Genomic DNA, 287,738 nt, shown 5'->3' on the forward strand with positions numbered 1-287,738 from the left:
AGCAGGATTCACAGGATCCTTGAGTTTGGGAGAAGGTGAGAAGATGTGCTGTAGGAGCTTGACTGTCCTGATATTTGAAGAACCTCTGGAGGACAACAGAGTAGGGGCTTGTGAAAGTTTTGCTGTATTTCTTAAAAACCTTGCTCCTTCTGAGAGTAAGGTATGTGTTGAGGAGTTTCTTTGTAGGGATGGAGTACTAGTGTGTGCTTTTCTTGAAAAGTGTGAAGGCAGAGGCTGCTGCAGGCATGTAGCCAGAGTGCTATGGACTGAGTGCAGATCCTGCCATCAAGCTGGATGGGAGCTCTTTAGCCTGAAATGGCCTTTGAAGGTCTACAAGCAGAGCTTGTACCAGGACTCTGGTGAGGCGAAGTGGGTTGTGAGCCTATCAGACCCCAAAATGTGAAATATGAGGTGCCTCTAGGGGTGCCTCTTCACCCTGGTGCTTGGTGCATACCCATGGAATCTGAGAGCAGAGTAACTTACAGTGCTTGCGGAAGTCAAAGCTCCTTTCTGGTGTCTTGGGTTGGGTCCCCAAAGAGCTCTAGTGCTTTTTGGTATTGGTTAGGCATTATCTTTTTAGCTGATTGTTCTCAGATGAGGCCTCTGGCTGGATGAAATGGGAAGGAAGAGTCTTATCTTTTGGTTTGATTTTTTTTTTCCTCTGACTTTGGCAGCTGTGGAGGCAACAGCCCTCCTTGCACCAAGGAGGGCTGCCTGTGAGGAGTGTGGGACAGTTTCTGCATGTGATTTCTCTACAGAAATAAGGATGGGGTCCTAGCTGTGTCAGTCTGGCCCAGGTGGACTGTATAGCAGCAGGGAAATGGGTCAAATCTGTCCCATTGTGGGCAGGTTGAAGAAATTACTGATTGAGGTTTAGCTGAACTCTATTGCTTTGTTTGGTGATCTTGAGGAAATGCTGGCTGGTACCAGTGGAGCAAAGGAGATCTGGGCTAGGGTAAGGCTAATAGCTGCTGCGGGCTGGAGAGGAAGGTGTACTTTGCTTGTGGAAGGAGGGAGGATTTTAGTGGGGTGGAAAATGTGTGTGGGGGACTGCTGTAACAGATGAAGCCAATGGATGCCTGATTTCTAGGATCTAGGTGTATGTAATGGCTTGTTGAATGCCACCCAGGCTTGCAAAAGGAAAATGACCATTTTCATTAATGGTTATTAAAATTGCTTTTTAAAAATGCTTCACTCAGATGTTTCTTAAAACATCTTATCTTATATTTTTTAAACAAAATCTTTTAATGATAAAGCTTTTTCTTCCTCACCTATGCCTATCTCTTAATTGAAAAATGTTCACTGTATCAGTCTGGCTTTCCATAGGCATAGCTACCAGTTTGAACGTATCAGATTACTTTCCCCCAAGTAAAACCCATATGAAAGCCATCTCATGTGCAGACTGTTTGCTTACTTGTTTTAAAAATCTGTAGAAATATTTCATAAACACTTGGAGACATTGCTATTATATGTATAGAATACATAGTATATGTCTACATAGTATATAAATTGGGGTCAGCACTGTGGAAGGGGGTAGATCCTCACCTAGTAAAATCAGTGGGGTTCACTGTCTTAAACCTGTCCTTCTCCTGCCAGCTGATGTGTGTGCTTGACACAGCTTGAGCCCAAGTCCAACTTGTAACTGTCTAATACAGTGGCAGGTGTGGTTCCTCTTGTTACCGTGATGTGGTATTCTGGTATGCTTTGTTTTAAGGTCTGGACTAATCCTTCTAAAGCAAAATCAAGTAGTTGTAGCCTCAGTACCTACTGGAACCTGCTCAGGTGATGAAATTGTTGTGACAGGTAACTTCTCCTCAGGGTTGGTACCTTGTTGGATGTTGTCTGGGTGGGTGGTGGGTAGAGGTTCTCTGGGTCCTGGGCTGGCACCTCTGGGATGCTGTTTTGGGGCACTGCTTCAAAATATTGCATTGTACACCTGAATCTACTCTTGGCTTTGGGAGTATATCCCCAGGACAAATGATAGCCTCCTGTCAAACCTAGGAAGAAAAAAACAAGTTCTGATATGAAAACAGATTCTACCTTGCTTTCCATGGCAAGGGCAATGATGGGAAGGGGTTGAGAGCTGACCTTCAAATCTGACTCTGAATGAACAAAGCTCCATCTGTTTAGATACAGCTCGGTGGCCAAGGAAAGATCAAATCAGAGATTACTTTTCGGTTGAGGACACTGATTAGATGATATTGATAGTCAGGAGCTCTGAGTGATACTATGTTAATTAACTTGCTCTTTGTGAATGGATGGTACAGAGGCTGGGGGCAGATGCAGACTGGAATGAAACCCAAAATCCTCTTGGCCAATTTTGGCTGGAAAGGCTGGGTTTGCATTTGAAGATTTAAATCTTGATATTTTTAGGCATTTGTAGGAGATCTAGTGTCTGTAGTGCACAGACACTAGAGTAGGATTAAGCAACCTTTCTGGAAACATATGGTCTTGGAAGTGGATATTGACTTGGGAAACTGCCCTCCAGATGAAGAGCTGGATCTTTGGCTTAAAATAGCCTGATTTGGGTGACTCTGAGGTCAGTGGACATGTGTTGGCTTACACTAGCTGAAATGTGGGCACTAAGACTCCAGAGCTGCCAGCAAAGCAGAGCTTCTTGCTGTGAGGAGGTCTATGCTTGAACCCCAGTGAAAGTGATGAAGGAAGTCCATGCAATGCTGATGTTTGCAGGTTGTCAGAGTGACAGTGCTTTCTTATGTGGTGTGGCCAAGCACTATGTCTGAAAGGAGCCAGCAGGAAAGTTTGCCATGGGAAGGGGCAAATGCTAATTTTTTCGCTGGCTGGCTAGAAGGCTGAAGCTCTGGTTGCTCTTGTCACCTTCCTAGAGTGGAATCATTTACCAGATGTCTGATATCTAAACTGATGCTGTTCTGGGCACAAAGCATCACCTGTTAATAGAAAATGCTTGTGCTGTGACGCATGATATGGCTCAAACCACTAGGAGTGACTGCCTTGTCTGTATGGTCAGTCTGTGAACAAGGTACCACATAACACCAGCTGCCCAGATTTGACTTGCATTTTTCTAAGTCTCTTCTATCACTGCTCATCATCTGTACAGAAAGTTCACTTAAAGGCTTTATAAAATGTTAAAGATAGGCAGGAAAAGGATTAGAAGATCTGTAGATGTAAAAAGGTGAATAACACTCATATCTTATTGGAGATCAGACCAAGTTCTTATCTCCATTCCCCTGGGTAGCAATGTGTTGGTCATGAAAAGGTTATCTTGTCAGCTAGAGACCTCCTAGACACTGTGGAGGCTGACATGGGCTTACCTGGTTGACATGTATAAGTTCACAGGCTGAGGATGAGCGTAGCCAAATGAAAACCATGTCAAAACACTCAGCGTGATCAAATGCTGACAGGACTTTCAGTGAAGAACAGCAGATTCTTGCTGCCTTGGGCCCTCCAGGCTGCTGCTTCAGAGAGAGGATCAGATTTCTCCTTTGGTGATCCTGAGAACAGGAGGATTCATTCAGAGTGCTGCTTGGAGGATTGAATCTTGGTCTTAGGGCAGTATAAATCTATGCCACTGCATGGGAAATGTCAGAAGGCAGGCAAGCAAGCCCCATGGCACAGAGATGGGGAACTGGCAGTCTGTCTTTAGGGAAAGAGACCTGTCCATTTCCTTGCTTTGCAAAAAGATTTGTGTTGCTGAGTCTTGGCTGACAGGATCTATCTTCCTCTTGCCACCTGTACAAGGTGCCTTATTGCTCTTGACAGGCTCAAGCTGAGACCAGTCCAAACCGCATCCTGGTGTTCTGCAGAGCTCAGTGACTGCTATGGAGACTTTCTCCAGGGACAAGCAGACTGGAAACTACTAAGGGCAGGCTGTCCCTCTTCCTTCTAAGGGGCAGTAGGCAATATCCTAGGATGCCTTAAGTTGGTGGCTTCAAGTGGAAGTGAAGAGCCAAGCATGCTTTTTAGACTAATCTTCTGGAACATCCTACACCCTTGAAGATGTGTCCATGTGGTCCTTTTTACCCCCAGAGGCTACTGTTTCCCTTTTTGGCAGAAGCTAGAGAAAGAGCAAAAGATTTGTGGGAGGAAACTAGCCTGGTAACTGGGCTGTATGGGCGCTGTAGCTGTATCCCTTCCAGAGCCCCTGTGATCCTGGGAATCAGCTCTTCACAGGCATTGCTAACTGTTCCTTGGCATCTTCCTCTGGGTGTGGTTTCCTGACACGCTGGGAATTCCTGTAGTTTAACTTAGGGCTCTGCTTAGAAAGCCCCAAAGGTCTCGCTGCCCTGAAGACCTGAGCAGTGGCATCTTGGATCCATGCTCAAAACCGGGCTGGCCCTTCACAGTGCTCCTGCCTCTGTTCACCTGCAGTACAGATGTAATAATTCTACTTCAGAGTGTAGGTGCTGTGAAGGGTTGTATCTATGGAGCACTTGGGCTTTGTTCCTTATGCTTTCCCAGGACCATCTGTGAGGAAACAAGTCTGGTAAACACTCAGAATAATATGTGAGCACAGAGGGCCCTGAGGCTGTGTACACTGGGTGAGGAGGATATGGGAAATAGTGAACAACCATCCATTTGCTGAATGAGGTAGGGACATTATGGAAAACATAGTATGAGATCATGGAATTAAAGATGTAGTATAATGCCTGTGCATTGGGTGGCTGATTAATGTTGTCTAGGCAACCTATTGCTGGTGTCCCAAGATTGGAGAGTTTGGCTCTGTTGTAGAGTGTATGTAGGTATTCATGAAGTAACTGGAGAGGCCCCAAGGAATTTGGGAAGATGAGATTGGTGAAACTCTTCCAAGGGATTAGCTGGAGCCTGCCAGAAGCTATAACTGACTGTCAGCTGCTGGGCCTCTGAGTAGGCGGAGGAGCGAGGGATGGAGTGGTGACATCCCAGAGCTGCCAGCAAAAGACCTTGCTAATGAGCCAGACCTGCTGCAGGCACAGCCCCATGGCACCCAGCAGCACTGAGGCAAGCAAGGCGCTGGGGCAAGGGCTGCTGTCCTGAGAGCTTCTTGACTGAGGCTGGAGTGGAAAAGCTAGAAACAGGGTGAGAAGCTTGGGTAGGACACAGTGGTTAAAGAACAGCAGAAAAGACTACAGATGCAGTGGAAAATGTGGCAGAGCAGTTGAGCTAAAGGAGGGGATGTTAGCTGTAGGTGGGATCAAGGTTGTTGGGATAGATGGAGTGGCTGTCGCTTTTCCAGCAAACACAAGGGAAAAACCCTGAAGGATGAAAGGAGCAGCCCTGCTGGGGGGCCTGGGAGACCTAACAAAACACTGCGAACTATTAAAGGTGCTGTGATGGGCTGGTTGTCTCCGTCTGCCCTGCTGGAAAGGAGGGTCACCCAGACTCTCACCTCCTCTCTCCAAACATCCTTCTTGTGTCAGCAGTGTGTGCAATGGCAGGGCTCAGCAGAGAGGGTGCAGCTATTGTATGAGTAGCTATGCTTGGTGGGCTGGAGCCCACACCCAAGACAGATAACAATCCCTTGCAATCCTCCCCTGAAGTCAGTGCAAGAGAAAGCCCTTGGAAGTCTGATTTCCACTTGGAAGCTTGTTCTGACCCTCAGCATTAAGGTATGGAAAGAGGGAACACAGAATCCAGAACAAGATAGAGAATAGTGGTTAGTCTTTGGTAAGCCCAAGGGCAGATGTTACCCTCAAAGGCGGCATAGGAGGTTGGGCAGCACTGGTGGGATCCGTAGCTCATGCTACATCCCAGAACTGGTTGTAAAAACTGAGCTGCTTTGTATGTTTCCCGGGATTTACAATTTCTGTCTATTAGAGGCTAATCAGTTACTTCAGAAAGCTTTTAAATGCAAGCAAACTGATTTGGGAAGGTGGAATTGCTCCTTAATTGATTATTCCTGTGGTTTAACAGCTGCTTCCATGACTTGCTTATTTTCTCCTACTCAGAATAAAATTTGCTGCTGGGCTGACCAGCTCACCTTCAGCCAGAAGCATGTAAGGAGCTAACAAATGTTTGTGGTGGCACTGGCTTTTGTGAAGGAATTAACAGAAGTGCCTGGTGGAGAGTGATTTAGCCAGGACTGGAGCTGGCATAGAAGAGTTCCCCAATGAAATAACTCGTGCATTGCAGCCTTCCCTGCAGAAGGCCTCAAAGCAGCCTGTGTGCTGATGGGGAGGAAGAGTCTTATTTCATCCCTGCAGCCCCAGGCCACCCGAGCGTAGGTGCTGCCTGGCTGTGCGCACTGGGCCAGCCCCTCCTGATAACATCGGTGTGAATACAGTAGGTGCATTGTGGCAGGGGGTGGATCTAGTTACCTGGGAACAACTCTGCTCCCAGGTGAGGATGATGACAAGGTGCTGGGAGGGGAAAGAGGGCTTGGAGAAATGACAATGTGAGTTTGTGAACTCTTCTGGGATTCTGGGCTGTCTGCATGTAAGGGCTTTATAGCATATTACCTGGTCTGTACCTACTTGCATACTTATTTCTGCAGGGAGTTTGTTGTACTGTACTACAGCAGCTTCAGGACAAATGTTCCCTTTCTAGCTGCTATTGCACCCCCTGTAAAACTGGTGACTCATTCTTTTCTCACCATAGAGGGCTTTTTCTGTGTTAATGCTTCTACCTTGCTTTTCTGCTCAAACAGGGCTTATGTAACTGCCTGTCCTCTCTTCCTTACCCAAATAGCTTTTGGAGCTGTTGGTTAATTTCAGTCAATTTTGATAAGCTTTAAAAGGGTTTTGCAGGTGATATATAAAGGGATGGAGAAGAGGTCTATAAATCTGTCTTCCACCCCTCTTCCTCTGCCAAGGAAAGACTTCAGTGTGAGCACAGCCCTTGCTGTACATCAGGAGTTAAGCTGGACAGCTCTGTTATTAATGTTGCAGTTACAGGTGAAGTCTCAGGGTGGAGTCACAGCTCTTGGCGTACCAGCCCATCAAGCTGATGCACAAAGCCACAGGAAATCAGGCTTCACAGGCTTGGTTGTTCGCAGACCTCCTGTCCAGCAGGCTCCTCTGAGGAACTCTGTGAGCTTTGCTCAGCTGAGCCAAGTCCTATGAGCATGCCGGAGTGGTAGAGGAGATGCTTTCCTGTTACTGGCTAATTCTTTCAGTCAGGAGACCAGGCCAAAATGGGTGAGGGATACAATGTTGTTTTCTGGCCTCTGGTTCAGGTAACTGATGCCTTGGTAGAATCATAGGAGAAACTTCTTTGCTTTTCTCTCTAGCTAAAGATCTCCTTCCTCATCCTCTTTCAAATTCTAGTGAACTTAAGGATGAAACAGACCTCAGGAAGGCTAAAAGTTCAACAGTGTACAGGCTTCTCTAGATGTTTTGAGCCACTGAGGTCTGTGATCCCCACGGAGCTTTCCGTTGTATGAGATGTTTGAAGGGATTAGTAGGATCCTTATCTAAAGGCAAAAGGCATGGAAAATAGTGAAATACAGAGATGATGGTGAAACTTTGTCATCTGCTCCAGAGCAAACTGACTGCAGGGAATATTCAGAGCAGTGCCAACAAACTAACTTGCTCCTGCAGTGTATTCTCAGTCTTGCTGGTGTGGAAACCCACTAGATGTGGTATCTCAGCTGCTGGACCTTGAAGTACAAGGCAGCTGGAAGCCTCACTTCATGTAGGATACTGAGGGGAAACAGTCCTTCAGTCTGGGCAAATTGTAGTTCTGTTATACTGAGCTGTGCCTTTGGTGTGCAGTGCACTGGCTGGTACTGGTATGCTACACTTGGTACCATAGGTTGGGTGTCCTGGCAGAGACTCTGCACTGCTTTCCCCAGGACAGTGCACCTGGGTGTCCTGTCTGCTGACATTAATGGATTCAATGCCACAAAATACCATTCTAGACAAACCACCTGCATGATGCAGCCCAGACTGAGAGCTCTGTGATAATCGGTCGATAAAACCATCCTCAAAACCATGGTGACGCACAGACCTGGGCAAAATTCCCTAGCGGGATGCATGTATCCAGTTTCATAGCTAATGGGTTTCCCAGGTTTTGCAGATGTGAATTATTTGCATTCTTGACTCCAAGGTGAGTGCAGGTGCATCAATCCCCTGCTAGCCCCTTGGCCCCCTCCAGCACCTTGTTCTCTGCTTCCAGGAGCATGGGCAGCTGTGTGCAAGTGCACAGAGCTGCTATTGTGCTGCAAGGTGTACCAGTGAGTGTGCCAGCTGGGTTGGGGAACAGTGGATCAGCTGCTCGGGGTGCAACTCTGCTGTTTGGTTTTCTAAAGGTCTCATGTCTTGTCTAGGAGAGAGAGTTCACAGGTTACAGAGCCAAACCCTAAATTGGCCATTGGTCAGGGGTCCAAGGAAAATAACTTTCATGTTAAACCTCTCTCTTTGACTTTGCTCTGCTTAAACTCCAGGACTATTTAACACACTTCAGCCTCTTATAAAGTTTCTGTCAAGATGGATTAGCAGGAAGCTGACAGATTGCTATTACAGCCCTGGTGAACTTTTAATACCTGCTAGTTGGGTCTGCAGGTCCCTTAAATCCTCCTCTGGTCACTTGGCTTGGAGAACAGAGGTGGGTACCTATGCCTCTCTCCATGCTGGCAACATTAAGAAAAGACCTCCAAGGATTTCTGATACTGACTTTTTCCTGAGGCCTCAGAATGGCTTCCTCCACACACATTACATCCTGCATCCCTTTGGGCTGAGGCACTGTCAAGGTGGCCCTCACCACATGGTGATGCAGCTTAAATAGCTTCTTTCCAGGATCCCCTGGCCCCTGCTGGATACCAGCCCTCCTCCACCTCCTTTGAGCCTAGGCCTCTTATTCCTCCTCTCTGCTACAGCTTTTCACCTTCTAAATCCCCAGTTCCTGGAACCATGTTATTTGCAGGAAGATGTTTGCTACACTGGTTAGTTTTCAGTAGACCTGGTTGTGGAGTAAAAAGCTTGAAACTGCCTTTGTCAAACTCCCTAAACTCAAAAACCAGAGAGCAAAAGACACTTGGCTCACAGATGAGGAGTCATAGTTTTTTGATGCCTAAGACTAAGAAAATGGGAGTTTGCACTTGGCCGAAGTCTTTTTCCCAGGCTGTATCTGAATATGTCCTGTTCTTTAGGTTTCCTGAAGTTTTACTTACCATAACACAGATTCTTCTGGTGGGTAACTGACTCTACAGTTGCAGAACTGTATGAGGTAGGGGCTCTGCCCTGGGTCCTTGTATGGCTGGTGAGAAGGATCCAGAGCCTTGATAACCTTTTGAAATGGCACCTTTCTCTTGAGCAGGGTTAGGCAACTTTGTGTGATTTGGCAGAAATCATTTAGGAAGCTGTGGCAGCTGAGAATGTCTTAGTGGCATGGCCAACACATGGCTGCTATTTTGGCATCCTGCCTGCATGTTGTGCCTCAAAGGGCTCAGCAAAGTGCAGTGTTTGGGTGCCCAAAAATATTTGGAGGGAAACCCAGACTAGAGGAGGTCAGTCAGACTCTAGGGAGCACAGTGTTCATCTCCTTGAAGGTGATAGTATTTGATATGATTTAAGGAAGCTTTTATAGCAGGCCCTAGAAACCCTAGTTAGCCCTAGTTAGAACCTAGTTAAAACCATGAACCCTAGTTCATGCACCTCTGTGCGTGAAGCTGCACATCCTGATGGCGGAAACCAGATGCTATTAAATCAGGCCACAGAGGCTCCTTGTGACAAATGTGTTTGGGTGCAATACAAAGGGAGGTGTGCTTGTCAATGGAGCAGGATTGTTGGGGGAGAGGACAGGCCAAATTTGCTGATGCTCATAGAGGGCTCGAGCATGGGATGAAAGAGTGAGAGACCTTCATCTCCTGTCCCTGCCCTGCCTGAACTGGGTTAACAGGGGCAGCTGCTCTTTAAGCATCTTTGATTTTTATTGCACAACAAAATGCTTTTTGGAAAACTATACTATTATCCCCCAAATAGCAAAATCTGAACCCAAAAGAGAAAAGAGTGAGAGGAGGGAGGGAGCACAAGAAGGGGGCCTTTGAAGTGAGCTGCCCAAATGAAACCTGTGACATCAGAGAGATGGCAGATAGCTGGCAGAACAAGGCTGCCTTTGAGCCGGCCTTGGGCCCAGCCAGTGCACACTTTACACCCCACCTCCTAAAGTCAGAGATGAAAGATGCCCCAGGCAGCATGCCTGACCCCATTGCCTCTGCTATCTCCACTTGATTGCACAGTGTTCTGCTCCAAACAATTCTTCACTGTCTGGGCCGCACAGGTGAATCTCCTGGCTTGGCTTGTGAGTGGGGATGCCGTGCATAGCAGGGCTGCTTTGTTGCGGTTGCTTGCCCACTTGTGGGGTGTTCGCTTAGGCCAGGCATTGTTCCGGGAGGAGAGAGGCGGAGAGGAAAGGATGGTGCATGACCAGACAGTGGGGACAGGGAAAGCTCTGCTGGAGAGATGGAGTCGGGGAACCTCTTTGAGGACTTCATGGGGTGCTGAGCAGACTAAGCCTAGCAATTTTTGTTGGATGCTGTGACTTGTCTTCCAACAAGGGATTTGGACTGGAATTAAAAATTTGCTTTTCCTCTATTTGTTGTGAATTCAACCTGCTTTTGTATCTGAGTACTCATCTCCCCTCTTGCTTTCAAAAAAGTGTGGTGGAGGCTGCACTATTTTGCGCATGTCTGTTAAGAAAATTCATTTTTGGAGGACAACTCTGAAGAAAGATGTATGATGGATTTGTGTAGAAAATGAGATGCAAGGAAATGACTGCAAGTAAGGCACATATTCAGCAGGTTAAGAGGACAATGGGACTCTGACAAACCATATAGGGACTTTGGAAAGGAGATGTTTGGGTTTGCGACTGGCCTAACAAGTCTTCTCTGTACAGGGAAGGAAAGGCTGGAGAAGTGCAGAACACGGGCTGTGGAGAGGATGCATTGGGTATCAGAGTGGTTGAGGTTATAGCCTGTGTCCCTTCATTCTCAGCTTTCTTGAAGCTAGAATAATTTACTCATCTGATGTGAATCATGATACCAGTTTTCACAAGCTGCTTTGCATTTTGCCTTCCCATCCTGTTATTGAATGTTGTGGGATTGCAAAGTTCTCAATTTAGATAAAAAGACTCTAAATTGGATGCTCAAGATCACAATCCCTGACAACTGTGCCCCTATAAGCAGGGGTAGAGTAGATTCTTGATTAATTTCTGAGCATCTCATAGCAGTGTAAAGGCCAGGTAGGACATGTTTCTTATGCATCAACTAACTAATGAACAGCTTGGATGGGGTGCATGTGCTTCTTGAAGGGGTGGAACAGACCTGCTAGTGAGAGCTGGTGGTGCAATGTAATGTCTGTTACAGCAGTAACAAAATGGAGGGCTGATTACAGTCAGACCCTGGTTAGGGTTGATTGACAAAGACTGAGTGCCAGAGCTCACCTTTAGTTGATCAACTGAAAGTGAAACTCAACCTCCATATGTGTTCTGTAGGTAGAAGGGTTTGAGAAAGTCTTGAGTGCTAAGTAGCACTGGAGATGCATCTATGTGACCTTTTCAGTGAGTCTTTTCTGAGCAAAGGCAACCAGAGAGGCACTTCCTATACTCATGTGAATGGGCTAAATGTCAAAATGAAGGATACTTGAACTGCAGAGTTCCTGTAAGACCTGACCATCCTTTTGACCTTTAATGAAAAGATCAGAGTCAAGTTTTGCCTTGCATTCAGTGACTTGTAAAGACTACTCTAAAATCAGTCTTACTAGTGGGAACATGGAAATTAATTGTGTCAATCTATCACTCATCTTACCCCATTACATTCAGTGATTAGAACCTGACCTCAAATACATGAACAAAGTGCCTTCTGTGACAGGTAACTGCTGCACAGGAGATGACTGTGCATGATTTCAAGTGATTGAGAGCAGAGAACATAAGAAAAGTTTGGATCCAACACTTTCCTGGACCAATTCAATACTTTCCTTGTCTGGGTCTACTCAATTTGATAGTATACCTTGGGAGCAAAGGATTAAGCATGTTTGCAGAACTGAAGTCTCAGTTTCAACAGAAGCAAAGGCTTCAGGACAGATTCCCTTATTATCCCTTGCTCATGGGTATTGAGGTTCTCTGCAGAAACTTGCTTTGGGCAAACTTACAAAATGATAAAGTTAAAGAACAGGAAGTAAAACACCAGGAAACCAGTAACTTAGCAGAGCTAGTGGGAAATACTTGGGAAAGGTTTGTATTTTTGTGAATTGTCTTGGAGTAATGCTTAGGGAACAACCTGCAAGACTGAGTGCACGTGAAAGAAGCCCATCTGTAAGTAGACCATGAGGTCAAGAGAGATTTAGAGGACTGTAGGGGCACTGGGCAATGACTTCCCCATAAAAACATTTAGGGCCAAACTGTTTGAAGAAATTATATCAGTGTGGGCACTTGTGCATCTCTAGCCACCATATCACCCCACCCAAATTTGGCTTCCAGTCCTCAGATAGCAAATGATCTTGTTCATGACTACTTTGTCTGCCTCATCTTCATACAAAGCCAGTTTGGAGGCTGGATTGCAAAGTGAGGTCTGAGTCATAGCTGTCAAACATATCTGAGGTGGCTGTTTTTGCAGTGATTAGAGGATAGATCTAATTGAACTAACTTCAAGAGAACTTCCTAGCTGGATAACTAACAGCTGTGGTGACACACAGCTCAGGTTTGGGCTGAAATGACTCCACCTGGCTACTGTTTTTAGGCTTAATATATGTCCAGCTTAGTTGCTATGCAGAAATTTCACTACAGTGTGTACAAAACATACCTGAACAGTTCTCATTTTGCAACACAGCCATGCCATTTTGTCCAAGTAAAAAGCTTCTCAGATTACTGCTAAACTATGGCTATTTTGTCCTATGTGAGGTCATCTGGAGGCTTTCTGGGTGAAAAAGCTTAGTTTATAATGGTTGTGTTGGCTGAGTACATTTAGAATTGTAAAGGAAGAGTCTTTATAGGGAAATCAAGGCACAAAGAAGCCAGTGAATACACTCAATGTAGGCTCACAAAATAGACCCCAGTCACCGTCCTCCTCCCTGTGCACTGGTGTCCTGTCTGCTAGGACTCTGCCAGAGCAATCTGAGCAAACCCCCCCTCCCCCGCAGAAGCCAAGACCCTCAAATGTCTTTGGGGCTGACATGGTGCAGTGCTATCAGCTCCAAAAGCTGCCTGGAGATGCCAGCAGTACTATCACCATGGAGGTTGCAAGGAGATGACAGCCTTTCCCCAAACTGTGCCTCTCTCTGTGGGGGTGTTGCTCACCTGGACACAGTACCAGCTGGAGGGCTGTTATTAGGCTGTCAGTCACAGGCACCCAATCCTGTACATACAGCTCCATTATGAGATGAATAGTTATTGCAGTATTTGGGCTTTAGGAAAGCAACTGAGAGCAGAGCTGGACTTGGCTTGGCCAAGGGGCTGGGTGATCAGAGGCTGGGAGGGGGAACTGCCTTCTCACTGCAAACCTTTTGTGTGTAGACAGCCTTGTTCGGCAGTGTGGGTTTGTCTGCCCTCATCCAGAGCAAGCTGGGGTGTCTCAGGACAGCTGAAGGCAGTGTGTTTGCTCAGGAGTTTAGGGCTATCACTAAGTCTTATTTCTCTAGTGCTTCTTCCCAAGAAGATGGGAGAAGTATGACTGCCCTGTAAGAGCAGCCACATGTTCTGCCTGCTTCCTTCCAGCAAAGCCTGAACACCCAAAAGAAAAAGTTGAGGGTGAGTAGAAGCCAGGCCTGTGGGAAGCCAGCTTTATTAGGCTAAATAGACCCCAGATGGCCAAATTTGAGAACTTCATGCAAACATCTGAATGGGGCCATCTTGGCAAGTCCCTGGGCTCTGTGATGCAGTCAATCAGTGCCTCAGTTTCCCCACCTGTCACTTTTCCAAGAGATTTTGCCAGATCACTTAGGACAATGTCTCAAGGTGTGTAAATCTTCTGGAGTCAGAGGGTCCTGGACACCTAAATAGCTTTGTGGTTCCATGCTTGAGTGTCCTTTAGCTGCCTCTGAAATGAGAAGAGTGCTTTCCTCCAGTTCCTCTCTCTTTGGGGCAGGGCTGACCGGTAGAGTGGGCAGGAGCAACTGCTGCAGCTGAGCCCTTTGAAGGTACTAATGTAGTACTAATAATGGATGTCTCCAGTCTTTTCCCTATTGCACTGACATTTGTGATCATCAAAAACTTCTGATGAAGGCTGTGCTCCATGGCTGTCTGAGAGCAGCAGAGGACTCAGATCAGGAGCTTTTTCCCTGTCAGTTTGATTAATTCTGAGGATTGGGAAGAAACTTGGGAGAAGGCTCCTAGGGTAAAAGCAGGGAGAAAAGATGGCTAGAGTAGGCCCCCTTCTAGTCCGTGCCCTGATGTAAGGCAGAGTGGTGTCTGTTCCAGCTGGCCATGGCAGTGTTTGCCAAGGCTGTACTTAGCATCATTCAGTGATGGAGCCTGCAATGTTCTCCAGGCACAACATTTTGGAGAGCTTTCTGCATTTCCTTCCTCCTTGCAGCAAGGAATGAAAGTGAGGCCAGAGGCTTTACTCCTGGCTGAGGAAGGCTATCCATGGGGCATGGGGTCTCCAGCCCCTCTGCATGTCCCCTGCAGCTAGTGCCAGGAGGGCTCTGGAAAGATACTTCCACATCTATGTTGCAGCCTGGTTCTAGGGAGGACCACAGCTTTGCCCAGCACTTGAAGAGCCTCATGCTGAGCTGTCCCCAGGTGCTGGGCTCTGCCAGCCCCCATTGCACCTCTGCTGTGAGGTCAAGGGTGCAGGTGTCCCTCTGCACTTCCCTGCAAGACCTTTGTCTGCAAAGTGGCCGTGGGAGTTTGGTGCCCATGTGTCCCCTTCCTCTCTCCTTCATTAAGGTGCTGATCTCTTCCCAACAACAAGAGGGCTTCTGTTTGACAAAACCTGCCAATTAGTCATTCTGGCTGGGTATAAATGTGGCACTTGAACAGCTGAGGGGACGGCGGGCAGTCCTGCCCCTTCTCACAGTGTTGCCAAGCTTGCCATTAACACAATGTGACAACTAATCTCTCTATAGCATCTGACTGAGCAATTTTAATTAATAGCTCTGTACGCTTGCACACACACACTCGTATCCCCTCTGCTTCACACAGGTACCGCATGCCTTTAAATCTCCTTCCCTTGCTTTGCAGCCTAGGTGGACAAAGGAGAGAGAAAGCCCAGCTCCATCCTGCTCCAATTAGTGCTGAAACACTGTTTGTTTGGGGCCCTGGAAATCAGAATTAGCCAGAGCCTGCTGTGCCCCTTCCCTGTGGGGTTAGGACCTCAATAAATGTGGTGGCTCGGGAGTGGAGGTGTTTTCACAGCTCTGCTGGCGCTTGATGGCCACAGGAGGTGAGGGGATGGCATGGCTACATGGGCTTTCCAGGCTGGATGCAAGGGAATGGGAAGGGGGAGGCTGCAAAAGGACAGCTGCTTGTGTACCTTCTCCAAAAAAGGCTCCCTACCTTTACCAGAGTGCATGCTAAAACCTGAAAAATCCCATTTCCATGTCCTGAATCTCTCAGGTCTGACAAACAGTCATGGCTTGACAGAAGTCTGGTTTTGATGCAGAGACGCCTGTTTGCTTTAGGACAACTGGGAGGGCTCATCCGTGGTGAGCTTGGGCTCTCTTTTAGGCAAATGCTGGCCATGTGCTTGCTTCAGTGCGTCTCTGGGGCCACAGGTTTCTGTGGAGATATTGATGTGATCATAGCTAGAGCTGGACCAGATCTTGGCACAGCCAGGATAGAAACTAATGCTGGAGCCTTGGGAAGCCACACTGCCTTTGGTTGCCAAGAGCTGTATGGTGGTGTGGATTGCTGCTGCAGGAGCAGAATAAGTCTCCCATGGAGCAGGAGAGAAATTCTCATGGTTAAGAGCTGGGCTTCCCTGGCAGGGACTGTGGCAAAAGAAAAAAAAAAGAAAGAAAAAAAGAAAAGGGAAAAAAAAAAAAAAAAAAAGGCTGCCTGGATGGGGTCAAGAGAAGCTAAATGCCAACTTCTGGAGGCTGAGATGTTTCCTTTCATTGTCCTCCTACCAATACCTTAATGCAGTGTTCTGGTACTTTTGATCCCAGATGGTGTGGTGCTGGGTAGCCAAATCCAAAGATGGTATCAGAGTGGCTGAATATTTTGAGTGTGATAAAATTGCTTAGGCTTTTGGCACTTGGATTAGAAGACTATATGGAGGACTCTTCTTCCTGTAGCTATGTGGCTCTGTCACCACCACTGTCCTGTATTTCCTTCTAAGGCTAAGGGCTCTTCAGGTCATCACAGCAAACCCTTAACAGTGAAGAAGCGTTGTGAGGCACTCAGATGTGAGTGTCCTCTCTCTAAGCAAATAATCCTGCTGCCCTCAGAAGAGAGCCTAGGAACCCTGGGCAGTTCCTCAGCTGATGGTGAGCAATGCCAGCCAGGCCAGTGTAATGCTGTGACACTGTTGTATGTGTGGTAGGATAAATCCATCCAGTGGAGAACCAGGATGCAACTCCTGTTTGCAGCATCTATCCTTCAGTCTAACTGAGCTTATCGCTTGCACTCTGCACCTGGAAGAGTGAAGTTCAGGTCTTGACAGCCAAATCCCAAGCTCTGCGGACCTCTTTCCACGTTGATCTTAGCACCTGACTAGAGCAAGTCTGGCCCATCAACCACAAAGCCTGGCTAATGTGGATGGGAGGGCAGGTGATTTCACATTGGCAGTTTCTACTCCATAACCTTGCTGTGAGAGTTGTGCTGTGATGGCTTTGGCAGAAAGGTGCTGTGGGGTAGCAGGAGCACATAGCCTCTAATGGTGACCCGGTAGGAAGGAAAGGAGTGAGAACCACTGCTGCTGACAATATCTGTTCTGGTGGCTGGCCTCCTGCATATGCTTAAGCAATTTGCTTAAATGATAAACCTGAGTCCTTACTTTAAAGAGAGATCTTTGACATTGTTGGGTAAGGCATCTCTGAACTGGAAATATCTGCACAGCTTTAAACCTGGAAACATTGTTAAGGGAAAATACAGGGGCTTGCACTCAGTGCAGTACTGCCAGGCTGATGTCATCTGAGGGCATCTCTGCCTAGCTTAGACTAGAAGTATCTTGTATGTGGTGGGGATTGGGACTACTTGAAAGCACCCTTGATGCCCAAGGCAACTTGTTGTTAATGATGCACTGGGCTCCCAAAGTTCAGGGCTGGTGCTGCACAGGGGCTGCTACACATGGTGCTTTTGTGGTGGGATGTTCCCTTCTCCCAGGGATGGGCCTTGCTCCCCTGTGCTGGCTGAAGCAGCCCAAGTACCTCAAACATCTTGGCCCTGAGAGAGCTGTGAAGGCTGTTGCATTGCTTGGAGCTGAGCTCTCCTGCCTCTGGCTTATCTTCCTGGTGGGGTTGTTGCACACCAGGAACCAGTGAGGCAGCTGGTGAGCACAGTGTTACCAGCTGTAACCTGTGAAATGCACTTTATACCAGCTGTGCCCTCACTTGATCACAGCCCCATAGCAAAGCAGAGGATGTGGTGGTGGTAAGGGGACAATGGGTGGATGAGAAGCCAGTGCTCCCCAGCACCTCCTGGGCCAGTGTAGTGGGTTGGTGCCTTTGCCTGGCCATGGCTCGCCTCCCTGGAGCTGTGGAGACCTGCCCCATCTGCCTGCGTGGCAGCGCGGTGGGGAGCTAATGAGAAGCAAGGTGAGAGGCAGGAGACGGGCTGACAACCGACTGGCTCCACAAGCTGCCGGGAGTGTGCGGGCAGCAGAAGGACAGCATCTGCAGTCCCGGCATCTCCAGGCTAATAATGAGGTTATTACTGGCCCGCTGCTTGACGGTGGCACCAACATCTCTTGCCTCTTAATCGTCTCAATTCCCACTTGTGGATATGCTGGGAGTGGCTCATTGAGAGGGGGAGCTTCACCCTGCCCTTGTTCCTGCTTTTGGCCCAGGGTTTTGATGGGAGGGAGACGTATTTTTAATGTTGCTTCCAGAGGGGACTGCTCCTGTAACCACTGCCTATCTGTCCCCTTTACCTCTTGGATGTTCCTGGCTCATTGCAGCCTGGTTTGACAGGGAGATACATCTCAAAGATAATTAAGTTCCTATGAGTTTTGCAAATAGACAGGTAAAGAAGAGGGGTGTTATCAGGGTTTCCATGGAGCAGAAGGCTGGTAATTAGGAACTGGAGTCAAGGACAGGAAAAAAAAAAAAAAAAAAAAAAGCTTTTGCTTATGGAGTTTGTGGAAAACAGTTCAAGGTCCGACTCAGGAAATCGGGAGATGATGTTTAACTGTGGGTTTGCATGCTCTGAGGGTGCTTGAGGGAGAATGGGATTTCATTCATCTGCCTGGGAATGGTGACTCTAGTGAATCCCATCAAGGATGGGGATAATGACTGCAGGATTTGCACCATCAGCTCCTTAATTTCTTAGGGATAACAAGGCAGCCTTTTATCTGGTCTGCATGCTTGTTGACTCTCAGTACAGCGCAGTGTGTAACAGCCATTGCCCTCATGTTCTAAGTCTCCAAGTGTTTTTTGTTGTCCCGCCCCCTCAAACAGAAGCAATGGATGTGTCAGTCTGTGTGCTATGTTTGCATCAATGCTAGCATGCTATGAACATTTGTGTTAATCACTTACACATAATGAGAAACCAGTGTGCTTGCAAATGTGATCAACTCCTGACATCCAAATGTTTGCATACTGTGGTCTTGATTTACTGCAGGTGAGGAAATGCTCCTGCTGTTACCTGCTGAGCCTTGGAGGCTGTGGCAGGCAGGTGAGGGCAGTTTTGCCCTGGCCACGGCTGCAAGGGCTGGCAGAGGACATAGGAGCCATGTATGAGCTCAGGTGGGTGTACACAAGTGTGGGAGCTGAGGAGGGAGGTTGTGCTCAAATCCCTTTGGGGCAGCTAAGGACCCAGCACCATCTGGAATTCTGCCTTTCTAAGGTTTTATATATTTATATATATTTTTTTAAGGTAGTCACATGGTTTAGCTGAGCTTTGTGGCCTGGGTGTTATGGCAAGCCCCTAGTGTGCCAGCCAAGTTGCGGAGGACTCTCAGGGCCAGGCTGATCCAAGGGCCTGTCCCTCCTTAGGAGTCTGCTGATGTTTTGCCTCCTGGAGCAGCTGGTGCAGATGTCGCAGCCGATTACATTGGGGAGGAGGTGAACGGGAAAGTGGTGACACTTTGCCTACAAAGCCCTGCTGTCAGGAGGCAGATGTGGAGGCTGACACATGTTCACCGCTGCTGACGAGCCTCTAATTAATCACCTTCACCATGGATCCATGATGGTACAGTGTCTTGTGGGGGACCTGGCCAGCTGATGGGGAGCCCTTCAGAGAAGGCAGAGGGATCTGCTGAGGTGGCCAATGCCTTTCATCCCTCTTCCAAGTTGTGTCCACGCAGGATGATGGGTTGCTCTCAGCAAGTCTTAGCTTCTAGAAGAGGAAAAAAAAAGTTTCCGCAGACACCACTGCCCTCCCCTGCACCAAAGCAGCTCAGAACAGTGGGCATCAGCACCCTTTCCATGGGCTCCTGCAGGAGACATGCTGAGGGGGCTCAGCTGCCTCCTTCCCCTTTGCTCTTAGCAGAAATGCAACCTGCAGCACGCAGCCAGCTTTCAGCAGAGAAAAGCAATGACATTTTGCAGCAAATCTGGCTCTTTTCAAATGCTAAAAAGTTGGATGCCCTCCCGAGGAGGGACTGGAGCAGCAGCAGTAGCATGGGTGGGTACTGGGGCTGGTGGGCGAGGAGGAAGAGGCTCTGGTGATGGCCCCCAGGGATGCTGCGACCCAGTGGCTGGGGCTGCACCTGGGTGCCTTGTCGCAGGACCTGGGGACTCCAGCGCCCCTGGGACCCTCCTGCCGGCAGCGCGGCCCTGTCCTGGCTGCCCCTCTCCCTCTCTGCAGGCCGAAGCCTCCATCTTGTGGCCGAGCCCCGAACAACACGTCTGCCAAGGCACTGCTAGGGATGAGGTGTGGCTGTCACAGGGCTGGTGTGTCCCTCCCTGTCCCCTGGCTCTTCTGCAGCCCTGCTGCTGCTTTTCTTCACTGACCACAAAACGAGCAGTTCCCTTTCCCCCTTGCTGCAACTCACCTTGGGGTCAGTATTCCCCTACTGAGTTGGTTATTTTTTGATCTCTTCAGTGCATGGTTGAAAGTTTCTCAGGAGGTTATAGATTTTTGTTGTTTTTCTCCTATTGTTTTATTTCCAAAGCTATTTCCAGCACTGTCTCAAGGCAGCTGAAGAGATGATTGTGTGCAGTTAGGCAGAGGTGCACCCTGGATGCCTCTGCCTGGGTCTGCAGTGCTTATTGGTGCTTGATCCTGGGCTGGCAGATGACAGGACTCACCCATCCTATTTAACCTCCAGGTGTGATGTCTGCATTTCTGCTTTTTAGTTCCTTAAATGAATTTTGGGAAGGATGGAGGAGGAGGAGGGAGCTGATTTCCTTGCCTCTAAGCCCTGTTAGCATCAGGTCCAAAGTATGATCCTTAGGGATATGGTGTGTGAAGGCAGTGTGTCCTAGCAGCTACCACTCTGGAAGGGTGTCCAGGAGGCATCAGTGCTGCTGACCAGCTGGCTGACCCACTGGTAAGCCTGTGTGCCTCAGTTTCCCCCTTCCTAGAAGAACTAGAAGTTCTTCCTCAGTAAGAAGAACAGTATCAGAGTTCCTGTCAGCAGCAGACCGCAGCATGGTCCTTCGCGGTGTTGCTACCAGGGAGCTCTTGGCCCATCCCTGTCTCCCCTGTCCCCATCCCAGGAGGACGAAGTGGGAGTATGAGGACTTTCAGGGCCCCTCACCCAGCTGCTGTTCCAGCCTGTTTAATGTATGTGTCGGGATCTCTCCATCCTACAGCTTCCCTGCACATCTGCACTTTGTATCTAATCGCAGCCAGAAGGCTGTCGCAGGTTTGCCTGGCATGTGGTTATTGCCTGCTGGCTTTTCCAGCAAGTTTCTAACTTAAGCAAATCTTTGGCTCCATTTCTTAACTATTGAGCTTGAAGTTTTTCTAGGCAACAGGGCAGCTTTTACAAGACTGCTCGTTTGGGATGCTCTCAGGAGTAGATTTGGGGGAGGAATTTGTTGGAAAAGTTGGGGGAAAGCTTGTTTCCTGTTAACTTGATTCTTTTTATTTACCCTTGGCTTGACATGTCTTTCAGGGTTGATGATTTAGGCAGCAAACTCACTAAACCTCATCAGCAAACTGATGCCAAAGCTGGTGTTTCATGTTGCAGCGTTTTGCATGACTCTTGGCTTTGTGAGGGCTTTGTCTTCACGGCATGGCCCTGTTCGTGATCCTGAGGGGATGTCACCTGGCACGCGGACACTCAGGCTTGTCCCTGTGGCACAAGCTTGCCAGGGGGCTGCAGGGATGGTCTGGCTGGCCACATGGCATGGATGTGCAGAGCAGGCTGTGCCTCAGTTTCCCTGTCCATCCTCTGGGACAAGGGTGCCTGGCTCTGTGCAGAGGGAAGGGAAGCGCTGAGCAAACCCATCACCGGGAGCATTTGGTGCGATGGCTGGAGCAAGCCTTCCGTCGCAGCGTGGCTGGGAAGCTGGCAAGCGGCTGGCACTCAGAAGGGCACTGTCGGGGCTGATCTGCACTTGCCTTGGGGTCCTGCAGCCTTGATGATTCAGGAGGGATCGTGCTTGGGGAAGCTTCTGTCTGTGGACATCTGAAGCAGAAGAATATCTTGATGCAATCTACTTTCCAGCCTAATTCTCTGTGATGGATTTTTTTGCATCAGTCATCATAATCAAATTTGGTAAATCTGTTTTCAGCCTCCTGTATGTAGTTCTTTCTGTTTTGTGAGTCCTGTTGTATTTTGTTACTAAAAACAAATGAAAACCCTGGAAATTTCTGTACCTGGAAGCAAAACATTCAGCGCAAGTTAAAGCTGTAGCTCTAAAAAAACCCTCAAATGTGAAACTCCTCTTGTTCACAGACTGAAAGGGCTTCCTGCTGGAAAAACACCGTTGTTCGCAACTGTGCCATAGCCATAACCCAAGGGAAGTGTGAAGGTTTTATGTGCAACTGTCACTTTCCTAATCCAAACAGCTCATTTCTGCAGATGTAAAATCCTTGGAGCAAGCTCATTCATATGGAAATACACAGGTTGCTCTTGCGATGAAAACTCAAAGGGATATGGAGGTGTTGCCAAATATTGGAAAGCGCTCTGGGGAGAGGTGGTGCACAAGGAGGAACGAGAGCATGGAAAGGAAGCCATTGGGGAGGGGACCTGCAGGGGCTGGAATGGGGGCATGAGGAAGCATTGGGCTCATGGGAATCTTTCAAGATGCTCTTTTTCACGGTGGAAATGTTGGGGTATCGCCTGATGTCCCTTGGGCGCTGTGTTAGTTATGTCTAGCAGGTAAGTGAAGGCATTGCCAGTTCCCTGACCCACGTTGTCCTGTGCTAGGCTCAGTATTGACTCCTAATTCTCCTCTTAGCTGGGACAAAAGCTCGGTGTAGAGAGTCTGGCCCCTCAGCTAGGAGGGTGTAATCCAGGTCTCGTGATGCTCTTGTGGAAGGGCAGCTTCTTTCTCGTCCTCACTTTAGCCCATCTGTTACCGCTCGTGCAGGTACCGTGTGTTTGGCTGGATCATTCTGGGGTGTCATTTCATTTAAACAATTCCCAACTGCAGCTAATTTGTTTACTCGCTGTCATCTGGAGATGCCTGGTTTAGACATTTTTTGGCTGCGAAGTCAGCTCGGCGCAGATCAAGGACAAAGTTTGACAAAAAAACGAAGAGACAAACGGCAGCTAAATGTGAAGCGTGTGGACCTGGGCTGCAAAAACTGTGCCCGGCTGCAGATCAATTAAAAGCGTAGTGTCATGGGGACTCGGGAATTAACCCTTCCATGCCTGTGAGCATGGTCCAGGAGACACAGTCACAGCCTGATGGTACAAAAGCCCCTGCAAGGGGGCCGCAGCCCTGGGAGCTCCCTTTCTTGGGCCTCACTTGCTCCAGGTTTCTACCAGCGATAATGTAAACTACAAATATTTTTTTTTAAACTTTCCGAAGTTTTCATGTTTTTTCAAAATTAAAAGCCTATTTCAGCAAGGGGGTTGGAGGCAGGGTTTCTCCTGTTGCAGAAATCTGGGGGGGAATTTCAAGAAAATGGAAATGCTTGCAGCATGCTCTAGGACAGAGACCTGGGTTTCAACCAGCTTTCATCTGGTGTTTTCTTTGCTTTCTATCCTTTGGGATAAAAGTCAGTGTAGAAGTGACAAATGCTCATAAATTCTGAGGAAGGCCCTATTTCTTTCTGGAAAAAATTTGGTCATTCACTGAAGTGGGACTGAGAGTTGGGTGTGAGCAGGGTAAAGAAAGTTTCTGCAAATGCCTGTCTTTAATTAATATTAATACCTCTCTAGCTTTTTATCTTTGCTTTAAATAAAAGGAATCCAGCCATGGCAGAGTTCCCACTGCATTAAGAAACTCATGAAAGCAGAGTGATGGATGCTTTTGAAGATGGCTCTCATTAATGTCTAATCCTTCCCATCAGCCCCACTTGTCCCTGACACTTGCAGCTTGTTAACCATTTTTGCTGCTACTTTCAGCAGGGAACTCTGAAATTCAGGGGGAAATTTCCTCACGTTGTATTTGGTTTCCATTTCAAATTTTTTTAAAAAAGGGGGATTTTGGTGTGGGTGAAACTTGGTCTTTCTGTCCAACTGCTCCAGATCCATTGCAAGAGGTCTCTTCCAGAACGACCCAAAGGCTGCAAGGCCACAGCGAGGTGGAGGTACTGAAAAATATTTCTGTTTTTTTAGAGGTAGTAGCCTTAATTAGAAAAGCTAAATGTATTTTACAGCAGTTGTCAATGTCATGCTGGACAGTGTAGTGCCTGGGCAGCCAAGGAGCAAGGACGCTGGCTGGAGAATGGCTGGAAAGCAGCCTTCAGCTGCTTTGCTGTTGCTGAAGGTAGTCAATTTGGGTCCAGTTTGGAAAGCACCAGCTCCTGGAGTTATGTGAATAGGTAAGTACCTTTGGTTTATTAATAAAACCACTTTAGTCCTTACAGCAGCAGAAAAACATATGGACAAACTTGCCAGCTTTTGAGGGCAGAAGCTGGTTTGTTCTCCCTTGTGGTTATGCATAGAAAACCCAGTGCAGGGGCTGCTCCCATGGCTGGCGCAGGATGCAGCTGCCCTTGGGCATGGGTGGGCCACTGAGATGCTTTGCTCAATGAGGAAAGTACCTGTGTGCGCTCTTCTCCTTCATTTTTGTCAGCTCCTTGCAATCATGCATCTTTGCAGCTAGTGCATGATTATTGCAATGGGAATAATGATGTCTCCTGCTCAGGGCAGCATTTTTCCTAATTTGTGTGCAAGCAGCACTCATTAATTGAGGATGTCTTGGTAGTAATGGCATGGCCATAGTCCAGGAGAAAGGTGGCTGTCCCTGGGCATCCCTCCGAGTCCAGCCTTGCTAGTTGTGCTTAAAGGGATGCCAGGAAACCCCACAAGGCCCTGAGGGACAGAATCACACAGCACATACTGGGGAAAAAGGTGCTTTGCAGTCTGCCTACAGCTTTGTAAAAATCCCTGGTATCTCAGGAAGTCCTGCCATGGTGGGAGTGTTGAGACCTCTTCTTTGTCCCTCAAGATCTTGAACAGCACAGAGTTTTGCCCTCAGCCCAGCTATGTGGAATAAATATCTCTTGGCCTTTCTGGGGGAGAAAGGCCACCAAAAGGCAGAAAGGGCATGAAGCCACTGGGATGTAGGGTCTAGGCTGAGCTTTACACAATGTGATTGATTGAATCATATGCATCTATGTTTGACTTGAGAGGGTTTAGGCATATCATGCAGCTAAATGTTGCGTGCAGGCTTCAAAATGGGGGGATGTAAGGCATCATGCAGTAAATAGTCTTTCATGCGATGACTTTCCTGCGGGAAATGAATTGGAGATAAAGAGGTTTCCTGAAATATTCCGGTGGTGCATGAGCTGAGACTGCTAGTTGTGTTTTAATCTGATCTCCATCGTTTTTTAGAGCTGACAAGGTTTCCCCCTCTGCTGCTTGGGTTGTAGCCCAGGACAGGGCCCTGCTCCAGGCTGGGTAGAGCCTCCGGTGCCTCGGAGGAGGCTGCTTCTGTCTGCTTTCCACTAGAGGTAGCTGGAGCTACGTGCAACCAGCCTGCCTTTCCTGGGATTTCTGTATCCCCAGCCTTAAATCAGCACTGATATAAGTGATTAGCCTGCCATTAAAGGTATATATCCAAACACAGGAGGTTTATTCATTCACAGCCCTCTTTCTCACTCTTTTTATCTATCCTCTCTCCTACATACATCCCCACTGCGTTTCTGCACTGTGATAGCTAAGACAAGTAAAGGCTCCGTCAGCATTTTCTCATAGTAAAACCTGTAGTTTGGAAGCTTTTTAAAAGCAGACTTAACCCCCCCCCCACCTCCCCCTCTGCTTCTGGAATTCATCACACAGAGCTTTTGAGCCTTGGGGACAAATGTCTGCAACACTGGAAAAGAAAAGAGTAAACTGCTTTTAGCTGTTTATTTTGCAAAGGAGGAAAACAGTAGAAGTTTAGTGGTTTAAGGGGATTTTTTTTCCTTTCCTTTTGCCCTTCTAACAGCTCTGTAAGGATTTAAAATGTACAGGAGGGGGAGCGTAGCCAGCTGATCCTGTTTGCAGATGGCTGTGGGGAATGGCCAAGGCCCACCCTGGTCCTGGCGGCTGGGCCGGGCGAGCAGGGGCTCGGGAGGGCACGTGGCCCCGACCTCCTCGGCCAAGGCTGCCCTGGCCCGAGGGTTTCCTCTGGAGGAGGAAGGGCTCTATTGCCGGGGCCTGCAGCTCCTGGGGAGCAGCAATAACCGTGCAAAGCGAGGAGTGAAATAAAGCTGGGAGGACTGGGGATTATCTGCCCTCCCCACTCCCCGAGGGATTTAGCCCTGACTGTAATAAGAGCGAGGGAAGAAGCAGCCTTCAAGCTTACCCAGAGGAAAAGGCTCTAACAGCACAAAGGATAAGCTTTAAAAAAAAAGCCCTTTTTATCTCACTTTGCTGATACTGGATAGCCAGATCATTGCTTGGTCTGGCTGGTGTCAGCAGCTGCTTCGGCCCTTGGTCCATTGGGCTAGCAAAGGCTGGGAGGAGGCTCCTGTGCCCCCGGCTGAGATAAATGGGCCTTTCTGAACGCAAGGGTTTGGCATGTTCTTCCATTTTGGCCTTTACAGGGCTAATAAAGTAACATTGGAAGATAGTCTTAAAATGAAGTTGCTGACTTCTCCACTAGTCCTTCGAACGCCACCCAGCAGCAAGCCACACGGTGATGGTGAGCCGCTCCCCGGGATGGAGATCGGGAGCACACCCGGGAGCTTTGACGGATGAAGAACGTTAATATTGAACACATAATTACCGTGGCCGAGGCCGAGAGTCCTCCTGCAGCGATGCGTATGGAAGGCATCAATATTAAGGTGAGTTACTAAATGTGTCTCAAAGGTGAACTGAAAGGCATTTTAGAGGTCCGTGTCCGAGTTGTGGGACTGCTGCGCTCCGGCTGGAGAAGAGGTTGTCGCTGGTGGCGCAGCGGAGAAGAGAGCCGCTTCCTTTGCGCCTCTCAAGACGTGTCTCTCGTGTGTTTGACAGTTAAAGGAGAAGACAGGCACGGCCGCCACAGTCCTGCCAAGCAGCGCGTCTCCGAAATCGGGAGACAGCCCTTCACAGAACCTGGAGATTGGCTTAAAATGCTTGTTTTTAAGGACTGCATGCTGTAAATTAATCAGTCTAATTAAAAGGAATCCTTCTGGGCTTTGAGCTTTTCAGATTCTTAGCTTTCTTTAACCAGATAACTAGAAACTTTTTTAAATGAAAGCTATTCTTTCGTACCTAATCCCCTGATTCCTGGAGGTGGGACTTTAAAAGACATGTTAGACAGCATGGGGTGAAGCTGGGGTGGGGGTGAAGCTGTGATGGGAGCTCTAGATTTCCACAAAGGTGAGATTTTTTTTTTTAATGGGAGGCAGAGAAATATCCATCTATCAAGGATGAACGAAAAACTTGAAAAATATCTATGTTTATTTATTACTGCTGAGGTTTATTCTTTACCTTGGAACAGTATCATATGTATTCAAATGTTGAGTTTGTAGTATATTGAGACTCATGAAATGGTATGATAAATTCTTATTTTTTTTTCCAGAGGGAAGATACTGAGTTTCTCACAAGGGGATAATGTTGGAGGACACCATGGGCACAACTTGCCATTAGCAACACGGAGGCAGCGCAGCCCGCCTGCTGTTGCACCGTCCTGTGTACCCCCCGGAAATTCCCATCCCTGCAAACACCCTGGCGTTGGATGCAAGCTTGACGGTGCTGCGGAGATGGCCCAAGCTGCGGGGTTTCCTTCCCTGCTGAGATGGCAAAGCTGCTCTTTTTCTAACCATAGGTGAGCTGAGCTGGTAGCTCTCTCCCCCCCCTGCCCAAGGAGGCTCTTGGTGAGTGGCAGTTCAGCTAAAGAAATCAGAAACGCTGCTCGTGCTGCCAGCTGGGGCCTGATCTCTGGAGACACCGGCAGACCTCTTTGCATTGAACCTCTCCACTACGATCAGGGACTGACGGGCTATTTTGAGGAGCCCTGCTGGTCGCTGCTCTCGGCCCTTTCCCTATTTGGCTGCCCAGATTTGGGCAGCTGTACCTCCTTTTCAGCAGTTTGGCACCTCACGCCTGTGTTAGAAGAGCCTGCCTCGCACCCATCCAGCCCTTCGTGTTTCACGTTTGGCACTGCCGCTCCTCGTGTTAAGCGTGTGCTCGGAGTTTCTGCTCAACCAGCCCAGCGCAAGAGCTGATCTGCTGGTGCTGGCAGGGGATGTACTTTGCTGTTTTAACGGCGGATGCCCAAGACGTGTTGACTCAAAGCCCAGAATAGAAGCCCCTGCTTTGTCCTCCCCCTTCTTCTCATGCTGAACCGCAAACTTGTGGCAGGCCAAAAATTAAGCTCGATCTGCAGAATTTTATTCCCGTGAGCGAGCCTGACTGTGAATTAGCCGCACACCGCTGCCGTGCTCTGCAGCCCGGAGGTTTCCCTCCGTCCCCAGGAGCAGCGCTGCCAGCTATCGCCGTGGCTCTGAGCGCTGCCGAACAGATGCCGCAGGCCTGTGGGTACCAGCGATCCTGCTGAAAAAAACCCCAATGTGGGAGCCGCTGCTGAACCAGAAAACCGATGCAGCTGCTTAACACCGCGGGGATATAAGGCGAGGTAACCCCCGAGTGCTCCCGTCGCTGCAAAGGTGACCACTCGTGCTGTGCCAGCTACCCTGGAATCTCCCCCTCTTTGACTTGCTGCAAAAATCCTTGCTGGAATAAAAGCCTGTCACCCTTTGGTTGTGTGTGCTTTTTTTTTTTTTTTTTTTTTTTTTTTTTTTTTTTTTTTTCCAGCTGGGTGAATTCAAAAGAAGTGAAGAAATCAGAATAAAACCTGAAATTAGACTATCGTTATCAACCCAAGCAAAGCATTTGGGGTTGTCGGCTGTGAAGGCCTCCGGGCCGGCGCTAGGCTGAAGACCGGTGAGCTGCGGGCCTGGGATGCGCTGGCAAAGACAGGATTGTCTGCAGCCTTCTCCGGGCTCGCGGAGAGCCGCTGGGCTCGGCGCAGGGCTGCCCCCGAGGAGGGCCGCGGGAGCCGCGCTCATACCTGCGGGCCAGCTGTGTAAATACGCTGCCCCGGGCTTGCATTTCAATGTGCTACAGCAATGAGGCAGGGACGTCTTTACGAGGAATGCTAGCAGATTTACTGGCTAATAAATTTTATTTAAAAGTTATCCATGATTTTGCAAATACTATTTGCCAGGCTTGGTGTTATTGATGGCCTTTTTGGCGCGCGTTAAGTGCCAGTCTCGCTCGAGCCGAGCGGGACCCTGTGAAACAACAGGGAGCTGTTACCTTTTTCCATAACAAAGTGTTAGTTTTAACTTTCCACTGTATTTTTTTCTTGGAGGGAGCGTGGATGCAAGCCAAGGACTGTTTTGGTCCCTGGTGCTGCTTGGCGACCCTGGGGGCTGGGGAGGGAGTAAAGCTCTGCCTGCACTGGAAAAAAGCCAGGAGACTTGATTCCTCCGGGAAGAGCAGGAGGGGAGATGGGGGGTGGGGGGAAGAAGTGAATGCTTTTGCTTTTTCTTCTAACTTTTTTGGGGAAGCCGAAGGGATCCAGGGAAAGGCTGAAGCTGGGATAGCTTTCTCCCCAACACCAACCCCCTCCTCCCCCCAGGAAAACCTGCTCCTGGCTCCCTTGGCTGCTTCCCGGGAGGGGGTTTTCCCGGCTGAGCTGATGGGGACTCAGCTGCAGCCCCCGTGCCGGTGCCCTTCGCCCCTCCTGCCCTCCCTGCCACGGAGGAAAAGGTTTATTTATACTCATTTAGCTGCCTGCCTTTTACATAATTGAAATCATTAACCTTCCTTTATAATGAAAAACATGGCTTGGGGGGCGGGGGCCGGCGCGGCGGCCACGGCCAGACCCCCTCGCGGGGCTGCCGCCCCGGCGCCGCGCGTCCCCGCGAGCCACGGCGCGACGCCGGGGCCCGCGCGAGAGCTTATTTTGCATTTGGCCACCGGGAGCCGGGGCTAAAAACCTAACAACTGCGTCTTCGTTTCAGGCGCCCGGGGACGGCGGCGGGGGGGACGCGGGGTACGGTTTCCCGCGCCCCGCGGGGCCCGCCGGGCCGAGCGCTGGCATTTCGTCTCGGCGCGGAAGTCATCCGCTCTGACCGGGCGGAGGATTTTGCCCGCCGGGTCCCACTTTGCTCCCCTATATTTAGCCCGTTATGAATATGTAAGAGCGTTGAAAATGATTCGCGCAGACATCCCTCTGTCCAGCCGAATAACGTCAAAGCCGGGAGCGGGCGAGGGAGCGCTCGCCCCGCCGGGGCCGCGCGGCACGGCGCCGCCGTCCCGGTGACCGCTTTCCACTCCGATCTCGCCTTCTCCCCCCCGTCCCGGGTGCGAGGAAGCGGGATGCTGGCCGGGGGTGGGGGGGGAGGCGGATACCTGGCCATGCCTCAGCTGAGGTGCGCTCCCTCCCCCCCCCCCGCCCAGGTTTCCCCTGAGAAATCAGGTTTGCTGCTGGACGCTTCCACCGACAGCACCAAAGGGCTTTGCAGCCCTTAAAAACAAAAACCCAAACCAAGCCCCTCCCTGAAGTTTAGAGATAGGAGAACATAAACAGAAGAAATCGCAGGAGCGGTTGGGTGGACTATCCTGAAATGCAAAACTCCTTGTTGTCCAAAGCCACTAGTGATTTTATTGTTTGGGGGGGGGTATTGCTTATTTTTGGTGGAGGGGCAGGTAGTGGTAACTGCCACATGAAAGTCTTCAAGGGAGTATTTTCTCCCTCTGCGGGGTCTGGAGAGGCGAAACCAGGTCCTGCAAGGTCCTGCCCGCCCTTGCTGCACATGCACAAGTCTTCTCCAGCCCCCTGCCCCCGAAATGTTGCCTCTGAGGGCAGGTAACGAGTGCCATCAGCTCTCAGCCCGGCACTGGGTAGGCTCCTTGCCGCGTTGGCCTTGCGGCTCCCAGAGCCGGGGTGAGCATCCCGCTCCGGGCACCCTGCTCTGCCACGGCCAATGTGGCACCAAGCCTGGGACCGGGACGGGCATCCTCACAGGCCACCTCGGAGACCCTGCGCGGGGTGGGGGGGACACTGCAGGCCCTTGGTCGGGCAGGTGCTCCCGGCTCCCCTCCCGCTGTTTCCGTACCCTTGGGAAGAGCGTGGTGCTGTCCCGAGAGCGAGGCGCTTGGGGGAGAGTGGGCAGATCCCCTCCCAGCACGGCCCCTGCAGCTCCGCTCTGGTGGTTCGGGGGCTGACGAGAACTTTGCACGAAAGATTACAGTAGCTTTTGGGCATTGCGGAAAAGAGGGAGAACAGCTTTATTCAAGCCGTTAATGAAATGTCATTTGCAATTCCCTTCCAAGGGTGTCAGGCGGCCGGGGTGGGGGCGGCTGGGTGGGGGGGGGGTGCTCGCTCTCCCTGCCCAGGAGGGCTGGAGCAGCTCTCTTGGCTTGCACTGGCTTGCTTAGGGGCGGAGGGGAGGGCTAATTATTTCTGAGCCTCCCCTTTTTTTTTTGGGGGGGGGGGGGGAATGAATAAAAGCAATGAAAAACAAACGCAAGCCTCCCCACCCCAGGTCCTGACACTTGCAGGCAGCGCTTGCCTCGTGTGCCGCTGCCATCTGAGGCAGCCTGGCCTCTTCTCCAGCCTCGTGGGAGAAGGATGGCAGTCAGCAGGGAACTGATGGAGCAACAGGACTTATCTGCAAGGCCTGGCCCCAGCACACCTGGATTTTATTTCTCCCCTCCCCACATTTCCATCTCTTGCTCTCGTCCATCCTCAGCCCACCTTGCACACGGGTGCCGTCCTGCTGGCTTTCTCCCCCCCTGCACAGTTCAGTGGTGCAGGTGGCACCCCATTTTTTTTATCCTCCCCTCGTCGCCTGCCCCCGCCTTCCTTTCCGCCCCCTTCCCAATTTCTGAGTGATCATCCACAGCCATTAGCAGATTTAACTAATCTCTCTGTCAGAGGGGTACTTTATGGAAATTGAAAACTAATTAACGTTCATCTCGGCAGCTAATCGCATAAAAAACCCACCGCGTTGGCCTCCCCGGTCTTAAAATAATGACGGCACGTGAGCTTGAGCAGGGAAGATCTTGATAGAGGCTGACAGGCTGCAAGCTTCCCTGAGACAGCAGGAACGGGCCCCATTCTCCACCGGTAATGAGACGGCAGAAGCTGGGCAGCCCTGTGAAGGGCACCGTAGTGGGGGGACGGTGAACAGTGCATCTTCTGCCTCCCGGTCCCCTTGCACCCCTGGAGAGAAGGGTGTCCCGGTGGCTGCTGGCATCCCGGGAGAGCAAAATGCTGCCCCTTTGTGGCAGTTTATCCCCCGGCTCCATCCTTGTCTTCGGAGCAGATGGCCAGGCTGCGCCATGGCAGGATGGGTGCTGGCGTGGGGCTCACTGGTGGGACCGCTGGGACGAGCGGAGAAGCCACCCTCGCTGCCGCCCTGGGTACGGAGCTGCAGCTCGTCACCATCCCCGCTCAGGAGCAGCCCTGGTGGCTTTTGTGCCAATGCTCAGCAGCCACTTAGGACAAGGAGATCTTCATTGGCCTATATCTAGGCCAAAGAGATGAGGAAAAGCCAACCTTGGGACAACGGTGAGGCCAGGGGCCAGGGTGGTTTGGAGCCATGTTCAGGAAAACAATTGAGGTCGGTGGTCAAAGCCGCTCTTGTCCACGATGACACGCTCGGTTTTAATTGCTCCCTGAAGTTGTCGGCTTCTGGCTGCACCGCATCAGAGATGTCACGTTATAGTCATGCGTGAAGAACTAATGGTCAAGGTTGACACTACCAACAAAATATCCTCGGGGAAGCTGTCAGCGGAGCAGAGATCAAAGGGCAGTGAGAGGGATCGTCCCAGAGCAGAGGGACCCGAGGTTGGTGCCAGAGAGCTGCGTCTCATGATGCTGGTGTAAAGGAGGCTGCGCTGATACCATTTCGTTGTCAGAAAATTGTCCTACCACATTAGGGACAGCGTAGCGTGTATAGAGCATGGCATTCCCGGAGCTGGCAATGCTGGCCCCTCTCAAGACCCCTACAAAAGATTTCCTTTGGCTTCTAAACTACCAGCTGTCTTGGCTTCAGTGTCTTACTCTAATGGTGTAATTTGCTCGCTATCATTCAGCCCCCCCCCAGCGACCTTGTGCTGTAGCAAGTAGGCTCACGTGTGATAAACCAGGAGGCAAAGATGGGTCTCAGGGGTCCAGTGCTGGTTGGTACTCATCAGCAGCCAAAGGGAAGACCTGGGCAGGGCTGTGTGCAGGATGAGACCATATCTCACCCATGCAAGAGGTTCATGTTACCACGGGCTGTCGTTGCTCTTTCGGATGCTGCCAAACAGCACCTCATGGGAAGGACCACGGCCCACTCTTGGCAAACGCCAGCGCTCGCAGGCGGTGCCATGCTGCTATCAGCAGAGCACAACGTGCCCTTTCCAAAACCCGGGCTGCTGAGTGCCTTGTGCCTCATCTCTGCGGGCCGTGGGAATGCACTGGCAGCTCCTCCCAGTGTCAGCAAGGCTCAGGCAAGGGCTCAGCATTTGCATTTCTGGGCGCTTTCCAGCGAGCTGTTGCTGGGTGCAGCATCTCTCCGGCGGCTGTGGTTTCTGGCAGCTGGGGGTTACAGCTCAACATTCGCACCCCCCCCCCACCCCCACCCCATCTACTAGTGGAAAAGGCTTTGGGAAAGCTCAGCAAAATCATTGTGCTGGCTGGGAGCCTCCTGGGGAACCGCAGTGCTCAGCTCTGGCGACAGCAATCCCACCAAGAACCGAAGAGATGGAGGAAGAGTTATTGCTGCAGTCACACACCAGCTATTGCTTCCAACAAAAGACAGTATCCGCACAGCCCGGAGAGAGCCCGAGGAAAGGGAGCGCCTTGACCTTCAGAGGACACAAAGAAGACAGGCCAAAGGCTTGATCGTCCGAGACAGGTACGCCCGCGAGTTGCTGTCCACCTGGCCAGATTCAGCGGGAAGTCTCTGAGGATACTCTTCACAAGCCTTCACTGCAAATCAGCTTCAAAACCTGCTGAACAGCCCCTGGTTGGTTTGTCTTTTCCCTTCCAGCTCACATCAAGCTTTAAAGTTTCTGAAGGGAGGAAGAAAAAAGCCAAGTGACTGGTAATCTCGCGGTCATGTGCAGAGCCAGCCAGAGAGGAGTGGGCAGGGAAGTGGAGCAGCGCGCTGAGCTCGTGCCCTTATACTGCAGAAAATTGACCCCTGCCTGTTGGTGACCAGGAGAGACTCTGCCTATGGGAGGCAATATTGCAAAAAACAAAGAAATCAGCTGTAGAGCCAGCTGAGGTGCCCACGAAGGACCTGACTGTATGGTATGGTCTCCCACGCTGCAGGGTCCTGCTGACTGCAGGCACCGGAGCAAGCCAGGGACAGCTGCCTGGCATTGATGCCCAGGAGCACGACTTCGAACGGTTGCAAAACTTGGCCCTTCCCAGGCATCCAGATGATGCTGTGATGGTTGGAAGGGAGCTGAGGAGGAGGTGAGACTTACACGCACCAACAGAAGCAGCCTGGGCCTTGGTTGAATTATGCCAGTTCTCATTAGCTAAAAGTGCTTGCTCCTTCTGGACTATCCTATGTCTTCTGATCGGTGACTGGGAGCCAGTCTCTTCTTCGTCAAAAAGGGAAGCTAAAAGCAACAGACATTCATGCTTTTGTCCCTTTGCCTTCGCTTTCACATTAGCTCTTGATCTGAAGCAAAAGACAAACCTCCTGTTGAGCCAAGCAGCTCCAGCTTAGACTAGGAATGCTCTTAGGAATCTCGTGGGCTCTTTTTGTCTTTCTCCTGGAAATAGGCTCCTTATTGAAGGGAATGGATGCCCTTTTTGTGTTGTAAGAAGTGGAGATACTGTTCTACCTCGTTGGCTGTTGTGAAGTACCAGCACTCATTGTAGTTTGGCATAGATTTGATATTTCTTGAAGAGCACCATTTTTCAGCCTGTGGCTGGTAGCCACAGCTTAGCAAGGAGTCTACTTAAAATAATTCCTAATCAAGGCTAAGATGACAGCTCCAAAGACCTGGGACAGCAAGCCAGAGGCTCCTGCCTCAAGGCCAGGCTTTTGAACCCAGGCAAATAGTGTTTGTGGGTTATTGCCCCTGGATAGATGGCCTGAAATGCCAGTGTGGTCTCAGCACAGCTCTTGGACACTTGTAGGGTGAAGATCTCTGGTTAGTCCTCATGCTAGTTCTCTCCCTAAGAGCAAAAACTGACTTGAGAACCATCTCCATGTTGTGCCTCTGTCCACTTCAGGGCTGAGACACACCAAGGAAAGCATGTGGTCTAAACGAGACCTTCTGCAGACAAACAGCAGTTGCTGCCTTCCTGGTCTCTGCCTTTAGGTGTCTCAGATTCAGCTTGGGGAGGTGGCGGTGGGGGAGGTGAAAAAAGCAGGGGAACCGCAGTCGTCTTCACATACAGTTCCCCATGGAGAGCTATAGATGAGCAACGGCCAAGGCTAGATTAATGGGGGAAGTGGGTTGTCAGCTAATGTCAAAAAGCAAAAAACTAGTTGGACTTCAGAGGCAATTAAGTCTGCATAATGCGAGAGCGGAAGTGCCGATTAAAGACATGATAACAGCTGAACTGCGTATCAATTTATTTTAACGCAGTTTTCTGTGGGAGCAAAGCACGTGCATATCATTAACGCCAAATGTCTCTAATAAGACTGTCTCCACTAATATGCCGAAAAGAGCTTAATTAACTTTGTTTCAGAGTTAGCCAGGGAGGCTCCTTGAATGCCTTTTCCTCAGTGCCTCTCCTAAGCCGAGCAGAACGGGTCTCAAGACCTCAGTAAGACCGCTGGTGTGCTACCAGGGCTGGTGCACTTTGACCACCTGCGTGGCCGTTTGCGCTGGTGCTGGCGTCTGGCTTGCTTCCTCGGTGCAGCACATTTCTGGTTTTGCAAGATCATCTTCCTATGGAGCCGGTGTTGCCCTCAATAAATCTATCCAGCCACAGCACCCAGGGACTTCCCGCCGGTCGCTTGCTGTCATCGGAGCTCGCAGCGAGGGCAAGTGCCCTCCGCGACCACACGGCGGGATCCGCTGGGCTGCGTCGTCTGCCCCCCGTTAGCCAAGGGGAGCGCGCTGCCAAAAGCATTTCACGTGCTCTGGCCCCACGCTGAACGTCGCTGGAGCATAACGAATATCCAGCGTGCGCCTCGGCGGCTGCTTCCCAAGGAAACGCGGGGCGATCGCATTTCAGCGCTGTCGCTTCCCAACAAACGCGAGGCAGCGCGCGCGGCGCCTAATTGTCCTGCCAATTCCCCAGCCGGCGCGGGTAATTAGAAGGATCAAGGAACCAGTCCGAGGTTTAAGTGGCTGCGTATTATGTCTGTCCCTCCACATTTTCTCCAATGCGTAAGCAAAAACTCTCAGCCGGCACATTCCCAAGCTCAGCGGTTCACCTCGCGCCAAATCCCACGTCGAGCCCACGGCTGGTGTGATGCCTGTGGGTTGCTCCTGACCGGCGCTGATTAAAGGCGCCGCGGGCTGGGACTCCTCCGTCGGTGCAAACTCGGCCCACCCTGGTTGTCCCCAGCCTCCTCCCATCCCATCCCAGGCCTGGTTGCTGCGGGCAGGACGTTGCTGGGTCCATGGTCCCTCCGTGCGGTGCTGGCCATGCCCCAGCTCGCCTGCTAACACCGGGCAGAGGGAAGGAGCTGCCTGCAGAGGTGTTTTGCGGTGGTGGCAGCTCTAGTTCGCACCACAGCCCCCTCCTAAAGCAACTGGTGTTTCCAGGCACCAGAAGCTTTGCTTGGGCTTTGCAAGTGTCCGGAGTACTGGGACCTCAGAGACTGCCAAGACATTGCCACCCTTTTTTATATACTTATAATATATATATGTCCATGTAATGTATGCATACATTATATGTATATATTTTCTCTATATATACACATATATGTATTATACATATATATGCGCGTGTGTATATACACATATGTATACATACATACACACATACACGCACATGTGAATGTATATATATACATAAATATCATAGATATGTATTTTACACGTGTGTATTTAAATATATGCACATGTATATATGCATGTGCATGCATATACAGGCATATATTATATGTTACGTGTTGCATGCTACACTTTACATGTTATACATTGCATGTAACATGTTACATGTAACATATCATGCATTGCATGTAGCATGTTATATATGTTTTTACACACGTTTGTGTATTTATATATGAGTGTGTGTGTGGGGGGGGGGGGGTTGGACTAGGTGATCTGCCGAGGCCCCTTCCAACCTTCTGTGATACATGCACATATAGGTATACGTGCGTGTAGCTCTATACCTACAAAATCACGTTTGTGTCGCCTGTTTCCTAGCGTGGGTGCAGCTGTCTGACCGCTGGCGCTCCGGCAGCGCAGCCTTTCCTCCAGCTGCCGGAAAACCCCGGCGGCGCTGCGGGGATGAGCCAACATCCCGCTCCCGGGACCGCCGGGGCAGCGGCTGTCCACGTATCATCCGCAGCAGATCAGCAGGCAATTTTGCAGGCTGGTCCTTCCCACCGCCCGTGTCCTCCGGAGCGCTCAGCGGCGGCGGCTCGGGAAGTGGTGTCCCCATCAGCAGCCCCCTCTGCATGTTGGCCAGGCTCCAGCAAGCAAGCCGGTGTTTGGGTAACTTGCAAATCTCTTAGTCCCGGGTTAATTAATCGTAACGAAATAACCTATGTGTCTGCAGGCTGGGATGGCAAGTTCGCCTTCGCTCCGGTGCTTGACTGCATTGCCAGCCTGGCCTTCGCCTCGCTCCCTTTTTGGGGCAGCCTCCCCGCTGGCAACATCTCCTGGCCTGCAGGAGCTACAGCCGCCTCCGCTCTCAGCCCCTCTGTGGCTTCGTCTCTTTTGGTTTCTCAGGGGTACTCCCAGGGAGGGGAAAACACGGGTTTTCTCCAAGCTATAAACAGTTAAATATTTTAATAAAGACTAGCCACGTGTTGAAGGTAAAACAAGCTGCTTTCTTTCACTCTCCCCCCCCTTTTTTTTGTATGCAAATGAGCTGGAAGCTTATTAACGAGATGGGAGGCTGGAGTCTAATTAGCAGCAGGACGAGGGGAGACGGGAGGTAGCTGAGTCAGCACGCGGGCGGCTGGGTAATCGCATCCCGGCCACGGCGCGTGCCGGCGCTGCCGCTCTCCGCCTGCAAAAGCCTGGAAAAAATGGCCAAAAGGGGCGAAAAGAAATCTCCGCATTCCCAGAAAACTCCTTTCTCTGAGAGATTTTTTTTTGGGGGGGGGGTGGCGGGGGGGGGGGTTGAAATGGAAACTTGCCGCTCTGCCCACAGCTCTCTCCTCTAATTCGCACCTTTGCAAAGCGATAGCAGCCCTTGCGACCTGAGGCTTGACCTTTAATTTACATTTTTTAATTAGCTGGGATCTCCGAGAGTCCCTGGGTTTCCAGGGGCCTGCAGCCCCGCTCGCTGGAGCCGGGCGCCCACAGCCGGTCACGTACGAGCGCCTCCCCCCTCCCCACACACCTCATTAGCCGTAATTAAAAGGTGTAGCCCACGTTCCCAATAGTTCACACTACCAAGCGGGGTCATTTTTAAGCCCCCCCCCCCCCCAAGACACAGCAGTGTTTCCCCTCCACTGCAAAGGCCCCCGGAGGCTCGCGCTGGCCCCCAGCCTGGCGGGACGGGGGAGGGATGAGGGGGGGGAGATCTGCCTGCACACAAGGCAGGAGGGAACCACAGTAAAATATTTTACTACAAAGCAGAATTACTCCAAAGACTGATGGACTGACTTGCGAGACCCACTCACATTTATGGAGGTCGTAAGTTATATACTCCTGGTGAACTGGAGAAAACATAACAATCACCTTTTATAGGCGAAACTTCCTGCAATATATTAAACTCTCCAGCAAACAGACATGGGGTTTACTGCAAACTATAACTTTAATGCCTCCAAACCACTCGGTTATTTTAGAAGGATTATTAATATCTGGGGCGTGCTTGCCATGCGCTGCGCACCAGCAATTTGCCCCTGCTGCCGGCTCTGGTGGCAGCGCTGGCTCTTGGCGCGAGCTGCCGGGCAGGGATGCGGGAAGGCGCTGCCTTGCAGACGGGGAAGGCAACCGAGAGGGAAGAGATCCCCCCGGCAGCTGCCTATGGGTGGAAAAAGGCTCCAAGAGAGTTCTGCATCTTTCTGCTAGACTTTTTTTATTATTATTATTATTATTTTCTGTTTTGCAAAGGGAGGTTTGCATCATAAAAAATCTTTTCCAAAGGTTCAACCCTTTGCGTTAAAAAACTCGCATCTTTTATCTCAAGCGCTTCTTCCAAAAGCTTGGGTTTTGTGCTTGAAAGTCAGGCACAGGAGGGCCGCTGGGCGCTGCGAGCCAGCACAGGCAGCCTGTGGTGCCAGGACACCTGGGCTCCCTGCGCAGAAGGTTTGGGTGGGTCATGGAGCTGCTCCGTGCCTCAGTTTACCCTTCGACTGCAAAAAGTCTCCCCTGCAAACCCCAAGGGAGCCTCCATCCAGGGAAGCGGGCTGCCAGATGTTTGTGCTTTGCTGATGCAAGAAGTTTTTGCCTCCGGAAAAGGCTCCAGCTCACCCATGCTGGCAGCATTTACCAGCTCAGGAAAAGAGGAGCAAATACCTGGCTGTGCCGTGGGCCAGGCAGACCCAGGCATGCGGCAGCGGTAAACCAGTGCCAGTCACTCGGGCTGCTTTGGGGGGGGGGGGGGGGGGGGAGGGGCTGCAGAGGCAAAGCACCCAGGGTCCAGGGCACGGAGAATTATTAATGAAACAGAGAAAACACCTATATATATATATATATATATATATATATATATATATATTTTTTTTTTCTTTTTTCTTTTAAGTATTAGCTGCACAAGTTCAAATGTGAGTTTGGCCCGCGGGTTGGCAGGGGCACCTGTGGCTTGCAGCACCCCTCCGGGGTGCCAGCGGCCGGGGCAGATGGAGAAGCAAGGAAAACAACAGCAGAAAAAAAAAAAAGTGTGGAAGCAGGGCAGGGAGGAGATAAAAAAGGCTCTATAATGAAAATGCAAACAATTATAAAATAAAATAGTGGGATTTGGCTGTCAGGGTCCTTGTTAGACTAGAAGAAGTGGCTTAGTCTAATGGGGTGATATTTCTTGCTGGTTAGAAAACATGTCATCCCGGCTAAATTGGCTTCGCAATTTAGTGGTGCTGCCTGCAGCCTCCCACCCGGCCCAGCCCTTCTCTGCGGAAAATTTTAACAGATGCGGAAAGTTTGGGGGGGGGGGGGGTGTCACATCAGTATATGCAGCCAGGGAGCTCAGTTTGCCCTGGCTGGGGGCTGACCCTCAAGGACAGGGAGAAAAAAAATCATCATCTGAATTATTTTTCCGGCTATCGAAGCGTTGCCTGGGCGCGTTGGCTCGCTTGGCTTCATGTTTTTTTTTTTTTTTTTTCTTTTTTCTTTTTTCTCCCCTTTCTCCACCTCTTGCGGATTTCCTGCCGGCGCGGGAGGCTGGCTCGCGCCGACATTGCACCGTTGCTCAGGACAGAAAGGTCAGGCAGGAGATCGAGTGATCCTCGAGGAGAAACGCGGGCAGCAGGCAGGGCCTCAGCGCGCGGGGGCCCGAGCGCGCCCCCCGCTCCGCTCGTCCCGCGGCTCGAGGGGGGCTTCGGCGGGTTGCGCTGCCTGCGCCGCACCAGGGACGAGCCAGGAACCGTGCAGCCCCGAGCTCCTTCCCCCCCCCCCCCCCCCCCGGGAACGGGGTGGCGCTGCTGGTTTCCATCCCACTCACGGACTGTTTCTAAACTGCAAAGTTTTTTTTTTTTTTCTCCCCCACCCTCAGAAACAGCTTCAAAATTGCAGCTACTTCGTTCTTCACTGAAAACCCAGGAAAAGTTAGGAAACCAAAAAAACCTTCGTCGTGTTCCACAGCCCCGCTCCATCACTGGGCTGGCTAAAGGAAAACCCACGCCAGCTTCTTGGAAAAAGTGCAAAAAAAAAAAAAATCAAAAAAGTGGTTAACAACATTTTTTTCTAAGAAAAGAGGCATTTTTTTTTTCACGTCGATGGATCAGTACTTCCCTTCCGACCACGGTGCTGAGACGGGGGCTCCCGGCTGGACGCTGCCCCTTCCCACCCGGGGCGGGAGGCAGCGTCTCCCGGCGGCGCCGGCTCGTCCCGGTTTCCAGCCCACCACCCTGTGTCGTTTTCCCCCCCACCCACCCCATGCATGGGGAAACTGAGGCGCGGGGGCAGGCGGAGGGTGCTCTGCGCGGGCAGTCACCCCTACAGCTCCTCCCGCCGCCGCATCGGTGCGTCTGCTCACGCTCCTGCGGCACCCCCGCTCCTTCCTTGCAAAAAACCACGCCAGGTTCAGTTTAAGTTTTTTTTTTTTTTTTTTTTTTTTTTTTTTTTGCAACAAAAGAAACTATTTATTTGGAATATGCATTACCAGTACAAATCAGGAAACTGTAAAACCTACACCTTGTTAGTATCGTCATAGAACATAAAAGTCTCAGTTGGGATCAGAAAGACAGAGGCCTTTTTTTTTTTTTTTTTTTTTCTTTACAGAAGCAGAAAAGCTTAAAGTTTCAAAACCAGGTCAGAACAGAGCCTTTTTTTTTTTTTAGGGATTTTCTTTTTTAACTATTTGGAATCCATTAGGAAGGGGGGAGAAGGGGGGGGAAGAGAAAAGAAAAAGCAACTCAGAGCAGCTGGATCATCTTTACAAGGGAGAGAAAGGGCTTTGCAAGGAGAACAGAAAAGCAAACCAACAAAACCAACCCTCCCCCCCCGGCAACGTCTGATTTACACTGTCTTAATAATAACAATAATAATAATAATAATAATAATAAAGGTGTATGAAAACAAAAGGACTCCAGGTAGCCTTGGGATTAAAAGCAACACCCCAAACTCTAAACCCCTTAGTGATGTGAAAAGTTTTTTTTTTGGGGGGGGGAGGGGTGGAAAGGGAAATATTGTTAAGAAAAAAAAAAACAAACAAAACGACCCCACTCAGCCGCTTCTTTCTCAGCCCTTCTCCTCGCACGCCGCGGCGCAGCTTTCCGGAGGTATCCGGGGGCGTTTCGGCCGCGGCCCCGGGCGCCCGGCGTGGGGCGGGGGGGGGGGGGGTCCCAGTCCCATTCCCATTCCCGGTCCCGGTCCCGGTCCCGCAGGACGGGGCCGCAGCTCCGCGTTGCTCCGGGGCCCAAAGCGCCGCTCTGCGGGCAGCCGCTCGGCCGGGGCTGGGGGCAGAGCCCGCGGGCAGGATTCGCGCCGGCCCCATTCACCCCTTCGCACCGCCCCCCCAATACACCCCCCCCCCGGCCCCCCAGCCCAGCCCGAGGCACCCACAGACTCGGCAGCCGGATCGCCCTTCTCCCCCCTCCTCCAAACCCCTCGGCCGCTCCGGAGGCGCCCGCTCCCCACCTGCGGCTCCGGAGCAGCCGCCGACGGATCTGCCGGGGCCCCCACGGGAGGCAGCAGAAAGAGCCCCCCCCACCCAACCCCCTCCCCACCCCCCCCCCAAAAAAAAAGCAAAAAAAAAAAAAAAAAAAAAAAACGCCAACGTTAACTTTTCACATCACTTCGAACACGGACCAAAAGCGGAGGGGAGAGGAAGCGGCAAGGCCGTTGTCTCGGACAGGTGAAAAGAAATCCGTCATCATCATCACCATCATCATCATCATCATCATCATCGTCAAAGCCCTCCCCCCCCAAATAATGCAAAAAAAAAAAAAAAAAAAAAAGAAAAAAAAAAGGAAATTCCTGGGTCTCAACATTAAAAAACATAAAGTGTTAGAATGTACCTATTAATGCTCACTATTCCAACCATTTTTTTTCTTTTAAGTTTTACAAAATGAATTACTGTCACTTTTTTTAAACATTGTGTAATAAGAAATGAGTGTGCACAACTCTACACTTTTCTAGCATTCTTGAACTAATTCACAAATGCGAGAAAATAAAAAAAAAAGATGGGAAAAACAAACAAAAAAAGGAGGATGAATGTAGGTAGTCTGATGTTATAAACTATACAGGAATGAAGCGCTTGTTGCCACAGAAAGAACAGGGACGGGACCTTCCCCCTGTTCAATTTTGCGTGCTAAGAGGGTCATTTTTTATTTTTTTATTATAAACACTATTAAATTCAGACTGCGTTTTTGGTTTTTTTTTTTTTTCCTTTATCTGAATATACAAGAACATTCATTATCAAATGTTCGTTATCATCAATACTACAAAGAACGAGACACAAATCGCAAGAAACAATGGAAAATGTTAATAAAGCTGAAAGAATCGTCGAGTTTTTTTTGTGTTTTTTTTGTTTTTATTTTTTTTGAGTTTCTGCAGTTTTTTGTTTGTTTTTTTGTGTTTTTTTTGTTTTGTTTTGTTTTTTTGGTATCGAAGTCAGGTTTTTCTGGGCAGAACAAAAAAAAAGAAAAAGAAAAGAAGAGAAAACCCACAACACTTTGGCGGGGGAAGGAGAAATACAACTGAAAAAAGGGGGGGGGGGGGGAAGGCAAAGTAAAACGGCAAGCGACCAGCCAGCTACGACAACGCAAACCGGAGGGGCAAAAAAAGGGGAAATCCAGAATGTGATTCGCAAAGTACCGTCAAGGAGGCGGCGCGGCGCCCGGGGGCAGGGGCCATCGCGTTCCCGCCGGCCGGCCGCACCGCCCGGCTCGGGCCCAGGCGACCGCGGAGAGGAGGAAGAAGAGGAGGAGGAAGAGGGGAGCGCACGCGGGCGGCCCTCGCGGGAAAGGACCCGGACCTTCTCTTTGCTCTTGGACGAACTCGCTCCTGCCCACCAAGGACCACGCGGCGCGCTCTCCAGCTGCCCTGCCTCCGTCTTCCACGGGAAGGACGCAAAGTCTCGCAACGCCAGCGACGCACCAAAAAAAAAAAAAAAGAAGAAGAAAAAAAAACCCAACAAAATGGCGGGAGGTTTTGCCATTTTTAACGCCTGCCTTTCAAGCGTGCTGAAGTCGTACTCCGATCCCCACCAGCTCGGAGTTTAAAAAAAAAAAAAAAAAAAGTATCTACTGAATCAAGAGTTCTCTTAATTGGGGAAATTCCCAAATTTCAAAGCAAGTGCTTGGGAGCGCGCTGGGGTTATTCCCTAGGGAAAGGCAGGCTTGACCTCTGCGTCACGTCAGTAACGCTGCCAGCCCAGCTCTGCAGGGTCACCGCGCATCAGGGCTGCAGACGCGTCGCCTCGGCGGGACCAAAATTGCTCGGGGCTGGGCTGCGGGCCAATCTCCAGTATTTTTTCCAATGGCAGGGTGGATATTTTTCTGGCAGAGCTTTAATTTTGAATGGTTCCCGCTCAACACCGATCATTATTCTGATCTCGAAGTAGCTGGCAAAGCAGACGCTGGTGCAGGAAGGGTGGAGAACGGAGCATGAGCCATGGACTTGGGCGAGCACAAGAGGCAGTGAAGAGGTATTACAGTTCATCACCCCTGTTACACACACACAGATCTGCACAAAAACCAGGCCCTCATCCTGCAAATCCCTACTCTGGACACATGGAGGGTTGGCTTGGCCTCCTTGCCTGCTGGAAGAACTTGCAGCCAAAACTCCTGCACTTCAATGTCCTCCTGCCTTATCACGTATCGCAAAGCTTGGCCAATTGCACAGGGCAAATTTGTTATCTTGCTCTTAAACGAGAGTCCCCACCATCTATCTAAAGGAGTGTTTCAGCTGGAAGAAACCCTGCTTACCACCAGTCATCAGTCACCCAAAAAGCGGACCTGCAGCTGGCCAGGGGATCACTCAAGTTCTCCCATGACTTTGGATGTCACATTCCATAGTAACTCCAAGGACTGAAACCATCAGCTTAATTTGAAAAAAATCCTCAAGAGCGACATCCACTCATCTTACCGAGTTTCCCCCTCAAGCAAACCTGCTGTATTAACGGTAACCCAGTCCATTCACCTTGCGCATAGACTGTGTCCAGCCTCTGAGATCCAACCTTGGCTTCCTGCACATCCTTACCAACCCTAGGAGCTAACTACAGACCGTGCTGCCATGGTTGCTCCTCCACACGCGTGCCAGGCATCACTGCCTCTCCGGCATGGTTTGGGAAACATAACGGCCAGAGGAGGCCCTGCCAGTACTTGGGAAACCAATGTCCTTCTTTTCCGTGGCCTGGTACACCCCCAGTGTTCCTGCTCGACTCTACAGCAGGTAGCCCCACAGGTGAAAATACAAGCCAACACTATGCAATGCTTTCCTTGATACAAAAATCCACCGCTGGCCTCCCTAGGTGCTGCGAGAAAACTGCATGGGTCCCATCAATCATTACTTAATGCTTGATCATGTAAAACACTGTGGACGCGCTCAGTGCTTCCGTTATCAGTGATGATAATTTCTCACCTGCCTCCTCCTGCTTTGTTCCTTCCCTCCTCACCTCCCCGTCCCTAGCAGTATCGCGGCGAAGGATACCGGTGGGCACAACTGTGGGCTTTGCTCTCTCTTGGGGCTTTCCTGCAAAGCACACGCGGGTGAGCAGCACATCTGGTCCAGCTCAGAAAAGCCAACGTGTTTGAGATCTGCAGTAGAGCAGTGCCGGGAACAGCACGGGCTGGCTGTTTCCATGGGTCTGGGAATGGCCCGGTACCTTTTGAAAGCCGGAGGGAGCAACAGCGGGGGAACTTGGCTCTTTTTCTTACATGCAGCGGGGTCACATTCATCTGCCCCGTAACCGGCACTGCCCTGGGGGAAACCCAGCGAGGCATCGGCACTACCGTGGCGCGGGGAGGCAGGCTGCTAGCTCTTCCCAGCACCGGCGGCGACGAGGAAGCAGCAGGACAGAGGGCTGCTGTGGCATTTTTCTACTGCGAGGTAGCGTGCAAGAAATGGGTGGGGGCGGGGGCTGCCCGGGAGGGAAGGCGCGAGACTCGACTGAGGTACATTTTTGGCTCCTCAACAAGAAACCCAGCACGAGGCCGTGCACTGCTTTTGGTTTGTTTTTTTTTTTCCTTTCTTTTTTTTTCCTTTTTTTTCTTTTTGCGGCGGCAATTTTTGCTTTTCCTCCTTACAATTCTTCTACCTGTCGAAACAGCCTTCGGTGGGGGGGGGGGGGTGTGGGGAGGGAGGGGGGTGTTGTGGCGGTGGCGAGGTGGGGGAAGAGTGGCTTCTACCCAGAAAAGAAAGGGAAGAGAGTATAAAGAAGTGTCCAGATTGGCTGAAAAAAGCATCCCGACGAAGAGAAGAGAAGAGAAGGAGTCTTCGTGTATGTGCTGATTGGGTTCACCTCCAGTCTGACTGCTGCGGTGTTCGGAGAGGCCCCCTCCCCTCCCGCCCCCGCCGGGGGCCGGGCTCAGCCAGGGATGCAATTTGCCGGGAGATCAGTTGGAGGTATCAGAGTGAACGCTGCCAGGGCCTTCTGTGGGGGAGGTCACCGATGACGGGGTAGTAGCGTCTTGCCAACCTCCATTAGCCTGCGGGAATGGAGAGACACAGCTGGGTGAGCCGCCGCGCGCGCCCACCGGCACGGCTAACTCGGCCCCTCCGCCGCGGACCCCCTCGCTTCCGCAGCAGCAGAGCCACGCTCGGACGCAACCCGAACTCGGCATTATTTTAACCCCAAATAGGACCCTTCCCCATGGCTCCATCCCTCCCTTGGCGGGTTTCGGGGCACCTTTCCTGCCGCAGAGCAGCGGTGGGGTGGGACCACAGGCTGCCCGTCTCCAGGGGCTGCAGGGCCACCCGCGGAGGGGGTGACTCCCCGCCACGCTGGCCCTTACGGCCACTGGAAGCTATCGGCCCTGCGCCTTGTCCTCACGAAGGCTGGCTCCTTCTGCTTGACTCATCCTGGCAGGGCCATACAGAGGAGACCTGCCTCCTTACACAGCCGCAGCTTCCTTGCATTTAGCTTATCTGACACCCATCCCAAGAGCCCGCACCGGATGTCACTTTGTTACAGAGCCCACATCCTGAGACAACCTCCTCAAACGCCATCCCGAGGTGGGGGGGGGGGGTCCGTTAAATCCCTCCTGTTGAGGGGCCTGCTCCTGGGTGAGCCCCCGTGGCCAAGCATGGTGAGGTTGCAGAGGGCACGCCAGAGTCCAGCTCTGTGCCAGCCCCCTGCATTGGCCCTCCGTGCTCACCAGGAGCCCATCCTCAATGAACTCCTCCGGGTCACATTGCAACGGGCTCACCAGGGCCCATCCAAGTGGTCACACAGCAAAGCAGGGTGGGAAACTCGTTTCTCCTCCTAAAAACAGGCCAGCTGGTACAAGAGGGGGCAATTCAAGACATGGTGCCTTCCCACACAGTGCTGAACTTCCAGGCCTCCTGAGAGCAGAGCTGGCCAGAGGAGCCCCCACAGCAGTGAGCAGGAGCAGAAGCTGCTCCTTTCCGGCTGCTGCTTCCTCTCGGAGTTGCCGTCCCCTTCGGAGAGGAGCAGATGTCGCACCCAGCTTCCTCGGCTTGCTCTGACATTGATTCAGTGCTAAGCTAATTAATCCTTCCCAACTCCTGCGCGCACTCGAGTTGGTAACAGCCGCTGTCCCGCTTTAGACATGCCTGGGCTGCTTGGCCCTCTCCGGCTGCCTCTGCCAGCGCATCCCTCCGCTGATGCGGGGCATCCATCACCAGTCCTGACGGTCCCGGCGCACTGGGACCACGCAGTGGCTGCAGAGCTCCTCGCGTCAGCGCAGAATGCAAGGGTGGCTGGAGGGGGGCTGTATGCCACTAGCAAGGATGTTCTGGGGATGTGGTGCTTCCCCAAAGTGGTGCCAGCAGCAAGGGGAGGAAGGGAAAGGAGCAGAAAGCAGTCCATGACTGCCCGGTGGTTACACATGCTGACCATCACTTCCCTGCTTGCCCCTTACAAAGGGCTACTGGCAGGCAGCTGAGACGGGACCAAAGCGGCTACCACAGAGCTGACCACGAGCCAGCCACAAAAACACAAGCTGGAGTAGGAAAACTAACTTGCACCAGGGCATGTAAAAAGTAGACAGGGAAAAGACAAGAGCCACATGCACAACCAGCTTGTGCATCCTTCTGCATGCACTTCTAAGCGTGCAAACACATGTGCTACAACCTCAGCCCATGCCTGCAAAGGTATTTAGGCAACACAAAGACAGGAGCCGCGGTCTGAAGTTGCTGCTGGATCTGCTGCATCCAAGATGGCTAGACTACACCTTGGGCACCAGTGTGAAACCAGGCGATCCATAGACAGTTATGGCCTTGTACCACCCAGGAGATCCCACCAGCACGTGTGCCCACCAGTTCACCAGGACAGCTGGCCACATGGGGGGCAACTTGCAGCGGGCCCCCATCGCCCTCCGCAAGGCAGCACATCACACCGTGCCCGCACGCAGGCACTGATACGTGCAGTCTGTGTGTTCCCCGAGATCCAATATCCACCCTTACACATCTTGGACCACTGCAAGAGGCAGCAATTACCGTAGATTATCAGCCCGACAATGACAGGCCATGTAAAGAGAGACACAGAGCCAACTCCACCGCCCAGAGACTGGCATATTCAAGTACACTTAGGACATTAATAGCAATTTACGTGCCATCAGTGAGAGAGAACCACAATAGCTGTGCTGGCAGCCTCTTATTACAAAGCCTGTTATTTGTTGGAGTTACAAGCTATAATCACAACAGAAACTTTCAAAACCCTTATCTTCCGTGACGCACCAAATCTATTTCAGAGCCGTAATTGCTATGTCACCAGAGCGTTTGCTGCTTAATGCACTCAGATGCCATTTAGTGTTTGCAGGGTCATTACAGCGAGCAGAAGGGGGGAGGAGGGGGCCTGGTGGAGCAGGGCTCGGTCCCTATTGTGCTGAACTATTTTTAGGGAGGCTTTTTTGTGCCAGTTGCGATTGAAAGGAGCAAGAGGGAGAATGCCTAAGAGACAACGACTGTCGTGCCTTGATATTCATAGAACCATAGAATGGTGAGGTTGGAAGGGACCTCTGGAGGTCATCTAGTCCAACCCTCGGCATAGCCCATATGGGGATTGAACCCACGACCTTGGCATTAGCAGCACCACGCTCTAACCAACTGAGCTAAACCATATTCAGCATCTCTCTCCCTGCTCCCTTTTGCCCCCCAAAATGCTGGGAAGCCCCATGGTACTCAAGATCGTGAATCACCTTCCTGTTTTGCAGGGAAGGAGCTTGTACCCTCAATGACCACCTCTGTCACAGCATCCAGTGAGAAGACAAGAGGACTTCAGTGAGGTGCTGACCTGGCGTCCCATGGGGTTTGGTCCCAAAGCCACTTCCCTCAACCCCACACATCCCACAGCTCTGCTCTCCCAATCTAGTAAGGCTCCCCAGCTGTGGGTGAAGCAAAGGGAAAGAGGCTCCAGGGTTGGCCACAACTGGAGCATCTTGGTCCACCTTTTGCTGCATGGTATGGACAAGCCCTCCACAAGGAGGCCGGGTCCTTAGTCTAGTTGAGGGCGTACATACCATCCATATTCACCCTCTGATCCCAGAGTTCAACTCGTAACCAGCAGAGTTCACTGACACCTGAACAAAGTCCGGGAGCCTGCTGGGTACACTGTGGGTGGTGGGGTTTGAACAACAATTGTGGCAATGGGCAAGGCCACATGTGCAATACATCCAGACAGCCCTGCCTCTTTTCCCTAACCAAGGAGTACAGTTGAGATCTGACCATAATAAACACTTTGGGATCTGCTGTGATAAACACCTCCCTCAAACACAACTGATTTTTCTGAGAAGTCAGCAGCAACCGTTGCTCCTTGTAGACCCGCTGAGGAGACCCTACACAAAGCTGGGACTTCTTCAGGAGGGACAGAAGCCAAAGACAGAGCAAAGGACTTCAGGACATCTTTTCAAACATTATCTTCTGGTCCCAGTGCATGGGAAGGCCTTGGTGGCTGTCCAAGTTGTGGAGCCACAGTGATGGATTGCTGAAGCAACGGTTTTCAGTGCATGTTTCTTTTATCGCTGCAGGTCTCACAGCATTTTTTGTCACCTCCAGCAAGTCTGGTTGGCTGTCAGCCCAGGGGTTGGTAGCTGAGTTTCTGGCTCTTTTTTTGATGAGCTTTCTGCTTTGCATGGAGGCTCTCTCAGCATCCTGCTTTTTGTGACCAAATCCTTGTCCCACCATCAACAGGGCAGGCAGATGTCAGGTCAGCCTCCAAATGCATCAAATACAGGGGAAACTGAGAACCCGACAGAATGGGAGTAGCCTCAAAGAGATTTCATACATGTGGGTTTTTAAGAGCCTATTAGTCTCTCCTTATGATATGCATTCAAGCTCTTATTAAACAACAGGGAACCCAATCAGATCTGGTCAGCCCTGGGAAACAAAGCTCCTCGTTTGCCAAACGATGGGTGGCTAACAAATGCCTGCAATCTCAGGCTTGCAGGCAAGCTGGATGAAGGGGCTGCTATCATAGGCCCTGTGTGATACATGCTAGATACATGCCTCTCTCGTTGGCGCTAGTCCCCTGCCCCAGGAAGCTGAGAGGCACAGAAGAGCTCAGAGGTTGCTGCTCTGTAGTGAAGCTCCTCTTGCAACCACTCTTGTGGTAGACCCTGTGCTTCCGCCTCTGGGTCAAGGAGTCAAAGGGGACAGAACAGGGGACATACATGAGTACATGACAGCAGGCATCTGGCAGAATCTAGGAATATCCAAAGTCACTTTCCAAGAGTCATGACAGCAGCTCCTTTCTTACAGACTTCAAGGCCAAGCAAAGGTGTCTCCCACAAGCCATCAAGTATGTGATGGATGGGCTCATGGACACAATACCCCTATTAGATCAGCTCTTAATTGTGAATTGCAGCTTGTGGAGGGGCAGAGCTACAGATGCTTTCTTTGCAAGGCACAAATTCTTGGAGAAAGGATTCTCACTACAATCATCCTACAGGTATTAAGGCCACTGAAGTGCACTGTGATGATCCCTGCTTTCAGCTGACAGGAGTGGATGCAAAAATCAATCGTATGCCTTGCTTCTGACTACTAACATCTTAAAGACAAATACTGCTGTGTAAATACACACAGCAAGACAGAACAGCATTTATAAATAAAAAATTTGCACACTGATGAATTTAAATATCCCCCCGTATTAGACTTCTAAACAATCCATAAATTGTCCTGTCCAGTTTTCTCTGTTAGAAGGCTAGGGATGGAAAGAACAAGGGAGAAAGACAGGGGGAGCTCGGACTGCAAAAACAAATTTCTGAAAAAGTTTTCATTAAGATGATTATACCTCATTAGTTAATTAGCTGGCTGATGTTCTATGCATTTGTAGCAACCTCATTCTGAATTACAAGTATGCTCATGGGCAAACCCACGGGAGCAATTGCACTTCACAGTGCAAGTGTGTTGCTACATCGAGGGAGCCCTGTCCTGCAAAGATCTCCCTGCTGAACCAGTGGCGAAGCACTGAGATTCACTCAGTACTTAGCACTTGTCCCCAGATGGTTTTAACAGGGAAGAATCCTTTGTGCACTTAGGCTTGCAGGGTAGTGCAGGAAGGGCAACACTTTGGCTGAGGCCCTCCAATAGATTATGGGAATAATATGGGTCTGACTTTTATTGGAGGTCACCAGAATATGGACTTGTAAACCTTTCGAAAATCTCAGCTTTAAGGACCCAAGAGCGGGTATACATGCAGACCCACACGAAAAGGCACCATCCAGGTGGATCAGACACCTGAAGTTTAACTGTGCAGAAAAACCGAACATCAAAGCCTGCAAGAACAGCATGATTAACTCAAAGCAGCAACTCCTTTCAGGTAGAGGGGCCCTCCTTCCTCCCAGGACCATCCGAGGCAGGCAGAGAACCTGTATGAAGGCTCCTGTGCTGACTGCCCCACCATTGCTCCTGGAACGGACATGCGAGGCCACAGACCGCCCCGTCCTCTTGCTGGGAAGTGTGCTTCCCGACGTATCTCCAGCTGGGATATGAGAAGTCAGCTGTTTTCTCTCTGCCTCAGACATCACTGCAGGTCAAAGGGATGCGCTGGTTGGGACATAGCTGATTATTCTGGTAACGATGCAGAACTGACTGCAGCCCTTTTAACCCCGCAGAGCTGATGGGAGCAGCACGGGGCGTTCTGTCAGCCGTCGAGCAGCTGCGACTAGCAGACACATTCGCAGAAGAGCCACAGAGGAAACTGGGCTTTGGGTATATTTTTGTCCTCGGCTGTCATGACTTACACGCATTTAAAAATTCATCCTCCATCAAGGAACGCAAACCCTGTGTGTCGTCTCCCTTGCCAAGGTCTGTAACGGTGAAGCTGGGGAACCTGTTTCTGACTTCCCAGACCTGACGGGCTCTGGGGAAGACTTAACCTCAGCCCTATACAGAGATCTTTGTGACAGGGCTCTTGATTAGGTTTCAGTTCACCTCTTTCCAGTGGCTCACAGGGATGCTCGAGTTATGCAGGGGGTGTAGTTTTCTGTGTCACAGGCACCTTTCTCCTGCAACCTGCTGCCCTTCCTCAGCATTAAAAGGTTTAGGGAAGAGGCAGGAAAAACCCGCCTGCATCTTCAGCGACGCTACAGTGCTCTTCTTCCCCATGCCTACATAAAGCAGTTGCCTAGCCTTTGCAGAGGAGCAACGCTTCCCCAGAAGGTAGCCACAATTCAAGGGTGGACAGACCACACAGCTGTGGTTCATCAAGCACTTTGGGATCTAGTTGGAAAGACACTAAGTGACAATAAGAGCCACAGAGTGGAACATGCTGCCAGGGATATGAGGGAAGTTAAAACATTCAGGGAGAGAAACACAACCCAGAAGATGCTTCCTAAACTTCCTGCTCAACTCTAAACAAAAACTCCCCTACTCTCTGCCTTGCTTTAGGTGCCTGCCAGAGTTACAACATCTATCTTTGGGGAAAATGCACTACCTGAAACTGAGGAGTCATTCCCAAAACCTGGGCGGGCGTTCTGTTCGCTTGCCACCCCGTCTCCCTCTGAAGAGCGTTCCCATGCCTGGATCCTTTGGGCCAATCGAGCTTCTGCTGTCCTAGAAAATCAATCCAAGCAGCCGTCCCAGGCATCCAAGCACACATCCCAGATCTCCACCCGGGAAGCGCAGAGCAGACCACAGAGCCTCTGTCAGCTTGCCAATTCCCAGTGCTGTCTGTGGTAATATGGGCTCTCCCATTACCACTATTGCTGACAGCTAGAAATAGTAGCTCCGTTTTTCTCTTATGTGGCTTACGAGTTTACGCTACCTCTTTCTTCTCTCTCCCTTGTCCCCCTCCCTGCCTCATAATCCCCAGCAGCAACCCTCCCCCCAGATTTTGGCTTAATCCAGCCTACTGTTATTTTCCAAGCCAACTGCAACCATAATCAGCTCAGCCTCTTTCCTTGGGGGTATTTTAATTTATACAAAAGTATCATCTCTTATCATGATCAGCCTCCGATTCATTTACTCTTCCAGTATTAAAAAGCCAGAAAGGGAATAAATTCAGCGCACAGAGAAATTAATGCGGAACGATAGGCTCTTTCATGTGGCATTTTCAAGCACCGTTTTTGCAAAGGGCTTATGTAATGAGACATAATTATCTGCACATGTTCAATTACATTACTTCACAAATCCTCCCCGACTCTGCCTCATGACGTCAAGCTTCCTGCTAAGCCCCAGCACCCACTCCATCTCCACACGCCCAAGCGAGAGGGGAGGAAAGCACCCAAGCCTACCAACCGCCTCTCCCACCTTCCTCACACATTGGGGCTCTCCCCGCCTCTGCCACACCAATGGCTGGAAGACATTTATGTGCAAGGTCCTGCCTGCGGCAAAACCCAGGTGGCCTCCTTGGCCAAAAGGGTGAAGGGACTCAAAGGGAGACGCGTCAGGTCAACGCTCCCACTGGGCTGCCTGGACATGGGGCTGCTGGGTGAACCTATGTTGGGAGCCAAGGCCATGTTCTCCCTTCCCTGAGTGAAACGTAGAGGGAGGGAAGAGCTGGAGGGTGTGAGGAAGCTTTCAGTGCTTCCTCTTGTATCATGTCTCCTTCTCAGTGCCTTCATTTCAAATTGACAAGAAGTCACAGATGCTGGCTGGCAGAGCCGGGAGCTTCCCAGACGTCCCTCCACTACGCTTCTGGAGGTGGATTGCTTGGAGAAGACACCCATGGTGCTGCCGGGAGTGACACGAGAGGTGGAGCAGTGCTCTGCTCCCCCCCTCGCCAACCAGATTCCTCTTCTAGTCCTTCCCTCAAGCCACATACGCAGCAAAACACAACAAATGCCGCCTTCCTGCCTGTCCCAAGATAATCCCACCTCAGTCTGTACCCTCCTCACCACTCAAAACGGGCTGCAGTGATCATAGTGGTGGAAAGCCACGTCCATGGCCAACCACCCCCTCCTCCCCTCGCCGCCCCAGACAGCAACAGCAAAACCCACTCCGCAAGCACAGCCTCCTTTTCCAGGCTGCCCCCTTCTCCCAGCTTGCTGTCACCGTTGCTGAGATGGCGGACGATTGATCTGAGAAATGAAGTTGGATTGCTGTCCCAAATCTACACTCGGTTCTCCTTGTGTGTGTCTGATCGATTTTGCCCTGTACGACACAGCTTGTCGCTATGAATTTTCATGCTAGTCAGAACCCGCCAGCGCACCCAGGAACAAGTAGAAGATGTTTTGAAGCCCTCCCTCCCCCTCCCATCCTCTCCCATTTCTGTTGGGTGAGGTTTTCTTGGGTTGCGTTTTCTTTTGTGCTTTATTTGTGACCGTCACTACGATCAACTCCATCGTCACCATGTTTTCAACGCCCTCCCTCTTCCCGGGCCCAGCTTCGGCTGCTGGCTGGGGATGGGTTATTTTTAGATGGCCGCTCCAGACGCCGCCATTGGCCTCCTTGCAGAGAGATTTTTGAGGCCCGGGCGTTCATGGTGACATTCCCCACCGCCGTTACACTAGGTGTCACCTGTTTAGCAGTTCCTCTCAGCTGAACGCGTGTGGCCGCAGGTGCCGTGCGAACGCTGATCCGCTCTGACAGGCCTAGACGCCAGCTGCCTGCACAAAGCCTGCCCAGTCGCCACTTTTTTTGTGGGCACAACTCTGCCGTTGGCGTGACCGATACAGAAGCAATAAACTAGGTGACCGTAAAAGCAAAGACAAGTCCTACTAAGTGGCATTCTGAGCCCTATGGCTTTGAAATAATTGGTAGTGAGAGAACAAAAATGGAAGAGGGGGGAAAAAAATAAAACAAGAACCCAAGCCTATTTTTTTTCTTACACTGATGCCCTGCGGACTATACATCTGACTTGCTGCGAGTCCGTCACTGTATCCTCCTGTCTGGCTGATAACATGGCGAAGGGTATCCACCTAAACAAACCAACGACAACAAAGACATAAATTAGAGTGGAAGAAAGGTTAGTGGGCAAAGCTGCTTCCGTTCATCTTTGGCATGATAAAAACAAACAAATAGTAATAGTAATAAAGGTATATATTTAATAGAAGGAAAAAAAAGGACTGTGATTGGTCTGAGGGTCACATTCAAGGTAGAAGACTGTTCCTGCCTCCCTCACCTCCCGCCAGCCTGCTCCGGTGGCCTTGTCTCGCTTTGTTGTTGGTCTCGAGTCTTGTGACAGAAACAGCAAAGAGGCAAAACAGCGTGGCAAGCACAGAGGTTGGACTTGCTGGAGCATGTCCCTGCAGCTGGCTCACGGTTGCACCTGAGGACCTCCTTTGCTTCCCCCTATCCCTTGTCACCTTTTGGCCCCAAGCACCAGGAGCTCACGTCAGTGGAAGGAGATCCTTGGAGTCGGGTAAGTGTGGCTCCTCCCTCCATTTCAGAGGGCCCGGAGAGGGAATACACCTACCACCACAAACAGATCGCCATCTCTCCTCCATGTGCCCCCTTCCTCTCCCTCCACTGCCTCATCCTGGCCCCGGCAGCAATACACATAGTGAGCAGAGCCCATCGCACATGGAGGGCATCCTTTCTCTGCGTCCAGCTTGGTGAGGGGAGCAACCTTGGCTTTAGAAAGCTCTCTTTGCCCAGCATGAAGGTATCAGAATGGCTGTCATTTCTCAACACGATACAAAGTCTTAGATGCCAGAGAGCAGACTCATGGCAAATCTGGACATCAGATGGGAAGTGGGAGATCAGAGTAAGTTATTGTTTCTTCTAAATTCTTTATTTTTGCTCAAAGTATGGGTTAACATTTCAGTAACAGTGCCCAAAGTTTCCTTGCTCTCTTGCTGGTCTGTAAATGGGTGGTATGAGTGCCTGAGCTTTAGGGAGATGGGGAGATGACCAGGGGGTGGCTTTTAATAATAAAAAAAAAATAGCTGCTGCATATTTCAGCACTTTCAGTAGACACCTGGTTCGGCATCAAAGGAAGCCTTGTAAAACGAGACACCAGTCCAAACATCTGGCCCCTTCCCTTGGAAGAAAAAAGCAAGCAGAACCTAAACCTCAGCTGCTTTCTTTTGAGTACATGCCTGTTCTCCTAAACCTCCTCTCCTCCTACTATGACTATCAAGCCAGAGCCAAATGCATTCACAAAGTGTGGGCAAGTTTCCTCAAGACCATGGTTTGTTGGTTTGTTTGGGTGTTTGGTTTTGGTTTCTTTTTGATCGATTTTTTTGGTGGTTGTTGCTGTTGCTCTTTTTTTGGTTGGTTGGTTGCTTTTTTTGGTTTGCTTTGTCTTTTTTAAGTGTTGGTTGTTTCATTTGTGCTGGTTGAGATTTGCTCTTTTCGGACGGGAGGGAGACGTGCCAATACAATCAAAGGCTCCTCCAACACTAATGCATTCACTGGCAGTACATCGGATGGGTCCCTACCTGTGACTGCACGTTGGCTCCAACCTGGGCCCCTTGGTAAGAATCCCCATTGAGAGACTGCACGCTCATGAACAAATCTCCAGAGTTTGACATGTTAAAAGAACTGGAAGAACCTGGAAAGGAAAGAGTGAGGCACCTGAATCACAGAAAGGAAAAAGATCCACCCCATGACTCTCAGCCAAGAGGAAGGAACAACATGCAAAGCAACCACAAAAACAAAACACACAGTCAGGTTAGTAGTATGAAGAACAGAGCAAGCAAAAAAAAAGGATGCACTCTTAAGGTTATTCAAAGCCACATGTTGTTACACCTCAATGTCAAGAATGTCTCTGAACAGCTCCTCTGCTGGAGGAAGGATTCTTCATGCTCTGGACCAAAAAAAAAACAAATCCCAGCCTAGAAGACTCGGACAGCCATTCCCATTTCAGGGCATAAAAATCCTTTAGACAGTTTTGAAAATTTTGATTTTGGAGGTGTCCACCCAGCAGATTCCACTGGGGAACAGAATTACACAAACAAGCCTCGCTATCGAAAGCAGAAGTTTTTTCAACAAGGCTAACCAGATCCACGCTACTGTGGCTCCTGAGAAGCTCAGATCAGCCTGGTTAAATCTGCACTGATCTCTGCCAGGTGAACATATCCAGACACTACCCAATTGCAAGGTCAGAGCTCCCGCTGAATTAAGGTGAGCTCTGCGAGGGAGCAGTGTGGAGTTTGCCTTCAGGACACTGCAATAGTAGGGATGTCACTGTTCTCCACAAGAAATTCATCACTGGTGGGAACTGCAGCATGCCAAGAGTGAAGGAGCACAAAAATGTGAAGGCACCTAGGCTAGCCTTCCATTACCAATCACTTTGGCAATTATCTTTCATTGTGATGGGCTATAAGAGAAAGCAAGGGCGTCATCTTTCCTGCTGGGCCAGCTGCCCAAGAAGAACGAGTTCTGCAAGCAAATTCTCCACTGCATGCACCAGTCGCCAACGTTAAACTAAAAAAAATGGTAATAGTAAAGACAGCTGGGTGGGATAAGAAAAAAACCCAAACCAAATGATTAAAAAAAAAAAAACTTCCTGCCTTTGCAGAAACAAGGTTTTCTGCTTCTAGTACTGAGATAGATCTGAGCATCTACAAACTGCTAAATAGGAGAAACAAACCCACCATGTAACTGGAAGGTGAGGGGGAGGGAAGGGGGTTAAAAATAAACAAAAAGGTTTTATGGGATTATTTCAGAACTTATCGTGCAGATCAGCGCGTTAAGTGTGAGACAGCTCAACGTGCAGGGTTTGGTTATAAACATGACGTTAGCCTTGGAAAGGAGAGACTTCAGGGGCCCAGGTCAGCTATGCTTTCAGCTCCAACCCCAAATACACTCTCATCTTCTCTACTGCCATTTCCAACTTGGAAGAATGGCAACCACAGTCCTGGTGGAATTGCCCAACTATAGCTCATGCGTATGCTCTGAGAAAGGCCTGACAGCCCCTCTCTTGGCCTGTCCTAGAGAGGGATGGAACACTCTAGACAGACTCCAGCTCTCCCCTGGAAATCAAGCAGGAAGACTCCTCTGATAGAAATCACCTCCAAGAAAGGTCAGGGAGCAGATGGGAGATCTCTGCTAGAGGTTTCACGTTCACTAAACTTTCAACTGCGCTCTTTGCAAAGGGCTCTTTTACCATATGCTAGCAAGTCTCATATTCAAAGGAAGGAAGAAAAATCACTGCTAGATACTACACTCAGGATAGTCAAGAGAAAGACTCATCTTGAGCAAAGCAAATCTTGGATCAGGACCCTCCCACTCATGCCTGGAAGGAGGCACAGCCAGGAATAGCTCCATTGTCTGTGTTCACTGCCAACCCTGCCCAGGGTGTTCCAGAGAACCATCAAACAAGGGTGCATAAAACAACCAGGACTAGTCACAAGGCAGCTGCCACCACCACCTCCTCCACCCCGCTGACAAAGGGCACTTGTCACTTCCCAGCCTCTCAGGTTACTTGCTATTTTAAAAGCAAAAGTCATGAAAGCAAGTAGGCAGACTGAGGATATGCCACCCTGACACTGCTCAGCTGTAATCATGAAGATGGGCACTTTTCACACACACAAAGATGCTTCTTACTAGCTTTTCTAAACAATCACTTTGAACAACGGGATAAAAACAAAAGGGCAGTAAGATGGTTTTGTTCTCCCACAGCAGCTGAAAATCAATGACTTTTCAGCTGACCCTCAGAAGAAGCAGAACATATTGTCCTGTTCTTCTAAGGTGAGCAAAAACCTTTGAGATCACAGCAGGCAAGAGAACTCGGGAATCCCTCAGCAACTGACAAGACACTGCTATCACTCTAGCCCCAGCAGAGCAACACAGTCTATCTTTCCCTACCAAAATAAAATAATAATAATAAAAATAAAACCAACATGAACTTAACTGATATTTTATTGAAACTTAACAAATCTGCCTGTAAAATTCAGGATAGGAGTGAGGAAATAAAAATAAACATCTACAAACTCTAGTTTTGAAAAGCGTTGGTGTCTTGGAAATCATGAGGAGCGCTAGAGATGTCACTTGCAAGATATACACAGCTATTGGCACAGGATATTTTTACAATATATGTGCATATCTAAACGGTAAATATGTCTTGCTGCTGATGTGGATGCAAAGATAAATATGCGCATACCAATGGCCCGCATGTATGGATGCGTCTGTATCACAGCCATAATTGCAGAGAGCCCTTTATGCCGCCTACTCTGCTGTTTCAGCATTCTGCTCTGTATGTACTAGCCATGTGTGAAAATTATGATGGCCCAAAGTCTCAGAGAAGCAGCTAAGAGGGGCTGATGCACTGGGGTGGTTGGGGGAAGAGGCAGGAATGAGAAGAGCCCTCAAAATTCAGATGCTAGTATCCTGAGTGGGGACAGGACCAGGGAATACAAGTCAAATCCTTCCACTGGAAGAAGCTCCATCATAAATCTAATCTATGTCTCTAAAAGGCTCAATTTTATACACACCAGAGCTTTTCAATGGTCATAATTTAATCTCAGAATTTGCAAGAATTGAGGTGTAATGATCATCTTTGAGCTTGTAAGCTCAGGATGAAAGGGCTCTGATCTGGGCATAGAAGTCCCTTGATGCTATAGTTAAGACAAAAACACCAGAAAAAACAGCACTCATTGCAGCTTGGAGCAGTGTGAAACAGTGGTTCATCTCCAGCATCTGTACATCTTATCAAACTCAAGGCCTGTCAACATCATTCCTTAGTGCTAGGTTTCCATCAAGCCAACAGTAACTCCAGGAAAAGTGGTGGAAATACTTAAAATGAAACAAGCTATGGCACTTAGTCTTGCTTTTGGGCGGAAGTCTACATTCACACAACGTCAACAAAGGGATCTCTTCAATTGCTAACACTTGCGATGAACAAAACTCTCTTGAAGTTTGCCTCCAATTAAAAAGTCCTCACAAGCTTGATTGCTTGGTGTTACATCAAGCACACAACCGGTGTCACAAAAAGTGGAGGAAGGCAGAGAAGAGAGAGGACACACAGCACAGTAACAATTAGGCAGTGCCAGATGAATTACATTTTCAGAAAGCATGATCGCTTCCATCAGCAGCTTTGCAAGCAGGTTTTTACAAAACAAAAAGATGAGTAAAAAAAACAAACAAAAAACAGCTCAGGACAATTTTGGCTGCTCTGCACGGAAGATTTTACTGAATGTCATCACCTGTTTGTGGTCCTTGAGGACTTTGGTTGGCAAAAGGGTTCATCCACATTAAATAACTTTCATTTACCATGTGGTTTTTGTGCTGAGATTGTCCAGGCAATCAAACTGAGTTTGGGGAGTTGTTAGCCCAAATGAGCCAGACATCTCAGCTTATTTGAACATCTGGCTGATAAAGCCCAACTGTGCGTATTCGAGATGAAAAGGTGTTTGACATTCAGGCCTGGGTGACTGAGGATGTGGGACCCTACTTCAAAATGTGCCAGATGGCTAGACAGATGCAGTCCTTGCCCTTGTCAATGTGTGGCCAATCTCTTTGACTGACTGTAGCCATTCACCGATCTCTGGTAACATGGGCACCAATGCAGAGAACAGATGGGCCTGTGTAGCCCCAGCAGAAATGAATTTAGCTCCTGTCCCAGGTCCCTTCACATACAGTTCCACATTCTCTTCCGACATCACAGCCCTCCAGGGACTACATTGCTGGGTGCTTCTTTCTCATGACCTATCTTCTGCCTACTTCTCTTTCTTCCAACACGTCTGTATTGAAATGAGAAGGCCCCCAATATTCCCAGCAAATCAAGTCTTTGTTCAGCCTCCTTCCTCATCAAAAGTCTCAGACAATGATCTGGAAATGGAAAAAAAGCCTGCAGTGTAATAGGAGAGGCACTATCCATGTTAGTTCTTCAACTCTTCATCCATTTCCATGTTCCTCCAAACACTACCCCTGCTCAGGGTGATTCAGCACATCAGAGGACTGGATCCTTAAGGGCCTTGACATCACCCTCCAAATCTTTAATGGAAGGGTATTTTACACCTAGTGTGTACAAGTGTATCCTTGCTACTAGCACCTACTGGGTGACCTGAAGCAGGGAAGGTCACATGACTTCATGCGTCATCAAGATACACCTTTGTCCAATACAACACAGTGCAGGGATGCTTGACAGAGTTGTTACATCTACATGGCTCAGCTGGTATGACGTGCTCAACCTGTCACACCACTGTTGGAGATAAAATCTTGAGACCTCTCCAGTCGTCTTCTCAGGAGAGGAACACACGGACATCCAACCCTACTATCACTGCAAGCTGACCCAGAGACTACTCTGGCACTGAAAAGAGGGTGTCTCCTCTGCTCTTCCGTTCCTTGATTGCAGTGTACACGGACGGTGGCAGGAACTGGTGGTCCAGGTTAGAGCATACGTTGTTTCTAGCAGAACAAGAATCTTCATGGCCTGAGAGCTCCCCTCACATTACTGTGCTGCTTAGTGAGCCAGAAAGAGGACCCAGGAGTTCAAGTCTTACATGTTAATAACAAGACTGTTTGTCCTTCCTTGAAAGTGTATTGTTATCCAGGGATTATCTTAGTTGTTTACTGCAGGGTACCAGCGAATTTATCTTCAAAACAGCCACATTACTGCCTGTGGGAAAGTCACAGAAAGAGACTTGCGCTGGAGCAGTATTTAACTGGACAGACACCGGGAAAATACCTATTTCACTCTATGTAGACCAGATTCAACCCATTTAAGTCATTTGAAGCTTTCCCCTTGGTATTCCAGGGCATTAGATCTGACTCCAATTGACGACAGAGGAAAAGAACAAAGGCTGTGTTTTGTTTCAAGCTGGAGCAGACTGCCGGACAATACCATATGCAGGAGGGTATCTCTGACAACACACACAATTCTGCTGTCTATCCTCCAGGCTTTTCTAAATGGGGAGGAGGGGTCTAACATCAACAGACTCCATCTGATCAAGTATTTTGAGTGAGCTGTTTGCAAAGGATGACATTTTAAAAACTGCATCTGAATCTTCAGCAGTTAAAACTGCTAGAAGGAAGAGGAAAAAAAAGAAAAGAATCAAAATTCTTGAAAACTATCTATCCTTGCAAAAACTCTAACTCTATAACTTCCTCCTGAACCTTCTGAGCACCTCACCCAAACGAGAGCTGGCAGCACAGCTTGCTCTGGCTGCAGTACAGCCTACCACAGACAACCCTGCGCATATAGAGGCGCGAAAGATGCCTCCCAGCAATGCTTCTGACCTTAAACCAAAAGCTGCAACATCTTCTACTCCAAGTGGGCTAAGAGTCTCCTAGCAGGAAAGCCCCCTGGAAGATAAGCAATTGTGTGTAGTGGCTTCTCTTCACTGGCCAACTCAATAAACCCACCAAATGCTTCTGTGCAAACCATCACACGAGTAACTGGGAGGTGTGGATGAGCTCCCCAGCACAGAGATCAACCACCGTTTACCACCTGAGCTCTTGGATAACAGATGGTCTTTCCCCTCCCGTGGAGGGCAGGTTTGGGAAAACAGCCAGAAACCCACACTGTTTTTTTTTTTTCATTTGTTTGACCCTTGGCTCTGCTTTCTTCACCTTCCTCCCAGATCCTCTAGATCCAGGAGCGTTTCTGGGGTGTGAGTCTTCTGGTATATGTCATAGGCAAAGTTGCACTCACTATATAGGCATGTCATGGTAACAACCAGCATTTGTATGATGTACCACCAATGGTCTGTTCAACATCTGGCTTTCTCTTCCCACCCACCTCCCCCTTCACTCCTCCATCGTTTCCTTCCTCTTAGCAGCCTACCTGATAGCAGCACGCTTCGTGCCTTGAAGAAAGGGTACTGTGATCAGAGACCAAGCTCCAAGACATACGGATGATACATTACCCTTCTCCCTCCCACCCCTAAAAAGAAAACAGGCACACAGAGATTTGTACGGATAATTTTAGGTACATGGCACTCATGAAGTTGACTTTTCTTCCTTTTAATGAGGACTCTTTTTTCCCATGTCTCTTGGGAGTTGAGCACAACCAGAACAAAGCATGCCAACCATGGTCTGGGATCACTTTTGGATCAGCTTGTCCCGTAGCAGGCACTGCGAACAAACTAAGTATCATTCTCTAGCAGAGGGGTTGAAATCTGGGCCAAGTGCTCCGTGCCTTTGACCCTCTAAACAAACATAATGGAAATCACAACAAATGGGGAGGACAAGGGGAAAGGGAAGGGGGAAAGGGAACAAAGCAACCCACGGATTTCAGTGTTTTCCATACTGACAAAAAGGGAAAATAAAATTCACACAGAGCACACTAATGCAGGTGACCCAGACACTGTCATGTAATCAATCAAAGATAATCACAGTACAAAGAAAATCAAACGATAAAAATCTATCCCGAACGATCCCCAAAATGGCATGAGCTGGGACATACCCCAAGTGTTGGGAACTATTAAAGCCACTCATGCTTTCAGCCCCTAGTGAAACAGAACAAGTAGGCAAGGACTTCTTTTTCTCTTTTTTTACTCTGTTCTCTTTTCTCCCTTCTCCTCCCTTCCCCCCCCCAAAAAAAGTAAATTTTTCTAGTCATTTTCCTGTTTTTTGTGTTTATCATCCATGCATATAACCCCCAGTACGTCACCATCAGTCACATGGTCTGATCACACCACCTTTTGAAAAAAAACAAAAAAAAAAAACCCCAAAAAACAGAATGGGAAACCAAGGAAGAAAAAAAAGAAAAGAAAGTATTCCCCTCCCAAAGCAAAAAGCAACCCCAAAATTTAGAAACCATCTATTGTTTTTAAAGACCACAAAAGTGAGCCAACCAAAAAAAAAAAAAAAAAAAGAATCAGAAAACCAAGGGGAGAAAATGCGAGAGAGAGAGAGAGAGAAAGAGAGAGAGAGAGAGAGAGTTATCAGAGGGAGGGGAGAAAAACAAACAAAAAATTGAACAACTAACAACCCAAAATAAAAAAAAAAACTAACCAGCTGAATTGGGAGTTGAGGGTGAGTTAGCCTGGCTTCCATGGGCTGACACATTGGTAGCCGTGACAGCCGTTTTGGCAGCATAAATATTGGCTTCCTCTTGAAATTTACCTATGTTCTTCTTGTACCGGATTCTCTTATTTCCAAACCAGTTTGATACCTAGAGCGAGTTTAAGAGAAGACAAAGACATTAAAGTTTCAGCTCTGGAAAGCACGGTTGGGTGAGGAAGGTGACTTAATTCAGGTTAAACAGTGCACATTCTTTTTTTTTTTTCCCTTGTTATCCCGGGAAATGTGAATAGATAGAAGAGGGCATCTTCTACCTGCTTTATCATACCACTCCCAGGAATGGCAGTCAGATCTACTTGGAAAAGCCACGTTTGTGTGGATACATCTGGTTCCTCTATGGATGTGATTTCCATTAATAGGATACTCCATAGCAACTGCTAATCCTCCCCCCCAGAAACACATACAAATCTTGTATGAGTTTAAAAAACTGAGAAAGCCAAATAGCCCTGCAACTGCAAAATTTAAAAATGAACATGTATTATTTTAGTACTTTTTATTTGCCTCCTCTGCAGTGTCCCTTTGACAAGGACAGCAATTCAATGCATTTCCTCCTGCTCCTTTCCCAGATGTCCCATTCTTTCCCTGAAGAGAAGCTTGTGTGGCTCTCAGGAAAAATCCCCAAAGAATTTATTTACCAGGACTTAGCTTGCTGTATGAGGCCCGGCTGACATACAAACTTGCCTCAGTGTCTTAAGTTCTGCTTTTAACTTGTCTGAGTTAAATCAGTGCAAAAGTCCAGAATTGAATGCTCGTAATCTAGCTGAAATCTTCTTTGTACTGATTTAGCATGAGTCACTATATAACTGAGAGTAAAGAACACATTCAGAGGAAGATTGGAAAAGCAGATTTAGGCACATCAGAAGACTCAACTTTGGACTCAGTGAACAAATGAATCCTTTGGAAAATGGGTATTTAAGATAGCTGAGATGATTTTCATTTCCCTCCTTTCTGATTTCTGTTTCATGCACCCCAGCTATGCTCAAGCTCAGGTTGTCAGCTCTTATGTCCTCACCCCTCAGAAAGTCTACTGGGAGATGAAGGAGGCAGGCAGAGACTATGGGAGATGTTTCCACTGTGATTTCCCAGAGACCTCCACGTGCCTGGTGCCTTCAAGTGCCTAAAAGTACACTGAATGACACTGGTTGATTTATTATAAAATTAAAGAAACAGTTGAAAAGGATGGGCCAGATCTGAAGTTTGAGTGAAGCAGTGTAGCTCTGCACATGTCAAAATTGGCATTTTCCTGGGTTGCAGCAGGGCAATGCACAATCCTCAGAAAGCTCCCTAAAGAGGTCGAGCAGACGATCTCTGCAGACTATCAAGGTGGCATCAGCACTGCAAATGCTTAGAACTACTGCGGCTTGGAGAATCCATCAGACGTCTGGATAAACATCTCAAAGTGTTCATGTCAGAGGCTCAGCACAGTGCTAGGAAACTCAAGCCTGTGAAATCTGGCTGCGGTATCCTGTCAGAGCTGCTTCTCTAGGGAAAATGTCAAGGTACCTTCTGAATCGCCATAAGCTCTTTACCCCAAATCCCACCCAGAACTGAGCTGACAATACCTTGTTCACTCACGGACACTGTATCACCACGAATAAGTTCACAGAAGACATGGGAAAGATTCAGTCTAGAGTCTGGGAAGCAGCTCTCAGCTTCTTCATCGACATCACTGAACACAGTGATTTGGGGGAATCTAAGCAGAAGTCAACTTCCAGCTGCTACTGACATTGATTTAGAAAGCTCAAAGGGATGAGTAGGCTAGATGGTCAAATGCCTGAGGATGCTGTATTCTCCTAGAACTCCAACCCTTCCTGGGTCTGCTTCCGGTGCAAACTTGAGCTAGGACTCAGAGAAGAACAACCTCTTTGTCCTAACTCCAAGGACACTGTCCCATGGCTTGCTGGTGACATTGTCAAAGCAGCACATCAGTGCCCCCCCTTCCAAAAGGGCAGCCCAAGCCCCAAGATACAGAAGACAAGACTGGATGTTCATTCTGGGGAGTTCACCAATTTTTTCCTCATCTCACGGAATTTTTTTTTGGCTTAGGTGTTGATAGCTGACATCTAGAAGTTTTAATTCCTGTGATGTCTTCTATTTCCAGTGCTTCCACAGCTTCTGCACATAAGTGACTTCATCCACGAACTGCACATACCCAGCCCTACACTGCTGCAGGGCAGAATAAAGAAATTATAACCTGCTGAGACTCGAGGTGATGTTCGGAGGCAGAAGGTAACGATTCAAATCAGCACTCAGCACTCAACCCAGATCAGGCAGAGAATACTGCACCAGGAGCAGGCACTGTTAGTCAGAAGCTCCATTCCACTTCTCCTTCCAGTTTCCTCACTAACGCTAATGTGCTTCTTAGCTATCTTCCCATTTGGCAATCTCTCTGCAGCAGACATTCTGGCTTCAAATGCTGGAGTCAGTCAGTGAACTGCTCTGAGCTGCACTGGGAAGGAAGTCAGAATATATGGCCACTATGATTCATCTTCATCTCAAAACCTGTGAAGCAAAGAACTGCCTAATCCTACTCAGTCTTGGAGGTCAGCTCGTGACTTGTGCAGACTCATGTATCCCATACTCCCACCCAGTCTTAGCAAAAATAGAAACTTGCATCTCCATTTCTCTCTACCATCTTTGGATAAAGAGTCAGGTACTAGGTAGAGGAAGGGAGATCCTATGGACAAGGTACAATGCAGTCTTGATCTAGCACAGTCAGAAATACTCTTAAGTGCAGAGTTTCGTTTCTCCTGGGTATTTTCTCTTTGCAAGGTAGAAGTTGTAGGTACAGACAGATCAATTTAAAGTGGTAGGGGAAGCTTCAGGAAGGCTCTAGCTTTACTTGAGCCAGCGTGTCCTGTCTCTTGTAGGTGACTCCAAGCAGAACAGATGTTTGGGTCTTCTAACACAGGGGATGCAATCAGAGTCACTCAACAGGCATTACACACAAAATGACATCTCCCCTTGGATGCTGCTGCTCCTGCTGAGGGCAGACAAGTTCTCGCAAGGATATCCAATGCTACTGCTGTCTTCAGCTTACTCAAGTGGTGAATGGGTGTGTGTCTCGGAGGAGAAGAGTCTCAAGATGGCAAATGCAAGGGGAACCTAGAGGGAGCGCTAAGCTCAGATGAGGATGAGACTACCAGGTCATATAGGTTAGCTTCCAAACATGCAAAGTGCTCCAAAATGAGCAAAAATAAAAGGGCAGGCCTCAACAATGTAGCTGAACGCTTCAAGGACTGACTGTACTTTCTTGAGTCCTGGAAGCTCCCAGGTCAGAGTTACAGATTCCAGAAAGTACGTGGCTGCCTCAATTTTATGCAAATAATTCAAGTTGTCTTTGCCTCTGCTGGTCACATCATATCATTTCTATGCAGTTAACAACTTGGCTGCACACCCAGCCATTGCTCATCAAGTCTTCATCCATTTCAAGACCTCCCCCGAAATCTTCTTTTTCCACCTCCAGCTTCATCCTGCAAGTCTGCCTTCTGTTCTGCTATCCACTTATACTACCTTGCTCTAAACCAGGCGCTCACTTGGTAATTAAATACTCAGCACTAAAAAATAACTGACTTCATTGAGGTCTAGGTGTCAAAGGTTTCCTGTTAGCGGTAGCCATCTTCACTCTATCTCTGGGCTTTTACCTGTGAGACTGTGATGCCGCATTTCTTGGCTAGCTCTTCTTTGGCTTCCTCACTGGGGTAAGGGTTGCTGAGATGGGAATAGAAATACTCATTCAGGATTTCCGTAGCCTGCTTGTTGAAGTTTCGTCTCTTCCGCCTTGGCATGAAAAAAGATGGAAAAACAGAACAAACAAAAAAAAGGGAATCAGTGCCAGGGATCCCGAAACAAAAATGCAATTTTGATACTCTCTGACCTTCCTCACTTCCCTCCCTCCTTCTCCTGCTCCTGGGAGCACAGCATACAATAGACTCCTGGTCAGACACCTCTAATCTGGACCTCATTGGTAACTCTTTTCTCAGTGCCTTCCAGAGCAAGTAAGTCTCTTTTTCAAATTATCATTGCATGCTCCAACTCACAGGAATCTTAAAACTGGCAATCAGCCCCTACACCTGGTAAGTCTGGTCACCCTGGCTAAAGATGTCAGTATTACTCTGCAAAGGTCTGGGTGAAAAAAGCAGTGAAGGATATAAACCTGGTGAGGTTTGCTCCACTTACAGCTAGACACTAGCCATCTGTTACCTCTTCCCATGTGCCCCCAAATCATAGCTGCCTCTCGTCCCCATTCCAAGCCATAGCCCAAGCCTTCAATCTGCATGTAACTGGCTTGGGGAGTGAAAATAATTCTGCAGCATGCTGAAAATCTGGGACAAAGGAAACAGAGGGAAAAGAACAGGAAACTAGAGGGGACAGGATGGGCTGGAGGATTAGCTTTCATCCCCAGCTGAAGTGCACATCTTGACTGCAGAGATTTGTTGTGATATGCCACAGAATGTTCTCTTGCCACAGCAAAATCATCAATATGTAATTCTCAAGCTACAGCAGGGATCCTCCCTCAGACAGAAGTTGTGAGTGTCTTGTACTGCTGTTCTTCCCTTTCCTGCTAGGCACCAGACAACTAAGGTATGAGAAAGCTAAGTAGCTCCTGCAGCTCAGGGTCAAGAGACACTGCCCTACAAATGGATCTTGATTCACTCCAGAACCCCAGAACACCTCTTCCAAGCCTGAGCAGTATTGCACCTCAACTCTGATCCCTTGTTTTCACAGCTGTTCATCCATAAAATCCAACACCGCAAATCCATCTCATCCTTCCATTCACAGGCCCAAAAAGAGAACACGGATGCCTTCTACTGTGACTCTATAAGGCACCTTTCCACCCCTAATGGAGACAGTAGGTATGGAGAAGAGTTTCAGGGAGTGCACTTACCGTGCATCCAGAAATCGGGAGCGCAAGATCATGACGGCTTCACACGTGCTTTGCTTCAACTGCATCTGGATAGAGCTGAACTTGCGGTGGATGATGCTCACCATTCGCTCTATCTCCTTCGGTGAGATTGGTCTGGTCCGGCTCTGTTCACGCAGTAGGTTCATCACGTGGGTGGTGAATTCATTGCATGCCTGGGATGGCAAGAAAAGCAAAAGAAACCCCAGGATCGGAAGGTCATTCGATCGTGTCAAGTATAGTACAGAAGCAACACAGTTAAGGAGGAACATGCACATAAAAGCCTCGCCGTCAAGTTGTGAGGCCAGGGTTTGTCAGGCAGACCCAAGGCAAAGATGTGTTTGCTCTCAGGGGAGAAATGAATTTCTCTTGCCTGTAAGGCACAGGGCACGAAAGACTCCTAACATACACTGACGGAAAGCCAATTTCCTTGCTGTCGGGGTCATGGATGGATCTAGGCTAAATGAAACCCTAGGACCCATGTGAAGCATGAAGAAATCCCAGTCTTGACGCTGTTTTTTTGGATGAGACTGGCAGAGTTGTAAATGTTTTCAAAGAGAACCATGAACTTTTCAATCTTTCCATCCCTCCTCCCGATGCCCCAGGCAGGCTCCAGCACCCAGTGCCTGCAGAGCCACCTCTGTGTTTCATGAGAAGAGCTCTCAAGAGAGACACAGCCTTGCTCTGGGCTTTTAGCACATCTGATAAATAAATAACAACAACAATTAAAGCCTGAATTAGGCAGGAGCTCTGACAGGAAAGGACAAGCAGGTAATAACCCAAATTAGATTTTTGCTGGCACAGCAGTGTCCAGCAGCTCCTGCTGCCCCCTTGCCGTTTCGTGAGGGTACGGCAGAGAGAGCAGTTCCCCTCTCTCCACGTTGCTAATTCTGCCATCCTCCACGTGGTCTACAGCCCAGCCAGCTCAGGTGGGGGCTTTGCTCTCTCCCTGCATTCCCTCAGCACTTCACTGGTAGAATGGGACTCCTCCAATTCCCAGAACCAGTCTGGAATCCAGGCCCCCCAAAACCAGGCCAAGAGCAGCACTCAGACGTTGATGGCTCCAGAAGTTTCAGGTGCTCCTGGGACATGCAGAGTTGCTCTGGGGAGCAGTATCCCCGGTTCCCATCTCACAATGGGAAAAAAGGGTTATAAAAGGGCAAAGAAAGACTGATTTTGCAGACTGATGATATAGACTTGACTTAGTATCTTTCCCATTGCACACTTCCAACCTTCTTAAGCAGTTTCTCCCCCTCCATTCATCATTCCCAGGGCCTGCCCATGACTAGTCCAGGAGGTGATGAGTCCCTACACACCTCTATGGCCCAGACCCAACAGAGAGAGGTCACTAGGCCAGCAAAGACCCACAAATTGCCCATCATCAGCTTCAATTGACAGCTCTGATCTCCCCCGGGTGGAGGGTGTCAGTTGAGCAGCAGTTACTAGAGCTCAAAGCCAGGCGACTCTTTGCTCCCAGACGCCTGAGCAATTTCAGCTTGTCTCCTCTTTGCGTGAAATAAAAGCATTAAAGACAAAATTGCAGGAGAGAGCTGTGCTGTCACAGCAACAGCCAGACACCATGTGAAGTCAGGCACCGAGTTCCTTCCAGCCAGCAATAGTGTTCTGCTCCAAAAGCCCTGCCAACAGGACAAGAAATAGGGGCATTCAGGTCAAAAACCACATCGGAACCCTGGCTTTGCAGGAGGACCGCAGGGGTGCAGGTGACGATACCAGCTCTGCCTCGCCACAGCTGCAAAATGTGGCTTGACACATCCATTTGCAATGCATCTTTGCGGTAAAAGTGACAACCTAAGCGGGCTGTGAGAACAAACAAGCCAGAGGGAAAGTTCTGGGTGAGCCATGGGATTACAGCAGGAAAGATGTGGCCTATCTCACCCAAGGGGGCTGGTGGTAAACATTTCTCTCAGCTAGGGTTCTATTTTGAGGGGCCAAATTAATGCAGAAAGAATAACAGAAAAAATGTAAGGAAGGAACAGAAATGCCTTCTGCAAAGCCTGGGCCTGGCTGTGCCCTTGAAGGAGTCCTCCCTGGCTCTGTTGTTCAGGTAACTCTCCTTGGGCTTGTATGCCAGAAGAAGTGGGGGTCTCTATCTCTTCAGCTTAGGGCCTGAAAGATGAGCTCTGACATGCTCTCCCTACCATGGGGGAAAGCGGAAGAGCCCTTGTGCCATGATACCCAGTGTACACGCCTGGAGGGAGCAGCAGCAATGGCTGAGGACAGACATGAAAGGTCACCCTTGCAACTTCCTCCCAACCGTTCCCTCTGCCCAGCCACCCCCTTCCCATTCCTCATTTAATGCACTGTGAAAACACCTTAATGGCATGACCATGCTTTGCTTCTCAAACTCCAATACTGACTCCAGTTCCAAATTATGGACACCCATCTAAAATAACAAGAACTCTTCAGTGCCAAACAAGGACCTTCTCCTGCCTCCTACTTTCACGTGGAGGTCTAAAGATCCTGCCCAGCAGCCTTAGCTTGGGCAAACAGACACCTGAAGAAGTGAGACATACCTAGCCACTAGTACAAATGAGGTTATCTGGGCAAAATGGCTTGGCATGGCCGGGCTGGCTTGCTACCAGCAAGGGGGTCTGCTGCAGCTGCACCCCAGTACGGGACCCCAGTGCCGCCCTTGGTCACAGCCCCGGACGCATCAGCAAAGGATGGAGCTGACCCAGAGAGCTGAAAACGCAGGATGGCCCTTGGCTGTGGAGCCAGTCGTCCTCCCCAAAGGAGGGATACTTTCTTGCTTATGCTCTGTCAACCAAAACTGCTGGGTCAAAACCATGTTCACCACAACGGCAAGTTGTGCGGCAGAGATGAGAGGTCTGCGAAACATCTGGAAGCATTTGAAAGGAACCGATTTTGAATTTTGGTCTGCAAAGCTTCTCAAACGATTGTCAGTGTTACTAAGAGTTGCATTCATGACCCAAATAGTTTTTCTTTTCTCTTCTTTTTTTTTTAAGAATCATTTCCCACAGGAAAAAAGCCACTTATTTTTTTTCTTCTGGAAAATTAACTTTTCAGGCACAAGAAATATTCAAGAAAGATTCTGTTTTAAGCATTGCTTAGATTTGCCTGAAAAACTGCCTATAACAAGGCAAGCAGCGCCAAAAGAAGTCCCCTTGCACGGTTTCAGGCAAAACATGAGGGAAGGTGCAAGGAAAATAAAAGGCGCAATAAATGCTGAGCGTGTTTGTGCAGCACATGCCCGAACACCACCACCACCACAGTCCCAACCCTAAAACCCTCCCGTTTTCGTTACAAAACGAAGCGACGCTTTGCATTTGCCTGCACGCTCTTAACAACAGATGTCAGCAGCGTTCCAGGCTGCGCGCAGCCGCGGCGGCTCCTCCGGCTCCGGCTGCTCCGCGGTCCCTGCCCTCCGACGCGCCCGGGCGGCGCGGCGCGAATGAGCCTGTTACCTGCTCGTACTTCTCCAGCTCCGTGTGGTAGATCTGCCGGATCTGGGAGAGCTTGGCTCTGTAGTCGGAGTGCTCCACGGAGTTGTCGGAGCCGGCCCCGCCGGAGGCGGCGGCGGCGGCGGCGGCGGCGGCCGAGCCGCCTCCTTTCTCGGGGCCGGCCACCCCCTCGGCCAGCAGCATGTTGTCTAGCCGCATCAGCTGGGGGTCCGTGGGCTCCTCTTCCTGGGCTCCCCGGATGCTCAGCACTGCACGGAGACACAAAGGGGAAAGAAAGGAGCCGTGAGCGGCGCCCTGGGGACTAACGCGGACAACGGCGGCCTCGTACGGAGCGGGAAGGGCCTCCCCGGGCAAAAGCGAGATCTGCACCCCAAAATCTGAACCCCAAGTGCTCCTGCGACTGCTCCCCCAAGGCAGCCCCTTGCTTTCCAACCTGAACAGCTGAGAATGCAAGGCGGAAGCAGCGAGCAGGGCGTTTTAACCCCCAACTCTCGCTTCTGCGCCTCCTCTTTTCCTGTAGGAAGGAAATAGGGCAGAACCGGCAGGAGCCAAACAGCACAACTAACCCACGACGCCAGACTTTGCGTGAACACGCTCGGCAAAACCACGCGCCGGTGACCGGCAGCATTTTCCACCGCGTCGGCCCGACGCCCCTCGTCATCACTCTCCGACCGCACTGGGTGCTTGCCTAAAAAAATCAGGAGGGCCAAATCCTGCCTCGAGCAGGGGACGGGAAGAGGGCAGCCCCCAGCCTGGCTCGGAGCTCACCCCGAGGCGCTACTGGGGGCCGGCTCGGCAGCAAGGGGGCACGTCCCAGCCTCCGCCGAAGTCGGAAGCGCCAGGGCGCCGGGATAAAGAAATGTCTTTGGAGAGAAAGGAGCAGAGAGGTAGCGCTGAGCGGCCGGCCCCAGTGAAGCAGCGCACGCGCGGGCTGCGGCAGCAGCGAGGCAGAGACATATTCTGCGGAGCACACGCGTGGGTGGAGGACACACCATCTTCTCCCTCTGCCTTTTGAACGAATTCACACCCATATGTATTGATATATAAACACACACGCAAAATTTTCACGCTTTATACACACACACACACACACACACACACATATATAGAATTTGGAAATGCCATTTTGGTTATGCATGCAGTCGGCGTTTGAACACACCACCATAACCCTGGATTTCTGCATGTGTACGCACAGGTGTGTGTGCCCGCAGGAAAAAAAACAGCAGGGGGGTGGGGGGGGAAGAGGCTTGACAAGTGAACAGAAAAAGGCAATTCCTACGAGAAATGAATTCTGTTTTTCCCATTTCCTCTGGCAGAGGAACTCAAAACACTTTGCAAACACACCCGTATCCACACGCTTGTGCACACCCTACCTCTATACATCTGACAGAGCTGGGTAATGCCCCATGGATTTTAATAAAGCTGGTTCTGCTAATACCTGCGATGAATTTGACCCATTTTTCTGACCCCCTGATTTGCAGCAGAAACAACAGTAAATGATTTTCACTGTCCTTAAAAAAGTACGTATCTCAAATCAGTTGCCAATAAGAAGCAGTAACAGAGCACTGAAATACAAAAAAACTCTACCAGACAAGGAGTATGTTCTTCCTCACTCAGAAATAAGTTTGAGAAAAAGATAGTTATTATTAATATAAAATCACTTGAAGTAAAAGACCCTGTGGAGAGGGTTCAGATAACACACAGTAACAGAGCTTTTTTTTTAAGCCTCAAACTCCTCTGAAATCACTAGTTCAGGAATCTCTCCTTAATTGGCATTTTTGTGTTTGAAGCATTGACTGTAAACAAAGCTTAGAAGGTCAGGAAATAAAAAGAGGGAAAAAAAAAGGAAAAAGAAAAAAGCCCCACAACAGTAAAATTGCCAATGGAATGAGCTAATAATAAATAATTCCACACTGGGGATAATCATTTATATAAATAGGGATGGGGGCACGGTGCCAACTTTGGATCCAGATGCCAATTTCAAAGCTCGAGGGAACGCAGGGAGACGAGATCCAGCGTCTCTCTCGGCCGCGCTCGTCCCGCTCGCGCCTACGCCGCCGCTCCAGGAAGCCAGGAGGGAGGTTGCGTACGACACGCCGGCCGAGGCGTCCTGGAGCGACGCGATCCACCGCTGGGAAAATTCAAGAGGTCCGAAAACGGCTTGGGGTTGGTGGTCCCTAGTCTGAAATAAGAGAAAAGCCTAACCAAAATCCTTCAAAAGAGAAGAGGAAAGGGAAAGAGGTGACGAGATACCGGGGACAGAGATCCTGGCTAGGAAGACAGCGAACAAATCCCTCTTCTCCTGCTAAAAAAAGAAATCCTCAAATAAAGGCACATCTGAAGCCTAAATAAAAATGGGAATCATCATGGGTAAATAACAAACAAAACCCAGGCAAACAAACCAAAAACGGAGTTGCCAAAACCGGCACATGGAGGATTTCAAAAGGGAAATATTTTTAGATTAAGCATGTCAGGAATCATTGCCCTGACAGGTAGGCACAAGTGATTAATTAGTTTATGTTTGGAGAGCTCCTTCGTGATGAAAAGCGCCGCGTAACCACGCCGCTTTCCTCCCGCGCGGCGGGAAGCACGCGCACGTCCCAGCGCCGACGGTCCGGCTGGCGTCCCGCTGCGCACACGCCTATATATACACGTATATATATATGTATTTATACATACGCACATGCTCTGGTGCTGGATGCGCTACACGGCGGTCCCCTCCTCGGGCCACGTGGCTCCGGAGCAGGGACAAAATCCAGCGGGGTGAGACGGGGCCGGGACCGCGCAGCGACGACGTGGCTTTGGCTGGCCAGCGAGAACAACGCGATGAAGGAAATAAATGAAAAGGCCAATGTGTCTAAGCAGAACTGATGCTGCCTATTTATCCCTGGGAGGCTGCGCTCAGGCGAGGAGAAGACAAAATGATTATTTAAAAGCACCTTTTTATCTTCCCGGCGCTACGCAAGCGGCTGCAGCCGGCGCCGAGCGTCGGACCCCGCCGGACCCCTCCGACCCTCCTCACCTCCCTCCGGCTCGTCTCCCGCCCAGCTGGAAACGCTTTCAGGCAACCCAGTTGCCCAGGAAGAGGGAGGCAGCTGGGATCCCGCAGCCCAGCAGATCCCCGGCCCCAGCAGGGGCGAAGAGCAGCCGCGCGGCGCTCGGCGCAGATGCAGGGACGCAGCGGGATACGGGACAGGTTTCACGCCCCGCCGCCGGCTTTAACGCCGGCCTCTGGCCTTTCCCGGTGGCCGCGGCCGGCTCAGCCCCGGGAAGCCACCCCGCGACAGGGACGCGGGCCCCGGGGACGGCGGCCAGCGAGGGGCGGGCGGCAGGAGGGCACCGGCACCCTGCGCCGCCGCCGCGGACGATTGCAAAAGGCCTCCGCTCTCCTCGAGCTGCCGGTTTTCACGTGAAATTAAAACCAAACAAATTTAGCAGAATGATGCTTCCCACTCCCTTGGCTCTCGTGCCGAGGCCGGGAGCGGGCAGCGCTTTTCCGACAGAAACCTGGAACCGAGAGCCTGCGCCCGCTGCCGGCTGCCCACGGTGGGGCCCGCGGTGGCCGCGACCCGCCGTTTGCTGCTCCCGATTAACGAAAAGGAAAAGGAAAAAAAAAAAACACACACCAACTAACAGCCGGGGGGATGGGGTAGAGGGGAGGAAAATGAACGCAAGACTTTCCGCCTTTGGCTGCTTTCCTGCTGGCTCCGAAAGCCCAGGAGCCGCGTCAAATGCCGCTAGAGGGTGCTCGCTCCTCGCGGAGACCGCGCATCTGACTCAAAATACACTTTTATGTACTCATATATACCCGTACACACAATTTTTATATACACACACACACACATATATATACACATACACACACGTGCATTTTAAAACCAAAGCACACCTTGTCCCCATTCGCACTGCTGCGAAACGCTCCCGAGCTCACCGCAGAGGGGAAATGCTCCGCGTCAGAGCGCAGCCGAGGCGCCCGCCTCCAGCCCCACGGCTCGCCGGGGCCCGCGCGCGGCCGTGCCGGCGTGCCCGGCGGCCACACCAGCGCCAGGAGCAGCCGGGACCCGGCCGCGGACCCCGCTCCGGCTGCGGCTTTGCTGCCCGTCGCCTCGGGGAGGTGCGGAGTCGGGGAGCAGGCCAACGCCGGCGCACGTCGCCGAACTCGAAGCCCTACCTGCTTCCCTGGTTGCAAAGAGTTTGCTCCTGCAGGTACAAACACCGTGCAAAGTGCCAGCGACGCCCCGAACGGTACGGGGTGCCCCAGCGCGGCGGGACAGCGCCTGCCTTTGCCTCGGGAGCGCAGCAGCGAACGGGCAGGCAGTGTGCAGCCGCGCGCCGCTAACTCCCTCGCCCGGGAGAGCCGCGCTAGCGGGGGATTCTAGTTCACTGGGTCATGCCCGGATTTTCTGCTTGGGCATTTCCAGCATGCGCAGCCCGGGAAATGGCTCCCAAGCTCGCTCGCTCGCTCTCTCTCTCGAGCAAGATATTACGGGCATCGTGTGCGGGAGGAAATGATCCGAGTCCTGATCATGGGCCTGCTCTGTTGCCTGGCAGCGGTGCAGGGACACAGCAACGTGGTGTCAGGGCTGGCCTCGAGAAACAGGCAAGGAGGCAAAGCTGAAAATAACTCGCTGGGTTCTTTGCCTGCCCTGTGATCCAGGGACACGGGATGGAAACTATATCGAGTCACCAAGTTATGTCCCATGGACCTAGGAATCTGTCAGGCTCTGGTCCCCAGGAGCCCTTGCGGACCAGTCAGCCCTCACATGCACGTGCGATGGGCAGCAGGCCCTCCACGTTCTTCTGTGTCCTCACACCGCAAAACTGTACAGTGTTCCCAAGAGTTGGGCAGCCAGTCAGTCTGAATTATAGCCAGGACGCAGGGTCACAGGGCAGGAGAAAGACATCCCTTGGTTAGACACCGTGCTGGGCACATGCCTTCAAAATGAACTGCATCCTGAGGGATGGCCTTAGGGCTTTGAGGACACCTAAGAAATCCATTAAAATGGCTACCAGGCCTTCTTCTGCACCACCATCCCAACTTCCCAGTCCCATATTTACTCTGTCTTCCTGGCAGCGCTTTTCCAAAGGGAGCTGCAGAGCGAGTTCAGCGCAAGAGCTGAGTGTGCAGCCACCTCTCTTTTGCACCACCAAAGGTCTCAGCTCGGTGACTCTTTGCTCTCCAAACATACCAAACCCTTCCAATCTGACAGGCCCAAGCAACACTGGTAGAACAAAATCATGAAGGCAACTAAACAGAATCATGGAGGATGGCAGCAGCGTAGCAGGAGATGATGGCTTAGCAATGCTCCCTGCGGCCAAGGGAGCCAGGTGGCAGAGACCAGAAAAGGAGGTCCAAGTTCTCAAATCTCCAAGCCCTACTTGTCTTCTAGAAAGGGCAAGAGCTTTTTATCCTAATGCAGTCAGTTGCCTAAAGCTAACAAAATACAAGAAGGGCAAACATATGACTGTCCTGGCTAGATTCTTACAATAGGATATAGCTGCTCATAAGAAGATACAGCCAGCTTTGGTACAATGTTCCCCACCACTTCTTGTCTTTGTATCTTCCCATCCTAGTACCTCTCGGATACTACTGCATGCATTTTCAGTCAACCCTGTTTCTACGTGGCCAAGACTTTCTGAGTGCAAAGAGAAGGGTAAGCAGAAGAAACTGGAGGAGACCAAGCCAAGGTGGGGCATTGGGAACAGACTCTCCAGGGATGCAATAGTGACATTTTGGAGAGAGACAACACAGTGAACAAGACCAGACCAGACCAGGTTGGTCAAGGACAAAACAAGAGATTCTCAAGAACCGGTACAGCTGCTTGCTAGCGTTTTGCTGCAAGCTACCATGTTCCTCCGAATTCTTCAATTATCCACCGACTTCAGTAGTTAAAAGCTCTGTCCCCTAAAATTTGCTGTCCAGTCAAAAAATCCTCAAAACTATATAAGCTGGCAGTTCTTCCACAGCTCCATTTGCTGAGAATACCAGCCAAAAGCTGGTCCTAGCAGCTGGACATTTAAACAAACCCACCCTGAAAGAAACCTGCTGAGAACTTTTAATGAGTACCAGAGAAGAGTCCGTGTTCGAGCCCGAGCTGCACTGCCTGTTCAGGGGTTCTCTCATCTTTTTTTCTGCCCATTCCCAACTTGCTGAATTGCCTTTCCAGGGGGACATTTTAAAGGAGAAGGAGATTTCAAGTAAATGATTGCAACTTATCGAAAATAATGTGGTAGTTAGCATCGGAGACAAGCATCCTGGCAGGCAGAAATGGGAAGCAGTGCCGCAGCAGATGGGAGTAATTAGGTTGTGATTTTCAGAGGAGTTTTCTTTCCTGTCTCCACTGTGCCTAAGATGTATTGCGGGGGGGAACCACCCAACAACCGTGTTTCAAGAGCAGCGCACGATTCCTTTGCCATGGCCATGGGGTTGTGAGCTGGCCTCTCGCACGACTTTCCCAGGGGTGAACCAGAGATGTCTTGGGCAGAAATGCCACTTGGAGAGAGTACCGCTGGCTGCTCCGACACAGAGCTTGCACAAGCACAGATGAGATAAGATTCCTCCTTATCCACAACAGCCCTCACCTGCCAAAGCACTAAAACCTCACTTGTACATCGAGGAAAGAAAAAATCTTCCTCAAACACTTTCCTGGCCTGGGATCAGCTTAAGCTCCTGTAGTGTTGTGCACACAATGAACGCACACCAGTTCCTCCATGGGAACGCAGAAACTCCTGTCTACACCCTACACAGACCCATATAGTCACACAGCTTGACTTTGAAATGCTACTGACAGGTTAAACGTTATCACTTGTGCTATCTTTTGCAATTTTACCATGGTTCACAATATTTACTTGGGTTCATAAAGTCCCAGCTTCAGGAGTCACATATTTCACTGCTATTCGTTAAAGATATTCTTTTAGACCTTCAGGTCTGAAACAACAGCTGGCAAATACAGGGGCAGCCAGAAGGCTGACAAATATCCCTGCTAACTAAACCTGTAAGAAATCTCATTATTTTAAGCTGATCTCAATATTCACTGAGGCTTAAGTCTACATTTGCGAACATTTAAGATCAACCACACTGAACCTAATACAAAAATATTCCCCTCTGCCTCATGTCTGGAGACAGTTAAAATTGCAAGGACCTGATACAGTTAAGGAGCTTGTGGCTGTCTGTCTATAACCTCTCCGTACTCATCCGCACACTTGTACCCAGGTCAGGACAGCCAGGGTTTACTTCCTCAAATAACCTCTGATGGCATGGACTCAGGTTATCTCTTCCCAAACTTTGCTTTTGCAGAAATGCCCCGAAGCCAACTATATGACCATGCGCCTACTTAAATTCCTGTTTTTCCTCTTCCTCTATTCAAGTATATATGCAGCTTAATTTCTTCTGCATCCCAATATAACAGCAAATCCCACACACAAAGGAAAGCAAATTCCCTTGTTTCAGAGGCCCCAAAGCTACATGCATCTAAGCTCAGCTAATGCACCCATACTGCATCACCCACGTGCTCCAAGTATATATGCAAACCTTGACCATGGCTTGGCCAAAACAAAGTAAGGCATTAAACTGCTGTAACCCAAGTCCCAGCCCACGCGAAATCACTGCAAGCATCCTGACGGAGCCCCACTCCAGGCACAGGCCTATCTGCATGTGATGAGATGACTGGAGAGAAGTTGGGGAAGCAGGAATATCCCGTCTCGCACAGGACCTCCCTTATGCCACCAAAATCTTCTGAACAGCGGTCAGCAAAGCTGAGTTCCATTCTTGTTGCAGAAGTTGACTTGGATTTTCACTTTAAACACAAAGTTACCTTAGGGACTCTATCTTCACAGGGAATAAATAAATTCCCAGAGCACTCTGTAGGATGCTAAAACAACTCTGTCCGCACGGTGTCTTCAACTACTAGTTCAGAGATCCACATGATAGATAGCAATGTAAATATCTTCCTGGTAAAGTATATGGTGTCCAGGTTAAATGGGTATCAACGCTCTACAAGCAAGGTGGAATATTCAGTTTTAAGTAATCACAAGGGTTTTATACTGAAGCTGGATATATGCATGGTGTTTAAGCAAAGCCACTGAGAAAGTCAAAACACGGATACCTATTTCCAATATAAATGGAAGCTGAACCTTCCAAACACACAGGCGCGTACCCTTCCAGGAAGAGGGAATAAGGAGAAGAAAATTTTTTTTTAATTGACATAAAAGTTCCCCTCCTTTCTCCAACCTTTCCAAAACTTACAAATGGATGAACAGATTTTGCTCAGATTTTCCAAAACAGGCTGCCGTGAGATGAGGCATGGAAAATTTCAGCTGGCAAAATGGCTTTTTGTGCATCTACTTATTTATTTATTTCCCAGAGAAAGGAGGAACATTGTGAAACTGATGGGCCGTTTCTGTCACCAATTTCCACAGTCTAAAGCCATAAAACAAACCAACAAATCACAGCAACAAACAACAACAACAAAAAGACATTTGTACCATGAGTGCAGCAAAGCCACCCTGGACACTTACAAAGCCACCTCCTCTCCTGACACTAGACTGCGTCTCAGGGCTGTTTGGAAAGAAAGCACTTAAACAGCTTTGTGAGAGGCTTTTTGAGGTGGAGAGATATCCATTCGCTCCACAAACAACTCTTCATAGATATATACTCCCCACAGACCTGAAACAAGGGGCTGTGTAACAAGCTAAACCCCAAGCAGAAGGTCCTCCAGTGACTGCAAGGCATGCTCCAACTCTGGCAACAGATCAGGCTGTGCAAAGCACTGCGCTCAGCATCACAACTTCAGGATACAGGAAAACACGCTCATTAACTGAACAACCCAAGGACAACCAGACTGGTTCAGATTAATGGTCCATCAAGCCCCATAGGCCAACCCAAGCGGTTTCCAACAAGCCCTATCCAAGTCCTGACCAGGGCCATAGCTGACAACATAAGCATTAGACGCTTAGCGCAGCAACACTTCCCCCAGCAACCTCCTAACCGCCATCAATTTTGGGAACGTGCAAGTTATATTCACCACTTGTGGAAGCCACTGAGGTGGGAACACTACTTCAGATTGGTGGCTCAGCTGAAGACACCAGAAGAAAAAATATTTTTGAGGAGCCCTAAAGTGATTTTATTTATTTATTTATTTCCCTTCTAGACCATCCTTTACTCCTTGTTTACTCCTTCACATTAAAACTCATTTTCAGATGAATCAAAATGTCTCCCTTAACCAAAAATGAAATCTTCTCTATCTCATGTTATCATTTTCCCTCTTTCTTTTCCTCTTTTTTTAACCCCAAATTTAGGCCAATTTCAAAACAACCGAACTGTTGCTATAGAAAACAGAAAGAGGGAACATTTCCCATCTTTCTGGGCTGGAAGAGGCCAAATTATTTGCCAAACTCAACCCGAATTCATAAAAAGTTTGAATTACCCTCACACTATAATTTTGTGGGGCGAGGAATGAGAGAGGGGAATTTATCATATGCTAAAAAGTCACTCAGCTCCCAGGAGAGGCTCTTCGTCGTTTCCGGGGGATGTAGCTCGCATGTGCCATGCGAGCGGCAGAAGAGAGAAATGTATTTTAGCGTGTCAGAAAACAGTCTGCACAAGTTTTCTCTTAACCCCTCCCCAAATGCCAAACTAGTTGCCATAGTGAGCAAAGATCTGGCAGCACAATGCTCAAAAGGTCTGGAAAATTATCACTAACACATTGGGGGAAAAAATAGAAGTAAAATGACCTAAAATAGCCCCTTTTCCATAAAAATAAGGCACAATATTGTGGTGATTACTGAAAATCAGATTTGTCAGGAAATGTGACTCTCTGCAAAGCAGAATGAACACAGATGAGCCCTTCTTTCCAGTACCTCCCCACGTCTTGCTCCTGTCGAGCACTTTAGCTCATGGCTAGTAACTTAACTAGGCACAGAAACTTTTAACCTCGTTTTCATATTCCCAATTATTGCTCCATAGTGGTTGGACAAAGTATTGCGGATCAAATTTAAGTACTTCTTATTTTTCTTTTTAGAGTCCTGACCCCACAATTCCTGTCTACTCACAGATGCTTAGCTTTAGGATGGTGTTTAACTCCCATCAACTTCAGCGGTAAAACTCCTCTATGTAACCACGTGGGCAAGGGAGAAATTTGGAAGCAGGTAACATTCAGAATCCAGCAGCTGTCTGAACTGCTTGGACTGTACACAGATCACCAAGCAGAAACAGCTTTAGCCACAGAAAACAGGCTGAAAGCGCTTGCAAACATTAAAAAAAAAAAAAATACAAAGCCAACTGCCCCACTCTACTCCTTTGCCATGCCCAGCAGGGCACCAAACCCTCACAACTCCAGGTAATTAAGCAAATCAACTTCACTCCCCATTAATAATGCTCAGCAAACAACCTTTTTCACCCAGAGCTGAACTCCAGCCATGGAAAGGTCAGCCCTGTCTGCTCTTTTACCATCTTATCGTCACTCTTCCCTTGGAAGAGCCCAGATGAGCACTGGCCCGCATCCTCGGACTGCGACTGCGGCTCCTCTCCCTCTCCCGCTGACCACCCCACGTGGCCTGTTCGTGGCCCCGCACCAGGCTCCTGCTCCTCATCTTGCAGCGGGTTTCAGTAAGGTGGCGGTGCTGAACGTGTCCCCTGTGCGGAGTGGGCTCACTAGCCTGCGCTCATCTTATCTGGGGAAGCAGTTTGCCTCTTCTGACCCAGAGCAGGATTAGCAGGCTCCCCTTACAGCTGTGAAGCGCAATCAATCCCTTATCTGCATAGCAAACAGCGTGCTTCTCAAATTTCTGCATGGCACAGACCACACTGTTTGCGGCCACACAGCCTTTTCCATGTCACCCCAGCCCCTGCCTTGGGAGAGGGAGGAAAAAAAAAAACAGGACGAACCTCCAGTGCCTCTGAACAGCAGGCGCAGGAGATAAAGCAAAACAGAACGAGAGTCAGTGCTGCTCTGCTGCTGGATCAGGTTTGAGCGAAAGACGTAACACAGTTAATTGACTACGGACTGGCCTGGCTCAAGGGATAGCATCTGCCTTGGAGAAAACCTGGTGGCTGTAGTGGTAAATTGGCATTATAAACAGCAAAGGGGGAGAGGATAACACACACATGCACACATGCGCATTTCCCATGCTGCTTGGAGATGACTGGGAGCGTACTGGGAGAGGTTTCCAATCCTAGATTGTGATATGAGGGAAAAGAATCCAATTTTGGAATTCCAGTGAGAAGAATAGGAGCGAGCACGCATGGGTTAAACACAGCGCTCAGCCTCAGTCCCTCAAATGGCCAGGGCCTGCTGCACCATGACACGGTTTCCCTATTTGTAAAGTTAGCCTTGCTAAAGTGCTTCTTGGCCAAAAAGGCCCTTCAGCCCACGGCTCGCTCAGCTGCAGAGAGCAGAAGCGCAGGGGATTTCCGTCCTAAACCTTGCTTTCATCTACTGGATGGGTTGGGTGCTGGGCAGACTCCCTTCTCCTGAGCACTGAGAGAGCAAATCATCCCAGACAGACAAAGCAGCAAGAGTCTTGGAGTGATGGCTCAGACCTGGCACGACACATGCCTGGAAACACTGCCCAGCTCAGAGCCTGTACGGGAGCACGATTCCCTAAACCCTGCAGGACCAAACCAGCAGACAAAAGACAGGATTGCTCTGAGGACAGGTCCAATCATAAAAAAAAAAAAAAAAAAAAAAAAAAAAAAAACGCTAGTCAGGCTGGGATTTACCTCCTACTCTGGCTCGGCGCTTTGCATATGAATTCTCCTTACTGAAAAGAAATAGGTCCTTTGAATGAGCTGAATCTGCTAATGAGACTCAGGGCCTCCAGAGCCCCTCTGAGGACAAGGGTCCCATTTTGACTGCCCCAGGCCAAGCCCTGAAACGCAAGGCAAACAAAGAGAGGCTTTCCCTAGAAGGAAGCTGCCTTTCGAGCCTGTGCCCTTCTTGAAAAGGTCATCTCCCCTGGACGCACAGAGCTGGCGGACTGCTGCTCAACTGCTCAACACACAAAGCAGCCAGGGCAAGAGAGTCATCAGTGAAAAGACTGGCAAGAGCCCAAGATGAAAAGCTGCATTTCAGATTTTCTTTTCCAACCATCCTTCAAAAAGATGACCCTTGAGACTCCATCCAAGAAAAGTTGGCTTGGTGCTTGTTAGATGGCAAAGTCCTACTCAAGTCTCAGGTTGCTAATTCAAAGGGACCCACTGTCCATCACACGACTGAGAGCATTCTGACTCTGTCACCAAGCAAAAAGTTGACGGTGTTACCATGGGCTAGATTTAGGATTTTGTGCAATGCAGGAGAGATTTCCTAAAGCTTCAAGTCTCAGTCAAATGATAGCAGGAAATACTCCAACATTTTCCTCCCTTTCTTTCTCAAAGAGGCAGACAGTGCAGAGCAATAGTACAGAAACCAAGGCAGACTTATTTTCCAAGAGCCAGGAACAGACAAGCATCATCCTCCTATTGTAGACAGTGCCGCAGGCCATGTTCCCTCCCTCCCTCCACTGATAGCTAATCTCCATCTCTCACTTGCTGGCCTGTTTTCTGCTCGGAACTATGTTCCTACTTCCAACACCAACTTTCTGAAAAAAAAAACAAGAGCTGAGCACACCCCTTGACACTCTTCCTTCTTACCAGTACAGTCACTACCAAGTATGAATGGATCAGCAGTGCCTACCATCAGTGATCATCTTCTCAGAGGTCATTCAAGACCCAGCATCTACCTTTCTGTAGGAAAAATCCTATCCCAACACCTGCAGTGTAGTCACTGCTTGGATGCAACGCATCACCATTGGACAACCTCAGTCATCAAAGCCTTGGGGTGCACATACTGGGACAGTACCAGACCACCTCATCTCATTGCTAAAACCTGAGTGTAGTCACTGCAGCCTCCCAAACCAATCCTGACAGCCTCCTGCTCTGCATGTTATAGATGCTGACAAGGTAACTGGGCTAGAGTCAGCCTCCCTTGAGCCCATACGCACACGACCCCCATGTATGTTTGAAGTACCACAGCTCTTCAGGACTAACTGTTCCTCTAGCTGCTTGCAGACCTTCCTTACGCACTTGTGCCAACTGCCATTTTCTCTCAAATGCTATGCAGATCTTACACCAAAATCTGCCTCTGCTTCTCTTCTATTTACCAGGTTTCCAAGCTTGCCCCATCCATGGCATCAAAGAGAGGTCAAGTTTGCCCAAGCCTAGATGATCGATCAGGCTAACATGGTTAAGACATATGGCCATGAAATCACAGCTTCAATGGCCAGGTCTGTATTTACAGCTGAGTGGAATGGCTGATGGTCTTTGGGGCAAATATAACAAGATATGAAGCCATCTTCTGGATCTGGAGCAGGGTGCCTGACCTCCACCATCCCCACTACTGCAAAATCCGTACAACACATCTTTGCTTGGGTAACAGCCGTCGCATCTGAGTTCAGTAAGGCAGCAGCAGAAGTACAGACAACATGGACTTTCCACTTTCGTCACCTCTACTCAGGCGAGCCCTGAACCCACAACAACAGTGAGGCCTTTGACCTAAGGCTCAAACAACCCAATTTTTCGGGAGACAACGATCTCGGGCAAATAAATGATCACATTTCATGTGATGCTCAGCACCTCGTGCCACCGTGTCGACCTGCTGATTCCAGTGTCAAACACTGCCCTGGTCTTCAGGGCTCGAATGCGCAAGACAAAGCCCGATTCTTTGAAAGGCAACAGCCGGCCGGCAGTGTTTTAAGGCCTGGAAACCGCTCTGAACGTTCAGTTCCTTTTTTTAAATAGAGGCCCCTTCTGTAAACGATCTGTTTGGACAGGAGGGAGAGCGCTGTAAGAGTCCAAGCGCTTGTGAAATAGGATCGGCTGTGTTCATTTCAGCTCCATTCAAAACATGTGGGGGAAGAAAGGAACCCAAAATTGGCCTTTGATGGCAAAGAAGCAGAGGGAGAGGGAAAGAGGCCGTACATCTCCACGTTCCCGAAAGGGTGTTAGACACGAGAGAAAATGAAGAAAAATAATTAAAAAGGATCAATTAATGATATTTCTGTTTGAAGGCATCGGCATGTGTTTAATTATATTCAATGCAAGATCTTCTTGTTGACACGAATTTCTGTGCCGCAGGGCAGTGGTGTAATAGGAGCCAATTTTGTACGTTCCTACATCTACTACAGACAGGGCCAGAGCCCCTCACAAAAATCAAGGCTCCTTTTATCAGGTACATGCAAGACAGACAGAGGTCTTGTCCAAAAAGAGCCGATAGCTTAAGACCGAGATAGCTTATGACAGTCACATATGGAAAGAGTTTTGATGCCCTTTTTTTTAGAGAAGAAGCAAGGAGCAGAAACGCGGGAGAATGAAGGACAGGTCCAAGAAAGAGGATTGGTGACCTCGGACAAGCCCACTTGGTGCTTTTATCACCAAACCTATCCTCTGAGACCAAGCCCGCAAAGGTAAGCGACGGCGCGTTGGCAAGAGCCGGGTGTATAAACTTCCCCCCTCCGTTCTTTAAATTCCAGCCTTCTGCGAGAGAGGCCCATGCCATAAACAGACAGGAGATTAAAAAGGGAGCAAAAAAATTTTCGACAAACTCCGGCTGCGTCCCAGATCAAAGATCATCTCCAGCAGGCCATCTGGTCCTTGTAAATGTAAAACCAAATTGAAAGCCCTGCCCTCACCTCCTCCGACTCCCTCGGCAATATTGCTTTTAGCATTCGGAGACGAGGGAAGGAGCTTGCAAAAGGCATCTGTATGTAATAGAGCCCCTGTACAGCTGGACTATAGATTTGCTACCCCCTTTTTGTTAATCATAAAGCAGAGGTAAATGTTTTCTTTGGTTCTCCAGGGGCCCCATCAATAATAGAGACTTTGGAAAGAGACCACAGCCAGCACCGCGGGGTGGAACAGGGCTGCCTTTCAGCCGCATCTCTCCAGCTAAGGACCTCGTTCTTGTCCCTGTCGAGGATGCATCAAGAGGGGAAGCAGCTCGTCTCCCAGCAGTGTGATGAGATGGGCTCGAACCTCGGTTGAGCAGCCCCTGTCCAACGCAGGAGCTGCTCTGCAACACCCTCTTTCCTGTCCACGTGGGGTTTCAAGCAGTGCTCTCCCACTACCCGTCCCCACCTGGGTGGGGAAACGGGACGTAGAGAAAGGTAAACAGCAGAGAGAAGCCAAGGAACTGAACTGAGCGCTTTCGAAAAGGGGATACGACGCATCCGAGGCAAAAACGATCATGAAAGATCACACCACCACAAACCCAAATACTCCAGGCTGGACTTGAAAGGCAAGAGGAGAAAGCTACATGGGAAGCGTACCAGGCAAAGAGGAGGCAGCTTGAGGAATTCCTACCCATCAAGCTTTATTGTGTTATTCCAACTAAGCAGCGACAAAAAGACAAATCTCAGCTCCCTACTTTCATTTATAATTGAACCCAGTCCAGAAGGATGGAGCAAGTACCATCTGTAATGCAGAGTGCATTAGCAGCCGGCAGAATGAAATATTCAAATTACTGTAGGCTACCTCGCATTTTAATGACAGGGTTACAAAAACCTGACTTGTAAGCGTAGATTGGACTGGAAGAACAGAAAGTTTGTTTTTCCAGTGCATGAATTAACCTAACAAAATGTTACTTTCAGGAAAAAAGCATTTGCATGGGTAATCTTGCAACAGATCCCAACAGGCTCACAAGAAAAAAATATTATTCCATTTAGCTATCTTAATTGATATATTGTCCTGGGAGAAGAAAAAACCCGGGGAAAGAAAAAGGCAAGAGCTTTTTCCCTCTGGCAGAAGATACTAAGTAAATACATATATGTGTATGCGTACATAAACCTTAACAACACACACACGTCCTCTACATAGGGAAGCACGGCAGTGCGCATTTGCATCCGTTGGGTGTGTCGGTGGAATACTTGTATTAGCCATATCCTTCCGATGCCATGCACAATTTCAATATGTAAATCCCTCCCTGATTTTCGTGCATGTGCCTGCACTGGGATCCATTCGTTTTGATATCGTTAATCAGGGCTGCCGAAAAGCCTGACACAGTAAGTGGCTGTAGCCCCTAGCAGTAGTCAAGATGGAGTGACAGGCTCCATTTAAGATGTCACAGCATATAATAAAGTGTAAAACTATACTTAAAATAAACGAGATAGAAACAATAAACTTGACTCTGGGTTTGAACTTTCATGGAAAGCGACAGAGAGAGGTGAGCACACGTGGGTACAAGGAGCTGGCCGTCCCGGAGCAGGTGGCTGGGGAAGTGGCTGAGCCACTTTGTCCCCAGTTTCATGCCCAGTGGCAGCCCTTTTTGCTGGCCTGTGCTGCGTCAGGGTGGCACAAACCCGGGCAGCAGATCTATGCGGATGATGGAAGGCCAAAGAGGATGTTCCTTGCACACTCGACCACGCAGATGCGAGAAATCTGGGCTGCCTCCCATGTCCTCCAAAGGAAACGGCCATGGTGATGAGCTGGGGCTTCTGAGCAACCTGCAATAATGATCCACCTGCACGCTGGGCCATCTCCGCCTAGCCACAGGCTACCAACAGCCCTATTGCTCCTCGAATTGGATGCAAAGCCCCTGAGGAGGAGGAAGACAGGGAGCCATGAGTTTGAGTCTTGCGTGTTTGCACCCGCTGCCTGGCCCTTGTTTGCTCAAAGTTGAACACGCCCTGAGCAACAGAGATGGCAGCTCCACAGCCCTGGCAGAGCTCAAAGCTCAAAAGATTAAACCCAACCGGCAGCCCTGGCGGCTCCCCTTAGCTGACCGGCTGTCCCGGACCCTGCCAACGGCTTGTTGCCTCTCTGTGGGAAAGCCGTGCTCATTTTTCACGGGCTGGCATCGAAGCAGACTGGTCTTGAGCAGGCTTTGCCCACTTGGAGACCTGGCCGCTCTCTGGATAGCTCAAATCCAGCCCCAAAGGATGCAAGATCAGCCAGAAACACGACCGCTGGAAGAGCCTTGATGGCAGCAGCGCCTGCAGCGGGAAGGGCTCTAAGTTCACCTCCCCTCTCCTCTCGCTGCCACCCGAGTTTCTCCCGCAAACCAGCCCACTGGCTCCTGGGCCGGGATCCTCCACGTCTCTGTGCCCTGCCGCGGCAGAACCCCCCCCGTGACATCTTGGGGCTGGACCCAAAGCCCCACCTGGGTGCCTGTCCGCACCACGAGCCCTCCAGAGCCCGACGCCGGCTCTGCGCCTTGAAACAAACCAGTCGCTCTCGCTCCCGCTAAGCAGTTAAATTAGAGAGTATTCAATTAATAACAGCTGAATATTCTGTCACATTTAGGAAGATGTATGGTAAGACAAGCGAGTTGTGATGTCTGTGACAGAAATGATAAAAGTTCTCCCGACACAGCCTGGCAGATACTTGGCTGCAGGAATCGTTTGCTCTCATGGACTCAAACGTCAGTGCAGACACAAGACCCAGCGCTAGCTTCAAAGGAGAGACGCTCCAAATTGAGCAGGAAAACCTTTGCCAAATCATTTGCAGGCAGCTCCCTCCCATCTTCCTTCTGGGATCCATCTGAGACAATCTGCACGAAAACCCCCGCGCGCCGAGCGCGCACGCACGGCGCCCGCCCCGCCGGGCGGCGCGAGGCCCGAGAGCCGGCGCGCGTGTCCGTGTGTCCGCCTTTGCGGGCGCACCTGCGGGCACGGACCGATGGGACCCGCCGGGGAGGGCGGAGCGGCGGTGGCCCCTTCCCCGCACCCTCCGTCCCCACGACTCGCCAGCCGCTACGTGCGAGGATCGAGGGCGGCGGGAGCTCCAGCGCTGGCGGAGCCATTCCCAGGTGTGCAAAACGGCCGCTCCATCTACTCGCACCGGGCCACGTTGTTCGGTCCCAGGTTCCTCCTACGAAGCTGGCAGGCGCGGGACCACCCCCGGGCACCTCCCGCGCTCCTCCACCGGAGCCAGCTCCCACCTACAGCAAACCGCGCCGCAGGGACGAGCGCCCGCCAGGCCGTTCCCGGTCCCCGGCCAGCAACACGGAGAGCTCCAGGCAGCGCTTCCAAGTCACCTACGGGCCACCACATCCTCCACCGCCCACCTCCAGCTGCCTCAGTTTACCCATCTGGCAGAGGGATCCGAGCTGTCCCCAGGTCCACGGAGGTGAGGCAGCGCTTGCTCAGCGCCATTACCGTGCGTGAGCGATTACCGCCAAGCAAGACATTCCCTATCTAATTTATTAATGCGCCGTGCCCAGAGAATGTGCTGGAGAGGTGCTTTCGAGCCTGTCTCTCCCCCCGACGCTGTTCTTCTGGGGGGCTGTTTTTCACCGGCGGTGTTTGAGAACACAGTTTTGTTGCTAAGAAACTACTTTCGCATTGCTCCGAGAGCAAAGACAAAGCAACCGTCAAAATAACACGTTATTTTGACAGTAGCCAGATCATAACCATAAATGATCCGTTTTCCCCACTCTCTGGGATACTCATTAATATGGTCTAAATATTCTCACATATAATACACGCGCGGCAGAAGAGGCACACGCACAGCGTAGGCGCAAGAAGCCCCCGGCCCGCATCCCAGGGGCTCCGCCGTATCCCATTCATCCCGCAAACAAAAGCTGAATGAATCGGAAGCGGGAAGAGGAGGGTGTTCGCCCGGGGAGGCGGCACAACTACCTTTTACGCAGGAAGACGGCACAAGGTTTTTAATCAAAAGATTCAGGGGAAGTAAAAGGAGGAAGACGGTAATACCGCTGCCCACGTACACTGCAGCTAGCTCTGTGCGTCGGCCCTGCTTTCGGGAAAAACAATTACCTGTTGGCTTAGGTTTTGTTGGGTGGGTTGTTTCTTTGGTTTTGTTTTTCTTTTTCAAGATTCAGGAGAGATCAAGTGAAAAAAAAATTAAAAACCCATTTGCATCTCAGTTTCAGAAGTTTTCTGTGTCTCTTGCTGTTCCTATGGTGGGGAAAACCTGTCAATGCAAGGAAGACCCAGGCATCTACACAGTATCACCTTGATGCAGAAATTTTTCCAAGCCAAGTCCCTGGGATCCTGAAAAACAGTTTGCCAGCTCATTTACCTTCTGGGCAACAGGACATCTCTACTTCTCCAGCAGGAGCATCTCTGGCCCTTCTTTGCTGGTAATTGCATGGCCATTCACAGGGGCTGGATGGGACCCAGAAAAGATCTGAACAGCAATGCATCTGTCCCCAAAGGCAAAGAAGGGGCCAAGGCATCTACAAGGCACAAAACTTCAGCAAGATGCTTGAAAGTTTGGAGGATGCTGGGGTGCGGGGAGGTCCCTACAAGGCCAGTCTTCCCAGCAGTCCAGCCAGGAGCAGGCAGTGTTGCTGGCTGGACCATGCTGGACTTCTGCTCCCAGGCACTGCTCAGAGCCCTATTTAATCCTGGAGGAAAGTCTAACGTTAAAAGCCAGGACAGTAACCACGGGATCGGGATCCTCCACCTCCCTGATAAAGGCAGAGTTGCTAACACCAAGTAGGGGCTGCTTCACACATGCTATGCACAGTGCAGTGCAGAAATGGCTGCAAGAAGCACAGGACAGTCAAGGAAAGCTCCTACCTCCTATTAATAGAGGCAACCCCAGCCTCTGCCACCAACTTTTCAGCAGGCTTAGGCATTTCCCGTAACGGCCATGGGCCTTGGTTTACCTCACTCATACCAAAAAGCTGGAGCCAAGCACTCCCTAGCTCCTCTTTGCAGATGTCCCACGTGCCTGCCAGGAGCAGCTCAGCACAGAGGCAGCGTTTGCTCCTGCACAAGGGCACTGGCATCGCTGAATTCACGGATGCTGAGCAGGGGAAGCAGGAGGGCAGAGGGTAAGACAGGAGGGAAGGAAACTCAGGCAGTGCCCACTTACAAGTGGGAATGAAAACTACTTAACTGGAAAGGCTTGGCATCGCAGCAAGCGCCCTGAGCAGAGGCAGCGTGCCGCCGTCCCCCCGCGCGCTGCTTCTGGAGCAGCCGTGTGGAAAAATCACACTTGCTTTCAAGGGGGAGGAAAACCCTAAACACGAGGTCACAAGCGCTCCCTTCCCACCGCGCGCTCCGAGAGCCGGGGCGGGAGGCAGCCGGCCCCACTCGCCCTGTTTGTCCGCCGCCTGGTCATCGTAAACGTCATCCTCCCCGGGTCCCGCTGGCACGGAGACGGGGCCCCGCACCCGCTCCACCGGGGCAGGCGATGGGAGCTGTGCGCTCCGCGTGCCGTTTCCGACTGCTCGGCTGGAAAGAGGAATGCTGGTGCCAGTAAGGTAAGTCCAGCAGCGGGTAAAAGCAGTGCAGCGCAGGGACACAACCCACTGCACCAATGATGGAGGCGTTTTGTAGCTGCTCTGCTGCAAAAGCCACCAGGACCTGCTGACCCGCTGCTGCTGATTTACTGGCAGAGAGAAAGGCAAGGCTGAAACTCCATCTTCAAGCAACCTGAAAGATCTCATACTTTTGCAAACCTCTCATGCAGGAAGAACCCCCAGTCCCTGCTACTGCCATGCCCACCGCAGTGTCACAACGCAACAGCAGCTCCTCTCACTGCTCCACCACGCAGTAGGCACAGCTCAAAACCAAACCGAAGCTGCCGTTCTTCTATGCGAGCCACCCATGGCAACCACTGGCTCAAGAACTGACCGAGACCGTGGACACACCACATGGTCTGTGACTGGCAGTGTTTTTGCACTTGTGTAGAAAGCAACAACATCTGGAAGTAGATACCCAAAGAGCCCGGAAGAGCTAAAGCCCTGCCTTATACACTTATTAGCAGCAGCCAGGAAAACTTGTAGCCATGGGAAGCGATCCCACAAGGATCTGGGGCTCGGTTGTTTGACTCTTCCCTTAGAAGAGCTGGAGCGCGACTCTGGCTGATCTCTTGCCAAAGCGGAGCACAGCAGCGCTGGACCCCAGGCTCTTCTGTACAGCGCGGAAACGCAGAACAGAAACAAGCGGCCCGTCTCCCGTAAACCCGCAGCAGGCTTGCTTGCCGTGTGTGCTTTCACTGCCAAAACGCCGAGCTCCACCCCACAGCAGGAGAAAAAGGGAAGGGCGAGAAGAGCTCTGTCGAAACCCACCAAACCCCGAACAACATTTCTCTGCAGCAGAACAAAGCCCTTGGAAACCTATTCTCTGCCTGGGTCCCCCAGCCCACATGAAAGCAGCATTTTCTGGGCTAATTGCGCGGGCTGCTCTGAGCTTCTTGGCATAATACAAGCTGCAAAGTCAGACATCAAAGGGCGAAACTTTAAAATAAATACATAACAAAGACAGCATAGTCAATGGGAGATCTCTCCCCACCGCCTGAGCTTGCCACCTGCGTTGAATGTTGGGAGTGACTCGGTTCATGAAACATGACCACTGTGACCTCCCAGGATACCTTGCCTCCACATACACAAAAAAGAAATCCTAATTGCACTTCAGCTGCTGCATTTTTAAGGGTTCATCTGAGCCCCAGGATGGGAGAGGCAGCTTGCTGGGAGGTGGCTGAATGATGTAAGGAACTGCAGGGGAAAAGTCCCAGGAGCAAGGGGACCTCCTGCGAGGAAAATACAGAAAAGCGAAAGAGAGGGGCAACGAGATTTTATTTGCAAGTCACGTTCCCACCAGGCACAGGCAAAGAGGGGGAGGGGGTTGGTTTTGCGGGAATATCCAGGATCCCGGCAAAGCCTTATAAGACCTATATCCAAGGGAAGGACGAATTATCGAGCCTGGGCGCTAGCTGAGATGGGCAAACCATGGGGCAATGCAGGGAGCGGGCCAGTTCAGAGGGCCTCAGCTCACGGTATGGGAGAAGATGGGACATGAATCACAGGTGGTTGCAGATGCAAACCACACTAGGCGACTGCACCTCGGTAGCTGGGCTGAGAATGGACCGCAGTTGCCACATGCCTCAGCTTCCCCAAAGCTGAATGTACCCATTGCACCTATAGCTCCTGAGACTGGATTATCCAAAACCACTCTTTAGGTTAAAGAGCAGCCTTTTAGAGAAAGCCTTGGCCCTGCTAGGGCTGAGTCATGGGGTGCCCCGGGAGCCAGGGCTTCACCCAAGTCCTCCTCTCATTAGAGATCACTGGGGAAGATGAAGCCACCACTGCTCCAGCATTCAGGGACATCCACACGCGCAGAACTATCATCCCAGGGATGAAACTGTGCTTCCGAAACATGCCTCCATCCACAGAGCTCCCCATCACCGTACGGCGTTTCCTCCAGGACATCCCCCACGCTGCCGTGCCCGGGGCCAGGCTCTCCTGCTCCCCGTGCCACGGGGCACGGAGGAGGGTTGGCCCATGCCACGCTTCCTCCCAGAGGAAAGACGGACGACGAAAGAAAGAACGAGGCTGGGACGGATGAGCGTGGGACGCGAGGGGAAGGTGTCAATTAAAGCAATGAGCCCCTCCGCATCCCCGCGCCTGACAGCCGGGGTGAGCGGAGCTGACAGCCGGCGCGCTGGCTGCCGTCCCCTGCCTCGCGCTCCCCCGCGCACCCCGGCAAGGCCAGGGCAAGCGGACACCGGCAGCCCCCTCTCCTGCCTCCGTAGCTGCTCCTAATAACGGTAATTATAATGATTGGAGGCTTAAGCAGGCCAAGGCAGGCCTGGAGGCAGATTGTAACGAAGCGGTCAGGGCTGGGTGGGAAGGCAGAGGCAGGCAGGGGCAACGGAGCTCTTGGAAACCGCTAATGAGCCTTGCAAGGTCTCGGCCGCCCGCGCGGGGTGGCGGGACGCGGGAAGCGGCAACCTGGCAGATGCCGGCTGGCAACCTGCCGGCGAAGCCCCCGAGCCTGCTGCTGTGCGGGGCTGCCCGCTGCTGGCTCCAGGAGCCCTCTGCCCGGGCTCCCCCTCACCCGTCCGAGCTGCCTCCCGCAGGTAATCCTGCCCGGAGAGCCCATGCTTCACCCTCGGCCCTCCCCTTCCCGCGGGCTCAATCTGATTACTGCTGATACACATCTTCTCCCGGGCTCCAAAACATGCTCTTCTCAGCTGAAGGATACGCAGGGACACAGAAAACTTGTCCTGATTGCAGTGTTAATGGTCGTGTGGCCCATGTCATCACCGAAATGGCCTTAGGGGGAGACTTGATGGGTCTCTGAAGTCATCAGGACTACCCCACCTCATCTTGCTCCCCTTATTAAAACCATTCATCCTGGGAGCTAAATGAATATGTTTCATCTTCAAATGCTGAGACACAATAGCAAGCAGGCAGAGATCTAATAGAACAATACCGATCTAATCATTCCTATTTTTCTCTCTGCATCCTGCCTTCATATTACACGAGCACATGCGCAGCTGACAGGAACGTCTCGCTACCCAGCGCTCGCTCCCGCCACCCTCCCTCGCGGGTGCGCCGCGCGCACGCTCGCGTGCAAGGCGCTCGCAAGGCGCAGGGCACGCTCCGGCTCGCCCTCGGTCGCTCCTCTGCAAAGCGTCAGAGGAGTGGGAGCTGCGCGCAGACGCAAACCGCCTGCCCCAGCGACGGGGCCGCTTCTTCCGTGGCGATCCCCGCTCGGTCCTGCAGCCGGGCACGGGAGAGACACGCTCCTGCAGATCGCGGGGCATCGTGGCCAGGCTCGGCCCCCTCCTGTCTGGCACTTTGCCATCCTCCTCTCTGTATCCGCACGCAAGCTGCTCAGATGCGCCTGCACACACTCAAGGATGGCAACAGCAGAAAAAGCCCCAGGACTTTTAAAACTAACAAAAACCCCCTGGATACAAAGTCTAATAAGTCTAACAGACCCGCCGGTGGCTCTCGGAGCAGGGCAGACCCTGTACCGCCAGCAGGTCCTTATCTGACATAGCCGTTTAGGGACAATATTGTATACTGTACCATATATTAATAATTTTCAATGCTCCTTCCCACACCTGCCACTGGTTTTCACGGCTCCCGTTCCCTTAGATACAGAGTTGATTTTCTCTAGTTTACTAAAGCACCTTTTTGCACGCATGACACTGGGGGAAGCATCACAATTTGCGTCTCTCTTACATATTAGCTGTCTCCAGCAAGGTCCCCGGGCAGGAAAGGGGGAAGTGATGGAGGAAGCAAAGCATCAGAGCAGCGAGAAGCGGAAAGGACTTAATGCAAGAAAGGTGGCTAATTTGTTGCATCCTTCCACAGCCTGCTAGCGACGCCGCGCGCGTCCCCTCCATAACCGGGGTTTGCACAGCAAATCCCCACTCCATCTAATTATTAACGATAATAACAGCGGCTGGCTTGGTGGATGCCATCTGGAGCCCTGCCACGACTGCCCGCCGGCCCCGGGCGGGAGGGGAGGACAAGGCGACCCGCCGGGGCGAGGGCCCGGGACGGGCGCTGCCGCTGCCGCGGTGGCCGCGGGACCGGCCGCCCCAGCGCCGCGAGGACCTGCCGGGCCCACCCAGGCTGCCGCGCGTGTGCTCGCTGCTGTGGCAGGCTTCATAAGGCTCCGCTCTTTGACTGGCGTTGAGTTTATGTGAAAGTAATTAACAGTAATTAATCCTTAATTACAGTAATTAGCCAAGTCGCAGTAAATTAAACCACATCTGGAGCAGATGAGGGCTTCCGAATGGGAGGCTAGCGCAGGCGACAATCGGAGAGATGCTGAATTCATCTGACAGCATCTGATTACGGCGACCTGTTGCAAGCGGCTCATTTGCATAGTGTTTTTGTTTGCATTTCGCAGTAACCCTTTCGGTCGGGCTCCCACCCCAGGCCTCGGCCCCCCGCCCCCCCCCCACCTGCCCCAATGCGGCATCTCCTCCGGCCAGCCAGCTTGGACTTTCAGCAGCTCTGTGAATCTCTGAGATGAGGTGGAGGAAGAAGCAGCTATGGCCGGAGACGAGGAGCAGGACAGAAAAGAGGTGTTGAGGAGGTTCCTGTGGGTCCCCAACTAGCCCAGGCTCTTCCCAGGCACCGGGGACAAGCCTAGGTGACCCACTGGGGCCACGGAGCTGCAGGGCTCCCTCGCACCCTCTCTCGCTCCCTTGCAGAGCAGGAGCTACTCGCAGGATTTTATGCAGAATATCCACAATAAAACAGCCACCTCCACAAAAACCTGCCTGGCCGGAGGGGGGGGGCACGGAGACGGCTTGAAGAGCCGCTCGCCCTGACCTGCCCACGGCCACGGGCCGTGCGAGGAGACGGCAAACCACCGGGTTTGCTCCGCGACTCTCGAGCACCCTGTGCCGTAACAGCCACAGTAATCGTAAAAATAAAAGAGCAAGGCTCCAAAGGGGAGCGCATTACCCAAAGGGGCAGGTTACTATTAATACCACTCAGGATTTACCCAGCGCCGTGCGACCTCGCGGATCTTTGCTGATACTGAGCCGCAGTCAAACGGAGGGGGGAAATTCCTTCCCCTTCTTCACACAACAGAGAAACCACAAGACGGAGAGGTGAAATAGGGTACTCGAGGCCCAGCCACGGCTTGCGGTATTTGAACGCTGGAAGAAGCAGCTCCGGGAGCAAACCGTGCTTTCACGGACTTTCAAGAGCAAAACCAGAATGGTGATGGTCCAAGAGCAATCTGCCTGATCTCAGTGGGTGCTTCAAAACCTCAGGGCTTAATTGCACGCGGCTAATGAGCGCCGAAGTCCTGTCTCTCCTGCCTCTGCATCGGAGAGCGCACAAAGGATGGCGCATCTTTGCAGCGAGCTCCCTAACCCTCGGCAGGGAGCGTTGAAGAACCCTTTGGTACTGAAATATTTTCTGTCTTCTGGGCTAAACTGGTATCGAATTACCAAAGCCACTGGATGCAGCAGACCTTGGGAACTATCAAAGTAACCTAATTGTATGAAATATTAAAAGGAGCAGCATTTGCCTCTGACAGCAAAGAAGTAAAATAAACTGTCTGAATTTCCCGTGCACACAAAAACCTCACAGAAAAACGTGTTTTTTCCAATGTATCAGAGGAGACTCCCATGTACCGCTGCAAATGAGCCAAGCTCTGAAACATCCACTAACCAGTCAGCACTGCACACGCACCCTCCCCAGAAATCCACGCTCTGCTGTCCACATCTTGCTTAAGGAGATGGAGAATTCACAGCTTTCTCCTCCTCACAAGGAGGAAAGTTGTGTTCAACAGCCCCAAAGGCCACCAACAGCTCAATGGAGCAGCAAAAATTAAGTAGACTGAAGTGACAAACCCTCCACAAAATCTCTCACATTCTTGGATTAGGCAGACTTCCGAAAAGCACACTTACCTGCATGGATGCTAGCTTGAGATGGCTACAAATGCATATTAATCCCAGATGCTCCAAAAGGGAAAAGCATTTTGCAGCAACTTCAAACAGTGTTTTTCTTTCCCTGACTCACATTCCAAAAATGAGCTCACTGTCCATGCAGTGCAATTTTCCTTTCTATCAATAATTTTTAAGTAGATACTCTACCAATTTTTTTAACTGAGATCTTTCACAGATACGGCATTTACAACAACTTGTATTATCTTGCTACAGCCAGATTTTGGTTAAAAAAATATTTCATGTGAGTAAAAGATTCCCTTACAAATATCTTTAAGAAATATTATCCCCACACCTACAATGTCAACATTTTGCTTTCCATGAAAATAAAATAAATTGGGAACTGAAGCCAAACAAGCAAAGCGTGTTCCATCCAGGCAGAAAGAGTTCAGGGGACTGCTCTACAGAAGCAGCAATGAGCCCAGATGGTTTAGTGGTGGGGACAGGAGAGCCTTGTTGGTCCTATTTCCCTTTCATGTGCATCAGCCAGCAGCTACTTTTACAGCTTGCAGATGCTAAAGCTTTTGCCTTCAAAGCTGCAAAACATTCTTAGTCTAGAGAAAGAACCAAAAGGAAAGGACCAAGCTCCTGTTGCACTCTCTCTCCTTCCCATGGACCTGTTCGTAGTGCTGATTTTCAACCTCAACTCTGCCAGTCTTTAGGACTGCAATACGTTTCTTTGGAGGTATTTCCTAATCCAGCAATAAACACTCTGGCCAGACAGACCACTGTGAGTCTCTGGTGAGTTGGGGAACATCACCCGCTAGTCCCTAATGGATGGTGATGGGTAGTCTGTACAGGCAGAAAGGTACAATGGGAAACTGAGTAGTCAAGGACAAAGATGGAAAGTTTGTTGGAGATTCAGGATCTTTTCCGATCTTTCTCTGTTATATTCTTAACCAGGAAAACCTGCTAAAGAGTTAGACTTTCCATGTATTTCTGTGAGTATCAATAATCAGCAGATGCTGCCATATCACGTAAAACTGTAACAAGACAATGTCCTTTTTTTTTTTTTTTTTTTTTTTTTTAAATCTGAACACACAAGCACCATTAGTTACTGGATGGAGACTTCATCATATAGAGAAGAACCATCAGACCAAGGGAAAGCTTTGACCAGAAGCTAAATGAGAAACACAAGTTGAATGAATAACCAAGCTTTCAGCACGCGAGCCACTCAAAATGCATAGTAAGACAGTCATTTTGGACTGAATCAGACATTTCATTTCAGCCTGTGCTTTTCTTTGTATTAGAAGTTCCCTGACTCTCATTTTGAAAATATTTCTTTCCCTTCCCACCCCCCACCAGGATTCTGTTTTCTGAGGAGGGGATCTGACAAGACTTGCCCCTCAACCAAAGAGCTGTATGCACAGCCACCTCCCCCAGCAGCCGAGCCTGGCTGAGCCTGGACCCGGCACCAGTTCCATAGACAGGCACCAGGAGAACGTCAGGCTACAGATCTTGATCTCTAGATACATGAGGAAGCTCCTTTCCATGCACAGAAAGACTCAAGAGGAACAGCTCCCAGAACACTCTCCAGCTGCCCCGTACCAGATCAGGCTGTGGTGAGGCCTGTTCCCCCCAGAAAGGGACAACAGAGAGGATGAAGCTGTGCAACACCCTCTGCTCACCTGTCTGTTTCTCCTCTAGATGGTGGCAAACCCTTGCGGAAATATGAAGGCTGGTTCAGTGCATCCTGCAAGATGGGTCCAACCAGATCCTAAGCTAGAAGCTCTAAACCTTTGGTGTTGTTCAGGAAAGGATTAAATTGCTCTCTCCACTTACAGATGGCATGTCACAAACTTGTAAGCCTGCATCATTCATGGCATCTCCTACTTGCGAGAGTAATAACTCAAGACCCTTCAGCTTTTAATTATGTGGTCAGGAACAAGTCCCTTCTCTTGTTCTACAAGTTACCAGGAAGCCACCATGGCAAACGTCTCTCCCATGTATCTGGGGCAATCGCTGCTCCAGCCAGCTGACCCCCTCCTCCTTTTAAAGCCCAAACAGGTCCTGTGGACTCTCTGATGCAGAAGTCCTTACAAGTGCAAAGCAGTGTATGCTCTATCTACAGTTATTTCACACCAGGTCAAGTCAGAAAACAGGCACAGCCATAAAAGAATTAACAACATGAAGGGGAGAAGCACATCTTGTTTCCACTCTCTAGAGGAAGGGAAACATGGCCATGCTCAGACTTGTCGCCACGTGTTTTCCCCAAATATCATATGTTTTCCCCATCAAATATCATTGTTTTCGGACCAAGACTTCATGTGGAAGTTTTAGCTTGGAAAAAAAGTATGCATGTGGGAAAATTCTCAAACAACACAAAATTAAACTAACCCTTACAGTCCAGGAAGGCAAAAAGGCCCCAAAACTGGGGCTCAGGAGGAAAGATGTTGAAGGTATGTGAAGGAACACAGGTACGTCAGAGACACAATGTAGATGTTTCTATCTCTGCAGAAAGACATACACATGCATGTTTTATAGACACACATGCGCTCCTTCCAGGCTCAAGGACTCGGGTCCCTCCTCATCTGCACAGTTCGAATTAATTATACACTTTAATTTCATGAATTATTAATTTGATTCTGACTCGGCAGCTTACGATTATCCAGCGCTACAGACTATACAATTCCAGCTTCATTAAAACATCACCAGCTGCCTGAGAGACAGACATTAAATAGCAGAGAGTAATAATAAAATTAAGCTCTCTGTGCATAGCAACAGAGTCTTCCCCTGCCTCGCGCGGCGAGGGCTCTGCCACTCTCCAGCCCCAACTGGTAAATAGATCCCTTTGCAGAGCTTTACTGCGTTTGCAAGGCCTCGGCTCCGCACCCGGCGGCTGCTTGCATCCCGCTTCCTCGCTTGCATCCCACCTCGATGGGCGACGCCGGCTCGCGGACGCGCGGACGCGGAGCCCTCGCAGCACGTGCCGGCTTTCCCGGGGCGCGAGCGGCCGGACGCGGTCCCCTGCGCACGCCCTCCTCGCGCCAGCCTCCCGCCCGCAGCAAGGACGGGCAAGGTTCTTGGGCTAATATCACCTTCAAATAAATAAAGCCGAAGAGCTGCCTCCCAGCGTCTCCCTGGCAAAACAATTTATAGAGGGAAAATGTCGGAATTTAGACATTCCATTTAGCTGCCTCAGAAATCTAAGGACCCCAAACCTTGTGGGATTTGAGAAATCGATGGAATTAATTAAGGGAGATGTCCAGTGGTCTCCGCTAAGTAATCAGCAGGTACAGTAGACCTGAAATTCTATAAAGAAAAATGGGAAGGGATGACATTGAAGGAGGCAGTAGGGATTAAAAAATGAGCATCCGAGTGGTAAAGGCGCACACCCATTGATCGCTGCATTACGGATTAAGGCTTCAACGAGCAGCCAGAAGATTCTGTAGCAGAAAATGGTTACAGAGGATGAGCATGAGCAGAGCAGATATATATAACCTCTGACAGCCAGGAACAACTGAAACGGAGGACAGCTCTGCAGTGAACCTGAGAGCAAAAAGTTTTGGGGAGGGGGAGGACAGGGAAGCGGGGGGAGCGCCGAGGGAGCCATTTTGCGTGCGGGAAACCTGCCCGGCACGGAGGAGCGCGCTGCCCTGCCCGGGGGAAGGCGCAGGAGGGAGAGGCCGGTGCCAAACTGAGATGGGATCACGATGCCGGGCAGAGAGATGGGAGCTCTTCTCCACGCTTGTCCGGGAGACTGCTTGATCAGCAAATACTTAATGCCTGGGAATAAAGCCTAGGAGAAGTGGACACATACTCCAAAACTGGACTTGAGTCAGCTTAAAGGGCTCAGCCACACACAGGGGTCCCAGGACCTCAGCCTAGTTCTCTGCTCTGTCTTTGACTCTCAAGGGGACCTTTGGCTTTGGTCCTGTGGCTCGTTTTCCCAACTATCCCAAAGCACTGCTCTACCTCCTATAGGACAAACACATTAGAGAGCAGGAAGCAGCTGAGCATCACCATCACATCTCAAACCACGTCCACGTGATGCAGCCAGCGCTACTCTCCAGCAGTGAGCCTGATCACACCTCCTGCAAGAGGGGCCTCCTCTACCCAAGGCCCCCTTGTCCTCTGCTCGTAAACTCTGTCAAATGTGGCCCACTTGGGGTGAAACTCTGCAGAGCATCTCAACTGTAATTTTACTCTTTTCATTTCATTTCTAACCTCAAGGTTTATCTGTTTAAAGAGGAGAGGAAGAAAGGAGGTGGACCTCCCACACCCCAAAGGAAAAAAAACCCACAAAGGATTTTTTTCACCTTTCTGATTCTCCTTTAGCAAAAGTTCTAACACCCTCCAGCTGCCGATGAAGGATGAAAGTGTTAGCACGCTTGTGAAGAAGTACTTTTCTGGCCACCTCCAGGAAAACCAGCCTAAATTAACAAGCCTTTGGAAAATGGCCATTTGTGCATCTCTAGGATGCGCAGTGATCTTCCCCCAAGACCTACACATTTTCCTCGCAATGGCAGCTTGGGCAGCTGCAGGCAATGCTGGAGATAGGTCCAGGTTCCCAAGCTGAGGCTTCCTGCTAAGCTAGGCCAGAACCCCCTGGGACATCAATTCAGATGCATGGCAGGACACAAGGGAGCTCTGCAGAAAGAGGACATGGGACCGGGCCCATTCCCAGCAGAGCTGGATACACAGTGAGGGGGAGGAGGGAAGCAGGCCTGCCAGGAGGAGGGAAGGTGGGCAATAACATCACCTACTATTCCTCCATCCCACGTTTTGCCCTGGAGATGAGCCCAGCTGTGTGGAGAAGGTGGCTCACCGTGACAATAAACATGTGCATGTCCATAGAGCAGCCAGGTACCAACCACACTGACAAACACCTCTTAAAAAGCCCCCAAGAAAATTTACATTCCTGTTCTCAAACACAGCTCAAGCAGCCTGCAGTAAACAAGGCCCAGGGCTAGCTACATGGCAAGGGATGACGTGGCTGCTAGCCGCTCGCCCAGTGAGCACCAGCCCTTGGGAAGCACCACCCAGCTCCCAGCTCAGTAGTCTTCCTTCCCAGCCTTCCTGTCCACTGCCAGCGCGGAGAGAGGGGGAGAAGGGAACAACACTGAACAGGGGTTGCTGCAACATTTCAATGAGAAAGCTCAAATAAATAAATAAAATAAAGTCTGAGTCGACTGTAGCCCTGGCTGCAGCACACAACAGCTCAGTGTCTCTGGGGTCATGAGGCTGCAGCCAGCACCTCGCCATCCTCCTGCTCGCTCTTCATAAATATGTATTGTTCCAAGTCATTGCAAGCTAAATGTCAGCTGTGCCAGAAGAGCCTTTAAAGCCAGCGCACCCTCGTGAGATAATGCCTCGTGTTATCCCACGAGCGGAGAGGCCCCTCACATCTCACATCCCAGGACACACGCAGCACTTTAGGGCACCTCGTTAGGCTGAGCGGAAACGATTCCCGTGAGCAGGGATACGCCGAGGACGGGCAGGGAGAGGCGATTATTACCACAGTGGCTGTTTTTAACCCCTGTCCTTTCTCATTTTGCCACTGCATGTTCACGCTTGAACAGGCGGAAAGTGAGCACAATCGAAAACCAGGAGCTACAAACCAGGACACCAGGGCTTTCAGTGATGCTTCAGGCAATGTGCATCCTCTGAGGACCGAGGACCAAGGACCATAAGCCAAGCCCATAAACTAGCCCAGGCATAAGGGCAAAGAGGGGTTTACCCCATGCATGGATGTGGCTGTTGGTTCTGGGAAGCAGCTCTCAACCAACGAGGCTGGCAAGCGTTGGCTGGGTTCCCCCTGCTGCTGCCTCTGGCCTGGTTGCCCCCACCCTGGGCAGCATCTCTTCCACCACCTCCCACAAATACCTCCTTGCCTCTGGTATCGCCAAAGCCCCTTCAATTTCCAGTTCCTATGTCTCTCCACACCTATAACCCGTTTCAGACACAGGATTTCCTCCATCTTTCATCCCTTAAATATCTTTTGAAAATCTATGCGGGCCAAAAACCCAAGCCCAAAGGCCCCAGACTTTTCAAGCCAAACCTCTGTCTGGCTGGGGAAAGTTATGCAAAAATATCTTCCCTCCCCAGAGCAAGGTGGCCATCCTCCTAATCCTGCAAGAGACACATAACCATGTTTGGACAAGCAGCCTTAAACGTGCCTTTGTCACCTCTCTTGTGCGGCTCTGAGAGACAGTGTAGGACATGCAGTAGAGCCTGCCCACCTTCCTCATCAAGGAAGACAGAGTCACCTTCTCCAGTGCTGGCCAAGGGATGTGGAAAACCCTGGTCACCCCATGCCAGGCAAGCCATAAGGTTAAGGTGACAGGATGGTAGCTTCTTGTTTGAGATCAGATGACTTCGACGGTTGAACACCATGTCCCCAGATGAAGCATAACAGACATCAATCTAAGGAGACCAGAGGGATCTCACGAGAGAGATCAGTCTAAGAGATGCAGCAGGGTAAACACAACTCATCTTTCCTCTTCAGTAAGGTTTCCTCTGTGTCCAGGCTGGACTTCGAAGGCTCCCTGTGGCCACAAGCCTCTACATATCCCTGGGTCAAGTCCCTCTGGCTCTAGTCCCAGGTTCCTTCAAGTAACTCCAAACCATCCCCAGGCAAAAGACACTAATGCCACAGCCCGAGCCAAGAGGAACGCCTTGAAATCACACTTCAGAGGCCTTGCGGGTGCTCAGCGACACACAGGGCTGCGTGTGTTTTATGATATGTGTGTTGAAGAGCCCTGAGCAAAGGCTGTAGCAGATGCACAGCGTTCAGCGGCAGTCGCTCCCCTGGCTGTATTAGAGCACGAGGCATGAAGCAGCCCCGGACCTCTGCCCCCTTCCTCCCCCTGCCCACGGCAGGCATTTGGCATCCAGCACAATTAGTTCCCGGGGCATGTGTGGTAGTCGCCATAAACATCCTCCTCAAAGCAGGACACGTTCCCCCATGGGGCAAACATTAGTGGGACAACTGGAAACGTTCAACTTGATTATAATGCTTTAAGAAAAGGTCATCGCGAAATTCCAGCACTTTACCTTGAGCTCTGTTCGTTCTGTGCAGGACGAGATGGGAAGAGTCATTTTGCCCTAGCTTGTGGCATCCACACAGCTCTGATTGCATTTCATGGGCTGCAGCAGGCTGTTGAGCCGCCGAAAACCCCCACTCCCGAAGGAGTGAGATAAGTAACCATGGATATGCTTGTGGGTGCATGCGCTGGACCACACAACAGCTTTCCATGTTTCCACTCAAAAGCCGCCTAGCCCTGAGTGGATTTTGCACTGCATTTGCACTTCCGCTTCTGAAACAGGCCTAGGAGAGTCAAATATACCCAAAAAGCGTGGAAGAGCAGCCAGCAATTCCTAGATAGCATCTTCCCCACTGTCTGGAATTTCGTTTTCCAGCACACTATTAGATTTCATCCTTTTGGGCCTCAAAGGGAGCCCTTGCCAAACCCAGAACGTGGCCAAAGCACGGCAGGACAGTGAAGTGACCCGAATTCACCACACCTGCTCCCAGGGAAGGGAAGGTAAAGGAAGAGCATCTGTACTGAAGAGTTAACGTAATTTTTGACAGCACTATAAGCAGGATCATGCCTCCTTCCATGCAGAGCTCAGCGTCCCCAAGGAGTGAGGAGCACCACCAGCAGCTGAAAACGCAGGAATATCTCAGCTCCCCCTGCCTCTGTCTTTGGACTAAAGCAGAATTATTTGCTTTGGGTACTTAACAAGCCACTTCCACTGCCCTTCTCAAGGGTACCAGGGTTTCCTAGGGGAGGCAATTTCCCAAAATGCAATGTCTCCTAAAGACATCATGGAGAAAGATACAGATTCTGTTTAAAATCCTGTCTTTAATGTCTCTGAAAAGTGGGATATGGTATGCACGGAGCAGCCTGGTGAGACGAGCCAACTGCCACCACCACACAAGGCTTTGTGCACAGCTCTCTGAGCAGAGGTGCACATGGACAGCCCACCAGAAGGCACAAACGGCTGGCTCAGAAGGCATCCCAAAACGCACGAGCACAGGAAAGGAGCAGTCGATTAGCCCTTCTCCTCTGTCCATCAGCGCGGGAGCTGCACTGACCTGGAGCGAACAATTTGCTATTGGCTAGGCAAGAAGAAAACCAAGGTCAGTTTTGTTTGTGGCCAAATGAAAGATGCTTTGCCCCTAGCCATGTTCTTGCTGCAATAATTAAAACTGTCGTCCTACAGTTAGCTGCCAGGGGAGTTCTCAGCAGGTCTTCAAGCAGAGCCAGGAGACAAGCGCCAGTGGAGATGGGTCCTGCTACACCCACCAGGGCTTGGGGGCTTCCAGGTCCGGCCTAGCTAGGCTGAAGGGAGAAGGAAACACTACTGTCAATTCAGCTGAATTGGGAAGGGGTAGGCAACAGAGGGTTTTTTTTTTTTTTTTTTTTTCCTTTCTTTTTTTAGAGAAGATTTTACAACAGTCAGTTCTAGCAAACCAGACAAAATTGCCTCTCCTGTTTTCCTCACAGCTCTGCCTCCAAAGCCCCCTTCCTAAAGCCCCAAGCGATGAGCACTCTCGCAGACCCTGGAGGTGGCCGAGCACAGCATAGCATCTTTCCCGGGAGGTGGCTGCATGATCCAGCCTACAAAGCGCTCTCCAAAGGGAAATGCTTTGAGACGCCACTGAAGTGCAAACTATTATTTCCTGACGCCTGCCGATACAGCCTGAGCGCAGGGACAGCTTGACATTCGCACACAAGCTAGGATGCAGCTGGTGGGTCCCCCCGGCAGCATCCTCCTAACAAAAGCCAACTGCGAACGCGCTCAGTGAAGGTGACGCCTGTTTCAAAACCGGGGCGGACAGAATAAACGTCTCGGTTTGTTTGCGAGGCTGCGACGGGCCCAGAAGGCATGTAGACCCTTGTGCCTGCAGTGTTTGTTCTAACTTTCTGGAGCTCACATACGCACCTGCCCGTGGAGCGGGGATGCTGTATTCCCACCACTCCGGCGCCGCGCACAAGAACTCCCAGCTGCTGCCAAAAGGTATTTTTAGCTGCATTATTTATTTGAACACCTGCCTGAGACTTTGAGGCAGAGTACGGAGCCTGAGCGAAGGAAGGAGGGAGGGAGGGAAGAGCGGCGCTGGCGATCTGGACCGTTTCCACTGGAAGGTTCGAGAGAGGAGACACAGGTGTGACAAAGTGAGACTCCGGCTATGCTGGGGAGGAGGATAGTGCTCCTGGGATCACACGGCCGTGCCACAGACAGCATCGGGCTAAATCCAGCTCCTGGGAATAGCCCAATACCAGTCCAGATTAGAAAGACGCCCCAACCACTCTCACTGGGTGAAGGTGTCTTCAGGGAGATCGCTGCAGTGACACTTCGGCAGCGGAGCCCAGTAGCCCCCTTCAAAACAGACCTCAGCTCCCCAGCACGGGACGGAGCAGTTGTGGGGTGACCTCCTGTTTAAGGCCAAGTTGAATATTGTTCCTTTCAACACGCAAGAAACCATCCATGCTCCCCAAGATTACAGCTCTTGCATGTGAGCAAAGAGTGAAGAGGGAGGATAGAAACAGGCTAGTTAGTTACCTGAGTGAATGAGATTTCAAGATGCTCTAGTTCAACATGGCATCTGCAGTAGGAATGCTCAGGTCTTATGACTACACATCGTCTTTTCTGCTTAACTCCTTTCTGAGGACAAACCCAACAGAACTGCCCTCTTTTGAAACAGCTTTCTTCGCCAAACCGATGCCACCCAAAAGCAGCCTGCTCCCCTTTGTCCCCCCTTCCTCACTGCCAGGAAGGACCAGTGCCCTCACTCTGCCGTGGGTGGCAGGTGCAGGGGACGCGTGCCTTCGGGGACTGACATGGTCCCGGGCTCCGACGCTGGTCCAGCCTCGCTGCCGAGCATCACCGGGGATGCAGTGGCCAAAAGCACATCCGCCCAGGGAGGGCCAGCCACCAAGAAGAGAGGACAGATGGAGAGGGTGAAGCAAGCAGAAAGCCAAGGAATGACGGACGCCATGAGGAACTGATGGATGGAGGTGGCTGTTTTCCCCGAAGATACGCATACCCCAGGCAATTCAGGAGTAAGTCAGCCACCACAGGGCAGGGGCTAAGCTGTGGTCATGCGGAGAGAGAGGACCACAAGGCTCCCGCGACATTTTTCCACGACGTTTACTGATGTGACTTGAAACCTGCTGCTCTCCCTCCCCTCCTGCTCAATAATCCCCCTTCTCTTGCTGAAATCAGCCAGGAAAGAAGGGGAAAAAAAAGGAGAAAAAAAAAAAGAAAAGAAAAAGCATCTAAAAATAAAGGCCAGGCCAGAGTACGCGCCTCTCGGTTGGGCTCCTGTGCTCGCAGATCTGCTTATTTTGGCCTATCTCTCCCCGGCGATAAGGCAGCTAACAGCCCGTTATCAGGCAGTCAGTGAAAATGTGCTCCAGCCTGATTAGGCCTCAGTCTTTGCCAAGGTTATAAACAGCCGTTATCGTTCTCCCAAACAGAATAATCCGGACAGTATCAGCTCAGAAACATATGGGCCACACAGCGAAGATAGCCGCTGACGGACACTTCATTTTAATTGTAACGAGTGGTTAGCGGCAGCCTCCCGACAAGCGGCACAACTGCCCAGTTGGCAGCGGGGCCGCCGCGTCCTCCCAAGCCCCCTCCTGCCTGCCGCTTTTTTTCCTTTTCCCCTCTTTTCCCCTTGCCCTCCTCCCCGGGCTCCTTTTCTCTCCGGGATGCCGCGTTATTCCTGGCACGCTGGCAGACGCGTGCACCCGAGAGGCGAGGGATGCCGCCGCAGCGGAGAACATCCACACCGGCCCCCGGCTCGGCCAGGGGACCGGACAGCATCCTGGGGACCCCCCCGCTGATGCATCAGATTTGACGTGGCCCCATCCTCGTGCCAGCCATCTCCTCGCCAGTGCGCAGGCCGCGGGAAGAGGAGGAGGAGGAGGAGGAGGGGCAGCAAACCCTCATTTCACATTCTCCTGGTGTCCGCTCTGTGTCATACTTCTCTTTTTTCCTCCCCTTCTCCCCCCTCCCTTTCCCAAAAGAGGTGATTTAGCTCAGAGAGCCTTAAACACATTTGCATTCCCAAGACAAGTGCTTAGGCATAAATTCATCTCAGCGCAGGGGTCTCTATTTTCTTCCCCTATCCTCCTGATCTTCTCCCACTTCCCTTTTCTTTCCAAACCCAAAACGAATTCGGCACGGACCCTTGCAATTCAAGTGCCATCGCGTGGGATTACGAGGCATCCGTGTGCTTTCCTTTTCTTCTGACACGCTCAGCCTCGTTTTGCTATTAACAATACTCAGGGATGAAGGTCTTGGCCCCATTAGCTGCACTAACGTTGTTCCCACCTTCTTCTCCAGCCAGCCCTGGCTCCGAGTAACCACAACGCCTAAGCTGTACCTTCCCTGCAGGAGAAAAAGAGGAGAACTCCCCAAACCATCCACAAAATGTTAATATGGGGAGACAAGATAAAAACATGCAGAAGACCCGGAGTGGGCTTCGAGTCACGGACGCTTTCTCACGTAATCTGTATTCCAATCTCGGTGTCAGCGGAGCTGTGATCGGAATATCCAAGGTCTCATAAAAGATTCAGGGCTTATTGACTTCCTTACATTCGCTGCCGTTTCATGTTGCTCCTGCTTACTCCCTTTCAGCCTCAAAAGGACCCGCAGCCCTTTCAAGTTGCCATCACAGATGCCAAAGTTGAAGAAATTTCCTTGCTCTGCCGTGCTGGACTGACAGACCCAAGCGCTAGAGAAAAGCTCTCCTCCTTAATGCGGGGATTTATTCCCGACCACTCTCTCTCCCTGCCCCCAACCCAGTGCCAGCAGAAGAGAAAGATGTTTAAAGAGACAATTTGCCCGGGTGGAGATTCCCACTGCTTGCTATCATCATCCACTTCTAAACGAGGACCCATTTTATGTGCGCAGAGATGCAGAGACATCCCAGGGTTCAGAATGTGTTGGCTATCGCCAAACACTATCATTTCTGATTCATATTCTTCCTCCTCCTCAAAGTATGCAAGCACATACTGCAATTACTGGGAGATTATTTCTCCCCAGCTAAAACCTCGCCAAATCTAATAGAAATCCTAATTAAAAAGACTAACACAGTAAAAGGATGGAAAGGAACCAGAGGATGGAGGCAAGAGGCAGTGACTGTGGCCTGCTGCAAAGGTGCCCCAGTGGGCAAAGGTGTCAGATGCACATGGCCCGAGCCCCCACAACCCTTGCCAGGGACCTCCCTTCTCCGAGCCCAGCCACCACAGGCGGGCAGCAGTGTTCCCCATGCAACGGATGGAAGAGCACATTGGTGACTTATTTTAATTCAAGACACGTATTTAGTGAAACCATCCCGGAGCCGGAAAGAAAACTTACAACAGGGACCCATCAAGACCATGTTTCCCACACGGACTGCACACAGGGGAACTCTCCAAGGGCCATCTCTGGCAGCATTATATTCTCTTTTTGCTGTATAAGCAGCACTGAGCAAATTTGCAGACCAGAGAATCCAGTCCCTTCAAATTTATTGTTAGTGTTACTTAACTGCAGCCTTAAAGTGAAGATACTGGACTCAGGCAGACACCGAGGTCTTTGGAGCTTGTCATCATATCATCACTTACATATGCACTGTATTTAGGCATAAAATAACAAATGAATATTGTATGTGGTATAAATTACATAATTAACATGCTGGGGATCCTTGTACACAAAGCTGCATAGAGCTGCACATGAATACCACATACAAACAACCACGGTTTAGCTGCCCCATATGCACAGGCCTCCAATTAATTGTATTTCTGCATCATCCAAAAGCTTTATACATGCACCAAGCCTCCATATTAGAAAGCATAATATAGGAAATTAATGCGTATAAAAAAAATGTATAGGAACACACAGATTTATGTATGATCCAATACACACCTACATTTGTTTCTTTACGTATCATGTGTAGACGCCCTCATAAGTACCTGCGTATATACTCTCACAAGGCATAGCCAGACACATGTATGTGTATCTGCACAGTCTATAGAATATTTATACACACACAAACTATACGAACACTCCATACACCCTGCTCTGTGACAGCTCAGATTTTCAGTAATATCATAATATTATTTTTTAGATCAGTTAAGGTATAAAATGTGCGCTCTCTCAGTCTTTAATATTAATAAGTCTTGTAACTAGCAGTTTCTCGTAGCTCCGAATTCTTGAGCACAACTAGAAAGGGCACTTATCCTGAAAAATCTAATAAATTTACAGTTTTATATACTTCCTTCAATTGTAAAAGTCTTGTTCAATAAACTTTAAAATGCCACTATAGAGCAATAACACAGACAGTATAAACCCAGCCCTGGGAAAGCTGTGCAACCAGAAATTGTTCCCCTTTCTGCTACAGCAATAAAGTTTTATATGTTTGAACTGACTGTAAAAAGGTTTGAATGTTGGCAACTGGGGAATAATCTGTCTTCTTTATAGTTATTATCATATTTCCCACAAGACCCTTTGGTCTGTGTCAATCCTTCTCGTATATGACACCTTTGTACTGTCAGCGAAAGCAGGAATACTTAACTTTTTTTGTGTGTGCGCGCGTGTGACTAGAGGTCCTTCTATCTGTTTTTCTTCAGATCACAGCAACCAGGAATAAATTATCTGTGACATGGTGCAATGGAGGCATTTTACCAAATCAAGTTGACTTGGAGAGTAGCCTTCCTTCTTGGGAGGGAAGCAAAAAACAGATTAACAAAGAGTTGGTTATTCTCTTCTTTTATTCTTTTCGTCGTGCCTGGCTCCAGTGTCATTCAGGAAGGAGAAGATGTAAGGACAGCAAACAAAAACGGATTTCCAAAAACATTTCTCGAAGCCTTCGGCCCTCGCCAGCCCTGTGCCGTGGAGGAGCCAGGCTGGCCCCCGCAGCAAGGTCCCACAGCGTTGCCAGAGCACCCAGGCTCCTCCTGGACCAGAACTTCCTGGGGATTCTTGCAGAATCCTAAACAAATTTGGCCTAATCCTACAGAAGCAGCAGGCAAATATAAGAAAATTCCTCAAACGCATTCATTTGCAATTTTCAAATTGCTGGGAGCTCGACAGCATCACAAACCGAGAGAAGAGGACAAACTTTGTCACAGGACCTACAGTTCATCTCTGCGAAAGGAGCCACCCTGCAGTTGAGCATCCATTACAGTGATCTCCGGAGAAGGCTGTTTCACGCTGCCCAGACCCCACGGTACAGGAGGAAAGGTTCGGACATGGGCAAGGGGAACCCAGGTCTCGCAGCTCAGCAAAAATACAAAGCAATCCCCAAGTCAGGTGGATCTTTCAGGTGGCAAAGCTGAGGCTCAATCAGAGATTGAGATGTCAGAAGAAGTGATGTTAGGACACGTTTGGAAAATGAAAAATGAGGAGTCACCAGGACCAGATAATACCTGTCTAAGAGTTCTGCAGGGACTCAGAAATAAAATGATTGCATATTTTCATTAGCAGCTCAATCTCTCATTACACTAGAGGACACCAAGTGTCATACCCTATTTTTAAAAAATGGAGTGAGATGAGCCACAGATCCAGAGACTTGTGAGCCTCACTTCAGTACCAGCTAAAATGATAAATAGATAGAATAAAGCACAGGATGGACATGATGCCACAGAGATTAAGCAACACAGTTCCTGTAAGAAAAACAAAAACATACCTTGCTAATCTAGTAGGATTGTTGAGCACCCAACAACAGAAAAGACAAAGTATAACTGATATTATTCAGATTCCTAGAAGTTTTATTGGCTATTCATACATGACAAATTTAACTATTCTCCAGGTAAACATGAGGAGTAAAGACTGTTTAAGAGATGAAGTGAGTAAAAATAAATAGTTTTTTTTCAACAAGGCCACGGACTTTGAAGGTTACTCAGAAAACGAGTAGCTTAGTAAGTTAGAGGAGAACAAAAATAAAGTGGGTTTGTAAAAATTCAAGAAAGGCTGAGATATTCCTTAAAGGAAGTGTAAACAAAGCTGCATATGAGCCAGAGATAAGATGGTAGGTAGAAGTCAGCGAGGATAAAATGCACAAGGACATAATTTAATTACTCATGCACACTGACTATGACAAACTTGGCATGGTCACACTGGCCATCTAGCGAAGCGTAAGGGAAGGGGCAGTCACAGACACTCAGGCTGCACAAAGCACTACGTCCACATAGCCTGGCCACCCGTGGAGCAGAAATCACGCTGCTTCACCCCAGGCTCTGCCAGACTGACTCCTTTTGTCCTACGTGAGCAAATTATCCAGGAGACGCTACGCCAGCGCGATCTTCTCGAGAGCGGCAAGTTCATGAATCTGCTCTGAATGGTAGAAAACCAAAGCGCAAACAGTTCAGACAAAGGCCACAAAAGCAACGGGAGCTACGGAGAGGCTCTGCAATGAGAAGAGACCGAAGCGAGCACCAAACGTTCACTAGCCTCCAAAATACAATTTCAGAGCTACATAGATGACTAGAAAAGCCACTTATGCGAACCAGAAGAAGAACTCAGAGATGCACATGGCCTGTGTTTCCCCAGGTGTAAGATAAAGAGACAGGAAACGGCCTCCGGTGCAGGACAGCGGGAATAACAAGCTGCTACGGGCCACGTGCATCCTAGCTGGGGCCCCAATCCTAGAACCACCCAACCTTTGCACCTCCCAACAGTGCAAAATGACACCACCAATGACCACGGAGCGAACCTGTTGGTGCCAGGCACGAAGGTGCCCCATCCCAGGCTGCTCTTGACCCCCAGCTATGCTTCCGTTCAATGCTACAGCAACCACTACCATGCGAGCAGCACACGCACTGGGGGCTTCGAGGAGCCTTCTGATCTTACTAAAAGAAAACAAAACACTGATGAAAAGGAACCAGAGCGATAATTTACACTAAATAGAGAGGAAAATCAAGGTATGATCCAGCAAAGGCAGGGCCAGAGGCAACCTCTGGACAGCCCAACTCCTTGCATGCCTCCAATCGTTCAGCAGCAGCATCTGCCAGGAACCCACCATGAGTTCTGCTATGGATGAACGGTCTGAGGGAATTTTTCAAACACTGAACCTGGGAAGTACATCCATCAGTCCTGGCAGGGGAACATCAGTGCCCAGAAAGAAGGTGTTTTCCAAAGGAGGAAAAACCTATGTGACAAGGTACGCCTGTGACGAAAGGCAGCAACACTGGCTCCCATGATACACAAGCAGGAGTGACTCCAGTTCTCACACGCAGGAGGCATGGACATTGGAGAGACTCCGGTTCCCATGCAAGCATATCAACCCCAAGCCCTAGAGAAGCCATCCTCACCCCAGAAGGACACCTCCAGCTCGCTCTGCCCTAGTCCTTCCCCTTACTCAGCCTCTTCTGCCCACAAGCGCCAGCCCATGAGCAGAGGGTCTACACCACGTGCCCTCTGGGCAGCCGTGCTCCAGTCAAGGCACCGCGTGGGCGAGCTGGGCTGGATCAGCTGTGACAGGGAGACCTCCCCTACCATCTGGGTGCACTTCCCAAGCCTCTCTCCAAGTGCAGGACTGCCTCTCTACACAAGATGCTTGTGCAAAAGGTATTTCACAAGCTGCGGAGACAGGTGCAGCACCGCCAGTCCTCCCGCTCCAGAGCGAGCCCTCAGCTTTGGCGGCCATCATTTGCCCATCATTTCTGGGGCACGGCCTTTGCAGGAGCAAGCACGGCGCTCACACTCCCACGCCTCCCAGCCCCACATCGCAGCGAGGGGAAGCCGGAGCAGCGAGGGTTAAGCCCGCCCCGTCGTACGCATCCCTGTTCCGGCGTGTTGCAAGAGTCCATTACCTCCCGCCACATTACCTCATTCATTTCTTATATGCGGATGGTTTATTTTCCCATGAGCACCCTCGCTTGCAGACATGGCTAGTATAAAGTCCCCTCCCTCTCCTGTATTTCTCTATCCATCACATTTAACACTCTGACAGTAACAGTCTATAATGTTTCTATTCTACAAAACCGCTCTGTCAACTCCGGGCTTCCAGAGCAGCAACTGAGGAAAATAAATAACATCAACGCCAGGCCCGACAGTATCACAGCTTGCTTTCTGCTGGGGGTTTATTTTATTTTATTTTATTTATTATTTTTTTTTTACAAAGGGAAAGGAAGAATAAAGAGAGAGAGAGAAGAGGGGAGGAAAAGTGAATGCCTGTAAGGTGGAGAGAAAGAAGGAAGGGAAAGAGGGAATTTCCTTCCCATCCAAACGACCTACAGAGATTTGCATGGCGCTTCCGATCCAGACAAAGCCAGAGCCGGCAGCCCCCTGCCCCTGCTGCCCCCTCTGACCCCGCTCTTTTATCCCGCTATCGACACGGTGGCTTAGAGGAGAGGCGAGGAAGCGGGGAGGCAGGGAAAAAGGAGCGGCTTTATGGTACCCCCATCTCCTGCTGGCAGTGAGCAGAAAATAGGAGATTGCATCAAGGATGCCTCTAGCATGGCCTTTCATCATCCTCACTGTTCCCAGCAGCAGTGGTGGCCCCTTGTGCCTCTCTCCGCAATGCTCTTGAGACAAGGTGTCCAGGGAACCATGCCAGCATAGGAATATGCCAGGAGCTTCGAAGCCCCACGTCCCCATTGCAGGGCCAAGAAAAACTCGAGGCAATTGAGGGTGCAAGGGAACAAGGCAGTGCCACCAGCTGGGGACAGGAGCAGCTCTCAAGTCCCCTCGGGAAGGACTCACAGTTGCTCTCTAGGATGCTATCCTAGGAGGACACAGGGGTTTGCAAGAAGGAAAAAGGATATACAGATAACAGCGAGTTCAGTCTTCTTCAAAACATTATCAGCACCGTCAAGATTACAAATGCAAAAGGTCAACGCAGCCCCAAAGGGCTGCCAGCGGGGCACAGGTAGCAAGAGATGCACCCAGGCTCTCAGGAGGGGTCTGCACTGGAAGATAGGCTGGGACTCATCCTGCTGAGCTTGGGGCAGCGAGCAGACAGCACCTAGGAACAGCAAGGTCACTCTCGCGGGGGAGTGCAGGGGGTAAGAGCATGACACATCTGGCGGTACATCCTCTTGCATCTCTTACACACAGCACAGCAGCTTGAGAAAGGTGGAGAAGGGCAAGTCCAAACAGGTTGACTGGGGAGGAACGGGCACCTCAAAACTAGGTTTGCACAAGCCAGGGCAGAGGCAGTCAAGGCAGGAGGACCACCGCCAAGAAGAGGGGCACGTGAGCTCCAGGGTCGAGCCAAGTGCCGCAGCCAGGGCGAAGCGCTGGATTTACAGTGCGTGCCCTGAAGATGCACAGCAGGAATCTGCAGCCGCCCCCACGCAATGTGGGGGTGGACACCCGGGGAAGGAAGAGCCAAAGACAACATGGAGGCTGCAACGCTTGGGAAACCAGAGAATGATGGCCCCCATAAGCCCCAGGGGAAAAAGAGGGACGGATGAGGTAAGGAGCTGGGCAGCAACCGGCAGAAAGGCAGGACCTCTCCAGGGATGGTCAGTGATAGCATCCAGGTGGGGAAGGCTGGGCCACTGAAGACAAGAGGGTCGCCCTGCCGGCAATGAGATTATTTCTCCAGGCCCCATCAGGCTCAGCCCAGCCCTACATGCTCCAGAACATGCATTTGTCAGTGATGCCACGTCTCCAAGCCAGCTACCACGCGCTGTAATCCCTGCAGACCCTACAGCGGCGGCAGGCAAACCCCCATCTGCTCTACACAAGCCCCTGATCAGAAGTCACTAATCCACTTGAATAATCCACTCCAGCTCACAGCTTAGTGGCCCCACGGTATTTTCCATCTCCTTTCACTCCTTTGAAATTCCCCAAAGCTGAAATCTAGACCTTCCTCTAGGGAACAAATACCAGCGCTGTGGCTGGATTTACCTTCTAGCAGGGCTGGAGGAGGAGCAGAGCCGGCAGAGCGAGCCCGTTCAGCTCAGCAGGAGCAAGCGCTACCCTCCGGCGCCGGGCCGGGCCGGGCCCACGCACACCAACCGGCCAAGAGCGGACCGCTCGCCAGCGAGCTGGGATCGCTGCGCCGTCGCTCCGAGCTCCCCGCTATGGGCGAACGCGAGGCCGGAGCTCCAAGGTTTACATTTAATGGAGAATAAGAGCTAATCCCAGCACCCAGCGGAGGCAAAGAAATGCACCAAAATAAATATTTTCAGTCAATGATAATAATAATAATAACTGCCTAAAAAGACAGGCCATTTCTTACAGTGAAAAATAAAGCAGAAAAGTCCACTTTTTTCAGAATTTTGTGTTTGCCCTACGAGGGCAACGCTGACGTGCTATTTTAAGCCGTTCTCTGAAAGCTGGTCTGCATTCTCCGTGAGCGAAGCAGGCTCTACAAACACTGAGACCTACTCAGGTGTTTTTCGTTGCAAATAAAAAACATACATGCACAAGAACTTTTTCAATCAATCAGAGAGCGAGAGACAGCCCTTGACAGCCCTGCAGACTCGGGGCTTTGCTCTTCAAGCGGCTTAGAGAGGCCGGCAGAGATGCACCCGCAAACCGCAGAGAGGCGAGGAGAAAATGCGTGCAAAGGCTATAGGAAACGCACGGGGTGGGGGCGGAAAGGAGGTTTGAAGAACTCGGGAAACCTTGGGGCTGGCAGGGAGCGGGCAGCGTACTGTCCCGGTGCTCACGGCCTCCCACGTATTCGCTTCCCCCAGCCCCTTCGTGTCCGGCAGCTGATTGCAGGCGGCTCAATTTACCCTCCTCACCCCTCGCCGCGGTCCCTCTGGATCAGAGATACAGCGCAGAGCAGGGTCAAGAAGAGGGGGCCGCTGCCATGGCAGCACCAGGCACCCCCTCGGAGAGGGCAGGCTGCTCCCGGTCCTTTTGCAAACGCTTGTGTTCGCTCAGAAATAAAGCTGAGATCTTCCTAAAACCAGAGAGGGCCAGTGCACGCCCCAGATGGGAACGCACGTTGGACCGCATCGCAGCACATCTCACACGCATACTTAAAATGACTCCTTCAAAACCAAATAAAAAGGAAAAAAAAAAAAAAAAAGGAAAAGAAAAAAGAAACCCGTTCCCTCCTTTGTTTACACACCTGCCAAGGCCTGACGCTGGCTGCTGCCAGTCATTTGTAAGAGCTGACGGTTTTCCAGCCAAAAGCAACACAAGCAAAAGCAACGCAAGCAATAAAAGGACGAATTCTGCTCCGGAGAGCCCTGTGATACCGCTGACAGCTCATCCTAGGAATGCTGGTCTGGGAGGAAAAACCCGCCGCGCAACCAGGAAAGCTTTGAGTCTGAAAAACTGGCAAAATCCTCTGGCTCCTTGCAAGGAAGGGAGGGCCTCACCTCTGCCGGCGGACCAAGGCTACCCTTTACTGGGGAGAAGCTCCCCAGCCGTCTACACCTCCTCCTCTCCCACAGTTTGACACCGAGCCTCAGGCAGACGTGGGGAATTCTGCCGGAGCCAGGAAACACTTGCCTCTGACCTTGCAAGACGCCTGGTGAAGACCAGGGTGAGTTACAAAAGCCTTTGGAGCACCTCAGAAAACAAGTCAGAAGGAAGCAAAGGGGATTTGGGCTATTGACTGCAAAGGGAGAGAGGACTGACACTCCAGAAACAACTAGCTTTGCCATAGACTCCCGGTACTCCTCCGGAAAAGGTCTTTATTCCCATGTACAAACCTCCTTTCCGCTTGCAAAAGCGAGTATAAAGCTTCCCACAGAGGTCTGACAGCATAATGTGCATGCAGACCGATGCCTAGGTACACACACCTATAAATGCACGCTCACAAGCGGCACACGCAAGAGAAACAAGAAATAAAAGCTACAAACCAAACTCGGTGGCCTTCTGTGAAAAAACTCTCAAATGCCTTTTTTTGGGGGGGGGGGGGTGAAGCTGTATTATTTTCCGTTCATACGTATCCCCTCAATAGCTATATACATACACAGATAAAATTTGTATTTAGCTAAACCTTGTCACCGGCAAGCGTGTTATTTGCTCTTCGATCGCAGTCATTACTCACTTTTAAAAAAACTCCCTTTGCCCAGGGCGCGAGGAGAAGCGGGGCCCTACGACGCAGGTTGCCAATCACAGCACGCGCGCCGAGAGCGGCGCCTGCACGCAATTCATGGGCCGGGATTTGCGTCTAGAAACGAATCAGGTTTACGCAATTAATCCATTTCCTATTTACTTTTTAATCAGAATTTGCCAGCAAACAAATTTATTAATTTGTAAAATTACAAAATTAAAGCGGTGGATTTGCGACTTTCACGCGGGGGCGGGGGGAGGACGGACTATTTCAAAACGGATTTTATTTACTCCAATCAACTCAAAGACCTCAAACAGCACTAAGAAAAAAAAAACAACAACAACAACAACAAAATGAACTTGTATCTTACTGTCTTTCAGTCCCCCAGGCACAAAATACAGAGCTGGCTGTGATAAAAATTGCATCCAAAACAAGAGAATGTTTTGCATGGAAGTTTTCGTGACCTTTTTGACCCATTTTCCAAGCAGTTCTCCAAATTCTGGGTAGTCAAAACACCTTGTGGATAAATCCAGAAAAGTTGGGTGTGGTGGGGAATAGCCAAACCTCCCAGCTGCATTTCCACCAAAATTCAGGATTGGAAAGTTGATCACAAGATCAGCAGCACTTCCGACCTTGGCATGGAGCAGAGTCTTGGGATGGCTGGAAGCGATGGAAGCAGAGGGGTACGAGGGACTGGGTGTTACGTATTTTCTCATTTCAAGAAGCATAAGATTTAGGCGTGTTTTCAGCACTGATTTTTGCAGGCCAGAATGAAGCTAAGGACGCAGAAAATCCTCCGGTTTCAGTGAATGCAACCCCCTGCGCACCCCCACGCTCCCACCCCTGAGCCCCTCGGGGAGCGGGCGAGCGTGGGGCTGCTGGGGGCTCCCCGGGGACCCGGCCAACGTGCACCAGAGAGCAGCAGTGACAAAGCCACCCGCCGCCACTCTGCTGCTCTCCAAACCCTCTGGTGACCCTGCACCCGAGAGCAGCAGAAAAGCCCCGTGCGGCTTCCAGGACGTTTCTCACCCAGCGCTCACTTTATTCGGAGAAAGAAGCAGCAGGGAAAAAGATAAATAAATAAAATCACCTCCCATTTGGTATCATTTACCAGAGCCAGATGCCACATAAGCCCCTTCCGCCGCTGCCCGGCCTTCGCGGGCGCTCCCGGACACGGCGAGCGCTACCCAAGCCCTGCACCACCGGGCTGGCGCTGGCGCTTGCACGGGGCCGCGCCGCAGCGGCGTAGCTCACTGCAGCCCGGCTTTGCCGGCGGCGGCGAGGGGCTGAGGATGCGCCCGGCACGCCGGCACGCTCCCTCCTCGCCGGGCTCCCGCCTGAAGACGATAACGGGTAGAGAAACCCCGCGGCCCGCCGGTAACAGGAGTTCAGGCAAAGCGGCAGCAGCCGCCAGCCTAAGGAACGGGTTGGGATGCCTGTAATCAGAAGGGTTATCTAATGCTAGTTTCATTCTAATTGAGTCACTACCATATGTCACCCTGCAATAACAACGCAAGCAGCATGCAACTGAATACATATTTAATTCACATAATGGGTACAACAGTAGAAGTAATCAAGGCAGTTTGCCATAAGCCATAAAGAAATGTAGCTTGTTCCTATCAAGAAACATTCTGCACTTCGGGAGCACTGGATCGCCAGAGAGAGCAAGAGCACCGCATTACTGCAAAAGCCAAAAGGGAAGAGAAGGGGGGAGGAAAAAGAAAAAAACAGCCAACCCCCAAACACACGCGCGCACATGCCCCGGCACGGATTACAGGCCAGGAGCTGATTCGACACGAATGGAAATCAATGGCAGAATATTGTCGACGGATCGTTAGCCCCTTCAATATAATTAACAGTAATGGATTTATTGGCAGAAACTTAATGATTTGAATGTTAAATACCAGCCTGGAATTTCACTGCGCAGTCCAGCCAAAAAGGTGCCGGTTCTGTTTTCAATTTCAAAACGGATTCAGAATTGAAAAATAAACCCTGAACCAAAATATCTCTCTCTCTCTCTCTATATATATATATATGTATGCACATACAGACACACGCACCCAAAGCAGGGCGACGATGCTCAGCTGCCCAGCGCCGGCTCCGCGGCGGCGGCCGCAGCGGGCTCTTCCCGGCTCCCCTGGCCCTGCGGAGTGACACCTGACAGACCCGCTCGCTCCCTGCCTTCATTTCCTCCCGCAACGAGAAGATTAATACGATTGCGGGTCGCTCATCAATATCTTTGGACAGATCAACCGGAGTTTTCATTAAAGCCATATTAATGCTTTTGGATCCACAGCTGCGGACAGGTTAGGGCTTCAAAAAGCAAGCCTGGAGAGGGAAGAAAAGAGCAGAGAACGGGCCTGGCGTCCGTTCCCGGCCGGAATTAATGGAAACTCAACCCTCTCCCTCATTAAGGGCCTCTCCCCCCAACATGTTTTGATGTATATTTCATGAGGATAAACAAACATTCATTTCACTTTGGAAAGGCGCTTGCCGTAATGTATTGGCAGCCTCGGCAGCAATGAGGGGACATTAATTTCAATTCTGGTGTTTAAACACTTTGTTGAGCCCCAATCATTCATCCCCGGCTCAGCACACCCAGGGCGCGGGGAGGAAGCGCGCCGAGAGCGCCGGCCAGCCCTCCTCCCGCCGCCGGGCCGCGGGCCGCGCCAGGGCGGCCGAGCGGCAGCGGGAAGCCCGTCACCCGTCGGGAAAGCGGCGGCCGGCGTTTGGTCTCCTTCTGGCAGAGCCGGATTCAAACGGAGAACCTGGGTGACGGACGGACGGACAACCTCAACGCAGGGGAAGGCGCCGGCTGAGACCTGGGGAGGAGGGAAGCATCCTCAGTCCAGCGTGGGCTGCCCCTGAGCTCTCGGGCACGTCACTGATTTCCATTTCTCCACACAGACAACACGGCCTTTCCCTGATTTTCACATCCCCGTTGAGCTCCACTGTCCTCAACTCACAGCGCTTCAACCTCCCTTGAGCAACACTGACAGCAAAGCACCCAGCGGCGACCAAAACCTCCCGGGCTACCTCCCAGCAGCAACAAATTGGCCAAACCAGGAGCTCGTCCAAGAGAAAGTGCAGAGCAAAGCCAGACAAGCAGAGCACCGACCTGACCTGCTCGCCGGTGGCCCTGGGCAGCTCTGGTCCCATGTGAAGACCAAGTCCCTTGGCAAACCGGGACAAGAGGGAGCCGGCAGGGTGTGAGGCACCCTGTGGTCACGGCTCTGGGGCGCGTTGTGAGGGGGCACTGACCACACGGGTGCAGGCTGCTCAAACGGGATGGCAGGAGGACACTGCAGGCTGCCTGGAGAGATGCTTGGTAGATACCCGTTTCGAACGCGATGGCACTGAGATGATGCCTGCTCCTGAGACTGCACTCCTGCATAGCCTGTTGGCCTTTATTTGCTATTTGAACTGCTTTAAAAGGCCAGGGATTCAGAAAGAAGAGGCTCTATATGGCTGCTTGCCCTAGGATCCAATCTTCAGCCAAACTTCAAGCCACCATCATCACAGCAAGACTTGCAGACAACATCCTGCCCACCTAAAGTACCAAGCTCCTAATCTACACCTGGAAACACTGTCCCTGAAGAACTGGCTCCAATGAATATTTGCAAATACTATGAACTACAGAGCAGGCCATTAAACTATGCTAACTCCTCACCACAGGCTGTTCTGGATAAACTTCTGCATAGGTTCAGGAGGACACTGGGCAAGTTTGAGGGCAGAAATCCTATCAATAGGTGTTAAACACAGAGACACAATGCACACCGTTCCTGCCCTACTACTTTTAAGACTCTTCCCAACGCTTCTAAGCTTGGCCCTGTTCAAGATGAAATAATGGTAGCTGAATTTTCAGTCTGAGCTAGTATGGCTCTTTGTATGTCTTCTCAGGCTCCTTCTGGACCTTGCCTTGATCCTGTACTGTCAAGGGAGAGCAGAAGGAAGCAGAGCATCCATGATAAAAGTTGTGCAAGCCCTCTACTTGCACCTTCCACCACTTTAGCCCCGTTAAATGAGGGTAACAGCACTGCTTTTCCTTGGGTGGGGGGGAGGGTGTTGCAGAGCAGCCTCTTAATGACAGGATTCTCAGGCAGTCCAGATAACAAAGGCCAGGCTTCACTCTGAAAACAGCCCGTTTGGTGCATATATTCTGCCTTGCAGACAAGAGACCTGATTTTCTGATGAGGATCCATTGCACGTTTCTCCTTTCCAAATCAGACATTTCCAGGCTGTTCAATGGGTGTCATAGCCGCTACTTTAAGGCAACATCTGCAGCCAGCTCCCAGCTTAACATCTTTGGACAGGTTTGCACCTTTCGGTGGGGTTTTCAGAGATGCACATAAGAAAACACCCCGTTCCTGCCCACGGCATTCCCAAGGAATGGAACAGTCAGCCAGGCATGCAGAGGGCTGCATGTTCTCTCTATCACCGGTCTTTGGCTCCTCCTATTAAGAGAGGTGGGACCAAGGGGAGCTGGGGTACTGAGAGGGAAGAACCTCAGGAGTGAGGACATGGGGAGCAAAGTAGTCCTGGATAAGGACTGGGGGCCTTTCTTCACAGAAAAGGAAGAGCAGTCAGACAGAAAAGTGTTTTAAGAGGCAAAATCACTTTTACTACTCTCACATGAGTACAAGCAGCAATGCTGCTCGCTGAAAGGCTTTTTACATATAATCTGTGGGTTAGACACATGGAAACAGCATAATAGGAAAATGATGCCTTTATAAAATAGTGACATACTGTTTATGCGAATGCTGTTTTGTTTACCTCTCTTCTTCCTGCACATACTCACCACTCCCAAAATGAAAAGGGGAGCTCCAGCACAGTCCACGAATTCACTCCGTGCTCCCCCCCAAAAAGGTCACATCAAAAGACTAAGAAATATTCATCTGAAGGGACAAGGCAGAAGAGCACAGTGAGGGAGACACGGAAACACCACACACCGTCAGACTAAGGATTTTCAAGCACAAGATATTTCATGCTTTTTCTTACAGTGAGACTCCATACACTGCAGCTCAGCATGCATGAACTTGCTTGAGACCACAGTCCTCCAGCAGATGATCTCAGGACAGGTCATATTCTCATGTAACACTGTATGGTGGACTTGTACGGTCTGTGAACTTCTGAATGACATAGGGTTTATTGCTTTACAATGGGAACAGGTCCTTGTTACAGCGTTTAAGGAATTTTACTGGCATCACAGTGGGAAAAGGGAGGCTTCAGAAGTGAACTCAGCCCCTCTGCCCTCCCAGCAGCACTGGCAACTCCAGAGTAATAAACCCACACTCACATATGAGAAATGGAAAATGAAGCGGACTACATATCAAGTAAAACTAGCCAGCCAGACTGCACTGCCCAGGAAAGAGAAGTGCAGAGGGCAAACAAACTGCCCCAGCAGCCACCACAGTCACAGCCAGCTTCCCCTGGTCTCCCCTGCTCCGGGCACAAGCAGTTTGCTTCCCCAAGAATGTCAAAGGCAAGTGAAGACAAGGGCTCAGCGAAAAGCACAGCTAGTTAATCCCTACATGTGATTTTCATCTCTGCCCTGCCCCCTCCTTTTTTTTTTTTCCTTCTTTAGCTTCTTTTTTTGTTCACCAAATATTCAAGATACCCTATGCATAAGGTAGACTTAAAAGAGGTAGCAATATCTGAGAGCACATCAACAGCTCTCTGGGAATGCTGTAGAGACACTGTGGTTGCTTTATGTTATAAAGCACACACACAAACACACAGACACACGCACACACCCTCCTATCTATCTCTACATAAAGCAGGCAACACTATAAAAACGCTTCTCCTTTCACTTTGTTCTGTGTGATCTGCTTTGTGGGAATGTTGTAGAGCCAGCAGAACTGTCTCCCTTCTCCTCTACAGGTCTTGCTTGCTTCTAAAGTAAATAAAAAGCCAGCTTAAAAGAAAAAGAAAACACATTAGTGGCTAGAATATAGTTTAAAATAAGCAAACTGCTAGGATCAGGGCAGTAAGGCAAGAAATCACTGACGGGCCGAAATGGTCATGACCCCCCTCTCCCCTACTTCTCAGGGCATGATCTCACTGAAAGGGTTTTGTCTCCAGCATGAACCAAAATCAGTTGCTTCAAAAGTGTCTGTCCCACGGCACTCAACAGCTAACCCACCCCATCGGGAAGTCTCTTCTTTGCCCTTCAGTAGAAGCTGATCAAGGCCTTATATCCCTCCCCAAAATCCCCCCTAAATCTCCACCTTGACTTTTCTAAAGAATAGTTCCTCATAGCATTGCAACGGACACCAAAGGGTCAGGCCTTTTCTGCTCATAACCTCCTTGGAGTGGCATTCCGACTTTAGGCCTATTGGTTAGTGGAAAAAAATATTTTTTAAGTGTTTAGGGTTAAAATTTGCCAAATTTTGGGGACAGTCGAACTCCTCAAAGGAACAAAAGGCCCTGATCAGGATCGAGGTACAGAGATAGACAAGTGTGACATGTGCAGCACCACAGAAACATCAACCCCACTCCCAGGTCTGCATCATCACTGGGGCGTTGCAAATCTCTCCTCCTTATTTGCAAGGCTTTGCTTTGCCACTGTTCACATCTATGATAAGAAATGCAGGTTTCCACTGGAGCAAAAGCATTAGCACGGTATATACTGTACAACCCCAGCTCTACCCTAAAGAGCTCCTCATCTAACCAAAGAGGCCTGAGGAGCACAGATAAGGGAAGAAACGGGTCAGTCTTGGGCCAAACATCTGGCTCCCAGCCTGCTGCCAGCTCCCTGCAGCCCAGGGCACAAGAACCGTGAGCGACAACTTGAGATGCTCACACATATAGCTACACCTCAAGAAATGCCCTATCCATATACACAGGGTTCACATCCACGGCCATACTCCACATCCGGGACCTTGAAACAAAAGCCAAATGTCCCAGTACAATTAACCCACCGACACGTAGCAAAGTTATCCTGACTCTAAGCTTCTCAGTACTGACCAGGCTACTTCAGTACAAAGATCCATGATCTGAAGTGGTATGGGAAATCCCAGAGCGCTCCCTTCCTCTGCCCCCTCCACATTCAATAATCCTGTTAAACTGAACCTTGGCTGGATTAATCTCTTTCCCCAGACAAATAGGCGATTATTCAGGCATCACATTGGGATTTTTAGGGTTTGTGTGTGTTTCTACTGATCTTCTCTTGGCTTCTTTTGTAAATGGCTTTTACCACTCCCCGGACAGTACATACGATTCAATTCAGCCTCTCTATTAACATTTCAGATACAAATACCTGCTCCCCTGGGCTACCCACAACAAATACCAGCAGAGCTTAGGGAATCCTTCTCTGGTTCACTACCAACATTTTGGCAGCTAGAAATCCTACAGCAACTCATATTTGTCCTTAAAGTCCTGTCTTCTCCATAGCCTTCTGAGGCAAGCTCTGCATGTATTCAACACACACATCGCCTAAGGCCAGAACAACCAGAAATCCAGCTGCTAACCAACCCTAGCAAATCTACCAAGAGCCTCGGGCAGCCCTAGATAAGGAAGATCCTACCAAAGTCAACAGAATTTGGTACCCAAACACCTGGGTGTTAATGTGTAACCTGGCCAGGGAAACAATTAGCCCAAAACATCAGTCCTATTTCTTGCCCACAAGAATAAATTAAGAGTATTAGAAAAAGCAAGAACAAAACCCAAAGTGACTTTGTAGATGGAGCTTTAGCTTCCGGGTTCAATAACAGGAAATGACCACCTGCAGCACCAGGGCACTGAGCACCTTCAGGTTGGGTCAAAGCCCGTACTTCTATGCTTAAAGGCCTCCCTGCCACCTCGGACCACAAGACCCTGAAGAGAGCAAGTGACTGCACGTGACACACTCGGGTCAGGAGGCACCCTCAAATTCCATCCTACTGGGTCACAGGCTGGCCCTACACTACCTGGTCCCACACGCCACACTTCCAGCAAGGTCTGTCTCCTTTTTTTCTACAGCAGAAGGAGCAGGCTTTTGGGACCAGGTCACACTGTCTCCACACTGCAGAAAGAAATATAAAGTTGGGGCTCCTTTACTCTCTGGAGCATGTCTCTACAACAGAACCTGTATCCACCAAGCCACTAACTTAGACTCTCAGCATCACACGTTTGCAATTTCACATATGTGATTTTACACACATTTTATAAATATACACACACATATACGTAAACATGTGCCTCTTTTTGTAAACAGAATGGGATCGGGTAGCATTTAAACACCTTTTCCTTCTTTGGAAAAAGCTGCTTTTAAGTTTCTCTGCTGCCAACCCCACATAAGGTCGTCACACAAAAGCCAACAAGCACTTTTGCACTGGCCAGATGTTTTCCCTGCATGTCCTCAGCTATATTTGTATACTTCAGTGACTACAATAAGTTAAAACTAATTTATACTCTGGCTAGCCCTGCCAAGCGAAGGCAGCTAGGAGAAGCCAGCTGGACCGTGCAGCTACAGGACCGTTTACTAAGCTGCAGTCTCCTCTGCCTGTCCAAAGCCAGCCAAGATACAGGTAGAATGCTGTCCCCTGGATGCCAACAGGACCCTTCAGCCACTAGCAAAGAGCGAGGAAAGAAACCAGAAGATATTTCGTATTTCCAGCTGCAAACAAAGAGCTTGTTGGTATTTGCAGTACTGCCAAGTTCCACTTCAGTGGGATACTCACGTTCTTTGGCCCTTTTTTTCCCCCCAAAGCCCTAGCTACTGGGGTCTAGGGGGAGATGAGACTCACAGCACTTAGTATTAGAAAACAAAACGGAATGAGAACAAAAACTAACGCTCTGTTCCTCAGGAGGACATGACAGGCAGACCAAGCCTCTACGGTGAGGTTTCTCCCCCACCTAAAACATCCTTAAAAAATATAGATCAGTTTTTCAGTCTGGTGAGATCAGGGTTGTGGCACTAAGGAATTTAAGGCACATCAGGAACTTCTTGATACTGCTAGGAATAAGAGATGCTCTGCAAATTCCCACCAAGCTGAGGCGAGGGGCTAGGGTCCAGGGACAGCAGAGGGCCAAGGCATGTGGAGGAGGCTCAGGAAGGAGCCTGAGTACCAGCCCCAGATGGAGGGGCAGCAGTCCTCAGGGAAAGACCCAGAGCACATGAGGAAAGGGACGCTGTGCACTGCAGGGCAGCTCTGACCAAATCTTTCTGCTTTCCCTTTGCCGCAAAAGACAGCCTGGGACACCACGCAGACTGAAAAGCAACAAAATCTGAGCACCCCAACCTCTCCTTCCTAATGAGGATGGAGATAACCCAGGCAAAATTCCCATTAACCAGCTAATGCATATAACAGTGTTTTCCAGCCATGGCTTCTAGTGGCTGAATAACAGTCTTTATCCCCCAATTTCCCTTCATCATTTGTCATCTTCTTTCAAATCAACTCAGTATTTCCTGAATACTCAAGTACTAACAGGCTAGAAAAAAAAAACCCCAAGGAGGGAAGTACTTACGACTCACCTGTAAACTGGTTAATGTTTCCCACCCCATCCCCTTCTCTCTTCACCAGCCTTCCCCCTTTCCACCCTGGGCCTCAAAACACCTCCCAGATAGCCAACAGCCAAGGAACTGTTTGGACCCTCTGGACCAGGGTGGGGACAAAATGGAGCAGCAGCTTGCAAAAAAAGGTAAAGCTGCTGTGGGGCTGGGAAGACAGAATTGCAGAGATTTTTCCATTCCCCCTTGGAAGTACTGAGCTCCCACGGGGAAGATGGTACAGGTAGCTCGGAAGAAGCCCTGGGAGTTAAGGAAAACTCCACTTGCCCCTTTGGAGGGTTTTCCTTGCATTTGCTGCGACACGACACCTCTGAAGACACCAAAGAGGTATCCAGTTTCTGTAAAACGTGCTCTGACCCACGTGACAGCCCGGGCGCAGCACTGCTGCTCGGCTCCCGAGCGGGGCCCATCCTGCAGTCTCCAAAGAGAGGCAGGAGGAAACGCTTATTTTTTTTAATGCCTCCGTGCCCCCGCCCCCCCAATCCTTTCTACCCCTCCCCAGGTTCCCCCCCATTTGCTTTCTAACACACAGCTGCACAGCCAGATAAATTTTATAAAGGCAATTCAGGGGCAACTCAAAAGCAAAGCGGGTTGGCTGCAAAGCATCATGCCAGGGAAATAACAAAGAAAGCAAAAAATAAAATAAAAAATGAGCAAAGAGGGCTTTTAAAAGATACAGGACTCAGAAAAAAGCAATGGCAGCACAAGAAAAGGGGAAGGGGGGGAAATTCCTCCTGAAATCATTAATACTCCAGGAACCTTCAGGACTAAACCTGAATACAGACACTTAAGCTCTCAGCTCTGCCATTAACGCTGGGGCCTAAATTATTGATCTTTTGCCTTTATCAGCATAACAGTCACGTCCTGGTATCAAGATCTAACTACACTGCGGTCCCTGTGCTGCAGCCACTGAAATAATTAGGAGAAATTCTCATTAAAAGAGAGTGAAAGGTTCAGAGATGGAGACAGAGGAGAGGGTCTGGGAGGGTGTTTAATGTCTTCCACGGGGTCGCGAGAGCGCTCTGATCAAATCCCCGCGCAGGGCCGGGGGATGACAGCTTATCAAAAGGAAAAGTACAAACAGTAGGCTCTCCGCCGCCGCACAGGCGCGCGCGCGCACGCACGCACACGCGCCCCCCCGGAGGGAGCGCGGCCACGCTCGCACGTACCCTGCTACGGAGGGAGAGGATAAAGGGAGGTAGGGGAAGAACGCATGAAAAATAAATAAAAAGAAAAAATTAATAATGGAAAAGCCGCTGCGGGCTCCTCGGAGTCTAATGCATTCATCCTTCGGAAAGGGAAGGGGTCTGAGGGAAGAAAGGGAAGGTACCGGGCATACGGACGGGCACGCACATGCCGGAGAGCTTCCCCGCCGAGCCGGGAATTCGAGCAGGGCAAAGCCGGCTCCGCCGGCGGAGGGCAGGGAGCGGGTGGGAGGAGAAGGGAAGGGAAGGGGGGGTGCTGCGCTGGAGAAGCCAACCCAACCTCTTTCCAAACAGCCAGGCTCTCGCTATTGATTTCCATGCAGATTTCTCCGGTCAAAAGACCAAAAAGGAAACCGCAAAAATCAGAAAGGGATACAGCAGCGAAAACAAAGCAAAACCGCACAGCCGAGAGGAAGAGGAGGCGGCGGCGCAGGAGAACACCGCGGCTGCCCGGCTCCGCTCCTACAAGCCGGACTGGCCCCTAAAACACTGTGAAAGGGGGCACAGGGAAAAAAAAAGAAAAAAAAAAAGAAAAAAAATCCACCCACACCACCTATCAGCTTCAAAACCTCAGGGAACCCTTCCCAAAACCCGGGAAAAATCTGTCTTCTGGGTAGCAGAAAGAAGTTGCTGGAGATTTCAGAACGATTGAGAGGTGATGGTGGGGGGAAATATAACACAAAATGATGAACAGGGAAGGAAAAGGACAGGGATGAATGTAAAAAGCTTGTCCACTCTACCCCCCAAACACAAAGTTTGCCTATATTTAATGCCAATGCACCCATTTAAAAGAAAAATTCCATTTCACTCAGCTAATCAGAACGGTTGGAGACACCATTGCCACAAACACTGGCAACATCTGAAATCGATTTTTTTTTTTTCCTCACTTCGTTCAGTTAATGAAATCCTCCCGCGACGGCGAGCGAGAGCGGTGGCCGGCTCCGCGCGCGGAGGGGGCCGGGGCCGTGCCGCCGGGGCTGCCCTCTCCGCCCCGGGGCTGCGGGAGCCCGGCTGGGCTCTCTTCCCACCATTTTGTGAGGCTGGAGATATTTAGCATGGACAGCACATCCCGTAAGGAGCACCACATCATTAAATGTCTTGGGCTTGGTGCGGCAGGGAAGAGAAATGCAGGATGTCACTGCCTGATAGGGAGAAGACTCCGAGGTTATTTATTAGCGGACACTTACCACAAACTGCATTTTCGCCATTTGCATTCGACGCGCCGCAGCCAGCTCAGCGCCACGGCGGGGTGGCGCGATGGAGGCACCTGCGCCCTTGCCCCGCTCCCCTCCTCTCCCACCCACCCGGGCAACCCCGGCAGCTCCCAGGCGCCCGCGCGGCGGCCGCTTTCCCAAGGAAAGCCGCGAGGCTCCCCGTTGACGTTCTCCACCGCAGGTCGACGGAGCGCCGCGGGCCACCCGAGTTGGAGCACCGGGGCACGGAGCCGGGGCCGCGCGTGGGCCCGCTCTCCCCTGCATCCCGTGGCCGCAGCCTCTCCCCCACCTCCGAAAAGTGGCCGAGTGTAATTACGCAGAAAGCTCCTCTGGAGCTATATCAATAAGACAGACGTCTGTTGTATCATTCTCTCTCAGTAAGGCATTTCTTCTCCCCAATTGCTCATATAGAATCATAGCCTAATAGCATGCTATTAACATAATTGCCAACACAACTAGTGTTCCGTGTCTCAGAGCCATTTGCTTATTTTGCCATAAAGAATATCAAAAAACAGCCCGAAAAATTCGCAGCCGGGCTGCGCGGCCAAAGGGACCGGCCGCTCAGCCCCTCCGCCGGCGGTTTCGGGACCTGCTCGGAGGAGGACCGGCACCCGAGCGCCGGTCTCAGCTGCGGGCCATGTCGGCAGCGCGTTCAGACCAGACTCCCAAGCAGACGTGTGCTAAGATCTAAACGGATTCTGCCAGGCGAAATGAAATTCCCATTATTTTTAATTAATCCTTAATTAAAATATATTACTCCGCAGATTCCGCAAATCTCTCTTAATATGCAAATGCGGCCCATTCAAGGATATTTACATATCATTAATTAAAACGGCACATTCTTTCAGTCTAACAAGCTGGGAGCTGTGGCTGTTGCCACACTGGCAGGAAAGCCCAGCCTGGCACTGCCAAATTCAACCACTAGAAAGATGTTAAGTGTCAAGGTAGGGGGTGGAGACAATGCTGGATGAAGCTGGGGAGAAGGAGGCATCTTTCCAGGCTAACTCAGGTTACAAAGTGAGAAGATGAGTTTGGGAGGTCCTGGTCCAGCACCTGCAGTGGTGGGCACAGGCAGCTGCCAGAAAAGCACCCTGGAGCCTGCTTGGAGCTTAGAGCGCTGATCTGGATGCACAGTGGTAGAGCTGCTTTCAGGCGGGAAGGAGGCATTTCAGCAAAGCCATGGCATGGCTCAGGCTTTGATGACAATGTCTAGACAACAGGGGAAATACCCACCTACACACAACGTTCGGTATCAGCCAGGTTTCCAAAGCTATCACTGTCAGGGATGCTCTTCTCTGCTCCCCCAGCAAGACCTCTCACCAGCGACTATTCCCACTCTCCCTATTGGCATCAGCGTTGAAGCCTACAGATCTCCTTGCTAAAGAACTGAGACACACCATCAGCAACACTCAGTTTGCAATATCAAATTTACTCTGGCCTTCTTTACATTCAGCAAGGCAAAAAATCCCAGGACAAGGGGTCAGATCCTACAAGACAAATCACCGCTAGAGCCCTTTCCAGGGTAAAAGCATGGAGAAGGCAATGAGCTGGCTCGAGGAAAGAAGGATTTCTGTCCCCACAGTGACTTCCTCTTCCATTGCTGCTAGTGCACAACTCTCCAAGACAGGGTCTACAGCCCCTTCCTCGAGTCGTTAGTGAAAGGTTCTTTGGGTAGCATTGCAAATCAGGACACGAATGCATCCAGTGGCAAGCTCTGCTTTATCAATTCCTACTTCCACTGCCCCTTCAGAAGAGTTGTGCAGAGAGCAACAAACTCAGAGATGTACATGAATCATGGCAGAGTACGAGATAGCTGAGAGGTTAATCACTTTTCCAGCACACATTTAATTAGCAGAATGGTAAGGGGCCCACAGTATAGCAGAGGTCAGGCTCAAAGGGCACTAGGGAAATAGAGGGTAACCTTATCTCAGGTCTTGGGAGCCAGGGTGGATGGAGGAAGATGCTTCTTCCCTCTCCTCCTGGGCCAGACAAGGTACACAGACCTGTGTGCTCACAACACAGTGGTATGCCCAAAACATTGGCCAGAAGCGGCAGCTATTGGATTAGGCCATAGGATACTACCCAGAGTGGAGTAGAATGGGCCAGGGCTGGGTGCCAGGAGATGACAAAGAACAGGCACCAGAGTGACTTGGGGACCCAGCACCACCGACAAGCTATGCCAGCTGAGGGCTCACACACCCTCCAAAACAGCGCAGCACTGGCCAGGGCTGGCTGCGAAGGGACGAGGTGTGTTACTGAGAAGCACTACAAGCCCCAACACTGGAGCCACCTGGTAAGGCAGAAGGCTAGGAGACCTGTATGATTCCTGTGTCAGAATCTCTTCCAGCTGCAAAGTAAAGAGGAGATCTTCATGCTGGCTCATACTGGGCCAGGTTAGGAAGCCCAACTCCGACCAATGGCATCGCCAGAAGAATACTGACACCATGTGAATCCAGCACCAAAGATGCAGATTTGCAGAGCAGCTCCGTGGGTGATTTTTGATGTCACACTGAGACAGCTGGGATGCCTCCTTTGCTCTGCCAGATGGAGTTGCTGTAGGACATACAAGCCGTCACCGTTTGGTTTGTTGATAGCTGACCAGCCAAGGAAATCTGGCCCGCAGACCATCTGGGCTGGCAGCAACCCATCAGCTCAACATCAGCAGGGTGCAGGGGAGCACATGCACCATTCTGGAGAGGGTGACTGCTCAGGAGCCCAGGCACACCACAGGCGAGACTGCATCAGAAAAGGACCACAGAGCTGGTCTTGACCTACGGAACAACTGCACAGAAACCTCCTCAGATCACTGAAATGCAAGTCTATCAGGAAACTGAACCTAGGCAGTGGTCAGACACAAATCCATCACCCCTAAGAGCCATGAGTTTTGCACATGTGATGACAGCTGCTCATTATCATTCTGACTGACCTGCAGCTTTTTAGGAAGTCACAAGTCAAACATGGCCTGATGTCAACAGGAAAGCCAAGCACCCCAAAACCTGGCTAGCACCTCTTCCATCCTTTGCTCCCAGAAAGCAGAGGGCAGAAGCACCGAAAGTTCCTGGAAGAGGAAGGTTACCACCAAAAAAAAAAAAAAATAGTCTACAGGCTTGTGGCTCCACTAGTGCCTGAAGGCTGACCAACCCTCTCTAGAGAAGCACCAGGAGAGGGTTTTATTTCCCATCACAACTTTGATACACAGCTCATAAGAACAAAGAGGGTTTTTAGCCTGCAGGACTGATTTCTGTAAGAATGACAGCCCCATTCTGATTGTCTTAATACTGTCACTATCTTCTTCTCGACAGAAGCAGACAGTAGAAATTCAGCAAGCAACTCCTTATGCTGGATTGACAGATATTCTCAACAACAATTAATAAGCCTCTGTCCTTCTCTAGCACTTTTCTTCAGAGGACTTCAAAGTGCTCGAATGAATGTCTCCACCATGCTCCAGAACTGGAGCAAATGTAAAGCAGCCTCTGCACGGATGAGGAAACCAAGGCATGGATGCAGAGAGATCTTTAAACTGCTGCCCCTGGTTCTGCTGCCTGCCCTGACTATGTGTCCCAGAACAGGTAGCTGGGAAGCTGAGCCCCACAGTATTCAGCACTAACGAGGAGAATCCTCCAATAATCCTACTGCATTAGCAGGAATCACAACAGCAACAGCAAACTTGTCGCTAAGAGTTATCAAACACAACCCTCACTCCCGTAATCCAAAGCAAAATAAAAGCAACCCACCTGAGTAGGAGAACTCGTGCTACGTTCTGGGAAATACAAACGCCAAGCTGCCACGATGAGCACTGTCCAGGCCTGGTCGGAACTGCTTGCTGCTCGAATTTGTGAGGGACATTTGGGAGAGCGAGGGTCACTTCACTCTTGACTTCTCGCTTACGTTCCTTCCCCCGGCAGCTGCCCCCAGCCTTTGGCAATGAGGGCATCCTGGGCTGAGTGTAGCTTCAGCCTGATCTGGCACAGCCACCCTGAAACATCTCGAGATTCCCACTCACAGAGACAACATGATACATACCCCTTAAATCGAGATGTCTTGGCTGTATTTCAGTGCCTCCTATGGTTGGGAAAAAATGGCAATACCTCCATGTAACAGACTGATATTCACTGAGTCCATTTGAGGCTAAACTTACCCCTTTTTGCTGCACAGTGAATTGTTCTTTCTTTCAACAGACCAGAGTGGTATGGAAACCAAAGGGTCAAATCGAAAGAGGATACTTGCATCGCCTTCTCCCTCATCTTTATTCAAGATAGTGCAGGGAGAACATTTCTGCTTTATGACAGTCCGTCGCTTTAACAGGTTTTCATATCACTCAACTCCTCTTCAAGATCTTCCATGTCATAATGGTCCGTACCACTATGTGCAGGGAGCTCGCTGGGGCCATGCCAAATGTCTCAGCTAGGAAGCCATACATTGGCCTGCTCTGCTATAGGAGAGAGCCAGCCTACCTCTGCAGCATCTTTGGCACTGAGCCCTTTTCAAGGGCCAAACGTGGTCGGGCCAAGCAACAGTAGCCTCAGACCAAAACCCACCACACATCTCTTCCTCACCTCCAAGCTGACAGTTTTTGAGGCCCTTCCACCAATCCCCCAGAGCCAGAACCAATGCCCCTGGATTCACCCAGGCCAGCAGATTTAACCCTCTTTCCAGAAAAGCCTCAAAGCTGTTCAAATCCTCCCCAAGGCTGAACCCACCCCCTAGCACCAGGACAACACATCACAAGGTGCCAAACAGCTGATGAATTATGACAATTAGTACTCCCCTGGCATCTTTTGCAACAGAGAGGTGTTTTAACCTTGGTGGTCTTGGCCTGCAGCCAGCCGAGGTGATTAAATCGCGCCTCCCTCCACTCTCCTTTTGCAGTTCCAATTGCATGTGAAATTGCTCCTCACCTCCTGTCACACCCAGCTGTGCCCCGGCTGCCCGCATGGGGTTAAAAGCCACTGCCAGAAGTGACAGCATCTCAGGAGCCAGTAAAGTCATCGGCTCCTCAACGTCATCGCCCAAGGGACAGTGCAAGAGAGCACATCCCTGACCGCAGCACCACACAGCCCAGCTGGCCTCACCTGAGAGCCCTTAAATCCGAGCATGTCCACTCCGGGGGCCCCATGTCTTGCAACGACTCTCATGGCCGGCTATGTGAAGGTGTCTTACGCCTCCTTCCTCCCGCTCTAGATTTGCCTTATGACAGGGCCAGAGGTGGGAGGGGGCCTGGTTTGAACCCTAAGATCGCACTCTGCTCTCTGGGCAGGGGACAAGGACTGGGTCCCACAGGCAGGCAATGCTGCTGCATCCTTCCTGCACTGCACTGACGCCTCTCAGGACAGAAGGGCCAGGGAAACACAGGTTTGTTGAGCACAGAAACAGGCATCTGTCACCCTTTTTCATTGGGCGTCCCTCCTCAGCAAATGAGGCAAAGCAAAAAGAAACGTGACAGACTATTACAGCTTCATCTCCTGCCAGAAAAGCCCTTGAAGCCAAGAGAAGTGGCCAAGAGCAGCCAAAGTACACCCCCACCAAGGCTGTTAGGACCAAGGGAAGAGGAGGACTAACAAAATATGGCTAACTCAAATACAAGCAAAAATAGACCAGCCAACTCTCTCCCATTGCTAATTTCTAGGATTTAAAGAGAGACAAGAACAAGTTTTCTCTTGCCACAAGCTGCAGACCCAACAGCTGGCAGGAATTTGAGAGGAGAAGAAAACCAAGGAAATGTTTTTCTCTACCCATCAGGTTTGTATTTGCAAAAAAAAAAAAAAAAAAAAAAAAAAGCCAGGGACAAGGAAAGAGGTTACACTGCTACAGATAAGTTTAACAGTTTAACAAGGCTGGAGGCCTTAGGTCTCCAATAAACCAGCAAGGAGACATGGACCAAAGCGAGAACCACAAAACCGTTCACACAGGTAGGAAATGCCCATGCTGCAGCACAAGGAACTCATTCATCAGTCACAGCTGGAGGAGGCAGAGGGACCATGGGGCTGCCTCACGCAGGCCAGGTTCTCCAAGCTTGCCAAAATGGGTCTCCAAAATCATGAAGTCACTCAGAGGTCCTCATCCTCCGACGAAGGCTATGTATGAACGGCAGGAGGCGGCCATCCAGCGAGTGGTAGGGCCAAGTCACCCACCGAGGGGGCTAGTTCTCCCTCCCTCCCCACCACAAGCACACACTCTGCCATGATATTAATCCCACATTAATATGCTCACCACAGCTGAAGCAGCCGACGTAATGAAAAAGACTATCCATGAGGAGATAATTACATTACAAAACTATTTTAAATCAATGAGAGCCAAGACTGATGTTGGGTTGGGGGGGAAGGGATGGGGCAGGCTGCTGTCACTCTAAGCCTGCTGTCACAGCCTGGTGCAGATATCTTTCCTTGACCGCAGAGGGCCGGACTCCTCTCTTCCATGCCACACAGGAAAACTCCAGCTGGCCACCTACAGCACCGCCCTGCGTGGGGCTGCTTCCATGCCGGCACCTGGAGGGCAGCGAAGCCTCAAAGCCCTGGCTGGGCACCATGGCTCTCCTGAACAAGGTATAAGAAACACTAGAGAAAAGCCAAATGTGACCCAAAAGAGCCTCCCAGTGCTAAGGGCAGCAGCAGAGTTGCCAGTGTGGTTCTTGCGACGGACAGCACTTCACTCTGAAACGGCCAGCTTCTGGAGGCTGGTGGGCTCACCTTCACGTAAAACAACCTGCAGAACTAATCGCAGCTTGAGGGCACAACCCAGAAGGCAAGCTAGGAGCTCAAAACCAGCTGTGCTTTTTTTTTTTTTTAAATGGCACTTTCATGCCCACAAACGCCTTCCCCATTACCTTGGAGCACCCAGCAGTGACAAGAGAGAGGACACCTGGACGTTTTCTCAGTGATGAGGACAAAAAAAAAAAAAAAAAAAAAAAAAAAAGAAGGTGTTTCCTCCCCCCGCATCCATCAGAGAAGGACTGGGGCAAAGAACAACACTCTGGCAAGGACAACCTCACTACTGTTGGTATTGCAGCATGTCCAGCCACCTAGAGAAATCCCAGCTGCAAGGAGGACGACTTAAGAGAAAAAAGAAAAACAGCTGGGAAACGGGAAGCTCTAGAACCCAATCAACCCCAGCAACACGTCTCGTCCCTCTTCTCCCACCCCAGGACAGTTAATCGCCACCTCCCCTCCTCCTCTTTCGCCTTGTTCTCGCTCTCCTTTCTCAGGCCAGGTTTAATTTGACACCTTGAGCTTTGGTAACGAGGTGGGGAGAGGAAGAGCCACAGCGGAATTCATTAGGCTGAGCACTGCAGGGCCTGCTCTCGGCGCGCTAATGACATCGGAGGATAGGGAAACGAGACAGCCGCCACGCCGGATGAAATAAACATGAGCACTGTCAGCGCTGACAGCCTAAGCAAAAGGGACAAAATACGGCAGGTAGAGACCTTTCCCCATCCACACAATGCAAAGCGACAGCTTCCAAAGCCCCCTTTCCGCAGATCCCCTTTGCCCTGGGCTTGGGAAAGCAGAGAGGTGGGAGAGAAGAGGAAAGGGGAAGAAAAATAGCCACTAAACTATCCTTTCTTCAACACACACATTCCTTCAATCGGCTTAAGCAGCGGGCAAAATCCAATTCGCGCCACCTCTCCAGCGGGCCAGGTGTGAGCACACACTCTTCGCAACCGCCCCCCACGATTTGGGTCTACAGGGTTACTGTATCTGCACCATCTGCAGTACATCACCCCTCACAAACCGGACAGAGAAGGGGAGAGCAAGGTGAGAGAGCTACTGTACGAATCCCAAGGGATCCTCAGGCTCATCAGGCGAGCAGGGAGGAGAGCAAGCCAGAGAGCACAGAGCAGCCGCGCCAGTGTAACATGGGACTGACGGCACGCGCACAAGGTCGCATGCACGTGCACGGACTGTGCTCCTGACACGCTGGGTTTTTACGGCATCATTGCACCCGTACGTCTGGCATAACTTCCGCAGTCACCTGCCCATTGTAACCTAGCAATACCTAGGCAGTTAGCAACACCTTATTTTGCTCACTTTCAAATCCTTGTCCCAAGTCCATGAGTACTCACATACATCAGTACTTCTACAATGGCAACATCTTAAGGGCAGCATACAAACTGCAAAAGGCAGGAAATTTGCAGAGCTCAAAATCCTTAGAATTAAAATAGGTTTTAAAATTCAGCCCTTGTGATCATCCAAGATGCATGGAGCTCCCCATGATGGGGCAGGCTGTACTTTCATAGGGGTAACTCGTACCTCGGGTAACCTGCATTCCCTCAAGATAACCAGTCTTTGAAATTAAATTAACTGAGATCTTGAAGGAGCCATCGCAGATCAGAGGCCAGGGGATGAGAGCTGTGAACAGGAGGCCAGATACAAAGATGAAAGAAGGTTCTGGGAGAAAATTGCCTACTCATCTCAGCTAGCCAGTTATGATGTTGTAATTATAGGGACACAGAAAGGATGATCCCAGCCTGCTTCCCTCGCAGGATCCAGGCCCGTAGGATCATCAGGTGATGCTGGGGTCTTCCACTGCATCTAAAGACCCGAGAGGACTGCTCCATGACCCTTGTCGCCCAGTGAGGAGACACACTTGGCTGCCCTTCCACAAGCTCAGCCTACAGACAAGGCAAGGCCTCTCTTCAGTATCCAAAGATCATTTCTAGCAGGGCTCCACATGCTTTCCAAAGAGAAGACCCTGAGTCACAGATGATGCCTCACACTCTCCTCACTCTTCTCCAGTGCCCCCTCTCCTGCTAGCTCTCCACCAAGAGGTACCCTTAAAGAGGACAAGGCTCTGTTACAGTAGGGCTGCACCAAACTACCCAGGTGACAAAAGGTTGGGTGGAAAAGCAGGCACTGTTTACAGCGTATCAGGAGCAGCCATGCAGACTTTGAGAAACCAGATCTTGGGGAAAGATTGTGCCACTGACCTTCCGAGCATTTGTTCTGCTTGGTCTCGTGCTGACTTCAGGGTCAAGCACAGCTCCGCTCTGTGCCTTGCTCAGCCCACCACTTCTCAAATTCATCAGCCTGTGCAGCAGCCAGAACACAGTTTCCTTTAACTATTATGGTGCTTTGCAAGGTGAAGTACTTCCCACCCCAGGAGCAACTGATAGCAACAGTAGAGTTTTCCTTTCCTCCAAAATTGCGATCTGTCCCATCACTCACTAAGAGAATTCTTTCCATGTATATGGAAATACCACGTCACAAGAGATCAGCTGCTCAATACAAAGCAGATATCTTGGGTTGCCAGGTATTTCCATTTACGAGTTTGAGTTTTCTGCCTAGGGTTGTAGGCAATCTTCTTCTGGCAGAGCAAAGTTTCCACAAGGCCTTTTCAGCATCCTCACTCAGCTGCTTTCTACTTTGAGGACCTAGCAGCGTACAGGAGAGAAGGGCACACAGGGAAAAAAAAGACAAACTGCTGGAGCACAAGAGCCCACAGCACTACTCCTATATTGACTCCTGATCTGTACCTGATCTGAACAAGTCACACAGACAGCCCCCTCAATTTCCCCACATATTAAAACATAGGGAAAACCCTTATCTGGCCCTTTCCCCCTCCTCCTCCAAGCAAAGGATGGGACTTGTCAGATACATTACTGGATTTGCTGGATCTTTGCCACCATGATTTTCACACCAGCAAAGAACCTCGCATATTGATGGGAATACGGGATCCATCATATGATTTAAATGACCCAGGGCTGTTTCCAGAAGTCCACTCAAAGGCCAGGAACACTTCCAGACTCAGTTGTTCACCCTTCATACCATCTTCTGCTTTTATTCCCTCCCCCTATTCCCCCAAGCATCCCTTGAAAGCAAATGGCAATTGAGTTTGTAAGTCCCTATTCATCAAGGAAATTAATTCCTTATGCATAATTCATTTCTTTTGTCAACTTTTTTTTTTCCAAATGCTCCCAAATGCATCAGGAGTAGAAACAGCAATGGGAGAGCAGGAACATAAGAGGCTGAGACAGGGAAAAATCAGCTGCGTTACAAGCTGATTAGCCTATGGCCTGAAGCACCCTGGCACTCCAACTCCCAGCTCCCAAGGTGTCACAAGAGATTTGGGGGAAGGAGGAGGCCATCACAAAATTTGACTATCACTGAACAGGGAGTTTGCTGGTGGAATGGAGAAGAACCATGGGCTGAAAGTTTTGCTATGTCTATGTCCTTGCCCATGCTGGAGGTAGCCAAGCTGAGGATGATCTCACTGCAGTTGAACAGCACCTCTAGTACCAGTTAGTTGAGAGTCCTTAACCTGAGAGCTGGCATAGAGCCGTGGCAACTGAGTACCCAGAAGACCAAATGCATAGGGAGCTCTGGAGATGTGAAATCATATCACTCTAGAAGGCTGGTGGGTACCTGAAGCAAAGGGGCACGTTAGGCTTCAATCGTCCCCTGCCTCCTGCTCTTAAACTTTCCAGTTTTTCTACTTGTGCCCCACCAGAGGAGAGATCTTGTGCTTTCCAAAGGCAGGGCTGTGCCAGAGGAGATTCAGCAGTTTTGACTGTTCAGAACTCCAGCCTCTGCCATCACTTACTCTCCCCAGAGTCTTACATGCCTTCAGCGGATGTCCTACTCCTTCTGCCGCTCAGACTCTGACCAGGCTTGTCTGCCCTCCCCATTGCAGGTTACACAGGCCTCACGCTCCACTGCATGGACACGTCGTTCAAGAGCTACCCTCTCCTGGTCCACAGAGAGCTACCCAGCCCTCAACGTATGTCATGCCTGTAAGGAGGCATCTGCTTCACTGGGTTATTTATGGAAAAGAACTCTGGAGCTGGGTCAGAGCCCTGGTGACCGCAGCATCTTTTCATATAACTTTACTTTGTTGTAAGCACAAGTTTGGAAGGAGGCCTGCAGGTGCACATGGTCACACCTGGTCAGCTCTCGAAAGGATGACTTACAAAAACACAGCTGCAATCAGAAAAGTTGGCTGGAGATGGAGTCCTCGGTTTTTCTGGGTATTGGGGATAACCCAACACTACCAATGGTGCCCATCTCCAGACACCCCACCCCCACCTCCCCACAAATTTCCTGTCCCAAAATGACTCCACCACACTTCCACGTACTTGGGGATGGTGGAGATGCCTCATATTGTACCAGAAGTGGGTAACAAGACTGACACACACCATGGCCTGCCTCAGGACATAAGGCAGACATTTAAGGAGATACGTAATGCAGGCTGAGCCAGCTCTAGGGAGAGGCACATCCCTACGTCTGCCAAGGACAGCAGGTTGCTAGAGATGGCAAGCCAGCTACAGCACTTTCCATTAACCATGCACAGCAAAGGTGGCAGCTATTGCAAAGGAGACACTAGGGTATACAAGATGTGGTTACTCCTAGGGCAAAGGAATGGCAGCCGTAGGCTCACTGTCCCTTTCCCTCCTGCTCTCCTGATGCAGCAGGAACAAAGCAACCCTCTCTGCCAGCTCTACCTCGCTCCTTCCCAGGGTGAAAAGATCCTGGCTCCTCTTGTGAGCATCAGAATCCAGCACTCCCCGCTCCACTGAGAGGCTGTGAGCCCGCTCTGACCCAAGGATGCAGTTGCTGAAAGTCCAGACTGGAAATGCTGGAGCCTTGTACAGCAGCCATAACCTCAGCAGAATGCCACCAGTCCCAGTGGAGTCGGGTAAAACAACAGCTTGGATTACAGGGCTCGGTTTACCATTGACCTATCCACATTTACACTCAGATCTCCTCATGTAGCCAATAAACTGGCTTTAGCTATCTGACCAAAAAAGACTGCAGTGCTCAGGCCCGTGCTGCTAATCCCCAAACTTGATGGGAAGTTCACACGCAGCACTCACACCCACGTACAGTGACTTCCCACCCTGCAAGCTGGGAAGCCCCATATAAATAAAGCTTAATTACTGCTACTCCACACAGCATATACAGGCAAAACACACGGTAGCCAAACAAACAGCAAAGCCCTGGGATTTCCTCCTGGCTCCTCCACTCCTTCAGAGACCAGACCCTCCAGCTGATGTTCAACTGAAGTCAAAAGGAGCATCACCTTACCTGCAAATCTGGCATCTTGCATAATGAAATCTCTCCCTCTCGTGGGAGGGAGAAGACATTTGCATAGAACAGTCAAACATATTTAGTGCTAGTCCAAAGCACTTGCAAAGTTGCACTTGCAACTCTTAGTAGCACTAAAAAGGGGGGAGGGGGGAGAGTTAAGGGATCATGCTGAGACGCCACTAGCACCTCTGATTCCTCCACAGAGGAGTTACCACCCTGGTTGCATTCTGCCCCAGCCCACAGAGCAAAAGACAGCATTCATGCTGTTCTCTGTACTAAATTTGGACAGTAAGTAACACCACCTTGTCACAGGGGTACAGAGAGCGTTTGCAACGCCCCATTTAACTGCACTATACTCCTATGCACAGGCTTCATCAGCATATTTCAGCAGCGCCTTGATGGATGAAGATAGATGGGAGAACATCATCCTTGGTGAAATCACTGTTTTATCAAGGTTAAACCATCCTCAGGCTGCACCACCTCCCTTTGTTACTTCGTTTCCAATCACAAAATTAACGGCAGATGTAACATGCATTTGCACAAACGCCTTTTCTCTGCCCCCAGCTCTATGGCTCCTTTCCCCAGGTGCGGAGGGAGAGGAAGCCTGCAGAAACATCTCCCATCCCCATGCCACTCTGCCAAGCCCCACGAGCTCTGTGAGCCACCTGGACACAAAGAACTCCAAGTCCAAGAAATCCTCAAATTCATGAAGTTGTACTAAGAGCCCAAAGGCTCTCTAGCAGGAACCTCCCTAGACCTCTCCTCATTCAGGAAGAGCAGAGAGTTCCCCAAGCCCTCCGAGGACCAGAGAACACTACAATGCCTCCTCCACGAGGCACTGGGCCCAGATTACCTCCGTGCCACTGAGGGCTGGTGAAAGCACAACCCCATCGTTCATTAGGGCTCTCCAACAGCTCCCACTAACAGTCAAGACCCACCAGTCCTTCTCCTTTTGCCTTGGCGCGCTGTACCTGCCACCACATCTCTGTGCCTCCATGAGCTAAAGTATGGGGTTGCAGAGGACAAGGGGAAAGAAAAGGAGGCAGCAAGTAGGTTTTTGGTGAAGCCAGATGGCCTCGTGGTTAAGGTACAAATCAGAGCAGGATGCCACAGTAAATGACCTCTCTCCATTTTGAGCATGGCTGGATGCAAGCATGGAACTCCGGACAACTTGCAGAAAAGGACATTGGTACTAGGGAGGGAGGGAAAAGGCTTTTATCTCCAGGTTACAAGTTCAAATCCAGCCCAGGTCAAAAGCGACTGAAAGCTGTCGCCTTCTGACACCTCTCCAGGAGTCAGCTGGGCAGAGGATTGATGGATGTCCCTGTGGCTCACAGCCAGCCACACTGCTCCCCATGTCCCCCTCAGCAGGACTGGCTCAGCCAGGCTAGGCCACAAACACTTCCTTCCAGTTTCTGAGAGCCATCCCCTCCTGACCGTAGTCACTGGGGGAATACATTCCCCACAGCAGATTTGCTGGGCTACTGGGCAGAGTTAGTTCGCACCGCACACCTACTCTCACTCTGGACTCACTTAAAAGTGACCCAGGCTCTGCTCAATCACTTAAGCAAATTCAGTAAATGATAACAGCTCTACCAAACACTTTCCATAGAGCTTTTCTGCAAAGGAAGGCTTGTCCTCCTGGCCTGTTCTACAGAAACAGAGAAATATGCGGCCTTTAGCATCATTTCTAGTGGATTGCCTTGGATCACCCGATTTTTCCAAGGACAAATGTCATGTTTCCCGGTAAGAGAGCCTCATTAGGGGGTCACAAAACCCCAAAGCATCTTGGATAAAAACATCAGACATGCCCTTGTGACTCAGGGTATCAGTCTTACTGGAAACTTCTAAGTCACTTTGGCCCAGATTTCAGAGACCTTTCCAGGCTGACTTACTCAAGTCCCTAGAGGCAAGGCCCCAACAGCAGAAGAACACCTGTTAACTCCGTGGCCCTGAGCCAGAGACATTTGGGAGAATTCAAGCCCAGTAATTTGGGAATATGTAAGGATACACAATTAAATGCAGGTAGCAAGCACTTCTAAATGCCCTGCAGGAGCCCTCTACGTGGCACTGGGTTCCTAAATACCTTTTAAAAATCTGTACCCCCTAAACAGCAGTGTTTCTCTCTGCAGGGAGCTATTAAGTTACAAGAATATCTCTGGGCCTGGGGCCAGCTGCCGTTTTGTGTGGTCCCCATTAAACACAGATGGGCCACACTGCCTCCTGCAGGGAGATCTGCTTTAGTCGTAACTTTGCAGCCCCCATAAGGAAAAAGTCAGCCTTAGCAACTAGGCTACCTAAGCCTTCACTCAATGCATGTAGTGCCGGTCCCCTTAGGGCTTTCTACTCAAGGCTCCGCTGCACTTTGCAAATAAACACGGCTTGCAAGGGGAAACATGGCTTACTGCCGGGGAAATTGAGGCTCGGGCAAGCCTGGCAGGCTGGCTCGGGCTCATGAAATGCAACAGGGCTGAAGTCAAAGAGTCCAACGGCAGGCCCTGTGCAGCAACCGCCACCACCCTTCTTTCTCCCCTCGGCCTCAGCTCCTCCTCCTCCTCCAGGCCAGCTCCAAACAAAGCCGGCCCAGGCCAGGCGCAGCGGGAGCTGGGAAGGCTGCTCACCTCCAGCGGGTCAGGTCTGCTGCAGCTGCCGGCCAACCCTCCCCCTCCACCACCTCCTCCTCCTCCTCCTGTGGGATCTCTCCTTTGCTCTTTCACCAGCAGGGAAAAGCATCTCTGATATGCAGCTTAGCAGCCAACTGACCCTGGCAGCCAGTGACCCAGGGAGAAGGTCACTTATCGAATCCTGCTGCGGTATCTGCTACCTCCAATGTCGCCCGGCCTCAGCCGGGAGGGGAGCCAATTTGCAGCGGAGGAGAGAAGGAGATGCACACGCACAGATGCATGCACACACGCGCACGCACATGTCAGAGAGGCGGCTAGGAAGCTCCGCGCTAGTTTTACGCCCCAGCTCCTTCAAGGCTCTTTGCTCATGCGAGCAGCGCTGAGCCGCGGGCAGGCGCTGGGCGAGCCCTGCTGCGGCTGACCCCCAGCCCTGCCCGCTTCCAGTTGCCTGCCAGCTCGGGATTTTGTAGAAATCATCGCAACACACCCCATGGAGAACGAGCTTGGAATAAGATGCTCCCAGAGAAGTTTCCTCTGAACTTTGTGTTCAGCGGTTGGCTTGCACTCCAAAGCATCACGGTTTATAGCCCTTATAAAAACATTTATACAGAAACTGCCTGTTCCTATGCATATAAGGCCAATGCCTTCAGACTTGGGCAGGCCCCAACAGCATGTTCAGGCGCAGGGAATAACCCAGCTTCCCAGTGAGCTGAGCACATCCAAACCTGGACAGAAACCAGCCCAAACTGTGACCAGCCAGTATCTCAGGAAACCTCTATTAGAGAGCTATATATGGATTTTGGAGCCTGGCGCTTGGTTTGCATTAGGAGAAAAGGCATGCACAGCTTATGCTGACCAGTACTTTTGATAGGCAGCTGCAAAATGAGTTACTAGAAAACTAAAGAAAAAATTTACCGCAGGAAAAGCAAAAGGGGATGTCTCTGGCTTGTCAAAACAGCTCAAACTATTCATACTTACCACAAGGTAAATGAGGGTGTGGTTTTAAATACACACAGCTTACATTAGATGCTGAAACAAAACCAAAGTGCTTTGGGGAGCGGAGGTGGGGCAATGTAAGCAAGACTTTCTCCGGCATAAATACGTCATTAAAAAGTACAGCCCTCAGCACCATTACTGTAACAGCAGAAGTTTGAAGCAGCACCACATCTGGCTTAACATTTGACATCCAGGTGGGAAAATATCAAGCATCTGAGCCTTTGAGCCTTGCAAGGATCCCTATCCACAAACAGCAGACAAGAACATTTCCCTTGTGTTAGTTCTACATTGGTTGTCTCCGAATCTTCTTGGGTGTCTCACCCAGGCGAGCTGGAACATCTCTCTTCTACCACCACTATTACTTCCCCTTCACCACCTCTCCCCAGTCAGTACTTCCATGTTCTGCTACTGGAGAAGCTCTTCATTCTGCCACATGTCTGAGGACAGGTTTGCAGGATGTTTCTCTCATGAGTTTCCCCAGAAACCTAAAGTGCTCACCCCACAGCCATCCCAGCCCAGCCCAGCCCTAGCATCCTCCTACGAACACGTCCTGCCCAGGCGAAGAAGCACTGGCGGGAGCCCTGAGAAGGAGCCCATGCCCATGCCTCCCCACCGGCGGCTTTGTTCCCCAGGCCCCCGCGAACAATTGCACGTCACGCTTCGCTCCATCCTCCCCAAGGCTGCCAGAGCGCTGCTGCCTTCCCTTCATTCTCCGCATAGGGAGATTTGTCTTGCTTGGGGGCGAGGATGAAAGCCCAGAGCTGTCTCTGCAGCAAACTCTCCCCAGTAACATCCAGTTTGTTCCAGACCCCTGCAGCTTTCTCTAAAAGCTGAAGGACTGTAACGTCCTGTAACTTCCCAGCCACCCTTGATCCAGGCTGTTCTCTGCAAAGCGTTTCAGAAACAGGGCAGTTGGGCATCTATTAGAAGAAAGGACCCAACACAAAGCTTTGTTATCTCATGGACACGTCCACTTCCAAGACTCAGAGACATTTATACTTCAGTTCCTGGAGGCAATTAAGAGAAATAAATCTGGCTGCTTTATCCCCAGTGCAGGAGGGGAACAATTTTCCCTAGTGCTAATGGAGGTACTTTTCCTTACATATATATATCAGCACAGATGATGTCCAGGCAAAGCATTAAATTAGCAAGCCTCTATTAATTACAGCACTTCTATAGCTCTTTCCATCTTCCAAGTGCTTTACAAACAGCATTAATTCCTGTGCACATTATCTCCTTTCCAAAAAAACCTCCCTCAAGAACTGCTGAAGTCCTGCAGCCGTCTGCAGCCTTCGAGGGATCGGTCCGCATCCAGCCTCGTGGCCCTGTCCGGAGAGCCCAGCCGCCCGCTCACATCCAGCGACAGCAGGCTGTGCCTGCACGCTGGCTTGAGACCATTTTCTTGAGTGGGAGAAGACCCCGGCGAATTTATGAGCCATCAAACCGGCCAGGGCTCCCCGGCGATGTCTGCCCCAGCCCATCTCCCATGGGCACAGTCTAGCTACTGTCCTCCTCCGCTCCGCAGGGCTGCCAGCATTGAAGTTGCCGCATTTCTTCGCCGTCTCTGCCTGCCTCTCTCCTCTCCTGGAGGAATTCTCCCACCATTAAAATTAACGAGGTCGGTTTCCAGAGATGAGTTTGCTACAGAGCCCCTCCTGTTCCCGGAGTTTTGCTTTTTTTTTAAATGGAACTGCAGTCCGGCAAGTGCAAAGTTATACTAAGCGTCATTTACTTTACTGCTGAGTAATAAGAAAGTTAAACGGAAGCCCGGCGCTCCCCTCCAAACACGTCGTAAAGCGCCCCAGCGCTCGCGCAGGCACGCAGACGCCGCCTGCAGTTCCATTATGCTCCGGTCAGGCAGGAGCTCCCGTGCCAAGAGCTACAGCCTGGAAAATGGCACTTGTGTTAAAGTGCCCGCATTAATCAAATCTTCATTCACACCGGCAGAGAGAGCGAGAGGGAGAGAGAGGGAGAAGGAGAGCGAGGTCCCCCCAGCTCCCTGACTCCAGCCTTTGCCTTAACCCGAGGAAGAGGCTGGGCTGGAAGAAGAGTGCTCTTGCACTTGGCTGGCCTGCAGCCTCAACAGAGGCCACAACAGAAGAGGAGAGAGGAAGCCTCCCCATCACGGCTTCGGCAGAGGCAAAGGAGAAATCGCAACTTTTAAACTAGATTTAGCAACGCAGGCAAAATAGATCTACAGACAAAGCCACGGGACTCCCAACAAAATCACCAAACTCTGCCTTGACCTGAGAAAATAAACTCAATTTTCTTAGCTGGATCCTGCCCTGGGACCACCCATCCATCAATAACAGCATGCCAGGGAGACAAGCTTAACAGTAACAGTTCAGAAATCGCAGGTTGGACCTCTGGGGAAAGGAACATTATCCCATAGGGGCTATCACTAGACTTTGTGCTATGCCTAACACAGTCCAAATACAGGACAATCTCAGCTTGATGACCACGATCTGCAGGACTAGAACAGAAACAAACTACATCAGCACCAACGTTGTACTGGGACATCCATCAGGAACACCAATTTGGCACCTCACACCCCAAATCAGCAGACTAGGAGGGGTGAGAAGACAGGTATGGACCAACCCCTTCCACAATGCTAGAACAAGAGTACCCAGCACATCCCTGACTACGCTGTTCTAAGCTGTTCTTGGTTAGAAGTAGACTCACTGCAAAAATGAGTTTACCACCTTCCCAGAGGGGTCTGTACTTGCACACAAAACCTGAAGCAGAAACTGCTTAGAAGTTGTGTGTCTTACTAGAGAGGTTCACTTTTCACCTGGCTCCTGGTTATCACCCAAGCCCAAAGTGAGTGCCTTAATTGGTAAACTGGGGCAAGAAAAGTAGTGAACAAAACACAGAAATTGGAAGGTGGAGAAAGGAACTCCCTCTCCTCTGTTTTAATAGCCCAAGGTTAGATGAACAGAAAGAGCTCTTCAAGCAATGCCAAAATGGGCTCAACGGCATCATGGCCTTCACCAGTTTTCCACTAATTACAGAGGAAATGAATACAACATTCTCCAGTTTCTTTCACTCCTATCCCTTTCTCTGTTCCTCACAGACTCTCTGGACAACCAAAAAAGACAGATCCAATGCTCAAAGGCAAGATCAGTCAGTGCAAAGCCCTGGCAAGATCTCCAAAAATCTTTTCACCACATATTTAGACTTAACCATTCTCTACCATGAAAGTATGGCAGGAACTGGCACTCCAGTCATGAGAAAAGAACCATGAATTCCTAGCTTTTATAAAACCACTTCCACCCTGTATGTGTCAGACAGTCATGATTGCAGCACCTCTACATCCTGCACAAGGAAAAGAAACAGGAAATTGCAGTACTGGTTGTGGTTCATTGGGACCTCCATCTCCTGAGTTCAAAGGCTTGTTTCAATGTTAAAACCCACCATTCAGACCCAAGATCTGCGCTCCTCTGCCATGGCTCTTCTTGGAGACCTTGGGCAGGTCACCTTCATCACAAAGGCCTTCCAGGGTAAAAGAGAAATAGCCTATTTCTTCCCCTCTCTCCTGTTACATGCTCCACAGCACACAGTAGCACCTGAAGGCAGGGGCAGGCCCTTTCCAGGCTTTGTTTAAAACCAGCCTGGTGTCAACCAGCAGCAACAGCAACGTATAGCAACAAATAGCGTTGAACAGCCCATCCGCACAATGGCTGGGTCCAACCTCCCGAAGACCTAATTTCCGAGCCCTGTAGCCAGCTTGCAAGAGAAAGCGGAGACAGTCACATGTTTCCCCCGACTAAAGTACACCAAAACGTCTTAGCTCAGCACACAGAGGCGAGAGAGAGGTAGAAAGAAAAGGCAAGAGTCTACTTGAAGCCACTTTCTAAACAGCCTTAATAAGTTAATGCAGAAATCCTCCCAAAGAGTTTGGCTATAGGAGACACTGGTCTCCACTGAATCAAGATCTGTTATGTTGTAATATAATAGATGTAAATTAAAACAGAAAATCTATCATGCCTCTAATGTAGCCTGATAGCTGAGTGTGTGGATCCGTACAAGCAGAAGCACAGAGAAGAAGGGTGATATATGGCGAAGCTGGATGGAGGGTGAAAAGCGTGGCGAGACGAGCTGGAGAATGGCGCAGCCCGCTCTACGCTCCTCAGACCCAAGGGCAAGAGAGGAATAAATGTTGATTAGTGTTGATTTTGTCCGACGAACGCTTGTCGAGTGACAGTTGGACTAAGCTGCTCTGAAAGAGAAGCATTAATCTTGGTCTGGTTTAAGTAGAGTATATTAATTTGTGTCATTTTTACTAAGTCCTACTGAGAAAGGCTTCTTACTGCTTTGCATCTGACTGCTTTGGTGGTTTAGCCTACTTTATTTTTTTTCCCCCTTTTTCCCTCCTTCCTCCTTTTAAACAGATACGGCGGCAGCAGCAACATATTCAAATAGCTCAGCAGGAGAGCGGGGGACCAAACGCTTCACTCCTGGATTAAGAAAATAAACTCCCAGGGTGTTGGCATGGCAACAGCATTTCAGATGAACTGCTATATATTCTGTGATTAATAAATTAACATTTTTTTCATATGGTTGTTCCTCCTTTTCTTTCCCTCCTTCCGACAGCAGGAAGGAGGGTGTGCAGGGGGAGGTGGACAGGGGAGGCAGGCACCGACGTTCCCGCGGGCTGCAGGCTTTGCCCAAGCAGGGTCACGGGGTCTCCTTCCCCCTCCAGCAGCCTGGTTGTGACATGGAGCTTTCTGCTCCATGCGGAGGTGCGGAAATCCCATGGGAAGCAATGCTGCATGGGTCGGGTCAAAGGAGAAAGTGGCCTCGGATGGGAGCAGGATGGAGATGCAGCACCGGCAGAAGATCTGAGAGCAGGGCAACATCATCAGCAGCCCAAAGGTATCCCTTGAAGCCAGGCACGCGTGGCCTCATCCCACCGAGCACCCCACAACACAGAGGCATGTCGGGGCAGAGCCTCACGCCGCAGGAGGCTGGGCCCGAGGCGCTGCAAGCGCCGGGACGCGGCCTGCCCTGGGAGAGGAACTCCCCCTTCGGGTTGGAATAGCGCCGGCTTGCCAAAGAGCCAAAAAAACCGCGGAGGCAAGTCATTCCCACACTGCCGGCTGCCCACAAACCAGAAAAACAGCTCCCTCCCCACAGGCGCACAGATGGCCACCTCGGGCCTGCTCGCGCCGGAAGGGGGCTAAAAATAAAAGCAAATTACCCCTGTTCAGCCAAAGTGTCATCCCGAAAACCACAGTGTTAAATACAAGTTGAGTCAAATGCACTTCCACATCTTTTTCAAGTGGACTACTGAAGGATTTCAGCCCAGAGCATTAAAGGAGTTTTTCAGCTTTGCTCTCTGACATATATATATATATTTATTGGCCAGAGCACAGCTGTGATTCCTCTTGCCAGCGCACAGGCGTGTGTGCGCGCACACTCGCACCGAGGAGGAACGAAGCCCTCCTACACTGGCAGGAATCGCGTGCATTCCTCCCACCCAGGCCTGCCAATCCCGACTCAGTTACCTTCAATTCCCGCTCTTGGCGGGATCAACTGCTCTACGAGTGGATCTATTCCCCTTGCTGACAGATCAGCCTGCCTGCAGCCTCTCTAGTCTCTCCACTGCCTTCTTTCGTTTTCCTTTTACTTGCTTTTTTGGAAACGGGACTAAAGAGATAAGCTGGGGAAAACATTTTGAATTAAGGGCAAGAGACTGAAAAGTTCTCCCGAGCAAGCTGCAAGCATGGAGTTCATGTTCCGTGGCTGGGGCAGGTAACAAGAACACCTGCACATTTCACAAGGCCAGAGAGCCTTATTGAATGCACCCGGGCGATCCGCTTCTAGGGAGCCACGAACGAGAAATCGGACCCTCCCCAAGGAGCCGCTGGTGAGTCACTGACCCAAATTCAAGCGCTTTCTTCCTCCTGCCAGAACTGCCAAAGCGGCCAGAACTGAACTGCATCCACCTTTAGGCCTTTCCTTCTTGGCACCACTTAGAACCTGAATAAAACAGGGGGAAACCCAATAATTCAGGACAAATTACTGCATCCCCCCGTGCCCTCCAAGAAATGGTCAGGGGATACGCTGAGCAAGGATCAGCAAGCGGAAGCCATGAGTGTACAGAGCGGGAGTCTCAAGCTCTGAGAACAGGGAGACCAACTCTCCACTGCTCCAACACAGCCGGCAGCTTGCAGAAAGAGCTTACTTTTATCTGCAGCAACGTACAACCCTTTGCTGCCCAGACTCGTCCTATGAGTCAAGAGATCTGTGGTTAGGAGCCTCCTTTGGAGCACAGCCCCTATGAGACACAGCGTCTCACATGTGGGCGACGGATCTGGCACTGCTGCACGTTCACCAGACAAGGTTGCTTGGCCCCCACCAACACCTTCTTGAATTGGGTACAGGTGGCACTTTGTCAGGACGTTGTCAGCAATTAAGACCTCAATTCTGATTTTCAAAGCTTACTATGAATGAGGCTTTTCAGCTTCTCCTAAAAGCAAGACTTGGGCAATTCAGAAATGTTACCAAGTGACTTTGAAAACAAGCCAAACCCAAGTATAACGACCCAGTCTTGTGCCAACTCCCCCTTGTGCAGCTTTAGGCGCGCACACACATACACACACACACACACCACCACCACCACCACAAACAACAACACACACAAGACAAGTCCCAGCTGATACAAATCACTAAAGCTTCCTTAGCAGCAGAATGGTTTACCCTGGTTTAAGCCAGCTACCGATCCTTCCGAGTATCATTTGGGGTCTCTACAAAACCACCCCACCTCCTCCTTCATAGCATCTCCTCTCCAACTGTGCAAAACCCTAGTGCAGGCTGTAGTATGGTGCCAGATTCCTCTGCTTTCCCTGTATCATACAGTCGCACACAGCAGGATCTCAAGCCACCCGTCGAGGGCACTGCTTCACCCAGGAGACCTTCCATTGCTGCTGGCAACCCTAAAGAAACTAAAATCTGAAAATTGCAGTCATTGGGCAGAGCAAAGCACGAAGTCACCCCAAAACACCTTCCACAGCTTGTTATTGCTGCTGCTGGCCCAGCCACAGTTCAGCACCATGGGTAAGAGACACTACGCAGTGTTTGCACATTAATATTATCTTACACACTAATGCACAAAGGATTACTCAGAAAACTCTCAACGGTGTAATGCTGTTTCTCAATGACTTTTCTTATACAGCCTGTAGGATAAAGCATACCAAAGCACTTCCACTGCCGCATATAGAAAACTGGGGACAACCTAAGCCTTTTAAGCAACTATCAGTTTCTAGCCCAGCATCTGTAGTATCTAGGAGGAAGACAGAAGTGAGCAGCATTTGTGGCACCACTGACTTGGGATACTCAGCAGCGAACCTCAAAGATGACCTTGGTACATTCTCCATTTAGTCCTGTTCAAAAACATATCCAGACTTGCAACATTTTTTTTAATACACCAACAACAGGTCTGCAAGGAAGGACTGAGTCCCAAATTTAGAATGTGCAGAGTTTGGGATTCATCTAGACGCCTGACAATAGGTCAGAGGAATGCTCCTCATGCCTCCCAAGCTCCAACAGCGAGAGCCCACGTGGAATCAGTGCTGCTTGGCCCTTCACTAACGCCTTCCATTCAACCCAAAGAGATTTAAGAATAAATCGATCAATCAACACACTAAGTCTGAGTGGTAGCCTCTTGGTTCATGAGGAAAGAGTGAGACCCTGGCAGGCAAAGCACACATGGACGTCACAGCTAATTTTCCCAGGGCTGAATTGAGAGATTTGGGGCCAGCACAGGAAGAGTAGCAGTGCCTGCCTTCCAAAGCATACGGCCTGGGAGAGAGAAACCAGGGCATTGCTTGCCTACAGAGGACCAGTGTCATCCCTTGGGTGTTTTTCCAAATCATAAAATGGCACAGAAAAGATCCCATTGGGCCAGCATTGTATCTGAACTTTACAGTGTGTAGAGGATGTGTCCTTTCAGCAAAGTGCCTAGCCCACTCTAGGCACTCGGTGCCAATGGTCCTTTAAATGATTAGTCCTTAAACAGGTCTGCTGGACCAGACGGTTCTCAGTATCCTCTCCAGGGATAGCATCAAGTATGGGATCTCCCTTAAAAGTATCAGCACTGAACCAGCCAAAAATGGGATGGGGAACTTTGGAGAAAATAAAAGAAAAAAAAGAAAAAGAAAAGAAGGGGAGGGGGCTAGAGAGGAGGGGAAAACCAATCTCCTGGTATTTGTCCATGCTGATCTGCACCAGGCTTTATTGCTTCCCCCTAACTTCCCCAGTTTAACATTGATTCAGCAAGCAATTGGCAGCTTGCAATGGAAGAGATATGTAATACCATACCAAACACACACAGTGCTGCAAAATCCCTTCAGCCCCACAGCTTCAAACTTTTTCCCCCTGCAGTATAATTCCCAGTAATTATTTGGGCCCTGTTTCTGGCCTTGGTTTTCAATTTGTACTTGTCCATCCTGAATTTCACCCCTCAGTTCCTATTCAGAGGACAGTTCTGTGTTATGCATTAGATAATTACTCACTGCTTGACACCTACATCCCTCAGCAGTTCATCCAGAAAGAAGCAATGTGGCAACACACGCTCCTTGAATTTAGCAAGAAAGAGGTTCTTTTGGGTAAGAACTTTTGTCTGAACATCCCCAAAATTAAGGAGAAAGCCTGAATTAAAACTCAGAGCAGGGACCCCAAACAGACTTCTAATGCAACAATCCAAAGCCAGAGGACTGACTAGACAATCATTAATTTTGCATTGCTCAAAAATCCAGATTCAGAAGTTTAGACCTGAACTGTGTCCACTCATCCATAAAACTACTTAGGAGATGCCTCTGATGTGGGGGGCTCTCAGTCAAGCAGTCTTCATCATGCTTGTGCAGCTCTGTTACTGCATACTCAGAGACTTGCTCTCCTTAAAGGGCAGTCAAGATCACAAGACATACACCTGTTAAAAGATCTTCCATTACTACCACTCTTCCGCTTTTACAAAAGTTGCCAGGAAGCTCCACTGCTGTGCAAAGAAAAAGTACAAATAGACAAAATGCAATTTGTTCAATGAGAAGATACGTTCCAAGTCAGCATCCTGGACTTACTCATTTATGAGTTGAGTTTCCATAATTCTCAATCTAGGTGTTTCATACTAGGTACTACTACCTTAATACCTGTTCAGACAACATCTGCTAGTGGATCTCCCAGTCAGTTGTGGAAATTAATGAGGTTCTACCACAAAGTAGAATTTCTCTCAGTAATTTCCTAGATTCCATCCCATACTTCTGGACATCCTTAGAGTCCCTTTATTTTACCAGTACTATTCTATTAATAAGATGTTTGAAGACACATGCCATACCCAGTTAAGAGAAGGAACTAAGATCTCTCCCGCTCTATCAAGTGTGGCCTGCGCAGCCCAGAAAGCCCACTGCTACACTCTTTTTGCCAAACCGCATTGCAAATAACACATCTAATTTGCTCTCTGCTGTGCTCCTTAAGTCTTTTGCAACATTACTGATTTCCAAGAGCTTTCCTCCCACTGAATCTTTCCGGTTTGGATCATGATGGTAGTATTTTGCAATTCCTTCCTCACACATTTATAAGGCATTGCTGTTTGCCACTAAAAAGCCGCTTGCTGGGTTCTACCCCAAAGGCAGCTGCATTTCAATGGTCGGGAAGCTAATAATATACATTACCATACTGGTAGGGAGGGAGAGACACACACTCATGTTTATATCTTTCACACACAAAGAATGCACAACACCATTCTGCTGAGCAGAATTAGGAAAAAGAGAAATGCATGACATGATAACACCGCAAAAGTAACCAGTAATGCTTTGCTAGCAACGCAGCTCTGGATCGATAGGCCATGTGTAATATAAGATCAATCGCTTCCATTTTGCGAGGTGTTAAGTGTGACGGGGGATTGAATTAAAGCAGAGACCATAAGAGCAGCTATAAGTTATGCCGTTTTTCTCCCCCCTCCCTTCTTTAAAAAAGGAGAAACAAACCCATAAAACAGTACTTTTTTTCAATTCCCTGCCCCCTCCCTTTCCCATCTAAGATTTTTCAATTAGGTGAGTGGAAGGACAAATGGTGCAAATACATTTTGCTCAAGTTCTAAGTGCTTTTGAAACCCCTTGTCAAAGCATTTAGTAACGCAAGATTTAAGATGCCCAATTAATTTTTCCCCAACAAGCAGCCAAAAGTAGATGCAGGAGGAGGTTAAAAGCTAAGTATTTAATTAATATTAAATTTATATGATTCTTTATCACTGAAAGCATTGTAAAATTGAAAAAGCAGTTAATTTTATGGTCACTGTGTATTCCTCTGCTTTGATCTTTGATCCATGGAATAAAATCACAGAGTGTAAAGACTCTCCTGCTTTATTATACCTGTCTAATGGTGGGGAGGTTGGGGCAAGCCTGATGTAAGGTGGTCGGAGTTTTCTCTTAGACCCAGCATGAAACAGGCAGGGTGGCACTCGGCCACGAATCCTACATGCTCCATGCAGCTCACAGGAGATGCGGGGTGCGCACAATTTGCGATCATCACACAACAGGAGGTACTAATTTTGAATAAATAAATAAATAAGGGTTTCCCTCAGCAGCTTACATACATGGGGCTCACAGTGAGCAGCTGGCCAGCAACGTGCAAAGCCCCAAGCCCTCTGCACACAAGCCCCGAGAACTGTGCAAAACTCCCAAACTCTTCCGCGCAACGCGGCTGCTTCATTTCTCATTCCTGGCCTCCCCCATGCCTATCTGCAAAGCAAGACAAAGAGCTATTATGCAGAATGGATTTCACTGAAAAGAGAGAAAAGGGGGGGGGGATAATTTCTGCAGGGTTTTTGTGGTTTTTTTTTTTTAATCCCACTGGGAGCCTCATTATAATTTAGTTATTAGCGGGGGGAGGGGGGGAACCAAATAAGTAAGAGAATTTCAACATTAAAAAAAATATTTAAGGAAAGGAAGAAAAAAAAATCAACAGGAGGAAAGTTCTCCAAGCTTTAAAGTGCTTGCAAATTCTTCCTGATCTGAACATTTCACGCAGCTCCACTGGCAAGGAGCTGCTCTCGGGGCCAGCTCACCATCATGGATCACGTTGCAGCTCCCTGGCCAAAACAAGGCCCCAAGAAGTTAATAGCGAGGAGGGACAGATGACATTAAGGAATCACTGGCTTCATCAGAGTGGGGAGTTGCAGCCAGTCTGGAAATATCCCCTACCTTGCTCTGCAAGGGACACTAGGAAACCCTAGGAGACAACCACACAGCAGCTGCTCCTCAGGGGGCCAGAGAGAAATACGAAGGAAGGGAGACCACGGGCATTAGGTCACAGCCTGTCACCGTTTTTGGACATGTCAGAGGGGACCACCAGTGGTGTCAGCTCTGGCAGCCCCACCGCAAAAGGCACAAAATGCCCTGGCACCACCGAAACCCGGGTGGACCTCACAGCAAGCAGGAACTGGCTGATCCTGCCGTCCTTGCAGCTGGCCCTCCCGGGGCACTTCGGATGGCACCCGCTGGTCCTTACTCAGGAGCAGAAACACACTCGAGGCTTAAAGTCCAGATGCATTGCAGGTCATGCCCATGTTAAATAAAAATAAAACCAGAAAACTTCTCTTAAGACATATGAAACCCACAGAAAGGCTATCTACATCTTTCCCTGCCCCTTCAATTCAGTATCTCCTTCCCACAGAGAAAGATACGTTGTTCATATATACAATGAGAGTTTAAATGAGAGTTTAATCTTATTAGTCTTGGTTTTAGGGCAGGTGGGTAAGTCACACATATGAAGAAATACAAAGTAATGAAACTGCGGCTCTCAGGATACAGTTGGGAAAACTGAGAAATCATTAAGGAAGGACAAAAATTCAGCTTGGTATCAAGAAATAGGATCTAATAATTGGTACTGCTTCATGGGCAATACAAATTAATATTGTTAACTGTTTGTCCCCAGTCTTGTTTTCAGCTGCTCTCATAGAAAGATTGTCACCTTATTCCCGTACAGGAAGTCACAGCACAGCAACACCACCAGGTGCCCCAGGTCATGCAGCAATGGTGCAGCAGGACGCAAGCGAGAGTCGGCTTCTTGTCTCCCACTAGCTGCCAGGAAGCAGCTTTTCTTCTACTACGCAAAAGAGATGCCAGATGCACAAAGCAGCAGTCTTCAACTACTGAGGGTCTGAAACAGGCAGGATAACAACCAGCAGCCTCACTGTTGGCAGGAGGTTTCTGCTCAGACTGTTGCCTCTCAGACCCACTCCTCTCCTGTGGGTCACAGGCAGCACATGCTCGAGCAGGAGGGACATGTACCTTGTGGATGGCTGCTATGAAGTGAGCTGTTCTTGGGACATAATCAGCACATGAGAGCCTTGGTCCTGCTCTGAGTTCTCTTCCCTCCAGGCGGTGGAGGATGTCACCTCCAGTACAGCACTGGCCATGGGCAGAGCAGCCTCCCCACTGCAGACAGATGGACTGTATTTTACATGTATGCATGCAGATATCAACAGATGGAGAGAGAAAATTACTGTGTCCATAAATCGAAGCTCTGGTCACGTCAGTTCAAGAAACAAAATAGAAAACTTAAGAGCCAAAAAAACAGCTTCTATCAGCCAGGCTGATGAGTGCATACACCAAAAACACACCCCTTAGCATGACTGCACAACGCACACAAGCACATACACACACCAAGACTTTCTGCTCATCTATTCTCAGCAATTGTTTGTCTGAGGCCACATACAACTGGATTTGTCAAGCCCCCTTTTAACAACTTCTTGTCACAGTCCATTACCAAATTGCATATAGTTATATATTCCACTAATTAGGCTTCTAAAATATCATTAACATGTCTCTTGATCATTAGCATAACGTATGAGGCGTCCTCGTTAGGCACGACTCGAGTTTGTTAATGCAGTAATGAAAGGCACGAGGCTGATACTGCAGGAGTTGTGCAGAGATGGGAGGCTGGGAACATCAAATGCATCAGCACTAAGCTTAAAATAATGACAACAAAATCGGTGAGAGGCAAGGGCAGAAGCCAATCATTGGAGAACCAGGGTGACATAGAAGGTATAATATACATCTCCAACCAGGAAGATGCTTCACGTACACTACGCGCTTCCCCTGGCTTGAAGTAATATGGGTAAAGTACCGATCAGGGATGAATCAAGATCACAGATTTGAAACCATCACCAAGGTTGGAACAAAATGGAAGCCATCGCCAGGACCAAAGCAAGACTCCAGCTCTGAAACCCAGCACAGACCTAGCACACCCTTCCCATGCAAGTGACCCTCCTATTCAGCTACCTCCAGCCTCCCTTCTTAATCACCCCACAGCAACCTGGAGCTCATCCCGCCTCTGGGGCCTTCTGGCATGATAGACTGGACAGTGGAGGAACAAGGAGATATAGCAGCCACTATCCTCACCTGCTCTAGGAGAGAGTCTGAAGTCTCCAAGGGTCCACCACTAAGGCAAGAAGGGTGACTGGCATGTTAGAGTTTGGCAGGATCCATACCTTACCCTGAAGATGAGGACAACTGCCACAGCTACAGGGACTCCCCTTGCCTTGGTCTGAGCATCAAGGTCACATACAACATCCAGACAAACCGATTCAAAGCCCACTATTGGTCGAGAGACTTCTTGGTGGTTGGTATACCAACCATCAGGCAAAATAATTTTGCATGTGCAGAGACAGCACTTGGCTAAAGGCCTCCAGGACAAATTATATCCCCAAGCTGAACTCTTTCAATTTATCTGTCCGCAGGACACCACTTGGCATAATCCTGTCCCACTCAGAGATGCCCTGAACACAATATCCAGTGCAAGACATGCATATGTTCCTCCTTCCCTCAACATCAAAGTCCCCGGCCCCAAGATAAAAATGGTCCGATGCAATGCCAGGCAACACCCTCGTCCAGCCAGCTCAGACTAAGCAAAATTGAGTAATAAACTCATTTAAACTGACGATGAAAAACTACCACCCACCAGGCACTAAACAGCACGAGATCACGGATGTTAGAAGCAACAACCCAGGATGGTACAATGACACAGGACCTTGGTCAAGAACATAAGAGAAAGGTCAGGGCTCTGGTACCTAAAACACAACTCCCCAAGACAGCAGCGTTTTCAACAGACACCTGTGTGTTTCAAAGTATCCAGGGCTTGCGGGTGAAATAGATGAATTAATAGCCAAAGGTTTGACCAGGACAGATGCTTCCATGTCCAAGCCAGCTCATGTATCAGTGGTTACCACTGTTGCTATAAATAAGCAGGGATTTTTTTTCCCCTTTGAGCGAATAACTCAATAAGTCACTGCATGAAAGATATTGTAAATAGCTCCAGCAGAGTGCAAGTTCGGGCTGCTTCCAATTAGCTTTCACTTACGCTTCCCCTGCCTGTGCCAAGTTTGCAGAGTTTGTTCTCAACACGCTGCTGTCTGAGGAGAGCTGGGGTGAGGCTGGGGAGTGAACCCCAGTTCAAGCCATACCCCAGCTCCTCCAAATTAGAAATGATCTTTTTATTAATGCTGTGAAGAAGTTAAAGCAAGCGAAAACAGCCCACACGCATTTATCTTTGTCCAGATGTTAATGCAAAGATGGGGAGGACGCAGAAAAAAAGAAGGAAACAACTAAGAGTTTGGCTGCTGCAAGCTAACCCCATAACCAGCACTACCATGGCGTGGAGATGTGGAGATACAAAGCAATACAAAACATCTTATTAAAATAAAAGCACAAAACGGAACACGCACAGCAAAGGCAGCTCAGGGATTTTTTACACTACATATCTGAAAAAAGCCCCCACATGCCTAAGACAGAGGTAGAACACATCCTCGTGGACAACACCACCAACAAAACAACTTAGGGAAGATGGATGTTTTCATGAGTCTTCACCAAAAATTCCTCTTCTATGAGATAAACGTGGCATTAAGACTTTCTGAATTTTTACTCATTCATACTCAGAACCTTTGTGTCCAGCACATGCGCATGCTTTTATGCGGCAGCTGGTCCCAATACCAGAGGAGCATCACAGCCAGGAAACTATCACCAGCAAGATAAAATATGGGGCAGGAGACAGTGGGATCAGTTGGTAGCCTATGGGAACAGGAGTCCAGGGGAAGGGGCAAAATTCTCTACACTCTCCTTCGAGAGAGCCTCTGGCAAAGTCACAGGATGCCCGTGCCTCCCTTTCTGCAATCCGGAGCATGCAGGGGTTACAGTTGTGTTAGGTGCCTAACCTGTGCCAAGAGCTTCAGAGACACAGAAGGGGACCAGGGAATCAAAACTAGCTCATCGCATCATCATTTTAGCCTAGTCTCCTTTCTTAAATCACCACACAGCTATGTACCATCCTCACCCAGGCATTTTGCAAGGAGGTCAGCGATGCCCCAGGGCTCTTTGACAGCCAGAGAAGGACCATGAGGTCTAAGTAAGCAGATGTATTCATTCACATTAAAGCAGCCTCTCTTCCCTCCCTGCTGCCCCAACCACAACACTTCATTGAAATACGGACACTGGAAACCATCCATTGTTTTGGGGAGAGGGGGGTTACAAGAGTCAGCACAGCACATATTGCTTTTGTTTGCTTCCTGGGTTTCAAGCCAAAAGCAACAATCACAAAAAAGAAAAGCCACTAACATTAGATAATGCTTTCAGATTTTAGAGAGGTCAGGAAAAAGTTCCAGGAAAGGGAAGAGAAACAAGCTTGCTTCAAACCCTTCAGTGTAGCAAGAACTAGCTCTCACATGCTACAGATTTATTTTCCAGTAGTTTTTCAGCCGTCTCCCTTTCTCTCCCTTCCCCTCCCCAATGCTCCGTCTTCTCCCCACCTCCTAAACACCAGCGGTTTCCATCCCTCCCACGCTCCCAAATGGCGGCAGAGCTCTATTAAAATGGCCAGAGGGAACCTCTCCCCTCTCTGTGCAGGAGCATGCTGGATTGACCTTTCCACATCTGGACATCTTTGCAACCTCCGGCTTTATATGGCAAACCCAAGCAGTGCAGCGACCTTCCCGGAAACACTTGCCTGCCCTCCCTTCCCTAATCCACCCATCTCCCTTCCCTCCGCTGCACTCTGCGACCCTTTTACCCTGGCCAGGCCAGGGGCACCCCACTCTTTCACAAGGCACGCAACTCCTCCAGATAGGGCTCCAGAGCTTTTGCCAGCTCAAATCCAAGAGAGCTGGGTTTTTAAATGCATTGGCTTGATCAGTTGAAGGGGAGCTATGGTGAAGAGGAAGAGAGTCTAGACTGCAAACATACATGGTTTATTTAAAAAACAGATCAAAGGAAGCGACACGCATAGTCTCCTGGACTTTGCCAAATCACATAGATGAGACATAGCTTAAAGAGATACTTAAAACTGGCTATTCTCTGAAGGGCCAGGATTCAAGTTGTGCAGCCTGTTGGTTCTGCACACGAAAATGAAGAAAACAGCTTTTACCAGACTGGTTTAACCAAAGCAGCCAGTTTCAACTAAATAAAGTAAATAACCTCATCAGCAACAAATCCATTCCAATCCTAAAGCTATTTCATTTCTGATCACTTGGAGAGCATTTGTTACTGCAAAGATGACATTCATCCAGTGCATCTATTGTACAACCAGGACAGAGACAAATCCTGCAACCAGATAATCAACAGCTGTAGGAAAGCCTGCTGCAGTTTTTGCTAGAATATGACCCAACTTTTGAGTTCAGAAGTTTCCAGTTGGTTCTCCTCAGCCAGCCACATCAAGATCTCAAGTTTCACGCTGCCCTGTTGGGCTTTTCTCACTTTTCCTCAGCACACTGAACACTACTGCAATATGTCAGGAGGACTTATAGTAGTGTTTATCTTTACTGGCGCACTGAAACAGTCTTGGTGGGTCTTCTCCTTCCTCAACACATGCGAGTCTGCCACATGGCACCAAGTTGTTGCACAGAGAATAAAGCAAGCAGACCCTAGTTCCCAGGGTAGCCATAGTGCTGTCTGTCCTCGGCAGCTGTACCAGCGCCGCAGCCTTCCCGGGCCAGCCTGAAACATGGTCATCTGTGCTCCAGCCCTTACGTGGGGCCAGACTGGATGCAGCATCGCTAACACCAGGTCAAGTCTCTTCCCTACATGGGTCTTGCATTCCCTCCTCTGCATGCCCCAATTTTCCCAGAATTCACGCAGCCACATTTCTTCTTGGGAGCACAACAAAGCTCAGTCCCATCTTGTAGAAAGGCCAAAGTTTTCCTTTGAAACCTGGGAGGCAGGGGAGGAACGAACAGGCTTAGTCATTAGTTTGATATTTTTCCTAAGGAAAGTAGCCTTAAGGCCCATCACAAGAGACTGTGCCAGGTCTGGAAGGAGCATCAAGGAAGTTCTCACGTTGACAATGCTGTAGCTCAATAACATCGCTGGTGGCAAACAAAGGGCATTTTCCATTATTTGTACTCCCACAGCACGTCCACATCTCAAATGTATCAGGGAGGCTCTGGATCAGACAGTGGATGCAGAGAAGAGCTGCCCAACAAAACACTAGCAGTTTTCACACACTGATGTGCTGCTGGAAGACCACAGCGATGCTCCTGCGGCACAGCAAACCACAAGCCAACAGAGCCCACAACCAAAGACCGCACCCACTCACGACGCTTCTTCCAAGCAGCTTTCCACACAAACCATAGGAACTCAGGACAACCCTGAGCCTACCACACCTCAAACCATCTAAGCTAGACAAAGCACACTAGAAGGCGCTTTGTGGAGTGGCAATTATGAGGCTCTCCCTGAAGTAACCATCTGGGTGGCAGCATGCAAGCAGAAGTGGAAACAGTAGGACACATTGACCTTCTCCTCAGACTTCCAGGCCACTGGTCTTCAGAGCATGGCCAGTCCTTTCCTACCACAACTAGGAGGCAAATTATGACTAGGGACAGTTGCAGGATCAACATGCGAAAATGCTCACACCAGAGGCATCAGCTTGTCTATTCTTCTGAGTCAGAGGAAGGCAGAGCTTTCCTTTACAGGGTGCAAACAGCTTTTCACACGCACAGCAACAGCAGCAAGTCCCTACTTTTGTGCATCCCCACAAGGCTATCCCACTCATTTTTTGTGAGAGCCTATTCCTTGCCTGGTGAGCACAGAGACCATATCCTCAGCTCCTCCAGCCCCATCAGTTGCATGGGGGGGGGGGGGGGAGAGAAATCCTGATAAAGCTTCTTGCATGTCGTGAGATGTAAGCCTCCCTGCTGCCCACCCTCGCCGCAATCAACTTCATTTGTTTATTTTTATTTCAACAAAACTTTAGCTAGACTAGGGGGAGGCTGAGAGGAGGACAAACCACTGGAAAGACAGGCCTGTGCATAGGTCTCCAAAGGGACTGAAACTCAGGGGTGGGAGGAGGGGTGATGTCTCCTTTCCAAAGAGTTTTCAATAGGAAACAGATGTTGAGGGCCGAGGTATGGAAGGCAGGGTCTGCAGTGGGCTTCCCTGGCTCCACACTCCCGACCAAATCTATTTTAATTAAAATATTTAAGTTCAAGCATGAGGTGAAGGGTAAGGGGGAGCAGGGAAGGCTCCAGGGTTACACGTGGGTTACCTCTCCTCAGGAATCGTGATTTGTGGTAGACCTGGAGGGGGTGCCAGGGGCTTGTAGGGACTGGTTGGAGACCCCCATCTCGTACCCCCCGCTCCAGCCTCCCTCCCTCCGGCAACACTCGACATAAATTCTGCTGACCTTGAGTGAAAAATTGCCTCATTTCAGCACTGAAAAATAACATTACATCATGTAGCCTGTGTCAGGTTCTATAAATGCCCCCTTCCCTCCCACCCTCCCCCAAAGCAAGGGGGATGTAACCCAACACTATGAAAACACCAGCACTGGAGAAGAAAAGGGGCCATTGTTGTGGACTGTCAGCTCCCTCACTCCTGCCTTAGGTGAAGAAAGATCTCAGAAAATGTTAGACTGGGAGGTACAGGCTCCAGGCTCTCTCCCCCCACGGCCTTTCTTTTCTTCTCCATCCCCACCTTTGAAATCTCTGCCTCTCCCTTGCCTAAAAACACGCAGGCGGAGGGGGGAGACGTGACGGGACAGGGGGTTCTGCTAATAACAGGATTTTATTCACAGCTCCCTCCCCTCAGATCCCTCAGCAAAGGTCGGCCCTGCTGGAAAAACCAGCACGCCAGGAAGCCTGAAAGCCAAGCGCGCACTGGGTTACGAGCCCGGAGGAGTCAATCCGCGGAGCTCAACGTTTCCTCCCGTTGGGGATCCGTCCTGACCCCAGCCCGCGGGAGCAGAGGGGAAAGGAGCTGCGGGCTGCCTGCAGCCCCCGGGCAAGGCACCAGGCCTCGCTGGGGTCGAGAGGAAATGGAAGAGAACACCCAGCTCGCCCCAGGCCTTCAGCTCTCCAATGTATTTTCTCATTAATGTGTAATACGGTTTTATTGTCTCAAACAATGTCTGTTTTCGATCAGTTCCTTTATCCCAGACACTGCCGCTCGGAGAGACCGAGACCAGATGGTTCATATTGCAGGAGTCTTCCCGCTCTTCCCCTCCTCCCGTTCCCGCCGCCACCCGCCCGATAATTCCTTACAAATTCCTGGAATGCCTGCGCCCAGCCGAAAATTAGCTGAAGGGAGAAAGCATGAGGTCTATGAAGATGGGCTGGGGGTGAACTCACCACAGCTCACTGCATCCCATCCCCACAGTCTTCCCCTGGCTGCCTGCAGCTCACATGGGGAGGTCCCCAACAGAGAACATCAGCTCCTGCCTGTCGTCTCCTCGCTGGATTGCCAGCAAGTGGTTCACACTCAAAATCAGAGACCCACAACTTCAATGTTTCACCCCCTTCTCCTTCATGTCTACCATTCAAGTCCAAGACACAGTGAGCCCTGTGCTTTCCACCACCTCCTCTGTGCAGAGGGAGGCACAGCCTCCACGTCCCGTCCTCCCTTCCACTCAAGGGCTGGTGCAGACGATGGAGAAGAAACACTAGGCCGTGAGCATCCAAGGTAAAGGCCAGCAATGCCGGTGCTATGACACACAGGACTCACGCGCAGATTGTCTGCAGGGCACCGCTGGCACTGGGGAGGCAGGAGGAGAGCAGGACGCTTGCCATAATCCCTACCACATGCCAGATGCCACCAGGCCTCCCGGCTCCCTTGCTCACAGCTCCGGTTTTCACCCACGCCTCCCGGCACTAATCCCCACACGCGTAGCTGCACGCAGGGCTGCTCCTCTTCAGCTCAGTCCAAGCTTCACTACATCCTTCCCAAAGCCAGGAGCTAACCCAAACTGTGGTCAAATCAAAGGGAAGTCTCCTGCTACTTTAAGTAGCCTGTACAAAGCTCACAGCCCACATCAAGCCCACTTCCTCGCTTCTCCTACTTCACGCTCTGTCCAGAAAGTCAACTTGGCTGATGACTCAAGCCCACCCCAAGACACATCTCAGAGATCTAGCAACACTCACACTCTTCCTACCATCCTCGGTACAAGCGCATTACTCAGCAGAGGATGATTTCTGCAGGGACAAAGCCAGTTCTGGGATGGAGCCCACCAGCTCCCAAACAGCCCAGGCACAGTCAAGCCCGAGCCATGCAGAGCAAAGTCGAGCTTTGGCCCTAAGTGAAAGTAGCAGGGGGAAAATAAGGGATGACAAAAGTAATCGTTGAGTCTAAAACAGGGCCAGGAGACTAGTGTTAATGTGCTTAAACTTGGGAAAAGTGCTACAAGCGTGCTGATAACCCCATCTGGGAAAAATCTGAATCTGTTGGAAAAGACAGCACCTTCACCAAAGTGCTCAACCAATTCAGCAGTGGCCGCCTGCTGTGCACGAGGCACCAGCCGATGGGTCCAAAGATCTCTCTGATTCTATAGAACTTGTCCTGTCTCCCAGGAGCTGAGTATGGTCAAGGTTTTCCTAATGTCATTTTCCCAGTTGAGCCACAGTCGAGATGTTATATGGCAATGGGGACGCACAGGCGGTGGGCTGTTCCCAAAGGAAAAGAAGAGATCCTGACTGCAGCACGCTGCCCTCAGTTCTCAGCTCTGTGGCAGCCACTGTCCAGGAAAAGGCACTGCAGAGGAGCAAAGGGGGAGAGCAGCCTCTGAGTGCTCGGATCGGAGCACGTCTGGGGCAGGCACTCTCAAGGGTTTAGCTGCCAGAACGCTGCATGGGCTCCATAGAGACCAGCTGAACAGATGAGTGACTGCTCCGGATTCCACTGAATTTGTAATGGTGACACAAGACAATCCCACTGCCAGATTTCCACAGCGCTTCCATGGAGAGGGGTGTCAAAGTCTCCAAAGTACCTCCAAAAATCTCTCTTCACACTCAGTAAAAAGAAAAAGCAAAATCATCTTTTTCTTCATCTCTTTTTCTGCAAGTTGGTTCATTTTAGCAAGCAATACCAAATCTACCTCCACCCGGGGGAATTCCAGGCCGCACAGTTTAAGGCCCACCAAGTTCTGAGTGATGAAAAAATTAAGGGGGTAGGAGGTTTATAGCAGGAAGCTTTATACCAGCAGGATCTCTAATCAGAGCTCTCTCTTCCAACATCCCTTCCTACACCTAGCCCACGAGCATCACGATGGAAGCTGTTCTCACAGTGATATGGTCTGACACCCAAAGGGCAAAGCGGCAGAAGCAGAGGGGATCTGAGACATTTGATTTCTGTCCAAGAAGCCCAGATGCAGAGGAAAAGCTAGTACAGCCAGAACTGAGGACTCTGGGGAGTCTTCAGATGCTGGACCCCAGTCCTGAAATAACCAGGACAGAGGCAGGAGAGGGGGGACAAGTGGTCACGTGCCTTGGTAAGGTGGAACGAGTGGGCTGCAAATCAGTGAAAGGGGAGTGAGGAAGAGAAATGAGAACTTTCTGGTGATTTTTCACTCAGTAGCAGAGAAAATATCACCTGCCACCTTTTGGCATTCCCAGTGCTCAAATTTGGCTCCATCCAGAAAGAAAAAAAAAAAAAAAATCCACAGCAGGAAAGAGCGAGCAAGCTGAAACCTGATACCCTGAAATGCTGGACTTGGTGTCTGGCTTTTCTTACCGGCTCAGCCGACCTGTACGTGCCAGCTTGGGAACTCGTAATGGTTCCACTAACAGAACTTCATTAACTTTTTATACACTCGGCCGCTAATTTATAATCATTAGCAGACAAACAGCCAACAATTACACAAGCAACACGTAAAGAAGAGAGGGAGAGGGTATAAAGTAACAAGGATAAAAACATCCCCTTGGATCACGGGGTGGGAAGGAGGGAGTTGGGGGGATAGAGCATTCCCCATCCCAGACATTCCTGGAGTTGGAATGTGACGCATGTGGATGGGGGCGACCTCTCCCAAGATTTACTGGCACATACCGTTTTGCAAGCCATAATTAATGCATCAGGCAGCAGAAAGGTAAAAGACACAGGTGAGCACAGGGAAAGGAGAAATCTCACAAGCTCCATCATTAAAAAGAAAAAAAAAGAAAAAAAAGAAAAAAGAAAGAAAAAAAAAGAAAAAAAAAGGAGGAGAGAGGCAGGAAAAGGAGGAGTGTGCATATTCCACATTACCAGCTCCTGGAACTGGCAAGCAAGGCTTTCCTTGTAGGAGAACAATGGGAAACCACATGCAGACAACATGAAAAGTTCATCCTGATTTAATGAAAAGTTCAGACAGCTCCACTAGGTCATGTAACCCTCATCCCTTTCCACGCACAAGTTCTCCAGCTCTGCACAGGGATAAGGAGGTAGGTGTTGCAATCCATAGCCTTGCTGCTCTGGGTGAACGATGACTGCAAACACTCAAATTTGGCACAAAAATATCTCCTTTGAGGATGGGACGTGAAAGTGGGAAGAGTTTCAAATGCTTCTGAGATTAGCAGGCTCTGTTCTCCAGAAGACAGCTCAAAATTTTATTACATCCCCCTGTGGTCACCTTCTATCTAGTTTCTACCAGTAAGGCGTAAGACACAGTAACCCAGTTGCACCTTCTTTTTGTATGACACAAGGCAGCAAGAAGAAGGCAACAGGCAGGTTCTCTTCTTCTCCACTCTCTACCACAACCCAAGATCCTTTAACTGACTGAAGGGCCACAAGATCTGCAGAAGGAGCATAATATCCCTGCTGCACAGGCAGGCCAACAAGGAAGCAAAACGACCTGCCCAGCATCACTCAAAATATCGTGCCCAGAAACCAAATCTACACCTTTTGGCTCCCTAGCGATGGCAGGGCCTGCTCCCCTGCCCTGCACTGGAGAGGCAGACAATCAGTTTTGTGAGACACAAGCTTCCTGCAAAACAGGCCTAACAGAAACACTGTGTGCACCCTGCAAAGCCTCCAGCCAGGCATTTCCAAGCATCCAGAGCCTGGCAAAGCACCTCCCACCTTTGATCACCAGAAGAAAAAGCTTCTTTCCAAAGCTCCACATAGTGGCAAAGAGACCAGTTCTTGACTTCGTAGCCAAAATCAGCAAAGTCGATCAGCCAAACAGCAAAGCTGTTTGTAACGTCAAGCAGCACCCCTCAAAAACACAAATGAAACTGAGGGACTGCCTCAATCCACCCAGCTCCCCCTAAGCCAGGGGAGAGAAGATCCAATGATCTTACTGCTTCAAACGGCCCACATTCGGGGCCCGCCACTGCTTACAAGCCACAGCTCGCCAAGCACGCTGAGGGCAGATCGAGCGTGGGGCCACGCTCGAAGTGTGCAAACTCAGGCGTGCTCACAGCTGGAAAGCCACCCAACCTCTCCAGCCTGGCTCCTTCCCACCCTGCTGCTCCCAGTGTCAGAGCAGTACAGAAAGGATCACAAGTGACTTCTGCTCACAGTAGGGCCTTTCCCCTTCCACCCGTGCATTTGCAAACAAAAAAGTACATCTCTGACATGCTAAGACTCTCTAGCACGCTAGCTGCAGGCAAAGACCGAACTATTCAGGTCAGAAGGACGACAGCTTGAGTTTTACTAGGGTCTAAAAACTATGAGAGTCAGGACACAGCTGCCTAGGCCCTGCCAGATCATGCGTTTCTTTTTACCACACTAAGATATAGAAAAACAGCTGTAAAAGCTACTATTTTTTAAAGCTTCCACTAATATTCATTCTTTATGCCTCTTTTCTGGGACAAATTTCTCACATGACAAGCTCTTTTCCCTCTACAGCTGCCTAACCACCATGGAGCACCCATGTAAAAAAAGGAATGTCTTCACCTAGAAGTGCAGCTCCCAGAGTGATTCAGGGGATCAAGCAGTAAAGCTAATTCAGATGCAAATTCAAACCACTAATCCTGCCTGGGATAACCCCATAACTCCACCCATATAGATACAGTTGCAAGAAGATGGTATTTATACATATATGCTGGCAAACTTTGAAGGAAACCTCTACGTGATCTGCTAAAATACAGAGCATGCTGCTCAGATTATTTTGCTTTGGCTGTTCAATATACATAGAGCCATGAAGCACTCAATCAGTGCATCTAAAAAAAAACAGGGAAAGAACTGCATATGATAAGCTATCATGTAGTCCAAATTGGGTAATACTGCGTGATCATACAATTAAAGATTGAATGGCAGGATATGCACAGAGAGGAAAAGTGGAGGTTGTTCGTAAAAACTTCACTTTGGCATTTCCTGTCTTTGAATGTGCAGCTCTGTAGTCTTCATCTCCTTTTAGCAGGTTGCGGTTTTGTTGAGAAGTTGTTTTTGAGTTAAGCTTTTCCATTCCCAATCTTCTAAATAAATCAGAAAAAGAAAAGCAGAACAAAAATTCTCCAAAACCCTACAAAAGCAACTTCACTTTCATAACTTTCAAACAGAACTGCCCAAATGCCTGTTCTCTGAAGACTTTTTCAAAACAGCATAATTAGGCTATATTTATGATTAAGTTCTTGGTAGTATAAAATTGAAATCAAACTTCAGAAAAATACTTTATTAAAATATGCAAGGGCTTAATTTCAAAAATGCGAATATGAGACATTTCCTTCTTTCTCTTGTTTCCCCAAAGCAACGCAATAGATAGTCCTCTTTGCTGAAACATGTAGGGAAATTGGGCCGCACAAATTTGTATGTTTGTCAACCGAAATACACATGATTATTTCTTTTCCTCCTCAAAACCTTTTAATTTGAGGGGAAGAAGGGGAGAAAAATAAGCCCTCATTCTGCCGAAAAAAATAAAGAAGCTGGCAATATCTCTCAAGTTCAGAAACAATAGTTGATCCGTACCGCGGTCCGCACGAGCACAAAGCAGCCCTCCAGCACGTGAGCATGGGCAAGGAGCCCTGCAGGCATTCGGCAACTTCCCCAGAGGGGACACTCGGTCCCCAGCCCTACAGCAGAGGTGAGGACACCTGAGGAAGCTCTTTGGCACGCAGGGCCAGCCCCACGCAGTGAGCGCAGCACCCTCCCAAGTCTCTGCCCCTCTGTCTGACACCTGAGGCATGGCAGGGCACAAAGCTGGGGGCAGATGTGCCGTAAGTCCTCTCTCACCAGAGACTCATCTGCACTCCCAAGCCAGCTTTCCAGGAGAAATGGTAGGGTCAGTGTCAAGCTGCCCTCAGTGGAGGTCCCAGGCCCCATGCCCATGCAGATGACAGAAACCTCACAGGGTCCTGGAACAAAAGAGAGAAGCCCCCAACACCTGGTAAAGGAGGTCACCACCAACCCACAGAGGGGCAAGAGACAAGGCTCTGCTGGTGGGACTCATTTGGTGGTCCACCTCCAGTTGCTCAGGCAGACAGCTTTCAGACAGAGAAAGCTATTCTTCTTTGATAACAGGTAGAATTAAAAACAAAAGAAAAAAATGATAAAATTGTTCCCTCAACTTACACACGCAGCAGTCCTTCTTTGGGCTCTGAAGGTCCCTCCTTTGGAAAGGCAGGACCCCACCTCAGCAAAAACCCAGCAGGCCTCTGAGCCCCAAGAAAGCAGCTGCCTCGGAAACCTCCAGGCAAGAGGGCTGAGGACTGAGATGGGGCAGGAGCTGGCATAAACAGAAATTTAGGAGAGACAGACGCAGAGAGAGAGAGAGGGAGAGAGAAGGTGCCGAAGGAGGCAGAATGCATCTCCACTGCACCCAAGTCCTCATCAAGCCTGCCTGCACTGCAGTACTGGTATGGGCGAACACCTGGACACACAAACCATTTATCTTCCAGGATTTAAGCACTGCCCTTAGAAGCACCCTCACTCTGCACTGCCTCACGCGAGTGACCTGGTGAGTTTTGGGTGACTTGTGGAAAGGCAATCAGAAAACTGGGACTGCCGCCACCAAGTCCTCAGCTCAGAGAAAGGGATACAAGGGCAGAGGACAGGGACAAGAAAAGTGGTGGAGGTTAATGTCTCCTTTGTTAATCAGAAAAGTAACCTTAGAAACATACAGGGATATAATACGATACAGCGACCGTCTGCTCACTCGCTGAGCTAGAGGAAAGCCCCACAGAGGTGGGACTCACCTCTCTCCAAACTCCGCTTGTAGCTCTTTCACTGCTGGGGGTGTTCAGGAGCAAAGCTGCCTCTCACAGTCAGCTCTCCCAGGTGCCAAATCTTCACTGCTCCCCCTCCACACACTCCCTTTTACTTCCCCACTCCCATGATGGCATTGCATCAAGCTGGCAGAAAACTCATGGTGCTAACATCCAAAAGCCTTTGACACATGGGGAATAAAAGCTGCCAGGCCCTAAGAGGAGGCAGGAAAACATCAGCCACCTACTAAGTCCGTATGGGCTCGCAACCAATCTACCCCTATGTTTTCTAAGAAGCACACGGATACCCAGGCTTATCTGGCGCTGAGGGTGCTGCGTAGAGTGGAAGGAGAGCCCAGGCACTGCAGAGCACATCTCCAGTGGTCCTGGTGCAGGACCCTTCTCACTCCAGGCTGGGAGAAGGCACCAGTTTAAAGAAAGAACAGAGTGACTTGGGGAAAAAGGAGTCAGCAATGTATTTTTCATCTTTAAAATATGAGTAGCATAGGTTACACTGCCTTCCAGGAGGCTGAAAGCCTCCCTGTGGCTCTCCGGCTTTTGGAGAGCTGCAGCGCCGCGAGCAGAAGCGAGAGGGAGGGCGGGCCGGCGGGCAGCACCTCCACACCGCGGCCTTCGCCCTGTGTGCATCAGTGCCAAGGCCGGCTCCGCGGCCCGAATCCGCACAAACCTCTTCCAAAGCCCTCCCCGGGGGGGCTCTCCAGATGCAGCACCCCCCGCACGCACCCCTCCCCGCACACAGCCCCCCTCCTCGTCCCCCCGCCTCTCCCTCCCCGAAAGGCGCTCTCGGGCCCGTCCTCCAGAACAATCTCGCTGCAGGCAGCTTTTGTAAGGCTCCAGCCCCAAAAGAAAAATGATGGGTTTGAACTCTTAACCCCGCCCCAGAAAAGGCTGGAATTAAAAGGGGTTTATGACTAAGTATGCAGATGGGAATACTGTAATAACAACAGGCGAAATGTTTGCCCAGCAATCCTGGGCTCGTTTCAGAGGAAGGGAGAGCGGGGACGGGGCGGCTTCTGGCCGGAGGATGACGCCACAAAGAAGGAATTCAGCGACTTGGAGGAAAGGGAGGTTGTTGATAAATGTTGGGGCAGAGGCGGGGAGGGGGGCCGGGACCCAAGCGCTACACACTGACACTCCAGAGAAGTTTGCTGTGGCACCGAGCATTTCTGGCACTGACACCCGGCTGGCTCACAAAGCCCCAGACACGGAGGAGGCAAGCAGGGGTAGGAGGAGAGAGAAGGAGACCTCGGCTCCAGGGCTTGCTTGGCAACATCACCAAGGGAAAGGCCAGCTTGCCAAGGATCCACATCTTGCGTGACACTGTCATATCTGATGAGGCTGGGACCCACGATGGGGAACATACTGGAGCGACAGCAAAGCTCTCCCGTGCCCTAAAAACCTTCTGGCCATGGGGGACTGTGCACCCAGCCTCCTGCTAAGAGGGAAGCTTGTAACTGCAAACAAGTGGTTAATTTTTAAGGGCCCTGGGATTCTGGCTCCATTGAAAAGGCAGTAAAATATCAGTGCCTAAGTCACTTTGGATACCAGTTTCAGTATATCTCCTTCCCTTCGTGTCAACAACAGGCTGCAGAAAGCCCCCCCTTCCCACCAAACAGGAACCTCAGGCTATAGGTGACAAATCTCAGCCCCCATCCCAGAGGGGGATACCTCACTCTCTACTTGCTCAATGCTTTCTGCAAGAGGGGATCTCTCGTTCTCTGTCATTAAATCTCCCAGAAGTCCACTCATCATGCATCCAAGCTTCAAATCCAAACCCAGAGCAGAGGCAAACCTGGATCTCTGCAAGTCACCAGGAATATTTTCATACAGCAATGACAAAACGTGGATAGTTCTGCAGGAAACTTTGCAGCAGGTTACCTATGCTGCCACGCTCGCTGCTGGAAGGTGGAGGGCTCTGCATAGGCTCGGAGGTGTCACACTTGCCCTTTATACTTTTCTCGGTGGCATCCAGCTCTAGAGAGATGCTCCTTAGTCCACACCAGAGGAGGAGTGAGAGGAAAGCAAGCATGAGATCCTGCCTTAGATACCATCCAGAAACGCCAGGATTCACTGAATAACTTCATCACATCAAGTGAACCACAAGCACCATAGTAGGAAGCAAGCTGTCAGAGATATTCCACCCATCCTGAAGGGACATCCTCAGCTGCTTCTCTCTCTGCAGGGGACCAACCAGGTGAGTCACCCTTATGGCTTCCGCATCATAGAACAAGGAGCCATCTCACCACCGCTCAGCAGCTGGCCCTTTCACGATGCACCACGAATGAACCACCCCTTCTCTCTAAAACACCTCCTTGCCTTTACACTAGGCTGTGCCACGCACACGGTGTGCACACTGTTTGTAGGAGAGGTTTGTTCCAAGGCTACCAGAAAATACAAGTTCCTGATACTACCAAAACAAGCATTTCCTCCGTTCTCTGGGGTCTTCCATGAGACGCTTGCAAACTGTTTAATGCATGATGCAAATTACTTGCACAGTGTCACACAGCTTGGTAGACACAGACCAGAAAGAGCCACCAAAACACCCAGATCTTACTAATTATCGGGACCCACAGGAGACAAAATCAGAGTCATGCAACAAAAAACACACACCTCCCCAAGCTCGCAGGGAGTCTATGATACTGAACTATTTTTGAGCAATGCTCCTGCTATAAGCACAGTGCTGCATCTCTCTCCTATTCTGAAATTCCCATAAGCCCAGCCAGCAGATCCTGGTCCAGATGAGCTGCATACAGCAACAGGAGTCCCAGAGCAGGAGGAAAGGAGAAGAAACATGTTTGCAAAGGCAGGAAGCAATGGCACAGCGGGGAGTACATCCCTGACCGCATGCCCAGCCCCATCAGGCATCAGTTCCCGGCTTGCACAGCATTTCAGCGCCTGCAGAGAGAGAAGTGGTTCTGCCCCATGGAGGGCTGGCAGGCGGCATCAATGCTCCAGGCAGTTGGAGCTGGCAAGGACTGCCAAGACCTTCCCTCGGCGCCTTCTCCCTGTGCTTGGGAGGCACTGGGTGCAGCCCAGCCTGATGCAACAACAACCCTTGCCAAACCAAGCATCTCGTAGGGGTTTGAGATTCATTCGGATGGGAACACACCCCAGCTGCTTCCCTTCAGGGGCGAGGAAGTAAAGCCGCATGCAAAAAATTCAAGGCACAAATGGCAAGCCAAGAACTCAAGGAGACTTCCCTGTTTGTAACACAGGAATTTCCAGGCATGTTTCACATCTGCCTTAGCTCCACAGGGACTTCAGTGCTTGCAGCATCAACATATGGAGTTGTGACTTGACTTGTGACTCTGATCACCTCCTGTTGACCCACTGAGTTTACCAGAGAAGCCACCAAACTTGTTCCTCATAACAAGCACAATCTTCACTTTGCCTTGCAAACAGAGAAAACGTCTCTCAAGATAGACACGCTGCTGCCGTCTGCAGGGTCAGGAAAAATGGTCTCTAGCAAAGGGGAGCACGCCTTGTATCGTTCTTCAGTGAGACAGCAGAGACACAGGCTCAGCTCCTTTCTAGCAACATGCTGCCAGGAGCCCGCAGCGCACGCGTGCTGCGTAAATGCACAGCTCCTTTCAGGGCCACAGCCCTGCAATGGCAGAGCAGCGAGAGCCTACATGCTGGGAAGCACTCGGATCAGGTAATGGAGGGCGTAGGAGACTCATGAGAAGATTCCTCTGAGTCAGAATAGCTGGCCAGGGGCCAGATCAGCAAGCTCTGCAAAATCAGCTAACAAAACAGGGCACAACCTGGCCCTCCCCAGCCTCTTCCTGCTGCCTCCGAGGTGACCCCTAACAAGCAGTACTGGTCGGCAGAAGCGCTGTCACCGCGGATGGCACCGGGAGTGGGTGCTGGCAAGATGTAGGCGGGACACTGCAGCCAGGGCCAGGGATGGAGATTCAGCCTGCTAAGCCTTGGGGTAGGCTGGTCCCTCTGGGGCCCAGCTCAGCCACAGCCTGGGACTAACTGAATAATTCAGTTTCTCCCCTTACGCAGGAGACTGCACTGCTCTTGTTCATTTAAGCTGAGCGCTAGCTCTTTCTGAGCCAAAAACAGAGCTTGTCTACACCAGTGATGCTTGCAACTTCATCTTCCCCAACAGAGCAGATGAAGCCCCACAGCCCAGCCTCGTACAACATCCCTAAACTTACTCCAGAAAGTTGAACAGGTAACACATTAAAGGAAGCTGAAACTGCTTGTCTACACCAGGACATTTCTAGAAATCATCACATGTGGAAAAGAATAATGATTTTACCCTTGACAAATGGAAGTGGGAACCATCATCTCAGAGCACGGGAAGCCAGAAGATTTATGCCCTGATCCTCCAATTAGCTGTACCTGAGCACATGCTCGTGCCAGGATTGGGCTCTTCACCTTTAAGGGACCACAGCCTTCTGCCCAACCGGATCCCCTTTGGAGACAGGGCAAGCCCTTGATTTCTAGGCAGAGACAGAAATGAGGCATCCAGTCAAGAGAAGCTCCAAGACTGAAACAGGGCCCAGACCAACATATCCCTGCAAAGACACTCAGAAGGAACACCATGGCAAACTACAGTCTCTCTTTTGAAGTATCCCTAAGCAGAGGATTGCTATTTTTTCCTGTGGAGAGATCCTGACCCTCCAACCTCTGCCATACTTGGTGCTAACACCAGTCTGGTTTCTCTAAAAGCACCCACAAGATCTCTGCCGCAAGGTGCTGCCATTCTCTTTTCCTCATCGGCAACTTCCAGACATTCCTGATGCTTTTAAAATCATTATTATTCATTCAAAAGAAGACAGAAAAGGTGAATGGTGGGAAGGAGGCTAAGGCAAAGGTTAAATACTCATCAGGAGCATCCAAAGCATCTGCCAGATGCATGAGTTGGACCAGGGCTAAGGAACAAGAAGTCTAAACTGTTCCATCTTCTCCTTCCTTCCAGCCTGAGCTGGATCTCCTGAGCACTCTCAAACACCAGCTCAGGAAACAGTCTTGCTGCAGCTTTAGGCAGCAGGCTCCTTGCAGCAGGAGAAAACTTACAGCTTACAGAAAGGAGTAAAGCCAAGGCAGTGTCCCAGCTAAAACAAACTGCACTGGCAGGCGGGAAGACCTCTGGGGTAGTGCTGGCAAGTCAACCCTTACACTCCCCCAGTGCAGTCTCAGAGAAGCACCATCCCACACTCAGAGGAGAGCCCTGCAGCCAGGTCAGATCAAAGACCAAGCCAGGGCAATGCAGACATTAGAAACAGACAGGGACTAGGCAGAGCAGGCTGGGACTATGTCCATCATGTTCCCCTGAAAAGTGTCCTCTTCTAGCACAAAGCTTAGCTCAAAGGCACGCATGAAGACGTGCAACACCATCGGAAATGGCAATGCCTGAGAGCTAAGCTATGCACTACATGGGACCCCTTTCCAAGGAAAGCTCTGTCTGCAGCACCGTGCCAGCAGCCTCCATCCCTCCTGCCAAGGCATGGAGGCCTCCGATCTGTAATGGCCTTTCACCCCTTCCTTCCCCTATTTAAGATGAGGTGCGCGCTCAGTGCTGAACACTGGGGCTACTTCCATCCAGTCTGTCTTCCTCATTGAAAATTTCTCTGGTTTCTACCAAAAAATGCAGCACCTCCTCTGTGTCCTTTAAAGTAAATGCAGCTTGGCTCTGTGCTAGGGGGCAGGTTTTAATATCAGCCCCCCTCTACCCATCTGCGACCATTCCGCTCCTCCTTAACAGAGGATTTTTCACACACACCCCGTCCCGTCAGCCTGTCTGTGGCATTTGATTCCTGTCTGTCACTAAGTGATGAGGACAAAGGGTGAGGAGTCAGGAAAAGGTCTGAGCGACTTTGTTCATCGTCTGGATACGAACTTTGGATGAACTCCGTGGGGAAAGAGAAAAGCCGCATGGAGTGGAACGCACCGTGCATAGCTCGCTCTCTCCTCCGGAAAAAAAAAAAAAAAAAAAAAAAAAAAGCTTGAACAAGGGAAAGGGGTGGGAGGGAAAGGGAGAGGAGAGGAGAACATTCCCCATCCCCATGGCGGCAAGCAGTCCTGAGAGCTCCCTGCTCCGAGGAGACAGAAGGATATTCAAACCGCCTTCCCAGGAGGCATGTTCAATAAAGCAGGATGCCAGCGCAGCCTTTTCTCAAACAAATCTGTTAGCGGCGGGCCAGGGGCCAGCCACAAGGGCTTGCTTTTTAAAGCAACCAAATGGGAATTTCCTAATAATAATAATAATAATAAACCTCCCCAAACGTACCACCATGGCATGGTTAAAGTGAAGCATGCTGGCAGTGACAAGAGGTACCTTATGAGCAGACTTTAGTGGAAACACAGAAGAAATGCAAGACAGAGTATCAGATACACCCAGAGCCAGGGCTGAGCCAGGCCTGGGAGCACAGGAATATACCCACAGTACCCAAGTGCTCCCCTGGTGCCTACAGGCACCCACCAACCTGAGCTAGGGGAGATGAGAGTCCATAGCACAGCTGCACGGCTGAAAGGCCTCAGACATCCTAATCAAATACCAAGGGCGAAGGTTTACAAGCACCACTTCTGTCTCCACAGACTCTTGCAGAGCAAGGGAGGAGGCTCATCCTGCACTGCCATGGGTGTGATTTCCCCCAGTGCAAATCTCAAGGACCTGGAAAAGCTACTGCGAGGCATGCTCAGCTTTCTTCTACTTTTTCAGAGCGAAGCCAAACCAGTCTGTACCTAGAAAGCCCTGTGACAGTCTTGCAGATATTAACTATATCAGTCCCTCCTGGGCTGGTAACGATGGCAGCAAGGCCACCACAAACTTTCTCCCAAATTGAGCCCTGGTGAAGCAGCTAACATGCCTCTCACCCCATATGGCAGGCATACTCCCCCTCTGCAGGGAGAGGTAGGCTGGCGTTGAGGACCTGCAGCATGGCGCAGCTACACCACGAAGATCAGGCTGTGACACAGCACCCTTCAAGCATCACAGCCTATCTGCAAGACATGCGTATACACTTGCAATAATTTGTGTGTGGCTCGGCAATTCTGCAAGACCCATAAGAGATCTGCTCAGGGTGCCCATATAAACCATGCTGCATAGGATCGCTCCCTGGAGGCAAAGGGAAATACATGAAATGGCGTATGAGGAAACACATAACCTCCATCCACAGGCTGACTGGGATACATTTCCTACTCTGCCACTTTGAAAATACCTGCCTTAGGCACAACCAATCGGAAATCCAAAGGTCATACTTGAGGCTGTTCATCACCAGGCTTCCCAGCACATCCCAGAAGAGCAGGGGAACTTAACCTCTACCTACCTAGGAAAGTGAGTGAGTTACTAAGGCCCTGCAAACATATCAGTAACTGAGCCCAGGAGAGCACCTGAGAGCTATCCACGTTCAAATCACTAAAATATGTGGGAGGTTCCTCTGGATCCATTTTCTCTCTGCTACAACCACAACAGTCCTACATGCAGGATCAGTGAAAGCACAAGAAGCAATGAAGAGATGTCCCCTGACTGTGTGCACGGTAGTATGCAGGATACAGGTTCCCGTCTGAGCCAGAAAAAACTTTATTTCTTATGCAGTGCCCAAGATACCCAGCCCAGGAAGGAGACCTGCAGAGATGGTCAAGGCAACTACCACTTCCAGATCCACTCTCACCTCTCTGCTTGCAAAGACGATTTCTCACAACCAGGCAAACAACCTGGGATGGGGATAGAGAGCACTGGGACTCTTAGAGGTCTGTAGGAGGGATCAAAGGCTTGGCTTCACCTTATCCAAAGCTACATATAGCTCTGACCCCTCCTGCAGATCTGCCCACTGCACACAAAGACAATGACCACGGAGAAGACAGAGGAATGGTAAAAGGGGCACATTTCTGCAAAGGGAAGTGGCAGAGAAACAGCACGGCCATCGAAGCTGGGCACACAGGCGGCCTCCCCTTCAGTCACCAGTCACCACCAATTCCCTGCGGAGCACGTTAGGGGTAACTTAAGCAGTCTGGGGGCACCGCCCAGGGCCGCTGACAGAGAAACTTTGATCTCCTCCATACACAGCCTGTCCCTAGAGACTGCCTCTAAATTACACAGCAGAGTGTGCCTGGACAGATCAACTCCACAGAGAAAACATCACTCAGCGTGGAAAAGTCTGGTCCACTGCTTACTCCAAAAAGGCTGAAAAACTCCTCTGGCAGCAGGAGAAACCCTTCCTCAGCAGCCCCACTAAGGCAGCCGGGCTCGAGACAGCTCTGGTCAGGGAGAACAAGCTGCAGACGGGGATAATCGGACAAAAGGAAAAGGAAAAACCAGACAAGAGGTCAGCTGGATTGGCCTGTAACCCCAGATGTAGAGGGTGGGAGCCCAAAGAGGAGATGCTGTTGCTGTTGGATCCGAAGATGTTTTGAAAACAGTAAATAAGAGAAATAGGGGGAAAAAAGAAAAAAAAAAGAAGAGGGACTGGGAAGCGGGGGAGGGGGGGGGAGATCTGCTGTGTTGCTTGAAATCCAAGGAGACTCATTAAAGTAAACAGTCCCCCTCTGCCCCTTCCCCTTCCCAAGGATTGTCTCGTCTGCTTCCTAAATCTGATTCCCATTTGTCTTTATACGGTTCTCATTTGTTCTTCATTTAGATCTCCTCCATGCTCCCCACTGAACCTAGGAGAGTTTTCCAAAGCACTGCGCGATGGAGGGGAGCGGTGCCAGGCTCTTCTGTGGAGCCAGCCCTGCCCAGGAGGCAAATTACTGATGAGGATCCCTCTTATCCCACAGTGCAGCCACTGTCTGGTCAGAGACAAGGCACAGGCTCGCAGGCAAGGAGGCAATCGCAGCTGCGAAGGCTGATTCACAGTGGAGAACAAGTCTCCTGCATACAAAATTCAGACCTGGTACCTCAGCCACTACCTCAGGTCCAGACCAGTCCCTGATTTGCAACTCCACTCTCCTTCTCCCAGGATGCAAGAAAAAAAGACAACGGCATCAGCTGAAACATGGGAACAGGGACACACATCAGACAGCACCCATCCCAACACAGAGGAAAAAGCTTCCTCTGTCAAGGGGAAAGGCAGCACCCTGCAAACTAGACTCAAGACAAACCGCTATCCCAGCCCTCAGGCCAAGAAGCAGAAGAGACCCTTGGAAAGGACCCAGGAAGAGCTGCCTGACACAGAACCATCACTACCAACTTTCATGGGGGTACCGCCAACAGCCTGGCGGCCAGCCAGAGAGGAACCGTGACTATGTAACAGGAGCACACGTGACCACAGGGAGTTTGACTGCCCAAGCCAGATTTTTGTGGCTTCACAGAGAAACATGGGAGCCTCAATCTGGTCCAGCAGCCCTGCAGTACAGACTAGAAAGAAAAACAGTGAAAGGGAAAGTAAAAGAGACCAGGAATATGTGACACAAGGGTGACAGGAGAGCAACCACACATGCCAGCAACTCTCAGAGCCCGCGCAAGTGGTTTCCATTTTAATCAGCAGACAGCCTTCTGATTAAATAGGAGCTTAAAAATTATTCTAATAAAGCTCCTTTCAAACACAAACCACAGGGACCTCTCCTAATTGTGTAGTTCTTTTCTCAATCACAGCTTACATATAATAAAGCAGGTCTGTCCAACGCCCTTGCCTACAGCCACGTGCCTTGGTATTCCAGGTGGAGCAAGCTCTACCGAATCGGTGTACGGCATGCTCCCCGGCTGAACTGCACCGGCAAGAAGAGGGAAGCCCAGGCCTGGTTTCCATTAGCAGTTTGCCACAAGATCTCCACGAGGCCTTTGGTAGCTTGCTGCAGATCTGTACCTCCTCCTCTCCTCCTAAAATAAGGCAGTTTAACATAGCTCGATACTCATTTCACAAGCCCCTGTAGCTTGTACTCCCAAACCCAACAGTTTCTAACTGGTAGGCATTAAGACTTGAGGCACACAATGTCACAGCCCTTCCAATGCTTGCTTTCTCCCCTCATCACCAACTACTGCTGTTAGTCCCAAAAGCATCTGACCAAGCTGGGTACGCTCCCTTTGCCAGAGGATGTTCCCAAGGCCTAGTCAAACACTGCAGAAAAGGGAAAATCAAGTTTGTCCTTCAATCAGCATGGACTGTGTCACCTTCCTGGCGTACAGGACATCTGCCTTATGTGCACTGAAAGATCAAGGTCTTCCTCCTTCCTCCACCTCTCTCTATTTTATCTCATTCAACACACCGTTTGGGCCTTTTCCGAGGTAAACGATCCCCACATTTGCCTCTTCTTAAGTCTTACGTCTTCTTAAGCCTCCAACCATGCCGTCACACTGCTGCATCCCTGCCGCGCTGCAGCAGCCCTTTCCAGCCAGCCGGCCAGGACTGTGCAGTTTTCCAGACACACCTGGCATTGCACAAAGACAAGCAAATATTTCTGCAGACTTCACTGTCCCGATCTTGCTGCTCCTCCACACTGCAGTGAAAATATCGACCCAATGCATTAGCCAGAAAGAGCAGAGCATCTGCCAGGCCCCTTCGCTCAGGGACAGGGGAGCTGGGCTAAGACAAGGTCGCACCTGGGTCTCTTGCTCATCTCAGTAGTCAATCTGAGCAGAACCACCATTTCTAATGAGGAATCCCACCTCAGGCTAGAGGTGCCCTTCCCAAACACTCACTTCAAACCTATCCAGATGGAAACATGGGACCCCTTTCTGCAATAAAAAGCACCTTCCAAGCAGCCACAACCCAGGCCCAGTTGTCTATCTGACCCATCCATCAACACAGAAGGAAATCCAGTAGAATGTGAGCTCTCCACAGCAGAGGCCAATCCCTTATCTACTCAATGTGTAACTCAGCAGGATTCAGAAGCTTGTATGGGTATCTTTATGCTATATAAAGCATTTTTCTCCTTTCTGCTTAATGCCTAGGCAGAGCACAGAGCATTTTACAGCTGCTCTCACCACTCCCCCCTGCCAATAAGGAAAGCGGAGACAAAAGATCAGTTTTGCCCCATGACCTTCTCCACCATATCCCCCAACTCCTCCAAAGCTTAAGAAGCCCAGGTGAGCAAATGTTACTGAATGCCCTTGCCAGGCGGAAAGTAAATTCCACCCAACCGGGGAAATGCCAACTGCAGTCAGACCCCAGCATGTGCAAATAGCAGCCGGAAACCTTCGGGAGAGGAATAGCCTGGGCCCAGACGTTCCTGCTGATAATCCTTCTTGGGATGCTTCCACCAGAAGCTCCCATAACAGAGGAAAGATGTTTACATGACTATTTGGAGGAGGGTACAAAAAAAAAGGAAGAAAGAAAAAAAGAAAGAAAGAAAGAAACATTTGCTATCGCGCTAAGTGACCTTTTGAGCCACTTGGGGACAGAATTACACAAGAGCTTTTGGAGCAAGCTATGCAATGCGCTCCTCGCTCCTGCTCCCACGCCGGTGGCCTGCGCTGGCAGGTGACGACCTGGAGGGGCAACGCTTCATTCCTCCGTACGCGTTTAAAAGGCTTGGCATCTCCTACCCGTGTCTGCAAAGGCAGCACCCACATTCGTGTCACAAAGTTGAAAAACAGCCACTTTAGAAAATTCTGCATTAAGCACAAGGGAAGAAGCAGTCCACTACGAGCTTGCTGAGCAAAGCGCTTCAGACTGCTTCATTTCACATAACTGAATGCGTAAATCAAGGAATTGCTCCTTGGATTTTTCTCCATTAGCAAAGTATACTGTAACTCCCCTTCTCACCACCGATGCTGATCAACACTTCACATCTGCTGACCAGATCTAACAGCCAGGATTTTCCGGGGGAATAACACATTCACAGAAAACACCATTCCTGCCACCTGCTCCCCCCACATGCACAACTTTGCTGGGAGCAGGAACGCAGCAGGCTCTCCAGTCTTAGCAGGCAAACGCATAACGAAACTCAGCAGCCGGAAGACGAAGCTCGACAAATTCAGATCAGAAATAAACACACTCCCTTTCAAAGCAAAGGGTATTAAACCCTTCAAAACACCACCTCCATGATGGTGGTGGACTTCCCACCGCCTGCAGTTTTCTATGCAAGTCCTAATGCCTTTCTAAAAGGGACCTTTTAAGCAGAAAGCGCACGTTTCATACAAGAAGTGCTGGGTGATGTTGTGTGCCCCGTGCTAGGAAGTCAGAACCAATTACTGTAGCATCTCCCAACTCAATTCTTCTAATTTGGGGACTGAATGGACTGGACCTTTTGCCTAGAGAGTTTCATACGTACCATTTAAATTCTATTTAAAAAAAAAAAAAAAGAAAGAAAAAAAGGATTATAATAAATTTGCAACCTTCTACAGTTAAGGGCTACTCAAGTTAAAAGCTGAATTCACAGCTTAAACCCGGCGATCTAGCCATCCAGCGGCAGAACTAGCGAGCTCGAGGTATTGTATCGTTCTTAACGTTTCACCAGAGAATCACTGCACTCAAAAAGAGAAGGATGCGTGTAAACAAGCAAACGTACACCCGCGAGCAGCTTGGGTTTTGAAACATTAATGTTGAAATTAGAAAGGCACATTTCGGAGACTTCTAGGCTGATTCGCTTTCATTTTGGCTCCAGCCTCATACATATCAAATGTCAAAGGAAACAGTCGCACTGAATTAAGGGGGGGGAAGCCTGCACAGTGTAAACACACGCAGGATTGGGACCGCTGAAGTTAGGAAACCAGCAAAGAACAATGAACACTGAGCAACTGGAACAGTATTTTTGCTGGTTAGCCTGCCACTGCTAATTTTGCTAATCGACATCACTTTGGAATTTGAAAATGTTATCCAACCAGGAGAGAAACTTGATTTTCCTCTCCTAATAACAAGGAGAGGCAGGCCAGCCAGGCTAGGCCAAATGTTTTGTTACAAAATGCTGCATGTGAAGCGACTAAAAGGGGGACATAAAAGTGATGAACTGAGTTTCCGTGTTCGGGCTTGGACGAAACACAAAACGCAGCCAGCAGTAAAGATGGGCTGACTCCCCTCGCAAAGCCCACTCCGTTTATTTTGCATCAGTGCCGAAGCAAGATGGCATGGTTATTTTAAATCATTCCGACTCCTCACAGCATTGGCTTTTCTGGGGCTTTCCATTTATCAGTATAGATTTAAAAAAAAAAAAAAAAAAAAAAAAAGGTGGGGAGAGGAAGCCCTGCTGCTTAATGGTATCTGCTTAAAGATATTCTGGGTAAGGCTTCTCCTATAAATAAAAGATCGGGCCCCCAGAACACGTGCAGCGGGGAGACAACGTGCTTCTTCCAGAAGGTGTTGGAGGGGATTTCTATTATCTGCTTTGGCGAGTTCCCCAAAATGCTGAGAAGCAATGACAACAAACTGCTCTTCAGCACGCACAACAGCCCGCGGCTGGCAGAGACCTGCAGACAGGCAGCTTGGCAAAGCGGCTTCCTCCAGCAGCGATCCCCTCCGCAGGGCTGCCTGATGCTGCTGCCGCCTCATGTTTGCCGCCAGGGAAAGGAGCCGGTAAAGCAAAATCTGTATTCAGAGGTTTTCCCAGCAAAATGATTGCCTGGACTCTTCCCTTCATTCCCCTGCTCTGTTCAGCAGGCCTGAAGAAAGCTATTAAGGGCTGGGGAAGAGAGATTAGCAACCGCCGACGGCGGAGCGAGCGGTGAGCAGAGGAAAGGTGACTACAGGGAGAAAAGCGAGAGACCTAGATTTACAAACGCGGCTCGGAGACGAGAACCGCCCTGGGAAGCTGCAGGATCCCGTCTCCTAGGGTCCGCGTGCCGAGGGATGTCCCCGAAAGAGTTAGTCAAAATCCACCGGCATGCAGGAGCGCGCAAAACCCCTCCAGTGGGCAGAGCCCCCCTAAGAGCTAAGCGGGGCCACCCGTGCGCCAGGCGTCATTCCCGTCGGCCTCCCTCGTTTCCACTTCAGGGAGAAACTGGTACATTTTAAAGCACGCAAGAGATGTGCAGGCTTGGCTGCTCAGCCAGAGAAGAGCAGGGACCCACAATCCAGAGGCAGGGTGGAAGGGGGCTTCTCCCCTCCTTGCACACCCCTTTCGAAGGCAGAGATCGCTGTGGGACTGCATGTCTCAGGATCACGCTGTACTGGCTTAAAAAAGAAAAACAAAAATCCAGGGGCAGGGCTCACGAGTGCAAGGCCAAGAGATTAATTCTTCAGTGCCTTTTTTTTTTTTTTTTTTTTTAATTGACACTTGAGTAAGCCAACTCCATCCCAAACAAACCCGCAACACCGGGAGAAAGCAGCACAGCATCTCCTCCCACCCCGTGCATCTCGGCTCCCGAATTCCTTCCCAACCCTGCTCCCGGCCTGACGACGCCACACTTTAATGCATTCAGCCTACAGCCTCCTTAGGCCACGGCTTTCTGTAATTTATACCTATACTGCCCGCCACCTTGTATTATTTAAGTCAGCAGATTGCTGACTGCGGTAACTGGGGATGCAAAGCCGCTGAGACTCGCGGCACGGGCCGACCGCCTGGCCCTTCAAACCATCATTTTTGGTTTCAAACGCAGTTCCAGGCAGATGCTCCCCAAAGGCAACATTACGGAGAAGGAATTTCACTGAAAAACCTCCAGCCTCTCCATCACCAGAGCACGCCGGGGAAGCGACGGTCTGCACAAAACCACGCGGGTGCCCGCGATCACCCGAATAGCCAAACACACACACATGCCTGCAGGCCGGGCTCCGGTAGAGGTTATTGCATCGGCATCTCACGCAGGCTGGCAGCGTTCAGCTGTCGTGTTTGACTCAGGACTTGCAGTCAAGGGACCAGATACTGCTCATAAGCAGCTTCACCCGCGGCTGGGGACTCCTGCCGGTGCGACCCAGCCGGGGAGCTTCTGCGGGTACGTTTGGGGAAAGCTAAGGACACGGACTGAGCCTGGGAAGGGCCTTGGTTTATTAGATTATGGACGGCCTCATGCAAATATGGCCATATTGATCTGGTCTGCAAACACCTGGCTGGGAATAAAAGCAGCCCCTGAGTATACAGAAGCTGCTATAGATTATTAACCAGACCCACCGCTGTAAATCACATTAGCTCCTTCAAAACCCCAACCCAGGACTGCAGTCCCCTTGTGCTAGGCGCTGTACGCGCAGGAGAGCGCACGTCCCCGCTGCACACAGGAGCGTTGCTTCTCCCCGCCAGGCATCCAGAAACCCAAGGATTCAGCACATCTCAACGCCAGCCCAGAAGCAGGGAGGCTGCCGAGGGGCACCCTGCAGCGGGGCCCCGCTGCCAGTCACAGCAAAGCCCAAGGCCAACCTGAAGCACACACAGCACAAGAAGGATGAAACCTGCTGCCCAGCAAGCTGCATTGGGAACGCAAGGCAGGAGAAAACCAAAAAAGGTTGAAGGGAAAAAAAAAAATGCGTATATATGTGTATATATATACACACACACACACATATATATGTATTTTATGTATTACTGCTCTTAGTGCAAATGCAGCCCCTGCTCCCGCTGGGCACTGGGGGAGAATCATATTTCTCACCGGTTGCAAACGTGGCAAATGTTGCCCTGGTGCACAGAGCACAAGCTAAATAGCAGGGCCTCTCCTGCGTCCCGAAGCACCGGAGGGCCTAAGGAGAAGCATAGGGAAAAAAACCCTGTAGTAAAGTGCTTTGCAGCACATTTGCAGAAGATCACAAAATCCTCTGTAGAGCTTCATTAACAGAGAGCACAGCAGTTCCTGGACCGAAGGAGGAACTGGGAAACCGACTTAAATAATACAAGGTGCGGCGCCAAAGGCAGAGAAGGCATCCTCGGATTTCTTCATTCCCCCCTCTGAAGTCCCCAGCTCTGATTGAGCAGAGGCGCAAACGGCAGCACATTCTAGTGCATCTCACTGCAAAAAAAAAAAAAACCCATTTACATTTAAAACAGCACCCTGCTCCCCTCAAGAATTGCTGCATGCAGTAATTTCCTTGCGAGAAGAAAGAAACACGATGAAATTGTCTCAGAGTTTCTCTCGCTTTCTGTTTCCAAGCGCTGGCCTGCGTGCAGCGAGCGGGAGCCTGCTCCCAGAAACAAATCGCGCAATTGCGACCGCTTACGAGAGCTTTGCTCGCAGACGCTCGGGGAAAACCCCTCCGCAGGTCTCAAATAAGGGAACTTGAGCCGTTCTCCCTAGAGAAATTTAGGCCTGAGAGATCTTCCGACCTTCTCGTTTGGAGCTACAAAGCGCAGTAACGAGATCTCTTTCCCCAGGCCAGTCCGCGGCAGAGAGAAACCCGGGAGCGACGGGTGCACCGAGCACCGACCCCCGGCTCTGCGCAGTGGGACGCCTGCAAAAACCAACCCTGGGAAGGAAGGAGAAAGGAGGGAAAAAAAAAAAAAAATCACGGCTCTGCTCTCCGGCTGCCCGAGCGGAGAGGCGCTGGGGAGCGGTAACGCGGCGCCTGAGCCGGGCCTGGCTTCGCCGCTTTGCTGCGAGGCCCGGGGGGGAGGAGGTGAGAGGAAAAGCCTGCTGGCAGCCCCGTGCTCTCCACCTCCTCCCCCGGCAGATTGCAGGAGGCCAATTTTGATTAAACTAATTAAGCCTGCTCCGTTCAAAGAGCTCCAACCACATGCTACCAGGGGAGAGGAAGAAAATATAAAATTAAAAAAAAAGGGGGGGGGGGAGGAAAAAAAGGGGAAATCTCCCCGCAAGCACGCTTCTCCGGCGCTACCCGCTCCCCGGCAGATCCCTGACGGACAACGCCGCGTTCGAAGGGAGAAGCTCCGAGGCAGGACCCACCGCCGCCGTCGTCGCAGCGGCGCAACCCCGGCTTCCGCGCGCGGGAATTTTCCGCTCTCCCTTCGAGCGGAGCCACGCGAGGGTCCGAACCGGACCTGCTCCTTCCGGGGTGGGGGGAAAAGCCAAGCCAAAAGCCAAGCCAAGCCTTCCTCCTCGGCGAGGGGCAGGGGGAAGAGAGCGGCAGGGCTCCGGCTGGACCTCCGAAAAAACGCAGAGCGGGGCAGAGCGCAGCCCCTGATGCTCCCGATCCTCCAGGGCTGCAACTGGAGCAGTTTCATTATCAGCTTTTGAGAAAGCAGAATTAAGCCTTAGGTGCAGCACTGCATTGAAATTCAAATTGGGGTGTTTAACTCTCCTCAGCACCTTTGGAAACCTCGGTGGAAATGCATAATAAAAAAGTGAGGGCAAGGTTTTAAATGATGCTGGGGAGGGAGGGAGGGAGGGAGAGCAGGAAAGCAAGCTGCCCCCTAGTCGGCCCTGTGAAAACTTCATCAGATGGGCCGCGGGCGGGCCAAGACGTGCCACTCTTAGAGCCCCACTCTGCACCCCAGAAACCATCCAGCTCTGCATACAGCACGCCTGCCCCTTCTCTCCCCTCTGCCTTTTGGGTGGGATTTTTTTTTTTTTTTTTTGGCGGGGGGGGAAGAGAAAGAGGAGAAAAGGGAGGGAGGAAGAAAGAAAGAAACCCTATAATGTAACTGCTGTATTAAAAAGAAATGGCAGGCAAGAATAATAAGAGAGGTGTCAGAAGTGAAATACAGTAACAGACCTTAAAAAAAAAAAAAAAAAAAAAAAAAAAAAAAAAAAAGAGAGAGAGACTACAGTTCTGTGATGGGGGTGTTAATTGAACACAGAGCTGGAGAGAACAAAGGGGTGTTAAGGAAAAAAAGAAGGGGGAAAAAAAATCCTACCTCCTCCAAAGATCTGATTTAAGTTTGGTGAAGATAATGCACGGGGAAAGGTAGCTAAGAGGCACCGTATATAGCTATTATGTTCTAAAATTAAAAAAAAAAAAAACAAACCCATTATTCAACAACAACTGCACGGCTAATCAGTGCTGTCTATAAATATTCCACTTAGTAAATTTTATCGTTGGTGGTATGTACATTTTTCTTTTAAACCCGCATTACTTTGACGCGGGCGGGTGAGGGGGCTAAGAAAATAAAATCAGGGCATTTGAAATGAGAAGTCAGGGTCTTTTTATGAAGCAAAATTCGCCCAACTGCCCTCACCTCCCCCAAAAGAGCGGAGAGAAAGTGAAGCGGCACGGAAAGCTCTTAAGGAGGAGGAATCAGATTAAATGGCCATATATCCTGCGTTCACCCTCTCTCTCGCCGCCGATCCGCGCCGACCCAGTGAGCGGGGAGTTGGGGAAGGCTCGCAGCAGAAAGAGACGCTGCTGCATTTTGACAGCAGATATTTTCCAGTTTGCCATCCAAGGACCCCACGTTGGCGTACGCCTTGCCTGATTCCTCTGCTTAGCTATTCTGCTCAGGCAGAGAATAGCAAGGGAAAAAAAAAATACAAGAGGAAAAAAAAACAAGGAAAAAAGACAGAAAGAAGACAGAGCCCCTACTTTCACCTTCAAACTTTTTTTTTTTAATATATAAATCAGCAATCCAATTTCCGATTTCCATTCCTATTGACGGAGGAATCAATTGTATTTAGGACAACAATGCCTCCGATTTCCATAATTATTATTCCAAAAAGCCAGCCAGCCATTTGAAGGCAGTCCTGCCCCTCCGCTTGCAACAAAGCAACCAACAGCAAGTGAAAACACACCAAATGAACGCAGACAACTTATATGTATATTTAAGCGGCAATTTTTTCCTACACGCTCCCACTTGGATCAAATCTCTCAACTTTTATTACTTTTAAACAGACATCACCCCAGAAGAGACAACCTCCAAGCTGCAGACAAAAGACAACCGACAGACTCCAACAACACAGCTTTTAAATAAAACGTCTGTAAATCCTTTAAAATAATTGAAGAGTCTGCGTGCAAAAGGGAACTCTTCGGCCAGTAAAGACGACTTCTTTTTCTAACAACTTTATGGACACTTTGGGTTTGCTCAGACAACGTTAACGCTATGAAATATTAGCCATAATGTTGCAAGAGACGGTGGTAAAGTCTCCATAAGGCTCTGGAGTCACTTAAATCAGGCAGTGGGTAACTGCATGCACGTTTCCGCACATCATAACGCTGGGGAGGAGGGAGGGAAGATGTACACATGCACTTTCAAACACCCACCAGTGACCACAAACAAGCACCAGGATTTCAGACAACAGCAGCGTACGTGACACCCTGCAACACACGCAAAAACATGGGAATCAAAATGAAAAGTGGGAAGAGAGAGAAGCTGTCTCAACTTTCACCACTGCCCACCTGCACGGAGCCTCCCGAGACCGCCAGCAAGGAATGTGCAAACAGAAGAAAGTGGTACCCTCATCCCCAGAAAAACCAAGGCCATCTTCTTCCAGGCTCAGGCCTACAAAGCCCCAGTTAAAAATAAGAAGAGATACCATCTGGCCATTTGCTTGCTTACAAAGTGTGACTTTTGGGGACACAGGTGAGGGGAAGGGGAGGAGGTCTTTCAATTTGCAAGGCAAAATCGTTCACTGTAAATATATTCGAAGATAAACAGTGTTCCTAAAGCCATCTCAATTGAACCTCTTCAGAGGCCTCTTTACAGCAGCCTTGAATCTAAATAACCCAGGCACAGCAAATAAAATTTAAAAAAAAAGAGAGAGAGAGAGTAAGCCCCAGTCTGCACCTCAATATTCTTTATTTTCATACTTCAAACTATCTCTCCGGATTTTACTCTGGAAATGGGAATTAGCACACTTGGCTACTATGAGTGCCCACACCTCTCAGCTTTCCCCACAGCATCCCCAAGCAGGAGGGCGCCCAGCTTCCCCATCAGGCTCAGTCCTAGCAGATTCCCTATCCCATAACTTTGCAACTGCATCCATAGCAAAGCTGGGCCGGCACGGACCGGATCCCTTGCTAAATAGCCCATTGCACAAGCAATATATGTAGCATTACAAGTGCACTGAGAGAAAAGGGGAAGAGGAGCAGTTTCCTCGGCTAAGAGAAAATAAAAGAAGAAAGAGGGAGAAGGGAAAGGAATTGGATGGTGCCTCTTTTTTTTTTTTTTTTTTTTTTGTCTATTCTTTGGAAATGGAGGGAAGCACTGAGAGAGATTTTAAAACCAACCACAAAAATTTATCTCTGTACAGTCCCCCTTACATTATATCATATGAACTCCATACAGGTTCCCATACAGAGTCCATTACATTGTGTTATGGGAAGTACATAACGAACGACTTCTCGGTAAGGTCAGACATGGCAGCACGGCCTTAAGGACTTCAGAGCGCCGAATGCCATCAGGAGGTGCTTTGTCTAGGTTACAAGCTGCACAAACAACATTTAACAAAGGGCTCCCTTAGTCATTTTATATATATTGCAAGAGTCAAGTAATTGTATTTTCAATCAGCTGCTCACACTACGTGGTTTTATATATATTTAAGGAGAGAGGAGAAAAAAAAAGTAAGACTCAGATTCAGGTTTCCGAAAGCTGTTCCCCTTTATGTGTAACTATCAATGTATATCAACCGGGTGTGCAATCATATTTATTGTCACTTTCATTCATGTCATGCCCTTGCTTATATGGTTTAAGATATGAATTATTGACTGTTACAATCCTTGTTGTAAAAAGGGGGGGGGGGAAGCCAAGTACTTTGCAGCCTGCTAAAACAAGGCAGCAGGATCAGCACAGAGAAACCTGCCGATCGCCTCCGACAGGCGAGAGCAGAGATGAACCCCCCTCTCCCTGAATTTCTCAATTTCCCCCCTTTCCCTCCATTTTTTCAAAGAGATTCCAACAAATAAATAAATAAGTGGTGCATGTTGCTAAATGTCCTTCTCTGAGCATCTGTTGTTTAAGATCACCCTTGATTGATGACTGCTATTTTTTAATTGTTGCTTTTAAAATTTAAATGCCCCCCTGGGATGTGTTATAAGTGTGTTAGTACATGGTAGGAGGTCTGGAAAGTGGGAAACAGCAGAACCGACGCTCTCATGTCATTAGCTTCTTTAGAAGCCTGAGAACACCCCATGTCGTAAAACAACAGTACCCTAAAGTAACTAACAATCTAATATATTGCTTTCACTAAAGGCAACTGACAACTTGCTCTTAGGTGAGCTAGCCTGGATGATTGGCAGACATAAGCATTTTAACTCTTTCTTTAAAATATATATATATAGTAAGAGACCTTCAGATTTACATAACTAGTAACTAGCAGTAAAACTATGCAATTTCATTTTGTGGCTTTTTTTTAAAAACTCTGTATTCAGATTTTTTTAAAAAAAAATAACAGCGCCAAGTTGTAAAGAAGGAACTAAAGCAAGAGAGAAACATAAGGGGTTTGATTTTTTTTTCTTCCCCCTCAAAAAGCAACAAATAAAAAGAAGCTATACAATAGAAATTTAACCACGATATTTTCCCTTGCAGACACAAACCACGTTATGCAAGTCCAATGCCAGAAAAATTAAACACAGGGTAGCTATTTCCCCCCCCTCACTTAAATTACACGTTGAGGGGGAGGGGGGATGCACAAACTTTGTTGCACGATAAATACCCTTAAAGAGCAGAAGGAAAAATAGAGAACAAACAGCTTTGATTTCCTACCTGTTTTTTCTTTGATTTCACACAAGACATTAAAAAGGGCTGGCTTCATCCTGTGGCAGTTTAAAGCATGTTTCCTGGAGAGAAAAGAAAGAGGAGGCAGGGTGAGCTCAGGATGTCACGGCAGCCCAGGAGAGGTTCGCAACCCCGAGCCGGCGGCTCGGCGGAGGGGACGCTGCGCCGGGGCCCGGCGGCGCCCCGGGCTCGGCCGCGGAGGCGGCTCGGCCGCTCGCCCCGCGAGGACTTGGGGGACGAGGCGCCCGCGAGCGCCGGGGCCGCCAGCGGCCGCCTGCCTACCGGGCCGGGGGGCACGAACCACGCCGGTTCAGAAGCCGCCTGAAAACAGCGTTCGCCACCAAGAGGCTTGCAGAGCCTCGGGGGTCCAAGCCGGGCTGCGCACCAAGCCAAAGCCGGGAGCCGCGGGAAGCCGAGCTTGGTTTGACTATCGTACTCAAATACACCCGTGCACGGAGAGGCTCCTTCCGTCTCCCACCTCCGACACGAAATTCAACCATGCGTTTCACTCAGTTCATTCTGCAAAGGGAGGGGGGTGTTGTTAAAAAAAAAAAAAAAAAAAAAGGAAAAAAGAAAGAAAGAAAAGCCCCCTTTTCGCAGGGTTGGAAACATTGCCCCCCGACTAGAGCTGTCAATCCAGGGAATTTCTGCACCCAACTTGGAGTACAGAAATGCACAGCCACGGGCACACGCACGTACGGAGCGAGAAACGCACTTCCCCACGCTCATGCTACACTTCTCATGGGCACCAGCTTATCCGCAGGTGTTAAAATTTAATTCTTTACAACTTGGACACCAAACACATTTAGAAACATTGCCAGATGCTTCTGGGGAAGGGGACAGTCCAGTTTAACGTCTCTGGGTTTGGCTGTTATTATTTAGGAATTGACCGTTTTTTTGCGGGTTTCGAGGAAAGAAGGGAGCTGCAGGGGGGAAAGGGGAGGGTTTTAATCTGATGGTTTTGAAACCCACCATGTGCCTGCTGAGGCAAAGCAGCAGCGGGTTTTTTTTATTATTATTATTTTAAGCCATACAATCATTCTGCAGAAGGTCTAGCTGTATAAAAGGCTGTTCCTATCAGGCACCAGTTACGGGAATTCTGTTTACCAACCGAAATTACATGGGAAGACGATGTGAACATCTGGCAAGCATTCACACTACTTACCCCACCACCCACAACACGGTAAAAGATTTATATCTAGGATGAAGCCTCTCAAAGGTATTTACCCTCGCGGAACCACAGCGTCCCATATCTGCACACCCAGATGGGCACAGACATTGGGCTATAAACAAATCACATACATAAGCTTCAGGGGCCCTTTTACAATTAACAGTGGCACTTTGCATCTTCCCAAAACTTAACACACATGCACACACACACAAAAAAAGTGGCAAAACGACCATGCAACAGAGGGACGGATGCAAGAAATGCAAAGCCCAACATCACCAATAAATACTGTGTGTCTGGCAGCTCAAAATAAATAAATAAAAAGTACTGTGAGGAAGCAGCTGAAATAGTCTAGCAAAGCAAAACCATAAAGCCTTCTTCTTCTAGATCTGTGCTGGCTTGGTTTTACTGATTTGATTAAACTGCACTGAATTACCCATGCAGGAACCCACAAAATCCCTGGTACTTTCAGGAGAAAGACCCCTCGCTTCCCCCAGGCTGACTGGGGAGAAAGCGCAGTGTTTCCTCCTCCTAAGATCTACTCTGCCCCTGCAAGAACACAGAAGAATTAGTAAGATCATCCCAATAAGCAATGTTTTGGGGAGCTGGGAGCTGCTTATCAGCCGGGAAGACAGGGAGACGTGATGTAAACAGAGGTCTGGGGGCTACTTCGAGCCCTCGGGAAGTTCCCACAAAGCGAGTTGAGGGGTCTGTGCAGTGCGTTTTTCCAGGAACAATGTATTCCAGCAATCTGTTCCAGTTGGGAACATAAATGCCAGGGGGAACGACACCACACATAACAGCTCGGCACCAGCGGAGAATAAAATCCAAACGCACCCCAGACCATTTGGGGCAACTTTTTTTTTTTTTTTTTTTTTTTTTTTTTTTTTTGAACTATGCCCTCAATGTTTGGATGTTTGGATTTTTTTCCCCTCAACTTTTGCTAGCGCCTTTGAAGGTGTGTATTTGCTTTGCGCTCCTTGAAGTCAAGTGTGATTCAGTTGCCGGTTTTTGCAGCCTTGCTTCCTTTTAAATACCCCTGCATTTTCTTTTAAAGCTTCTATGGACGTCCTTTCAAGCATAAAACCGCGGCCTTAAAAATAATAACCCAGGGCCCCTCAATGAGCACATTAAAAAACTAAAAAAAATAAAAAAGCGCCCCAAAACGGCACGGCACTTCAGGCATTTATTCGGCGCGATCCAAAACGCATCCATCTCCTCCTAAGAGCAGCACGGTTCTCGAAACAAAACGCGCTCCCAGCTGCACGGCTCTCGGCAAGGCTGCCGGAGCCGCGCTGCCCGGGGCTCCGCGCACCGAAACCCGCGGCAAACTGCCCCAAAGTTGGGAGCGGGGTTGGGGGGGGGGATGAAAAAAAGGGGGGAAAAAAATAAAAACTTTTTTTTTTTTTAACCCCCGTCTTTTGCCCACCCTAAGCGGCCCATTTCTTGGGAAGCAGGTCTGCCGCGGCCCGGCCCGGCCCGGCCCGGCCGCCCCCCCGGGGATCCCCGCGGCTCCGGCCGAGCGCGGCGCGGGGCAGGCGGCGGCTCCCGGCGGACAACAAAGACCGCGCGGGGCGCACAAAAGGCGGCGGCGGCCGCGGCCCCGGGAAACTTCCCGGCCGCGGCACCTGCGCCCGCGGGCAGCGCCGCGCCGCGCCGGGCCGGGCCGGGCCGGGCGCGCCCCCCTCCACCCCCGCGCTCACCTGGCCTGCGCCTCGTCCAAACTCTGGTCCGTGATGGTCATGATCTGCTGTAAGATGTCTCCGATGTCCTGCTTCCTGCCGGCCTCCCCCTCCGCCCCGCCTGGTCCATCCTGCATGTGCTGGGACAGGCCCGGGTGGCCCGGCATGCCCACCCCGCTGTGCGTGTGCATCAGCCGCGGCTGGTCATCCATCGCCAGTCCCCGGCTCCCCTCGGCCGCCTGCTTCCCGGGCTCCGGCGGAGGCGGCGCGGCGCGGCTGGGGCTCGCCGCCGCGCTCGCTTTCTTTTCTTGCTCGCTTTCTTCTTCTTCTTTCCTTTCCCCCCCACCTCTTCTTCCCCAGCCTCTTCCTCTTTGCTTTTTTTATTTATCCTTCACGCTGGCTTCCAGCTCCGCGGCGGGGAGGAAGAGGAGGAGGAGGAGGAGGGAAAAATTTAAAAAAATAATAATAAAAAAAAAGGAGAGCGAGAGAGACAGAAAAGAAAGGGGAAAAAATCCCTTTGGTTGCTGGAGGAGGGAGGAAGGGAGGGAGGGAGGGATGAAGGAGGGAGGGAGGGAGGGAGAGAGGGGGGGTTCCGGGGAAGGGAGGGGAAACGGCGGCGACTCCAAAAGCAGGGCAGCTCAGCCCTGCCGCCCGGGAGGGACGGCCGGGGGGCGGGCGGCGAGGCGGGGGCCGCCGCGGCCGCGCAGGGGCTGCCGCCGCCGCCGCCGCTGCTGCTGCCGGGCCGGGCCGGGCCGCGGCGGGGCGGAGCGGAGCGGCCGCGGCGATGGCAGCGCCCGGGGCCGGAGCGGCGCCGCGGCGCGCACCGGGGGACGGCTCCAAACTTTCCCCCCCCGCCCCCCCACCCCGCGGCCGGGCTCGGGGCTCGCTGCCCGCCCGCCCGCCTCGCCGCCGGCCTCGCTCCGCTCCGCTCCGCGCCCGCCAGCGGGGCCTCCCCTCTGCCCCGGGCCTGCGCGCGCCGCCCGCCCTCCCCTCCGGCGCTCGCCGCCTGCTTTTGTTCGGCTCCGGACTCCTCAAACTGGCACGGAGGAGCCCGAGGAGCAGGAAAGGGGCAGGCCGCGGCCGCCGCGGCGGCGGCTCCCCGCCCCCCCGGCGCCATTGGCGGCGGCGGCGGGAGGGCCGGCCCCGCCGCGCCCGCGCCGCGCCGCGCCCGCCCCTCCATCTCCGGGTTCAGAGGTGGGCCGGGGCCGCGGCCCGCCCGCGCCTTAAAGCGCCCGCCGCCGCCGCCGCCGCCGCCCTGCCCGCGCCCCTCGCAGCGCCCGCCATGCCGCCCCCCGCCGCCGCCGCCCTGCCCGCGCCCCTCTCAGCGCCCGCCATGCCGCCCCCCTCCCCCGCCCTGCTCGGCCTCCCCCGGCTCGGCCCGCGCAGCGCCCCCCGGGCTCCTTCGCCCTCGCCTCGGCGGCTCCTCGCCGTGCCCCGTCCTTCCGCGCGCTGCCGGTGCGCGGGGCTCCCGCGCAGCCCCTCGAGCGGGGCCGCGGCCGCGCCGCGTCCTCTCCTCGCGCGCCGTGGCGATTTACGCGGCTTGGGGGCAGGGGCCGTGGTTTAGCTGGAGGTGGGTGCTGTTGGGTCCCTCCAAGGCCTCCCGAGGAAGGATGGGGAGGGATGAGGCAGGCAAGCAAAACCGGCCCCAGAAACGGACGGGGGGAGGGGGGCTGCTGGGGATCCACCACCCGAGAAGGTGTCAGATGTTTCCCCAACCCACATGCAGTCATCTTGTCTCCAGCCATGGTGAGAGAAGCAGGCATTCGGTGCCCGAGCGGGGACATGGGGTGAGATCTAGGGTGGGAGCAAGCTGGGTGTTTGGCGGAGAAGGATGCAGGGGGGTGAGGGTAGCTGGGCCGGGCAGGGGCTATCCAGCTTCTCACCTTCTTGCTCCACTCTTCTTCCATGGTCCACCGCTCAGGTGCCTGTCTAGCCCAGGGAAGAAAGGGCACCTGTGTTTATAAGCCTGCAGGGGGATGTCTGGGAGGAGGAGGAAGGTCAGGAAAGGCCATGTCCATCTGAAGCCCATCAATCTGGCTGTGTCCCTTACCCTCGAGCACCAGCAGGACCTGCACACCCACAACAGTCCCAGACCTGTCTTGTAGCCAGCGCTCTGCCCAAACAGTGTTCGCTCTAAGCAGGGGAAGTAGCAGAGGTCCTAAGACCACGGCAACTGCTCTTCAACTCTACATGGGCTGGTTACTTCTCCAGTGCTGTGACAACATAAAGGTGCCCCCAGCCCCTTTCTGTGTTCCCCTGGATCTCAGACTGTTGCCTGGCCAAAAAGACCTCTGTAGGCATTGGCAGGTGAGCAGGGATAAGGCCCTAGGATAAGGCTTACCTGCAAACTTGCGTTTTTAAGAAATAGAAGGTAGTTTTGGCAATCACAAGAAGTTCCTGCTTGGAGGAGGATTTCTTCAGATTGTCCCTTTCTTGGATCTATGGGTTGCTAAGTTCCAGGCCCATTATAATGCAAGGGAAGACAGGCCATCTCCTGTTCCTGACTGCAGCACAGGTTGGGAAAAGAGCCATCCGGTTCACCGGGGGAAGAAAAAAAAAAAAGTAGTTTTGCTTCCACTCTTCTTTTTAATGAAACACTTTCCAGTGTTTTAAGTAAAACATGACTTTTCATTTTGAAATTTCCTTTCGAACCATTAAAATGTTTTAAAGTGGTTGAAGCCAAAGTGAGATGTTTTGATTTTTGTCACTATGAAATGTTTCACTCAACACATTCCTTCTTTTCCCCTTGATTTGCCAAAATTTTTCAAAGATTTCTGTTTTCTCACCCAAAATGTATCTATATATCTTTTACTTTTTTGAAAGGATGAAAAAATGGGAGAAAATATCCATTATCTACATGGCTTCACAGGAAATGGAACTTAATCCAAGAAAAACGTGTCGGCCAAGGGACTCCTCTCCAAAGTTCCAAACTTTCAGACACTTAGTCATCTATTCAGTTGCTTGCTCACACACCAAGTCTAGACGTGTTGTCTAAAAATCTGGCAGAAACTGTCCCATCCCCAGAGGTCAGGACAGAGTCTTTCCTATTTGCTCTTGAACCGCTCCAAGGAGAGGAGCCAGAGCTGAGCTGAACATGGAGCTGCAGATTAGTGAGTGGTGTGGTAGGGAGAAGCAGGAGCAGTGCCCCAGGGATAGCAGGCCCCATGGAGTAGGGTGTCCTGCTGATCCCACAGACAAGTCCTTTCCCCATCTGCCAGGTCACAATGCTATGCCTCAGCCGATAAAAACGATACGAGGATGGGAGCTGGAAAACACTGTAGGTCAGCCGGCAGTGATGGGGTGTGAGGACAGGGGGCACGTGCTGGAGATGAGCTGTCTGTGGGCCCAGGGTGGCCCCGCAATGCTTCCCATGGAAAGGGAAAGGGACCCAGGAGGCCCTAAGTCCTACCACAAGGGAGGCTTTCCTGCACAGGGCCCTTGGGGGAGCAATTGGGCAGGGCAGGAATGGCCAATGCTCCGCTGTCTCCTGGAGTGTGTAAAATCCTTCTTGTAAGAGATAGCTAATCCTGGGGCCTTTACAACACCTCCCCTGAAACGTGCATTTCATTCTTCTGTCTTCTTCTGCCTTCCAAGTGCCTGAGATTGCAGTAAGTATTACCAAAAATATTCCCCATGGGAGCTGGACTGGACTCTCTTAAAACCCGAATAGTCACCCCTCCTTCCCCATGATACAAGCAAGCACTATGCTCTATTATCTCTACACCCACTAAATCTTTCTGAAATAAAGAATAAACATTTCCACCACACATAGTATAAGTATATACGCCAAGCTGCATCGCTTCCTTTCCTCTGTGGTTATTATAAAGTGGGGTTTTTTTTCAATGGTGAAGCAGATGGACGGATTCCAAATCTGTCTTTCCCACCCCCTATAAGTACGTCTAATGCTATCTTTAGTTTATCATAGATTCCTGAAGAAAATGTTTACAGGAGCCCCTTGTTTAAAACCTTGGCTCCTAAGCATCATTCCTATTATTTATTAAATGTAAATCAAGCTGTTGTTAATGCATCATTAGTGTGGCAAAAAGCGAAGCCCTTGAAAACAAAGGCCAAACACACCCTGTTTCTCTGAACATCCATGAGTGGAGCATCTTCTTGTGGGTTTGTGTCAATCATCTCAGGATCATCGACTGGTCCCACAGGCCTTATGTATGTCACACGAGGATGGGAACCAGTCCCTTGGCCTGCAGCTCCCTACACATTTTCTTTTTTGCCGAGGGGAGTCTTGAGTTCCACAGAATATTTTGCTTTGCTCTCCAGAATCTGAATACTCAGAGACGGATTGTGTATGGATTGTACGTGACACTGGCAGAGCGGAGCCTTACCTCCCACACTGCACAAGGGCCGGGCCACCGCTGCGACCAAGCACCTCTGCCTGCTGCGTGGCACATCCCATCCACAGACCCTCTTGCCCCTACAGTGGGAAATGGTACCCTTGTCACCCCGCTGTGGCAATGCCCTCCTCCATCCGTGGTGACAGAATTTATTTTCCTCCCTGTGCTGCAATTTTCTCTAACATATTCCATAGAAAAAAAAAAAACAAAATCCTTCCTGTTTCCCAGCCAGCGCAGCCATGATAACGCAATGAGCTCCTTATGGATGGTCTCTCTTGGGTTGAAATGCAGCAGAGTTTAAATTCCTAATTGGTTTTCAGGGGAGTTTCTTAAATACTCCTGGAAATGTTGTATAGCTTTTTTGAACTGAATGTTTATTTGTCAATTTGGTTATTAACCTTCTTTCTTACTCTGCTTTATCACCAGCAAAAGAAAGTGTCAAAGGGGAGGGAAGTGGGGTTGGGATAATTTCTCCTGGCAGAGAACCCCAGTCCCCAGAAGCTAAAGGAGTTTTCTCATCAATTGTAGCAGAGACATGACTTCACTCATGGTGTCAGGTTAAATCAATGTTCAAGTTTTTGCAGGGTTTGTGTATCAGACCTTAGCAAAGTACCTGAGTCTTATGGAGCACCCTTAATCTGTAGATCTCAAAGCCCTTTCAGAAGGAGCTAAATATTGTTATTCTCATTTAATGGATGAGGAAAGAGGCATGAGAAGTGATTTTCTAGCGTGCATTTAGCCACTCAGTGGGGGAGCCCAAAACAGCTTCCCAGTCACCTCATTCCCAGTCTCGTGTTCAATCCTCGGCATCACACTGACTTGGTATGGTGTTATTTGGTTAAGATATGCATGTTTTTGAATTGTTTTTAATACCTCCTTCTCACAATATTATTCCAAACAACCTTAATATGGATAAAATGCTAGAACTATAGGAGAGAAGAATCATCTTCACACAAAAAATTGTTGTGTCTAAACTTGATGTTTGCTGTTTATTCAAATGCAAGTAACAAAATTCTTATCATCAGAAGTTTACCAAAAAGGAAAACTACTTTTCCCAATAGCTGATATAAACATGTAAGTGCTACCAAACATATTTACATGTTTGAAATAGATGGTATAATTACAATGAGTTATAGTCAATATTCAGTCTTTTCTCAGTTTAAATGCTACCTTCTGATACAGCACAACACAGCTTTTAATTGTGATCACATTCTCTTTCTTAGAGACTCCTGCGATTTTTTTTCACAGAAATGTCTATAATTGAAAAGAAAATGACATTGTTTAAAATAAATTCTCTGTCCTCTCAGAAATTAAAAAGTGATGACCCTTAAAGAATATCCTACTTCTGCATCTTCTACATTGTAGCAAGCCATTAACAAAATCATTTTGGACATATTTCCAGGCCTCAAATTTAAATTTCAGCAAGGAAGTGCTGTTTCTGAAGACTAAAAAATTTCAGCATGGATTTTGAAAACAAGTCAGGTAAAAGCTATCAGAGGAAGTATCAACAAAACCAATCATAGAGTTCTACAATAAAAGCAAGTCCATTCTGGACCCAGCATAAAAGATCTTTTTCCCTCTTTCAACTAACACACTGCTGTTCCTTAAAGGGTAACAAAATAGCCATTAAATCCACTCTTGCCTAGTGTGCCTACCATTCCACACAGTGCTTTTTAAGGGGGAAAGCTGTATTAGAGAGACAAGCACATAACTATACTCCACAGCTTCTCCATGAAATCTCACCAGTCAGGCAGATGAGAGCTTCTCTTCACCATCATCAGTATGGGCTCACTTTTGTAACAAGTCTTTTTCCAGATGCTTTACAAAGAAGATGTATCCCATTCTACTGATGGGGAAATGGAGGCACAAGAAGAGGAAATGCCTTACCTCTGTGAAGCAGCAGCAAAAGCAGAGATTGACACCTAGATATTATCATGCAGTAGCTGCCTTGAACACAGTGTCTCTGAAAGAGGCCCCTGCTGCCCTGTGTGAGCTGTAGGTATCTAGAATGACTTTCTTCCTGTCTCAAATGGACACTCACGGTTTTGGGCTGTTTTCTCCCACAGCAGCTACCTCCATTTGGTCTTTATGGAGTTCATCTGTAGGCAAAAGCTAGTTTTCCTCTCATGAACTTTTCACAGATGTCCAAGTCTGAGAAAGTCTTCAAAGGAAGAGGCTCAACCTTGGGTTCCAGATTTCATCTGCATGGAAGAGGGGATAGGGCTACCGCAAAGGCAACCCCCACTACCCAGGATAGACCCCTCTGAATCAAGGGATAAAGCAGAATCCTTCTGCCTGCCCCAAATATTGGCAGCGAAGTTGGAAGGAAGTGTCCTGCCGTGCAAAGACCTCACAGCAAGGAGACTGTTGCTGCTCTCTGAGCTACAGCCCTACCATCCCATGCATCCCTCAAGCTGGCCATCACCACAAAGCACAACTTCCAGTGAGAAAAGAGGCCAGAGAAACAGACTCTGGTCTCTGTGGCTGTAAGCAAGCCAACAGCTCAAATTTGCTGACTCTCTTTCCGATAAAATTCCCCTGCTTGGCTTGTACACAGATTTCTCCAATCTCTCTAGCTGGGGCTTTGACCCACTGTTCCTTCAGGCTTTCCTATTGTCAGCTGTCCCCTCCTTTCTACATGAGTGCCAGAGTTGGACCATAGCCTTTCATTTCATTTTCATTTGGCTTCTTCCCCAACTTCCCATATTTGAGCACTTTGCTTATTATCAGTCTGGTCCCTCCTGTACTTTGCTCAGCTCCATTCTACTAATTGGTTCGAGTGTGGGCCTAGCATTCCCTAAAACAGAGTCACTTCCTCCTTCACACAGTCACTGACACGCATTTAACACCCTCCCCAGACTCCCGGAGCAGGAACGACACTTCCTTTCCAAAGGCACTGGTGTCCTTGACTAAACGGATCTGCGACAGTGATCGATATAATCGCTGATATATGATTGCATCCCATATTGGTTCTTCACAGCCCAGGAAACACATCCCCTGGCAGACACTGAAGGTTATAGGACAGATAGGATGTCCTGGTGTGAAAGCTATCTATTGCTCTTAACAGTATCTTTCCCAGAATGTCCCTATATTTTGGGCCACCTGGGGAAGCAGCTGTTTCAAATAGCCAACAATGTAAAACTAGGATGTTCACTTTAATTACTATTTAGTCCTCATAATTGTTGGGATTCTTGTACAGCAAGCCCAAATGACAATATTTACCCAAACTTTATCCAACCTTGCTGGTGACCTTTTCTTCCTAGGACACATGTATCTCCCCTTTCCCTGTGGCTCCTAGATTATAAGGAGGTATCAAAGCCACCTGCCCCTCACTTGTGAGTGAAAAGGCATTGCTGCAGAGATTATAAACACAAATTACAGCAGCAGGCCACCTGCCCCCAGAGCCAGTTACTGTTCACCAAGAATTTCACTCTTCCTGGTCAACTGAGCTGAAAATCCACAAAGGAGACAAAAATCTCACCTAGAATTGCTGTCAGATTGCATATCATATCCTACTCCAAAAAGATTTAGGCAAGTTAAGCCCAGTACAAAGAGAACCTATCAAAGGCTGCTTGTTGAGTGAGGGTACCTCTATACTCCAGCAACATCTGGTGGCTGTGGCTCTCAGGAGCTAGAGGGGAATGGGGGAACCAGTTACCTTTCCTAGGAACGCATTCTCTTTGAGAGGAAATGCCAGAATGGATGGGCTGCGGCTATCTCTGAACAAGAGCAAAGCCCACAAAACAGCAAGTGTTCAGATCCAGCAGTCTCTGTCTGAACCAGAATGAAAACACCACTAGGAATTTTAGGCCTCGCACACTATCTATAATCTAAAACCACTAAACCAACTGGACACTGGTATGTCAGCCTCTAGATGACAGAAGCCCAGCTCATGAGCATGCATTCAGAAGGGTGAATTTGATCCTTTTTTTTTTTTTTAAAGAAAAGAAAGGGGTGTTGTTTGCATCAAGAAGTTACACTAGGGTATATTTATTTTGATTTAAAACCCCAAACCCAAAAACAAAAGTTTTACTTGTAATTTTCATTTAAAACCAAAGCCCTCTTCCTTGCAGGACAAATGTGCAAATCAAACAGCCAGGGTGGAAGGAAACAGGTTCTTTATGATGAGCAAGATGGTACAACGCAGTCGCACTGCATTAGGCAATTCAGAAGTACAGGACTGGGAAATGCAGAGCTTTAGGAGGTCCTGCATTTGCAAGCAGGGCGACGCAGTGAGCTGAAACCCACCTAGGGTTCGCATTCAACGGGCAGCCCACTGAACCGCTCGGCAGCTATCCCAGAGGGCAAGCCACAGTCCAGCAGCAGCTTCAGCCTTCCCACCCTCTGTTTAATGAGTATAAATGTCAAGGTATCCAAGGGATGGGGCTCTTCGGGGGAAGGCTAGAAAATATTTGCTGGTGGTTGGAGAGAGGATGAGGAAACAGTGGTCGTTGTTAAGAAGGAAAATGAAAGGAGGACGCAGAAAACTCAGAAGGCTACTAACGGCCTTAACATGCTGCCTTTCCCCCAGTCTCAGACTGGAGAAGATCCCCAAAGGATGTAAATCAATAAACCTCCTTTGAAGCAATACTAATTTGCCCGCAGTGAAGATCTGGCTTTCAGATTTTAGAGGCCCCAAGTGGGTATTTCAGTGAAGTCTGAATTTCAAGGCCCAGGCTGGGAAGACCCAACTAGGCCTGCATTTCCCTGGCCTCAAATAAAAGAGCCGAAACTCCTCCTGTGTTCCAGGCTGCTCAGCCTCTTCCTCCAGCTAATTGTTCTTTCCCCATTTGAATAATCTATTTCTGGAACAATACAAGAATTAGGGCAGAGAGAAAGATGCTGGCAAAGCCCAAGGAGCTTCCAGGTCCCTACCATCCCCATTGAACAGGCAGTGTTGGGCTCCAAGTGATTAGATTGGGATGGGGTGGGAGGACAGAAATGAGAGCAACGTGCTGGAAAATACAGGCCTCCTTGAGCAGAGAGGAAAGGAAAGTGAGGCAAAGGAAGCTGCAGCCTTTTGGTTTTGCAGGAAAGGGAATGCAGGTATTTTATTGTCATCAACCCTTCCCCTCCCTCCCAAACTGAAATGACCATCCCAGAGGTTGGCAGCAGATGCAAAGACAGCAGAGGAATGTGTGCTCACCCAAAGGCGGCCTGTGCCTTCTGCTCAGAGGAAAACTGCCTCTACTGTTTGGGGCAGAGTTGGATGCATTAAACCACCCTCTAAACCAGACCTCAGACTGCCTAGACTGCCAAGTCCTCAGCTCAGTATCCCGCAGGTCTGGAGTTCCCAGGGAGCTGGGAATGCAAAACATCCCACAGGGACATGGTCTTGACATCTCCAACCCTTTCTATATTTCAACCCTATGGCTGAGATAGAGCTAGACTGAGAAGAGTCAGACTCACCACGCGGACCCCAAGGTTCAGTGTAAAGCAGGAAGAGCCGTTCCCAAGGCTTGAGCTAGAGAGAGGGGAAATGACTCCATGCTGGTACAGAAAAGCCACATCTCCTGAAATCCCAGGCAACTTGCTGATCTCATGACCTGAAAACAATGTTCAGTTAGGGGCTGCTCAGAGCTAATAGCCCTGGTTATTTGCCCTAGTATTTGAACTAATAAACTGGCTCAGGAGTTCTCCCTGTTCCAGATAGCCAAGAAAGAAGACTCCTTCAGTGCACAGTTCTAGACACATCTGGCCAGCTGCTGCTCCTTGCCAGTGCCACATGGTTGATGTCAAGGCAGACTATTGCAGGTAGAGCCCTGTTTTATTCCTTGATGGGAGAAGTGTCATTTACCAGAACACACTGAGGCTATTTTCATAACCCAGCAAATCCATATGATGTAGAGAGAGTCAGTGCCCAACCAGTGTTTGGCAGATGAACTGCACATGGACTGCAGGTAGAGCTTGCTGTGCTGTCATCAGTCTCAGAGCAAAAGCCCGGGAGAAAACAACTCCTGAGAGGCTCCACCCTCACAGTCTGTCCAGATGAAGGCAGTGTGAGATGTGATGTCCTAGGCAGCCTCTGCCACATCTTCACTGCAGGCAGGACTGAGGCTGTCACTGTGCAGTGCACTGGTCATCTGTGAACAGATGGACACAAGCAATGCCGGAGAGCCCTTCACCTGGAACAAGGTTTGGTTCACAGCGGTGAAGACATACTTGCATTTTGATGTCAAGTTATCAAAATGAGTCATTTCAAAGATAGCAGCAAGTTGGAGCAAATCACCCTGTGCAGACATGCCTCCATTCAGTCTCAGGTTTCTCTTTATGCCAGGAACCCAAGTGATCCCAGTGACATGAGAATGGCATTGTGCTAGATTTACTCAGCAGAGCTGGGATTAGACTAACTCTAGCTCTTACACAGCTCTTTTATCATCTCCCTTCACCACTGCTTAGCTCCAAACCCAAGTGCTGGAATACCTAAATACCATCAAAAATTGCCTCAAGGGAAACCAAACATGCATTTTAAAGTCCTGAGCTAGAGCCCTGTTCTCATGCTTCATGATGAAAGGAGTTCTTTAGGCTGCACAAACTACTTGCATTAAAAAGGCAAATACTATTATTTGCCTTGTTTCCTGCTTTTTCTCTGTAACCCAGTGAAGTTGAGCAAGAACTCATAATGCAGTGTTAGAGGTGTCCCTTAAAACAAGGGACCAGTGTATCGAGTCCCACAGTCCATCTGGGAATGTGGGTTTCACCCTCATAATGGTGGAAGATTGGTCTTGTTTTGATGCTGCAATTGCAGAGGATTTTTGATCAGTGGTTCTGAAAGGGAAAGTCTCTAGTGGGACACAAGAATCCCTTCATGACAGATAAAAGACAAAAACAAATTTCTAAATCTTCCCATTAGGCAAGTGTTTCTGGTGTCAGCATGCCTAAACAGCAATGAACTGTGGTGTCTGTTGCACATACATGCACACATAAATCACTCCTGCTCTTTCTGGCTTGTTTGAGGCACAGCTTCCCAAGCTGTACCATGTGCAAAGTGAAATCACCTGAACAGTGTCACTTTAAAAGCCACGGAAGTGCAGAGAGCAGCACCAGCAGCAGTCAATAGCAATTTCCACCGCTGGGTCGATACCATCTGATGGCTGTGTAGCTGTAAAGATTGTTTCACACACATATCAGGAGGTGGGCAGGGGCAGGAAAAGTGGAATTGGTTTTAATGATTGCAGGATTCAAAGTACTACTGGCTCCCTCTCCCTCTTCTTCTTTCGCAAGAAATACACCCACAAAGAGCCAGAAATCAAATTTCCAGCTCTGTCAATTCCTATCACACCAGGTCCCCCAGGCTAGACTCCTTCCCAGTTTGCCAGAGAAGCTTCTCCTAATCCCTCAAGAAGTGCATTACCGAGAGGCAGAGTTGCAGCCTGTGTCCAAACATCCCCACAGTTTCAGGTCATTAGCTCCACTCGTTTGGACGCAGAACTACAGCAGAAGTGCAGTGCTCAGGTTCACATCCAAAGGGTCTGCAGAGCTAGGTAATTTGCACCATTTTAGCTCCCCAGACAAGATCAGGATAGCACTGTGCTGGATGCCACACAGGCAGGGCACAGCAGACAAGCACAAACTAAGCACATGAAGGAGGGAGGGTCCCATTTTGCAGAGAAAATGTGTCAACTGCTATAGCCTAAAAATAATAGTGCACTGCTTCTATTGCCTCAAAAAGTGCTTTTCAGTCAGTGACACCAGTGCCAACAGCTGTGCCTTGGTCAATGTTACGAGTGTCGCCGTAGGACAAGCAGGCCCGTCCCACAGCCTGGACTGCTGGGCTACCCCTGCCTGTGCTCACGGCCTCCCTTAGACATGCTCAAACACCAGTCACTGTCTCAATTTCCTTTACACTGTCTGTCTGGTCTGTCTGCCTCCTGTCTGGGGTATGGACTCCTCCTTACACAGTTTCACTGGGTAGGACTCTCATTTCTGCTAGGGAAACCTTTCAATTACTCCCGTAGTAATTAAAATCCAAGACTGTCTACTTTACAGAGAAGAAAATTAAGAATTTTAGTTTAATTCTTTGCCTTTTAACTGATTTATTTGTTGACATCTAAATATACATCTTTCCTCCACCATCATGCAAATAAGCAAGATAATTTTTGAAGGAGTTGAGCTAAGAGTCAATCTCTCTGCTGATGCTCGGCATCTGGGTACCAAGAGGGGGTTAGAACTGGCCATCTTTAAGCATCTGTCCTTGGAAAACAAAGTTAATCAGCCTCTCCCCAGTTCGTCAAGTGTGCCAGGTGTATGCAAGGACACAATCTACCCCTTCTGGTCCTTGGATCATTTCTTAAAACAGAAGTCATCACTGTCTCCCACACCCACCACAGAATATTTTCTCAATACTACCAGTGATATACCATCAACAGGCCCTTTTTTCCTCAGGATCACAGGAGAACTTGTGCATGTGTAACACATGCATGCATGCACAGAGCCTTCTGAGCTCCCCCCCCTTTTTTTTTCCCAAATACCTAAGGATCTCAGGGCATGACCACCTGGTTGTTTCCTTTGTGGAAGGGAAAGGAGCGTGCACATGTGCACACATACACAATATCCGTAGTATTTCGAAACATGCCCCGTGTAAAGAAACCTCCCAATCTCCAAAGTCCTTTTAGAAGCAGATGGAGCAGGCAACAGTACCCACAACTTGAAGCCTGGAAATGATGAACAAGATCAGGCCTCACTGAAAGGGCTGAAGAAGCTTAAGCAGGCAAGTTGCAATTAGTAGAATTTGCTGAAGTTTTTAATCACTAGAAAACTACCTCGGGTTCATTCACCAAAGCTATTCTTGCTTTAGGTCCAACTTCACAAACAGCTTTATGCTAGAAAGAAATATAAAGAAAGAGACGAAGGAAGAAAGTGGAAACAATATCAGTATTTAAAAAAATGAATTTTGCTGTTTCATTTAGAAACATTTCTGATTTATAATTTGCCCATTAAAGAGCTTGCAAGCTCTTCCTGACCATGCCACCGTCACCCTTTCCTAGCCCATACTATGCTAGGAGATTCCCCGGCAGAGACCTGGCAGTGCAAGTGGCGATGGAAGCCCCACGCTCCTGCCTCCCACTGTGTACTAGCTCTGTTACTGATGAGACTGTGGAGTGAGCTGGATTTGAGGCCTAGTCTGACCCAAATCACCTTTTAACAGCATCAGTTTTGAGCAAGATCAGTTTCCTGAACAGGCTTCCTGTGTTGGCACACAAATGACCACGCTAGCACTGCTTTCAATCAGTTTAAGGTGCCACCCTGATAAACCATTTCATCTTGTGCCATCTCTTAAACTACAAACTAGGAGGTTCCCACATCAAAACGGACTCAGGTAAAGAGCCGTTCCCATAAGGGAGAAGGCTACAGGTTTCTCCTTCTACTGTTGCTTTCCTTCCAAGGTTTCCTCCTACCTGTATCTTTTCCTTTTCTTCAAGCTCCATCCAGCCCTGGAAAGGCAATGGGAGCAGCAGCAAAGTCTCAGCCCTGCCGGAGAGTGCTGAAGCCTGCATGGTGACCACAGCAGGGCTTCGTCCGGCGACACAGCCAGAAGACATGGAGAGAATGACAAAAGTGGCAGCAGACAAACACAGCCCAAACCATGGGTTTTCTCAAGTGCATTAGCTCAGCTGAGGGAGGTCAACACAACACAGCAGACCTCTGACCCTCGAAGGAAGCCAGCGAGTGCAATGGAAAACAAACTCTGGTGCTCTCCACGTGTGTGATGCTGATGGCGAGGCTGCCTGCACCCTTCAGGCTGTCTCTGAAGTGGAAAAGGTGTCTGCAACATAAAGTGGAACGTGCCTCTAGTTGTTTGACTCCAGAGGCCGGGACTTTAAAAAAAATCCCACACATCGGAATTGTGTGGGGCGAGCACCACACGCTCGAGACAACGGTAAGCTTTTAAAAGTACACTTCTAAAAGCGGAGCTTTTACTCTGCCTGTGCCTCAACCCTGCAAAAGACTGAAAGGGCTCTGTCTGCTCAGCAAAGAAAATCTTCGCTGTGACTCGATCCCGGATACCGACAGAGCGAAAATAGCTGAGACTGGCATGTTCGTTAGGCTCACAGGTAAAAGGCACAGTAAGCAGCAAAACCCAAAATAAATAGTGAGAGCTGACAACACTGAGTGAGGGAACCTTGAATGAGAAATAAAAGACATTTTTGAACTGTGAGGGTAGTTAATCACCAGGTCCAGTTAACAAGGGAAATGGCAAATTCATCGTCAGTCAGAGGTCAGGCACGGAGCCTGGATGTCTTTCAGAAAGCGACGTTCTGGTTCAGGACCAAGCCTGGAGGTTCAAGGCCATCTCTCAGAGGAGAATAATACCCTCCACCCCAGGCTCTACAGGCAGCACCTCCTCGGGCTGTGCAGGACGTCTGGCGGTGCTGGCTCCCCTGCCAGGGCGGGCACTGCGCTGCTGCAGAGCCCCATGCCACGCTCGGGCCGACTCGCTGGACTCTGGCCACGTGTTGAAACCCTGCTCAGTCTGTGGCCCTTCTCCAGACATACCTCCAGAGCCGGTCCCCGGGCCCAGCTTCCCTCGTGCCTTCGCCTTGCAAGACGCGTGCGCTGCCCCAGCGGCTCCTTGCGGAGGTCGGGCTGGGAGAGGGGAGGTTGGCAGCCCATCATTGCCTGGCTGGCAGGAGTCCACTGGGCCCAAAGCTAGGGAAAAAATGAGCAGACAAAAAAAATCACAGCCCGTGACAGGGAGGGTGTGAACAGGCCCCAGATGTTGAAGGGAGCTGGAAAGCTTTCTCTCCCCCTTCCCGCAGGCAGCTCACAGGCACCCGGGCTGGTCTCAGCGCATGCACTTGTGCCCGAGCACTAGCAGCCAGAGCTGCTTAGGCAGAATAACGCTCTCTTCTTCTTTAATCTTTTTAGTCTCTACCTCTGCTCCTTCCTTCCTCTAGCTGCCATGCAAAAGCAAATTCAAAATACTTCCTCTGGCTTCTGCTTGCCCTTTTCAGGCAGTTTTGCTGATGGCCAAGGTGCTGATTTGAGTTGAACTCTCCCAATATCACCAGCTCAGCTCTCGCACCCCTCCTTGAAAACAGAAACAAAATCCAAGACAAAAGCAAAAAAGCCTTGGCATCCTAGATACACTCCAGCCCCTCGATCTTGCAGTCTCCACATGTGAGAGAAAAGGAAACAGTCCAATTTCCAGCTTTGACTGTGCGCAAGAGAGCAAAATGCCAGTGAGCATATCATAGCACCATACTCTTGTGTGGAAAAGTCTCCCCAGATCCCAAAGGGCAACTCCATATTTGCTACCTTCCCTCTGCCCCAGTCAATATGGCCAATTTAAAGAGGTTTCAGAAGAAAGCAGGTGCCTGCAGCTCATGCTGCTTCCCTGACCCTTGTAAATCCCGTCTCTTGAGTGAATGGCTTGTTTGGAGAGAGCCCTCCATTTGTTTGTCTGTGCTGTAGTGATAATAGCTCTAATTTATCTCTGAGCTGGGCAGGCATGTCTAATGTGTTTGAGTATTTAGAAGCATTACGGAGGTTTCATTTGGTCAATTGTTTCTTGAGATCCTTTCCCACACACGAACAGCAATGCAGAGGCAGAATCGCTCTGCGGCTGGCAGCCCCAGAAGCCGTGGTGCAGCGGGGAGCTGTGGCCTGGGGAACAGCTCACAAGTCCGAGAGGAAAAGCTCACTGCAGCACCTAGTAGTCAGGTCTTGCAGAGTATAAACCCCATCCTGTATCCCAGGGATCTGCTCCTTTGCTCTTCAGCAAACCATGCCAGTCCACAATGGGAAAACCAGGTGGGTCTTTGCTCTCAGGCCACTTATACTGGTTTAAACCCAGTGGGCAGCTCACTTTGGTGGACACTGGCTGAGTTCCTATGCTGGGCAGAGATGTAAGACTTACGAGAAGGAAGTAAGGAAAGATCACATGAGAGCAAGGGGAAAGGCCACCAAAGAACAACTGAATATAGGTCCTCCCAGAGCACCTAGCGCTATCAGTTGTTCTACTGGTCTTCAGTACCTGATCTCAGAAATTAAAGACCAAATAGCCAACCTGATAAGGACAATGACAAGATAGCCTGGAACATGCCACCACATCTCCTCCTGCTCAGATCTTCTAACTGTGTCTGATTTACCATCTGTATCCACCACTTTGCATCTCAGCTCCAACTTGATTAGGTAGGTTTAGCTTGCAATCTGCACTGGGAAACGTGGACAGTACATTGCAGCTAATCTCAAATGAATCTTTCCTGCATGTCCAGGCGAATTCCAGCTTTCACCTAAAACTAACTGAAGACCCTATAAGCTGGGTCATGGCAGAACGAAGTTAACCTCTGTCCATGCTAGAGAAAGGTGAGGTTAAGTCATAAGTAGCTAGAACCTGCTATCTCACTATAATGTCACTTATGGTTCAAGCGTCCATGGTGTAACGTGCTACCTCACATCCACTGAGCTGTGCTAGCAGGCCTGCATGTTCTGCGGCCCATGACAAATGCAACATCATGTGCCTCAGCTTAAATCAGTTTCGTGGAGGTTTCAGCAATTCTCTTCATGCCATTTCAGCCAATTTTAGCTATGGGTTGAGAGACTTGTTACTGAGGTTCAGCTGACTGAGGGTAATTTATCAGGTCACTCATAAAGGATAGGGAGGCTGAACCAAGTCGGCTCTGCCCTCTTCACTCTCCCTGTCCAAACACAGAAGCAGGAGCGGTGAGAATCAAGCCTGTCGCGCAGCATCTGCAGCCCCAGGAAAACCCAAAGCAACCGAGTGTTGCTATGAGCAAATACACGTTGCTCCTTGTGCCCACCCTCCACACCATGCCATGCACAGAACTGCAGCCGGTCCTGGGGCGGAGCACACCAGGCGTGCTGCGCTGCTCCGCAGCTCTGGAGGAAGTGACGACTACAGTTCCCAGCTAGGATCACGGGGCTAATTTATAGAGGCCGAATGTAATTACTTACCCTGGACCACGGCCAGGACACCAAGGTTAACACCCTCGCTTTTAGAAGAGTGCCAGGGGAACATTAGAGGGACGCTGCCAAGTTATTTTGTATGCCTTGAGTTCAGGTACTGCAAACAGCAAGCTTTAGTGAGGACCAGTTGGGAGGAAAAAAATTGTCATGGAACTTTTTTGAAAGTAAAATGAAAGCAGGGAGTTGTTTTCTGCGTGTTTGTTTTTTAACTTAAACTTAACCATGCTGCACAGGGACCAAACAACAGCTGGGAACATACCTGCAAAAAAGTGATGGCTCACCACTGCCTGCTCCGGTTTCTCAGGAAAATTTCTAGCCTCTTTGGGGCACAAGCAACACCACAAAGAACAGGGTCACTCTGCATTGGACATTGAAGCAGCACAACAGGATCAAACTGAAGAAGCAAGACCAGTGGCGAATGCTCAGCAAGGCTGAGAGTATTTGCTGAGGCCTGGAGAGCTACATTAGGACCCTCACTGACCTGTGTTTGATTTGCAGTGTCCTCTAAAATTTCATACCATAGACTTTTCTTTCTTTCTTTCTTTCTTTTTTTTTTTTTTTTTTTTTTTTTTTTTTGCCAGCAGCGTAAATGAGGGAAGATCTTGTACTTTCGGACCAGAGATTAGAGGGACAAAAGCTCATTTTTTTGGCTTTGCTAGACAAATCTTGTGAGACCTTGAAAAAAATCACTTCATCTCTGTCCCCGAGTTCCTTGTCCGTACCATGGCCTTGGCAGTGTCTGAGCCATCATCTCCCGGAGCAGAGGCTGGCGCAGACACTGCGTCTGTGCTACGCCGGCCAGAGCAGGCTCACAGCTCAGCTCGACAGACTCTTACTGCACTGGCAAGAGTTTCTCATGACTCTGACTTTTTCCTTTTTTTTTTTTTTTAACAGGTTAAAACAGATTGAAATAGTCCTTGTTAAAAATAAAGTCTGCTCAGTTTAGTCTTCCGTCCCTCCCCCCGCCGCCTCCCATTTCCTGGAGTATTTGCAACAGGCAGCTGGTTGGGAGGTTTTTCCCCAGGGGTTTGCCTGTTATTTATAAAGCTTTGATGAAAACAGAAAAAAAAAAATCAACTTCCAGGTGACCTCTGTCCTTCTGCAGCTGTCCTGCTCCCTGCAGCCACAAGGCATCATGATGGCCACCCCCAAAGACCATTGGACTCAGTGGACATTTGCCTTCCCTGGGGTTTCCCTCCAACCTCATCCAATATCCCCAAGGGACGTAGCAATGAACGAGGCAGTTTCTTTCATTTCGGCTTTGCTATTACAACAAAAAAGTCACAAAAGCTCACCTCTTAGCAGCACCGTCTTACTGGCAGAAGGCCCTGGTGCTGCCTGGTCTGGAGGGCTTTCCAAAGGTTGTTAGCAGAAGACCTTGGAGGACTCAGGGCTTCTGTCTCCTCCTGTTTTTAAGGAAAAGCAGAGAAAAAGGGGTGTCACAGAAACCTCCCTCCTGAATGCTGTGTTGCCTGGAGGAGAGCAGGGCTAGTCCCAGGGTGCATAGAGCCAGCGTGGGCATCTAGCACCCGTAGACGTAACCAAAACCCTGGGTAAAACAACGAGTGAAAAGAACCTCTGGGGTTAAGTCATAAACCAGCAGTGGAAAAAAGGTAGGGCAGAAAGCCAACTCCCTTCCTCTTTATAGGTCTCCTTTCCAGCAGGAGAGTAAGGACAAATACAGCAAGAATAGCAGCCGCCCGTGGCAGCGTTCCCCTTCGCACGTCACCGTCGACAAGGCTGCGCCGCTGGGGCCTCTGCTCCCCCCGCACTGCCCCTGGCAGGACCTGCTACGATGCCCGGTTCCGGAGCCAGGCAGAGCAGAGGCATGCCTTGCTCTCCTTGCTTCTACAGCTGCCCATGGGAACGCTTCAGAGATGTGTACCCATTTATTTGTCTATGTATATACCCATGTGTATGTACCATGGTATGCATACGATGCGTATATTCAGATAAATAATATTTTGAGAGCAATCATTTCATTTTAAAAGTTGTTCTGTGACAACAAGTTAATTATCTATCGTATCATCTCTGAAGCCCAAACATTTTGAAAGCTAGGAAATAACTAATTAAGAACATCATAAATCTTACTCTGTCTCACAAGCCCATTTTCCTAAGAAATAGGAAGAAATACATATTTCATCACAATGCAACATCCTTAACTCTGACCTATAAGATATTAATGACTAGTTCATGCAGTTTCATTATCTAAACACTTTCTTGCAAAGGCTGCCACAAGGTAGCACAGGGTAATCATTTGATAACACACTCCGGGCAACCTGACTTACAATAAATATGTCGATAGAGATAGTTAAGAGCAAAGAAAAAAAGAAAAGCAACACTATGATCCTCTTGTCTAGCACAAGCCACGACTTCCTCATATACATTTTGCTTTGAACCAGGACAAATCTTACAGAGGAAGATAACCAGCAACTCCCAGCTAAAGCTTCCCACCCTCTTCCTCCTCCAAGGCCATCTTCCCTGGAGACCCGGTTCTGCTCCCTGCAGAGACAGCAAGGGCCATTACCCCGCAGGCCAACAGGCGATGCAGCTCTCACAGTGCCCACTCCTCCAACCGCTCTTTGGTGCTTTCCTCTGACACCACATTAGCCAGCCATTTGGGCAAACAGTCAGACATTTCTAGAAAAATAACTTCAGGTGGATCCTGGATAGAGAAACTTGGATTCAGTGGAAAGATATACAAAATTAGACCAGAACTAAGACACTATCAACATGCTACTGAATAGCTTAAAGACTTGAACATAGGATATATTTCTTTTTTTTTTTTTTTTCCTTTGTAGTTCGAGTGCAAAAAGCAGGTGGAATAACCATTCAAGCACGGATTTGAGCCTGGAACCATACATAAAAATAAGAAGGATTTTCACTCTAAGCATCAGGATTGTAAAACCAAAATATGTGGGATGCAGGAGACATCAGCAAAAGAAGCTACACCTGGAAATCAAGAAATACAGGAACAAAATGAAACTTGACAGGACTCAGGCAGACAATACCGAAACACACAGCAAAAAGCATTTTCCCCATAGAAGAGGAGCAAGGGGCAAAGTACAGCTGCACTACACTGATGGCAGAGGTTTGAACACGACCTCAGAAAACAAATCAGTGTTTTGCCTGTGGTTCCAGTGCCTGGCAAGGGCAAAGGCAAGAATGAGCCTGTAGAAACAGCAATGATCATTACCTGTGTGGATGCTCCAGAGGGGAGGAAGGCAGACACTCCTCATCAACAAACACTCAGACAACCAGTTTATGGGAGTCCTGCTCCTTGACTGTAGGGTAGGAAGAATAGCATCTCTTGTAAGCTCTACAAACCTGTTGGGCTGATCTCAAGAGCTTGGAAAGCATCAGAATAAATTTTGAAGGTCAAATAATTTGAGACTCAGGGGTCACTGCGTGGAAATTGAGCCAAAATGCAACATGGCTCTAGCAAACTTAGACCTTAGTGGATAAACCCCCAAAATAATTTCCTAGATGAATCATGGGAGGTTCTGTTGGGGAAGATTTTACTAAAACAGTGCCCCATGGGAAACATCCCATTGCAGTGGAAGGATGGTGGTTAGAACAAGGCTGGCATCATGAATTGGGAAAGAGCGAGAGGCAGAGCAGGATTAAGGAGAAGGACTACAGAAGCACCTCGCAAGAGGAATGTGACCATGTCCCAGTGCTGACTGGGTTCAGACATGCAGCCCAACACAAGGACAATCCCTAGAGAGGGCAGCACCTTCCAGACAAGGAGTCACCCAAGGGCTCCCCTAGGCAGAGAAACAGCGGCGTCAGGCAAAGGCAGGAAAAGCGTTACACCACGGAGAAGCATCTCCCTCTGCTTCCTTCCGGCACCAAGAGCCGCCTCTGACCCAGCAGCTGCCAAACCCCAACCCACTTCCGACACCATGAGCCAGGGCCACAGCAGGACCAGAAACCGTGGCCTCACAGCAGGTTTTGATGCAGTCCAGAGTGGGAATTCAAACAGATCTAAACATACTGCTAAAGGGAGGCTCTTATACTGCTAAAACAGGCTGTGCATTTGTGAATGCGCTTTGCGAGAGAATTTAAGTTAGAGGGAAAAAATTCTTTCATACTGGAATTAAAATGTCTAGACAGAGCCTTCCTGGTGTAACTTCCCCACGTAGACAGGGACTAAGAAATACTTTGGCAAAAAAATCCAGCAGGAGCCATTTTATAAGTCTTTGATCTCAAGAATGACTTACGCCATGCAATGAAGTCTGCATTATGGCTGTTCATTACATGGACCCTAAACACTGGAAAGCCAGAGGATTTTCTTTGATATTGCAACAGAAATCAATGGCATAGACAATTCTGGCCCTGAGCGTGAGGGCATATCTCCCTCTAGCTGCTGGTCCTGGGGACTATGCAGCCTTTGACCATCTGACGCCTGCAAAAGCTCCCCTCCAACCTCTCATACGGGTCAGTGCTTTTAGTGCTGAAGGTCTTGGGGTGACTTCTTGCTGGCTGCAGTGCTCCTCCAAGGAATGCAAATGAGCTGAACTCTTGGAGAGGACATATGCCAAAAGGGAGGTAGAGAGGTCAAGGGTAAAAGCCAAAGTCGATGGCCTTTTTTAAATAAGCCAATATTGATCATTCATCACGGAGGTGGTGTGCAGAGAGCCCAGGGCTCTCTCCAAAGGAGAAATCACACAGCCAAGACACAGGTGAGTTATTCCCCTTCTTAGCAGCCAGCTAAAAGCCACAAAAAACCCTTAAGTCAAGCTTACCTCTCTGGAGTACAGCAGGATTCAAGCAGCACTCACAGTTGCACAGACCTCCCATATGCACAACCTGTCCCAGCACCTTTGTTTGTCTGGCACATTCCCAGGCTAGTGGCCCACAGATCTCCAGCCTACCCTGACCACAGCACTATGCCACTCTGCTCTCACCAAGGTCAAACCGGGTCTCCAAGGCTTGCTCTCTCGTAACTCTGGGGCTAACACAAGTGTCACCAAAATGTCAGAAACATCACCAAAATGTCCCAGCAACACTGACCTCAAAGGAAAAGCTCATCCCTGCTACATTGGAGGTCCACTGCATGAAGATCGGTGGGTCTTTGCAGGAGCCAGCTAGTCAGTAGAACGGTCAGAGGGAGAAGGTAACTGACTCCCCATGATACCCATCTAGAGTTCCCATGGGGATGACTGGAAGGGAGGGACCTTTCCAGAGCCAGCTAGAAGGAAGACTGAGAGTGTCAGGCAGCCTATGCTGTGTCACAGGGAGGTGAGAGCAAAGGAAACTGCTTGGCTATGGGACTGCAAAGCTTTTTTACTTTTTGAAGAATTAGATGGGCCTTGATTTAGATGAGTGGAATCTTGTGGCTGAAAGGTCACAGTTGGCCTGGCTTGTTGAACTGACATTTCAAAGTCAACATCTTCCTTATACGTTCAGAACTAAACTTAAGACCTTAGTTTGGGGAAAAACATCCGTAAATCTTAGCCTGATGGTCCCTTCAACCATACAGTGGACAGGAACACTGCAGAAGTTTGTGCATGTGAAAGAGAGAGATTTCTCTGCCTGCTGCGAAGGCAGCCGTAACAACTCCTCCCAGTAGGTGCAAGCTGGGAATCCAATTGATCTACAGCAAAAGAACTTACTTTCTTCGGACACATCTGGGCCTGTAACTACTCTGGAAGTGTGAACAGACTTTGAGGATCAAGAGATAAAAAGCAACAGGAAAAAGTAAAAATTTCAACAACTAAAAACGGTCCAGCTAAAACACTCACAGCTCAGTACCCCTCAAAAAATACTCGTCAAGCACAGCAGAAACCTTATCAGCCCAAACACAATTTCCATCTCAGATCACTTTTCTAAGCCAAAACAGTATGAGAATAAGACTCCATAAACCAGCTGAGCACAACCCTGGGGATCCTGCTCTTTCTTCCTGTCAGGCAGGTTACAGTTTTAGGAACTGATCTTCAGGCTGTTCCAGCACTGGTTGTAACAAAGAGTAGTATAAGGAGAATCAAGCAGAACTGCAAACCAACTGTAGAGCACATCTGCCACAAACCCTGGCAGGACCGAAGTGTGTGAATAGCTATGTACACACAGGCAAAACACACACATACACACACACACACGTACAGAGTGTCCACCTTGCAAAGTTTCCCCTGGATTTTTGTTACCATGTCATCTATTAATTACCTAATTACATCTTCTAATTATGGGATTCTTCCAGTATTTATACTCATTACATAAATGGTGGCAATTACACTAATTAGGTTAATGATACAGGATAACAGTCTACAAATTGCTTTAAAGGGACGCTCTCAACACACATAGGCCAAAGATGCTCCCCAGCAGGTCAGCTCATCGGTGGCAAGCAGACATGCTCCTGCCAGGCTGTCCCCCTCACCCCGTGTAGCTGTTGTCTCCTGTATGGCCTGTACTTGATCACCGAGGCTGCAATTACTGGGGCTAAGGTGGACTTGCTCTGCTTTAAAAGACAGAGGGCGGTTGCAAAGAGTGATACTAGGGAGATAAGCAAGTAATGTCTATTGTTTTGTTGCTAAATTGCTTTTGCTGAACACTGTGGTTCACTGCGTAGGTGTGACCCCTCTTTAAGTTAGGAAGTGGAGGAAGGGTTGGCAAACATTTATTCCCTGCCTGCCTGGGGATCTAGAGCTGGAGACCTGGGAGGAAGACGACAGAGCACTTGTGTCCTCCTGGGCACCCCAGTGCCCATTTCGAATGCAGCCCAAAGTCCTCAAGTCCTGCTCAGCAGTATGTAACTCTAGCAGTTGCCTGTAGGCTTTTCCAAAATGGAAGATTTGCAGCAAAGAAATCTGGTTCCCCTTGCTCTAGCGAGATCCTCTGAGCTCCAATGGCCTTTTGCAAAGCCAAGCATGTCCTTGGGGTGAAAGAGAAGCCACAAGAGGTTGGAAGGAATCTATTTTGCTGAATGTACTACTTGCCCAGATTTGCTGGATTCCGATCAGCACATGACAATGTTCTTGCCCCTACATTTCACCCAACAGGATCCTAAAATAGTACCAAGCTCCATTACTGTCTGGAGCAGCCTAGATCATGGGGAGAAAACTTTCTTACTTCGATTCAAATGCAGCCACTTCTCGGATGAAACACGGGAGCTCTTTGCAGCAGTTTAGAGTGTGATGAATGGCCCTTTGTCCTGCAGCCACTAAAGAAAGAGAATGTAATTACCCAAACTGGAATTTGGCCAGGACACAATTTTACGCTGAATGAATTTCCCCCCCCCCCTTAAAGTGTTTGCAAATCCCCCTTTAAAGATAAAATCCCAGAATAAAATCCAGTACTTGCTTCAAAATTGGCCCAGTTCCATTATAAGTCAACTGAACAACTCCATTTTACACCTTTAAGGCCATGGGTCTCAGTATGTTGCGCAAGAGACTGCATTATTGGCAAGGTTGAGGAATGCTGATTTCTGCTACTGAACTGCTGTCTTAGCCCTAACTATATCCCCGTGTCAGCTGCCCAAAGACATGTGTAACCAGGTCCATTTTCTGAAAGATATACAGCTGCGTCCAGCTTTATAGCCTGTTCCAGGAGGACATGGCTGGCACTTCCACTGGAGCACGCTGACCAGTCTCCACTCTAACAGGCAGGGTCTATGGCTCCAGCGGGAGTCTTGCAGGAGCGTATATTGATTGTAAATAATGTCTCAATATCCTATAGTAGGTCATAAATCAAAAAGGGGTTGAAATATCTTTTCTCTAAGGGACTTTTTTTTAAAAGGAGTCTATTTCTTGTTTAGCAGTTTTCTTTTTAGAGTTACTGCATCAACCTTTTACCCCCAAGTGCCAGGTTCAAAACAGGGCCAGCGATCCCCACTCAGCCTTCCCCAGGGACATGCAGGGGCTCTGCAATGAGTCTGGGCTCCCAGCATCATGTGGGGGGACATTCAACACCTCCCACAGGGCATGGGGGGGGGGGGGGGGGGCCTTGCTTTGTGGGTGCCTTGCTGAACAAGCCAAATGCCGGGGCAGCTGCATCTCCTCTAGTGGCAGACTATGACCTGGGAAGATTATTGGACAGAACAGCATCAGAGACACTCACCGTGGAGGTGGAAAGCCCATAGCTGGGATGCAGGAAACAGAGATCCTCCCTGTTGGAAGGAAAATATATCTTCAAAACACATCTGCTGGCACTGGTTTTGTTCTGCCAGACATGCTACTGCCATCAGGCCAAGTTTATGCCCAAATTTTTGTACTGATGTGAAGACGTGGGGAAGTCACTCAGCCCACGGGTAGGTGCAGCTTCCAGCCTGCTGTGTCACCTCCTCAGAGGCAATTACTTGCCTTTTTGTCGTGTCTCTGTAGGGCTCCTGGTGCAATGAGGCTTCAAATCCAGGTCTCAGCATTCCCAGTTAGTGGATGACTGGGTTGGGAAATAAAGGGTTGGCCAGGTCAGAAAATGACTCATTTGAGAGAAAACATTTGCCAGTAGGGAGGAGAGCTGGCCTGAAACTAAATCCTTTCCTTACCCTGAACCTTCTCTCTCTCTAGAGAGTGGCTTTTCCATGGCATCCAGCTCCTCTGATAAGGAAAGAGAAGGCATCTGGCGAGGCACACTTCACATCTCAAACACTGCTGAGGAGGCACTCACAGTCAGTTCCTTGAGCTAAAATAGCTGCCGTCCAGAAAGAGTCTCAGGAAAACTCACATATTCTCTGGCCAGTCCTAAGCGCTCCCTTTTCCAGCAGGATAAGAGCTCACTGCCTGGGGCTGGTGTCTTGCAAAATAACAGTTTCTCCAATCACTGCATTATTTTGCAGGAGAGAAAAAAAAGCCTACTTCAGGTCATTTTTAGGGATATTGAGTAGACGGAATTGAGTATCTGGCAGAAGGCCAGAAAAAAAGCAGTTTACTTTCTTTAAAAACTCTTGAAAAGTGACCTGAGCATCCCTGTTGCATGATGCTATATGGCACTTGGGGACATCTTCACTCCCCCTCCCAATACTCCTCCCACAGTAACATCTGGGAGGGTACAGGAGGCCAGGCATGGAGCCAGGAGAAAGAGTGCCCCACAAACCCCCAAGGACAGGGGCCAGCCCCATGGCTATTCCGGACACAGAGAAACATCAAGGCCCCAAACCAACCCAGTGCTGCTAGTTGCCATTTGTCACCGGCCTCCTGCACTGGGGGACATGTCACCGTCACGGCCATAGGCAGTTGGACACCTACTTCCCCTCCAGCACTGCCTCTGTAGGACCAGGGCATTAGTGGTCTCTCCAAGCCTAAGAAGAACCTGAGCTTGGCTGGCAATACAGTCAAGTGCAGAAAAAGGTGCAACAGGATCCTTTGGGACCAAAATATGAGCTGCGATATTTAAAGAAGCCAGGAGGGAACAAAAGGGAAGGAAGGGTAGGAGGGGAGTAGTGTTTACCTGCACAAAAGCAAGAATGCCGACAATAACCCAGCTCAACTCTAGCTTGCACAGGAGACTTTGGAGAAGAGGGTGGGAGGCAATGTGGGAAATTACCAGGAGCTAAAAAAATATATATGTAAAAATTAAAAAAACTGTATCAGCATTGACTAATAATTTCCGGGCTCTGCGCAGATGTCATTAATGACCCTTTTTATTCATGCAGGAGTTCCCAAAGAGGAGCATAATGTTCCATTAGTAATAATTGAGAAAGTCTCCTGTCGGGATTATGTCAAAACCTAGAGATGCTGCTGCTGCCAAAACATTTTGGTGACAAACGTGTGAAGCGTTTGACAGAAGGTGCCACAGCAGGTTGAGGCGGCTTCAGGAGGGGAATCCTAGGAAGAGAGAAGAGGTGGGAGACAGCAACAGGGTTAGAGCTGAGGACTGATTTATCCAGGGAACACTGTGTCCTACTTTTCAAGGATTCTACCGGCCTGGCATGGCCTGGCCTGGTTTGCGCTCACTGATCTCCTCATTGCAGCGCTGCTGCTGCACTGGGACAGCCCTACGTGCAGAGTAAACCCGTATCTACACCCCTCATGCATCTCAAGTTCTTCTTTCACAGTCATGAACCAGGTTACCGGGCATTTATCCTGATGCCGTTTCTTTGCAGAGAGCCAGGAACAGCTCTAAGGAGGTCTGGGACGATGAACCATCTGCTATCGGCCTGCTTCTGGCCACAGTTGTGCCCAGCAACACCCTGCTTAGAAGCATATAGCCCATAGGAGTCGGCAGAAATCACTTTTCCTCTCCTTCCACAGAGCTGGAGTCATGCCTGAAACACAAGTAAGCCTATCTCCACAGACATGAGCCAGCTTCAGGGTCTGGGTGAATGTCCACCTTTAGACTGCACAGAGAAAAAGATGAAGTCAAATAGTCTTCCTGGGAATTTTTGTATTTGCATCATAAAAATTATTGTAGTTTATGCAGTTTTTAAATTTCTCATAATGGAAAAAGAAATGGAAATTTCTCACCAGCAGCTGGACTTAGACTGAGTAATATGGATTTGCTGAATTGATCTGAAGAGGCACAAGCAGGGCTTGGTGGTGGCAGCGCAGCCCCTCCAGGAGCTGCAGAGCTCTTCTGATGGAGCACAAGACAGAGTCCACCTCCTGCTGTTGCATTGGGGTCACGTTGGTACCTCACAGAGATGCTGCTCGGGGCCGGTCAGGATCTTGGCTGACCCATCGCCTATTACAGTCCCAAGATTTTGCAATACATCAGCAACATATACTCAGCCATGGCTCAGATCCTTTTGTCCATGACCGAGTCCTCAGGCCACCAGGGAAAGGCAGGGATGTTGTGACACACCGACCATTTCTTGCTGTTTGTCACTGCCCACCGGCCAGCAAGGGCTGGGAACCACTGCAGCCACTGACGCAAAAAGGCAAGAAAGCCATAACCCATGACAAAGTCACAGCAAACATTGAACCCAAAGTTTCCAATCTGGGCAGGATAGAGAAGATGTCTGGTGACACAAGTATGTTTTTCTCCTTTGTATTTCAACCTCTAGCAAGGCTGGACAACACCTTTTGAACAACAGTGGTGGAATTTAGACAAATGGGAAAATGGGCTTTCCTGATTACAATCAAGATCTCTCTCTCCTTTTTTTTCTTTTCTTTTTCTTTCTTTTTTTTTTTTTTTTTTTAACTGGCAGAAGTCAGAGCCTCAGAGCCCTGCTTGACCACAGTTGGGGTTTAAGTTGCAGCATTACACTGGTGCTGCACAAACGTCACTAGAAAACAAAGAAAGAGCAAGAGGTTTTCTAAGCTCCAGCCCTTTCCACAGAAGGGTCAGTTAATGTCCTGGAAGAGCCAAGATAACACGGTCTTTCCTCCATCCTCATCCTGCCTTATCAAGCCCCTCTTGGGACAGGAACTCCCAATTATTAGTGCATCCATAAGCCAGTTATCCTGTTTCCTATTCAGAAACTATTTACTGTAGCCCACAGCACAGGGAACTGTGCTGCCAGTTGGCACTGGCATGAGCTGGCCAGCTAGGGGTTGCATCGCACAGAAATCCATGCTGCAACATGGGGCTTGCACAGCCTGGCTCCACAGGACCCTCAATCTCAAGAAACACAAGCTGCAGGGCTTGGGCCAAGCTCTGGGAGAAGTTCCCAAACAAGACCAGCAAAGGTTTCTCAGGTGTTTGGTGGAACTGAGGGCAAGCTGGGTACACAGGCGACTCAGGCAAAGCAGCTCCAGCTCCCCATCCTGGTGTAAAGAGAGTCTTTGCCCTGCAAGCACAGCTATTCCCACAACACAGCTGGCATCGAGCACTGCGTGCTGTTTGAGTGCCGCAAGCAGCGTACCACCGACCTGCTGCACAAAATCGGGCAAGTTCTCAGCTGAGTCAATGACCACTGCCAGAGGGGTAAAAAAAGGGGGGGGGATTTGTGCTGTGAGCAGTATCCCAGCTGCAGCAACGTAGCTGGGAGGCCCCCATCACAGCACCTCAAAGTCAGCATTATACAGAACTAGGCCTCCCCTCGGACAGAAAAAGTTTGGCACCGTGACGTTACTCGCCTTCTCTGAGCAGGGTGGTATTTGGAGCTGAGAAGTTGGTTCAGGCCCAGAGCAGACAGCATGTACAGCCATGAAATTTGGATTTGGATCCAAAGCTGGAGTCTAAAAAACTCCCCAGGTTGAAGTGAGTTGGTTCAGGCTCATTTCTAGTCCCCAGACGGCAGCAGAAGGGCCTCTCTTCCCCAGGGCAGAAGCAGAGCAGCTGGTACTCTTCAGCCCAGTTAACAGACGAGGTCTGGCCACCACAGCCGAGGGCTGCTCCAGATTTGTTTTCTAGTGGTTTATTCATTGAGAGGCTGCCAATGTGTGAGCAAAGAGAAATGTACACTGGTCTGATTCTCGCCCGCCCCAGCCCTGGCTTGCACCAGAGCAAATCTGCTGCAAGCTGGAGTTAAGACCCTGCCGAATCAGGGCATGTGCTTGGCTTTTTGCTGTAATCACATCGTTAGAGGAAGGAGCCAGAGCACAGTAGCACAAGGTCAATGGGGGTATGTCTGGAACAGCTCTGACTGGAGCAGTCCTCTCAGCAGGTCCCAGAGGCCTCTTTGCCCACTCAGCCCCAGGACATCCTATGCCCTGCCATGCTTACCTGTCTCAGAGGATTCAAGATATGCTAGGAGTAGGACATTTATATGGCCCAGCCTGAAGCAGCCAAACCAGTGCATTTGCATTGGTCCCCAACATTCACCAGTGCAACCCTTGGTCCAAAGGGGCTTAAATATGCAAGATGAAGAGGAGCTGCCCAAGCCCTCCTAGGCAGTCAGCAAGAAAGGTGGTTGTGGTGCACGTCTAGGGCTGATGCTACTGCCAGGTGTCACACCACACGTGTGCATGTGCCCCGGTGCCCACAGAGTGCCCATCTCACTCCCTTCGGCAGCTGGGTCACAGGCTGCCCTGAGGTCATGTATAGCTGAACAAGAAGCATCATCTTCACCCTAACACCTGTGGCAAAGCTGCTCGTTCCCATGCACAACACAGTGGCCTGATCAAGTCAGTGGCAAAAGTGCCACTGGAAAGAGCGTGAAGGCTGATTGCTGTAATTGAGCCTACGGGGAAATTTTGGTCTGTGGGAACATGCAGCACATCCCAGCCTCTGCAAATAGGGGGTGAAGAATATTCGAGCTGTTCCTTTCTGGTACTGTTGATGATGGATTTTTGCTAGGACTCAAATGGCATGGATGAGAGCTCCTGCAGAGCGTGGAGTCAGCCAAATTAAGTGCTGGTTCTCCCTTGGAGAAATCCAGTCTAGAAGAGTTAGTCACAAGATGCTGTCAGCAAGCAAGGAGCCCCGTGTCCTAGTTAGGATTCAGCTAACCCCTCTGGTTTCACAGCCTGCATTATTTAGATAACAAGAGCCCAAGCTGTGACGGCAAGGAGATGCAGGAAACATGGGGTAGAAGATGCTCAGGTATCTCTCTTCTCATCACCTGGGGCCAAAGAGCAAGTCTTACACAGAATTGAGAAGAGGAGGAAAAGTCATCTGCACGTGGACAATTTTGTATGTCTGCAGACATGTCCAAGCAAAAGTATGTTAAGATGCATTAAGAATCCACACTACAATCAATGTCTTTTTTACTATTTTCCCCCTTTTTGAAGTAACTTTTCATAATGCCAACAGAACCTCCTCTGTGCCTGTACATGTATAAACATATTCTAACATATGGTCAAATATCTGCTGGTCATTTACCAACCATTTCTAAATGGTCGAGTGTAAGAAATTTAACTCTTAAATGTAAATGTCTACATGTAAAGTATCACACTGAATGTGAGTCCTATCTCAAAGGTTCATAGTTTGAAAGGTGAACATGGCAATCATATTTCAGTAATAATTTTCTGAACTAGGCAAGAGAGCAATATGTAACGTGTTTTTTGTACCAAACTGATTCTTGGTAGCTGAATCCGAAGAGGAAGCACACAAGGAACACATTGCTGGTACTTGTGGCTAATTGCTGCTTTTTCTTTTGGGTCTACTTGTTTTGAAATAGTAAATGCAGAGAAAACATCTATTTTTCCTCCATAGCCTGTCACTAGAGGAACTGAAATATATTTCTTTTTCTTTCTTTTTTTTTTTATATATAAAAACAAGGAGTATAAGCTGTTTTATAGTAACTAGATAAAATTACACAATATTTTATTCAATGGAGAAAAATACGGATCTCCGTGTGGCGATATTTCTCCTATCTTTCTTGCTGACTGTACGTTAACATGACTACTCCACATAATTCAACTTTGCAAAGCTGTCAGGGACATTTTCAAGCTCAGGCATCTCATGCCAGTCGGTCCGTCCTGCCACCCCTTCACTGGGGCAGGGGCATGGAGTGCCTGGGGCAGTGAGGCTGTCCCCAACGCGGGGACACTCACCCAGGACCACTACGCTCTGCGGCCATTTGGGTCGCTCAGCTCAGTATTTCGTCAAGCCCTTCACAACTCTGACCTGTCCAGAAGCATTTAGATTTTCTGCAGTGTGAAATATCAAAGGAAGGAGCCACCTTTCACCCTAGCCAGGCAGCGGTGCTAAGCGTGGGTCAGGATCTGACTCTGCAGCTCTTTTCCGTTCCATCTAGTTTTTGATGTTTTTCCAGCATCTCACTAACTTGGGGAAAATTGGGCTGGCAGTTACACATTTAATCCTGCACTTTGCATGGGCCCCAGTCAGCCTTTACTCCACTAAGTGCTCTAGTCCAGTGAACATTGATTCAGTCCATAGCATCACTGGCTTATTTAGAGGAAACCTACCTCAGAGAACAAGAATAATAGGTCAGGAAAACACACCGACTTTTCTCTCTGGTACAGACAAGCCTATAAACCTATACCTTCCTTGCTCTAAGGGATCAAATCCAGAAAACAAATCCAACACCAAGTCTTTTGCTTCTGCTTGTTGAGTCTCAGCTCTATAACTGCAGAACGCTCCAGCAGGTCACCTTCCCTCTGGGACAAAATCAGGGAATTTTTATGGCAAAATTTCACAGCCACAAGAACAAAATTTCTTCTCTTCGCTCCAAACGTGCTCCAAGGATAAGCCAATATTTCAGAATCAAAAACATCTCTACAGCATTTTATGACTATTCTGCCAGCTATTCTGAAATTTCAAATTTTCATTGTGATTCAAAGTAAAAAGCATATTCCAGACTTTTACACGAGATTAGTATTCAACATTTTTCAGCACCACCTAGCAAACAGCCACTCCAGCAGAGAGTTCACCTTAGCATCGAGGGTAGGAAAGACAGTGTCTTCCAGAGGTATTTGTTAAATTTTGGCTGAACAGCCAAAACCGCTGTGCTTGTAGGACAGCTGCAGCAGCAACCAGGGCTGCAGTCCCAAGCAGTGCCAGTGCATGTGGCCACCTCTTGGCCACCCCTGCCTCGCCAGGGAAGTCTGCAGCAGCTGCAGTCAAACCAAATCAAACCAAACATCTAGAGCCACTGAGGCCATCTGCACCCTTCTGGAGGGATCGCCAGCCCCTAAAAGTCACAGTGAGAGCTACCCTGAGGGCCAACAAAGCTGAGCACCTGGTACCTCGTGGCAATGGGACGGACGCGGGTTCCCCACCACAGCCAGCAATGCAGCGGGGAAGGGAGGTGGCAGCTAAGGGCCAGTGCTGCTGCCAGCAGATCCAAGCACAGGAGCCCTTTGCACAGCCACCTGCACAGCTTGCGAGCCAGCAGGACAGAGTCAAATGTGCAGAGGAGGAGGAAAACGTGCAAATAGCTTTAGTTTTTCCTGTCAAGCACCAAAACTCGACCTTTTCTGAGTGCTGCAACACAGAAACGTTTTTCAAGTCAGATGGGTTGGTTTGCTGTTTTCAGCTTTAAAATGCAAGATGAAAGTTTTCATTCAGATCGGTCCCGACACACTCACTCGAAGGGCTCATCACAGAGTCAGATTTGGTTTCACGAGAAATGCATTATTCAGAGAAAGAAAGTAGCTGGTCCAAACGAGCAGTGACGGGAGAGCTCTGTGCAGCACAGTCCGTCCCCGTGCCCTGCATTTGCACAGCCCCTGTCCCAGTCCACACTTTCCACCTCCAGTTGCTACAACAGCACCAAGAATAAACCGACTGCAGCAGAGCACCGCTGCTTCAGTTAAAAATGAGATGTCTGCAATTATTTTTTTCATTCCTTCCAAGGGGAGGGAAGGAAAAAAGAAGAAAAATAAAAGTTAATTTAAAAGTTTTCCCCTAGTTGCACAGTCGAGAAGCGTGGGCTGCTGGCAGGGCGCTCGCGTCCCCGGCGCGGATGGGTGCCAGGGTGCGCGGAGCCCCGCTCCCGCGGGCTGGCGCGCGGCAGGGCCGGAGCAACGCTACCTCGCCATCACCCGTAGAGGGAGCTTCCGCCAGCAGCCGGGCCCCGCTGGCATCTTTTTATCAAAAAGTGTTGAGCTTTAAGTAAAAATAAAATAAGATAAAAAAAATAATAAAAAGAGCACTTCAGACAATATAAAAGTATTGATTTTTAAAGGTCCCCTCGCTTCTCCCCCACTCCCTCGCAGCAAAACGAGAAGCCCGGGCTTGAACCAGAAATAGGCAATGGCTGTTTCAGGAGGAGGGAAAAAAGGGAACGTGGTGATAAACCCTTTCCCCAGCAGGGAACGCGTGCAGTTGGCTCTCTTTTGGATTGAATTGAGCACGTCGTGAGCGATTACTTCTCTGTTTAATTTTGCTGTAATGAAGGGAAAAAGAAAAAAAAAAATAGCTAATCTTTCTAATGAAAATAAGATTCTGCAGCCTGACACCGTTCACATGTCTGCCTCTAACAAACAGCTTTCCAGACCCCTGCGCTACCGCTCCAGGTTTGAAACACGAAACCCGATGGCCATCTTCCCCTGCCCTTGCCGTTCAGCTTCCCCGCAAACGGGCTCCCTGGGTCGGGTTAGTTTTCCAGGCGATTCCCCGCTTCCCTTCGGGCGCAGCCGCGGGATTCCCACCGCTCCCCAGTCGGCGGCGAACGTCCTTTTAATTCACTCCGTGGATGGCCCAATTAGCAGCCGAGTAAATTATTACCTCGGGGAGAGCGGCGGTCTCAGGACGCAGCAGCCAGCTGCGAAGGCAGCCGGTGCGCGCACCGCTTCCCCGGGCGGCGCGGGGAGAGCCGAGAAGATGGAGGGCATTTTCTCCGCAAGGCGATAGCGTTCAGGTGGCCGGGAAGCACAATTAAATGGGGAGAATTGTAGATTAGCTCTGTTTTATAGCTCCCTGATAGAAGGGAGGGGGAGAAGCACAATAAAAACATGATCAAATCATTTGTTCTGCTGTTCAAACTTCTGGACAAGGCGCAAGATAAGACGCAGCTCCACCCCCCCCCCCCCCCCGACTGCATTTGCTTTATTGAGCTTTGAAACTGAATATTCTCCCAGCAACAGGCATAAGTGGGTCCTGGCGAAAACTGAACCAGAAGAAAATTACATTTGTGTGAATAAATTTGGCACAGATACCCTCCCTACCTTGGTATGATTCAGCTTCAGATGGGCCAGGAGAATTTTTCTCTCTTCAGATCAGCATCCAGAGTTTACACCTCCAAAAGTTAGCCAGCCTCAGTATTGCAACAAACATTTTCCTAAGATAACTTTCATGTCTTTCTATTTACAGCAAGGCCAGCACAAGCACACAGACATCATCCCCAGTACCTGACTGGGGATGTTTTGGCTTCATGAAATCTCTGTGAGCTCCAGAGGAAGATGTAAACTTATGAAGTGCAGTTGCTGAATGACTTACCAGTTTGGGACATGTCTCCCAGCCTCCACTAGCCTGCTGCCGGGTGTTTCTCCATGGTGGTCACGAAAGGGGACAACCTCGTTCATTAACCGTGTATCATATTTGCTTGTGTAAGAGTCATTTTTTTTTCAAAGTCCTCAAGTTTTTCCAATCTTAAAAGAAAATATAACCTGTCATGTTTCCGTATGAACTTGCAGCAAGTTTCCACAGTTCACGAACATTGTGTACATAGCATTGAGAATATTCCCTTGTACAAGCTGCAAACATTTCACCTTTTAAGTGAGTTGTAGTTCCCAGTCTTTACCAAATGAGGAATGTGCAGATAGGAATATCTGATTCACCCCCTATGTCCTGTTTACTAGCTGAGCTGACCTATGATGTGTGTTCTCACATGCCTTTCTCTCCATACAGCATCCCCTTTCTCTTTCAGCCAGCCTCCTCCTAGGGATGCCCTTTTCTTTCTCTCTCTCTTTTTCTTAAAAAAAGAAAAAAAAAAAAAAAAAAAAAAAAAAAAAAAAAGAGTTCACTACCATCTCATTCTGACCATCTAGGTGGAAGCAGCGTCTTCTTGCCAGCACTTGCCCCAGTCAAACCTCTTTTCCAAGACTCTCCAAATTATTGGAGCTATTTTTCCTTCCAATCTTGTTCTCCGAGCTACTAGCTGTCTAGTAACTGTAGGTAGGTGACATCTGGAAATGTAACCTTAGCCTGTTCCCCAACCCTGGATCATTAATGAAAACGTGGAAAATCACTGGGTGCAGGAGACTCCTGTGGACACTTACTCAACTCGTCCTTTCAGCGTGACAGTAAGCCACTAACAAGTACTCTCCAAGTTCAGATTTCTAGCTATTTTTGCAACTGGCGGCGTCTAGACCATTCTCCCCTACTTCTCCAGACCCTCAGTCAGCTCAGGGTACACAACTTCTGTTGTTTCCCTTCCTGCTTCGAGGACTGCTGCACTGTACCAGAAGGAGATCCTACCACGCTGATACAATTTATTTGAAGTTATCTGCATAGGCTGTTCTCATTCCCTGTTTTCTCCTAGATGTTCACAAGTTTGACTATTAGCCCAAGTGTATTAGCCCAAGTCCAAACCTGCAATTACAGTGTGAGAGCTGCAGAATTGCCCTGTTCCTCCTTTTCTCCCTTTCTAAAGTTAGGGGGATTTTCCCCTTTCCAGTACCTTATTTGTCTTTCAGCAGACCTCCAAGAGAGTTGCTATGGGGGCTATTTCCCCCATCCCTCCAAGCCATCCCTCCAAATAACCTAGTTCACCAGTCCCAGTTGTTTTGGGAGCATCTGATGTACCCAAGTAATGTCTGAACTCTGCCTTCTATTGCTAAGTCTTATTCTTTGTCAGTGCTATTAACCGGAATCCCACCTGACCTTCTTAGGGGGAAGACAAACGTGCAAGAGGCATCAAACACTTCTTTGGCATCCTCTGTTGTATTATTTCCCTCTCCCGAAGCACCACACCAACACTTCGGCGGTCTCCCTGCTACCGCTGGCATGCTTCTGGAGCGATCTCTCGTTACACTTGATGTCCCTTGCTAATTGCATCTCACCATGTGCCTTGGCTTTTCTGATCTTGTCTCTGCATGCACATGCTGTACTTTTGTACTTGATTTTAATGACCTGACCTACTTTTCGTTTCCTCTAGGTTTCTTTCTCAGGTCTCAGCTCCATGCTCCCTTCTTTTCTCATAGCTCACTGTAGTTTAAACTATACCCATAATTAAGTTTTTCTGGCTCTCTTTAACAATTTTTTCCCCCGAGATCAGATTCCCAGGGGGCAGAGTGAGGGAATCTTACCTGTGAATGGTCCAACAGTGCTGGAATCTCCAACCCATAGATAGGTCCAGTGCTGACCTTTGTCCCTCCTACTCCTGGCAGCAGGAGCTCAGTCACTCCCTACTGACTCTAAGAGCAGTCATCTTCCACCTCCACATCCCCAGCCAGCCTGTCCCACAGGGGGTTAAATCAGATCAGAAACAGCCTTTCCTCGTAGCTGCTTTCCCCAGCTTGGTGACAGACACGGTCGCCTGCACATCCCCAGGACTTGCTGGGCGCTCTGCATCCTCTTTCAACATGAACAGCAACCCCACAGTAATGCAATGACTTGGCCAGCTGCTCCGTAAATGCCTTCTTTTCCAGGTTCACTGGAGACTCCACCCTGTGATAGTTGCCATGGTGTCTTCCCTTTTAAAAACCACTTGGAGAGCTCCAGAGGGTCCAAGTCTCCCACATCTTCTGGCTCTCAGAGCAAGCATATGCACCTTTAACACACAAGAGAGTACTTTCTCCCTAAATACCCTGCCTAATGTCCTCTTCCAGCTAAAACCCTTTAATGTTCCAGAATACGACTTACTGCACTAATTGAATCTTGTTGCTTTGTTACAAGCCAAAGCCCACAGCTCCTCCATTCATCTTGCATTCAGCTATCTGGTGCAACAGCCTCCTCTGCTCTCTCTTGGCCCTCCTTTGATCTCACTTTGAACAGAAGAGGTCAAGCTATGCAACCACAACTTCTTTCTTCTGTCCTTAAAATCCATGACTCGTGTAATGATGACTCAGAGGCAGCACTCTGGCAAGCAGTGCTTTCAGCGGCGGGTCAGGGCGCGTGCCCCCAGCGAGGCCGCTGGCCCATCTCTGCAGGGGAGCACCCATCCCTGGCTGTCTCCATCCTTAATAGGGCCATGACAGTGCACTTTCCCTCTGCGTTGGCAGCCCACTTCAAAGGCCATTGAAGGGAAGAGAAAGAGTCCCATTCATTTCAGCGGGCTTCGGATCGAGGTCGTGAACCACTGAGGCTGCCAGATCAAGTTAGGAAACTACTCTTAGCAATCAGGTGCCTGCTAGTTCTTTTGTTAGCATGGCCCTGGAGTCCACACCCCGGGGCAGAGAGCAAGCAAACCTTGCAGTCTTACACAGTTCTAGATTTACTCTGCAAAAGAAATCCTCGCTAACTCCACCAGTACCTACAAGGGCAAGGATACCTAAGCCAAGAGGCAGGAGACAGGGAAAGGAGAATTATCACCTAATGACACTAGTTTAAAGCCACTCAGTTGCTTATACCAGAAAGATTTACCTTCAGAGACAGGCTCGTGATAGCACTCAGAGCTGAATCCCCAGCCTTAAGTGTATGAGGTTTAATTACTGCAGCTTTGTTAAATCAGCTTGCTTAAGCCCCTGTTTAATTGCTTTCTTCTGGGCCCAACACTGGTTTATTTGGGGATAGCTCAAACTGATGCTCAAATGGCTTGCAGCTGCTCTTCTGCTGTTTACATCCTCTCATTTAAATCGATTTAAATCCACACCTTTTGATAAAGCACTTTCATAGGGGTGAGGCCTCAGGCCTTGTTCTGTTTTATGCTGACATGCAATAAAATGCTTCTTTTTGCTTTACATACACAAGGCCCAAGAGCAGCCAGTGCTATTGGCATGCCCTGGACAGCCCTTGGCACACTCAGTCATCTCGATGGAGATTCCCTACCCTCCCCCACCAAAAAAAAAGAGAAATGTCACCTCATGAGGGGACTGGGACACCAGGCTGTGTCCAGGGCTCCTGCCTGCTCCAGAGAAAGCAGGAACAGCCTCCTGCAGCAGAGCCCACGGGAGCCGAGTCCCTCACATGCTTCTCGCCCCGTGGAGGGGAGCAGAGGACACGCAGTGCCCGAGGCCCAAGAACCTCGGCTCCATCCTTGCATCCCAGCACTGTGCAGCCATGCTAGTTGCTACGGTTACGGGCAAACTGGTGCGTTTTGCAGGGCAAGAGGGGGTGGAGGATGGGACCAGGGTGACAGGGGCAGTAAATGAAACGGCTTTTGCAGCCGGGCGGACTCATCACCTAGTCCTCAGCAGCTCAGGCCAGCCTGCTGCAGAGCCAACCCACACCGGCTGCGGGCGCGTTGCAAATTTGCATGGAGCTGACAAGATGACAAGGTGCAAATACACCAGCCTGCTCAGGAGTAATTTTTACAGCAGCTCTGCCTTGTGCACGTTTTTATTGCAAAGAGGGTAATCGGGCCTCTTCATTATTGAAAACATATTTACTACCCCTTGGCCGCTCTCTCCCATTTTTGCCAGCCCTTTCCTTCCCCCCTTAACTACCCTGTCCTCCACGAGATATGATCTCATAAATTTACAGTATACTTGCTGTCTGCAAAGTGGATGTTCAGTTTCATTTTTATTGGACTTTATGATACAGGAGGATTGCATTTTATTTGTTGCACTGCTACCAGAAGGCCCCAAACCATAGGCCTTTCCCAGGTAAATGCTGGGTACAGTGGGGATTTGGTCTGAGAAGGGGCTGGGGGACAGTGCACCGTGCTTGTGGCAGTGCCTGCAGAGCTGAGGCCGCCTGGGAGCTCCTGGCGAGCGACAGGCAGGCTGCTAGTAGGGTGGTTGCAGGGAAGGCAGTGCTCAGCGTGGACAACGGGAGCCCGACATTCCTCCTCTGCTGGAGGAGAAACTGCTCTCTCCAGCTGCTTCACTGCTCCCTGCGGTCCTCCCGTTTCTTCCTGAGACGGAAAGGGATTGATGCTGGAGCTGGGCCACTCTCTGATGAAGACTGCTTGATTGACAAGGGATGCACAGCCCGAGCATGGGAGGAACTACTCATCGCTCACTGCTTGCAGCCTCCTGGTGGTCAGCACCCTGCCCCAAAGCTGCGTTTCCCCAGGGTTTCTCCTGTGGGGAGGCTGAACAGGCTTAACCAGATGTGCCTGCAGCCCTGCGGCCCCCCTTGCCTCACCTTCGCACACACACAGCTCCCACAGCTAGGGCCAACCTCAACAGGGTATAAAACTGCAGCAGCTCCAGCAAGGCACAGTCCTGCCCGTAGCATAACACTAATGTGCCCGAACAAAATTGCCGGGAATCGCAGGAAATGATTGCAATTAATATGATAACAAAAGGTCAGAATCCAGTCTTATCTATGAAGATGTGTCTTGCATTCAGTGGATCCCTCCAGATTTGCCCTAGTGTAACAGAGTAAAACCTTGGCCTCTCAGTGAATGACTCGAACACCCTCTGGGTTTAACAGGCACAACTCCTACTCAGTACCCATCATACGGGCAAAAATTCCGCTGATGCTGAACGAGTGTGGCCTGGAGCCCTGCATGACAGATAAGGACAGGGTGAAATCCAGGCTCCTAGAGTAGTCAGCTCCTGAGTGACCACCAAGACACCAGCCTCCATCAGGACTGGCGTAATCAATGTGTCGTTCGTTATTATGAAGGTGTGTCGCTAGGGCATGGGGAATTTGTTGGATGCAGTTAGCCGTACGCTCTCACGCTGGGCATCTGTGGCTGGTATTGGATGGAGTGCAGCGATACCACACTTCTTTGCAAAGGCGCTTTCTTCTCGTGGAAACAGGCTTTGCAACCCTGCCTGTGTCCAAACCCAGTGGTCCAGAGACTTTAGGAGCCCAGCCTCATCATGGTGCAGCACAGTGCATATAACCAACATGTGTCATTTCAATTCCAAAAGAACTGAAGCTTTTTTATTATTATTATTTTCCAAGGTAACAGGGAGAGGCCAAGCAAAGCACTGGAAAGCAACACAAATGATTTAGGACCCAACCATTTTGCCAGGGAAATGTTAAAGACAGAGTCTAATCCTTTCATCTAACCCTGGTCCTTCTAAAAGCTTTAAGCTAGGAGTTGACTCAGCATGTCAGTGCCAAAAAGATCCATTGACCTCGAGTTCAGTGCTGAGAAATTGAGAAATGTTCTTTTTAATGTCTATTCAATAAATACAGCATCACCCTCTCCGTGGGCTGAGCAATCCACTTCAAATCCATTACGGCACGTTCTCACAGACTGACAAGTTGTCCTGAGACAATAGTGGCTGCAAGATGAGGTTAACCCTTGCCGAGGGGGTGTAAATCTTTGTAGCCACAAGCCTTTTGCTCTCAGAAGTCCTTGAAAAGAGGGGAGGGGGATATCTGAATTGATGGCAATCTGCTGTGGTGTGCGCTCTTTCCTGGACCAAGGTGATCTGCGTCTGTAAAAAATATGCCCAGTCAACACAGCCAGACTTCTGACCATCTTGGCAGGCAGGAGGCAAGTGCTGCTACTTTTCCCTTTCCAGCAGGGCAATTAGGCTCCCCAGGTGCTCACACTCCCATGTCCACTCACCGGATGCCACAGCCCACTCCAGTAACAGCAGCACATTGGCTCTGTGGTGTGACAGACACTGGGTGAACTATAGCTTTGCTGGGGAGCCACCATGCTGCAGGTTAGGACCACCCACTGGGCCGCTCTGCTCACAGCCAAAGAAATGCCAGAAGCTCATGGCATCCAGGGAGAAGTTGCACCAAACTGGAGCTAGGCTGGAGGCCTTTGGTGCAGCAGTGGTTAGTGTGAGCTCCGCAGCCAGCTCCAGTGGGCACACCTGGGATGCATCCCTGGCCATGTGGCCACGTACTTGGCAGCACCAAGCTGTCTGGTATAAAAACGCAGTCAATGAAAGCAGTGGTGCAACTCACACAGCAAGGAGGCCTGCCAAAGTCCAACCACCCTTCAGAGCGACATGCAGCCTCTGCTCCCCCCAAAATACATCTAAACCAAGCAACTTCTCCAGCGACAGCTTGGAGCCATGCAGGGTAGGGAACACCTCCAGCTGACCTTGCACAAGAAACTGTAGCTGTCCAAAGCCAGGTGTGCAGCTGCTCCATTGGTCAGATTTTCTGCCCAAGTGCGTGTCCACGCAAGGAGTTACAGCAGTATGACCACAGCACTTTATCCACTGTCATATAATTAAAACTCTGTCCAAGGCAAAACTGCTTTAGCCACATAAGCCACATTCTCTCTTCCTTATTAGCTCCTGGTTCCCAAGTTCTCCCAGGCCCCCCAGTCGGCAGTCCCCCTTGACTGTCTGTAGATATTTCACATTGGTAGTCCTGGCTGTCTCCAATTCTTTTGTGATCGGTGGAGTGTCTCCCAAACAGAGGGCTGCCAGCTTACTCTAAGGTCACAGTCCCAGACAGCTGGGCAAAATGGGCTTAAGGACATGTTGGTTTCCCTGCACTGAGTGTAGGAAGCACCACCTGGTCAGTGTAGGCTAGAGGAGAAAGGAGTCCCTCCATAGCCCTGGCGGGACCCTGCCACCAGCTGGAATTTTAATTCTGGTGAAAAGTTCCAGACAACAGCAGCCTCCAGCAGTCTCCAGCAGTAAGTCATTAATGAAAAATATTGTCTTAATAATTGTAATAATACAATAATTCCAAAAGGTGCACAGGTGCACAGTCAATCTACATGAAATTGGACCAGAGGCAGCAAGGGAGCCTTATGTCTTTGATTTTATATTCGGTTATATGTATTTTATGCTGCCCTCCTCCTCCCTGCTTTCAAACTGCTGAGCTTTGACTCCACAACGCACAACCACTTTGGAGGCATTTTGGAGGCAGGGATGGGAAGTTATGGCAGTTCTGGAGCACAGCTGGGGTGCTGACTGGGGAGGGGAGCAATCTAGGAACTGTGGGTAACCCGGCAGCTGGATGCATCTGCAGGATCTGTCAGCAGGGAAGCAGCAACCCAGCCCATGTCGTGGCATTTTGGGGCTTCTCAGACACACTGAAGTGGAGGAGGTTGCATGAGATGATATTTTAGGCTCTGTGCTGACTCAAGAAAGCCATTCTGCGTCATGTTTATCTGGGTCACATTTACAAATTCTCTTTTCAGTTTTGGAGGCTAGAAGTTTCTATTTTTTCCTATCCCCCTTGTTTTTAAGTGCCAGCTGAAGGCCTGAACACAGACAACTTTGCTAATATCAGTGGTGCACAGAGCGCTCAGCTTATACTGATAATTACTGTTTGCCAGTTAACTAGATCATGAACACTTAGAAATGTCTGTCTTTGGATAGACTATAAGAACTTGAGACACCATTTTCCAGTCATGCACAGAGTCCTTTAAGATACAGACTTCTGCTGTAAATCAACAAATATTTTTTTATTTATGGAAATAAAGCATATAGCTCATATAGCTGCTAAAAAAAGCATGAAAAAGTTAAATGATTACATCCAAAAGCTAAAGTCCCAAAAGGCACAAAATACTGCCAGATATGTCTTCAATGTCCTTGTGAATTAAAGCCTATCTCATGATGTCTTGAGGAGGAGTTGCTATATTGCAGACTTTTGCAAAAGTGGGGGCAGTAATACCAGGAGCATCTTCCCAGAAAACTGCTCCTCCCTGAGACACTTTGGACTACAGATAGGGTGAGTTAGTGGTGGCACCTTTAACGCTCACAGGAATGATGTGCTCAGAGTATTTGCACAACTTTTTATTTAAGTCAAGTATCAGGCTGGTCCCCTATACCCTGTGGTACAGACCATGGAGAGTGCCCAGGAGAGCACAGACTCCTCCAAGCGGCCACCCAGGGGGGATGCCTATGGCTCCTGCTCTGGGTTAACCTCAGCAGAAACCTTATTCTCTCTCCGCTGACCAAAATTAAGATATTTGCAGGCTCATTCCCAAACACAATAACCTCTGACAGATATTGACACACACGACACAAACACAGCACTCAGGGACAGAGGTCCAGGTTCTCAGAAGGGAATTCCACTTTTGGTCCTTACTTCTGATCCTGAGTTCATGCCAGCTGGATGCTTAGACTACACTAGTAAATATTTCTATACTAGTAAATAAAATGTGCTCACAAGTGTTCTCTAAAAGTGCTTTATTTACTTTCAGACATAGCCTTAACTTTCAAAGACCCTTGTATAGGAGTACAGAGCAGAATGTGCCTGACGTCAGCCTCATGGACATCATTCTAGTCTGCATCACTGGCAAGCTCTGCTCCAGGAAATGCACCCATGTTCCCTGCACTCTGGCACTGGGTCTTTTGTTCCCCTGGGCCCTCTTGGGGATCCTCATCCAAAAAAAAAGTACAGCCTCCTTCTAAGTGAGATGCAGTTACTGAGTTTCATCTGTTGCCTGCTTTGAGACAAGGAAGGGGATTCCCAAAGGAGCCTGAAGGCTCCTTGGAGGTGTCTGGAAAAGGCCCACCATATTAGAGATACTGCCAGCCAAAGGACCAACACTGGGTGATATTATTTCAGCCCATTCCTTTTCTTACCCCCCCCCATACCAGCCACGGCCCTGCTCAGCTATGTGGGAGAGGTGCCAACACAAGAACATACCTCCTAATGTTTTAAATTTCCCCAGGTGCATAACTATGCACTGTACATATAACCAGTAGCAAAAGACCTCTTGTTTTCGACAAAGCCCACTCCTGCCTTCAGACCTCAGGTCAGCACAGCCGTGCAGCCCAGGAGCATGTCACCTTCATGCCTCCCACAAAGAGTCATGCACACAAGGCTACTGGCAGCTTCTTTGCTTGGTGCATAAATGCCCTGCATGTGCCGATGTGCGGTGCTCTGATGTGTGGCATATGTGTCCACCTGTAAGGTCTGAGTGGGCTGAAGGACATGCTTTGACCATACTCATGGTCTTCCCCTGGGGCAGAGGAAGTGCCGTTATTCCTGTAGTTGCATTTGAGCAGCCTCGCCAGAGAAGGAGGACTCCCAGAGAGGCTCCTCGCGAGATGGGACACCTTCAGCTCACTCTTGGGCCAATTTCAATGGGAGAAAGGGACCAAAAATACAAAGTATATGGGCAATCATTTCCAAATGAGAGGTTTGTACACAGCTCTGTCGCAGGAGTACCTCTAGAGACTGGCCAAGCTGAAAGACAACAGGCAGGCAGCCCGTGAACATCATCCCTGAAACAAAACTGTGCAGAAGGAGAAATAGCGGGATAGGGAGACACTATTCCTCAGCTATATCCAGACATAGCCTACTCATCTGAAGAAAGGCTTCAAGGCCAGATTATTGCCTAGTCTACACTATTAATACTCACTGCTTTGGTCACTAGTAGCCGTGAACACACTGACAGCTATTTCAAGTGCTTTCTAAAGCTGCTGCCCATTCGGTCATTCTCTGCCAAGGAGCGGACATCCTCTCTTTCATATGGAGGCAGCAGACAACACTGAAATGTGGTGAGAGAGCTGGTGATAGACTGTATTTAAGATGCTATCACGACAGGTAAGAAAAGGACAGGGAAAGCAACACCTCAGGTACCGGCCTCTGCTGCCAAATTGACCCATGCATGCCACAGCACCTTCTTGGTTGTGGGACTCATTTTTGTGACCCAGACTTAGAAGCCTCCACCAAGACATCTGATGGCCCCACTAATTAGCAGCTGAACTGACAGTGGTTGGTGCACCAGAAGAATTTCCTGATTGCTTTTTTGGGGAGGGACGGGAGCCCTCCTCCTTTCTTTGTCTCCCTGTTGAAGGATGTGCTTTTGGTCTGAAGTCCTGACAATCCAAGCTGCTGAAATGAATCCTCTTCAGTCTATTTACTTGATATTTACCAAAGTCTGCGATCAACAAGAAAACACATCTCAGCAGCTCACTTGGCAAGAGAACGAATTGAGGCAGCACTGCAGCTGTCATATTTATTTCAGTGGCAAAGCAGGTCAGGAAAATTGATAAAATTAATCATACAAACTAGCAAACACCGGGAGTGAAAGAGAGAGAGAAAACGAACGGGAGAGAATGAGAGTGAAGGAGTGTTTGCAGCACCGAGCTGCACCTGCTTTTATTTCTCTTAATGGATTTTTTTAAGCAATGTCACAGATAAAATTGGTGCAAGGTACATTATTTTATAAGTAGGTTTGGGGAGGGGTGTTGAGATTACTACAGGCAAATGCCTATTACACCAGAGCTGAGCCCTAGCCACAGGGTTTGCAAGGAAATAGGAATTCAAGGACAGAAATGATTTTTCACACAGTCCCCATAGACCAGGTGGGAAGGTCTTTGAAACCAGTGTAGAGAGGCGTGTGAACTGCAATGCAGTTTGGGCCAGGTCTCTAGGTGCTTTCTCAAGGTACTCCAAGGCCACCCTTGCAGCATGCTCTGGGCTACAGCTGTGCCACTGTCATTGACCGAGCTCAAGCTCCCCCTGCCCCAGGGCTCATGGTGGTCACATCCAGGCTACGGGGCAAGTGAGACTCAAGGCTAAGCCAGTGCCTCCCTACACTGCATCTCCCTCAGGCTTCCCAGCAGCTCCCTGGCTCCGTCTCAGTTCATAAGCACCCTAGATCCAGGCTTGCACCAGGTACTTCCCAAATAAGACTGCCAGCCCGGTTGGCTGGCATTGCCTTGGTAACACAACCAGAGTGACCCTGAGCCCACTGACATCCATGCCAAAGTGCAGAAATGTCTCCCTGGCCACTGCAGCCAGTGCCTTGCCTAGCCCCAGCAAGCAAGTGGCTCTGGGGGCTTCTTGTCTGAATTGATATTGCCTCTCAGTTTCTGTCTCACTCTCATGACCCGCCAGCAAGGCAGCACAGCTCTCGAGGAGCCCCAGTGCTCCCTGCTCCTCTGGACAGCAAGGTCTCAGTTTCCATGGTCACATCACTGGATTTATGCACCAGTGTAATGAGAATTAACGCTGAGTTTGCTCTCAGAGACTTTATGGGTCCATCTGGAGAAGGAAGCTTTTAGAAGCTAATAACCTCTTCACTCTGGGCTCTTCTTTGAGCAGGTACCTGTCTGATTTAAAGCAAGGGGTAGGTAGACTGCAAAGAGATGGCAGACTCAGAAAACCTTTGGCAATGCATTTGGGGCAGTGAAACAGCGGTAGCTGGCGTAGCAGTTTGTCAGCATAGCTGTGGGGTGGGGCCTCAGCTGGAGATGTGCATCTCCCTTCCCTTCCTCATCCCCACAGTGTGATGGGGAGCAGTTGGCTCCTCATATTTCATCTTGGCCCAGCAGATCCACAGGGCCAGAAGTCTGTATTTGCAATCAGGTCTCAAGCAACAAAACTTCTCATCTGGACGTGAGGTTTGGGAGCAAGTTTCTCAGTCTCTGCAGACGGACCCTTTCACACATGGTGAGCTGGCATCTGATCCAGGCTCGAACACTGGACAGCCCCAGGCAGGGAGGAAAGTGGTCCTAGCTAACGTGATGGTCCCAGGCTGGATTCAAACCCCAGCCAGCCCAGGAGGAACCTAAAGCTATTACTACCCACTTAAAAAGAGCTATTTATCCACACATGATATTTTAATTGTACTTTTTCAGCATACATCATAGAGATTTTGTCATAGATTTTGTCATACAACAAGGATAAGCTGATGGAACTACCCTCTTTTTCCTCTCCCCTTTCTAATTGGTGCCAGACCTAACTTTATTTTGTTCTTTCATTAATGAATTTCTTAAATGATGAAGCATATTTTCATTTCACTCCAAAACTGGCAAGGATATATTTACTGATCCTCTTCTGCAGTCACTAGAAGTCAGTCCATTCATTTTCTGAGGTGTCAGAGGAGAAGCCCCACAGGGGACAGGGGAGGTTGTCAGAGGTGCAGGAAATTCAGGGCAGGGTGCAGCTTTCCTGTTGTCCAAACTGTGCAGAGGTTTGGCCCCTCCACTCACACCTAGACCCGGCACTCAGGGGAAGCAATGCTCTGTGGGTGACAGAAGGCAGCACCTAACTAATTTCATTTCACTCAAGCCCTTTTTTAGGGTTTTAGACCAAGTTTCAAACTTAAAGGTCTGCTATTTAAAAATGAAAGGTTGAAAAGTACATTTCAAGGATGCCATCAAATGGTGTTTTGCTATCTTTTAGTTTTCTGTCATAAAAATAGTATCCACAAAACTCAACCCAAATTCATAGAGGACATTGGTCCCTTTGAAATATTTTATTCTCTTTTGTTCTCTTCTTGTTTCTTTCTGTTGTTGCAATTGCTACAGACTAAAGGTTCACTGAGAAATGCCTCTGCTCTGATTCTGAGTTCTTTGACTTTCCATCCTCCTATTCGATACCTCTGCAGACCCTCACTGCATGTTCCTGTTCCTAAAGAGAATGACTGTTCTCATTGCTCCAAGCACATTAGAAGTGAAACTAATTAACGGGCAGAATGATTTGCCTAATGACGTGATAGATTCTCCATCACTTGCAGCCTTCAAGTCAAGCCCAAACATCTTTCCAAAAGAGGTTTCGGCAGGCGGGGGAGTTTCAGGGTGAGGGTTTCCGACCCATACTGTGCTGGAGGATGCTGATGGTGGCCTTAAAGATTTGATGACAATAAAACAGAGGAATCCCACCTGCCACTGGGGACAAGGTGAAGCTGCTGGTGATCAAAAGTAGGTAGGTAGGCTCCTCTCACACACTGCAAACACAGACCAGCAACCACAAGGGGAAGCAGAATCCCTGGCCCTCTCCAGCATGAGATTCACCTCTCCTCATTTGAGGCCCAGGATCCATCAGCCCCAACACATTCACCCACTGCCACGTCCTTGTCCTTGCTGGGGCTGTGACAGCAGCTGCAGGGCTGAGGAGCGAGGGTAGAAGTGGCCCTCAGGGAGGTGACCCCACATGGGACAACCCAGCAAGGGGCAACCAGAAACACTCTCATTAAAACCAAGGCTGCCACAGAAATCACAAGAGTTAACGAGCATTTTAGGAAAGAAATCCCTCCATAAGATCTTGCTGACAAGCGCTATTAAATATTCATTCTATAGACTGCGGAGACATCATTAGACACATACGTTCAGGCTTTCCATACGCCTGGCTCTGGCATTTGTTTTACACAGTGCCGAGGAACTAAGGGGACTTCAGGGGGCTGACGCCAGTCCCTCGTTACAGGGCCGGCCTCCAGCTCTGCAGGGGCAATCGCAGCTCGCAAGAAAAACCCAGCCGTTGCTAGCCCTCTCCCTGTAAAACTAGTTGTGCCTTGCAGCCCTAATTGAGCCTGCAGCATCCTGTAGGATGCACAAAGACACAAGGGAGAGGCGGGAGGGCATGAGTTTAGTCGATTCTGGCATTTGTGCCATGTTGTCTCGGGTCAAAAGCACCCAAAACAAATGGGTTTTGGTTCTCGGTGGGTTCTCAGTGACTGAATGACAGCAGAGTTTTGCAGGGACAGGTACTCACAGCTGTACCAGAAAGTCACACTAACCCACAGGAGCCACGGTCCCCCAAGCGCTCACACTGGAGATGTCCCATCTCTTCCCCAACCTCTCCAGGAACTGGGGGTGCCAGCTAAGTGTCCCCCAGGCTCCCTGGGAGACCCGCACTGCCCTGCCACCAGCCTCCTCTACAGTCTCGCTTGCTATGGGGACTCAGGGTTTCCATCCTCTGCCTCTCCTGGCTCTGCCACACCACAGGAAAATCTGTGCAGCTGCCCTGGCCAAAGCTAGCTCTGCACAGGGGAGATGGGGGCTTGCTCAAATGTATATAAATATATATATATATAATTTTGTTTTTGCATACACTTGTGGTGATGGTATCATTTCTTTTTTCTTTTCTTTTCTTTTCTTTTTTTTTTTTTAAGCAAACTGTCCATAAATGTCACTGAAAATCCCGGTCTCCTTTTATTAAATCTGAAAAATGCGTATAAATGTAAATAACAAATGACTGATACAGGGAGAGGAACCAGAGCGTCTGCTGGCGTCACCCTCCCTCCCTCTCTCCCTCCCTCGCGCTCTTTCCTCCTTGTGTAATTTGCATTAATAAAGAGGCTGTTCCTTGTCGGAATGTGTTTCATCCGGTTTAAAATCCCAGGGCGATCCACCAGGAACAGCTCTGGGAGAATCCGACTGTCAGAGCCGACAAGACAAATGAATCCCGGTGTCAGGAGCGTGTGGTTCAACGATGACAGATTGAAAAGAACTGTCCCCCTCTCGACAGGCGGGCTTCATTTTCAAATTAATAAATCTGAATAAAATATTTTCCCTTTCATTACGAGCCGAGCCCGGATGACAGTTCCTGTGACAGGAGGGAGTCGCAGTGTTGATGAGGAGACTTTGCATGAATTCCACCTGGGCTTCTTCAGCTTTATTTTTACCTGCAATTTCATCCCTGTTTACTTCTCTCCCCTTCCCTCCTCCCCTTGCCCTCTCTCACTTGCTCCCCCTCCTTCCTTCCTTTTATTCTCTCACCTGCTTTCATCCCGGCTCCGTCCCTCTCCCAGCTCGCCTCTGCTCCTCCCTTCCCCACGGCCTCCCCTCGCTCACCTGTGGTGATTTGGAAGCAGAGCCCTGGATGTCATCTCTGTCACGCACACACACAAGCTGTCTCGCACCTTGAACGTACGCACGTATGTATTTGTGCGAGCGCACGTGCGCAAGCTGCTACATGGCTGCCAGGATGCCTTCGGTAAGTCTCAGTCTCAGCTAAAACTGCTCCAGCCCTGGCTCACTGGTTTGAGTCACTCGCAATCCCATGGCCCTGCTCCCAAGGTGGAGAGTATTTGCAAATGTGGATCGACTACAACCCTTTTCTGGCCTGCTGCCTTACGTGTGTTTGTAAGGCTCTTGAGCATCTTTCTTTATAACAGCAGCGCGCCTACTGCAGTAACGCGTTGTGCTTGCACAACAACACTGCCAAAATCAGTGTCAAGTTTTGCCTCCGAGCGAGGACACCTTCCCTTCTGATGCAGGTGGCGGTTCAGGGGACACGCAGCACATAGCAGCACCGAGAGGTCCCTCTGCTCCACTCCTCAGTGGCTACCTCCTGTTTGCTATGCCTAGGGAGCCCACTAACACAGCATAGGCTGACTCCTACCATGAGATAGCCTGCCTACAGGCAAGAACAAACCCACAGGGCAAAAATGTACCGGCAAATGCACAGCAACAGGATGCCCAAGCTAGTGCTTGCTCCAGAACGTGGATTTGGATGTTAAGGGCAGGGAAATGGCAAACAATCACACAGTATTCAAGTATTCATGACACATCTCTGTTGCACCTTCGGATCTTGCTGTGACCCATAAACATGGCTGGAGAGCCTACAACTTCTTTACTGCAGCGTATCCACAAAGGTACAGACAAGACAACATGGAGATTTTCCTATGATGTTCCCAAAGCAACCTGAGCATGATAAGTACTAGCTTGGGATGATGGTTCAAGAGCCTCTTTCCAGCCACTGAAGAATGTGCCTGTACTTGGTATGCCTACATAAGAGTTAGTTTTTAGTTTGAAAGGTCTTCTGGATCATACCGAAAAGCCCCAACCAAGTCATGAGCTCTGGGAGAGAACACCACGTGGCATGGAGGATCATACAATGCCAAGCCCAAAGAGCAGATGGAGCCACAGTGGGGGGACGCGGTGTGACTCGCTCAAGAGCCCGGTCACAGCTACAATACAGGTGTCCCATCTCAGGGGCAGCTGCCCTGATCACCCCAGATCAGGCTGCCACCAACCCTGCAGCTCCTTGGAGACAGCAAACTGCAGCAGAAACAGGTGAGATGGCAGTGGGAAACAGAGCATCTTACCTCGTTTGGGAATTGCGGTGACTCCAGGGCTATTATCCAGAAAACAGACAGATATGGAGGTGCCGGCTGATTCTTTGTGAGCCCAATAGCCCCCTCCAAAGAAATTAGAAACATTCCAACAGCTATAGCTGTGCCTGACAGTAAATTTGATTAACTTGCCCGTGGAGTTAATGATATAGAGGGCCGTGTGGATTTTGTTGTAAAGAACACAGAAAAGACAGATGAGAAAATGAGAAAACAAGAAAGTAAATTTAAGCAGCTGGAAGCTTTAACAACTGGCATGATAAATCCAATAAAGAACTGCTCGATAAAACCCAACCACTGGAAAGCCAAACATGGGTTGGGGAGGGAGTGCACAGTGCTGGGTGTTCTTTGGATCCACAACCAAATCAGAAGTGAGTCACTCACAGCTTCTGCATTCTGCGGTGGGAAAACTCTCCTGAGGAGCTGGCTGAGCTATCGAGAGAGAGAGAGAGAGCAGAACGCAGCCATCCTGCGCTGCTTGCGATAGGAGTCATGGAGGGGATGCTCCCTGTAGGCCCACACTGCACCAGCTCTGTGAAGCAGGGGACCTATCTGCACAGGCTCATTCCCCATCACTTTTCCAGTCTTGTCCGAGTTTCCTTTGCGGTTATCTCAGAACCGGGATGAATGTGTGAAATCTTATGTGAGCCCCAGGGGGATTCATATGTGCCAAACCAAACTGTGCTAACTCTGGAAGGAGAAATTGGATTACAGACACACTAGCCAAACCAGATGCAGCCCAAGGAGCCTAAAGCAAAATCCAACATTTGAATATCTGTATTCTTAAATCTTATCTCGTTCAGTTTTAAATTCTATTGAACTCTGCTGCAAGTTCCAGCCCAGAGAAAAACCTCTAAGAAAATAACCGATGACGACACAACGCCTCTGCTTGCCTAGGTAGCACAAGCTGTGACACAGTCCCATAGCATCCTGTTATCCAATAGAGGGGTAGGTTTGGGGGTGGGAGGATCATTGTCACAGCTGACCTTCCTAGATCCTTGCTGACTGCACATAAACACTTTTGGTGTCCCCCCATCAAGCACGTTGGTGTTTCCCATTCAATTGTCTGTGCCATGCAAGTCTGTAAGTGAGCAAGTGGAGCCAGCCAGGTCCAGCATCACCACTGTGCTCGTACAAGGAAAAGCCAGAGAGACCATCGGCATGGATCCAAGAATCAGGGATGCAGGGAAACAGAAACTGGGGATGCCCACACGACACCAAATGCAACGGGCAACAGTCAAGCAGTTGTACTAGCTCTGGCACAGCTTTCCCCAAGGCTCTGGATTGCAGAAGAGGGTATAGCTGGCACAGCACAGCCACTGCACAGAGTGAGACCTGAGCCCAAAACAACAAGTCTGCTGGGACTAACGGCTTGCTTAAGCAGTTCCTGCTTGGACTTCACAGAGTAGTATCTGCTTTGCAGCATCAACCTACATCCAACTTTGACGGGTTACAGTCAATCAGAAGAGATTTGCTACAAGCACCAGTAGAGAACAGCTCCAGGTGTTCCCTAACAGGTCAAAGGAAGGTAGAAGTAATTCTTCAAGTTGTGGCATTGCATTTTGGAGGGGAACAGGGTGCACACAGAGAGGTAAAAGCCCATGAGTGTCCTCCAGGTGAGCACAGGGCCAGCCCCACACACTGATGACATAAGCCCAGAGTCTAGAGCAGCAAGCAACAGGGCTGGAAAAGGGAAAGGCCTAGCAGCCCACTCTAAAGAGGATTCTTCTCTTCCCATCAATTTTTAACCTGCTTTTTACTCTCCTCATGGGATTTGTCCATAGTAACACGAGGGCTGAGAAACACATGAAGCGCAGCTTTCAAGAGTCATAGTCCACTGCCTGAACTCTAATTCCCAGGAATAACTTCCAGGTCTCACTTAAAATTTGGGATAGTGTCCCTGACTGCAGGGGGGAAGGCACATTTATGAATCTGGGACCTCTGTAGTCACAGGCTTTCAGAGCTCTCTCAAAAAACCTTTGGTGAACAAGGAGAGCCAAGTCCTTCTGAGCCATCTCTCCCATCTACTGCCATTTTCCTTTAGCTCAGCTGCCTGCAAGACCAAGTGGCTGGAAATGTGCAGAGTGCTCTGAATTGAGCTGTAAAGAATGAAGGTGAAGTTTTAAGCCGTGAGATTCATGGCTGGGATTTTTATACACACATAAAATATGAATCTCAGTTGTATACAAAGCTGAGCCCATCGTGCCAAAAGGATCCCAGTCAAGCAGGCCTGTAAAATGAAATCCTCTTGGACTAATTTAAGGAGACCTGAGCAATATAAATTCTGGCCTGCTCAAATGCAGGAAATAAAAAAAAAAATCTGACTTGAATACAGGCTTCTCTCTCAATGCATTTGGCAGGCCCCCTGTGTGAACAACAGGAACAAAAAAACAGAGCAAGAAATTAGCTCTGGAGTTGTGAAAGACACCTTTCCAGTTCCCTGTTTATACCAGTCTTGCGGGCCTAATGAAACTCTCTTCAGTGAAAATTTAATGCAGAGATAAACTTTCCAATAAATAAGTGGCTCTTGTATTTGCTGACTCCTAATAACTTTCCGACCTGCACAGTCATTTCCATTGAGCTGTTACGCATGGAGAAAATGCTCATAAAGACACCTCTTAGAAAAAAATATTAATTTATCTGCCAACTACCAAATCTTGACATTACACGCCTTCATTTCCTCAGGGTTCCTCTGTTTTTAGCGGAGTAAAAGTCTCGTTAGACAAACTGCCTCCCCGGAGGCTGGAAGAGTGCTTACTCGCCCTGTTCTTGCCTGGATAGTGCTGTTGAGTGCTGCCAGGAAAAGGTCATGGGGCTAGAGGAGTCTCTGTGCCGAGCCGGAGGCACCACAGCTCAGATGCGTCAGACATCGTTCATGGACTGTCCCTGCCTAAGGAGCCTGCAGCTCAGCCAGGCAGGGCGAGGAGCAGGTGAAACAAAGCCTCCTCTACCCCTTTTCTCAGGTAGAGAACTGGAACAAAAAGAGCTGAAGTGACTTTGCTCAGGGTCTGAGAACAAGCCTTAGACCTGGGAGAAGAACTCCGATCTCCCTGTTAGGACTGGAGATAACAACATCCATTCTAGCAGAATAAGGAACCAATTAAAAACATCTAAGTAGAGGCTGTACCCCCCCCCCCCAACACACACACACAACATTTCTTTGTCTGTTTTTTGAAGGGAGGAGAGGAGGAAAAGTACTAAGAATTGCCTAGGATTATTGACTGGAGGCAAAGAGCTGCTGTTTGGTCTGCCAGCTTCTTGCTGTGATGCACAACAGCTCTTCCCCTCAGCTCAGGGCTGGATCTGCAAGCAGATGGGGAGTACGCTGGTCCTCAAGAACACGCTCAGTGGCAGCCCAATAGAGGAACAACAGATAACAGGTTTAGCTCAGTTGATTAGAGCATGGTGCTGCTAATGCCAAGGTCACATGTTCAATCCTGCTATGGGCTACGCTGAGGGTTGGACTAGATGATCTCCAGAGGTCCCTTCCAACCTTACCATTCTATGATTCTATGAATAACAGAGCTGGGTGGCCGGCAGATCCAGTGCCAGAAAGCATAGGCAGAACATCCCTGAGCTGTTCTGACGGGTGAAGGGAAACATTTTCCACCCATTTTCTCTCCTCTGCAATGACAGGCATCCACCTTTCACCCTTTTCACTCCTGATAGTTATAAGTCATGCTCTTTTACTTTTATTTGAGGTTAGCTTTGCTTCCTAACAAAAATATCCTCAAGACTGCTCAAGTGAGGCAAGTAGGACTGGGTTGCAATTGCTAATGTCCCCTGGGCATCTCTGTAGTTGGCCTGCCTTGTGGTCCCTCTCCCCCCAGCACTGCTACTGGCTCTCCTGCTTCCCCGCTCCCTTCTAGGAGCCCTTTTCTTCTTCTCAGACTCCAGTTCCTCCACTCTTTGCCAACATGTATCTGCACACCATAGAGGTCTGAAGCAACAGGAAACATTGGGGAACCTTTCTGTAGTTGATCGAAGACACAAGACATCCAGAAAAGCTGTATTACAGAGTTATCCAAAGCAGGAGACATCCTCCAGCATTTCATGGGGTGCCACCAATTGCAAACACTGCAGGAAGGACTGTGGAAACAGAAGGCCCCATCCAGAAGAGTGGTAAGCAGAGCACGGTGTCTGTTGCATGGTGAAGAGCATGCAACCTCAGTGCTAGCAGCTCCTCACTCCTCCCTAACCAGCACTTACAGCCTGGTAGAAAACTTATGCTCTCCCTGGCTCTGTCCCTGCATTACCGCTCTATTTCAACCCATTCTGTATCTTAGTCTTCCTCCCACTTCTGTCCTACCTCTCTTGCCCTTGAGGGTAAGCTAGTTTCTTACATTTCTCTAATGACTGCACCCAGTGACAGCAGTAGGTGGTAGCGGGCAGAATTGGAGCTATTTTTCAAGCTTTCTACATTAAAAAAAGGACAAAACCCCAAGCTCTAGCCAGGAAAGAACTCCTTAATGAATGCATCTGTTTCAGCTCCAAAGACGAAGGCAACTTCCTGCCCAGACCATCTTTGCTCCTTGGGGCTATGGAGAAAGGTCTGCTCTTGGGCAGCCAAGTAGCAATTGGGTCACAGTGCAGGATTATCTGCTGGTAACAAGCCACAAATGTGCTCTGGGACCAGTGATTCATTAACGCGCTTCATGGTGACATATGAACCAGAACCCGAGGGAGCTTTTATTTCTGCCCTCTCTATCCATTCAGTTGAAAGATAGGAAAAAAGGTTCCAGCATCACACTGATTTCTAATGTTGATTGAATTAGTTCTACCCTACAACCAAGGCAACTAATCAAGGACATTGGGGAAGGCGCAGTTTGAAGTGCACAGAGATCCTGGGTCGCCGAGTAATGCGGCAAGACAAATCCTTACTGCTAACGGTGACTAGAAGGGGATAGAGGTGAGAAGGGACCAAAGAGGTAGGGAGAGAGGCTTTGCAAGAAGACAGTGTTGCAGATAAACTAGTGTGGATCTAACATCCTCATGGCTGTGCCTGTGTGGCACCAGCATCTTCCTCGATTTACCCAGCCTGCACTGGCCTCTTCTGTCCTCCCCAGCATCCTCTCCTCAGGTCTCCAGTCAGGAATGACCAGCAGTCCCAGGCCTGGGAGCACAGACACTCTTCTGGAGATGTGAAGTCCCTCCAGAGGGACCATCTGAACCATACACTACCACCCTTGCTGATACGTTGCATTTCTATTGTAACAGCTGGAGTTCTCAGTGCTTTCTGTCTGCCTGGGTTCGGCAGTGCTGGCTGGCGAGTTGAACAAGCGCAGACTGCTCCAAGATGCCTTCCTTTTTAATGCCAGCTGCCAAAATGCTTTTGAGATGGCACATGTTAGCCTTTTCAGACCAGAGCTCTGGGGATCTTCACGAAGAGGACTTTCCTTGAGGTCAGGAGCTCTGTGAAATGTCAGATTCCCAGGCACTGCAGATACCACACCTCCCCACAGAAGTACTGACAGCTTTTTGTATGTTTTGTATGCCCAATTTTTCTTCTTCTCATCCTCAAATCTGGGTGAACCTAAATCCCTCACACTCCAAATTAGTCTGGGCCTGGCAGCCTGCATGGCAAAATTTGTGCCACAAGTTTTGGGGTGTGGGTGGGCTAAGGCAGGAGACCCTGGCTGTGGAGGTGTGCAGGGTGGTTGCTAGTGCTATCAAGGGCCTTGCTCCTTGTCAGCCTCAGTCTGGGAAAAAATAGGATATCATCAGCATAGCTAAACCACTGGGCCGCTTACCTTCAAAGGAAGCTTTTTCCCTGACCTTCACTAGCCACAAAATTGTTCCCTGAAGCTCAAAGATTCCTATCTCTTCCCACACTCTTCTGCTCAGAAGTCCTCTAAAGATCCCTTCTTTGCAGTCCAAGGCCACTGTACAGCTGAAGGTGATTTTGAGGGTGCAGCAGGCATTTAGGGGTTAAAACTCAGCAGAGGACAATAACCTCCCTGAGAAAACTTCCCAGAAAAGCTGAGACTTGGCAAGACGGTTTGTAAAACCAAACAACCTTTGCTCTGCCCTCCAGGGAAGCCGCGTGACAGCCACACACACCACAGTCGCAAACGCTGTTTGCAAAATATAACTGTGAGCTCAAGATGCTTCCGAGTAGGAAAAACTGCCTTGCAAATAGAAACAAGGTGTGTGGGTAAAACCACTGCTGACAAGCCTTCTCTGTCCTTAAATTATCATCCTTGCAACACAACTACTCTGACACGTGAAGAACACGCATCGGAGACTTGCCAAGCAGTCTGAAAGCCAACGTTTCCGCAGCAAGGCTGGAGGCCTGCCTTTGCTCTCGGCTCTGCGGAGAAAACTCAGAGTTGCTCCAGCCTTACACCAGTGGAGGAAGCAGCAGCGTTTACCCCCAGGCACTGCCCATCACACAGATGTGAAAGGAGCAGCACAGACATCGAGGGAAAACAGTCGGGGCCAATGCTACGTAAGTACAGTCTTTGCCGATTTAATGTTCCTGTAGGAGCTTTAAATGTTTTATTTCCTGACTTTTATGCAATTTGATTCTTAACCATAATGCTTCATTGACTTTTTTATCTTATTTTTTTCCCTCCACACTGCCTATATCTCTGCATTATTAGATCACGAGCAACCGCTCTACTGGGGCTGATTCTCGGCTGGTGCAAATCAGAGTCGCCTTGCTGAAATCCACAGGGGCTGAAGATCTGACCCGTAATTCAGAGCTGTCCCAGAGGTTTTGGCACAGTCGGGGCCTCCTCCCCGTGCCTAGCTCACATGTATATCACACTGCCCTTTCCAACGCGGGACCTGCAGGGGGTAAAAGCTGCCGGTAGCTTTCTGTCTCCTCCTGGGCCCGGCAAACGCTGCTCTTCCATTACAGCGTGTCACCCTGAGTTAGGCTGCAGCTAGAGACGGCAGCTGTCATCCCGGCAGAGACAAGAGCTCCCCAGGGAGGGGAGAAAATCCCCGGCCGAGCCTCGCAGGTAACGGCGAGCCCGAGGAGGAGGGCGGCAGGACCGTGCGGCCGAATCGCGTCGCTCCTCCGCCCCAGCTGACCACGGGCGGGACGTACACCCTATCAATACATGGAAAAGGTTAATGGGATCGCCTCCTTCCAACTCTATCACAGTAAATGCAGAATTTATAGCAACGCTAAAATACTGACCTCTATCTGTTTTATGCTGATCATTAACTAAGATTATCTCACACCAGAGATTTGCTATACCAAAGAGCACTGACATCACTAACTGCTATTAAGTGTATTATACTTAAACTCCATAAAGGGGAGCAAAAAACCATTGTCAGCAGCGCAGGGAAAAGGCACGTTATCAGGTGTGCTCAAATTAAAAAAAAAAAAAATCAGTTGCCTGCAGCTTTCTGTGTGTGTCTGGCATTTTGAGACTGCAATATTGAGAAAAATCCTTGAAAATGTTTTCGGACTTGAAAATCTTCCACTCGCCCGCCCCATGATGTCACCCTGTAACGAACAGATTACAGGCAGGATTGTTCATATTATATGAGCTCCTCAAAGGCTTATTGCAATAGGTACTATACACACACGCTCTAAGAAACAGCACCCGCTCTAGGACAGGTAACAGAATAACGTGAAAGTGAGCCCAGCTTGTGTTGCAAATAAGCCCTGACGTGCCCAGCACGTTGCAAGCCCCCATGGTCAGGCTCTGCCACCAGATCTTCTCCAGCAGCACTGAGCAGGACTAGGACCCCAGAAGCTCCGTGTAGGGTGGCCTAGCAATGCCTCATGACCCCAAACATGCTCTCCACAGTGGCTCATCACCCATGCCAGCTCACTGCAGCTCTGTCTTCCCCTCTCTCCTGCTCCCTCTTTTCTCTCAGTCTCATGGCTGTTTCTGGGCAGTGGCATATTTGTTGACTTGCTCTTTTGGTGACATCTTCTTTTAATAAGGAAATCTGTCTCTTAGCAGCTTCTTGCCTAAGGCTGTGCTTAGTTAAAGTGTAAAATGTCAAACTTTAGCAAGGATGACAATAACCCTGCCGGGCAAGGAAGAGCCAACCGCTATATTATTAGCTACTCAAGGGACAGGCAAGGAATATTGACCCATTTCATGGAGGGAAAAGCTCAAATCCCTCGTCTGCCCACCCACCCCTCTCATGTAGAAACCAGATTCAAATTTGCTTCATACATTGCTCACTGGAAATCTACTTCCACAAGACCTTTTCAGCAGCCAAAGTTCATAACTGAAACTGAACAGCAAATAATCCCTCCTGTTTGATCAAACTTTAAAAGCAAAAAATATATATGCATATGTAATTACAGCAGGTCAGAGCCCTAGCCATGTCCTTTCTTCCCCCAGTGTCCCAAAATGCCCTGAAGGCAGGTCAGGAGCCAGGTGTGATGCTGGGATAACACGGGAGGAAAGAGTGGCACTGTCGATGGTTAGCCTGAGGCAGAGAGTTCAGCGAACTCCTCTGGGTCTCCCAACAGTCCGAGGGCTTAGGGCAGAGGAAGGAAATACAAGTGTGGAGTCACATGCAGTAACCAAGGGTATCTGCATGGAGAGGGTGGCCTGCCACAGATTTGTAGACAAAGCCATTCGTACAGTACAGGGACACTATTAGCTTTTAGAAGTCTTTGGACAATAACTTCCAGGCTACGAATTTATCCATCCACATTATATTCATGTTCATACACACACAGTCTAATATACGTAGGTGCAACCTTTACATTAAGCACGCATTTGAATGGTATTAACATACATTTTTGATGAGTTTTCCTGAGATAGGGCAAAAAAAGAGACATAAATCCACATTCTCAGGCTCAGGAAGGAAGAATATTCATATCTAAGATTCGAGACAAGAAAACTTTCACCATTCAACCCTACTCTTCCTTCAGTAGGCTGTACTGAAACTCTGAAGCCTAGCAATGACAGGCTTTGAGAAACAGAGTCCAAATCCAGACCAGAACCTAGATCTCAGCTATATAGGAGCACGTCTGCTACTGGTTTTGTGCAGAAAAGGTGGCCCTCGAGATGCTCAAAGATACGGGAAGGAAATTGGTGAAGTTTTTTGCTACTGTGGTACATCTCATTTCACTGTATTCCAGTTTTTGCACACCCTTCCTGTGAGCACAGGACCTCTTGTGATGTTCTCCCCACTAGGTGCCACCAGAACCAAAGTCAGGTCAGAAGCAGAATCCTGACCAGTCTCCAGGGACTCTGCATTCACATTAGCCATTTTAACTGAGGGACTTAAGCCTCCTGAATCACCACTTAGATGAGTGGGAAGACTTCTGATCTGACCTCCTCCACTATGGACTTGCAGACACTAGGAAGGAGCTGCCAGCAAGGTATCTCTAGTACAGTTGTAATTCCAGCAGTAGCCTCAGCTGCCAGAAGCCTGGCATTGATAATACCAGGGACAAGTCAAAACCAGGGGGCCAAGAGCACCTTGACAGGTGCTTACAATAGCTCCGGGGTGCACTGCATCCCCTCCACTCTATGGGAAGGTACTCCCAGTGCAGGAGCTGGTGGGGAGGCCTAGTACACCTCTGCTTGGTCCCATTTCTTGGAGAGCAGGAACCAGGGTCACCAAAGTCAGCTACCCACACCTTGAATGCCATCTAACAGCATCATACCTCTGCAGCACCGTAGGCTGGCTCAGGAGATGTTGTTGGGTTAATTTAGCAGCAATCTCAACCAGAAAGGCATGCTCACTACTCCCTTCACTCTTGTTCTAGACCCACATCGCAGGACTGGTTTGTGAAGGGAGGAGAAGAAAAAAAGTTACTCATTCTTTTACAAAACATCATCTTAGGGAAACAAAGTGCCATATACTACAGCATTTTTCCCCTCCAGGGAAATGTGGCACAAGAGGGCTTTGTTTTTTCTACTTTGAACTGGCAACCGACCATGAGTGGGTAGGAACCTAAGGCTCTCATCCCAGATACTGCCTCAGAATTCAAACTGCCCTGCTTCAACCTACAGCAGACCTGCACGTTCACCACAGACCTTCTGGAGCTGATGTTGCAGGTTGGATTAGACAACACATTCCCAGCAAGCCCCATTCTTTGGGGACACTTCATCAGTTTCTGTAAAAGAAAGCAATCCATTCAATCCTCCTTTTTGTCTCAAGACAGAGGCAACCCAGGGGACTGACTACGTGGTTCTTTGTTGCCGCACCACTTGCTGCATGCGGCTCACCTCTGCTTTTTAAAAACGACCTCCATGCTGAGCTCCCTACCACCTGCCTCCCTTTACATTATGTAACAGTCCCAATGAGTAAAGATGTGTGCGCGTGTATGTGTGGTGCACATGCGGGTATGTTGTGTTTTCCCAGCTAACACATGTCAGGATCTGTTTAAGCCTCGCTTTATGCTCAAATGTCACCCTGCCAGAACTCATTACATCCCATTTATTAATTAATTAAAATATATTTATACAGAACAGGCTTTATGAGACAGAGATAAAAATAACGTTTTGAGAGCTGTCCCCTGGACAGAGTGGGTACTCTCTGATGGCAGCAGCAAGGACAGTAGCCACAGCCTTGCCTGTCAAGTGTTGACTTGTAGTGAGTTGATGATATGGAAATTCTGTAATTAAGGCTCAGGAAAAAAAAAATCACAGGCAGGCTTCTAGAGCTGATGCTGGCAATGCGGCACTGCTGGGTGGCAGATCCACAGGCCCCTCATCCCCACATTGCCAGCAGGTGGTGAGACTACCAAGATGAGCAGGGCATGCCTGGGCTAGTGTTTGGGCTTGCCTTCAGCCAACGAGGGAGGGAAGGGAGGAGCCCTCATCACTGGGGGATGGGGCCTCCTAGTGACTCTGTTGTCATTACACTTATCTGTCCTTGTTAAGGGCCACAGGTATCAAAACCTTCAGGCACCTCATCTTTATTGTTCACCATTGGTACCACCCGTGCTTGCTCAGGACGTGGAACCTACAGGAACTTTAGCTCACAGACCACCAGGCAGCAAACCCATGACCTCCTGTGAAAGGCAAGAGGCAGACAGCTCAGAAGGTATGGACCTTCAAACATGCAGAGTTAAACAACAGCCTCAAACTCTTAGCAATGCTACATGCTCTGGATAGAGCATTGCAAGGCATCAGCTAACAGCCAGGAGAGTGAGTCATGGTCCATTGGAACGAGGATCCATCAGCTCTCTCACTCCTCCTCCAAGGCAATAGCATGTCAAATGGACACCACATGGTCTTAACATGAACAATGTGGAAACAAGTGGTGATGTCTCCCTTGGCTGTAGTTTATACAGGGAAAAAATATGCCTTTCACAGCCAGACATGGTTTCTAACTGGTCTTGCTGGTATTAGCAAGTATGGGGTTTCCACTTTGCTCTCCTGCCTCTCCAGAAGATAACACAATTTCCTCAGGACTCAGACGTGGTGGAACCAGAATCAGCACCCCTTACAGACATGGAGGCAAGAAAGCCCTATAGCATTCCTTTCTGCTCAGACTGCACTGTCCACACCTTTTTCAATGAAACTTTTACAATACCTCTAGTGAGGACAAAGCCTCTAATGCCTCCTTAACCTAAACTTCACACTCATATTGCCACCAAACCCAATCACCACCCAACTGTTCGTTGTTACAATGCATGGCCCCACCACACCATCACTAGAAGAGCAGCAGTCTTCACCAGACAGCCCATCATCTCCAAGCTGGACAAAGAACCAAGTTCTACAGAGATGCCCTGCTCCCCTGAATTAGTACAGAAGTATCAAGGTTTCACCTTTGGTGGAAACCAGATCCTTGTGTCTCCACCAGGGAGCACTTGCAATCTTGTAGTGATGAAGGTGCAGTTCACTGCCCCTTGGCTGAATTGCACCAGCTGGGAGTTTGGTACAGAGGATGGTGCTGGGAAGAGAGAGCTGAAGAGGCATTGTGGGGGAGGAAGGAAAGATAGAAGGAATGAAAAACTGGTGAGGTGATGGCTGGAGGGGAACAACCCCTTCCCCAAGGGCTACCAGCCAGGAGGACAAACCCAGTGCCAGCAAGCTGCGAGCTCTGCCGAGTCTGTCCTCCTCTAAGAGAGCAGCCACCTCTGCCGCACACACTTTGGCTCTGTCATTTTTTTGACAGAATAACAATGACATTTCTACTTAAAACTCTCCCTGACCTTTCCATGTGAGCCTCTTGTGCTTCACTTGTTCTGTCGTTTCCTTCCCACTGCCCCCTGAGAGTACCTTGCTCTTACACTGGAGAGAAGTAGAGGCACCATGCGAGGGAGGCACAGACTCCTATGTCAGCAGAGGCCAGCCATGGCTTTTCAGGGTCTGCCTCCTTCCCCCCTTCCCCACACCGCAGGGCTGCAAGTGATCCTGCCTACCTGGCAACCCTCCCCAATGCAGCATTGCACCACATTACCTTCCTCCTCCAGCGCCAGGAGCCTCAGAGCATGTCCATGGAGCTGAACATGAGCTAAGCAGCAAGCCGCCCTGCCGCCTGGCTTTCCCAGCTCACCCCAACCCCAGCTGACAGCACCCAGCAATTCCTGGCAAAAGACCAGCACACCCTGGCATTCTAGTTTGTGCATGGAGGGGCAGAGGGTAGCTGAGGCCAGTGGGAAGTTTATCTGCCTCTTCCCAGGCAAGAATGCCATTAGCTAATTAACGATGCCAAGCAGATCCCCAGACTGAGGGATCCCTGATCACTCTACCTGTCAGTATGTTAGTTAACACACTCATCTGGGACCCAGACAGTCATGCACAAAGACAGCATCAGTTGCTGCCCAAGGAGGGCAAATCCAGCTCCACGCCAGAACAGTGCTTGCACACCAGCCCCCTTACTGGGAAGGTCCAGGGCCAAGGAAAAGGTTTGAGTCTGAGAAGGTAAATTAGCCCTTCTGGCATCACAGCAGCTGCAGAGACATCACCCACTTCCCTGAACTCTGCCTTTGTCAAGCACGTCATTTAGATCAGGGGAGTATCAGCTTGCAGCCGCATGGCAAGAGGATGGCACTGCAGCCAAGGTCAAGAGCCTTGTTGCATGAGGCACTAGACATTTATGCACACAGGTAAAAATGAGAGCTTGAAGCTGCTGGTGTCTTGGAGTCTGCAGCCAAGTCTGCCAACTCACCAGCCTCTGCTAGCATCCTTGTCTTGTGTGCTCAGCTAGGAATGAGAACAATCATGTTCCTCTGAAAGCTTTGAGATGGGAAGAGAAAGCACACATGTCCTGCAAAGGAGGTAGTACTTCCCTGGTTATACTGGATGCTGTTCCTCTGTCAGGACTGGGCTCTTCCCTTCAGTGGAGTAATCAGCTGGACACAGAGTCAGGAGGAAATCAGATCCTCCAGGATCCCTAATGCCTCCAGGCACCTAATGCCCAGGGAGGATGTGAGCCTAGAATCCAGGGGCTGAAGGGAAAAGCAAATAGGAACAGGGGAAAGCTTGTCCTCAGCACTGCTGTCCCGTGCTCCACAAGGACTACCCCAACTTTGCCAGAGAGCAAAGCAGAGTACCAAAAGACCAAGTCCCTCAAGCCTTTGCATCTACCTAAGGCAGAGGCTCCATCCTCACTCCCCTCTGCAATCCAGGGGCAGAGAGGAGCATATCTAGTGGCTGACTTATCACCAACACCACCTGGAACAGGCTGAAGAGTCCTTAGTCTCTCCCCATTAACTGGAAAGCTGTGGTACTCTACCAACAGGTTTTTAATGGAAGTTCCCCTCTCCAGATACCTTGAGGTGGAGGGTCAGACTCCATCTGTGGTAAAAATTACTTGTCCTGGGTAATGTCCCAGGAGGAGAGATAGTGACTGCAGTCTGAATCTCCCAAGCCCTTTGTAAACAGGGATCCCACCTTGCTTTCCCTCTACACCCTTATGCAGCCACATATCATCCACTGCGTTGGTATTTCTTGGAAAAAACAGGTCATCTCCTTCCTGGATGTAAGCCAGTGTAGCTCTGCTGACCTTGGAGGAACTCTGCCAGCTTACGCCAGCTGAGGACATAACCATCTATTATTTAGATAAGGAAATACACCTGCAGATATAAATGGAAGTAAATCCACCCTACTTTTTATGTAGGCAAATATATCTTTGAGGATTCTTACTGGATACTGGCCAGAGATGACAATAGCAAGGAAGGGGAGTCCTTAACCTACAGTTCTGTTGTCCTCCCTTACAGGAACAGGGAGACAGCAGGGAAGCAGCAGCACTGACACAGGAACCTCACCTCCAGCAACAGCACAGCCCCACAGCTGTGCAGACGTCAGCCAAAGACTGAGCTCGCTGCCTCAGCTGCTGTCCTCCATCAACCCCGGTCAGCTCCAGAGTACAAGAGCTCTACTGAGGTATTTGGGCAAACGGTGAGGTCCCAAGTTCCCCTGTGTTAATGCCTTGGTGTGTGCAGGAACCGTCCCTTCTCACAGGAGGGAGGGACAAGGCTCCATCCTGTGGGACGCACAGCCTGGGCAAGCATGCACCATCCCCCCCCGCGCAGCCCGATGGGGTGCTGCTATGCTCCCACACCAAAGATAGAGCTTGTACCCTGCACAAGCTGCCAGATCTCAACCAAATAGTCCCTCTTTGCTGCACAGGGATCACTGTAAACCATTTGTCATCCCTTGGGCTGGCAAGAAACCACATGCACGAAGAAGGAGCTTCCCTGACTCAGATGATTCTCATTTTTTGAAGGGCAAATTTCCTTAGTCTGCCCACTCAGTCTTGACAAGGACAGCAGGAGACCCATCACATGAATACTAATGGTAGCAGGCAGCCAGGGACACGTGGGGACAGGAGTGCTGGGGCTGGGCTCTGCTGACGGAGCCGCAGGCAGCTGAGCAGCACCGGTGAGATGTCAGGCACATCAGGATCTACCAAGGCAGCACACATGGGAAGCCAAGGCCTGATGGGCAACGAATGAAGCAGATCCTACAGAGCAGCCAAGAGACCATTGCAATACATTAAATGTGCCAGATGGGGCTGCTGCAGGGCGCTGCCAACGCAGAGGGTGCAAAAGGGTTACACTCCCCCCAGCAATGTTTTGGTCTTGACCCCTTCTCCCCCCACCACAAGCTGATGTCCCTTGTGCTGAATTCTTATTCAACTTCAAACTGACAAACTGTTTTTAATCTTTTCCTTCCATCCAGCCTGGAGATTGGGAAGCAAAAATCAATACAGGCTGGCAGGTGATCAAGTTGCTTGACAGTGGTGTTGAGGAGAAAAACAGAGAAAGAGAGAGAGAGGGAAAGCGAATAGAGAGCGAGGACAGAGGTGACTAAGTACCCCGAACTACAGGTCCCAGCTCAAAGGCCCAGCTCATCCCAGCTGCAAGCCCAGCAGTGTGGTAACATCATCGCCGTGATCATGTCCAGCACCCACAGCTGCCCGTGATGAAGGCAGGGGTATTTTATCATACATCCCCAAGAGGAGCCAACACAGCATCAGATGGGGTCCTTATCTGCTCTTCATTTGTGAAAGCCCCTGTTCACGCGCAAGTTTGCTCCGTTGCTGTGCCGAAAGCACGGGACTCATCCCACGCTGCTACGGCCGGCGGGGAAGCGGCCTCGCAAAGCGGGAGCGAGCCTCCTTCCCAGCTGACATGCCAGGCATCCAAACCCCAACCAAAGCCAAGCCGTGCTCAGGCCAAAATCTCCACACAGGACGCAGCTAGCCTCCTCCGTCGGCTCCCCTCCGCCCCGACCGTCTCTCAGCATTTCTGTAAGCAACCGGCTTGCTCCAGAGCCCCCGAGAAGCGAGCTGACATTTGAAAACGATCAGTTTAGGACCTTCCCCCCTGCTTTCCTTTAAGTCCCCTCTTCTAATGCTACTGTTCCTCCAAGCTTTCATCATCTAACTCCGTAAATCTCCAGGAAATACGGCTGTGTTTCTGTTGTCACTTCTGATCAGAGCAATGCCAGCGGGGGAGGAGGAAGTGGCAGTGGGGAAGAGGGGGGGAGGGAAGGAAAAAAAAGATTGCCTGGGGCCCCACACAGAGCCAGCATGCAAATGAATGCCAGCTCCGTAAAAATAGCCCCAGCAGTCACATTTTATTACGACCAAATTATTGGACCTGGGTTACTGGAAGCTGGCAACAGGAAGGAGCGAAAGAACGAGAGGAAAAGGGTCAGGCGTAATTTATTCTAAATATTTGAACTTTGAGAATGCCGGGGGAGCACATCCCTCTGCCGATACACACACGTGCTCGAGTTTGCCGTGGTGCTGTACGTGCCACCACCCCTCCAAATCCCTGCAGCAGCCTCCTGCCTGCCTCTGCTCCTGCTACCCCGGTCCACAGACCCCTGCGAAACACATCCAGGGGCTTTCGGCCCTGCTGGATTTCCCATTTCCCGGGATACTTCTCCCTTGCAGAGACCGCCGCGCTCTCCAGTGGGGTTGGCCAGCTCCCCTGGTGCCTCCCCAGAGGCTCCCTGCCCTGCAAGACGCTTTGGGCCCCGCTTAGTCAGAGCTTCCCCTGGAGGAGCGTGGCCACCAGGAGCTCGTTCGTTCCCCCACCGTCGCGGCCGCCCTCCCCAGCGCCGAACGGCAGCTGCCAAATCCCACTAGACACGGCCGGTTTTCATGCTGCCGGAGCTCATGGAAGCGGCAGCGCCAAAGCCGGGGACGGTCCGCGGACTCCGGGAGACGTCCCTGCACCTGCTCGTGCTCAACTCGCAGACGCTTTCCCACCAGAGCAATGTGAAATATTTGCCATTATTTCCCCCCACACACACCCTTCAGGCCTGAAAAGCATCCAGAGCCCATTTCTGCCTAGCGGCGGTACTCTCGGTCGCGTTCCTGTACGAAGAGCTCCGTCCTCCCCAAGCCACGGCCGGGCCGAGCGAGGTGACGCGCTCTCGGGGACACGCAGATTCTTGCGGTGCTTTCTTGAACCAGTCGGATGCTAAAACTGGCAGAGCGGCAACGCGAAACTTGGCAGAGACGCAGCACTCGTTAAACGCATTGCCTTGGAGTGCTCCGGAGAAAACTGGGTCAAGATTTTTCCAAACCCAGCACTCGACATTCGCCTCCTCCGTTACAGTAAATAGCCTCCCAGCCGAGTGGGAGGCGAACGCAAGACTTGGCCTCCCGGGAGAGCCTGCCGGGGTACAGCTGCATGTTGCACAACGCTCTACTGCAGCGGCCACCACCGGGTCAGGGCCAGCTGGCTGGTGAGAGGGAGAAAGCCCCGCAAATCCTCCCCTCTTTCTTTTTAATCCGTTGGGAAACTCTGTGCATTAGTCCCACCTCTTCTGTCCTCATCCAGAGGATCTCACCAGCTCCCATCCCCTTGGGACCACTGCAGTCCCCAGTGGCACCTGATCAAATCAACCTGATTTTAGAGAAATCCCTTTCCTCCAGAGCTCAAAGACCTTCACAGAAATTAAACAGAAGAGAACAGAACTTTACCCTAGGTCTTACAGTTGAAAAGCTGTTTTTGAAGCTAATTTGGGAAAGGCCTGACTCACGCTGCTGAAATGCCCAGGACTCATCTTCCTGCTGATGATGCAGGAGCAGCATCGATGCCAGCCAGCTCCTGTTATCACCTCTGTGGGACTGACTTGCGATTAAAGGCATCTGAGTTGCAAAGCACGGAGGGAACAACATATGGACAGGAGCAAGGGACTGCTCTTCCAGCCTCTCTTTTTAGATCGTAACCGCATTTGCAAGAGGATCCCAGAGCCGCAGTGCAGTTCTTATTCAGTGCTATTAAACTTCATTAACTGATATATAGTTTCATGTTGACTCAACGACTCTTAAACCCTCTTCCGGGGGACTTCCTTGAACATGCCGTAAATTGCCAGTAACTGCCTTCCACTGGGAGCAAACGGCTCTAGCAAAAGCATCCCAGGTCCCTTTTGAAATCATGCTCAGCACTCTGGCCCTGGTTGCAAGCCTCCCTGCAGGCGCACGCCCCTGCCCTACAGCCGCAGCGTCCTCCGTGGCACTCCCCAGTGCGGTTCATGCCATGAGGTGTAAAATCCCCTTGTAAAAAACAAAAAAACCCCACCACTTTGTAATATGGGACAAAGCTCTTGGTTTCTTGGTTTTCAGTCTTATCCCATTTGCAGACCCATAGGCTATTTCCCCCCTCCTGTAGAGATGCAGACCTATGAGTTGATCCTGCCTCCAGGCCCCTGATAGCCACTTCTTTCACAGGTTCCCTAGAAGCAACCCAGGAGCTCCTGCCCAGTGCCTGGCTCCTTTATTTATCCTTCTGCAGACTAAGGAAAGCAATTGGCAGCACAGGGGCTGCAAAATTAGCAGTTCTCCTGACTTCGTTCCAAATTTGAATGAAACCTCCGCAGCAAGTTCTAGATTCTCAGCAAAGACGCTCAAAAAATTCCCTTCCCGTTGATCAAAGCACTTCTTTGCCACAGAATTGACAGCTCTGCTTCCAGCTGAACGCTTTCAAGGTTCGCATTGTTTTATGTAAAATAGAATCCAAAACAAAGCAATATTAAACCCCAAAATTCAAGCTTTTGGTGCTAAAACCAAATGGGTCATTCTGGTAGTGCTTGATCCTAATTTTTAGTGATTCTTTCTCCTCCCACATTTAAATATTAGAGAAACCAACCTCTGTTCAGAAAGCTCTTTGACTTTGATGCTGTGGCATACACAGATGGAATATATTTCTGCATATTCCAAGACACTCTGGGATAGCTTCACTCATGTAATTATTCAGATAAGCTAACCTGAAAGCGAGAACGTGCCCTGCTCGTTTGCCAGGCTTGAGCTGCTCCGCTTTCAAAGCGGTGACGAGTGCTTTCCCACGGCAGAGGAGCTGCTGACCGGGGGGGACCGGGGGATCCCCAGCTCTTCCCGCAGGGTGGTGGGACCTTGCCAGCAGTCTTGAGGGACATCCCCAGCATCCCGTCCCGATCACGGTCCTGAACCGTTCGGTCCTGAATCTGCAAACCAGAGCGACATCCCCCCCGCGCCTCCGCTTTAAAACCGAGGGAGGCTTGGGAGCAATTTCTAAATGAATCGGAGGTCGGGAGGGGACGGCTTCACTTCCAACGGCAGAGCGCAGCTCGGGCTGCCTTACGCAGGATCATAGCAGGGCGGCAGGAGTGGCAGGTGGGCCACCGCTCCGTCCATTTACCGCTCGCCTCAGCCAAGCGGCTGCTGCAATTATCTCGGGCCACCGTATCATCAGAAAGCGCCTTTCTGCCGAAATTATAAGGTGTCTCCCTTAATTATGTTAATTGTCAATAAGGATTCTAATTTGGGGTTCATTTTTCACCATTAAAAAAAAATAATAATAATAGGCGAAGCCGCCGCCGCCGCTTTCCGGCCTTCCCTGGAATTTCTCCCGTGAGCCGCTAATTGAAACGTCCCTCCAACCCGCGCCGCTCCGCTCTGACAGTGGCTTTGCCCCTTGTCATAAAATCAATGGTCTTCCCCAGCCCACCCCTCGCCAGCTCTTCTCTGGCTGTCGGGGCTCCTTCTCCCACTCGCCGTCTCCCTCAGATCATCGGGGTTAAACGCTCCTTTCATACCGCCCGGTCGGACTGTCAGGAGGCATTGAGTGACTTTTGAAAATGAACCACGTTAAGTGGACTTGATGGGGGTTACAACCGCCATTATTGCTATCACCGCTGTGATAAAATGGAGCCGTAATGACGGGGGAAGGTACTTATCACTGTCTTTTTTAGATCACTTAAGATAGTTGGGGTCTGAAGCTTTTTGCCAGAGATAAATGGAACGTAGAGAAGACAAATGGCCTGTGGGGAAGGGGAAGAGGAAGGGAGCATCCTGGCCCCAAGCTGTCCGAGGGGGCTTCGGGTGGCCTGGGAGTCATGAAAAGCAGGTGGACTCCCAGGAAAGGCATCTCCTCTTCCTGCAGGAGCTGGCAGAGGAGGTGTCCAGCTGCTCGGGGCAGCTGGAGAGGCCACACGGTTTCCCCACATGGTTACCTGCAGCCAGGAGAGGACCATCCAGCCAGGATCCAGCTGGGAACTGAGCTTTCCCTTGCTAACTGCCCACAGCACTCAGGGCTGGGAGATCTTCCACTAACTCTGCTTCCCAAACTCATGATCGGGCTGTGGCATTACCCCAAGGAGTCTCCTCCCTTCTCTCCATCGGTTTTGTCTCCATCCATCCTGTCCTGGCATAGGCTCTGGGTCCCTTTGCAACAAGAACAATGACACCACATGTGGTGACTGCCCTTCTGGTCTGCCCTTCTCACCCAGCAAAGCCGTGATGGCTTCTGCTTGAGCAGAAAAGGTGCAGCACAGCACATGCCCATCTGCTTCAGTGCCCCTCTGGAGCACAAGCTCCTGCACAGCAGGAGCCTCAGAAAAGACACTCATGTAGCAGAAAGTGTGAAGTGGTCACATATTACAGGATTTCTTGTGTGACATCCAGGCATTGCATCTCTTCCTCATTCCAATGCAAAAGGAGAAAACCCTTTGTGTATTTATTGCAGCTGAGCCAATCATACATCAGACCAAGCCAGATCTGAGATGCCACAAAGCTGTTGCACAGGCTCACCATTGCAACCTGCCCAGCACGAGCCAAAAAGCAAGCTCCTGCCTCTGCCAGGAGCCTGTAACAGGCCAGCAGGTGCCCACACAGGAGCTGAGCAAGCCACAGGCTGCAAAAGAGCTTGAAGTAGGGTCTCAAAGCATTAGAAAAGAGAGTGCAAAGAAGCCCATCAGTCAGGGACCTGCTGAGGGCCAGGAGTGCTCAGCACAGCTCAGTCCGGGCAGGAAAGGCAGGACAATGCCAGCAGTGAAGGCCTGCAACCAGATCGTGGCCAGAAAACCCCCAAATAATGCAACATCTAGCCCATGTTCAAGCAAGAAGTCCATCAGTTTAAAACAGTGGAGGAAACTATCACTCTCTTGGAAGACACTAGATGAACAAGCAGAAGCACCACACACCAAAGCAACAAGGACCTGGGTAGCACCTCCTAACCGCAGTCCCCAGCAAATGAGCAGCACCCCACAGCAAGGCCCCTGCCCACCATGATGCCTCACTCACAGTTTGCATCCCATGACCAGGAAAGTCCTCCCAGCAGGGTCCAAGAGCCACGCTGCACCATGCTGTCACTGCTGTCTCAAGCTGTGGCAGGCTCAGCCTAGAGCAAGGTCCCATCAGTGCAGCCCCACAGCTGCTGCTAGAGATGCTGAGCACACTCCCGTCATCCCTCAGGTTCCCTAGGCCAGGAAGAGGAGATGGAGTAGAGACTTGAGGAGTTGCTGCTACAAAGGATCTCAGAGCAGGGACACAGCCCCTTCTCTCCCTGTGCCAAGACACGTGAATGCCCCAGGGCAGGGTAGGTGCTAACACCCCCCCCCCCCCCCCCCCCATTATGTCACCTTTGCATTTCCTTCCAGCCACTCAGCTGTATTATATCAGAGAGCCCCAATCATCCCTTAATTGGATGTAGATGAGGCACTTTGCTCCCTAGGCAGCTACCCGCTCTGTGCTGCCTCCTGGCTGCCTGCAAGCCCAGGCTGCCCTCTCTCCTCCACCGCAGCCAGCCTGGAGGTATGGGAGGAGGTAGGCTGCTGGTCATCACCACTGCCAGGCAATTGGCAAGCACCACCTCCGGCACAAGGGAGAAAAGGGAGCAATGGGAGAGACAGGGGAGTGGAGCCACAGGGCAGTTCCCATGTGAGCACGCAGGACGGGGCAGTGGCAGCAAGGAGAGCATGGCCCCGTTGCCCCAGCTGCCAGCACTCAGCTCCCCATTACTTTGAACATTTTGCGAATGCTGCTCTGCTTGCAAGAGCCCATTTTTTCTCTGCAACTAGGGAAGATGCAAAAAGAAATCTCTCCGCAAAGTAGTGGAGACCAAAGAAGGATCCATAAGGCATGGAAAGCATAAACGTTGAGAAATAATAAAGAAAAGAAGGAATCTGTCTGGGAAAGTTGGGAAGGGGAAAGAGCTGAAGCAAAAAACTTATTTTCTGGGATTTGCGAGAATCCTGTTGGCTCTAGTCCTGTCACACTGGACATGTCAGCTCTGGTTGGGCGCGAGGCTGAGACGCTGGTCCCAGGGTGCCTCGTTTCTCCAGCCCCGACCTGCCTTCCCTTTCTTGTCATGGCGATGGTACTGCTGCTGGCAATATTGACAGCCAGAAGGATTGCTCATTTCCCACAGCCCCACAAGGTAAATTAAAAAAAGGAAAAGTCAAAGCTATCTCTGGCTGCTCGCACTTGGGGAGTCCCAACTCAATACATCTTGGTTACTCAGGAAAGATGCTTATTAATAAGCTAGAAAGGCAAAGTTAGTTCTGCTGGCTGTGGGGTCACCAGTTAGGGGATCATTTACTGTGCAAAGACTTTGGGGGGTCAGATGTGTGGGACTTGGCAAATGCCAGGCAGCTGGTAGCCATATGCCAGCATCGTGAGTGGTGCCAAGAGGAAAATGGGATGAGAACTTGCTCTACCTCCAACCTTTTCACCATATATCAGCTGTCTAAAGAGACCAGAGCAGGGACTGGAACAGCTGACCAGAAGGAATGACCACAGTGGTGCTAAATACAATTCTCATCTGTAAACTGCAGTGGTGGAAGGGCAGAGGGGAGGTCAGGAGAAGAAACACATGGTGGTGTAATGGGAACTGAGAGGAAAAGGATCCAGCTAAGCAGGGGACAACTCCAAGGAAAATGTGGGAAAATACACCATTGGGATGATTATCAGGTGGTGAGAAGCCTTGAACTGCTGGTGGCACCAAGCAACCATGCAGTGATTTCTATGCCCAGCTACCTGTAGTGCAAACAGGGTTGAAAAATAACTCCTAGCTCTGCCACAGCCATACACCCAGATTCCAGCCCTGTAGATCAGCTAGAAATGTCCCTGTGGCCTGAGTCCCTGTGGGAGTCAAGTGAAGTAGATCATGCAGTTCCTCTCCTGGGGCAACCTTTAGGCAGCTGCAGAAGAGGCTGCTCACAAGTGGGTACAGCAAGCCCTGCTGCAAGGCTCAGCTGAGCACAGCCCCACTGGGCAGGCTGCTGCCAGGACAAAAACAGCCTTGCTTCTTGCCACATGGGTATTTTCCCCAAACACCTAAAACCAGCAGCCTTGCCATGCAGAAAGCTGCACACATGCGTAAGAACTGGCAAAATAAACCAGTATTTGCTTCATGAAGTTTCACGACATCAGTTGCATGAATACAGCCTTTCAAGCTTGTTCAAATACGGCAAAAATTCAGCTTGTGCTGCAAGCCAGGCAAGAGAAAAGCAGCATGGAAAGTCCATGAAATTTTATCCACCACAAAGCTCTGTTTCCAGATTCACTTCAAGGCAGCAAAGACTGTACGAGTCATGTTGGTGGCCATGTGCCTTTTCTTCAAGCAAGGATTTCCTGCTGTTTTCTAACCTCAAGGCAGAAGAGAAAACATTTGTCCTTTCACCAGCTTTATTTCCATTCCAGCTAAAGAGCTGATCCTCGCCTTTTTTTTTTTTTTCTTTTTTTTCAGCTCTAAATGCCACAAGCCTGTCTCTGAAGCACTGACTTCCACCAGCGCTGGTGGGAAGCACTCGCCTGGGGACAGCCAGATGTGCTCTTCCAAGGCTCTGCAGGAAACGCCCACTTAAAGTTATGGCTAAAAAATGCCCCATTTTTCCTCCCAAACGGTTTATGATGAGGCTGTGAGAGTTGTAAAGGGTGCCGTCAATGGATAGTTTTTGCTCTGAGATACGGATCAAATATGTGGTTTGGCTGCCAAAGCAAGCTGTGAAGCCTGAAGCAGCCCTTTGCCTTTGAGAACACATTAGGGCATCCCATACTGGTTGTCAAATTACCTTGACATGATGAACCCAGTGAAAGCTTTTGCTGCAAGGAAAGGATTGTTGTTTGCACTAAAAATTGCAATAAACTGCGGATTCCTGAATATTGTCATGAGTTCCTCATTCCACCAACTCCAGATTAGGAAAGACTCTCCCCTCACATCCCCAGCCATAACCATCCAAACACAGTCAATTTAACTATAAAAATATTTTTCTTTCCCCTCCTGATCAGCATTGCTCTCCGCAGCTACACAGAAAAAAGCCTTCAAAAAGCCACACGGGATTTCAAAGTTTGTTTCCCAGTAGCAAACTGGTCATGTTGGAGATGGGTAAAAAAAAGAGGAGAAATGCTGAAACAGCAACAGGGACCCAGCAAGGAAGAGAACGTTTGGTGTGATGAGGAGCTGTGACATGTTGTTGCTCTCCAGATCCCTTCCAGCCTCCTTGCACCGCATCTCTGTGCAAATTGGCACCTCTCTCACCCATGGAGGCTACAGAGGAGCTGCTGCAGCCACCCTAAGCCACAAATGGACCCTGGAGGGCTGTCAGGACCCATGCAGCCCCTTTGCAGACTAGATTTGATAGACGTCTCCAGGCAGAAGTTGAACCATAAGCACGCAAAGCAACACATGGGCCCTTCTGCACATCTAGGACAGAAACCATGTCCCAAAACGGTTAACTCTCACATTAGTGAGCAGCCCACAGCAATGCTCTCACCAGCTCTCTGGCCTCACCAGGAGCAAACTTCTGCAAAGCTCTCCACAATGAGTGCTGGCTACTTTCATAGCTCCAACAGAACCTTCAAGCAGCTTCCTCTCCAAATTTTGTTCATTTCCCTCCACTGCACAAAACTGTGCTGCAGAATGAAATGCATCCAAATCGCTGAGGCTGTAATTTTCATGACACCACTGCCTGGCTCATTTCTCTCCTGTCCTCTCTGTTTTGTGAAGGTTAAAGGCATCCTTCCTCAGTGACTGTCAGACTGTTATCTGGGCTGGAACCAGCTATCCAAGCTCCACAAGGAATATTTTATGCAGATTCTCCGCTGCGCCTCGGACGGCTCATCAGTAACCAACCTGCTGCTGCCGCCACTGCCGCGTTGTTACCTCTGAGCCCACCTTGCACATCCTCGTCGCCTTCCTCTGCCCCAGCCCCATCACCTGGAGCATCTCCCATGCTAGCTCGGCACAGGCACCTCTTGCTTTCCTCCCACCTCAGCACAGGGATTTTCCATACCATCAATAGTCACATGTGTTGGTGCGTAGGAAGACAGACACATATACACAAAATGTAACATCTCTGCCTTGATCTGAGGTTGGGAGGAAGGCAAAAGTTGTTCTGTGCTATTCTGGAAGAGGCCTATTTGGGAGAGAGGGAATTTTTGGGATGCCCCAGTCAGGTTTCTTCGCTGCTAACAGGACATCTCAGCTATCCTCTATCCTCACTAATGGAAATTTCTTCCTGTCCATATTGACAGCTTTTTCCCCTGAGAGCTCAGCTGCAACAGCAAGGGGGGGGGGGTTGTTCCCTCTGGAAGACAGGAATGGCAGGGGACCCCCATCCCTTCACATCACACTTGTACTTCCAGTCCTCTCCCAGCAGCAAGGGGTGCGTGTGGTGGCCAAACCTGCCATGGAGGGGTTGATGCCACTGCGCGGCGGCATCAGGAACACTGCAGGACTTGCAGCACCTGGGCCAGGGCATAGAAAAGCTTGGAAATCCCAGGCTCTGCCTTCCTTCTGCCAGGCAGGCACAATGCACCCAATGGGGTGGTATTTCCAACCCAAAGCTTTCCACTGCCCCAAACAGCGTATACTTCTCAGGAAAGATGAGGCCCTTCAAGGCAAAACTTGAAGGACATTGTAGGGGTCCTGGAGCAGCCCTGCTGGCGTATATGGAGCCTTCCTCCCACTGTGCAACACATACCTGCTTCCTATAAACCTGGCACTGATTTTCAGGCACTTGCCCCAGACAACCTCAATGACAGCCCTTTGCCATTGCAACTTGCTTCATGTTTTTTTGGGTGGCATGTGGCAGAGCCATCTGGGTGGGTGCTCGTCCTCAGTGCTGGCCCTGCGGGGCAAATCCAAATCAGCAGCGAGAGGAGGTGGGATGTGGAGGCCAGGCACCCACCGTCCCTGGGATGGCAGCCCAGCACCCCGGCCCTTCCTGCAAGCCCACCCTTCCTTGCCAAACACCAGTGCAGAGCGCGTCACACACATGATTTTCCACTAAGTGCTGATTATAAATGTCATGATTTCAGAGGGGGAAAGAAAACAGCTGGATTTGTCAGACAGCAGCACTGGCAGCTAAAAAAATACCATCTTTTAATGTGTGAGCAGAGTATGGAGAGCACAAGAATAAATAGGAGACTCTGTGGTAACATTTTTACAAGTCCCCTGACTGACTGTTAGAGCCCTTTAAATAGAACATGACTTAAAGTCCCCATTTACAGATCTCAGAAGCATGCTTAACTTCTCCAGGGATCTCTGGCTTTAAACAAAAGATGGATCCAGGCAACGAAGCTCGTGTCTGGATCTGAAGTTGAGAGGACTTGCATTTGAACTCATCCCCATGTCTAGTTTTAAACTGCACTGGCATAAGAGTCTGTGCTCTTTTGGCCTTGCTTGCCTGAGACAGTAAATCCAATTTTATGGCACCCAGTTCAAACCTGAAAACCATGCAAAGCACTGAACAGATATAAACTCTTTCTGCTGCTTCACAAGATCTCCAAAGGGGCCAGGAAGATTTTTCTGCTGAATCAGGTATTGTTTTGTGCTCCCACCGCTGGCAGGAAGCCAGATGCACACCATATTATATAAGCCGGGAAATTTGGCAAAAATGTGATCATATGCTCACCTCTGATTCAGACCCAATGCATCTCATGGGGTGACCAGGTAATGCACAGATCTGGTATTAATTAAGAGGAAACCGCTGCCTTAGGCAGCGATCTGTCATCATCTTCTGGATGCAGCTTGTGCACGCTAAAGACTTTGCCACCTTGGGCTTGCCTCCTCTGCTCTGCCAGCAAGTACCATCCTGCAGACCTGCCACCCAGGCCCTGTTTGCCCCCAACGTGGCACACAACGATGGCCACAGACACATCTAAAAGAGTCACCAAATCCATGTGCTTGTCACAGCTTCTGGATCTGCCTCCAGCCCAACACACCAGGTCAGGGTTTGATAGGAGAGATTTCCTTGCTTGCCCTGAAGTCAGCAGCAAGCTTTGTCCCTGGTATCCGTCCCCAGCTTGGCATCTCCAGAGCAGTTAGAGTCAGGACTGCCCTGCTGAAGGCACGGAGAGAAAGTCCAAGCAGTGCTGAATGCTTTTGAAAAATCTCCAGGGCTCCAGCGGAAAAGGCGGTGCTTGTACCCAGCATGCCAGAGATAAAGCGATTTACCGAGTCAATTGTCTTTTTTCCAAGGACAAACGTGTGATAGAAGATCTCCAGACCTGCTGGCACACTGTGAGCTCTGGGCCATCAGCCCTTTCACTGTCTCAATTCATCTGTCAATAAACCACCATGCCCATTAAGGCCAGAGAAATGGAAAGGATATTAGTGGTCCACCCTGCAAGGATTAAATGCCTTGTTGTACAAAGATGGTTACCCAAGATTTCACACTGGAAGTGCCTAAAGTCCTGATTGTGACTCACAATCCTCTACTAAGCAAAGCAAAGCAAAAAAAAAAAAAAAAAAAAAGAGAGAGAGAGAGAGAGAGAGAGAGAGAGAGAGAGAGAGAGAAAGAGAGAGAGAGAGAGAATAAACAGCAGCAATATTATTCGGTGCCACAAAGCCCCATGCAAGAGGTGATGTGAACGGGGCAGGACCTCGCTGTTGGCTGGGAACTCACACATTTTGCTGCTCCGTGAAACATCTCAGTGTGAAAACAGCTCTGTGTCAAAACAAAGAGCTAATTTCCTTCAATGCACAGGGAAGAAATGAAGTATCTTCTTGGTGGAGGTCAATCCCTTATGCTCAGCTATGTCCCCAAACTTCCTCAGTGCATCTAGACTTACCTTAGCCTCGTACTCCTCTCACGGAGGCAACCTCAGCATGCCAGATTTGCCCTGGGTGTCTCCCAACACCGGCAGCCCTGGAAATGACACCACCACATCCTCTAGCCCAGTGTGTTTGACAACAGCCAGTAGGTGAAGATGAGAAGAAACATGATCATTTTCCAGCCTTGGGGTTTGGTAAAAAGGTGGAAGAGGAAGACAGGAGGGCAAGAGAGGACATGTCTCCATTGAGGACAGTCCAAAAGCAGGCTGCTCCCAGGCTGCCCTATTAGCATGCCACAGGATAAATCTGAAGAGGAAACTTTAGGAAAATTCAAAGACGGGCTGGACATTGATAAGAGGAAGAACATCTAGGATTGCCATATATTAAGAAATATTTTCAGAAGGATACAAACCCTCTCTGGGCTTATGTTATCCCCTAAGAGAGGGAGGAAAGGCATAAATTATTCGAGAGATGCTTGCTCTGTGGAAGGGTTGCTGCTCAGTGGCTTCCTCCAGAGCCTACTCCTGGGACCTGCTGGAAAGGAAACATAGTAGCAGAAGTATCTCACACTTGAGCCTGATGATCAATGCTACCATTTCCCTTAGCTACCTTTGCAGACCTCTACGCAAGACCCACAACCAGTGCTTATAATTAAAGGAAAGTGCAAGTCTGAAGTCACATCTCACTCAGACTCTTGAAACTGGAGTTTGTTTCCATGATGGCTCAAAGCGAGTACTCGTGGCACTTACAGAAGAGAAACAAGATGAGAGAAACTAGGAAAGCTATTTGTTTTATTTGTAACCTAAATCTCAGATTCTGCTCTTTCCCCTGCCAAGTGCCTAGGAGGAAAAAAAACAGGAGTGGATTTTTTTGAGTGCATAGTAAAATGGCTAATTTAAAACAATTATGCAACAGCTAATTAAAATCATCTCTGTGTCCTAGAAAGGCGACTGGCCAGGTACTCAGCATGAAGCGTTTGGCTTTGTGGAGCAGCATCTTGTTAAAGCTCTTCATCCCGCAGTGGAGTCTGCTGGGTCCATCCTGTGAGTGTCTGCAGAGAGCGGCTGATCAGCTTCCTGGTGTCAGCCGATTGATTCCTTCCTCTTCTCCTGCCCGGCTCGGCATCGCAATGTACCTGAGGCACCGGCTGTGCTTTATGAAGTCTAAAATTTTCAACTGGTTGTGTCTTTCCATGCAAACTCATTAGACACTATTTACACCCGCTGCAGCTGTGCAGAGAGAGGTTCTGAACTCTGGCATTCTACAGTAGGCTTTGTTTCTCATTTACATTTGCATATTAAAGTGTTTGCCTGAAATAGGCTATTGAAATTAATTCAGGATTAATTGGTGTCTTTATCTCATTAGGACAATCTAATTTAAGGATGATGAAATTGTTTAGCCTCCCGTTTGCATAATTAGATTGCTTTGAATTGCTGTCATTATTGTGCTCTTTAGCATCATCTGTAGGCCTCAAACAGACAAGAGTTTCAACCTCATAAAGACCAATCATGTGTTACAGCAGAGAGCTGTTAACCCCTTTTAACCCAAACTCCCTCCAATGTGCCAGCGCACAATGGAGCAGACACTTCGCAGTGCAGTGGGGACGCAGAGGTCTCCTCACCCTGTGTAATGGTGCATCCCCAGCTTCCACTTACATGTTTGGGGCTGAGAGGTGCAGCCACGAGGAGCTGCTGTGGGGAAAGCTACGGCAGGTGCCGGACTGGAGCAGCTGGCAGGTGGTTCCATTTCGCCTGGCCTTCCAATAGGAAGAGTAGTGGCTCTCCCAAACAGTGGGGAAAAACCCCGTGGTCAGAGGCCAAGGGGGGCCAAGGGCTCTGTGACAGATGGCCAGGACATGGGATGCTCTTGCAGGGAGCCACAGACACTCTGTATCCCACTGATGTCACTCAAAAGGAGTGATGGGAATGTGCCCAAAGACTGCTTGATGCCATGTCTCATGTGTACTCTTGGGAAAAATTGCTTAGGCCCCACAGCTAAGCTCTCAGGGACAGCTGAGTTTCCATCTATGGGAGCCTGGGCTGGAAGAGCTGCTTGCAGCCGTGGGCACCACGGTATTTTGTCACCTCCAAGAATTCACCAAGTTCAGTCTCCTCCTTTTCCAGTTTGGAGAATGTTCCCAAACCTCTGAGCAAGAAATGTTCCTCCAGATGTTCTGGCCAACATGTAGTCCTCAGGTCCAGTACCAACATGCTCCTTTAGTTCAAATACTTCTTCTCTGTCCCTATTCCTTTCTCTGTTCTATGTTTACCTTGAAGCTAAAAGGAGAGCAGAGACAGCCAGGGTCATCTTTCATGCTGCAGACATCTCACTTGGAATGGGATTTTGAGCATTGCCTGACTCACAATCAACACCTCTCTTCTCTGGGCCTTCAGGTGGGCACAGGCTGAGCAACAAGGATGTACACACCAAGGGTCCTGTCCTCCTGTGACCCTGGGAAAGAGGTGGCTGGGCTCCAGCTAAGCTGGAGGTCTTAAACTGGATACTTATTCTGTATATCGCCCAGTGATGGGAGTGCGCATGGAGGTCTGTGAGGACATACCACCAGAGCCTACATGGATAAGGGAAGAGGAAAGGAAAAGAGAAGTGGCCATAAGGCAAGACTCCAAGTTGGATAATCTTTCAGCCTAGACCCAGTATGCAATTCAGAGACAGACCTGCTACCACAATGGAGCAGACCAAGCCATGCCGGCCTCATGCAGGATTCAGCCTTGCCCTGAGGACAGCAAGGAGGTCCAGAGATTTCCAAGAGTGCAGTGGAAGGAAGAGACCAAGGCGAGAAAGTATTCATAGCATGGCTTTGCCAAGGATCCCTTCATGCGTGCTCTAAAAGGTCACCCAGTGAGTGCATGCCAAGGGACACATGGACTCAGGCTGCAGCAGAAGCATGTGTGGAGTACATGAGCTGGAAGGTGCAGCTGTCTGAAGGTCCTTGCAGCTTCATAAGGGACATGTTCCCCATGAGCAGCACTTGACTTGATTTTCAGCATGGCCTTCCCCAGCACAAGCTCTCCGCCCTCACTAAGGCTCACCAGCAGTGATAGCTGTGCTACCCCCCCACCACAAAGCATCAACTGAGCAGCTCTTCCGCATCACCTTCACATCCTAGTGACCTACACCAGCAAGACACAGAGGAGCAGTGCTGGAGATGGCACTGCAGACCCAGGGAACTCGGGCATCTGAGACCTATTAGGACACAAGGGATAGAGCCACCTGCCTGTGGCCAGCCAAGCGATGGGTAACAGAAGTCGACACTGACTCCCAGCGCAGGGTACTAGTTCAGCACATTTAGCTAAGATCACACTTTTCCTTCGGAATTTCCATTAAAAAACAGCCTGTTCAGCCATACAAACCAACCAAAATGTGCATCTCAGAAGTATTTTTACAACAGAGAGTACCCCACAGCAGGGCAATCGGCTTGTTACCAAGAGGGGCTGCAGCCTTGGGCACTACGTCCTGCATGAGGCCAAACTAGCTTTCCAGATGGTCGCCAGAAGCCAATAGTCACCAAAGTGACCGAATCCAGCCCCTGGGATGCTCCCTGGGCACCGAGAGCAGGAATGGGGTCAAGATGGCAGCTTTGCAGTTGTTCCTGGGGACGTTCTCCGTCTGTCCTGGCCCAGCTTGATGTGAGAGACCTGCTTCTCATTAGCGGGTGGCTGACTTGTGAAGTGGGGGCTGAGCCAGGCAGCCTGCTTCACCAGTCACTTCACGTATCGTAACATCTGGTTGTGTCTCATCACAGTGCAAATTTATGACCCTGGAAACAACATGTTGATGATGCACTGGGAAGATAAGCCAGAGCTATAAACCTGTGTCCAGAGTGAGGACAAGGGGAGCTGCGACCTGAGCGCTTTGCTGGATGGAAGAGGTGAGGCATGGCGGACCTGCACTTGCTCATGTGATGCAAGGGATTGGCAGGGGGGGAAGAAGCTCCCAAAGATAAAACATGGCAACATTTTTCATTCTAAATCTCTCTCCTCTGCAAAAAAAAATTGCAAATTCAGCAGCAGCCAACTTCGCACAACTTCATCTCAATGGATTGCTACTTCCAAACCCGCCAGTAAACAGTAAACATTCACAAAAAATGAAATGTTTCATTTGAATGTTTTAAAAAGAAACATTTCCATTTGCAGTGACTGGTCAGTTACACTTTTCATCTCATAATTAAAATTATAAAGACACTTAAAGTGACTTGCAATAGAAACGACAGACTGCAGTTTGGGCCCTTGAAAGAGCTTTGTTTGGCTCAAATAAGTAAATGTTTCATTATTTTTTCCAGAGATCAAATGTACCAGCAGAAACAGAGCTGGACTTGGGAATTCTTGTTCACAGGTTCACACCAAACATGTTTTAAGCCAATGTTTCATTTTTAGCGCAAACATTTTTAGTTTTGTTGCTTTCTTAGAGTTGCAGTGGGAAAGAAAAAAAAAAAAACTGCTTGCCATCATAGTTAGACAACCAAAGCAGATAAAACTAAAGAGTCAGTGAAAGAGAAACTTCTCATCGTGGAAAAACTATTAAAGTTTGTCTGAACCTTCCAGTTTTGCAGACTATTTTTTGGCCCTTGGTACTGCTATTTAAACTACTTTAAAGGCCCTTTAAACTACTACTTTGGAGAAGACAATCTGTGTAATGCCACATCTGTGGATATCAGCATATTGTACCTAGCAGAATGGGGAACAGAAGAAGCGAAGACACTGTCACCAAGAACTAGGGTGCTCTTCAAGAGAGATGGGGTAAAGCTTCCTTCCTTGGCAGTCCACAAGCTCCACGGCATAAGCAATGGCCAGGGCATAGTAGATAGGACACGAGACAGGAGCAGCTGTGGCTGGACCACAGGCTGAAGGTGATTCAAATGGGTCCAAAAACGCCAACAGCACACAGAGGTGGATAAACGGGCTGATAGTCACTAAGGTTGGGGAATAATCTGTCCTCTGCCCTGTGCTGGCACGGTCTCAGCTGTAGCGCACAGGCACTGCGCATCAAAAGAGATGCAGGGCAATTGGGACAGCCTGGGGGAGAGAGCTGAGGCTATCTGGAGATCTGGGCAACACAATGAAAGAGGGAGAAGAGACATAAGACAGACTTCAAATACACCACGGGCTTTTCTCCATATCAGTAGCAGATGGCGTAAAAAGTCACAGCTCTAACTACCGCCAGGAAACCTCAAATTAACTTGCAGGAAAAAGTTGCTGGTGGTGGGCACAGCAAGGCAGAGAGAGGCAGCCTGGGGCACATACGGCCTGGAAGCTTTAAAAGCATGTTGGCCACCCAGCCAGCAGCACCATACTGGCTTCACAGGACTTTACAGGGGATGTGCAGACTCTGTGTAAAGAGAATTGAATGGACTAGGACACCCCTTGATGGTTTCTCCAGTCCTACGAGCATACAGCTATGATAAGCGTTGGCACAGCTCACCAGCAGCCAGACTTAGTTTTTATCAGATATCATGGCAGAGAGGACTTAAAGGAGGACATCGAAATTGCTAGCAAACGGATTTATCCCTGTTCCCTCTAGGGCCAGGAATTTCTACAGAATAGCTTTTCTTGAGAGTATTTTAGTATTGCTGCTTCTGAGCGCGGTCAGGGCTTAAAAGGACAGATGTGAACAATTGATCTGAAAACAAATAGAGATACTCTGAAACTCAGGGTAGATTTGTGGCGACTCATGATAAATTATATTGTTATCACTACCAAATCGTTTAGCTTCCCCTAGAACCCAGTGGACCTGCTATTTCTTTCTCCAGAGAAGTACTAGTGAGACTAAGTGATTATGTTGCATCAGGTTTCAGTAGAGAGGGTGTTAGGGAGATATCTGCTGAAGTGAATAAAGATGAACCCTTCTCGGAGACCAGAAATGGTGCTCAAGTCTACTGATAAATTAGAGAGCAAATAAAAGCAGAACAAGGTAACTCGGCTTCCTAGAGAAACTTTGAGGTGAAACGCTGCTCTGCCAACAGGCTTGTGCTTTCTCCCCAGCAATGACCTGTAAAATAGGAAGTTTTACAACTCGCTTTTAAAAGGTCCTGTGAGGATGTGGGAGTTACAGAGCAACAAGCCCTTCCCCACACCAGGGATCACAGGTTAACCCACCAGAGACAGAAAGGCAACCTGCAGCTCTCGCACATCGGCTAACCCAGCTGCAGACACAGGTCCAGACCTCTACTCCGTGCTGCCCAACCAACATGGACTATCTAGTAGCAAGGGCTATTCGATATCAACAGGAAAACAACGCGTCTCCCATCTATTAGCGCTCTGTAATCCCACCAGCCACAGCAGAAAGCAAAACGCTTGTCAGAAATTGTACAAAGTTTCCAGAAACCTTTGACTCACAAGTGTTTTAACTAATCTCTGTTTGAGAAGCAAAACTCTGTTAGGAAACTTAAATTGGTTAAGGGCTAGCGTAAATATGCTAGTATGATACAGTAAACCTTCAGTTGCAAATTGGTCATGACTATGAGTGAACATCCACAACCAGAAGCTTCTAGTAAAAACACAGATCTAGGAGGAACAGAACATGTAGAGATTTTTGGTATGCAACTTTCAGCCCATCAGTGGTCCTATACAAACCCCACCCCACCTCTACTCAAGCCGTGAAGGACCTCCCTGCATCCTGACTCCAGAGACACAGCTGGATGAAGAGCAAAACGTCATGTATTTGGAGGGACCATCCTGTCTCTTGGCTCAGCCAGAGCTTGTATCTGAGGGTTAGCATGGGCTAGAAGCAGATTTACAGCTACCCGACATCTATCAAATTCATGCGCTTCAGTCTGTTTGGTTGAAATCCTCTTCCCAAGAGGACTTTACCACCAATGTTCATTAACAGGTCTTTATGTTCACTTGTAGGGTGTTTTTTTTTTAAAAAAAAAAAAAAAGAAAAAGAAAAAAGAAAAAACCCAGCATTACAGTGTTTGAGATCGAGCAAAGCATTTTCTTTGGTCTTGAGAATTTGAAAGAAAAACTTGAGGAACAATTTCAAAATCAAAAGTCTTTTTACATCAGAAAAATCAAACAGTTCCCTTCAGAAACATCAAAACAAAATTTCTGGCTCTTTTCTAAATGCACATACATGTACACATATGTATGCACATACATACTTGCACATGCTGCTTTCCCCTAGGAAGCCAAATCTAGCAAAATCAAACCTAATCAAGAGCTCCAGCCCAACCTCTGCCCTCCAGTCCAAGCTCTTGCCCGTCTCTTTCCTGTCAAACGAAGGCCCCAGAAGCTATGTCTTCCTGGCTCATGGCGTGCCTCAAGGCCAGGGACCGGCCAAGCCCTTGCTGACTACGCTGGCTCCCTGTCATGCATCCCTGGGCCGCTTGCTGGTCTCTCACTGCTCCCAGGGTCACCAGGGTTGAGTGTGCCCATTTGCTTCTCAGCTCCCAGACCGTGGAGCTCTTGGTTTGGTCAACGACTCCTGACCCATGTAGGTTACTGGTCTCATAATCACCCAGCCTAGATTTCTAACTGCCAATCAGGCCTCTCCTTTGATCAGTGTTATAATCAGATACAGCACTCCAGCATGGATTATTAAGTTTTAACAGTTGACACATCATTTCTGATACCATAATCTGGCAGCACTTTACAATAAGTGACAGGTCCTCACTAATTCCTTTTGTATTCACTGTAGCAACGTTAATCATGAGTGATGAACTTTGCGTATTCATATGGATGTAATAGGCAGTTCCCAAGGACTGAGACTGTAATTTAGCTTTAACCTAATGGGCACTGATTGTAACAATAAGTAATTATGTCAGCTAAATGCAGTGTTGATGGCAATTGATGACAGCAGCGAAAGCCATGACACCATTTTGGAACTAAGCTTGGAATAGTCATTTGTAAAGCTGTAATGGCCAAGAAGAGGAACAACGTGTCCTCTCCTGTGTATCCTATCATCCAGCTACCTTCAGGCTAGCGAGGACAGGACCAGCTGTGACAAATGCCCTGTCAATTCCCTGTTTACTGGATGGCATCTAATTTAAGAGTAGCCAAAAATCTTGCTTGTTAGATGGATGGACCTCTTGGCACTCTGAAGCTAGGGTAAAAAGGAGAGATGCTCTTTTTTGGGGATCTTAAACCAGGCATTGGGTTCAATTCCCTGGACCATCTTCAGATCCTTTGGCAAGTCACTTATGGTGATACTTAGACAACATTTAAGTGTTGCCTTTCTAGAGAGCAATGCATAATTCAGATCTGCTGCTACCCACAGCTGCAGACCCTGCCTCCATACCTGGCCAGTGCAGGGGACACTGCGCAAGTCAAGGCAGGAGATAGGCCATAACCTCAGGTCACCTTGGCAAGCCACATCCCCTGTCCCCTAGGTGAGCATGGATATGTGCGCCTGGCTGGGTCCAGCATCAATGCTGCTGACCTGAGGAGCATCAGGACTCCAGGGAGTCGCAGGCAACTGAAGCTCATGGGCTAGTGAAGGGATGTTGGAAACCGCTGCTGCTCTTTGAGAGACATATGAATTCAGCAAGATGTGCAACTAGGAGAATGCAGGCCTATGAAGCGTGCCTGAGATACAAAGGTATTTATGCTGTGTTGCAGGTAAGAAGACCTTCTTCTACTACCCAGAAGGGCTGGTGTGACCTCTTTTTTTTTGATTAGAGAGGAAAATGAGAAGCTGGACTACTTGGATTTGAATTGCTTCTTTAAAAAGGGGGGAAGCATGACAATGTCATAATAATAATCTTGTTAATGATGGTAATAAGACTGTAAATGCTGGTGTCATCTTGAAAAAGTGATTTGTACTGCCAATAGGAATCCTGTTTCACCGTAAACATTAATGTGGTCAGAAATGCTTGGAAAACACAAATACTGAGTAGATAGACTGAGGTAGGAAGGACATTTTCAAGGAAGTAGCTTTTGAGGGCTTTACCAGGATGATGTCCCCGCTTCTGCAAGCCAAAGGAAGCAGATGCCTTGAATTTTAGCAAAGGGAAGTGCCAGCTCTACCTCCTCGCTTTCACTTCAGCAAACCCTGATACACTGGCAAGATTTTAGGAAAACTAGTCAGAAGCAAACCTTAAAACCTTAAAAAGCAGTATGTGTTAGCTGGCAGATCTCAGTTCACGAGCACAGGCTGATGACGTTTTGTAGATGCACTAAGGCAGGGAACACCAGGGAGGGATCCGATAGCCCTCGCCATAAATGCACAAAACATGGTAAGTACCAGGGTGTCCTCCTTTCCCCCCACAGCAGTCCACAGCCCCTGGGCAAGGGAAATGCAGACACCTGCACTTCTGGCATTTCTCCCCCCATCTGTAGAAGCACACAAACTAGAGAAGTTCAAGCATTAGTGTTGCAAAGCCCGCAGCTTTACTGCCTCTCACAGCCAGGTTTCAAGTTTTACCTGATCCTTCCTTGTCTGTTTTGTTTTTTTAAGCTCCAGGCCTGGGAGTCCTGTGGTTACTGAAACCACTTCTGCTTTCTTCTGCTTCGCTTGGGCAAAGAAAGGATCACGTATAAAATCTTCTGGTTGTGCAAAAACAGCTGAGAAATATGACCTTTGGGAAGCCAGCAGGAAGCACCTCTTTAAAAATGCAATGTAACAACTCAGTTGCTGTAAAAGCTGTTTATTAATTTCTTAATTTCCTGGGATTTTTTTTCTTTTTTTTTTCTGGCTGTGGTAGACAGGCCAATTTATCCAAACTGGCCATTCCTACCTTTCGATCTTGTTAAGGAATCACATTTGCTGGTAGACGGCCAAATGCCTCCTAGCGCTCTGTGGTGCACGTGCCAGTCTCTCTAACCAAAATCTGATCCCCCAGCAGATCCTCAGCATGGGTGCAGCCCACAAGTGAGCTGCAGACCAGTTGCTACCTGCAGACCTTGCTTACCTTACACATGGGAGCAGCCCAGCAATAAAAGGGCAATGGTGGACTTCAGGCTGTTGCATGTTGCTCTTGGCACCATGGCTACTGAAGTCAAGAGTAAGATGAGTCCTTCCTAAGCCCCTGAAAGGCCACAGGTGTGTCAGCTTTCCTATGTGATGTAGCGTTTTGCAATAAATTATCATACCAGTAGATGTCTCGTTTCTGTCTCAGACGTCCTGGCATGCTATGGTTGTGGCGTAGTTTTTGATGAGACCAGGTCAGGGCTCAGATGGACCAGGTGTGCAGGAGAAGGGCTCCTGCAGAAGATAAGAAATGAAAATGATAAGGTCAGGCCTCAGAATCATGCTTTAAAGGCTTTAACTCTATTGGGAACCAGCTGCTAGCACAAAATACCAAGGCTACGCTACGCTTGCTGTGGAGGTACCAGGGCTGTCACGGACATCACATTGGGACAGTGAAGACCAAAGATAGCCAAAGATGTAATAACTGCCTCAGTGCTGTGCTGATTTTCTGGGTTATTTTATGTTGGCTAAATAATGACATCCTGTATGGAATATAGTAAAAGTTAATAAAATAACAAGTGGCAGAGAGAGAGTGATGAGGGATAGATTGCATGAGGTTTCTCATAGCAAAAGGAGGAGGGAGCATCAACTGCACTAACCAGGCATCAGGTGCAAATCCAAGGAAGTGCATCACGATTCAGCCATGCAGCTGCTGCAGGTGGTTGCAGAGGCCCAACATCTACACGGACCCAGAAAAGCAATGAGACAACTCCTGTCAATACCTGAGCAGTGTAGAGACACCTCTCTGCTGCAGGGAAGTCCTGAGCTGCAAGTGGGTGGTGCGCAGGCAGCTGCCACGGGGAGGGCAAGGGCAAGGAAGGACTAGGGCGAGGGGGGATCCTCCTGTTACCACAAACACAGCTAGGTGGGAGGCCATGCCAGCTTGCCAGGCCGCAGGGACATGCTCTGGGTCTCCCCCATCTCCGCTCTTGCTAGCGCTGTTGAGATGAAATCTGCTAGGTAGGCAGCAGAACGGAGGTATCCAGGGTGGGAAACTGTTCGGCTCCAAAAGCATCCAATTCCCACAGCCAGAGAGCCAGGCACGAGCCGTGACAGCCTCAGCCCAAAGGACAGGCAGCCCAGTGTGCAAAGGTAGCGTTTCTGCTTGCTCAGGGAGGTGGGAAACGTTTGCTATGATGGCAGGAGCCAAATTTTTCAGCAGAGCAGATGCATCAGCAGGGTTTTGGTAGACTCCTGGGACCCCGAAAGCTCTAAGATTTGCACTTTTAAATGCACCATTTGTCAGCTCTTGTTTCTGGAGCTTGCCTCATGGAAGCAGCCTGAGCACAAGGAATGTTTCAGAGAATAGCGCTCCAGATGTTAGGAGGCCTCACAGGAGAACAGGTCTCTGCTGGTGGGAAACCGCTGGAGAAAACATCACTGCCAAGCAACAGGCACCGGGCTCCACAGATAAAATGAACGAGGTTTCACATTAATCTTAAACCACTGACATCAATCACTCATGCCAGGACTAAGCGAGCACCAGCCCGCAATGTTGGCCACAGAAAAGCGTGGCAACAAGGTGAAAAGCATGGACAAACAGAGCAAGAAATGGGAAAAAGATGAACAAACTTTTACGCTTTCTCTTGATGATCAGGTTCAAAGCCAGATTAGCTGTTTAAGTCCCCAGTTGCAAGG

At 49.6% G+C, this 287,738-nt stretch overlaps 1 protein-coding gene and 1 long non-coding RNA gene across 8 annotated transcripts; both read right to left on the reverse strand.

Annotated features, from left to right (window-relative positions):
• Nucleotides 1-43,377: 43,377 nt before the first annotated feature.
• Nucleotides 43,378-197,958, reverse strand: PBX1 (PBX homeobox 1). 7 transcript variants are annotated; one of them, XM_062580941.1, is made up of 9 exons: nt 197,285-197,958; nt 194,402-194,475; nt 72,059-72,303; nt 68,598-68,788; nt 67,354-67,489; nt 63,641-63,800; nt 56,179-56,291; nt 54,625-54,714; nt 43,378-45,882 (listed from the first exon to the last, which is right to left on the reverse strand). In XM_062580941.1, the coding sequence occupies exons 1-9, from the start codon at nt 197,473-197,475 to the stop codon at nt 45,790-45,792; spliced, it is 1,293 nt and encodes a 430-aa protein (XP_062436925.1). In that variant the 5' UTR covers nt 197,476-197,958; the 3' UTR covers nt 43,378-45,789. The 7 variants fall into 7 exon arrangements, 6 of the variants coding, with proteins under 6 accessions (XP_062436925.1, XP_062436929.1, XP_062436930.1 ...); XM_062580945.1 differs by lacking the exon at nt 56,179-56,291 and having other exon boundaries at nt 45,793-45,882; nt 197,285-197,957; XR_009959046.1 differs by lacking the exons at nt 43,378-45,882; nt 54,625-54,714 and adding an exon at nt 59,887-61,301 and having other exon boundaries at nt 56,219-56,291.
• LOC134143163 (uncharacterized) lies at nt 107,175-108,363 on the reverse strand. Its single transcript, XR_009959047.1, has 2 exons — nt 107,718-108,363; nt 107,175-107,590 (listed from the first exon to the last, which is right to left on the reverse strand). It is a non-coding gene; the product is annotated as an uncharacterized LOC134143163 (long non-coding RNA).
• Nucleotides 197,959-287,738: the final 89,780 nt, after the last annotated feature.

Source organism: Rhea pennata, chromosome 8 (assembly GCF_028389875.1).
Source record: "Rhea pennata isolate bPtePen1 chromosome 8, bPtePen1.pri, whole genome shotgun sequence".
Classification (NCBI taxonomy): domain Eukaryota; kingdom Metazoa; phylum Chordata; class Aves; order Rheiformes; family Rheidae; genus Rhea; species Rhea pennata.

What these genes read in the sequence shown, in the direction of transcription:
- PBX1 (XM_062580941.1), bottom strand. Translation starts at nt 197,475, where the DNA reads ATGGATGACCAGCCGCGGCTGATGCACACGCACAGCGGGGTGGGCATG. An exon ending in TTGGACGAGGCGCAGGCCAG is followed by an intron (nt 194,476 to 197,284) that starts GTGAGCGCGGGG and finishes TTTTCTCTCCAG; the next exon opens with GAAACATGCTTTAAACTGCC. An exon ending in GAGCCAACGTGCAGTCACAG is followed by an intron (nt 54,715 to 56,178) that starts GTAGGGACCCAT and finishes TGGTTTGTTTAG; the next exon opens with GTGGATACCCTTCGCCATGT.